At 42.7% G+C, this 288358-nt stretch overlaps 1 protein-coding gene across 1 annotated transcript; it reads left to right on the forward strand.

Moving 5' to 3' along the window:
• Window positions 1-29027: 29027 nt before the first annotated feature.
• On the forward strand, window positions 29028-183780 carry LOC126176631 (putative inorganic phosphate cotransporter). Its single transcript, XM_049923790.1, has 11 exons — window positions 29028-29102; window positions 66938-67158; window positions 87259-87492; window positions 89045-89129; window positions 101825-102048; window positions 112736-112897; window positions 127845-127977; window positions 145678-145919; window positions 174593-174716; window positions 182165-182192; window positions 183646-183780. The coding sequence occupies exons 2-11, from the start codon at window positions 66970-66972 to the stop codon at window positions 183677-183679; spliced, it is 1455 nt and encodes a 484-aa protein (XP_049779747.1). The 5' UTR covers window positions 29028-29102; window positions 66938-66969; the 3' UTR covers window positions 183680-183780.
• The last annotated feature ends 104578 nt before the right edge of the window (window positions 183781-288358 follow it).

Here is a 288358-nt window from a genome sequence, read left to right on the forward strand (position 1 = left end):
CAACAGTACATTTTCAGGCGGACAAACTTTCGAAATTACAGTAGTTACAATTTTCAACAACAGATGGCGCTGCAAGTGATGTGAAAGATATAGAAGACAACGCAGTCTGTGGGTGCGCCATTCTGTACGTCGTCTTTCTGCTGTAAGCGTGTGCTGTTCACAACGTGCAAGTGTGCTGTAGACAACATGGTTTATTCCTTAGAACAGAGGATTTTTCTGGTGTTGGAATTCCACCGCCTAGAACACAGTGTTGTTGCAACAAGATGAAGTTTTCAACGGAGGTTTAATGTAACCAAAGGACCGAAAAGCGATACAATAAAGGATCTGTTTGAAAAATTTCAACGGACTGGGAACGTGACGGATGAACGTGCTGGAAAGGAAGGGCGACCGCGTATGGCAACCACAGAGGGCAACGCGCAGCTAGTGCAGCAGGTGATCCAACAGCGGCCTCGAGTTTCCGTTCGCCGTGTTGCAGCTGCGGTCCAAATGACGCCAACGTCCACGTATCGTCTCATGCGCCAGAGTTTACACCTCTATCGATACAAAATTCAAACGCGGCAACCCCTCAGCGCCGCTACCATTGCTGCACGAGAGACATTCGCTAACGATATAGTGCACAGGATTGATGACAGCGATATGCATGTGGGCAGCATTTGGTTTACTGACGAAGCTTATTTTTACCTGGACGGCTTTGTCAATAAACAGAACTGGCGCATATGGGGAACCTAAAAGCCCCATGTTGCAGTCCCATCGTCCCTGCATCCTCAAAAAGTACTGGTCTGGGCCGCCATTTCTTCCAAAGGAATCATTGGCCCATTTTTCAGATCCGAAACGATTACTGCATCACGCTATCTGGACATTCTTCGTGAATTTGTGGCGGTACAAACTGCCTTAGACGACACTGCGAACACCTCGTGGTTTATGCAAGATGGTGCCCGGCCACATCGCACGGCCGACGTCTTTAATTTCCTGAATGAATATTTCGATGATCGTGTGATTGCTTTGGGCTATCCGAAACATACTGGAGGCGGCGTGGATTGGCCTCCCTATTCGCCAGACATGAACCCCTGTGACTTCTTTCTGTGGGGACACTTGAAAGACCAGGTGTACCGCCAGAATCCAGAAACAATTGAACAGCTGAAGCAGTACATGTCGTCTGCTTGTGAAGCCATTCCGCCAGACACGTTGTCAAAGGTTTCGGGTAATTTCATTCAGAGACTACGCCATATTATTGCTACGCATGGTGGATATGTGGAAAATATCGTACTATAGAGTTTCCCAGACCGCAGCGCCATCTGTTATTGAAAATTGTAACTACTGTAATTTCGAAAGTTTGTCTGCCTGAAAATGTACTGTTGTCCCAAGCATATTGCAACAAACGGTGTATTTCTATCGCTGCTCGTTTAGTTTTTATTGCCGTTTCAAATATACCGGTCATTTTTGGAACACCCTGTATGTAGGAATGGCAGCTAACTATATACTATATAGTATATACTAACTATATAGTATATACTAACTATATAGTATATACTATATACTATATAGATAAATGTAAATTAATGCAGATAAATAGGAAAAAGAATCCCGTAATATTTGAATACTCAGTTAGTAGTGTAGAGCTTGACACTGTCACGTCGATTAAATATTTGGGCGTAACATTGCAGAGCGATATGAAGTGGGACGAGCATGTAATGGCAGTTGTGGGGAAGGCGGATAGTCGTCTTCGGTTCATTGGTAGAATTTTGGGAAGATGTGGTTCATCTGTAAAGGAGACCGCTTATAAAACACTAATACGATCTATTCTTGAGTACTGCTCGAGCGTTTAGGATCCCTATCATGTCGGATTGAGGGAGGACATAGAAGCAATTCAGAGGCGGGCTGCTAGATTTGTTACTGGTAGGTTTGATCATCACGCGAGTGTTATGGAAATGCTTCAGGAACTCGGGTGGGAGTCTCTGGAGGAAAGGAGGCGTTCTTCTCGTGAATCGCTACTGAGGAAATTTAGAGAACCAGCATTTGAGGCTGACTGCAGTACAATTTTACAGCCGCCAACTTATATTTCGCGGAAAGACCACAAAGATAAGATAAGAGAGATTAGGACTCGTACAGAAGCATATAGGCAGTCGTTTTTTCCTCGTTCTGTTTGGGAGTGGAACAGGGAGAGAAGATACTACTTATGGTACGAGGTACCCTCCGCCACACACCGTATGGTTGATTGCGGAGTATGTATGTAAGTATGTAGATATGTAGATCATTCCTCTTGTCACTAGCTACAAGTTTACACAAGAGTCTGACTAAAAATAATAAATAAACAATAAAAAAAGTGACTCGGACGTTAGTCCTAACTTTCCTCAAAACACATTGTCACTCTTAATACATCACACTTTAATTTAAACAGACACTGGGAAACGAAATAGGAGCGGATAATGCAGTTCACTTTGTCAAAAGGGGCGTTCTGTCGTTGTCCTCCGCTGTCGGCTGCTTGCGTCACGTGCGGAGATTGCTATGTCAAGTTCATGTTTCGGAAACGCCTTCTTCAGGGCGACTCGTTACTGCATTTTCGTCATATGATGGGGTGGCTGGCACCATGTTTTAGGGAAATTAGAGGGCTACTACACTCAACTTCCTCCTTTTCATTAGTCAGGATCTCGTAGCTTCCCGAGCAGAGGAAAAGGGATGACGGTGAGACACGGCTCCTCCAGATGCGTTAGACCATCCAAAGTTTGTGTAACGGGTAAGGAGTTGCTTCTCCAACGGATTGGTCATCAGTGAGATGCAGGCGTGTCTTATTAAGAGAAAAGGAAGCTCGTTCGTTGTGCAGCAGTACCAGAAATAGTAGACCGTCCAACACTGTCATTAATTCTATTAGGTATGTAGTTGTAGTGGCTTTCTAGACTGTGACTGTACTCCACTTTAAGCTTGCATAAATGTGTCTAACTGTGAACTGTCTGCAGCGGCAATGTGTCAAGAGAAAGCGAAATTTGCTCTACTGTCGTGTCCCATCAAAGTGTGTGGTTGTGTAAAGCCTACGAGGTGGGCTTGTCTCCACAGGTTATAATAGCGCTTGTCTCATTAGTGGACTTCCTCGTCCAACTCTGCTGACTTACCATTATGTGCCCTCGGCCATCACTGTGGCTGTCGAGAGGGCTGCCACGGAAAGGCTGCTCATACTTTTCTACGAGACAGCGCGGCATTGCCTCGCTTTATCCTTCTCCCTGAAAGGGAAAGGCCGCTACACGCCGTCTTTATATCTTGCAATATTGTTAAAAGTGAAAATAAAATGTCTAGCCTTGTCTCAATCATACCAAACAAAATTTGTACACTTTACTGTTCCTAAAACATTTGAAAAACTGTTAAAAACCTCATTAGTAGTTTCTAATAAGATGACTATTCTTACGAGAGAGGATCTAAGCGCAAGAATATCCAAAATTCTGCGTCTACAGTTACATTCATATTCCACACGCTAATAAATGGTGCGTGGCGGAGGGCACTTAATATCAGTACAAGTCATTTCCTTTCTTGTTCCAGTCGCAAATAGAACTGGGGAAAACAGACCAGCGTACATTTCACCATATAAGCGGTAATTTCTTTTATCTTAGTGGTAATGACACAACATCTTTGGTTTGTTGGTAAGTTATTTACAGTATGATCCTATGCCTTCCCTCACCACATGCTATCTTATCATACTCCCTGCGTTAGTCTAAACGGTACTGTAAAGCCAGTGTTAGTAAACATCTAAACATATTCCCTTTCTGACATTAAGGCTCGTCCCTGGAGCATGGATTATTTCGTATTCAAAATTCCTGCGCTCCCCTTCCTTCTTCCAGATTATGGCTCATAGTGACTGCCTTCTTCACATCTTTAAAAGAAAATCTAACTACAGACATCACACTCAATGCCCTCCACCCAATATGCACAGTACAACAGACAAAGTAAAAAAAGAGTTTCCATACTTGATCGTTTATACATACCTTTGCGTCACGTTCCCTTACAATTATTTCCTGATTCCTCCTTTTGATAATCTTCCATTTTGTACACCTCCCTCCTCAACGATTCCTCCTCAGTACATCTTTGTGACCTCGTAATTTGTCCTCTGGTGGTCGCACCCTCGTCGGCGTGGTGGCTCTGCCTGCCAAGTACTTAACAAAAGTAAAAACAGAAAATACCATAATTCAGTTAGTTTGTATCACTGCCTCATTACATCTAAATTTTCAACATAGATTTCAACATGGACCGTCAGTCGCCTTAATCTTAGGTTCGTCCATACAGCTCCTTGTGGTCGCCCCTTCTAATTCATAAGACAACAAAACTTGCGTTAGTTATGATAATGGATCCTGCTCATTCTAGGCAAGAAAAAAATTAAAAAATAAAAAAATAAAAATAAAAAAATAAAAAAAATTACCATCTGTCTTCACTGAGGCCCAAAACTATATCTGACGTAGGACATTAGTACACCAATAACATCATAAATTTCCCTTGACCATATTATCCAGACGCTTATCTGCATTACAACCGCAGCTTCTTTCCTCATACAAAAATGATGTAATTCAACTCTATACCTGCCACAAACTAAATAATCTGGCCTAGTACTCTATTACAAGAAAGGAAACCTGTTCACAACCATAACTATCAGATTTTGAAAAATCTCTGTCTCTATTTTTACCCTCCACTCAAGTCAAAAAAGTACGTCCCTTGTCCGAGAACAAGAAGATACTAGTTGACAACAAGGCTCCACCAGAGTCTTCCACGACTGCACGACCTCTGCTTCACTTACCATCAATCACGAAAATGAAACGAGAAAGTACTTCTTTCCATGGCATTATAAACATCCAAATTACTGGACACAAGATGCATAAGAAATTAACTAGGTAAAAGTTTCACAAAATTAATAGGACTAAATACAACTGAAACGATTGTCAATACACTCATAGCTATGGTTGCCCTGCTTACAGGGTGCCTGCACTTCACAAAAGAATAGGACATAGAACAAGCCAAAAACAAAATCTAACTCACATCAGTATGCACTAGAGAAGCGCAGAAGAAGAATTTACCATCTGAATACACCTAGTCATATAATATTTTAAACCTATCTGCACATAACTCTTTTCTGAACTATAAAACACAATTCTCAAAGCAATAAACTTTGTGTTACAATCGTATTGAAATGTTTGCTCTAGTTATCTTACGCTCTCAGAGCATTCTGTTCTATAGAAGTGTGGATACTACATCCAAAGAAATACGTATCACAACTCTGCAGTCAACGCAACCCAGAACTCCCTTTATGCTCAACTCACTTCACTATACAGACGCAAACAGTGTGTCCCAGTTCGTTTAGGACCGTGGCTATGAAAAATAAATCTGATGGATGAAGTTCACAAAATCATTGCATTTATTCGAAATAGTCTCCCCCTGAATCAGTGTACCGCTAAGGTCGTTTTAAAAGTGTTTTAAAACAGACACTACAGTCCTTTTTGGAATTGCATGTAGTATGACAGTATAATTTTCTTGAACGTCCTCAGTTGCATCGTAATTGTGTTCTTCATTGACAGTCACAGCTCGGGGAGCAAACAGAAGTCAGCTGTGGCTAATTCCGGCGGATAAGGCACAGAATTTTCTCTTTGTGGGCTGAGTCATTGACGTGGAGGAGTGACCAGGAACATGTCTCTCGGTGTTCTAGTCGAATCTGATGAATTCTAGTCCACCAATGATTGAGGATTCAAAAAATTTAATCTTGCCTCACTGCTCCAACGCTAAGTGTTAGACGCGTACTGTTATATTCACGGCCAGGACGCTTGCTGCAGTGAAGTTAGCACTTTGACCTTCTACACAGCTGTTGTTGACACTTGACGGATCATAACGCCCAACTCGCCACGAGATAGCATTGTAGTCTGGAATTTCACACAAGCAGTCACAACGGAACTGGGACACAATGTGTACACTATAATTAAACAAAATAGCAGAAGAAATAGTTTCCAGAGAACAGAGAAGAAACAAGAAAAAAACACATAAAAATCACACAACTTCCACCAAGAAGCGCTTCACCTGTGGAAAACAAAAGAAAATTTCACCCTCAAAAATTAATCAGTTGATATACATAGATGGATTCATACACTATATATACAACTCATGTTATCAATTCTAACTTGTAGACAAACTCATCACTTCAGTATATGACCAGACATTTTAACCACATGGACTGTTGTACTGGTCACAACCTCATTAAAAATATCCGTCACGATACTGAGAAACATGACATACATACTGATTAACACATTTTTTCTTGAAAACACTGTAAAATGCTCAGTAAACTCATTCCTTTCCCCCATAACTTTACCTCCATGATACAGTGGAGCTTCACAGTTCTATTTATATTATTGCAGGCAACTAATCCCGTCTCCAAATAATAAAAGAGGCAAAACTGTCTCGTAGTCATTTACTGTCGAAGGCTGCAAGTACACGGATTCATCTGTATGTTTGAGGAGATACTGGGTGTTATAAACGACAAAGGAAACCTTCAAATAATGTTTGTTCGTTGTTGTCCTGTACATTAACAATAACATGAGATCGTTGGGCTGAGGTTTCCTGCTATCTCAGTGAGTCAGTATTGACACATTCATCCTAAACAAAGAACAGTACCATCTCGGAAACATACGCACATATTATCTTAACAGGATTGCATTGGATGCCTGTGTGCACACCTACCAGTGAATATTCAGATTTAAACAAAAACAACAGTTGGTCGCAAAAATCTGTAATTTATTGCAAACAGTGGATATCTAGAACTGCAGTAAAATACGAAATTTTGCGACCGGATGCTGTCCTCTTTTAAATCTGGATACGCACATATGACGCCTGCTATATCATCTGCGAAGACTTTCGCCTCGCAAATATCCAAGTGCCACTGCCAAAAAGTGCCCAAGTGCTGCCTTCAGGTGAGGCTGTTACTTTCTGGTGGAGAGTGACGACATTCCCTCGGAGTCAGACAAGCCCTACGTCAGACTGCGACGTATGTAATGATTCAAATTAAGTTTAATTTTAAGTACGTTCATGGCACGTTAGACAGATCAGTGCAGGCCGGCCGGTGTGGCCGTGCGGTTCTAAGCGCGTCAGTTTGGAACCGCGTGACCGCTACGGTCGCAGGTTCGAATCCTGCCTCGGGCATGGATGTGTGTGACGTCCTTAGGTTAGTTAGGTTTAAGTAGTTTTAAGTTCTAGGGGACTGATGGCCTCAGTAGTTAAGTCCCATAGTGCTCAGAGCCATTTGAACCATTTTTGAAGATCAGTGCATCTTAATGACAATGGGCAATGGACAATTGGAAGGACAAAAAACGCATAGTATCAAAAACCTCTAAGAAATCCAAAAATACACATCAAACACAATGTTTCTTTGGTGTGTATCAAACGACTCCATTTGACCAGAGGATCACGAAACTGTAACTGAATGTTTTCTGCGCAGGTTATTAAAAGAGTTATTGATATGACTTTATCGATTGTTTTTTAGTAATACTGATTAAATCATTGTCTTTAAAATGAAGTATTATAACTTCCTGCTTTGACTGAAATAATTCAGTTGCTTCCAACTGCTTTTCTAAATAAGTATAAAAAATAGAATGATTATATCAAGCTTTGGATGATAATGTTATGGAAACGGTTAACTACAAAACCTTTTATGCTCTGCGAGTAAGAGGTGGTTCTAATTTCCGATAAATTAATAAGATAAACCAAATACGAGATATCTGAAACACACGAAACATGCTGATGAAGTAGGTGTAAATGTAATATTAATCAGAAAAGAAGGGATAGTTTTAAAAAAAATTGTGTAGTGGCCAAAAGTATCTGTTATATTGCATCAGAATCAACTGTTATTGCGTAGAACGTAGGTTCTGACGAACAAAGTAATTTTCATGTGAAACATGTCGATTGTTCCCACTTGATCTCGGCTTTATGAGAAGGGCAGAGAGCTGATAAGAATTGCATCGCAATGTGAAACTAACGGAACACTAACGATTCAGTGTGGAAGCCAGTGTCGGGGTCAATAGGCTGCTCGATGGCAGTCAGGATGACATTCAACTCACAGGGGTGGGATGTCGGTAGAAAGGGGTGATGTGGAAAGAATAATTTTGTAATCCCTAGAGCAATTTCAACCAAAAGATGGTTTACTGATTGGAAAAAAGATATCGTGGAGTACGAATAGACCATGTAATAATTTAACATTGTGATACTGGTAAATCTCGCATACAATTCATTTGCTACTTGTTGAAACAAACCTGGGCATCCACCTACGTACCAGGCCTGACGAGAAACTTTGAAACATCTGTTACTAAAATCCTGTCTCTATCGTGAGGACTTATATATAAGCAGCCTTTTATTCGCTGGCGATGCAGCATTCGTAGCACATACTCAACAGACGTTCTAAGTTTTTTGGACAAGCTGGCTGCTGCATGCATTCTCTTCTCCAAGTCTGCAAATGTAAAGAAGGATGTGATTATGGTGGATGGATACAGAACTATGCCTGCCGTAAGATTAGACAGCTCCTTGTAGAATGTAGTAGAAAAATTGTGCTAACTCAGTTCGCTAATATACGAAGATCTTTCCTTAGACGACGAAATAAACGCAAGAATTGGCAGAGCAGCAAACACTTTCGGGCAGCTCGGGACAAGAGTGTGGGACAACAGACGCATTACGGTGACCTCAAAAGTGCTCGTCCATCAAGCACGTGTGCTAATCACTCCCTTGTATGGTACTGAGACCTGGACATCGTACGCCAAACAAGATGTTCAACACCTTTCACCTGCGGTTCTTACGAAACATTCTAGCAAAACATGGACGGACCATGTGACAAATGAAATGACAAATGAGATGGTTCTGAATGCTGCGGAGTACCGAATATCACCGCCACTCTCAAGGAATGTCGCCTGCTGGATATGGCACTTACACCATATGGACCACTAGTGTCTTCCCTGATGCTTACTACTAGTTCCATGACGGCATCTGGTTCAACTTCTCGTACTAAGCTGCGAAACGAGCGTTTAGGCAACCGTCTCTGAAGAACCCCTCTTTTGGTGTCGTATACACTTGTCACACCTGTGAGTGACAAGTCATCTCTCTCATTCTTTAGCAACAAAGAAACTGCCTGCATTACACTACTTAAGTCTGCCGAAGGAAGTATAGGCCGCTGACGATTTGTGGACTAAGAAACAGAGGTCCTAAAACAGACACTCTCACTGCAAATGTGGTACAAGTTTCACTCTAAATTATGCTGTAACATAATACAAAGTATCATTTTTTAAGAGGGTGTCTATCACGGCGGGAAACACTAGAATGAATCTGATGATCAACATCTGTACAACAGCAGAGTAAATTGAAATAGAATTTAACGCAATGCCCTCAAACTCTGGAGAGAGCTTGAGTCCCACTATAGTCAATCAGATTTTCCTAAATCAGTCCTGGTAGAAGCCGATATAGTACCTTCAACCTAGAGATGAGCAAGTCTCTCCTACAGAGACGCGTAGCTCAGCAAATAAAGTATACACTCAGCGCTAGCGACAATCCTCAATCCTCAGTGCCAGTCTGCCAATCTTCTTTTTATACTTGATCTGTAGCAATTGATATATATATATATGTTGTTGTTGTTGTTGTTGTTGTTGTTGTTGTCGTCTTCAGTCAAGAGACTGGTTTGATGCAACTCTCAATGCCACTATACCCTCTGCAACCATTTTCATTCCGAATAACTACTGCAACTTACATCCCTCTATTCACCTCTTGGTCTCCCTCTACGTTTTTTACCCTCCACGATTCCATCAATTACTGAACTGGTGATCTCGTTAGGCCTCAGAACGAGTCCTACCATCCGATCCCTGCTTCAAGTCAACTTGTGTCACAAATTCCTCTTCTCAGTACCTCCTCATTAGTTACGTCCTCTACCCATCTAATCTTCAGCATTCTCCTGTAGCACCACATTTCGAAAGCTTCTATTCTCTTATTGTGTACACTGTTTATCATCCATGTTTCACTTTCATACATGGCTGGACTCCATACAAATACTTTCATACATGGCTACACTGCATACAAATACTTTCAAATTGACTTCGTGACACTTAAATCTATACTCGTTGTTAACAAATTTCTCTTTTTCAGAAACGCTTTCCTTGCTATAGCCACTCTACGTATTATATCCTCTCTACTTTGACCATCACCAGTTACTTTGCCCCGCAAATAGAAAACTTATTTACATCTTTGTCTCATTTCCTAACCTAATTCCCACCCGATTTAATTCGACTACATTCCATTATCCTCGTTTTGGTTTTGTTGATATTCGTTTTCTATCCTCCTTTCAAGACACTGTTCATTCCGAAACTTCCGGGCGGATGAAAACTGTGTGCCTTTCGTGGGCAAGTGCTCTACCGTCTGAGTTACCCAAGCACGACTGATGACCCGTCCTCACAGCTTCAATTCTGCTAGTAACTCGGCTCCTACCTTCTAGACTTCACAGAAGCTCTGCTGCAAAACTTGCGGAAGTAGTACTCTTAGATGAAACAATATTGCGGAGACATGGCTTAGCCACAGCCTGTGGGATGTTTCCAGAATGAGATTTTCACTCTGCCGCGGAGTGTGCGCTGATACGAAACTTCCCGGCAGATTAAAACTCTGTGCCGCACCGAGACTCGAAATCGGGACCTTTGCTTTTCACGGGCAAGTGCTCTATCATCTGAGCTACCCATCACGACTCACTACCCGTCGTCACGGCTTCAATTCTGCCACTTTTGATCTGCAAGGAAGTTTCATATCAGCGCACACTTCGCTGCAGAGTAAAACTCTCATTCTGGACTGTCCATTCCGCTCAGCTGCTCTTCCAAGTCCTTTGCTGTCGCTGTCTGTGACAGAATTACATTGTCGTCTGCAAACCTCAGAGATTTTACTTCTTCTCCATGGATTTTAATTCACACCTCAAATTTTTCTCTACTTTCCTTTATTGATTGCTCAATATACAGGTTGAATTAATGCTTGATTGCTTGATCGATCATTCATTCTTTCATTAATTCACATGTGTACCATAAACTGTGTCGGGAAGGAAAAGATTCAAAGATGTGGGATGAGTCAAGTAATACTTTAACAGCTAGAAGTAGATCTTACAAGCAACTTCTGCAAAATACGAACTTATAATTATCACCACGGACTGTTTCTGAAATTAGCTGCATACCTAATGCAGGTCTCATCTCATGACCGACCTTTGCGGAGACACTGCTGGTAGCCCCTTGGTTTCTCTGCTCAACAGTTGAACGTCTATTGCCAGTGTACATTTCTGCAGCCCCTGTCGTCTATGGCCCATGGTACACAACAGTTGCATCGGCACCGGTTTTGGATAGGATCATTTTGCCATGTATGGCATACATTAACCACGGCGGCATGCGAACAGTTTACAGACTTTGTCATTTCGGAAATGCTGTCCCGTTAGTCCTAAAGCCAATGATCATGTCCCTTTGGTCATCACATAAATCGATCCGTATCCGCTTTACGACAACGACTGCATTGTTTCCCGTGTCCCCGTTCCCCCCCTACCCCCAACACACTGTATTCCCTCCACTGCTAGCGCTGCCAGCTGCCGGCTGTGAGTGGTTACTGTACGATGACGTCTAACACAGTGGTCACCTTTTTGTGAATGGACCACTGCTTCCTTTGCTCCTTTGCTTCGGGCTCGTAGTGATACACCCATGAAAAGACAACTAAAGAAGACATTTGGAATTCCTGTCAGAGAAGCAACATTTACATTGCAGCCACTATTCGGCGGGATTTTTAAAGGGTGTGAGCAGTCCATAACCGGTGGGCGGTGAGCTTTGCCACATTGAAGAAGTAGTGCAAGATGTTGGGAACTGATCTGTAACTAGTTTATATTTTTTCTACCGTTGTCGTGATTGTGATAAGTCTGTCTTCGAGTAGCAGGGCCTCCATTTCTCCAGCGACTCCCAGTTCTTCAGGGAGAGATGCTCTGCCACCGCGATCCTTGTCATTCAGAGTTGTTTGCCTCCACTCAAGTCATCTGCCTCACCCAACTACTGGGCCATATGAGCGCGTGTTGAAAAGTTAATGCATCGGAATTTTTTGTGAAAATTCTTAAGACGTTTCCAATATAATGAACATAATTAACATTCTGCATCAAAGGTGTCTTCATCCTAAATATCTATTTCTCAAGATACTCACGTTGTCGTCAAAGACACATCTCCCAGCGAGAGACCAGTTCGTTGTTACAGTCACGACTGTTTGACTTTGTTGACAGAGGCACATCATCTCTGCTTGCACCGCTTAATCAGTATCAAAGTGAAGTCCTCAAAGGTGTTCTTTAAGTTTCGAAAACAGATGAAAATCGGATGGTGTCAAGTCAGGACTTCACGCAGGACGATCGATGACAATGAACCCGAGGAGTATGTTTGTTGCAGGTGTCAAGCGCTCGAGTGTGACCTGGCTTCGCCATGCTGAAGTAGAGGGTGGTCCATATGTGGAATACCTCTCTGAGTTCGAAACCCGATTACATCCCGCTGTTTTTCACGCACACACACAGCTAAAAGAATGTTTGCAGCGCACGGGGCTGCCGGATGCAGGCACTAATTACAATTTTAGGATACACAGAAATAATATTAATAAATAGTAATGATTTATTAAAACAACATGAAAAGTCCACCACTGGTAACAACATAGACACACTCTGATTTCCAGCTTCAGCTATACAATGGAATACCTTTAAAATGTTCCAACCTCACTGCCATTAAAAATCAAAGTTAAGATACACACGAAGAGTGGCAAACCAAATAATCTCACAACAAAAGCAACAAGTATAATGTGAATTTGGTTACCAAAACCCGTCAGCAAAAAAATGACAGGAATCAAAGTTAAGTAGCATGAAAATTTAACTTCAAATGTTTGGTTATAATTTATTTAACAAGTTAGCTAAAAACAGTTAAACCTCCTTTAAATTTACTGTAGTCACCTAGACATACTAGGAACATCTTCGTTAAAGCATCCACAAACATCGTACTCCATTTACTTAAATCGGTCACAAGACCAGATGAAACGTCGTAGGCAGTACAGCTAGACTAATTACAGCTATTCAAAAACACAGCACAAGGCTCACTTTCAGAAATTACCACGAGAGCCATGCTTCACCGAATAAGACAAGTGACTGACGTCTGGACACAAGCCTTACAAATTGTCATGAACTTAGTGGTCATGGAACGAGTCAATTCATGAAATTATAACACGATTGTAGAAACAGATAAAATGAAATATAAGAAACATATTCAGGCGACACGTCATTAGTTTAAATAAAGAAAATCAAGAATGTAACACTGGAATTTGCTTAATTTTTTAGCTCTTCCAGGAGCACCTCGACAGAATAGAAGGAGTGAGCCATGAGGATACTCTTCAGTTTAGACTTAAAAGCGTTTGGGCTACTGCTAAGATTTTTGAGTTCTTGTGGTAGCTTATTGAAAATAGATGCAGCAGAATACTGCACTCCTTTCTGCACAAGAGTCAAGGAAGTGCATTCCACATGCAGATTTGATTTCTGCCTAGTATTAACTGAGTGAAAGCTGCTAACTCTTGGGAATAAGTTAATATTGCTAACAGCAAACGACATTAAAGAAAATATATGCTGTGAGGGCAATGTCAGAATTCACAGACTATTGAATAAGGGTCGACAAGAGGTTCTAGAACTTACGCCACACATAGCTCGAACAGCCCGTTTTTGAGCCAAAAATACCCTTTGTGAATCAGAAGAATTACTCCAAAAAATAATACCATATGACATAAGCGTATGAAAATATGCGAAGTAGACTACTTTTCGTGTTGAAATGTCACTTATTTCAGATACTGTTCTAATGGTAAATAAAGCGGCATTTAGTTTCTGAACTAGATCCTGAACATGAGCTTTCCACAACAGCTTACTATCTATCCGTACGCCTAGGAACTTAAACTGTTCCGTGTCGCTTATAACATGCCCATTCTGTCTGATTAAAATATCAGTTCTCGTTGAATTGTGAGTTAGAAACTGTAAAAACTGAGTCTTACTGTGATTTAGCATCGAATTATTTTCCACAAGCCACGAACTTATTTCATGAACTACATTATTTGATAATGTTTCAATATTACACACAAGATCCTTCACTACCAAGCTGGTGTCATCAGCAAACAGAAATATTTTTGAATCACCTGTAATACTAGAAGGCATATCATTTATATAAATAAGAAACAGCAGTGGCCCCAGCACCGATCCTTGGGGAACGCCCCATTTAACAGTGCCCCATTGGGACTGAACATCATTACCACTCTCAATATTGCGGAGAATTACCTTCTGCTTTCTGTTCTTAAAGTAAGAGGCGAACCAATTGTAAGCTACTCCCCTTACTCCATAATGTTCCAACTTCTGCAGTAATATTTTGTGGTCAACACAGTCGAAAGCCTTCGTTAAATCAAAGAAAATACCTAACGTTCGCAACCTTTTATTTAATCCGTCCAAAACCTCACAGAGAAAAGAGACTATAGCATTTTCAGTTGTTAAGCCATTTCTAAAACCAAACTGTACATTTGACAGCAAATTATGTGAATTTAAATGCTGCAGTAACCTTGTATATACAACCCTCTCGATAACTTTAGCAAACACCGATGGCATAGAAATAGGTCTATAATTATCAACATTATCCCTGTCTCCCTTTTTATAAAGTGGCTTCACTACCGAGTACTTTAATCGGTCAGGAAACCGACCACTCCTAAAGGAAAAGTTACAGATATGGCTAAGTACTGGGCTAACATACATGGAACAATACTTCAGTATTCTGCTAGATACCCCGTCATATCCATGAGAGTACTTGGTCTTTAGTGATTTAAGTATTAACTCAATCTCCCTCTTGTCAGTATCATGGAGGAGCATTTCAGGTAACAGTCTCGGAACACTTTTTTCTACGAGCGCTATATGATTCCCTGTTGGGATTAGGTTTCTATTTAGTTCACCTGCAATATTCAGAAAGTGATTATTAAATACTGTACATATATGCGACTTATCAGTAACACGGACATGCCCACTACGCACTGATTCTATATCCTCGACCTGTCTCTGCAGACCAGCCACTTCCTTTACGACTGACCATATGGTTTTAATTTTATCCTAAGACTTAAGCTATTCTATCTGCATACCACATACTTTTTGCCTTCCTAATAACTTTTTTAAGCACCTTACAATACTGTTTGTAATGGGCTACTGCATTTAGATTGTGACTGTTTCTAACGTTTTGATATAATTGCCACTTTGTTCTACAAGATATTCTTATACCTTTAGTCAGCCACCCAGGCTGCCTGTTTGTGCTAGTACCCTGTTTTGAACGTTCTAACGGAAAGCAACTTTCAAAGAGCACGAGAAAAGTCTTGAGGAAAGCATTATATTTATCGTCTGCTGTATCAGCACTATAAACATCTTGCCACTCTTGTTCCTTGATAAGGTTTACAAAAGTCTCTACAGCAACTGGATCAGCTTTCCTAAAACGCTGGTAACTATATTTAACCTGCGTTGCAGCACAAAATTCTTTTAGACTTAAAATTTGTGCATCATGATCTGAAAGGCCATTCACCATTCTGCTAACAGAATGCCCTTCTAGTAATGACGAATGAACAAAAATATTGTCTATGGTTGTTCTACTGTTCCCTTGCACTCTCGTTGGAAAGAATACGGTTTGCATAAGATTATATGAATTAAGGAGGTCTACCAGCATCCTTTTCCTTGCACAATCACTTATACAATTTATATTGAAGTCACCACATATAACTAACTTTTTGTATTTCCTATAAAGTGAACCAAGAACCTCCTCTAGCTTTAGCAAAAACGTTGTGAAATCTGAGTCTGGGGATCTATAAATAACAACAGTAAGAAGTTTAGCTCCACTAAATTTAACCACTCCTGCACAACATTCAAACACCTTTTCAGTGCAGTACTTTGAAACATCAATTGACTCAAATGGGATACCGTTTTTCACATACATGGCTACTCCCCCACACCGCAAAGAGCTCCTAGAAAAGCTGCCAGCCAACCTGTATCCTGGTAAAGGAAGCCTCTGAATTATCTCCTTATTTAAGAAGTGTTCAGATATACCAATAATTTCAGAGTCAACACCTATAAGTAATTCACTAACTTTATCTCTAATGCCTTGTATGTTTTGATGAAATATACTAATTCCCTCATTAATCGGATACCTAAGCTTTGTCGAAAGTGGTTTCTTTGTTAGAGAGACTTCCCTTAAGCAGGAATACCTATCAGCTGACTTCACTCTAAAAAAGGTACAGCTCTAACACCCACAACTACCGGAATTTTCCCATGAGTGATCCCACCACCCCCACCTATGCTGTCACCTATAAGCTTTGCCAACCTCCCCTTTCCATATCTGTTGAGGTGCAGGCTATGTCGAGTGAAACCCGTCCTGCTGATAGACTCCACCGACACCACTGAAATGTGACCTATGCCTTCTGTCATTAGCGCACCCCCAAGTCTCATGTTATTACGCCTGACGGCTGTATTAAGATGAGGCCGATCGTGACGCTGAAACAGTTCCACGAAATGCACATTCGTGTTGCCAGTCTGAGTGGCTATCTTTTCCAGGTCACCATCTATGTCATACTCCCCATCCCTATCGATACTATTACCAGCCCCACCCACAATCACTACCTGATCCTCTTTTGTAAAATCCCTACATAACCCCTCTATGTTAAAAGTCACCTGAGCCAATCCTGCATTAGGCTTCACAATGCTGGTGACCTGGTACTCACTCCCCAAAACTTCCTGCAACTGCTGGCCTACACCTCTACCATGAGAACTACCTAACAGCAGAACCTTCTTCTTTCTCTTAGACTTTGCAACTGTCCTAGCCACCGTAACTGCTGAGGTCTGCTCCATACTTCCTACATCTACAGCTACTAGAGATTCCTCTCCACTAGACTCTGACAGTTGGTCAAATCTATTACAAACACCAATAGTAAAACTATCTGAAAATCTCCTTCTCCTAGCAGATCTCTTGCCAACAGCCAGCTCCCATTCCCCAACCCCCTTCTCCCTCCTCAACCTATCTAGCTCCTCCTGTGCGTTTTTCAACTGCACCTGAAGGGCACAGATCTTACGCTCCTGCTCCTCTATCAACTTACTCTTGCTACATAACCTGCAGTTCCAGGAGAGAATCTCACCAGAATGCCCACTGGCTTCCCCACTGCATTCCACCCAGTGAAAATACTTCGAACAAGTCTCACACCGCAATCCACTACTCACGAACCTACGGCAAAGCCCACACTTCTCACTCATGGTAAAATTTTACAGTTATTGAAACAAGAAAACAACTTTATCTAAGTTCCGCTACTACAATAAGAAGATGTTAAAAACTGATTACAATAATCACAAACTTGCTCCACAAGGAAAGTAACTACTATTATTGACAGTATTAATCAACAACAAATGAGAATATAACAAATACTAACACACAAAGAAAATCAAACGTCTAATGACAGTAACGAAACTGAAAGCAGTTCGCAAAAATTTCTTCTGAAGTTATTTCACCGGAAAACACCAAGAACACCGGCTGAAGACTACTAAAGTTCCTAAATAAACTACTATACACAAACAATTAATTAGTACTTAGTTTTCGATGCGCCGCTACAGCTGCAACTGGTCAGCGCGGAATGTAAACTCGGGTAAGACGTTAAGTTGCTCGATACGAAACACTCACAAATATCAGGTCACAACACAAGAAAGGCAAAGGTGAATGAAGAAACCACTAATAAGTCACTTATATAGTAAATATTAACACAAAAACCGTTAAAATATATATCTGCAACCTAAAAATAGATGAAAACTTAGAGAGCGATCTCACACGCTCTACTTAACTTATCCGCATAAATATAATTAGCATTGTACCTTCCAGACACCCAACCCCCCTTAAGTGAACAGGGAACCCCTAACGTTAGACATGATTTCAAAATTCTGATTACTAAACATACACATAAAATTACTACGAGTAACTTTCACGACAGTGCCTTTCACCTCACTTTAAACCATCACTAGTGATATTATTATTCAAGAACAACCCTGAACCTTGATTTAATATCAAATCCTATTTCCTTCAAAGTATTAAACTCAGATACTTATGTTATAAATGCTTGTAAGGAATCAACTTAATTAACTTCATGGAGACTTCACAACCAAAGGAATACACGCCTTTAGCAAATCTTTAAAGGCCTTTAACAAGACTGACATCTTTCTACCGAATCTTCGATGTTGCCACCAGTCTTTTCCTTTTTTTTTTGTCATCATTCTCCTGACTGCTTTCTGGTGTGGCCCGCCAAGAATTTCTGTCCTGTGCCTGTATGTATGCCAATCTCTGTGTTCCTCTACAGTTTTTTCCCTCTACAGCTGCCTCTAGTGCCATGGAAGTCATTCCCCGACGTCTTAACAGACGTTCTATCATCCTGTCCCTTCCCATTGTCAGTGTTTCCGCATATTCCTTACCTCTCCTGATTCCTTTCTTTATCAGGCCACCTAATTTTCAATATTTGTCTGTAGCACCACGTCTCAAATGTTTCGATTCCCTTCTGTTCCGATTTTTTCAGAGTCCATGTTTCACACCCATACAATGCTGTGCTCAAACGTACATTCTCAGAAATTTCTATCTCAAATCAAGGCCTATGTTTGATACTAGTAAACTTCTCTTCGACAGGAGCTACCTTTTGATGTTCTGCTTGTTCCGCCGTCATTAGTTATTTTGCTGCCTGGGTTTTAAAATACTTTGACTCTATTTACTTCATGACCATCAACACTGCTGTTAAGTTTCTTGCTGTTCTCATGTCTGCTGTTTCTCATTACTTACATCTTTCTTCGATTCATTCTCAGTCCATATTCTGTAGACATTAGATTGTTCATTCCATTCAGCATATCCTGTAATTCTTTTACTCAGCAATGTCATCAGCGAATCGTATCATTGATATCCCTTCACCTTGAACCTTTATTTTATTTTCATCGTTGCTTCTAATATGTAATGACGAAAGACTACGTCCCTGTCTTATACCCTTTTTAATCCGAGCACCTCGTTCTTGGTCATCCACTCTTATTATTCCCTCATGGCTCTTGTACATATTGTATATTACACGTTTGTGCCTATAGCTTATCCCCATTTTTCTCTGATTTTAACATCTTTCGCCAATGCTTTTTCCAAGTTGACAGATCCTATAAACGTGTCTTGATTTTCTTTAGTCTTGCTTCCATTATCAATCGCAATGTCAGAAATGCCTTAACTTTACTAGAGCCAAACTGTTCGTTACCTACACCATTTCCTTTTCCATTCTTCTGTATATTATTCTCGTCAGCAACTTGGATGCATGAGCTGTTAAGCTGTTTGTCAGCTTTTGCAGTCTTCGGAATTATATGGATGATATTTTTCGAAAATCAGATGGTACGAGTCCATACTTATCCATTATATGCACCAACGTGAACAGTCGTTTTGTTGCCAATTCCCCCAATGATTTTAGAATTTCTGATGGAATGTTATCTATCCATTCCGATTTGTTCTGAAGTCCTCCAAAGCTCTCTTAAATTCTGATTCTAGTACTGGATCCCCTATCTCTTCTAAATCGACACCAGTTTCTTCTTTCACCTGAAAGAGACCTTCAGTGTACTGTTTCCACCTATCCGCTCTTTCCTATGCTTTTAACAGTGGAATTACTCATCGAGGGTCGTTTTCACTTTTCTGCTTGATGAGTAAGTCATTCAGAAAGTAATTCCTTTTTCGATTCCCTCGCATTTTTCATGCAGCCATTCCATCTTAGCTTTCCTGCATTTCCTTTTCCTGAGCGTCTTTTGTGTTTGTATTCTTGAATTTTCCTCAACATTTTTGTACCATCTTCTTTCAACGATGAACTGTAGTATTTCTTCTATTATCGTGGTTTCTTCGCAGTTACCTTCTTTGTACCTATGTATTCCTTTCCCACTTCCGTGATTGCCCTTTTTAAAGCTGTCCGTTCCCTTTCAACTGTACTGCCTACTGGGCTATCCCTCATTGCCGTGTCTGTAGTTTTGAGAACTTCAAGCGTATCTACTCATTTCTTCTTTGCACATTGAATCTTCCTGACTAGCTCTTAAACTTCAGCCTACTCTTCAACACTGTGATCAGAGTCTATATCTGCTCCTGTGTACGCATTGCAATCCAGTATCTGATTTCGGAATCTTTGCATGACCATGATATAATCTAACTGAAATCTTACTCTATCACCTGGTCTTTTCCATGTATAGCTCCACCTCTTGTGATTGTTGGACAGAGTGTTCGCTGTTATTAGCTGAAATTTATTACTGAATACAATCAGTCTTTCTTCTCTCTCATTCCTTGTCCAAAGCCCATATGCTCCTCTGACCCTTTCTTCTGCTCTTTCCCCTACAACTCTATTCCAATTGTCCATGGCTATTAGATTTTCCCCTCCCTTTACGTAGTGTATTGTCCTTTCAATATCCTCATATACTTTATCTCTTCATCTTCAGCTTGCGACGTCGGCATGTATATCTCAACAATTCTAATAAGACCAACGCTACGACTGAACATACTCTCTGCCCTACCTTCCTATTCATAACGAATCCCACTTCTGTATTCCATTGAAGATTTCAATTAGACATAACGCAGTACGATTATTAGGTAACAACTCGAACGGAAACGTAACGAAACAAGGTTGCTAAAACAGTCAAATCAGACCTTCTTCATCCGCCTAAATTTACAGTTGTTATTTTATTTAAGCAACCAGTTTCGGCGCTACATTACGCCATCCATCTTCAGGTCCTCTGACAGACGTGAAGGAAGAATCCCACCTCTGGTCCAGTCAAAGAGGGGCCAGCATTCAGTGACTGGTATCCGTATATTTTTGACAGAGCGATTCCTTCGATCATCACTTGCCGACTCAATTGCTGATGATCGAAGCTACCTTGAGAATTGTGTAGATGACATTCTTCCGAAAATAATAGGTTCTACACGCGAGCTCGAATACTCGTTTGGTTGCCACTTCCCCAATGACATTATAAATTCCGAAGGAATGTGATCCATTCATCCTGCCTTATTTGATCGGAATGCTTCCTAAGCTCTGTTAAACTCTGTTACATAATCCCCTAGGTCTTCAATAACTTTCTCTCCTCGCAGAAATCATCAGTATAATCTTTCCACGTGTTCCGTCTCTCATATTCGTCTAACAGAGATACACACAGCCTCAATGTTGAAACCTTTGCTTTTAATTTCACCGAAGGCTATGTTGGCTTTTCTATATGCTGAACTAGTTGTTACATTTTACCTTTTACCCACATAATCATAGTTTATCTAAACTTCCTATTTATAAGGATGTATACAGGGTGGTCCATTGGTCGTGACCGGGCCAAATATCTCACGAAATAAGCGTCAAACGAAAAAACTACAAAGAACGAAACTTGACTGGCTTGAAGGGGAAAACCAGATGGCGCTATGGCTGACCCGCTAGATGGCGCTGCCATAGGTCAAACGGATATCAAGTGAGTTTTTTAAAATAGGAACCCCCAATTTTATTACATATTCGTGTAGTACGTAAAGAAATATGAATGTTTTAGTTGGAACACTTTTTTAGCTTTGTGATAGATGGCGCTGTAATAGTCAGAAACATATGGTTCACAATTTTAGACGAACAATTGGTAACAGGTAGGTGTTTTTAAATTAAAGTACAGAACGTAGGTACGTTTGAACATTTTATTTCGGTTGTTCCAATGTGATACATGTACCTTTGCGGACTTATCATTTCTGAGAACGCATGCTGTTACAGCGTGATTACCTATAAATACCACATTAATGCAATTAATGCTCAAAATCATGCCCATCAACCTCAATGCATTTGGCAATACGTGTAACGACATTCCTCTCAACAGCGAGTAGTTCGCCTTCCGTAATGTTCGCATATGCATTGACAATGCGCTGGCGCATGTTGTCAGGCGTCGTCTGTGGATCACGATGGCAAATACCCTTCAACTTTCCCCACAGAAATAAATCCAGGGACGTCAGATCCGGTGAACGGACGGGCCATGGTATGGTGCTTCGACGACCAGTCCACCTGTCATGAAATACGCTATTCAATACCGCTTCAAGCGCACGCGATTTATGTGTCGGACATCCATCATATTGGAGGTACATCGCCGTTCTGTCATGCACTGAAACATCTTGTAGTAACATCGGTAGAACATTACGTAGGAAGTCAGCATACATTGCACCATTTATATTGCCATCGATAAAATGGGGGACAATTATCCTTCCTCCCATAATGCCGCACCTTACATGAACCCGCCAAGGTCGCTGATGTCCAACTTGTCGCTGCCATCGTATATTTTCCGTTGCCTAATAGTGCATATTATGGCTGTTTACGTTATCGATGTTGGTGAGTGACACTTCGTCGCTAAACAGAAGGCGTGCAAAAAATCTGTCATCGTCCCGTAATTTCTCTTGTGCCCAGTGGCAGAACTGTACACGACGTTCAAAGTCTTCGCCATGCAATTCCTGGTGCATAGAAATATGGTACGGGTGCAATCGATGTTGATGTAGCATTTTCAACACCGAGGTTTTTGAGATTCCCGATTCTCGCGCAATTTGTCTACTATTGATGTGCGGATTAGCCGCGACAGCTTCTAAAACACCTACTTAGGCGTCATCATTTGTTGCAGGTCGTGGTTGACGTTTCACATGTCGCTGGACAGTTCCTGTTCCGTTAGATAGCGTAACTATCCGGCGAACGGTCCGGACACTTGGATGATGTCGGCCAGGATACCGAACAGCATACATAGCACACGCCCGTTGGGCATTTTGATCACAATATCCATACATCAACACGATATCGACCCTTTCCGCAATTGGTAAATGGTCCATTTTAACACAGGTAATGTATCACGAAGCAAATACCGTCCGCACTGGCGAAATGTTACGTGATACCACGTACTTATTGGTTTTTTACTATTACAACGCCATCTGTGACAAAGCGAAACAAGGGGTCAACTAAAACATTCATATTTCTTTACGTACTACACGAATATGTAATAAAATGGGGGTTCCTATTTTAAACAACGCAGTTGATATCCGTTTGACCTATGGCAGCGCCATCTAGCGGGCCAACCATAGTGCCATCTGGTTTCCCCCTTCAAGCTAGACGAATTTCGTTCTTTGTAGTTTTTTCGTTTGATGCTTATTTCATGATATATTTGGCCCGGTCACTAGTAATGGACCACCCTGTATAGTGTGCAGAAAATAAAGCTTCATGTCTTACATAAAATTGCCTTTCGAAGTATCCCATGACCAAACATTTACAAAAAACATAAATATAATCCTATTTGAAGACCCATAATATTACTTAATGAGTGGAAAACCAATGAGCCAAACAAGTTGAGGACCCAGTTGATTGAAGAGAAAATGGACACTGATTCCCATGTGTCCCAGTGAAATTGAGTGATCCAACGAAGAACTAGCATTTATCAGATGAATTATAGCTGCAAAATGCCCTGTCCATTCACATTAATATCAGCACCTGACACAAGCCTGAAAAATACGTTTTGCAGCGCGGACCGCTTCGAGTCGTGCACAAGAAGAGTCAGTGATGCCCTGGAAGGTCGCGTGAGGAAAGTGGTATCACGCCGCCTCCTTTGCCGTGGCCAGCTTTGCTAGGTATCTCAGTTGTGGATCCACGTCGCGAACAGCTCGTTCGAGGTGGTCCCAATGATTCTCGATTAGGTTTAAACCTGGGTAGTTTGGTTGTTCGGGGAGTATAATAAACACTTCCTGGTGCTCTTCGAACCACGCACGCACACTGCGAGCTGTGTGACACGTTACACTGTCCTGCTGATAGACGCCAGCGTGCCGCCGAAAAACAGTGCTCTAGGGGTGGACATGGTCGGCAAAGATAGATGCTTGCTTGCGTTGATCCATTGTGCCCAGTGGATGACACAAAACATTCAACAGATATAACGCTCCTTCCTGGTTGGAGGATGTTTGCTTTCAGACGTCTCACGCCGCACACACCAACGGCGAACTGCCCGATAGAGAATAAAAAGCGATTCATCTGAAGAAGCCACCCTGTCGTTACTCACTGCAGGTCCAGTTGCGGTACTGGCGTGCAAATTCCAGCATTCGTCGCCGATGAGCGTGGGTGCATGAAACGGGCGCCCGCTGGAAGCCAATACGCAGCAACGTTCGCCTAACAGTCGTTCAGGGGACACTGTTGGTAGACCCTTGGTTTATCTGGGCGTTCGGATGTCTACCAGTTGCACGTCTATCCACTCGTACATATCTCCACAGCCGTTATCTATGGCCCGTGGTACACCACGGTAGCCTAGGTGCCACTTGTGGACAGTACCGTTATGTCATGCGCTATATAACGTACTTTAATCATGGCGGCACGCGAGCTATTTACAAACATAGCCGTCTCGGAAACGCTTCTGCCCTTAGCCCGAAAGCCAATGATCATGCCATTTTGGACATCAGGTAAATTCGCTCCGTTTCCACATTATGACAACGACAGCACTGTTTCCTGCGACTTAGATACTGTCAACTGCCAGTGCTGCCACTTGCTATCACTGCGTGCATATTGACGTTGACGTCGAAAGTAAACGGCGTTCATATTAACGTGACTGGACGGTGTATTCCCGTGAATAAATCGAAGAACCACGTAACTTACAATCACAATAAAATTATGCAGCCGACAATTATCTCACCATAATGCTGGACGATGTCAGTTCGATGTGCCCATTTCAAATTACAAGGCCAAATGTCTGTACTAAACCGCTCAGTTATTCGCATGATATACGCCAATATCTGTCTTTCTCTACAGTGTTTACCCTCTAGTACCATGGAACTACTTCTTGTCAGTGTTTTCCATCTCCCTCGCCTTCTGCGGAGAACCAACTCATTCCTTACCTTATCAGTCCATCTACATTTCAACATTCATCTGTAGCACCACATCTCAAATACTTCGATTCTCTTGTGTTTTACCCAGAGTATTTTTTTCCGTGCCGTACATTGCTGTACCCCAAACGTATATTCTCAGATACTTTTTGCTCAAATTAAGGCCTATGTTTGACCCTAGTAGACTTCTCTTACTCAGACGCCGATGCTAGTCTGCTTTTGATATCCTTGCTCCGTCTGTAGTGGGTTATTTTGCTGCCTTGGTAACAGTTTTCTTAACCTCTTCTACTTCGTAATATCTAATTCTTTTATAAACTCACTCGCAGTTCTCATTACTGTTACTTCTCTTTACTTTCGTGTTTATTCGATTCACTTTTAATCCATACTCTGTACTAATTACACTATTCTATTCAACAGGTCCTGTACCTCTTTTTTACTTTCACAATGGATAGCAATATGATCATCATATCTTATCACTGACATCCTTTCACCCTGAGTCTTAACCTCATTCTTGAACGTTTCTTTTATGTACGTCTTTCCTTGCTTCCATACATAGTTTGAACAGTAGGGGCGAAAGACTTCATTCCTGCCTTATACCCGTTCTTGATCATCCACTCTTATTTTCCCTCTTGACTCTTGTACATATTGTATATCACCCGCTTTCCATTTAGCGTACCCTTATTTTTCTCAGAATTTCGAATATTTTGGCCCGCTATACATTGTTACAAGCTTTCTCCAGGTCGACACTCACATGAACGTCTCTTGATATTTCTTCAGCTTTGCTTCCCTTATCAACCACAACGTCAGAACTGCTTCTCTGGGGCCTGTACCTTCCCTGATCGTCATGTAAAACATCCTCAGTTTCCTTTCCCATTTTTCTGTATATTATTCTGTTCAGTAACTCGAATGCATGAGCTGTTCAGCGGATTGTGAGATAATTCTCGCACGTGTCGGATCTTGCTCTCTTCGGAATTGTGTGGATGATGGTTTTCTTTCCTCAAATGGCAGATGGTATCTCTCTAGACTCATTCATTCTACACACTAATGGAACAGACATTGTGTAGCACTCCCACCGATGATTTTATAATTTCCAAATGAATGTTCTCTATCCCTTCGCTTTATATGATCTTAAGTTACCTAAAAGTTTCAAATTCTGATTAGAGTAATGGATCCACTGTTTCTTCCTGTCGACTCTTATATCTTCTTCTATCACGTCATCACACAATTCATCCCCTCATAGAGGCCTTCAGCGTACTCTTCCCACCCATACACTCTCTCCTTTGCCTTTAACAGTGGAATTGCCATTACATGCTTAATGTACCGCCCTTGTTTTTAATTTCAGTGAAGGATTTTTTGAGTTTTCTGCATGCTGGCAGTCCTACCAACAATCATTTATTTTTTAAATTTATTTAGTCTGCAATTAGCTGAACTGGTCGCAGATGAAGCAAATGGAATGCGAAGAAAATCAGAAACCAGTAGTCCCTCATTTATTAAACCATTGTTTACGTGTTCCGGCGATAGCCGTCGTCAGAATCCTGGTTAAGATAAAAACGAGACGATTACAAAGTTACGTGGTTGACTTGCAACGAATATAGGTAGTTGGGCCTGACCGAATCTGGCTGCGGTATGGAAGGGCATTTGGTCAGCACACCGCTTTCCCAGTCGTTATCGGGACTCTTGACCTTCGAATCACTACTAATCAGTTCAGCAGCTTCTCTGATGGCCTCATAAGGTCGAGCGCATCCCATATCAATCTTCCCACCAAGGAAATCCCTCGCAACACCGAGGATCGAACTCGGGTCCTCCACATGATAGTCAGCCGCCCTAACCACTCAGCTACTGAGGAGAACCATGAGCAACACTCAGCGACACGAAATGCAAAAGCACCTTCAGATCCAAGAAGAAAAGGTAAATACAGGCATCCAGAGTAGGCACCAGATATTTTTCAGTCCTAGGCGAAACTATCCAGTACAACTCATTCGAAAAGATGGCGATAAGCAATTTTCATGAAAGGTACAGAGAATAATTAAATTCTTTCAACAGCTGTAATTGATCACAAAAGCTATAGAGAATGTCTGAAACCAAGATAAATGATTTATTGGGATTTGCACGGAGAGGACGTCTGGAAAACATTTGGCCGGGCTAGTAAGGAACCAACTGAAGCATAATGCTGCAACAGATGACGATCACTATTCTTAATTTATGATATACTTCATGGTATCAGAACTCAAATATTACAATTTCATTGTATTCCAATCTGCCCTTAGAGACAGACACAGATTGAGGGTCCAGTCTTGGGGGCGGGAGGGGAGGGAGGGAGGAGGGAGGGAGGGAGGGGAAGCGATGGGGGGGGGGAAGCGATGGGGGGACAGCGGGAGTGTCACAGTCTGTTACAGTTTCCGTCCACTGCCCCTTTCCTTCTAAATCTAACTTGCTGTTAGACCTACTTTTAACGTGCCAAGATACCTACGATTATAATAATAATACTGCAGTCCAATATAAAAGGGTTTAATACAATAGTAATAATAATAGTAAGCATCACAGCTTAGCACATCACTTTAGTACAACTTTCCAGGAATTCCAGTTCAGAGAAATGCAGCGTTTGCGAACTGTCAACAACAAACTGAAAACTTCCACAAAATCAAAATTTAACCATTATGTATGACAAGCGTGGATTCGTCTAGGTCAGTATTTCGGTTAGATCTGTAAGGTACGCTTCTGTGCAAATGAAGAGAGTGATGTTTATTTGCGTCATTTTGACCTACGTTTTGGAAATCAGTGTTTTCTTGTATTTTCTTAGTGGAGGGTGTTTACTTCTGTATCTTTACGTACTCAGTTGACTCCAATTTGTTGGTCCTACCTGTGGACTTCAGAACCTTGGTTTCTGCAGTTATGGTTCAAATGGCTCTGAGCACTGTGGGACTGAACATCTGAGGTCATCAGTCCCCTAGAACTTAGAACTACTTAAACCTAACTAACCTAAGGACATCACACACACCCATGCCCGAGGCAGGATTCGAACCTGCGACCGTAGCGGTTCCAGACTGTAGAGTCTAGAGCCGCTCGGCCACTCTGGCCGGCCTCGGGAACCAGTCACCGCCGGTCTTGTGGCCGAGCGGTTCTAGGCGCTTCAGTCCGGAACCGCGCTGCTGCTACGGTCGCAGGTTCGAATCGTGCCTCGGGCATGGATGTGTGTGATGTCCTTAGGTTAGTTAGGTTTAAGTAGTTCTAAGTCTAGGGCACTGATGACTCAGATGTTAAGTCCCATAGTGCTTAGAGCCATTTGAACCATTTTGAACCAGTCACCAGTCTGGTACACACCTAGTGGAATGTGGGAAACCGCTTAAAAACCACATCGAGGCCGGCCGGCACTGCGACCCTTCGTCGTTAATTCGATTTCCCTTCCCGGAAGCGCTTTCTACCCCGGGTGGGGGGTCATTGTAACATGTTTTGAATGTGTGTCAAGCGTATAGTCACGTACAGTGTTCCCCCGTTTCTCCGGCCTTACCTAAAAAGTAAAGACCTCTCGTAATTATCGCGGACGGATTTAAATTTTGATTCTAAATGAAGGAACACTTTCTGCTTCAGCGGAATCATCTCATCCGAAATTTGCAAGGTCCGCGAGATTACGCGGACGATTGCAGAGACGCACGGGAGCAAATGCGGTCCAGTTGTCTCCGAGGCGGAACCGCAGCCGCCCAGGAGCGGGAGTGGGGCGGACACCCCCCTCTCGCGGCCGCGACCTGCGCCCATCTGACCATCGACCGGCGCGGGCCGCCTGCCGGGCCGGGGATCAACAATGCGCGGAGTGGCCAGGGTAGGGCGTGACGTCACCGCTCACGTGCCCGCGCCGAGCGCTCACTTCGCACGTGGGGGCTAACGATCGGCGCGGGGAGGGCCGGGCTCCGGGCGCGGAGGCTGTGGCAGCGGCAGTGCCGCCCGCCGCCGCCATGAGGACGCTGGTGTCGCTGGAGCCGCTGCCGCTGCCCGCCGCCGTGCAGCTGCGCGTCGGCGAGGCGCTCAAGGCCGCCGCCGCCAACGGGGGCTGCGCCGCCGCCGCCGGCACCGGGACCGCCACCGGGACCGGCTCCGCCGCCGACGCCGACGCCGACGACCAGCAGCCGCCGCTGCCCCCCGACACCAAGAGTAAGACTCTTCTGCCTGCCCGCAGCACGCTCCGGGCGTTTTGCTCCTCAGGGTCATGTACTTGACCTTTCCTGAAGTGATACAAAATACCACTAAGTACAATTGGCGCGTGAGGCACTGCAATGAGAAAAATAGCAAATTAAATTTTTCATTCATTTCCTTTTAATGTTCCCCAAATTTTTTCATTCATTTCCTTTTACTGTTCCCCAAAAAATAAACCACTACCTAAATTATGCCCGTTTCACAAGCAAGGTTTTATTTTTTACAATTTGTACTATTCAGTAATCCATAACACTACCAGTAGTAGTCGGTATGTAGATTGCAACGCGAAACATCGGCAACTACATTGTTATTAAAATTTTTCGTTGGTTTTCGATTACTGTTTGCCAAAAACTAGGTCGTTATATAAATTATATCCCTCTTCCAAGTGAACAACATTTCGTTCAGTGTCACGAGTTATTATTACTAACACTCGACATAAGACATTACGGTGCGAATAACCAGAAATTTTGATATTTTGAAAATAATTCGCTAGTGTCCTCTTACTGTCACTGAAAAACTACACCACTACGTATATAGCGCTTAGGTTTCAGGTGCATGACATTTTTTGCAGATATCCAAAACGCTGCTAATTAGAATCGGCGCCGGACATTGCAATGAGAAAAATCAGTAACTACAAATTTTTCGTTTATTTCATCTTCTGTTCCACAAACAGTAAACAATCCAGGTGCATGTTCGTTTTTTAATTTTTATTTATCTTCTTATGTCTTACAGTGATCCATAACGCTATCGAGTACGTCACATTGCAATGTGAAAAATCAGAAACTACGTTCTTGCTAATATTTTTCATTCGTTTTGATTACTCTTTCCCAAAGAACAAATCGTTACATAAATTCTATTCCTGTATCAGGTGCTTAACATTTCATTCAGTGATCCACATCACTATTAATTATAGTCAGCATAAGAAATTACTGTCCAAATAATCATAAATTTTATTATTTTGAAAATAATTCACTATTTACCCCTTCAGTCACTGAAGGGCTACAGAATTAAGTATAATGTGTTCAGTTTTCGGTTACATGACATTTTCTACAGTTATCCAAAACACTGCTTATTATAAGCTGCGAGAGTCACTACAACGCGAAAAATCAAAAACTGTACTTTTTTTATAAAAGAAGTCTGAAACATTAAGTATAATATATTCAGGTTTCAGGTGCATGGTATTTCTTGCATAGATACAAAACACTACTTATTATAGTCAGTGCGAGCCATTACAATAAAAAATCGGAAATTACACATTTTTTTAAAAATTATTTAACTGATTCACTTTTACTCTTATCGAAGAAATAAATTATTTCGCGTATTACTTCTTTGTTCCAAGTACATGTCATTTTTTATAGTGATCCAAAATATTATAAATTGTAGTCGGTGTGTGACGTAATAATGTAATAACCAGAAACTACATTGTTATTAAAATTGTTCATTGACCTTTTTCCTCAGTGTTTCTCAAAGATTAAATCATTACGTGAATTATGCTTCATCACATTTTATTCAGTGAACCGAATTACTACTAACTGTAGTCCACGTGAGACGTTACGTTGAGAAATATCAGAAATTATAGTATTTTAATACTTCCTCCCCAATTTAATTTACTGTTAATGAAACACTAAATCATAATGCAAATGTCCTGCACCGCCTCTGCTTGTGAATGACTCAGCCTTTTCATCTGTAGCATTTAAAACAGTCATCAGGACCGGCTATAAGCTAGAGACGAAGGAAGCAGCCGCCCCTGGCGGGACGCTATAGTTTTGGCGGCAGTCCATAAAAATTCCACTAACAGGATTTCTTAGTTTACTTTGTTAGCGGCTTAGCCTCTTTATCAGTATAATACGAAAGCAAAAATCTACATTACATTTTATAATGTATGAATGTTTGTATCGACGTAGATGTCTTGGCTGCAAAGCACAATTATTGCCCCTAATTGTCCTCTAAGTACCCTTAGCCCAATCCCGGTAAAATTCGAAGCTCCGATCCCGCACTCAGTATGTTATTGGTGGCACAGACCAAGAATGAAAATTTGCCGGGAAGTGACATTTCCTTTCACGTAGTATTTGATAGCCAATCAACATTTTTTTTATTACTGTTTGTTGACTTACCATATTTCTGACACTTCTTCAGTTCTTTATGGTTCCGCTAACTGTTTATTTACGTATTTTTACTATGAATTTCACGCATATTACGAAGGAAACCTCTGATGACTGAGAGACTTGTAGTATTCTACTAATTTAAATTTTTTTTGTGGAATGTATGAAAGGAGAGGACGCTAAATCCCTACTTCACCTATGGCGCCAGAATAGAACACTATTCATTCACGTGCAATGCTTTACCAATTAAGTCATCTCGTTATGGATTAATCCCCAAGTCAAACTCGGTACTGCTTCCTCTCCACTTCGGTTGAAGTTGCACAGAGAGTCTTTTTTCTATAATGTGGAAGAACGGACATGGTAGACAGTTCTTCAGAACGCCCCCGTTGCTGAGAGAAGCTATTTCCTGATGTAGGAGAATGATACACTTTGTTGATTAAATGTACCAAATATAGCCCTGCCCACGCTTCCAGTTCCAATTATTATAAAGCAAGTAAGAGAGCCATGATGGAATTTCGAAGACGAAGTGGAAAACAGTTTTGACTCGGTGTGACGCGTGCTGCGATGGTTCCACTTGATGTATTCGGTTCGTTAAAGGCACGTGTCGGTCACACTGTAGCAAGTTACCAGATACAACGAACAAAGGGTGCCCTGTGCAAAGGTTAAAATCTCAGCCGTAGCCGTTTATGATGCAAAGTCGGAAAGTTGATTTGATTCCTCTACCAGTTCATGCATCCGGTTAGGGGACTCTGCAGTTAAGTGGTTCAAACTTGCGTCCGGCCATCCTGATTTAGGTTTTCTGTGATTTTCCTAAATCGCTACAGAAAAATAATGGGATGGTTCCTTTGAAAGAGCACAGCCGACTTCCTTCCCCATCCTTCCCTAACCCGATGAGACGGCTGCCCTCGCTGTTTGGGCCCCTCCCCCACATCAACCAACCAAGCAACCTGTATTACACCTCTCTTCTCCTTCAACCACGGAAACAAGCATTAATATATCGAAGCTTACGAAGCGCAGACGTTTTTGCAGGAGGTACACGTTTGTTTGCATAAATTTGTTCGTTCCAGAGGACGCTAAATTGTTGTTGTGAATTTTTTAATTTTTTTCTCTATCTTTTAAGCTTTTACTGAGTTTCTTTTACCGTCGACATTTACTTTTCAAATACGGTTTTCGTTGCAATTTACATTTACCTTCCTCTTTCCAGGAGATAGGAGGATTCGAAAATGTGCGGTGCGAAATAAGTGAACTGCAGACAGTATATCCTCTAACTTCACTAATGTTACATATAGTAATGACGGACATTATACTTGTCCGGAAAAGTAAACAACAAGGAAAATTTCGGTGCGACAGTCTCAGCTTAGACGAAGGAACTTACCATGAGCTGCTCTTGCACACTGCACGAAGGTGCCATGTGAAATGTCTGTGGTTAACCGCTGGGAGGATTTAGTACCCTAGAAAATAAGTGCTACACGGCCAGGTGTGCGTTTGCACAATGACAAGTAAGGGTAATACCAGGAACAGTTATTTGTGTCATCCTTTCCATTACTTTAATGCAGCAGTTCAAAACCTCAGTCGAGGACATTTATTGTACCATTAGCTTACAAATTAAGACTTGTAAGGCTACAATTTCTCATGATCTTCAATGATACTTTCCAAGAACATGTACTTCGATAATGTAAGAGGTTTTAAGTGTTGATGATTACCGGTTTGATAGTATAAGAAGTTTTAAGTGGTGCAAAGACAGCCACTAGAGCCAATAGTGACATATGAGTATTTCAAGGTAAATATGAACAGCACATTTAATGGAGAGTGTTGGATAGTAAGACGATACCACACGATTCTACGCAGTTTGACGTGCCTGCCCACGCTACAAATCATTAAGCGATATTCAGAAACTTTCTCCAAAAGATGCACAGGAGCGTAGGAAATTGGAGAGATACTTCAGAATAAAGTAACTATGTCAGGGAGGGTGGTTACTGATAATTGGTTTAATTGATTGTGAAGTATACACTGAAGGAAGAAAATCACAGCATCAAGAAGGAGTTGTGCGACATAGACGAAAGTTGGTAGCCGTGTTTCTACATCTCAAAGATGACGTGTTTTAAAATTTCGTGCAAGTTACATAAGACTCGCGCTTATAGTGCCACTACGAGGATGCAAATCAGGTTTGCTTGAAATAGACGTTGTAACGCTCGTGAGCGTTAGTTACGTTTGAGATTGCACTTGGTAAATTGATGTTAATCAAGAATTCCTTTAAGGGGACAAAGAAGCCGTTATTAACAACCCACTGAATCTGAACGAGGTCGTGCAATAGGATCCGAGAAGTTGGACGTTCCTTCTGCGATGCTGCAGAAAGACTGGGCAGAAATGTAGCCAGTGCACATGAGATCGTTGCCGGTGGTGGCCACGAAAATGTACGTCGCAAGAAGACCAGGCTACGGACGGCTACGTTGCGCTACCGAGTGGGACGACCATCAAGTTTGGCGTGTGGCTCTGGCGCATCGTACTGCATCTGTAGTAGCAGTGTGAGCAGCAGCTGGCACCACAGTGCCGCAGCGAAATGTTACAAATCGGTTACTTAAGGACAGCATGGAGCCCGAAGCTCTCTAGGGTGCATTCCACTGACCCCGAACCACCGCCTGTTGCGACTTCAGTCATGTCAAACGATACCTCATTGGAGGGCAGCGTGTAGGCCTGTTGCGATTTCTGTTGAAAGCTGGTCCTTCCTCGGTGCCACTTACGGCGGTTTGTCGTTTAGAATGACGCCAGTTAAGGTGCTGCTACCAGCCTGTCTGTGTGCTGGACGGATTGGACCTACTCCTGGAGTTACGGTCTGGTGTGAGATCTCGCATTGCAGCAGGAGGCCTTTCATGGTTACCCCACGCACCCTGATTTGGCCTGTAGTGCTGACACTCATGAACAGCGTTTCAGAGACTGCTCTCCAGTAGGATAAACATCGTCCATTTATCACTATTGTATCCCAACGTGCCCTACAGAGTGTCGACATATTGCCTTGGCCTACACAATCACCAGATCTGTCTCCAGTCGATAACATATGGGATATCATCGGATGGCAACTCCAATGCCGTCCACAAAAAGACATAAATCGTCCCTCTATAGCGCAATAGACATGGAACTCCACAGCACAAACTGACATTCGGCACCTGCAAAACAAACTGCATGCACGTTTTCATGCTTGTATTCAACATTCTGGCGGTTTGACGAGTTATTAATGTTCCAGCACCTCACATCTGTAATGATTTATCTCGCAAGGATTTATCTTGCAATGTTAATCACTTAGATGTGTCCCTAAACAAACGCATTCCAAAAATTTCATTACTCGATGTTAATTTTTTTTGTATCGATTTTTTTCCATGGCTCTCTACATTCCACGGAACTATCCTTCGGACATACTTCCCAAATCGATAAGGGTAGTGCAAGAATTGCAGACTGCCTCCAACCATGCGTAGCTAATGCTTAATTACTGCCATTATAACTTCTCCATAAATACCATTCTCTCCTGTATACAGTCTTCTAGTTTCTGACTATGACAATCTTTTAACGTTATGTTCGCTGTGGTCTTCAGTGAGAAGACTTTATGGAGGCAGCTCTCAGGGACTGGCTACCACGAGCAGGCCTCATCATCTCTGCATAACTATTGAAACCTTCAGCCATTTGACCTTGTTTAGTATGCCCGTTTGGCTTTAGGAAACGTAAAGGAACCAGAGATGCACTTCTAAAGTTGCGGTTCATAAGGGAAGAAAGACTGAAGAAACATCAGTACACGCTCGTAGGATTTATCGAACTGGAAAAAGCGTTAGACAAAATCAAATGGTACAAGATGTTCGAAATTCAGAGCAAAACATGGGGAGATCCCACAGGGGAGGACGGGTAATATACAATATGTTCAAGAACAAAGAGGGCATAATAAGAGTGGAAGATTAACAACGAAGTGCTCGAAACAACCAAGTGCTCGAATTAAAATGGGTGTAAGACACGAATTAAGTCTTTCACCCCTATTGTTTAACCCATACATCGAAGAAGCAATAACGAAAATAAAATAAAGGTTCAAGAATGAGATTAAAACTAAAAGTGCAATGATATCAATGATAAGATTTGCTGATGATATTGCTATCGTCAATGAAAGTGAAGAAGAATTACAGAACTGTTGAATGGAATGAAGTCTAATGAGTACAGAATATGGACTATAAATCGAACAAAGACGAAAGTAATGGGATGTAGCATAAATGGGAACAACAAGAAACTTATCAGAATTTCGAAACACAAAGTAGATGAAGTTAAGGAATTCTGCTAAGTAGGCAATAAAATGACCCATGATGAACAGAGCAAGGAAGACATAAACAGCAGAATGTCGTACACAAAGAATGCATTCCTGACCAAGATAGGTCCATTAATATCAAACAAAGGTTTTAAGTGGAGGAAGAAATTTCTGAGAATGCACGTTTGCAGCACAATATTGTATGGTAGTGAAACACAGACTGTGGGAAAACCGGAAGAGAAGAGAATCGAAGTATTTAAGACGTGGTGCCACAGAATAAAGGTGAAAATTAGGTGGACTGATAAGGTAAAGAATGAGGAAGTTCTCCAGAGAATCGGCGAGGAAAGGAATATACGGGAAAGACTTACTAGAAGAAGGGGCGGAATGATAGTATATGTGTTAAGACCTCAGGGAATAACTTCCATGGTACTAGAGGAAGCTATAGAGGGTAAAAACTGAGATTAGGAAAAAAAGGAACTGTTCTCAAGTCTTACTCACCCTCTACTATTTTGCCACCCGCAATCACTCCAGTTCTACACTGCCATTTATTTGGTGCCTCGGAATGTGTCCGATCGACCAGTAAATTCATTTAGTCAGGTGGTGCCATAACTGTTTTTCTCCCCAATTTGGCTCAGTTTCTCCCCGTATAATCCTCAACATTCTTCTAGAGCACAATATTTCAAAAATTTCTGTTGTCTTCTTGTATGAACTTTTCATCGCCCATATTTCACTTCCGTGCAAGGCTAAAGTCCTGACAAATACCTCTACAAACAACTTCCTAAAACGTAAATTTAAATTTCAGTTTATCAGATAACTTTTTCTTCGAAATGCTTTTCTTGTTATTGCCAATTTGCATTTGGTATCCTATCCGTATCGACTCCATATCGACTGTTGTCGGCTATCTTCTGATTCAAACAGCAGAACTCATTTACTACTTGTAATGTCTCAACATTTCCTGATTTAATTCTTCTGCATTATATTAATCTTTCCGTTCAGTTTACCTTCGAAGTCATTTGCCGTCTCTAGCAGAATTACAGTGTCATCGGGAAGTTCAGTATTGTAATTCGCCTTTACTTGTTGTTGTAGTTTATCACATTGGTATGCAGGTTGACATTTCCTTAGGATCTGAAAAGCTGTAATTTACTTCGAAAAAGATCTGTGTTAAAGGAAAAATTCTGAAATGTTTCCCATAAAAATCGTAGAAGTGAATCTTTACGCTTTTTAAAATTTTTATCAAGAAGGATGTGACGTTATCGTAAAAAAGCGTAATGTCATTCAACAACTTGAGTTCCCACTTTACTGTTTGGCTTTATTTACACTGTATGTGTCTTCACTGAACAAGTAGTGACTGTAGATCATCTACGAAGGTACTCAACAAGTAGTGCGCAATTTTTTATTTAAGTGGTGCAGGATTTTGAAGTTATACTTAATACTTGTGCAGTCTGATAACCGACCCCAGATGTTGACAGCTGTTTTTCTAGAATAATGGTGAATGAGTGTCTCTGACTTTTAATCAGAACTTCCTGCATCCTTAACTCGATCCCAGCCACTGCTTAAGCTCCTAATAAAGCTTGTTAGCAATGTCAGCCGAACACTTACGGTATAGAGAATGAACGTCGTTCTTCCAACGTCCTTGTTAAAGACGACGGAGGAACCGATACATGTACAGACTACACTCTGGCCCTTGAGATGTGGGACTGCCTCTAAAGGCGAAAGAATCATCTACGATCAACAGCATGGGAATGCTGATGGCCATGGAAACCACTGCATTTAAAACATGTAATGCGCACACTCAGCGAATAAGGTCTGTAGCTGAAAACATATCATGATGATATATCCATTGGTATTAGATTTTGGGTTAGTCCGGCATTCGGATCAGCGGAATGTGACTATCAAGAGAGAGGTAACCATAAGAAAAAGATTGAATTACCAACTAAAACTTAACATTGTCTATGTCGGAGCGTGGCATATCAGCAGTTTAATAGTGGCAGGGAATTTAGAAAATCCAAATAAATAAATACAAAGTACAATGCTCGGCAATGCAATTAAATGTAACGTAGATAAGGCTATTTCGTCGGACGGTTATATGAACATCAGCAGAAAATAGTATAACAAAAGTAAGATTTGTTATGAATAAGAAGGTAAGGCAGAGAATGAGTTTCTGCGAACTTTGGAATCAACAACAAACCTTTCCAACAACTTTAATTCAGGTATGCCTGCTGACGACACAAAAAAAAGTCAAATACACAGAGAAAGTATATAATGCACTGAGAATGATAATCTAATAGTGTTTGGTGACTGGAAAACTGTTGGACTCGATACTAATAATTGTAATGGAGAAAGAATAATTGAGTTATCCAATAAATCCCAGCTGATAACAGCGAATACATTGTTAAAAAATCATTAGAGGGTGAAGAATGCTCGGAAAAGGCCTGGAGGCACGGGGAGATTCCAAATGGATCACATCATACTCCGATTCTTAAATCAGCTATTGGATTGCAAAGCGCACCCAGAAGCAGATTAAAATGTAGTTCTCGTTTCTGATACTTCTCATTACTTTCGTCTGACTTTAACCAGCAAATAACTGGGGATGCTGGGTATAGCCGCAGTTCTCATGTGAAGAGCTTGGCACATGAGAGGAGGCCGTGGCGGGCCACATCAAACCAGTCAGGCGTGTAATTGGAAAAATAGCAGCGAGAGAGAGAGAGAGAGAGAGAGAGAGACATGTATAAACTCAATACATAAGCCACGTCATGATACGTGGTATTTCATTAACCAGTGTAGCCTTCATTTAGGTCATCTGGAAACTGACATGTAAGTCTGTGCGATTCATCCATCTTTCACAACCGTCTTGTTGTGGCAAACTTCCGTCTTCTACATTTATATACTACTCGAGAATACGTGAAAATCATATTAGTGTTAGCCAAACACAGTATACATTTGTTGATGAGTTTCTAAATACTCATCAGTCTCGCCAATCAATCGCCACACTTAACCCCTGTATTCTTGGCACTCATTTCGATGAACAGAAAATACAGAGAAGAGAAAACTCTCTGAAAATAAACGTAATCGTTATTAGTCCATTAAATTTTGGGCATGCAGCCGCGCAAATAAAATTTCCTCCACTGATACATCGGCCGGCTATCCTCAGAGTGAGTCACAAGACCGACGACAAGAAGTTTTTTTTTTCTTTATTGTGATTTTTATCACCTTACACAAGGCGGGCTGTCAGCAGCTGAGTACGCCGCTCTTCAGCCTTGAGGTTTACAATAAGTAATACATAGAGGGGGCACAGAGAGTACAATCAAAACGGCTGGCAAAACAATGTAGACACTAAAAAACAAAAAACATGGAGCTTAAAAACACGGAGCACGACAAGACGCCAAGCGCGGCCTTATATGCTCCACCGCGGCGGTACTGCGCATGGGGGTCACAGATGCTGGTCGGCGGCAAAGACATACGCTTACACAAGTGCCGCCTGTGGCGAAGGCGTACAGACATTCGATTCGCTTATCGATGTATGATCGGCGGCGGTGACACCATAATGACTCCTCTGCAGTTTAATTACCCCAAGAGCCGGATTCCATACTTTTTCCAAATTAAAACCATTATCTATATTTATTAAGTTATTAGCTAATCTAATCTCTATCGCTTCCTTGAAGACACATTCCCGAAAGGAAGAGGTGGATGTTAAAATCTTCGCATCACTGTAATTAATGGAATGCCCTGTATCAATACAATGTTCGGCCACAGTTGACTTGTCTGGCTGTAAGAAGCGTGTGTATCTTCGATGCTCCACACATTTTTCATGAATGATGCATGTTGTTTGACCTATGTACGGCTTCTCAGAATTTCCTGAAGGAATCTGATACACACCCGCTTTACGAAGCTGTAAATCTTCCTTCACAGAGCCAAGTAAAGCTGCAATCTTCATGGGGGGCCGGAAGATCACCTTCACACAGTGTTTCTCAAGAACACGGCTATCTTCGAGGAAAGAGCACCCACATAGGACAAAAACGCTCTAGATCTGAAGGAATTATTATCTTCTTTCCCAGCAAATACCTACATTCTAGGTTTTGCGTTGAATGCTCTACGAATTTGTTGCGGAGAAAATCCATTCGATTTAAAAATGCTCTTGAGGTATGTGAGCTGTTCTTCAAATTGTCTTTATCGGATGTACAGTGCGCCCTATGCACTAAGGTCTTAAGGACACCTATGGTCTGTGAAGCGTGATGGCAGCTACTGGCATGAAGATATATATTTGTGTATGTCGGTATTGTGAGAAGTCGTACATAGGTCAAACAACACGCACTGTTCATGAGAGATGTGTGTAACATCGAAGATACACACGCTTATTACAGCCAGACAAGTCAGCTGTGGCCGAACATTTTATCGATACAGGGCATTCCATGAATTACACTGATGCGAAGATTTTAACATCCACCTCTTCCTTTTGGGAATGTGTCTTCAATCGAATCCAATGTCTGTACGCCTTCGCCACAGGCGGCGCATGTGTAAGCGTATTTCTTTGCCGCCGACCAGCATCTGTGACCGCGGGACTGCTACGGTCGCAGGTTCGAATCCTACCTCGGGCATGGGTGTGTGTGATGTCCTTAGGTTAGTTAGGTTTAAGTAGTTCTAAGTTCTAGGGGACTTATGACCTAAGATGTTGAGTCCCATAGTGCTCAGAGCCATTTGAACCAGCATCTGTGACCCGCATGCGCTGTACCGCCGCGGTGGAGCATATAAGGCCGCGCTTGGCGTCTTGTCGTCGGTCTTGTGACTCACTCTGAGGATGGCCGGACGATACGCGGCCGAAGTATCAGTGGAGGAAATTTTATTTGCGCGGCTGCATTCCCGAAATTTAATGGACTATTCATTACGCCGCCTGAACTTGAAAATGCACATCGTAGTCACTGTCATGTATGAATTGCATTAATCTCCATTTTGAAGTATGAGAAACTCCTAATATCTGTCTTTTTTTTCATATTGAGGTAAATTGTTCTCTCCATTTATTTGATGCAGTAAAGTCCATTTGAACTATCAGAAGAGGAGAACTGAGAGACAATGGAGACATCTCAGTGATTCAAATATCAGTATTCAACAACTTCTTGTGTTGAACTCATCATTTGCTGAAGCATTAAAGTGACACTGATTGTCTGCTGCAAGACAGAATGGCTTCGGGAAACTGCGTCGCTCAGTGTGTGTATAAAATCGAGTTGTCCCCTTTGAGCAGATGTTTAAATTGATGTTCACGTTCGCTAAACTTGAAAGTAATAATTAAATTCTAGGATTTACTGGGAATATATATGTTCAATATATGTGGCAGAGTAACACGGTCGGTTGGCGAACTTCCACAGATCTTGGACGACGAGTTCAATCATTTAAGAACTATCTGCAGAAGAAACATGTAGTGTGACAAAGAAATAAATAAGGCGTTACATTGTACATGCCTTAGAACTTCTAATGAAAATAACCAACCAAAAGAAAATTTTTCCTTCCACTTGTAAACACTGTCACAGATCGCACCACCAGAACGCTCAGGAAGCTCGGTGTTGATCAGTGTTTAAACCAACAAAAAATGTTGGTGAAAATTTGAACACTGTAAAGGATCTACGTGCGCCTTTTGCCAGAGTAGTTGTGTATAAAATACCTTGCACTGGCGATCAAGTGTACACAGGAACTATAAAAAGAAGCATTAAAAGCCGCCTTAAGGAACGTAGGAGCAATTTTTCGCTGCCCAACAGGGGTAAAATCACAAGTAGTAGGTCTACACTAGGACCAGGGAACCATCAAATTCATTTCTCTGACACTATGTTTTTATCATTTAATCATTACTACGCTAGGATGTAGCTTTCAAAGGCCATAGAAATTCAAAAGGACAAAAGCAACTTTTACAGGAATGGAGAAGAAATTAGACAAGTTGTAGGCCTTAATGTGGAATAAGACAAACAGCACCAACTCTTCCTCACTGCGAGCTTCACAGCATACGTCGGAGCGACTTCCCAGTCACAGTCACAGTCACGTCTGATGACGTTACGAACGGACCGTTGCGTGGTACGAATAAACAGCTAGGCTTGCTGGAATGTTTGAGACTCTAAATGCTTTCTGAACTATTAAAGACTCTCATAGTGTCTCTAGAACTATAGACGAAACGTTAATCAGAGAATTATCCGTGGGCCGTGGACTAATGCCCACGAAATAAATATCACCAATAAAAGAGATACTGCCGGCCGGGGTGGCCGAGCGGTTCTAGGCACTACAGTGTGGAACCGCGCGACCGCTACATTCGCAGGTTAGAATCCTGTCTCAGGCATGGATGTGTATGATGTCCTTAGGTTAGTTAGGTTTAAGTAGTTCTAAGTTCTAGGGGACTGATGACCTCAGAAATTAAGTCCCACAGTGCTCAGAGCCATTTGAACCATTTTTTTAAAAAGAGATACAAATCAAACATTGCTTTCGAAAATTAGGTTCTACATTACTATGTTCCCAATCAAAATTAAGTTCATTTATAAGTCTTGAGCGGCCCTACATTTCTGTTGACGCTTTAGTTGTAAAAGGTTTGAATGAATTATTGTTGAAATTACTGCACAGCTTGCCTGGAGTACTGTGTGCTTTCGTGCGTGATTTATTGGCGGGGTGACAGGCTTTGTTGCTCTGTACTAGAGATTAGAGGGATTTCAAATCATGGGAGATGTGTCTCTAACTAGATATTAGACACTTACTGTGGAATGTAGTTCATATCTCCCGCAGGACATGGTATCTTGCCTAAACTTCAGTCTTCATCGTTATGTTTGTTAAAACAAGACCGGTAGTGATGACACTAAAGGGGAGCATATATCACAGAAGTCCACATGGGTCCATAGCCAACAGTTCTAGGTGATCATCGTCATAATCATAATCATCATCGTCATGATCATCGTTGTTACCATCACAACCGTTTTACATCCACTGCTGGATAAGGGACTCTCTTAGACGCTCTCATGTAGTACATGAAGCTGTACGCGTTCATGTTGCTATCGAAATTTTTTCTAAGTCAACTGGCCGTCTTCTATTACGTCGTTTTCTCGGTCTTCGCCAATATCTCGGAATTTAGAAAGGAATTCCATAGGCCATTAGCGTGGCTATAGGTCTCGTCAATCTCCAATGCATTTTCATTACAATTACTATCACTTCTTCCAGACCAGTACGTTCGCTGGTGCGTTTGCTTATTTTCATTTCGATAACCATTCCATGCATTTCATCATTGTTCGTTGACTAGTTCTTAATTTTGAATAGTACTTACAGATTTCATGGCGAAGTGTAAATATGAGATCCCTTAATACTGCAGGTAGATTAGGGAACTTGAAGAAATGGATGGATTGACGTTATATAGAGGGATTTAGTGATGTGGGGAGACAAGTTGAAAATTATTTCTGGGCAGATGAGTACAGTGTAATCCGCCGGGCGGATTCGTGTCGAGGTCCGGTGTGCTGGCCAGCATGTGGATGGTTTTTAAGGCGGTTTCCCATCTACCTCGGCGAATGCGGGCTGGTTCCCCTCATTCCGCCTTAGTTACACTGTGTCGGCGATTGCTGCACGAACACCGTTTCCACGTACGCATACACCATAATTATTCTACCAAACAAACTTCTGGGATTACATTCGTCTGGTATGAGACGTTCCCCGTGGGTCCATTGGGGGCCGAACCGCATAATAATCGTGGGTTCAGTGTGGGGCGGCGGTGGGGAGGGTGGACTGCTGTGGCCTGTTGTGGGGTTGTGTACCAGTGAGGGGAGCGGCGGGTCGAATCCTCTCCGTTGTTTCTAGGTCCCCTGTTCAATACATACATACATACATACATACATAGTGTTATCAACACAAAGTAACTGGGTGCAATGCTGGAGAAGGATTAATAATCAAGACAAGAATGCCCGTAGATCATTATTAACAGCACAGTGAACTGATCATCATATTACAGACAGAAAGTCACAACGAATCACAATAGTACAAGTTTATATACCTACTTGTCCGCATATGATTCGGAGATTGAGAAACTGTGCGAAATAAACAACTCAGTATGGCACATTAAGGGAGACGAAAATTTTTGTTACGAGATGAGAGTTAGAGGGTAGGAAAATGAAGAGAGGGAAAGATAGTAAGAGAACAGGAAGTGGAATGAAATGAATAAAGGGAAATGTTGTCTGGTAGTATTTGCATTACGTGATCTTAATCGACGCTAACATTTGATTTAAAAAAGTTTGAATAAATTACCCGTATAGGTCGTTTGAAATGCACAGGGCGTTGTCTGAGTTTACGCTCCGTATCTAATGAGCTTGTCGTGGAAGGGAAGTTAATCTATAATGTTTCTTCCTTTCCCCCTGTTAGTAAACAGGACCCATTTGAGAACAGGGTACGTTACAAGCAACCATAGACACAAAGAAATGAATTGAAAGTTTAGAGGAGTATTCTTCTCGTACTTTAATTTTAGTCAGTTTACTTTGTAGTGAAAATAGAAAGTTTTGCTGTTTAACAGGATAGAATGTGCCGTTTTTCATGGAGTTAATGAAATTCTGACCGTTTTGTTTGGGGTTTTCTAGAAGAGAGTGATATTTCGAGTGCGTTGCTGTTGTAAATAGGTAACGAAAAATAAAATATATACTCTCAACACTGTCTTATGCGTCGAACCAAATATGGCATTCGTACTACAACTACTGAAAAATGATAGTGAGTTCTCAGTAGACGGAGGATACGGGGCCGGCTCTAATGCCTGAGCGGTGTCACTGCTTAGCAGTTAGCCGATTTAGGCTGAGTGATCAATTCCGCTCATGCGATGTTATGCAACAAAACCTGAGCATAAATTTACGATTGAAGAATGAAAAAATTAAATGTAGTCTTAATAACTTCACAATGCATACTGAAAAAGCTGAAATGTTGTCATACAACTAAGGACAGTGGCATATTATACGGAAATCGTCTTCTTTCTGATGACATAAGAAGTAAGCTTGCCGGAGCACGAATATCGTCGACCGAAACTTGTGTTTTTGTTATTGTTTGGAAGAGGATTTGTGGCCTGTCGATAGCGATGTCATGATAGAGGGATTAGTCTATTATCTCCGGTGTTGCAGGTAACATACGGCCGCTGCTTTTAGGGAACATATGGCGTTTCTTGAAAAATAAATCACGTTGGTCACCGGTGCTGTGTAAATGCATTCGAACTCCATCTGGGGAGAGTGCGAAGCAGATGCAGCGACATCATTTCCTGTCTGGAATGTACTGTAAGTAGTATCACGCACAAGGAATGAAGGAAGGTTAAAAACGGCTTTCCACAGACACAGCGATCGGTAGAGCCAAATCACAAACGCACTTGGCCAAGAAAGAAAGAAACATGCGGTAAAATTACTGTTGCCTGAATTGTGTGTAAAGGGCGGGAACCCAAATCGGCAGAGCCGAGCCGCAACTGAAGGTCGGTCCATCAGAATAGTAGTCCAGTGTAGCAGAGGGGCAAGTGCAGGAGGAACGAGAGGCATCGAAAGTGGATAAGCAGGAGTGCTGACGAGTTACAGAAACATATTCCTACAGCAGTGACTGTAGAGCTGCGACAACAGTGTCACATCCGTACGCCCGGATTCGAGAAAATTAGTCCATTGTAGTTATGGATCTGGCAGGATATTTATAAACCTAAAGCGAACACGAACACATTATATTCAGACTTCAGTTTTTCATCCGTTCAAGAGCATCATTTTCAATATCTTGTAACGTTCACGACTGTGCCAATTATCCTTAAGGATAGGATTTTTTTCATTCGAATATAAAATATTTCGATGTTTTAATACTTCCCTTACATCTGACTAAACTGGACTGTAGCAATGCCTGCTTCATCAGTTTTAACATCGCTGCAGTTCGTACCACCCCCTGCATCAAGCAATTTTGAACATGGCTGACGGCAGCAGTAGTAAATAAACTTCCGATACATAATTTATGTAGCCAAAAGTTTTCATAAAGTAATAAACCTTGACCAGGTTTAAACACCATTAGGGGTATCTTCTTCAGAAGGAATAAAGTCACTTAGTTTTTAAAATATTACAAAATAAGCATATAAAACAACCAACAAATCACAACAGTGAATTGAAGTTCATGGAATAAAAAAGGTACTTATATTTCTTCAGCCAACGGCCTTTCCGCAGTGGTAACATCGGCTCCCATCAGATTAACGAAGTGCTGTCGGGCTTGGTTAGCACTTGGATGGGTCTGCTGCACCACGCTGCGAGCTGTTGGTAAGCGGGGTGTCCTCAGCCCTTATGAGGCCAACTGAGGAGCTACTTGATTAAGAATTAGCGCCACTGGCCTGGAAAACTGACAACGGCCGGCAGAGGAGAATGCTCACCAAGTGCCCCTCCGTATCCTCAGCCGGCGACGCCTTAGGGCTGCCGGTCGGTACCGCTGGGCCTCCACGGCCTGTTCGGACGGTATTTGTGTTGTTACATTACGTTAAAATTATAACCGCACATTATGAGCTAAGACGCTAAAGTGAAATTGCAGAAATGATAGATTGGGTTCTAAATGAAAAACACTAAGAATTACTCCACAGGCGTAGCTTTTATAAGAACAAACATTTAAGTAAAAGTGTGGCAACTAGCTACTTTTACTTCGCTTCTTAACTAGTCGCCACCACATGTTTTGCTCAATGTCTGTTCTTTTAATAATCTGAACCTCTGAAGTAATTGTTGCGGTTTTCCAAGGAGGACCTAATTCATGATCTTTGTTATTTGACTTGGGCGTTTTAGCTCATAATGTGTGTTTATAATTTTAACGGATTATAAGCATATTTTTATTCCATGTACTTCAATTCATTGTCATACTGTGTTGGATATTTTAGATGTTTATATTGTAATATGTTTGAAACATCGTAGGTGACTTTATACCGTCTGAAAAAGACAATCCCAGTGGTACTGAAACCTGGTCAAGGCAAATTATTACGCAACCGATTGCCTGTATACATCATTTATTGAAACTATGCACTAGGGTTTTTTCATTAAGACTTGATACCTTTAGTTGAAATTAACTCTTTCAGACCCGAATTTTTTCTGGAGTAAGGAAAATTTTTATTTATGTGGTAATACTCTTATGTGATTTTTTAGTGATTTTAGACGCAAGATTTATTCAAATATATGGACTCTTTTTCAAAACATACTTTATACAGTTGTCTTTATTTTGTGGACTAAAATAACTAATTACCAAATATTCACTATTGTAATAAATAGTAAAATGATCATTCAATAATTACTAGGCAAAATAACAATAGCAATATGCAATTATACAGTTGAATACAGTGAAGCAACCACATCCATGTGCAGTCACAAGCTACTGCGCAATGTCACAAGCTGGTGTGCACTGCTACATTGACTTGATGATATTTTCTAAGTGGTGCCCAACATTTGACAGCACACATTCACAATTGTGTAACTGAAGTTTCCACTGGTAAAAATACTTATGTTGCACCTAAGACACAGTAAAAGTTAATGTACACAACTGTAGCCAGATGAACTGAAAGGGTTAATCAGAGCTCCAGAAGTTCCACAAGCGTATTAATAGCCAATAAAATTCTAACGCCATGAAGACGAGAAGTAACGAACATGAATTAGCACGAAGTGTGCTTGGATAGGCAAATGGTTAGCAGATCAGCGCAGTCGCACAAAGTAAGTAGAAGTAGCATCACATTCACGGAAAGATTCACAAATCGCCTTAGAATGTTCTTTGCTTACATGAGGAACACGTGAAGAGCGATATCTGGTAGCAAGTGTCGGAATTCGGCAGCGCCAGCATAGGGGTCTGCAGAAACTGACCGTTCGCGGTATTGCTGCTCGCGTTCCGGTACCACGATGCCATGTAAACATGGAATGGAAATGGTGAGCAGGGTCGTAGTCAACGCCATGGGGCATCTAAAGGGCTGTACGCCACTAGCGGACGAGACACCACGCTTATTGCTTGCTCAGCCGTACAGGATCGCACGTGCTGTATCTTGATTCAGGAAATAGGCGTGTTTGCAACAACAGAAATATCTGCAACAACAGAAATATCTGCAACAACAGTGCGGCGACCTGTAGGAGCTTCTCTTGGGAAAAAAAAAGATCGTGCATTAACTGTGAATTCTCAGTGTTAATGAAGGCAAATACTTTTTTCGTAGAATACACGTTGATGCATCTTAGCAGAGTGCACAAGTTGCATCTGATATGCTATTTTCAACATCGCCAAGCATACTTGTTAGTGGATGGTACTGAACTATGGGCAGTATAGATTGTATTTTCTCGAAGGAAGGTTTAAGATCATGATGTGATCATTTTAAGAGTTGACCTATCTATGTGTAATTTGCCTCAATATAGAATGTCGATCTACCTCTTTAACAGAAAAACAGCTACATTCTTTGCAGATATATATTTACACCTTTCCTGCTAACTGTACCATAGTATCTGTGACTGTGTATATCTAACGCAGAGCACCCAAAACGTCTAGTTATATTCTATGACTGAAGTATAATATAGACCAGTATACATGTACTGCCATACATCACAGTAGTAGTGCCACTTTCTATTGCCATAGAAGAGTGTTGAAAATTGGGTGGACTGATAACGTAAGGAATGGGGAGGTTCTGTGCAGGATTGGAGAAGAAAGGAATAGATGGAAATCATTGACTAGAAGAAGGGACAGGGATCGGTTACGACATCAGGGAAAAGCTTCCATAGTACAACAGGTATCTGCAGAGGGTAAAAACTGAAAGGGAGATAGAGATTGGAATACATCTACCAAATAACTGAAGACGTAGGTTGCAAGTGATACTATCTGACGAAGAGGTTGGCACAGGAGGAATTCGTGGCGGACTGTGTCAAACCACAGAAAATGCTGATGACTAAAAAAAAAAAAAAAATCTGCAGAATCGGTTGTCGCTTGTGTATTTGGATATAGCGTCAGATTCTTTTTTCTTTTTTGACAAAACGAATATGTGTACCTATCTAACATCGAACCGTGACTTATGTGTGTACAAGAAGGAGATTGCCATGGTATTGTAATCTTACCGTAAGTAACGATAAGGCAGTTAGCGTGGGAAACCTTCAATTGTGAAGATGAATAACAAATGATTTATATGTCAAAACACAAGCCTCTGTGTGAACGAAGTTACTAGCAGCCATTTTATAATGCACCATGATACACGTCTACTAGAAGCGTTTACATCTTCCGTCGCCATAGAACATGGTTTTTTCAAGCTGATATTTATAACTATTTTGAGTATTTATAACTATTTTGAGCATGATCCTGTGAAGGGCTGTCTAAATGTATTAAATGCATGGGATACAGAAGTGTCATATTAAAGCAGGAGAAGCATGCTACTCTAAAAAATTCTCGTTTATTCTTCAGTCTCATTTGTACATTTTTAATTACATGACATGTTTCTATCCCTCTGGGTCATCTTCAGATTTATGTAGTTGCATGTGCAACCCGTCTTGTCTGTGTCAGAAACTCATATCAGACGTTCAGGTTTGAGGTAATCCGTTGCACACTCGCAGTCATCAAGTAGATACTGAAATCATACGACGTGCAGAGTAAAGACACTTCGACTGTGAAAATTTTATCAGTAACTTGCCGAAGTATTCGTAGCAAAGTTCTCGAATATACTGCCTTCCAGGAAACTGATCGCGCTAAAAATTGTTCTTGTGACCGAGAGCTGACTAAAACCTAAAGTGCAGTAGAAAGCTCTGAGATATTTAGCGAGTTGTGAAACCTTTTTTGTAAAGCCAGAATAGAAGAGTAGTTGGAGGGGGAGTGTTTGTTGCAATTGAGGGAAACATTGACTCTATTGAGGTCGAATTTGAGCTTGATTGTGAAAATATCTGATCGCGTGTAACAGGTATAGGTGAAATTAAGTTAACTGTTAGATGTTTTTACCCGTTTCCGCCGTTAGTTAGTTTCATGTTCCATAGATAATTTGCATAATGAATCTTAGTGATTTGGATGAGGTGTTTTACATTCACATTGCAAATTAATTTGTAAATATGGCTACATTCTGGACAATTATAAGCTTGTACTTTAAAAAAATGTTCAAACGTGAGTCAGTAATTCATACTCTCTATCTTTTACACATTACAATAACAGCAATTCGTCTACGGAATAGAAGGAGTGGTCGAGCAGAAACTTCTTGTTGTAGTCAAATTTTACTTTGCTGTTTGTCAGATATTTTATATCACTGAGTAGGATATCAAAAATTTTACTTACAGCGTTATGCAGTAGTTTTTGTGCTGAAGGCAGTCTTAATGTGGAGTAATGAATGTCATTTTACCTTTTTTTGTAAATATGTACATCAGTGTTCCGTTTGAACTGTAGTGCATTATTTACAACAAACTTAATGAGAGATGTCTACAATGTCATCGTGGGTGAGCAGCATATTTTATACTACAGCACATTTTTGAGCAATGATTCTTTCTTAAATTTGAGTTATCCCAGAACATTATTCAACATGACATTACTGACGTAAAATAGGCAAAATATGCGAAATACTAATTTATCTCTCCGCAAGGCTACAATGATTCTAAATACAAATTTGGCTGAACTAACTTGTTTTAAAAGTTCAACATCATGCTTTTTACAGTTTAAATTCTCTTCAAATGGTCACCTAAGAATTTTGAGGTTTCCGCCATATTTATTATTTCTACATCATGTGTTACACTTATCAACGGTGTAGTATCCCTAGAAGTGCAGAGCTGAATATGCACTGTCTTTTCAAAATTGAGTGTAAGACCATTTGCCGAAAACCAGTCAATGATGGTCGATTATGTAGATGAGGAACATCAGTGGACCTAAAGTTGAGCCTTGGGCAACCCCATAAGTGATATCTCCCCGCTCAGAAGAATATCCCGCGATAGGTTGTTTGAATTACTAAGAAAATTTTCTGCATTCTTTTGGTTACATACGACATTGTCCATTGGTTGGCTATTCTAACAATCCCATTAAACTTCAGTTTATCTATGACGATAGTGCAATAGCGTGATACACACAGTTGCCTTACATAGGTCGCAGAAAATACGAGCGGGAGCCATTTCTATATTTAATGCTTGTAAGATTTGGTGAGTGAACATCTAAATGGCACTCTCAGTAGAGCAACTCTTTTGACATGTAAACTGTGATTTGTTGAGGATATTATTGTAGCTCAGGCGAGATAATGTTTAGAATACATCGCCTTATCAAACATTTTGGAAAAAGGTATCAGGAGTGATGTCTCTCCTATCACCTTTCTTGAAGAGTAATTTGACAGTCTTAGAGTCATTTAGCGAAGGTCTACGCTCAGTAGCGCGGAAATACTGAGTTCGTGTAGTATTACTTGGAGGCGACTTTAACCTACCGAGTGTATACTGGAACATCTATGGTTCATTGCAGATAGTATAGACAGGCAGTCTTGAGGAGTTCCTTTGGACACCTGTTCCGAAAGCTTTCTTGAGCAGCTACTTCGAGAATACACACTCAGGGGAAAATATTTTAGACCTTGTGGCCTGATCTTGTCGACGGTATTAGTACAGAGATATGATGCCATCTTAGCGACGATGATTAGTAAAGTTAATAAACAAATCAGGAAGGCAAGGAGCGTATTTATGCTAGAAAGAGCAGATAAGCAGTTGTCAGCATCCCACTTAGACAATAAACAGACATTATTTAGTACCAGTATGATGGGCGTAGAGAAATTATGGATAAAGTTAAACGAATTGTAAATAGCGCTCTGGGGGAGTAAGTGTTGAGTAAGTGGGTTAAGGATGGGAAAACACACCGTGGTTTAATAATAAAATTCGGAAAATGCTGAGGGAGCAAAGATCCTTGCATTCTCGGTTGAAAAGAGAACACGCGAATAACAACAGGCAGAAGTTAGCAGAATTCGTTCGTCTGTGAAATGATCGATGGTCGAAGCGTACAACTACCACCGTTATTTCTTAGCAAAAGATCTTGTCTAAAACCCGAGAAAATTCTGGTCGTATGTAAAATCGATTAGCGTGTCTAAGTCTTCTATCCTCTCACTCATTGACCAGTATGGCGTGAAAGTAGAAGATAGTAACAGGAAAGCTGCAGTTTTGAATCTGGCGTTTAAGGATTGTACAAACATACCATTGCTAGGCAAATGTACGGACTCACGTATGGAGGACATAGTACTAACCATCCCTGGCCTTCAGTTTCTTCCTCATGTCTTTTAGACAAGTCCTCCCCCTCACAGAGATCTTCAATATACTCTTCCCAGCTATCTGCCATCTCTTCTGCATTTAACAGTAGGATTCTCACTGTACTCTTAAAGTTACCACCCTTGCTTTAAATTTCATCGAAGACTCTTTTCACTTTTCTATATACTAAGTCAGTTCTCTCGATGATCATTTCTTTTTCGATTTCTTCCTATCTTGTTTTCGGTCATTTCGCCTCGACTGCCGTGCACTTGCTATTTATTTCATTCCTAATAATTTATGTTGTTGTTTTCCTTTCTTTTCCTGAACATTTTTGTACTCTCTTCTTCCATGGATCAATTGAATTCTTCGCAGTTACCTTACTTGAAACTATGTCTGCCTGTCTAACATCTGTGAGTGCCTTTATTAAAGATTCCTCTTCAACTGAACTGCCTGTTCTGGTGTTTCTTATCGCAGTATCCGCACCCATAGCGAACCCCACACTCGTCTTGTCATTCATCAGTAGTCCAGTAGCAGAGTTCCTTCCACACTGATTCTTTCGGATGATTCTCTTAAATTTCAGTCTACTCTTTATCAGTACCAAATTGTGAACTACATATATATCTGCTCCTGGGTACGCCTTACCATCCAGTATCTTCCTTCGAAATCGCTGTCGGACCACGATGTAATCCAGGTGGAACCTTCTCGTGTCTCCGGGCCTTTCCCAAGTGTACTTTCTCCTTTTATGCTTCTTGAACAGAGTATTTGCTTTTAAGCTGCATCTGCTACAAGAAGAGAGCTTAAGCAATCTGTATCTGTGCTGCATAACTAAGCTAATCCAACAAATACCATCAAGCGAAGATCTAACTGAAGAATAGGCAAACATTAAAAATATCGTAATACAGGTCACTAAATAAGTACTAGGCACAAAACTTAAAATGAATCAAAAAGTGGACTTGGAGCAAAGGGATAGAAGAAACCAAAGGACAGAAAAACAAAGCATGTAAGCAGGTCTTACAGAAACTGACTGAGGAATCTAAAGAAAAATATAATTGACTCAAAAAAGGAAACAAAAAAATTAGTAATACAGGCACATAGATTCTCATGCGATACATTTATAAGCAGACTGATCATGGCATACACTAAAATAGCATATAAACTGATCATGCTGCTAAGAAGAATGCAGGAAGTTACTGCAAATACAGTATAAATACTGTTTCTTTAGAAGACAGGATAAATCATGACACGTAATTATGGTATAGTCCGGATGCAACAGAGCTAACGGATGAGAAGATACGGAATAGAAGAGAGACAGGAACAGAGCAAATATAGTCGACAGAATTAAAACAGGCATTGAAGAAAACAAAAAATACAAAAAGCACCTGGATTAATCAGAATTAACTCAGAACTGATCATTTATGGTCGATAATTTCTAGAATTCGGAATGATCCATGTATCAAATGTTGGCATACAGGTGACGTACCATAACATGGAGGTGCGCTTAAGTTATTTCACTGTTTAAAACAGGAGACAGAAGTAACACTACTAATTACAGAGGAATCAGTCTTCTGAATGCATCGTATAAAATCACCAGCAAAATAATTAGTGAAAGGCTTCGAAACATCTCTGATTCAGATTTATTAGAACGGAAAGCAGACTTTCGTAAAGGAAGATCTCGTGCTGACGATGTTTTCACTCTGAAACAAATTACACAAGAAAGACAAGAGTTTAGTTATGAGACGCACCTTACATTTACCGACTTTGAGAATTTCTGGTCAGTAATGGAGAGAGAAGAATCTTCAGACACCTGATAAACGTATGCCACGGTCTACGCAAAAACACCAACATAAGAACAGATATAAGCAAGGAGTTGACACCGGAAATAGAGTAAAACCATGGAGTAAGACAAGTCTGTGGTATGAAACCTACACCATTCAACATTTACTTTAACGACTTGGTCAGGGAATGAGTGATGGACGGAGTACCTCAAGGTATAATAAATGGTCCAGGGAAATTTCTGAATACAATTATTTCTGCCGACGAACAGACAAACATACGGACAATGTATACTGCTTCCATGAAATAATCATCAGTAACATAATAATAGGAAAGGTGTCATATTTTCAGTATCTAGGTTGTGACAACTTCTTAAGAGAAAGACATGAATAATAAAAGTAGCGCCTCCCAACACGTATTTGTCATGACAAGAAGAACATTCAAGGGTAAAACTAGAAGAGAAACACAAATGAAATTTTATAAAGTCATGACACTACCCACAGTACTATATGGACCATAAAGCTGGACATTAAGAGCAAAAGAAGTAAGAAAACGTGAAACATCACAAATAAAGTTCCTCAGATCAGTGAAAAGGTGCACAAGGAATGAAGAAATAAGGAAATAGCCATTAACTGAAAAAGTGGTCCAGCGAAAGCAAGACTGGAAAGAGCATGTATCGCGTATGTCGCCTCAGAGAATCACTGGACAAGAGATGGAATACAGTCCTATTGGAAGAAGGAGTATGGAAAGCCCGAGGAAGAGATGGTGAGGACGGAAGCGGCCATAAGGCCTGATCCTTGATTGGTAGCAGAAGAAGAGGGGTATTTGCTATTACCATGTGAAATTTATTGTAGAACTCAGTCTTTATTCTCTCTCATTTCCACTCGCTAGCCCTTGTTTTCCGATAGGATTTTCATCTCCCTTTGCATTCTGAATTGCCCATCCAGTATCCTCATATTCTTTCTCTATCTCTTTATCTTCAGCTTGAGACGTTGGCATGTATACCTGAGCTGTCATGGTCGGCGGTGGTTTGCTGTCGAATGCGACGAGAGCAACTCTGTCACTGAACTCTTCACTGTAGCTCACTCTAAGCCGTACTTCCCTACTCATAAACAATCCAGCTCCAGTTTTACCAGTTTCTACCGCAGTTGATATTACCCTATATTCCTCTGACCTGAAATCCTTATCTTCTATCCATTTCAATTCACTCGCCCCTACCACATCTAAACTGAGCCTTTTCATTTTCCTTTTCAGATTTTGTAGTTTTCCTGCTACGTCCCAACTTCTAACATCCCGAGGTCCTCCTTGTAGAATGTTATCCCACCGTTGGTCATTCCATCTATTTCTCATGGTCAACTCCCCCCAGGCAAAAAGTGGTTCAGCGAAAGCAAGACTGGAAAGAGCATGTATTGCGTATGTCGCCTCAGAGAATCACTGGACAAGAGATGGAATACAATCCTATTGGAAGAAGGAGTATGGAAAGCCCGAGGAAGAGATGGTGAGGACGGAAGCGGTCATAAGGCCTGGTCCTTGATAGGTAGCAGAAGAAGAAATCTAGCATCTTTTGTTGCTGGAGAGGTCATCATGACACGTTTCAAATTAGAGTATACATGTCCTATGGATACACAATATGTGCCTTTAACATAGCGGTTTCCCTTACCTTCTGCATCATCATAGCGTTGATCGTTTCTGATTCTCCCTCCTTTTAAAAGCAGATTCCCACCACAAGAGCAAGAGAGTACCATAAAAATCTGTCCGTCCCTCCATCCTCTTTGATAAGTATGTCGGTACAATGAGGATTACTTATTATTCTGGATGTCTTCAGCAGCCATATCTATGATGTTTGTTCAGAATTTTAGTAGTGAATGTCTTCGAACCCGAGACCCAGTACGTTTCGATTGGTAGTCGTAGACACTAACCCAAGACCACTGAAATTCATATAACTAAGTATTGACTGATTTTCTGTGTGTGCAAGAAGAAGAAGACTACTTAAGTGTACTGCAAGGTTACTGTAAACAATCATTGGGGCGTTTAAGGTGGACGAGTTCCAATTATAATGATATGTTATAAATTTTATATGTCAAATCATGGGCTTAGGAGAGAAGGAAGTTATCCGGAACCGTCTCATAATGAGCGCTGATACGCGTCCAGTAGAGGCGTTTACATCTTCCTCCGCCAACATGGGTTCAGGCTTTATTGATGAGTATGGAATGGATTATTCGAGTATGACTCTATGGAAGGCTGACTAAAAGTATCAAATATTACCGACACGGAAGTGTTACATTACAGCGTCAAGAGAAATCCATTTCCCACCACAATACCATGAAATATAGATACGACCGAATTACGATTGACTCCTACAAGGGATGTTATTCTGTAGGCGTTACGAAAATGAAAAAGTGTGTAGAATATATTTAAACCGATCCCTGTTAAAGATTTTGAATATAAAACTTACATGTAGCAGTACAGCTGTGTCTTGATTATTTTATAGTAATAGAAAAATACCTGTGACACCACTGAGATTTAGAATGAGAGTATGCATCCAATGTGAAGCATAGTATATGCGGACTGTCTTTCCCTCGTTTTCTACGTAATGTGGTAATAAAACACGGCAGTACTACTACTGTACCATACGGCAAAACACAGGCACTAGTCTACGTTATACTTCATACATGGGACATAAGTTGACGTTCTGGATATGATGTATTAGATATACGCTGTCATAAATATTATGGCAGAGTTAGCAGGAAATGCTGTATGACCATGTAACTCCACAGAATGTAACTGCTTTTCTGTTGAAGTGGTACATCATTTTATAGGTCGAAGATTAATAAAACCGACAAACAGCAGGAACAGATTCCTGACTGGAGATATAGGAAAAAATGTCCTTTGAACATGCGTCCCGAAATGTATCGATGCCATGGTAGACAGCGCTGACGAATGAAAGATCCTCTGATCACGTCCGCCTGCTTAGCTGAGGTGTAACATGCTTGCCTCCTATGCAGCGAGTCCGGGTTCGATTCCCGGCTCGGTTGGGGATTTTCTCAGGCCGTGGACTGAGTATTGTGTTGTCCTCATCACTATCTCAGCATCACCGACGCGCACGCTGCCAAATGTGGCGTCACCTGAAATAAGACTTGCAATGCAGCAACCGAACTTCCCGGTCATCAATGCCACAAGATAATTTCATTTAAATTTCTCTGACCACCCCCGTGTGTTGCAGGCTGTGTGATTGAAGCAGCTTACTGTGAGCAATAGAATGATCCGGTATTCATGTCGGGAACAAACCGAGATGGTGCTTGTGTAAGGCCAAGCAAATGGAAACGGTCGAGAGGCAGCACGGCTATACCAAAACAAGTACTCTCACAGACACCAACAGCATCACATATCCTTTCAAGCCCATTTAGGGCGTTTGTGTGGTTGTGGGTCCTTTGAGACGAGCGTGCAGGGAGGTGGCGGACTGGCCATACGTCGGATTCGGAGGACCGGGTTGCGAAGGATATCGAGACGAACCCCAGTACATGCTCCAGGCAAGTGGCCAGCCAACGTAGTGTACGTACGATTATGTGTGTACTGGATGACAACCGCTACTATCCCTATCACCTGCAACTTGTGCAAGGATTATCAGAAGCGAATTCCTCTATGGAAAGGATTTTGTCTATGGTTTTTGCACCACATCATCACAATTTTGGGATTCCTGTCATCAGTCCTCTTTACCGATGACAGCACGCCAGTACTAGCATCATCAATTTGCATATTGTCATTTGTGAACTACAGACAATCCTCGGGGAATGGTTAAGACATCTCATTAGCATCGATTCAGTATCAATGTGTGTCAAGGAACTCTTCGCGACCACATAAAAGGACCGGGTGTTTTTGCACAACGCCTCGGTGGAGGAACTTGCCTGGACTTCCTGCGAAAACTCTGCCTGAGATGCTTGAGAATTTGCCTTTGGCAATAAGTCAGGTTATGTGGTTTTTGCATGACGGAGCACCACTCCAATTCCGCATTACAGTTTGCTAAAATTCGCCGACACCTCAACAACATCGTTTCCGGACACTGGATGGGACGCGGAGCCCTGTAGCATGGGCTGCTAGATCACCGGACGTAAAATGCCTGAATTTTTATCTCTGTAGGCATCTGAAAAGTGTTTTGTATGCTGAACCAGTTCCTAATGTGCAGAATCTTCAACAGCGTGTTCACGACGCATGTGGCGTCATTCGCAGAGAGGCCGGAAAGTGCGATAGAGTGCGGCAGTCCATGATACCGAGTGTGAATGCGTGCATTGCATCCCATGGAGGCCACTTTGAACATGTTTTGTGACGTGGATGCGATGCATCTCTGTACTGTGTTCTGCAACGATTTGTTGTCGTTGCACGCACACCGTCCATTCCTGGACACATATTCATAGGACCTATTTTTCTCCATTCGCGGTCAGGAATCCGTCCCTGCAGTTTGCCAGTTTTATTAATGTTCACCCTGTATATTGAGAAAAATTATACCTAGATAGGTCGATTCTTAAAATGATCGTATCATGATGTTAAACGACCATCCAAAAAACTGTTCCTTGCTACAGCTACGTTTGTATCTGTACAAAACACTGTAAAGTACACTGCAGATATATGTCCCATAGTACGAATTATTAGGGCCTTTTGCCGTGCCATTCACATATGGAGCATGGGAGGAGTGATTGCTTAAATAATTGTATGTGCCATTACTGTTATTAGTCTGGTCTTGTCCACAAGATCCCTAAGGGAGGGATATGTGGGGTGTTGTAGTACATTCCGAGAGTCATCATTCAAAGTTGTTTCCAGAAAACTTCTCTAGATACTTCATGCCTATCTTCAAGAGTCTACCAGTACAATGCTGTCAACATGTGTGTAACATTTTCCCACAGGTCAAACAAACCTGTAACAATTCTTGATGCTTTTCGCTGTATATGTTCAATACCACTCTTAGTACTATCTGGCTTGGATGCTACACACTTAAGCAGTATTCTAGGACGATCACAGGAGTAATTTGTAAGCGAACTCCTTTGCAGACTGACTGCATTTCCGTAGTATTCTATCAATGAACCGAAGTCTGCTATCTGCTGTACTCATGACTGAGACTATGTATCCATTCCATTTAATGTCCCTACAATGTGTTACATGAAGGTATTTGTATGAGTTTACTAATTGCATCTGTGACTGATATACTGTAGTCATAGAATATTAGGTTTAGCAATATCAACCTATGTACCACTTCGAACTGTTATTAACAAGCAGCCTTCACAAACAAACAGAATTTCTTTGCATTTTGTGAAAAAGTGAAAGTATTCTGCTACAGTAGTCACATGAATGCTTCATGTATTGCTCTCGTGATAGTTAAATGCGTTTCATTCAGTATCTCTGTATCTATAAGCCTCTGCTTTATTCGACATATTTTATGCAAATGTCTCTTTGTCCTTACAAGCTTCTATACCGTTACTCTAAACCATGCAGGGAACCTCCCATTACGAACTGTCCTACTCGGTAAATATCTTCCAATTTATAGTCAGCCATTCCTTTAAATTTCAGCCATAGTTTCTCTACAAGCTGTTGTCCTGAGCTAAGAGTTTCAACGACCTTAATGAGATACGACACTACCACCTCTTCGCCTAGTTTACTGAACATCTACACACATCATAAGAAGTATTGCATCACCCGAGTTCCCCGAACTCCTGAAGATAGACGTTGACTGAGGATATTGTATCACAGATACAGTCCCTCTGACTGTTCAGAGAAGTCACTAAACCCGCCCAAAGATGTAAACAACCATGCATGAGCAGCGCCTATTAGACGGAGGATGTCCGACAGCCGGTCAGTTACAGTCATTCCACCAGGAAGGAGGTACTTGGCTCGTGTTGTCTGTAGATTAACCACGCCTAGACGGTAAATACCGCGGTTCGATCGCGACCGTATTGTTACTTTGCGCCAGGAAGGGCTCTCAACGAGGAAAGTGTCCAGGCATCTCGGAGTGAACCACAGCGATGTTGTTCGGACATGGAGGAGATACAGAGAGACAGGAACTGTCGATGACATGACTCGCTCAGGCCGCCCAAGGGCTACTACTGCTGTTGATAACCGCTACCTACGGATTATGACTCGGAGGAACCCTGACAGAAAGGACACCATGTTGAATAATGCTTTTCGTGCAACCACAGGACGACGTGTTATGACTCAAACTGTGCACAATAGGCTGCATGATGCGCAACTTCACTCCCGACATCCATGGCGAGGTCCATCTTTGCAACCACGACACCATGCCGCGCGGTACAGCTGGGCCCAATGGACCTCTGTGGATTGGCCTTACGTTCTCTTCAGTGATGAGTGTCGCATTGGCCTTCAACCAGACAATCGTCGGAGACGTGTTTGGGAGCAACCCGGTCAGGCGGAACGCCTTAGACACACTGTCCAGCGAGTGCAGCAAGGTGGAGGTTCCCTGCTATTGTGGGGTGTCATTATGTGGGACCGACGTACGCCGCTGGTGGTCATGGAAGGCGCCGTAACGGCTATACGATACGCGAATGCCATCCTCCGATCGATAGTGCAACCATATCGGCAGCATATTGGCGAGGCATTCGTATTCACGGACGTCAATTCGCGCCCCCATCGTGCACATGTGAATGACTTCCTTCTGGATAACGACATCGCTCGACTAGAGTGTCCAGCATGTTCTCCAGACATGAACCCTATCGAACATGCCTGGGATAGACTGAAAAGTGTTGTTTATGGACGACGTGACCCACCAACCACTCTGAGGGATCTACGCCGTATCGCTGCTGAGAAGTGGGACAATCTTGGGCCAACAGTAACTTGATGAACTTGTGGATAGCACGCCACGACGAATACAAGCATGCATCATTGCAAGATTATGTGCTGCTAGGCATTAGAGGTACCGGTGTGTACATCAATCTGGACTACCACATATGAAGTTATCGCTGTATGGTGGTACAACACGTAATACGTGGTTTTCATGAGCATTTAAAAGGGCGGAAATGATGTTTATGTTGATCTCTATTCCTATTTTCTGAACAGGTACCGGAATGCTAGGAACAGAGGTGACGCAAAACTTTTTTGATATGTGTTTTCTGTTACTGTTCTTGACTATAATCTGTTTGGTAGTAAATCGGCGTTAGTGGTTTACAGTTACCGTAAATAACAAACATATCTTGTCAGATTAGTTATCTCCATTAACAGGAGTAAGTATAATCTGTATTTATCATAACTTAGCTCTATTATCAAATTTGCCAGTGACCATAAGCAGAAAACGTTTCAGAGTAACAGTAAATTTTGCAGGTACCCCTTTGTGATAGGTATCTCGTTTCCGCTTCAGTTTTAAATGGTTGCTGGTAATACTTGCAGCGTAATAAGCCTGTATACCAAATTAAAAGAGAATCAGCAAACTTCGTTTAAAGTTAATTATTGTTTCTTTAAGGTCCTGCAAAACATTGCACCAGGCATTAGGCAGCCCCACTGTGTATGCTGTGCTCGGGCACGAGATGAGGTAATTGCTCTTTGTAAGGTAGTAGAAATCACCGTAACTACTGTCAAGCTATTGGAAATTGTTGCGAATTTATGTCTTGGGAGAGTTTCCAAAAGTACCTTATGCACCATTCTCTTCTGTGGATATTGTCTGTTCTGTGAGAAATATAGTATCTGTCACTACCCGTCTACTTGATTGTGAGTGGCGTGTCAGTGACGGAGCTAGACGTCATTTATGGGGGAAACAGCGACCAAGGAGTACCCAGGACGTTATACCTATCCCACTATCTTCCATTAAAATCGAAACTGAACCAGTAAGTCCCACTTCACCTTTGGGGAAACACGCTGTGTCCCGTGTCAAAGGGAGGAAGACACAAATGGGTCTATTAATTTTCGGCAGTTCAAACATACGACGGATAAATTGAAAATGGTAGCAATTGATGATAAGGAACACCAGACGCACTCAATGCTTATGACAGGCGTCTTCGTTCAACATGCTGAAGAGGCAGTTATGGCAGCCATTTAAGGTGAAGGGTGATGATGATGATGTTTGGTTTGTGGGGCGCTCAACTGCGTGGTTATCAGCGCCCGTACAATTGCCCAACCTTTGCTCAGTCCAATTTCGCCACTTTCCTGGATGATGATGAAATGATGAGGACAACACAAATACCCAGTCATCTCGAGGCAGGCGAAAATCCCTGACCCCGCCGGGAATCGAACCCGGGACCCCGGGCTCGGGAAGCGAGAACGCTACCGCGAGAAAGGTGAAGGGTGCAACCAGTTGTAAAGAGAGGCACACGTTGGAACAAACGATGGCAGTAGTCTGGGCTCCAACGGAGTACTTGGATCATTCCATCACTAGCAGATAAGATTGATAATACCTGCCCTGCTCGTGGGATTTCAACGAACATCACAGTATCCAGCATTGTTCCCAGAAAATATCGTACCCCGGAGTTCTGAATCAAGTAGGAGGTCTTTTGACTCGCCTTTCTTCCACTTTATTCACTCAATCAAACTGATAGTTACATGCTCTACGGTCAATGAGACTATTAGAAGAGGTTGACAATGGCTGTTCCACTGAATCCAATAGTGGCTAACGCATGAAACGCGCTTGTTTTGTTTAGATAGCAACCGGAAGTTGACAACAGCGAGGGTTTTCGGGAAAATATAAGCTGATACCGAAAGGATAGTCTAACTGGACATGAAGGTGTTATATTTGTCACAGTAGACAAGAAACTGAAATCCACGGATATAGAAATTGAAACTGAATGCTAGACTGATTGGGCAAGACTCAGGATCGAGGCTGGGCATAAAGTAATGACCGAATCCTTTTATCGACCACCAGCCGTACCTTCTAATGTAATCGAATACTTTAGAGAAAACCTCATTTCGCTTTTACATAACTTTCCTAATGTACGATAACCATCGGAGGAAACATCAACCGTCCAAAAATCAATTGCGATAATTACACTTTTGTTAGAGATGTGCGTGACAATACATCTCGTGAAACATGACGTAATATCTTCTCCGCAAACTGCTTACAACAGGTAATACCGCAAACCCACGCACACGGACCGTTATTTGCACCGGGATTCGAACCACCACCCACAACAGAAGCGGGGTGTTATCAAGACGTTAGCGGACAGAGCTAGAAATATTTGTGAACCTGAGTTGCTCGACGCTGAGATGGAACATCTCCACAATGCACTAATGAAGAACGGATATTCGTCCGCCGAAATAAAACGTGCGTTGAGGCAGCCACGCAGAAATCATACTGACGTACAGGCTACTGCAAAATCTAAGGTTTTCCTGCCGTTTGTTAAAAATGTAACGGAAAGAATACGGAGGATCTTGACGAAGCGGAATATTACCGTAATTTACAAGCCCACCAGGAAGATACAGGAATACCTTAAGCCTGCCAAGGACGCTCGCAAACCTTTGGAAAAAGCTGGAGTGTATAGGATCCCATGCACCTGTGGTGATGTTTATGTGGGTACAACTAAAAGAACTATTTCTAAACGTTTGGAAGAGCACAAGGGAAATTGTAGAAGAGGAGAAACGGAACGATCAGCTGTTGCGGAGCATGCTTTCCAGCCAGGGAACCACAATATTCGTTTCGAGGAGATGCAAGTACTAGCGGCCACAAGCGGATACTACGAAAGGCTCTACAGGGAGGCAATCGAAATCGCTAAACACCCAAATAATTTCAACCGAAAGGAGGAGGGCGTGAAATTAAACGGTATATGGATGCCGGTGTTAAAGACGGCGACGGACAGCGGCCAATTGCACTGACGTTTCCAAAACACGTGACGTCACACCGCGGCGCGGGAGCGGGCGGACACGGAATTTAGCAGCAGTCAGTACCGAGCCAGTGGGTGTGTTGGACCTTCCATCGACCTACGGACCCCCTTGAAGATGTCTCCCGCAGTCGGAGACGAAACGTTGGGAATTGAGACAAAATTCATCAACCGACCACGGCATAACAGCCCGGATAATAATAATGGACACAATTCAGAACTCCGCTCATGATGGAAATACTTTAGATCTAGCGTCAACAAATCGACTAAACCTCTTTGAGAATGTTCTCATCGATATTGGTATCCGTGTCTATGAGGTAGTTATAGTAACAATGAATACTAAAATACATAGGGCAACTAAAACAAGTAGAAAGATGTACACATATCAAAAAAAGTTTTGCATCTCCCCGGTTCCCAGAACTCCTGAAAATAGACATTGACTGTGGATATTGTATCACAGACACAGTTCCTTTGAATGTTCAGAGATGTCACTAAACGTGCCCAATAATGTAAGCAACCATGCATGAGCAGCTCCTATTAGACGGAAGGGGTCCGAAAGCCGATCAGTTCCAGTCATTTCACCAGGAAGGAGGTGCACGGCTTGTGTTGTCTGTAGTTTGACCATGTCTAGACGGTCAATACCACGCTTCGATCGCATCCATATTGCTACACTACAGATAATTACTGCAAACGCCCCAAAATTTCCGGTAACAGATATTCCAGCACGGATTCTTAGGTAATTCGGATTGGAAACGGTATTAAACTGATCAACGTTACATTGCCTACACAAGTTAGAGCCAGTGGGAGCATTATGCAAAGACTGACTAGAACAGGGAGTGCATAACAGAAGACGAATGGGTAGTTTTGAGAGATGAAATAAGGAAGGCAGCAAGGGGTGAAAGAGGTAAAAAGACAAGGCCTAGTAGAAATTCTTGGGTAACACAGGAGATGTTGAATCCAGCGGATGAAAGTAGAAAATGTAAGGAAGGTGGCAAATGCAGCAGGCGAAATGGAACACAAACGTCTAAAATATGAGGTTGACAAAGCGCAAAATGGCTAAGCAGGAATAGCTAAGTAGGAGTGGCTAGACTACAAATGTAAGAATGTAGAAGCATATTCCACTAAGGGAAAGACAGATACTGCCTACAGAAAAGTGGAAAGAGCCTCTGGAGAAAGAAAAGGGCCTCTATGAATGTCAAGAGCTCAGATGGAAAACCAGTCCCAAGCGAAGAAGATGAAAGGTGGAAGGAGTATATAGAGTGTCTATACAAGACGAACTTGAAAGCAGTATTATAGAAATGTAAGAGAACGTAGATGAAGATGAGATGGGAGGTATGGCACTGCGAGAAGAATCTGGCAGCTCACTGAAAGCTCTGAGTCGAAATGAGTAAACGACATTCATTCAGAACAACTGATAGCCTTTGGAGAGCCAGCCACTAATAAACTCTTACATCTGGTGTGCAAGGAATGTGAGACGGGCGAAATACCCGCCGACTTGAAGAAAAATTCTAATAACAAAGAAAGCAGGTGCTGACAAGTATGAAAATTAATGAACTAGCAGATTCATGGTTGCAAAATACTAACACGAATTCTTTACAGAAGCGTGGAAAAACTTGCAGAAGCCGATCTTGGGGAATATTAGTTTGGATTCCGGAAAAATATAGGAATACGCGACGCAATACTGACCATAGAATTTATCTTAGATGATATATTAATAAAAGGAAAACATTCGTTTATAGTGTATCTAGACTTAGATATACGATGTTGACTGAAGTACTCTCTTTAAAATTCTGGAGGCAGCAATGCTAAAATACAGGGAGCGAGAAGCTATTTACAACTTGTACAGAAGCCAGACGGCTGTTATGGGAGACGAGGAGTATGAAAAGGAATCAGTGGTTGAGAAGGCAGTAGGCCAGGGTTGTAGCGTATCCCCGATTCCAGTCTGTACACTGAGCTAGCAGTAAAGGACGCCAAAGGAATATTTGGAGTAGGAATCAAAGTTTAGGGAGAAGAAATAAGAACTTTAAATTTTTCCGATGACACAGTAGTTCTATCAGAGACAATAAAGGACTTGGAAGAGCAGTTGAACAGAATGGACAATGTCTTGAAGGGAGGATATAGGATGAACAGCAACGAAAGTAAAACATGGATGTTGGAATGTAGTCACATTAAATCCGGTGATGCTGAGACAATCAGATTAGGAAACGAGGCACTTGAAGTAGTAGTTTAGTTTTACTACTTGGGCAGGAAAAAATTGATGACGTCCGAAAATGTAAACTGCCAATGGCAAGAAATGCGTTTCTGAAGAAGAGAAATTTGTTTACATCGAATACAGAGTTAAGTGGTAAGAAGTCTTTTGTGAAACTATTTGCATGCAGTGTAGCCTATGGAAATATGACATGGACGATAAACAGTTTAGACAAGAAGAGGATAGAAGCTTTTGAAATGTGGTGCTGCAGAAGATTGCTGAAGATTAGATTGGTGTATCACGTAACTAATTAGGAGGTGGCCTGACTAGATGAAGGAATCGGTCTGTTGATAGGACACTTTCAGATACATCAAGTTTTGTACTGGAGGAAGTGGGGGGGGGGGGTGGGGGACGTAAAAATCGTAGAAGGAGACCAAGAGATGAATACAGTAATCAGGTTCAGAAGGATGTACGTTGCAACAGTTATTCAGAAATGAAGAGGCTTGCTCAAGATAGGGTAACATGAGGAGCTTCAAACAAGTCTTCGGACTGAAGACTACAACAGGACAGACATATCAGTTAAATAACTGAGAAGCTATTTACCGATTTCTTTGAGAAAACATGGACAGGTCATTATCAGAAAACATTCTGCAGTCGTTCCTACAACCGCAAGGAGATGGCTATCTCCAACAGCGCATTCTCCCTATTCGCTCTTGTTCCTTACCCAAATATGATATGTATGATCTTCGTCAACTCCTGTGTTCATCATCAATGACACATCTGACCCCGCCGGCTGCTGTGGCCGAGCGGTTCTTGGCACTTCATTCGGGAACCGCGCTGCTGCTACGGTCGCAGGTTCGAATCCTGCCTCGGGCATGGATGTGTGTGCTGTCCTCAGGTTAGTTAGGTTTAAGTGGTTCTACGTCTATGGGACTGATGACCTCAGATGTTAAGTCCCATAGTGCTTAGAGCCATTTGAACATCTGATCCCATTAAGGAAATATTAAATCTTTGTTGTATCGCACACTTCTTGAGGTATGATTGAAGGTTCTCTCAGCCCCAGACGTCGACATTGTTTTTTTCTTTTTTACTGCTCCACCTGCAAGAAATAATGATTCATAGGAAATATTCATCCACATTCCGTATTGATGAAATCGAGATACGCCCTCTCTGACAGCAATTCCAAGAGCGCTGTCGAGTACTTTCTGATAGATTGCACATTTCATCCAAAATTTTGCAGCATTTTCTCATGATCATTCTACATTAACAGCTAGTATCTGACTGCTTGCCAAATAGTGACTAAGAAAGCCTCTTCTAGCATACGGACAGGTTATCTCCTAGTCGAGCGCCATAACAGTAGCTAGTGTTAGTAACCTTAGCCATGTCCGAGTGTAGCTCTGCGCAGTGTTCATAATGACTTGTCGAGAGAGAGGGAAATGTAGTCTGCTTGAGTCAAAATGCCACCTGTGTGTGCAGGATGGTGGAAAGCACGCTACACCCTCCAGCTGATGGGCATGCTGGGCGTGGCGAACCTGTACGCCCTACGCGTCAACCTCTCGGTGGCCATAGTGACCATGGTCAACTTGACGGCGCTGGAGATCCGAGAGGCCAGGGACGGTCATCACCTGAACGGCTACGCCAACACCAGCACCGAAGACGTCTGTCCTGGAGAAATCTACGAACCGAGCACTGCGGACGTGAGTAACTCTCATTGTTCCAGCAGTTGTTAGTCTTTTCAAGTAGCGAAAAATTCACATGTGGAGCACTGGACTGAAGTATTGTGTGTGTTAAAGTTACCACAATTATAGATTCGCGATATAATCACTGCGGTAACTATGACCTGAAACAAAGCATTCTATACGAGTTCACTATATCGAATCAAAGTAGTCCTTCAAATACGGCATTTCTTTGCTCTTTTCAACCTGGAAGATTTAGTCCACGTCTATAGATCATTTCAAGAAAGTTTCAGGAAAATGACGAAACACCTATTTCCTTTATATCCAATTGGTAAAATGTCTTTCCAGCAGGTGCTCAACCATTTCCAGCGGAAAATTTCGCTGTTCTGGGTATAAACGATGGTGTGGTTTGGCGATGGTTATGTCCGATATGCATTGCATTTGGGATAGTCAACACTTGCCCGCAATGGCGTCATACCCACCTCTTGCTCATTACAACGCTATGAAACGGGTGTTGAACGTAAATTTCCATGCCTCAGTATGCTGCTGATATATTATTAATAAAGGACCCAAATGCATCCAAATCACACACACAAATGAGAAGAACTTTAGAAAGGATGAGTCGTGGTTCACAGCAAACAGCTTAATTCTTCAGAATGAGATTTTCACTCTGCAGCGGAGTGTGCGCTGATATGAAACTTCCTGGCAGATTAAAACTGTGTGCCCAACCGAGACTCGAACTCGGGACCTTTGCCTTTCGCGGGCAAGTGCTCTGCCATCTGAGCTACCGAAGCACGACTCACGCCCGATACTGGCAGAAGTAAAACTGTGGGTTCCGGGCGTGAGTCGTGCTTCGGTAGCTCAGATGGTAGAGCACTTGCCCGCGAAAGGCAAAGGTCCCGAGTTCGAGTCTCGGTTGGGCACACAGTTTTAATCTGCCAGGAAGTTTCAGCTTAATTCTTAATCGTACTGTATCTGATCCAGATAAAAATACAGTGCTTTCAGGTATTAGTATAGATGAATGAACATACAGTGAATCAAAGTTAGTGTTTGAAGTTCCTAGGAATCCACTTGGATAAAAAACTGAAGTGGCAACATTACATGGATCCTTCAACAAAAAACATGAGTAAGGGTCAACCCTTTTCAGCGCAGCGCTCGTCATGTGATTGTGTTGTATGTTTTACGTTTTTTTGTAACGCCTGCACGTTGTTGCAGTTTTCATCCACTATATACGGAATATTTCAAAACGGTTCATTCGATATCACCAGATTATATGTGCTACATCGGTAAAGATGACAGTCTGATGCGTAAGTTAAACTTTAGCCCAAGTTACTGCTATTATTTTGAAAAGAACCAATCAATTTTATGAGGGTGTAACTTTAACATGATGCACATAGAATCTTGAACTGCTTTCTGCAATTACGTTCAGGATCTATATTTTCATTACATTTCAAAAATGTTCAATTTATTCTTTCTTCACTTTTTTTTTGAGTCTGTAGACTTATGACTGATTTGATGCGGCCCGCCACGAATTTATCTCCAGTAGCAACCTCCCATCTCAGAGTATCTCAATGAGGGTTATTGCCTGATGTCTTAACAAATGTCCTTTCATATTGTCCGTTCTTCTTGCCAGAGTTTTCCATATGTTACTTTCTTTGTATATCTTGAGGAGAACCTTCTCAATACTTAACTTTTCATTTCACCCGATTTTCAATATTCTTCTGTAAGGTCACATATAGAACGCTTTGATTCTCTTCTGTTCTTTTTTACCTACAGTCTATGGTTCACTCCCACTCCCACACATTCTCAGAAATGTCTCCTCAAATTAAGGCCTATATCTGACATCAGCAGATTTTTCTTGGCCAAGAATGCCCTCTTTGCCAGTAATAGTCTGCTTTTTATATCCTGATTGCTTCATCTATCACGGATGTTTTTGCTTCCAAGGTAGCAGATTCCTTAGCTTTGTCTATTTTGTGATCATCAATCTTGATGTTAAGTTGCTTGCTGTTCCCTTTTCAGCTACTTGTCATTACTTTCGTTCTTCTTCGATTTACTGCCAGTCGCTAACCCAGACACACAAGAAACATCTAGACCATAGTCGAACTCATCCCACACTTCTGCAGACGCGTCTGGTATTACCGTATTCTGTGATATTGCTGCACGACGTTGCGGTTAACGGAAAGCTTTTGGAAAGGAAGGCGCGCCGCACAAACACACACACACACACACACACACACACACACACAAGCACACATACACACACACATGCGTGCACACACACATACACACATACACACACACACAGAGTCATTTATTGAAACGTCCCCTTAGAACATTTATACACGACTGTGCTTAAACTGACACACAATATTTTTTTGGCGCAACGCAATCTGACTTTCAGAAATCCCTACAAAGGAATGGCCCTGACTAACATTAACCTATACGTTTCACAAATCACTTACCTCACCAAAAATCTTCGTTACTCGAACTACTGCAATACAGCGAGCCTACTGCAATACAGCGAGCGCCACTACTGCCAGCTAAATAAAAGATTCAAATTACGGAAGTCACTAACTACTGATAGGGATAGTTAGCAAATGAAAGATTTTAATATAGAACAAACACTGTATTTACCTTAATAGTCATAATATATATAGCATCCAGTGTTACAAATTTCAAATCTCCTCCATTTCTCTCCCCACATCCACCACTGCTGGCGGCTCACCTCCCACTGCGCAACGCTACGCGCTGTTCACATCCAGCTGCCGCTGCCCAACACTACAATGGCAGACAACAATGTAAACTAGCCACAGACTGCACACAGCACAGCCAGTGATTTTCATATAGAGCGCTGCGTAACGTTGCCAATAAGAAAACATAAACAGCCTACTTACATAAAGAAAACATAAACAGCCTACTTACATAGCCCCCATGCTCCCCACAAAAAATTTTACAAATTGTTTTGGCCAGTGGCCAATAATGATTTGATAAAATTTTTCATAATTACAATAACAAAGATATCAAATGCAGACACTTATTGATACAATGTTGGTCAAAAGCTAAAATTTTCTCACAGTCCATAAATTACAGGTTTTTTTCACAAAGTCTCATTAGTAAAAGAAATTGCACACAGAAGTAGTGGATTTCCATGGAGGATTGAAGAAGTAGTCTTGTCCTTCCAACGGAAAGACAGTGCTGACTCTTGACATGCAGACAGGTAATGGGCCACAACAGAGCAAACCCACAGCAGAGTCAGTCGAAGTTGATGAATATTGGTAGGTAGGTCATCACAGAGTAGACCCACTGTAGTCCTGGTAGAGATTGTGGTATTGGTGGGCCACCAGAGGTGCAGACCCACTGCAGTCCTTGTAGAAATAATGGTACTGGTGAGTCAGCAAAGGTGTAGACCCACTGTAGTCCTTGTAGAAATAATGGTACTGGTGAGTCAGCAAAGATGCAGACCCACTGTAGTCCATGTAGAGATGGCCAGCAGCCACCTGTTGTGACTGTGCAGGTGCACAATCACCATTGAAGAGTCTTGCGGATAATATAGCAAGTCCATAACCACCACTTGTGCACTCACAAAATTTTTGGAATTGTCCTTAGAACCAGCAATGCTGTTATCCAGTTCCTTGCTGAATTAGTAACACACGTGTAAACACTAACAGTCCCAACTTCTCACATATTGTGCATTACTATGACCAACAGAAATGTGTGCAGTGAAATGAATGCTTGCAAGTTACTTAATTTGATGAACTGGTGTCAATTACAATATTATAACATGAGAATACAATTACAGAGGTACAAAATACATCATTAAAGAACATAACAATACAGATAACATTTGTGGTACAGGCTTTACAAAAGAATCGAACTAACATATACATCAGTGTCACAGGAATTATGACATGAGTACATACATAAAAGATCAGAATAACTTTTCAAACATCAACTTTACACATGAGCATTAAAACAAAACAGAATAAATAATGTCTAAGCATATTTACAAGGTAAATAACATATTATTAACGCAAATTATATTTGAGGCTAACAGTATTCCTCATCATAGTGAATGTAGTTGAGTATTAGAAAATTCTGCAACATAAATCATATTAGCTAAACATATAAAGACAGGAAGAACATACATACACAAGGGTACACAAACACATAGTGGGATAACACAAAAGGAAAGGACAGGGTTCGTTTTCAGTGTAACATTTGGTACTGCAGTCCATCCCAAAACTTCATTCCATAGATCTTTTGTCTTATTTCGACCTTTGCTTCCACCAAAAAAATCCTATCCAAGCATGCTTTCTGTATTTATATGTTCACATATTTCTTACCTCATTATTCATTTCCAAGAAAATCCTGCCTAGACCTGTTGTCCCTAAACCCTACTTTTTTTTGCTCATATCCTCTTTCAAAATACCTTTTTTTTGTTGGCCAAACCAGTTTCTTATAGCTTCTCAATGCATTTCTTTCAATTCATCATAGTTAGTTTCTTATATAGTCTACCCCTTCTTAAGCTAACTTAAATCTACTGAGCTCAGATGCTAAACTAAGGGACGAGGCAATGCAGCAACACAAAACAATTAACACAAACAGCAATGCAAGCAGCAGTAAATCTAAATTAACAGATAAAATGTAAAATTACAACTAATATGAGCCAATGTGCAGCAACAAGAAAAATAAATCAGTAGTAAAACTGGCTTAACAGCGTAATACAAAGTCAAATTCAGTAACACTATGCCTGGCAAACAGCAGCAGCAACTTATACCTAAACATGACATAGCTCAAGCAGAAAAAATATTACAGTAAAAACAACAATGCAGAAAAGGGAAATGTCTATTCACATCTTAATGTCTATGTAATTAAAGTGGTGCACCACAAAAACTAATTCTACAAAAATTACCAAGTACTTGAAAAGAAAATTATATATGCAGTTATTGTTATCAGTCCCTTCTTATTGTTCTTTCCATTCCAAAAGCTCCTTTTTCGAAGAATGTGGATCATAAAATAATTATTTGATAGATCTGTTGACAGAAAGTGTTCACATTAGCAAATGCATCTAAGTTTATTTTATAAAACTAAAGCTGCAACACAGCTGGAAACCAGATATTAAACAAAATGAGCAATCTCTCAACTACAAAGACAATAGATGTAAAATGTTTCTAATCATTTCAGTAGGCATTTTAGTAAATATCATAAATTACGAGCTCCACAGTATGCTTTCAACAAGGAAATGTCAATAGCGAGGACAATGGCCTCCCCTTTCTTTTTTTCTACCTGTGCCTCTGACGAGGCACTCACTAATGACTTGTTCTCCCGGCGTCTGACACAGCTGGGTGCCCACGACGCATTACGGGCAGGTGGTCACTTAACTTTCTTACGGAAATATTTATGACAGCAGTTTCCGCTACAGTGACAGTCTCACATACAAAATTTCACGGGTCGAGAATTTGCGTTGCAAATGTGTAGAAACAAAATCTTATGAATATAACAGTGTCCAAAACATTTTTGCCGGCATTGTGATACATTTACGCATTTACACACATTTCATAACTCTTACAAGTACGATTCTTGGTTTCCAACAACCTTTTTCACAAATCAGAGTGCCTAACCACTACTCCTTATTCCTTACCTTGTTACACACATACATATTCGTCGACATTCTTCAATATTTCATCATTATAAATATGTAGCGTAATCAAATTCCTCATATAACATAACATTAACCTATACATTTCACAAATCACTTACCTCACCAAAAATCTTCGTTACTCGAACTACTGCAATACAGCGAGCCTACTGCAATACAGCGAGCGCCACTACTGCCAGCTAAATAAAAGATTCAAACTACGGAAGTCACTAACTACTGATAGGGATAGTTAGCAAATGAAAGATTTTAATAGAGAACAAACACTGTATTTACCTTAATAGTCATAATATATATAGCATCCAGTGTTACAAATTTCAAATCTCCTCCATTTCTCTCCCTACATCCACCACTGCTGGCGGCCCACCTCCCACTGCCCAACGCTACGCGCTGTTCACATCCAGCTGCCGCTGCCCAACACTACAATGGCAGACAACAATGCAAACTAGCCACAGACTGCACACAGCACAGCCAGTGATTTTCATATAGAGCGCTACGTAACGTTGCCAATAAGAAAACATAAACAGCCTACTTACATAAAGAAAACATAAACAGCCTACTTACATTATATACCCCACAGGAAAGGTCACATATCCAGAATCAGGCGACATTTAAGGACAGTGGTTCTACGTGAGTTGCGTATACACCTTATAGTCGATCCCCCGTTGAGACAACGCATTGTCAAGAAATGCTCTTATATGCCTGTGCCAGTGTGGTGGTGCTCTGTCGAGCTGAAAAATTAAAAGGATTCATTCAGACCAGTCATTTAAAAATGCAGTAAATATATCAAGTAGCATGCGATAACCCATGTGGGTGAGGCAGAAAAGGATTCTTTGTGTGAACCAGTACCACACAGAGAAACAGAGTCTAATTAAAGAAACTAAGGATGAATCAACAAATAAATACTGCTTTCCAGGCTAATTTAACATACGAACCAAATGTGAATGGCCAGACATGCAGCGTAAGCTTGACAAAGTAAAACAAAGGCATAAATGCCAAAGAATGCCAATTTGTGAACTTCACAAATTGGGTTATGATATAAGTTCCCGACCGTGTTCTTCAGTGTTGGTTCTGACAGGAGCCACCCTATGATGTACAAGTGAGTGTTGGGGCAACAGGGGTATCAAGGCGTTTTGTTAGTGCTGTTTGCATACATTCAGGGGCAAACTTAACTGAATTATAATGTCTAGCTCCGTTAATTGGCTTGATTTATGATCCCCTGGGGATAACCTGTTCTTCTAAGGAACCTCCCACCTCTTCCCCTCATCCTCCTTCCCCCCAACCCTCTGGAAACCTCCAACGCTTTCTGTTGAAAGATGCAATCGCCATCCCTGAATTGCTCTTGAACAGTGGGAAGCAAGAAGGTGCTTAAAACATCAATATAGACCTGTGCTGTGATAGTGCCGCGCAAAACAAAACAACTTGCAAGCCCCCTCCATGAAAACCACGACCACACCATAACACCACCGCCTCCGAATTTTGTTGTTGGCACTACACACTCTGGCAGATGACGTTCACTGGGCATTCACCATACCCACATCCTGCCGATCGGATCGCCACATTGTATACTGTGATTCGTCACTCCACACAACGTTTTTTCCACTATTCATTCGTCCAATGTTTATGCTCCTTATAACAAGCGAGACGTCGTTTACCAACATGATGTGAGGTGTATGAGCATGAAATCGACCATGAAATCGACCATGAAATCCAAGTTTTCTCACCTCCTACCCTACTGTCATAGTACTTGCAGTGGATCCTGATGCAATTTGGAATTCCTGTGTGATGGTCTGGATAGATGTCTGCCTATTACACATTAAGACCCTCTTGATCTGTCAGTGGTCTCTGTCAGTTAATGGATGAGGTCAGCCTGTACGCTTTTGTGCTGCACGTGTCCCTCCACGTTTCCACTTCACTACCACAGCACAAACAGTGGACCTAGGGACGTTTAGGAGTGTGGAAATCTCGCGTACAGACGTGTGATACAAGTGACACTCAATCACCTGACCACGTTCGATGTCCGTGAGTTCCTCAGAGCACCCCATTCTGCTCTCTCATCATGTCTAATGACTACTGAGGTCACTGATATGGAGTGCCTGGCAGTAGGTGGCAGCACAATGCACCTAATATGAGAAAGGTATTTTTTTGATGGTGTCCGGATACCTTTGATCACGTAGTGTACAAACCCAAAGTGAGAAACAAGCAGCACGGAACTTCACAACAGAACATCAAGGAGATAACAGATGCAAACTCTGAGTTTATTGAATCAGTGGGTCTGAATTCCACATTGATTTTGGTCGATACAACTAATAATGTGGAATATGACATGTGTATTATATGCCAGGAATACTTCTCCCATAAATCTAATGCATCAACCACATTTAACAGGAATGATGAAGTTTGTTGACATTGTCACCCAACACCAAGACACTTTATCCCTACCATGTAAGAGTTCCAAAAATCTTGATGGATCATTTACGAAGAGGGATGGTACTGCTACAGTGGCATCAAACCTTACACGTAATGCTTTAGTATCCCTGTTTAACGAGATACGATATGGACTTAATGAGACCGAGACGGACTACACATGCATTGTAGGTATAAAACCAACTCTTGAGACGTATGTCTCTGCTTCTCACTCGGATCTGAACAATTTAGAAAATGAAACTTCCTGGCAGATTAAAACTGTGTGCCCGACCGAGACTCGAACTCGGGACCTTTGCCTTTCGCGGGCAAGTGCTCTACCAACTCAGTTGTGAAAACACACTTGACCTCTTAGCAACAAATAATCCTGAGTTAATAACGAGCATCGAAACCGATACAAGGACTAGTGAACACTAGGTTGTCGTAGCCAGACTGAATATTGTAATCTCCAAATCCTCCAAAAATAAACTAAAAATATACCTATTCAAAAACTCAGATAAAATTCACTTGACGCCTTCCTGGGAGACAATCTCCACTCATTCCAAAGCAATAATATAAGTGTAGACCAGATGTAGCTTGAATCCAAGGAAATAGTATCAGCAGCAATTGAGAGATTTATACCAAATAAATTAACAAACGACGGAGCTAATCCTCCTTGGTACACAAAACGGGTTAGAACACTGTTGCAGAAACAAGGAGACAAACATGCCAAATTGAAACAGACGCAAAATCCCCAAGATTGGCCATCTTTTACAGAAGCTCGAAATTTAGCGCGGACTTCAATGCGAGATGCTTATAACAGTTTCCACAACGAAATTTTGTCTCGAAACCTGATAGAAAATCCAAAGAGATTCTGGTCGTATGTGAAGTATGATAGTGGCAAGAAACAATCAATGCCTTCTCTGCGTGATAGCAATGAAGATACTATCGAAGATAGTGCTGTCAAAGCAGAGTTACGAAACACAGCCTTTCAAAATGCCTTCAAAAAAGAAGACGAAGGAGATATTCCAGAATTCGAATCGAGAACAGCTGCCAAATGAGTAACGTAGAAGTAAATATTCTCGGAGTAGTGAAGCAACTTAAATCACTTAATAAAGCAGGTCTTCTGGTACAGACTGTATACCAATTAGGATCCTTTCGGACTATGCTGATGCATTAGCCCCATACTTAAAATAAGATAAAACCGTTCGCTCAACGTAAGAACTGTACCCAAGGACTGGAAAGACGCACAGGACACACCAATATTCAAGAAAGATAGTAAGAGTAATCCACTTAATTACAGGCCCATATCGTTAACGTCTATATGCAGCAGAATTATGGAACATATATTATGTTCGAACATTATGTATTACCTCGAAGAAAACTGTCCATTTACACGCAGTCAACATGGACCTAGAAAACATCGTTCTTGCGAAACACAACTAGCTCTTTATTCCCGTTAAGTGTTGAGTGCTATTGACAAGGGATTTCAGATCGATTCTGTATTTCTGGATTTCCGGAAGGCTTTTGACACTGAACCGCACAAGCAGCTTGTAGTGAAATTGCGTGCTTATGGAATATCGTCTCAGTTATGTGACTGGATTTGTGATTTCCTGTCAGAGAGGTCACAGTTCGTACTAACTGACGGGAAGTCATCGAGTAAAACAGAAACGATTTCTGGAGTTCCCCAAGGTAGTGTTATAGGCCGTTTGCTGTTCCTTATCTGTATAAACGATTTGGGAGACAATCAGAGCAGCTATCTTAGGTTGTTTGCTGATAACGCTGTCCTTTATCGACTAATAAAGTCATCATAAGATGAAAACAAATTGCAAAACGATTTAGAAAAGGTATATGAATGATGTGAAAATTGGCAGTTGAACCTAAATAATGAAAAGTGTGAGGTCATCCATATGAGTGCTAAAAAGAATCTGTTGAACTTCAGCTACACGATAAATCAGCCTAATCTAAAGGCCATAAATTGAGTTAAATACCTAGGTATTACAGTTACGAACAACTTAAATTGGAAGGAAGACATAGAAAGTGTTGTGGGGAAGGCTAACCAAAGACTGCGTTTTATTGGCAGGACACTTATAAAATGTAACAGATCTACTAACGAGACTGCCTGCATTACGCTTGTCCATCCTCTTTTACAATAGTACTGATACCAGATAGGACTGACGGAGCACATCGAAAAAGTTCAAAGAAGGGCAGCACGTCTTATATAGTAGCGAAATATGGGAGAGAGTGTCACGGACATGGTACAGGATTTGGTATGGACATGACTAGAAGCAGGCGTTTTTCGTTGCGACGGAATCTTCTCACGAAATTCCAATCACCTACTTTCTCCTCCGAATGCGAAAATATTTTGTAGACACCGACCTACATATGGAGAAATGATCACCCCGATAAAATAAGGGAAATAAGAGGTGATACAGAAAGATATTGGTGTTCGTTCTTTCCACGCGCTATACGAGATTGGAATAATAGAGAATTGTGAAGGTGGTCCGATGAACCCTCTGCCAGGCTCTTAAAGGTGATTTGCAGAGTATCCATGTAGATGCAGATGTATATACAGATCTGATAATTGCAGGTTAGGTAATGCCAGAGTCTACATGAACTCCATATTTTACATATATCATAATTTACACCTGCAGTGGGATGAAAATGTATACAGTCTAGCATATGACATGTATGTGAGTTTCTGTGCTTCATACTGTGAAGGAGAAGGTTGTCTACTCAGTCCAGGGAAATTCAAGGAGCTGACGCCAATCGTTGTAGTAGTAGTGGAGCAATAGGGGTATCATGGCAATTTGTTAGTGTGGGGTCCATACATTTAGAGGCAAACTTGATTGATATATGACATCCTCAAAAATGATTCAAATGTCTCTGAGCACTATGGGACTCAACATCTGTGGTCATCAGTCACCTAGAACTTAGAACTACTTAAACCTAACTAACCTAAGGACATCACACACATCCATGCCCGAGGCAGGATTCGAACCTGCGACCATAGTGGTCACGCGGTTCCAGACTGACGTGCCTAGAACCGCACGGCCACACCGGCCGGCTATGACATCCTCCTTCTCCCCTTATCCTTCCATTCTAATAATTGATTTATGACCTGCTGGGGTAAACCCATCCTTCTGAGGAAGCTCCACAATCCTCTGCCTCCCCCTCCAACTACCTCCTTCCTCTGACACCCTTCAACTCTACTGCCTCCCACTCGCTGATACAAGTACACTTTCATGCCTGTTTTATTGGAATAGTCCCCTCCCACTCTATCAGTTTCATGATTAATTAATGAAACTGATCAATTAATCAACCCCTCCCCCTCTTTTAAATCCCAGCCTTCCTCTCTCCCACCTGGAAATCGGCGGGTTTGTGCTGGAGAGGCAGGATCTCATGATACAAAATTAAACTGCATAGCAGCAGGTACATTGTTTCTTTACACAATTAAGTTTTCAGGGTTAGGGTCTCCCTGTTTTGTCAGACGCAGGAACTGTACAATACATCACAAAAAAAGTAATTAAATCGATGTATTTTTTTCGGATTTTGCAAGTGATACATCAACATAGCTCACGACATATAATTACACCTATAAAAATCATTTGCACTGACCATAGGTCATTGCACGCCCACACCCTGACCGCTTCGCTGGGCTCCACAACACTCCAGCTGCCCCACATATTCCTTCATGCACAGGCCAGAAGATAGGACCCCACATAGCGCAGGCTCGAGCAGTGTGCAGACCAGAAGTCACACTAATCCCTGAACGAAACGTCAGCTAGCGGTAACCCTTTGATGTCGATACCTGGAAAACCACCTCTGATTCCTTCTTGATCGAATTCTGATTTGCTGTAACACATATGGCGGTTACGATGCAGCACTGCGAATACCACTGTACACGACATGTAAATAGTCGCTGACAGAGAGGATATTGAGAGTGTAATACAGTACATAAAACGGGATGAGAATCTAATATTAATGAGGAACTGGAACGAGGTATAGGGGAGGAGTAGAAGAAAAGGTTACAAGAGAATATGGGATTTGAATAAGGAATGAGAGAGGAGAAATACTAATTGAATTCCGTAATAAAATTGATCTAGTAATCACAAATGTTCAAGAATCGCAAGAGGAGGAGGTATACTTTGAAAATCCTGGGTGACACGGGAAGATTTCAGTTAGATTACATCATGATCAGACAGAAATTACGAAATCAGATACTAGATGGTAAGGCAAACCTAGGATTAGGTATAGACTCAGATCACAATGTAGTAGTGATGAAGAGTAGGCTGAAGTTTAGAGACTAGTCAGGAGAATTCAGTACACAAAGAAGTGGGATATGGAAGTACTAAGGAATGATGGGATACAATACCTTGAAGTTCTCTAAGGCAATAGAAAAGGCAATGAGGAATAGCTCAGTAGGCATTGCAGTTGAGGAGGAATGGACATCTGTAAAAAGCGCAGTCACAAAATTTGGAAAGAGAAACGTAGGTACAAATAAGGTAACTGTGAAGAAACCATCCGTAAGAGAACATATACTTCAGTTGATAGATGAAAGAAGGAAGTACCAAAATGTTCAACGAAATTCAGGAATACAGAAATACAAGTCGCTGAGGAATGACATAAATAGGAAGTGGAGGGAAGCTAAGACGAAATGGCTGCATGAAAAATGAGAAGAAATAATTGTTGGATGGACTGAATCAGCACATAAGAAAGCCAAAATAACCTTCGGTGAAAATCAAATCAAGGGTGGTAACATTAAGAGTGGAACGGGAATTCCACCGTTAAATGAAGAAGAGAGAGCACATAGGTGGAAAGAAGAAGTTGAAGGCCTCTGTGAGGGGGAAGACTTGTCTGGTGTGATAGAAGAAGAAACAGGAGTCTGTTTTGAAGAGATATGGGATCCAGTATTAGAATGAGAGTTTAAGAGAGCTTTGGAGGAGTTAAAATCAAAATTGGCAGAAGGGATAGATAACATTCGATCAGAATTTCTGATTTCATTGGCGGAAGTGGAAACAAAACGACTATTCATGTTGATATGTAGAATGTACAAGTCTGGCTTTCGGAAAAATATCATCCACACAATTTCGAAGACTGCTAGAGCTGACAAGTGCGAGAATTGTCGCACAATCAGATTAACAGCTTATGCAGCCAAGCTGCTGACAACAGACGAACGCAAAAGAAAATTGTTGAGAATGTTTTAGATGACTGTCAGGTTGGCCTTGTGGAAGGTAAAGGTACCATAGTAGCGGCTGATAACGGAAGCAAGACTATATAAAAATCAAGGCACATTCACAAGATTTGTCGACGTGGAAAATGCGTTCGACAATGTAAAATGGTGCAAGATGTTCGAAAGTATGTGAAAAATAGGATTAAGCTATAGGGAGAGAGGGGGACAGGTAACATAAAATATGTACAAGAGACAAGAGAGAATACTAAGAGTGGACGATCAAGAAAGATGTGCTCGGTTTAAAAGGGGTGTAAGATTTGAATGTAGTCTTTCGCCAGTACTATTCAATCTATACATTGAAAAATCAATGATGGAAATAAAAGAAAGATCCAGGAATGGGATTAAAATTCAAGGTGAAATAATGTCAATGATACGAAGCACTGATTACATTACAGAATAAGGATTGAGAGTAAATCAAAGAAAGACGAACGTAATGAGGAATAACATAAATGAAAGCAGCAAGAAACTTAACATCAGGATTGATTGTCACGGGGTAGATGAATTTAACAGTTCTAATACCAAGAAGGCAACAAAACCAATGACAGACGGAGCAATGAGGACATCATCAGGAATACAGAAATACAAGTCGCTGAGGAATGACATAAATAGGAAGTGCAGGTAAGCTGAGACGAAATGGCTGCATGAAAATCGTGAAGAAATCGAGAAAGAAATGATTGTTGGAACACTGAACAAAAGCTAAATCCTGGCCAAGAGAAGTCTACTAGTATCAAACATAGGCTTTAATTTGAGGAAGATATTTCTGAGAGTGTACGTTTAGACCACAGCATTCTATGGTAGTGAAACATGGCCTACAGGAAAAGTGGAGCAGATGGAACTCGAAGCATTTTAGATGTGGTGCTCCAAACGAATGTTGAAAATTAGGTGGACTGATAAGGGAAGGAATGAGCAGCTTCTGTGCAGAATCTGAGAGGAAAGGCATAAGTGTAAAACACTGGCAAGGAGAAGGGGCAGGATGCTAGGACATGTGTTAAGACATCAGGGAGTAATTTCCAAGGTACTAGAGAGCAAAAACTGTAGAGGAGTACAGAGATTGGAATATAGACTGTAAACAATTAAGGATGTAAGTTGCAAGTTCTACCCTGAGATGAAGAGGTTGGCACAGGAGAGGAATAGGAATTTGTAGCAGCTGCATCAAACCAGTCGGAAGACAGACAACTCAAAAAAAGGAGAGAGAGAGGAAAAAAAAGAGGGAGAGAGACAGGGCTCTCGTGCCATTATGGTGCATACCCTTAGCTAATAACCTCTTTGTTCTGTGGGACAATACCAGAAGTATTATCGGCCATATGTGAGGACATGTCGAATACACTACTGTCGTACTTCATTAACTCATAAGGATCACAGATCTTCACCTAGTAGATGAAGCTATGTGTACCCATATACAGTAATTTAGGATCTGCAGAATGCGCTTTCGCAAACTCATAGTAGAATCGATTCATGTGAAGTTTGGATAGGTCTTGTAAGCACATTCCGACACAGAACGGCTTCGTGAACTGTACTGCATTTTTCGCCATCACTACTGAAACGTAGTTCTTATTGAATATGGTGACCCACTTACGTCATAACGTCCATCCCACTCTATTCTAATCAAAATTTCACGTTGTTCCCTCAAATTCACCATTGTTTTGCCGAAAATTTAATTATTCATTAATTTGTAAAAAAATTTTCTCAAAGCCACTCACCTTGAAAGCTCTCTGTCTCGTATTCTAATCAATATAGCCCTTCAACCAGAGGGACCGTTTTAAGGAGATGGACCAGGGTTTCTAACCAGCTTTATCACTAAGCTGAGACACTGTTGGAGATCACAATAATGAGTAATGTGTCTCAGCGTATTGCCCAGCTGTGTCGTCAGTTTTGGGGTGGAACATCCTCGTGGACGTAATTAGTCCGGACACAGTGGCAAATTGGCATGTGCACCTTGCAAACTAATGGTGTATGTGGGTTCTGCCTCCACTACATACCCTACATCAGAATCAGTCGCCATACCCTGACCCACTTGCCTCAGAGAGGGTGCCCACGGACCCCAGAGACCTGGCATGGGCATAGTGACGGGGGAACAGCAGCGGCGGCGGCGGCAGGGGCTTCTCATGGGGCAACTAGTGGCTCCCTTGCCGGCGAGGCATGCCACACCGAACCTCCTGTTGACAGTTGTTCCTTGCCGCCGCTGCCGCGCGACAGTGTACTGCATGGGCGCTGCCGCTGTAGAGAAAGAATTATGAAGACAATCAAGTACAACGTTCCAGACATCGCCAACTGCTGTTGCTGCAAGGAAAGGAAGAACACAGATTATTACTACATGGAAGCAGAGTGAGTATGTATTACTTATTTCGCTCTGGCTCATTCGAATCCCCCTCAGGTCATCCAGCATCTCCTCAGGCCAGTGGAGGTCTTCCTCCCATTTGCTCCACGCACTATGGCATTTCGTTCTCGCCTGGATTGGGGAAGAGCCATCTGTCCATCTCACTGATATAGCCTAAAACTACATACTGTTTTTTAATAATAAAAACATATATACACCCTAGAAAACTACGAGGAAAAAAATTTCTCATACAGGAGATCTACGATTGCTCGTGCTTATCCTCGGCACATATCCCTCTTCTTCTACTGTGAAACAGTCTACAACAACAACAAAGAATGTCAACCATAGTACATAAGCGATGAAATTCTCATCAAACAGCAAAATATTACGTACACACAGTACTATGAAGAACAAAAATATTTGTAGTACTTACAATGCCGATGCTGCTGCTACTGCTGGCTTTCAGCAGCCAGCTCACCAATCATTTTCTGGCCACATACTGAAACAATAAGACAAGATATACTAAATGCTACGAAATTCTTAGCGTAAAAAGTAACATTTATTGATTTTTATTTTCGAAATAATATCCAATAGTAAAGACTCAGTAACTGACCGCCAAATACCACCTGCATATTACATACACTCCCGGAAATGGAAAAAAGAACACATTGGCACCGGTGTGTCAGACACACCATACTTTCTCCGGACACTGCGAGAGGGCTGTACAAGCAATGATCACACGCACGGCACAGCGGACACACCAGGAACCGCGGTGTTGGCCGTCGAATGGCGCTAGCTGCGCAGCATTTGTGCACCGCCGCCGTCAGTGTCAGCCAGTTTGCCGTGGCATACGGAGCTCCATCGCAGTCTTTAACACTGGTAGCATGCCGCGACAGCGTGGACGTGAACCGTATGTGCAGTTGACGGACTTTGAGCGAGGGCGTATAGTGGGCATGCGGGAGGCCGGGTGGACGTACCGCCGAATTGCTCAACACGTGGGGCGTGAGGTCTCCACAGTACATCGATGTTGTCGCCAGTGGTCGGCGGAAGGTGCACGTGCCCGTCGACCTGGGACCGGACCGCAGCGACGCACGGATGCACGCCAAGACCGTCGGATCCTACGCAGTGCCGTAGGGGACCGCACCGCCACTTCCCAGCAAATTAGGGACACTGTTGCTCCTGGGGTATCGGCGAGGACCATTCGCAACCGTCTCCATGAAGCTGGGCTACGGCCCCGCACACCGTTAGGCCGTCTTCCGCTCACGCCCCAACATCGTGCAGCCCGCCTCCAGTGGTGTCGCGACAGGCGTGAATGGAGGGACGAATGGAGACGTGTCGTCTTCAGCGATGAGAGTCGCTTCTGCCTTGGTGCCAATGATGGTCGTATGCGTGTTTGGCGCCGTGCAGGTGAGCGCCACAATCAGGACTGCATACGACCGAGGCACACAGGGCCAACACCCGGCATCATGGTGTGGGGAGCGATCTCCTACACTGGCCGTACACCACTGGTGATCGTCGAGGGGACACTGAATAGTGCACGGTACATCCAAACCGTCATCGAACCCATCGTTCTACCATTCCTAGACCGGCAAGGGAACTTGCTGTTCCAACAGGACAATGCACGTCCGCATGTATCCCGTGCCACCCAACGTGCTCTAGAAGGTGTAAGTCAACTACCCTGGCCAGCAAGATCTCCGGATCTGTCCCCCATTGAGCATGTTTGGGACTGGATGAAGCGTCGTCTCACGCGGTCTGCACGTCCAGCACGAACGCTGGTCCAACTGAGGCGCCAGGTGGAAATGGCATGGCAAGCCGTTCCACAGGACTACATCCAGCATCTCTACGTTCGTCTCCATGGGAGAATAGCAGCCTGCATTGCTGCGATAGGTGGATATACACTGTACTAGTGCCGACATTGTGCATGCTCTGTTGCATGTGTCTATGTGCCTGTGGTTCTGTCAGTGTGATCATGTGATGTATCTGACCTCAGGAATGTGTCAATAAAGTTTCCCCTTCCTGGGACAATGAATTCACGGTGTTCTTATTTCAATTTCCAGGAGTGTATATGAAGAAAAAGTATATATACTACTTACGAAGCTGTTGCTACTGCTGCTGCCACTGATGTATCTCACCATTCATTTAACCCACAGTTTGGTGTATATATGCTGAAACAAGAAGATGAAATGTATTTAATACCGCAACTACGAACTTATTATTCAAAGAAAGAGTTAAATTTGCCTATTTGAATGTTAACTTGCCAAGTATGTCCCACTGCCTCCGGCTTTTGTCACCACTGGCACTGCCACTGCTACTTGATGCCACTGATCGCTTCATTTTTCCAAATAAGAAACTGGTAGCGCACACCAGCAAAAGGACGACCTGAGCAGCGGTGAAAAGCAGCAGAATGAGGCCAGGGGTGGAGGGGTAGACTCAAGTTATGCCCACTAATTAGGCGGGAACCAATCAGACTGCAGTATTCTGAGGAGGGATGAAAACCTAAGTTTGCTTGTTTCGACCAGTTGGTTCACGCATAAATGGGAACTTGAAATTGAGTGGAGGTGGTTTCCAAGGTGTCAAATACCAAAGGGTTGTCGCCACGTGCAGCTGTTCTTCAGGGATTAGAGTGACTTCCAGTATTCACACCACGTGAGCTGGCGCAGTGTGTCGGCCTGTGTGTGCAGGAATATGTGAGGCGGCTGGCGTGTGGTGCAGCCCAGATAAGTGGTTGGGGCATGGGTATGCAGTGCCCTGTGGTCTGTGCGAAAGATTTTTTAACAGTTTAATTAACTGTGATGAGTTAAGTTGAGAGTATTTCTCATGTGATTGAAAAAAAGTAATCGATTTAATTACTTGATTTCAATGTATTTTACAAGACCTGCAGCAGAGAAGATGAGAAACAGAGATTTAACCCCTGATAGTTGAATTTTATAAATAAATAATGCTATGTAATTGAATTTCGTATTGTGATACCCTTCTTCTCCAGCATATACCCGCCAGTAACCAGGCGAGGGAGGGGAGTAGAGCGCTGACCTATTTAAAAGAGGGGGAGGGGTTAAGTAATTGACCAATTTAATTAATTAGTCATCAGATTCATAGAGTTGGATGGGGCTATTCGAATAACCGAGGCCTGAAACTGTGCTTGTACCGGCGAGGGTGAGTGGGGAGGGTTTGAGGTTTCCAGAGGGTGTGGGGATGAAAGAGCGGCAGGGGGAGGTGTCGCGGGTTTCTCATAAGTACACATTATTCTCAAAGGCCTATAAATCAACCCCCAGGGAGTCAGAAGCCACTTAACACAATAAGATAAGGGTAGCGGGTCATTGTCCTGATTTTGTGTAACTCACATTAACAAAATTCCCTGATACTCCTGTTGCCCTATAATGAGGTGTGTCACTGCGTTTCTCGCAGCAGGCTGTTGGCCGGTCTTACTGGGTGTCAACGATGTGTGGCGGGATGGGCGGTTAGATAGCAAGTTAATTTTGAAGATCACAAGTTGGCATTCTTCGGAATTTATGCCTTCATTTTACTTTCTTAAGCCTATCCCACATGTATGACTGTTCACAGTTGGTTCATAGGTTATGTTAGTGTAGCTATGAATGTTTACTTGTTGACTCGTTCTTTTTTTCGGCTAGGGCCCTTTTACCCAGTGGGGTGCTGGTGGATTCTAAGAAAGTTATTGTGCCTCACCCGCACAAGATCTCCCAAGCTGCTTGATAAAATTGGTGGATTTTGTTACACGTTCACATATAAATAGACCTTATTAATACATATTAATTTTACGTGGTGTCCCTCTTAGTTTCCCTTGTTTTTTAGTAGTGCCTGAAGATGGGATTTACGTCGTGAAACCCGGTCGTGTGTACGCTGGATAACCAGCGGTTGTGAATGTCCCACAAAGAGTACACTTAAGAACTGCCTGAATCTCGTCCGCCATGACAAGTAGATTTTTATAGACTACGTGCAAAACTGTGTTGACTGCGGCCTACGTCTTATGCGAGCATCCAGCGACAACGTGCAGATCTCTTGTCACACAAAAAAAAACAGTCTTCAACTGCAGGTGCCATAGTCGAATACTGTAGGAGCTGTAGAGCTATACTCTCGACAAATAAAACGACTCAGAGTTACTGAATTGTGCCTGATGAAACGGAGGACGCAAAACGCCCTTTGTTACTGTATTACCGCCAACTTGAGTCAACGCAGTTTCGGTAATGAACGACCAAGCAAGTCAGATAGCTGCATCTGGTGAATGATTATCGGCGACCACCTGAACTAGCAGCTTGTAATTGGTGGGTCTGAGTAAACTTTTACTTTCTATGCGTGTTTTAAATTCCACCCAAGTTTCTACCTTTATTCATGCAGAAGCTGCTCTTTTGTGACACCGAATAAACCTTTTTGGAATACCATATACATTTCACGTATCGTCATTGTAATAAATTTTGCGTTAATTTGTGAATAAAGTGATAAGATGCGCAGTAGTGTGATGTTAGGTAACACTGCACCGTGCTGCGCTGCTTGCAGTCTGGTGAATTCCTGTGGAACGAGGAGCGCCAGGGCTACATGCTGGCCGGCTTCTTCTACGGCTACGCCCTGGGGCAGCTGCCGGGCGGCATCCTGGCAGAGAAGTTCGGCGGGAAGCTGGTGTTCGGGCTGGGCACATTCCTCACCGGGGTCCTCACCATCGTCAGCCCGTTCGCCGTCTGGCTGCACGAGGACCTCTTCTTCGCTGTGCGCTTGCTCGAAGGCCTAGCCGAGGTAAGCCCTGCCGAATATGATGTATGTGCAGTCTTTCTACAGTTGTGGAGGGATGTAGTTTGTACTTCTTTGCCATCTAAAAACATTATATTTACAGTTGAGGCTATATTATGAGCATCAGAAATTTACTGGAGTGTTACCTTTAAAATTTTTGCTATAACTTTCACTTCTAGTCGAACGATAAGTGGGTCAGAAGTTGGAATTAAGAAGTATATATAAACATGGATAAAGAGATACAGTGTAACTTCTGTTTCTCTACGTAAACCTCTTGGGAATATTGACTGGAATACGGCTTTCAAAATTCCGATGATAGCAGGGATAAAGTATAGGGAGCCAAAAGTTATGTACAACATATACAGAAGCCTGGCTACAGGTATAAAATCAAATAACTTGGAAGGAGAGCAGTAGCTCAGAAAGGAGTGAGACTGTGTTGTAGCCAATCAGTCTGCCCATTGAATAACCAGTAAAAGTAAATAAGGAGAAATTGAAGGGAATTAAGGTTCAGGGAGAAGAGATCAGAACTTTAAGATTCGCCAATGACGGTATAATTTTGTCAGAAATAGATAAGAACTTAGTACAACACTCAACAGAACGGATGCCGTACTGAAAACAGATGACAGGATGAATATCAACAAGAGCAAAAGAAACGAAAGAAATTTAGTAGATTGCAATCAAGCTATGCTGAAGGAGTTAGATTAGAAAAAGAGATACTAAATGTAGAAGGTGTTTTGCTTTTAAGGCAGGAGAGTAAATGACACTGGAAGAAGTAAAGACGATATAAAGTGCATACTACAGCAAGGAAAATATTTGTGTAAGAAAAGAAATTTGTTAACATCGAATGTAAATAAAAGATAAATTTGTGCACATTGAATATGAATTTAAGTGCTAAGAAATCTTTTCTGAAGGTACTTTTCGGTAGCCTTGTACAGAAGCTTTTGGAGTGTGGATGGCACAACCTGACGTAGGGGATGTTGAATAATCTTCGTTTTGACAGCTGTGCAAAGCATTAGGGAGCAAGGAATGCGAAAAATTGTAGTCAACTGACTGGATGTCAAATGTTTTAAAGCATGTACATCCTATTACTCTTTGACTAGTAAGGTACTGAAGTGTTCAAACCAACCACCAACTTGAGAACAGCTTTATGTTATTTTTATAAAAATTACACTCCTCCAGGTGCACTTAAAATTTCATATTTGTTTGACTACTAGTTTCGACGTTGCGTCAACGCCATCTTCAGACCCGTACACTTTGATGATCAATTGTGTGTGGCAGAGTACTAGAAGTTCGCGGTGAGTAACTAATGACACCAGTTAATCTCATTGCGGACTTCTAGCACTCAGCCACACACAATTGATATCATCGAAGTGTACGGGTCTGAAGATGGCGTTGACTTAACGTCGAAACTAGTAGCCAAATAAATATGAAGTCGTAAGTACAGCTGGAGGAATTTCATTTTTAATAAAAATTATACCAGCTGATGCCCACCATCATCCAATTTAAATATGGATGTAGGAAGAGCTTTATGTTAGGTGACAACTGCTTTCTGTTTCAGGGTGTGACTTTCCCATCCATCCAGTATATGATCTCCAAGTGGTCGCCACCCGGGGAGAGGAGTCGCTTCTCCATAATATTTTCAGGTATACTTTCTTACACTGCTCTCAAGTTTTAGAAATAGAAGACCTCTTCGCCGTCTTCTGAGGCTGATTCTACTAGGACGTGTACCACTACAAGTTAATATTTATATTACTGAGCGGCTAAGATGGTCATCCGGTCACCCAGTCGCCGATGTATATCTAATGGTTTCCACGAACAACAAAAATTTGATATTCAGTATTTCGTAAATGATCAGTTTCTGCGTATTTGCCCTATTGTCAGTCTGCTATCCAGTAGGTAGAGGTAGAGGTGAGGTTAGTTTAGATGTTCTCGCCATACATGGTACAGGGAACTTGGCTTCGTGTGGTATCCGTGTTTAGGATAGGGCCGTTATGAAGTTAATCTGAAACTTACTGCATTGTAGATTGTTGTATTTGTGTTGCTGAATAGAAATAAAGTTATTCCAAGTAGAGGAATATGTGCAAATTACTCTGAGGTTTTTTTCTACATATGCGGAAAATACACATTTAACAAGTTCACGCCGACCACCTGTAGCTCGGCTAGACCCTTCTATTGGGTGGCATGTACTAATGTGGTACATGCTAGACTACCAATTATGCTACCAGCAGTACGCTAACGTATGGCCTATCAGCTAAGTGCAACGAACAGCTGTGAATACAATTTTGTGTGACCATTTCACGAGAGAGCGTTCTTAGCAAATGAGATACCACATAATTTATGACTACTTTATGAACCGTGAATATACTTTCAGAATCTTTTCTTAAAGAATTTACTTTATTTACTAGCGATTCATCAAGTACATTAACATATTTAATGACACTACGTGAGCGTGGAAGTAGTTGCCAGGTAGTAACTGATGAAAATGGAATTACCTTTAACAAATGGAAATTTTATTCATGAAAGCCTTTCCAAAAACAGATTTAAAATTTATAAGCAGAAAGGCACCCTCGAAATATCAAGTTACAATTTTATTCAGAAGCAGAAAGAACAATATTGACAGTTGAGACTTCGGGCTGAGAAGCTTGCCGCTCCCTTTCAACACGGCCGTAGTCACGACTGCTCACAACAACCTCTGAAAGACTACACTGGTGCAATCTGCAACACACCACATAACTTTAAACTAAAAATTTTAACAACTCACACAAACACATTAACTATGCACCCCGTAAGAGGGATGGAAATGGTACAAACACTCACACTAAGAAATTATTTGCCACAGAAAGTGCAATTTGTTTTTAAAAGGACTCTTACGGTGGAAGGGTGGCAACTTTATAAAAATGACTATTTAAATAAAACCCATGAAATTCAGATTTACATAAAATGTACAACATGCTCTACATTACACATATACCGTCTCGCAAGATGATAGGCAAGATAAAAACATATTTCACATATTTCAGGAATTCGGCCTTTACACCTTAATTCTATAAATTCGTTAACACCGAATCCGACAAATATGACAGAGAGAGCTATTAACGTACGGCAGACAGGCAGACCGACAAACAGACAGACAGACACAAGTAGAATTTAACAAGTAAATGGCACAACATATCTCCAGTCACTTAACTTCTAATAAACGGCGATTTCTGGCGAAGACCTGGCGCAGCACCCCCAAAACGCTCTCCGGAACTGTCCACTGCCAGCCGCTTCAACGGACGCAGGAAAGCGCGCCGATCCCCCGTCTCACAGCGTTGCAGCTCGCGCCGGCCAGACCGATGTCGTGGGTTGACTCCCGTTGCTCTCGTGTCGACCGCGAAGCCACTACTCCTCGCCATACGGCGAGGCCCACTGGCTTCCACGTGGCGACCTCGCATGCGCCGACGCTCAAGACGGACAAGGCATCATGTGTCTCAGCGCACGACCGACCAACCGATAGATCCAACCGGCCTTCAGGTCGATCCGAACGACAGACATCCTGGCACTCCAGACGGCAGACCGACGTTGACTAAGCGGTCACTCGGTCGGACCCACCCCTGCAGAGGAAGCATGCCCTCACGCTACCCGACATCCCTGCCCCGGGAAGAGACCGACCTACCGATCAATCCAACCGTCAAAGTCCATTGCCAGAACAAACTCGAACAGACTGGTGGCCTAACACATACTAGCACTCCGGACGCCAGACAGACACTGACTGCCCCACACTGACCCGGCTGACCAACTGACCGACTCGCCGAGACGACAGACTGCCCCCAGACTTTTCCCCTTTTCCACCAGAGGGAGACACCAAAGCTGCGATTGCCACAGCGGCGCCACCGCCAGAAACGGAAGGTGGCTGCTTTACAGTACGCGCTGCGGCGCGCTCTTCAAAACAGCAAATTTTACCACGGCTCACTTTAAAACAATTTTATGGGATCGGTTTTTGTTTTTAAAGAATGGCCTTACGGTACTTTAAAAACAAAAGTTCAATATACCTGTATTAAAATAGCAGCCTAGGGCGTTTGATGAAGACCGCCGTCCACAGCGAGGAATTAGAAAAGAAGCATTGGTAGATTAAGGAAAGCGTGAATACGTGGCCGTATGGCGAGCATCGAAATTATCAACGCCGACGTGAACGTGTTAATGGTCTATAGAGAGCTTATCTTGGATGCTTTGGTATTAGATTTGGTGATCAGGATAAAACCTGGGTACTGGATTAGTTCTGTAAAACTTGTACAAAACGTACGACAGTGGATTACCGCGAAAAGAAAAAGTCAAAATTCGGCATGTCGAAAACCAATTCGATTACTGTCTCTTCTTCCTAGTAAGTATTAATGGATTTGGTTTGGGGTATGAAGCGATCAAACTACAGGGTCATAAGTCCCTTTTTCCTTATGCAAACAGAGCTCAAGCTAAAAAAAGAATCCCAAAAGGAGTGGGGGGAAGGAAAAGGGCGGAAAACTAACGGGGAACCACACGGAAGGAAGAAACGAAAGAAGCTAACCAAAATGCGGAAAACGTACACCAAAGGGAAGAATAGTGGAAGGTATTAAAATAATAAAGCAGGTGGCCGAGGCTGACTGATCACAAGATTAAAAACGGATGAGCCCGCCATTCTGCAACACACTAAAATCTCCAGCCTAAAAGAGAAGGCGAGATGAACACACATAGGGACAAGAATAACACCAAGGCAAACAAACAGCAAAGTAAAAGTGAGGAAGAGTTGAAATGGAGGGAGGGTGGAGGCTTGCGAGAGAAAGCCAGACTCCCAACCTTATATTGTGTGGTAAAAAGCCCCCTTACGAATAAAACGTAAAACAACACCAGACATTGAGGGACTGTCGCCCAACACCGTAGGCAGGGTGCTGGGAACGTTTAAAGTCCGCCGCAGAGCGGCTAAAACAGGGCAGTCCAACAAGAGATGTGGGAGTCACAGCGACACCGAGATGGGTCCTCGCGACGGAGAAGGTGACCATGTGTTAGGCAAGTATGGCCGATTCTGAGCCAGCGGAGGACAACGAAGTCCCTGCTAGTGGTTTGTATGAATGAAGGCCACACATTCGTTGTCTCCTTTATAACACGAAGTTTATTTTGTGTACTGAAGGTGCGCCATTCAGTATCCCAGATTGCGAATTCGTGCTGCGGAAGATTACATGGCTACACACTCGCAAACAACCTCAGCGCAGCAGGGTAGGCATACTTGTCGTCAAGGTTCCAGACTACCACGTCTGACTATCGCAAGCGACGATCGCCGCATTGTGCACCAGATTCATCGTAGTCGCTTCACATTTGCGCCTGCCAACCGAGAACTAGTAAAGGACTCCCTGCAACATTCTGTCAACCTGTATCATTTGTCGGAGACTAGCAGCAGCCCGACTAGGGAATTAGCGTCGTACTTGAAAGCTGCCTTTAACACCAGAACACAAACAGCTGCATTTGGAAAGGAACCGTGACTCGGAAGTCAACAATTTCCGAGTTACAGTATCCGGGACAACAAGAATGAATTATTGTACAAGTCCTTAGGAGTGTGCCGTGTACATCGGGTGCCTGATATTCCGGCACACCGCTACACAGCAATGCTCTGCGGGTTGCCGCCACGTTAGGTGCCTGTAGCTAACGTTATTCGTCTTCACTGCGCCATCCGCTGCGGTATGGAGGGATCGACGATCACTGGACAGCAGGTACTATTTCCCATCCGCGAAGCCACGTGACGCCGGCTATTTCCGGGTATCCCTACGCCGGGCGGCATATATAGGACTGCCGCTCGCGGGTCTCCCGCAGTGTGTGCCGACGTGTGTACCACAGAGTGTGCCGCCAAGTCTACCGCCAAGTAAACAACGCGCCACCGATAGAGCCCTACCGGACGAAGGCAAAGCACGTGTGCCACCGATCGGGATCACAGCCCACTCTGACCTTTGAGAGTAATCGATGGTGACAGACTGTGCCTTCTCTTCAACCTTCATAAAATTGTTTTCGAAGAGTAACAGTTATTCCTATCAGATCAGAACGATCTCTTTTGTTCTTTGTAGAGATACAGTTTCTGTTGCTCATTTTTCTACTTGCCTCCTTAGAGAAATAAATTATGTAGGTCAAGGTTACCATCCCACGACGGGGCACATCAGAGAGAATCAATTGCCTTATGACACCCTTCCCAGGCAGGCAAGTCAGTGCACGCATCCGGACCAGAGGGAGGGTTGAGGGTGTAATGTCCGACTGATAAATGGCATCATAAAGTCGGATCCCTTGTAAACGTAGTACTGTAGTCACCGATATAACATTATATATCCTCTGAACCAATGAAGTCTCATTTAGTTTCCTGCTATCCTTCAGCGTAGTTTACTTCTTTTGTCAGGCTGTGCAATTTGGAAAGGTGCTTTTGAAAACTGCAGCAGTAAGGTACCGTTATATGCATATTCCGTCTTCCTTGGTGGTGGTCCTTCTTAGTTTTAATATCCACATAAGGGAAGTGAAATTGATAGGTACCTCGTTTACCAGTTCAACATAGTTTTCAGCTTTGCGATTGCCCAGAACATTTTCGACAACTGCGTTGCACGGCAAATAAACTGTTTGGCATGGCAGGATACAATTAATAGATTTCCCTCCATTAATGCTAGAGAAACAGGTCAAGGCAGTTTGTTGAGCATATGACTGTTGAGGCGTCAGGGTGGTTACATCATCTCGTCGTTAAGTGGAAAGGCCAAGAGCGTAAGTAATACCGACACTGCAGGAAGGCAAAGATATTACAGTCTAAATGGCCCGGTTACTTCACACCAAAGCCACGGACTTAATGGGAAGCAGTAGCAAAATAAGTTTTCACCAGGCCAGTATAAATAACCTTAATTTTTAATCAAAGGTAGTCTGGCAGTCACCATCTATACAGAGAGGCCTACGAGCGTCTACGAGTCAACATGATTCTACAAACAGCCACCAAGAGATTTAAACTCTACTAACTGCTGGCCTGCTACTGACTCCCAGTCTTTGGGAACAAACCAGACATAGAAAGAAAAGGGTGACGAACAGAGCAGTGCAAAGGGGATATCCTAGAATATGTGGAGAGGAGGCTGAAGGAACTTGAAGAAAGAGCGCAAATATATACCTACCGCGTTAAGGAATCTAGGGATTTTGAAGAAGTTGAAAGATGGAAAAGAGTGGTGCTTGCACGGATGCATATACACTCCTGGAAATTGAAATAAGAACACCGTGAATTCATTGTCCCAGGAAGGGAAACTTTATTGACACATTCCTGGGGTCAGATACATCACATGATCACACTGACAGAACCACAGGCACATAGACACAGGCAACAGAGCATGCACAATGTCGGCACTAGTACAGTGTATATCCACCTTTCGCAGCAATGCAGGCTGCTATTCTCCCATGGAGACGATCGTAGAGATGCTGGATGTAGTCCTGTGGAACGGCTTGCCATGCCATTTCCAACTGGCGCCTCAGTTGGACCAGCGTTCGTGCTGGACGTGCAGACCGCGTGAGACGACGCTTCATCCAGTCCCAAACATGCTCAATGGGGGACAGATCCGGAGATCTTGCTGGCCAGGGTAGTTGACTTACACCTTCTAGAGCGCGTTGGGTGGCACGGGATACATGCGGACGTGCATTGTCCTGTTGGAACAGCAAGTTCCCTTGCCGGTCTAGGAATGGTAGAACGATGGGTTCGATGACGGTTTGGATGTACCGTGCACTATTCAGTGTCCCCTCGACGATCACCAGTGGTGTACGGCCAGTGTAGGAGATCGCTCCCCACACCATGATGCCGGGTGTTGGCCCTGTGTGCCTCGGTCGTATGCAGTCCTGATTGTGGCGCTCACCTGCACGGCGCCAAACACGCATACGACCATCATTGGCACCAAGGCAGAAGCGACTCTCATCGCTGAAGACGACACGTCTCCATTCGTCCCTCCATTCACGCCTGTCGCGACACCACTGGAGGCGGGCTGCACGATGTTGGGGCGTGAGCGGAAGACGGCCTAACGGTGTGCGGGACCGTAGCCCAGCTTCATGGAGACGGTTGCGAATGGTCCTCGCCGATACCCCAGGAGCAACAGTGTCCCTAATTTGCTGGGAAGTGGCGGTGCGGTCCCCTACGGCACTGCGTAGGATCCTACGGTCTTGGCGTGCATCCGTGCGTCGCTGCGGTCCGGTCCCAGGTCGACGGGCACGTGCACCTTCCGCCGACCACTGGCGACAACATCGATGTACTGTGGAGACCTCACGCCCCACGTGTTGAGCAATTCGGCGGTACGTCCACCCGGCCTCCCGCATGCCCACTATACGCCCTCGCTCAAAGTCCGTCAACTGCACATACGGTTCACGTCCACGCTGTCGCGGCATGCTACCAGTGTTAAAGACTGCGATGGAGCTCCGTATGCCACGGCAAACTGGCTGACACTGACGGCGGCGGTGCACAAATGCTGCGCAGCTAGCGCCATTCGACGGCCAACACCGCGGTTCCTGGTGTGTCCGCTGTGCCGTGCGTGTGATCATTGCTTGTACAGCCCTCTCGCAGTGTCCGGAGCCAGTATGGTGGGTCTGACACACCGGTGTCAATGTGTTCTTTTTTCCATTTCCAGGAGTGTAGTAGTAATGTTGTAGAGATTAAGGGGAGTAAAGCAGAATTATTAGCTTCAATACCTTTTGAAAATGCGGAGTCTAACTAGGAATGCCTTCAGTCCGAGTTCGCAAAAGGCCAATGTTGTTTACGGCAATCGACGCCCCACATATTGTCTGCTATGCAACCACGGTATTGGCTGGTAATGGCAGCATGGAGCCGGTGTGGAGGTATCCAGTGGTGCGCATAGCACGAGGCTACGGCGCGTAGCTGAACTGCTTAGTACACGAGTAACTCATAGCTGTGGTACAGTATTTACTAGCAGTAATGAGACAAAGCATACCAATAGGAAACTATAAACAAAGCAAACGTTGCATTATATCCACAATATCTGTTGCCGAAGTTGACATTTCGTTAGCAAGGAACCCGAGAAATTTCACAGAGTGAGAAAGATGTGGCAAATCAGATATCAGCGTTTCTCCAAGATGAGTCAGTGGAATGGGTGGTGTCGTATACGATCGACTGTGCCAATAATTTACATGAGGAGTATAATGATGACGGTACGTGCTTAACAAATGAAAGTGATATTGAAGCAGGTGTCGAGACAATGTAGTTCATCATCCTTGTCGGACGGGGAGCCACAAATCCCGTCTCCAGTGAAACGTAATGAAGGGCAACCATTCTCCGAGGAGTGGGTGCTAAGCACAATTACGTACATGGGAGATCATCCACAGCATAAAAAAAAAAAAAAAAAAAAAAACAATTACGAACAGATTTCCATTAAGACAGCAGCAATATGCCAGTGTAGTTTTTTAAAAAAACTACGGGTATTCAAGAGAGGAGAAGGTGCACATGTTACAAGAACTGACGTTTGCGCTTTTCACGGCTGCTCGATACAATTTATAGGATGTGCGTCATAGTGACCTATTACGTCATGCACATCAAATTACAGCCGGCCGCTGGTGGCCGAGCGGTTCTAGGCGCTACAGTCTGGAACCGCGCCTCGGGCATAGATGTGTGTGATGTCCTTAGGTTAGTTAGGTTTAAGTAGTTCTAAGTTATAGGGGACTGATGACCTGGGATGTTAAGTCCCAAAGTGCTCAGAGCCATTTGAACCTTCAAATTGCACACGATATAATTATGGTCATTTCAAGGTGTAAGTAGGCTGTTTATATTTTCTTATTGGCAACGTTACGTAGCGCTCTGTATGAAAATCACTGGCTGTGCTGTGTGCAGCCTGTGGCTAGTTTGCATTGTTGTCTGCCATTGTAGTGTTGGGCAGCGGCAGCTGGATGTGAACAGCGCGTAGCGTTGCGCAGTTGGAGGTGAGCCGCCAGCAGTGGTGGATGTGGGGAGAGAGATGGCGGAGTTTTGTAATTTATCATGAACTGCTATATATATTATGACTATTAAGGTAAATACATTGTTTGTTCTCTATTAATATCTTTCATTTGCTAACTATCCCTATCAGTAGTTAGTGCCTTCTGTAGTTTGAATCTTTTATTTAGCTGGCAATAGTGGCGCTCGCTGTATTGCAGTAGTTCGAGTAATGAAGATTTTTGTGAGGTAAGTGATTTCTGAAAGGTATAGTTTAATGTTACTCAGGGCCATTCTTTTGCAGGGATCTTTGATAGTCAGATTGCGTTGCGCTAAAAGTATTGTGTGTCAGTTTAAGCACAGTTGTATAAAATGTTCAAAAGGGGACGTTTCAAAGGGAAGTGGTAGATCACTGTATAATTTCAAACAGTGCTACGGAACTGGAAGACATAATATAACGAAATTTCAAACAAGTCAAGAGCTTGACAATGCACAACAAACTGAAGAATGGGCTAGAAAATTTGTAAATGAGATAAACAAACTTATCCTATCGTTCAAGATTTGAAGTTGAAATGCATACAAAAGGAACCCTGGAAATTCGAGGTACCAAGAGAGTTGTATCAAGATCAAGTTTACGAGTGCCTTAAAGCACTCGTATACTATTATGCCGGCTGTTAATATGGGTGTTAAATTGGCTGGAGAGTTATTTATTGTACTGCGAGAAGTTGGAGGTGCTCCACCCCCTACGATTCTTTCTCGTGTGTGTGATCTTGTAATCGAGATATGGAATATTTACGTCACGGCAAGAAAATGGGCGTAAAGAATACAGCTATGGTATGAGCCCTGATTTCGGCCAATAGCTAGTCAAAATAAGTTGCTTTTGCTTGATTTCTGATCCGCATTTAAAAATCATACTCCTTTAGAGCAAACAATCCCTTCTAAAAATTGTGTAACATGGCAGTTGATACCACCTGGGACCACTGGACAAATCCAGCCTCTGGATGTTTGTTTTTTCCGTGCCTATAAAACAGATCTCCAGCTATGCCATAAAGGACAGCCAGTTTCACAATAAGTTCCACGAGAGGATGTTTCAGATTCTTTTGCATTCCACCGCATTCCATCGGTTCTCATCAGCCCGTTACTCCCATATCGTTATATATGCCTTCTTTAAGAGTGGATACATAGCTGAACATCCTACACGGTTTGTAGCTCCCAAGGGGCGCGCCTTCGATCTTGATACTGCGAACGTTTGTGATCACGGTGGCGCGCCATTTTTCATTCTGTGCTCATTGTGCAAGTTAATTGTTTGTTTAGAACAGTTCCTGAATATGGACGACGTCCATTTTGTGAAATGCAATACATACGTCCTATAGGACGTATGATGGGCTACTGATTATATTCTACTAGTCAAACCGCAATTCTTTAAGGAAATTCACTCCCATATATATATATACGAAACACATTTAGAAGTCTGATTTCATGAACAATGAGTTAATGTGTCAATTACTTGAAGTTCAAAGTTTTAAAAGTCTTTGAAATTATGTTTGAAGTTGGAAGTTGCTAAGTGCCCTCACTAACAGTCACTGAGCAAGTATAGTCTGGGTATCTTGCTATCCATTGTAAGGAAAAACTCGTTTCACACATTTCTGAATGTTTATGACGTCATATCTCATGAACTATTCGTCGTACAATCGTATAACTTTGCAGGTACATTCAGTGCTATATGGGGAATCTGTCTGTAAGAAGTGTCGTAAATGTAGTTAGCAGTAACGAAGTGATGAATTTGAAAGTCATGCCTGATGGCCGGCCGATGTGGCCGAGCGGTTCTAGGCGCTTCAGTCTGGAACCGCGCAACCGCTACGGTCGCAGGTTCGAATCCTGCCTCGGGCAAGGATGCGTGTGATGTCCTTGCGTTAGTTAAGTTTAAGTAGTTCTAAGTTCTAGAGGACTGATGACCTTAGATGTTAAGTCCAATTGTGCTCAGAGCCATTTGAACCAAGGCTGATGCTGAAATTTTACAGCACGAATAATGAAAATGTAGTGCCTTCAGACATATACACTCTTTCTAACTATCGTTCTTGATTTATTGTGTTAAGCCTTTAACATAAGGTTACAGCTCTTAATGAGTCGATTATGAAGCATTTTAAATTTTTAAATTCCACCCTGGGTTAGTCATTTAGCCAGTGCTACCATTTCTGTACTCCAAGGCACGTTACCGCCGTTTGGCGTTGTGGTCGCTGCTACCAAAGTCGTATTTTCCGATGAGTAATGACCAACTTATCGCAAAAAGAACGATAGACTTTTAATATCCAATTCAGAGTTTACACTGTTATGATTAACACTTCTGCATAAATTGAAATAAGTCTTCATGACATTTGTCACGTGAAGAAATTTAGTATGTGAACAATCTAGCACGTTACCTCTTACATTGGCTTATGAACGTAATGAATGCTGTGTTAATCTACTGATAATAAGAAGCAGAGACTTGTGAACCTGCAGAGTTAGACTACACTCATGTTTACATTAAATATCTTGGGCTCCTTTATACATATTGTTAACATTTTGCCTGTGTGAACAATGAGTGGTTGTTAACTTACCGTCGTAACCTCCAAAATTACTATGCTTTTGATTTATATTTTGTTCTTATGTATAACATCCGAAGACAAGAAAGTTAGTCAAGTACGTGTACAATATGTCAACTATCATTTAATGTGGAGTAGAAGTGAACCAAAGAATATGAAAAGTATTATGTACGACACAATACTTGAGAGTATGAGCCGGGACTTGGGCGCTAAACAAAAGAAAACTTTCGAGATTACTCGCACTGAAAATGCACTTCGAGGGAAGGCAGTGGCATCTCTATGGTGGATCGTGTTCGGAACGACACCTTGCGAGAATATGCGGGATAGGAAGATACGATATCAGGGAGAACTGACACAAAACCTCTTCGTTGCAGGCACCTGTAATGCACGAAATGAAATGGCGGAAAAGAGCATTTAAATCTGATCCAATACAGAAATATCATGGGGGATAGTAAAAAAATAGGATTTTGATTATGTCATGACTTAATTGTGACCAGAAAGCTTAGCTTCTGTAAGTCTGATGAATTCCGTGAGCCAAACGCTGCATATGGGGTACTTATCGTGGTTTTGGAGAACCTTGCTACTAGTCGGATTTTGTAGCAATTTTGTTGATGCTAGAGTTGCGCTCTACCAAAATTACGGTCAGGTAATTGTGGTACAATGCATAAATGACGCAGTAAATTTTACGATTATCGGTGGTATTGGTACGATTGTTAGGGAAAGAAACATAAATGACCACGTAAGAGAGAAACTGGGAGACGACGACTTCTATTTGTTTTTTTTTTTTTTTTTTTTTGTTTTGCACGTAATTAGAACCTCACATCTTTCAGTGTTCGTCCATTCCGCATTTTATGTCCTTATAAATTGCATTTTCTAAGCAACAAAAAGAGCCGATCGTGTAACTTCTGTGCCTTTATGTAACCAAAGCTGTTAACTTTGATGCAAGTACAGTTTACATGCACAACCATGAAAAAAGTATGTATGATTATTGCTGTTACTTGGCACTCAATACAACATTCTTCATTATGATGAAAGCTGAGAATTTCCTGTTCTTATTGATGAGTGTGAAAGCCTTTTTTGAGTAGCAGAAACATGCTCTATATCAGCTCAACGAAGTATTGAAGTAATGTTTAATATGCAGACAACCTTGTAGGAGGGGCAACCACAGCTATTAGTATTCATCTTGCGTATTAATAACCGCTTCAGCTGTATTTTGGTCCTGTATTACTGTACCATTACCGTTTTCGTGGCGTTAAAACCATGTTCGATATATGTTTTTGTTTTGCCCTTCTTTTTTTAATTTTACATTTTTCAGGGATATTGTTTTCCAGCGCTACGTGATACAACTCTCTTCTTTTTTTTTTTTTACATTTGTACTACTCGTACAAGACTCCTCTGTTTAACGCTGCTAATCAATATTTCTCGTGTAAAACCTCAATGCTACATTGAAAATTACAAGTTTGTTACAAATACTGTTTATTTTAAATAACAGGCAAGTGAATAACTATGTAGAACAGATAAGTTGCATGGGTTATGTAGCCTTTTATATATCTTCCCTCAGTTTCTCGATGGTTCGGCACTTTCAGTTTTTAGGGGAATATAGTGAGACACTGATCGCATACATAAAGAAAGGGTCGGAACGAGATAACGCCTGACACTTCCTTACGTAAAGGTAATGCGTTTACGATTTTAACTGACCAAGGCTAATAGGAAAACTAGCAGAATCTATGTTTACTTAAGATAGTCCGCTGTAGCCAACTGTAGTTTTACAACTCTTGTCGTTGCTTGTGACTGGTTTATGAGCGGCCGTGTACGTGTTTCTTTGTGTCTGCGGCAGGCAGCTACCTGGGCCTGAGCATTTGCCTGCCCGTGTCGGGCCTGCTGTGCGACTCGAACCTGGCCGGCGGGTGGCCACTGGCCTTCTACGTGTTCGGCGCCATCTCCCTGCTGTGGTACGTGCCGTGGCTCGCGCTTGTCTACGACTCTCCCGCAGACCATCCCTGGATCTCCGAAGAGGAGCGCCGCTACATCGAGGCCTCAGTCGGCACGGACAAGATGCAGGTCGGTGCTCCACTCCGCCCACATCTGCACTGTTTTTCATTCTCCTGACTGGTTTGATATGGCACGTCACGGACTCCGATGGCAAGCTTTTTATCTCATAATAGCACTTGCAACCTACGTCCCTAGATATTTTCTGGATATATTCCAATCTCCTTCCAATCTTCGAGTTTCCTGTCTTCCTGTACAGTTATTACACTTAACAGCTCCCTCTAGTACCACGGAAGTTATTCCCTGATGTCTTAACAGATGCCCTATGATCCTGGCCCCTCTTCTTGTCGGTGTTTTCCATACATTCCTTTATCTCGTCATTGCTTACTTATCAGTCAACCTAATTTTCACTACGTACACTGAAAGATGCCTGTTTTGCGAAGGATGCTGGGAGAAAAATCTTGTGAGGGGCACATGGGCTGCTGGAATAAATCCTGCCACCTCCTCCCACAGCAACCAGCTTGCAGTTCATGAAAAAGTCAGTACATTTGATGAATAATAATAATAATAATAATTACGAAACTTGGCAAAGCAACACGCACAACTGAACACAGCTTTCGGAATGTATATCTTACTGATACGATGTACAATATTGCTGCACAACTAAGATCTGCAACGAGCGTAAACATTCCATAGTGGCCCGAAGTCAGCCGAATTTCACCATCAGAAAAGGCCACAGTAAGGTGTACGACACAAACTACTTCCTCTTCCATCCTATATTGATGCATTCGTCACTATTCAATTCGGTTAATGTCGGCCGCTGTGGCCGAGCGGTTCTAGGCGCTTCAGTCCGGAACCGCGCTGCTGCTACGGTCGCAGGTTCGAATCCTGCCACGGGCATGGATGTGTGTGACGTCCTTAGGTTAGTTAGGTTTAAGTAGTTCTAATTTGAATGAACCCGTGGTCTAGGGGTAGCGTCTTTGATTCATAAATAAAACGTCTTCGGTCCCGGGTTCGATCTCCGCCACTGCCTAAATTTTGATAAATAATCAGCATTGGCGGCCGAAGTCTTCCGGCATAAGAAGTCAGCCTCATTCTGCCAACGGCCTTGTCAAAGAGGGCGGAGGAGCGGATAGAGGTTCAGGGCACTCTCTTGTCCTAGGGGAGGGAAATTGTCCCTAAAGGCGGAAGAATCAGCAATGATCAACGACATGAGGATGCAGAAAGCAATGGAAACCACTGCATTAAAGACACGTAACGTGTATCCACAGGACATGTGGTCTGTATTTGAAGAAGTGTCATGATGATCTCTCGATTGGCAAAAGATTCCGGAATAGTCCCCCATTCGGTTCTCTGGGAGGGGACTGCCAAGGGAGAGGTTACCATGAGAAAAAGATTGAATAATCAACGAAAGGATAACGTTATACGAGTCGGGCGTGGAATGTCAGAAGCTTGAACGTGGTAGGGAAACTAGAAAATCTGAAAAGGGAAACGCAAAGGCTCAATCTAGATATAGTAGGGGTCAGTGAAGTGAAGTGGAAGGAAGACAAGGATTTCTGGTCAGGTGAGTATCGGGTAATATCAACAGCAGCAGAAAATGGTATAACAGGTGTAGGATTCGTTATGAATAGGAAGGTAGGGCAGAGGGTGTGTTACTGTGAACAGTTCAGTGACCGGGTTGTTCTAATCAGAATCGACAGCAGACCAACACCAACAACGATAGTTCAGGTATACATGCCGACGTCGCAACCTGAAGGTGAACAGATAGAGAATGTGTTTGAGGATATTGAAAGGGTAATGCAGTATGTAAAGGGGGACGAAAATCTAATAGTCATGGGCGACTGGAATGCAGTTGTAGGGGAAGGAGAAGAAGAAAAGGTTACAGGAGAATATGGGCTTGGGACAAGGAATGAAAGAGGAGAAAGACTAATTGAGTTCTGTAACAAGTTTCAGCTAGTAATAGCGAATACCCTGTTCAAGAATCACAAGAGGAGGAGGTATATTTGGAAAAGGCCGGGAGATACGGGAAGATTTCAATTAGATTACATCATGGTCAGACAGAGATTCCGAAATCAGATACTGGATTGTAAGGCGTACCCAGGATCAGATTAGACTCAGATCACAATATAATAGTGATGAAGAGTAGGCTGAAGTTCAAGACATTAGTCAGGAAGAATCAATACGCAAAGAAGTGGGATACGGAAGTACTAAGGAATGACGAGATACGTTTGAAGTTATCTAACGCTATAGATACAGCAATAAGGAATAGCGCAGTAGGCAGTACAGTTGAAGAGGAATGGACATCTCTAAAAAGGGCCATCACAGAAGTTGGGAAGGAAAACATAGGTACAAAGAAGGGAGCTGCGAAGAAACCATGGGTAACAGAAGAAATACTTCAGTTGATTGATGAAAGGAGGAAGTACAAACATGTTCCGGGAAAATCAGGAATACAGAAATAGAAGTCGCCGAGGAATGAAATAAATAGGAAGTGCAGGGAAGCTAAGACGGAATGGCTGCAGGAAAAATGTGAAGACATCGAAAAAGATATGATTGTCGGAAGGACAGACTCAGCATACAGGAGAGTCAAAACAATCTTTGGTGACATTAAAAGCAACGGTGGTAACATTAAGAGTGCAACGGGAATTCCACTGCTAAATGCAGGGGAGCGAGCAGATAGGTGGAAAGAATACATTGAAAGCCTCTATGAGGGTGAAGATTTGTCTGATGTGATAGAAGAAGAAACAGGAGTCGATTTAGAAGAGATAGGGGATCCAGTATGAGAATCGGAATTTAAAAGAGCTTTGGAGGACTTACGGTCAAATAAGGCAGAAGGGATGGATAACATTCCATCAGAATTTCTGAAATCATTGGAGGAAGTGGCAACAAAACGACTATTCACGTTGGTGTGTAGAACATATGAGTCTGGTGATATACCATCTGACTTTCGGAAAAGCATCATCCACACAATTCCGAAGACGGCAAGAGCTGACAAGTGCGAGAATTATCGCAAAATCAACTTAACAGCTCATGCATCGAAGCTGCTTACAAGAATAATATACAGAAAAATGGAAAAGAAAATTGAGAATGCTCTAGGTGACGATCAGTTTGGCTTTAGGAAAAGTAAAGGGACGAGAGAGGCAATTCTGACGTTACGGCTAATAATGGAAGCAAGGCTAAAGAAAAATCAAGACACTTTCATAGGATTTGTCGACCTGGAAAAAGCGTTCGACAATATAAAATGGTGCAAGCTGTTCGAGATTCTGAAAAAGTAGGGGTAAGCTATAGGGAGAGACGGGTCATATACAATATGTACAACAACCAAGAGGGAATAATAAGAGTGGATGATCAGGAACGAAGTGCTCGTATTAAGAAGGGTGTAAGACAAGGCTGTAGCCTTTCGCCCCTACTCTTCAATCTGCACATCGAGGAAGCAATGATGGAAATAAGAGAAAGGTTCAGGGGTGCAATTAAAATACAAGGTGAAAGGATATCAATGATACGATTCGCTGATGACATTGCTATCCTGAGTGAAAGTGAAGAAGAACTAAATGATCTGCTGAACGGAATGCACAGTCTAATGAGTACACAGTATGGTTTGAGAGTAAATCGGAGAAAGACGAAGGTAATGAGAAGTAGTAGAAATGAGAACAGCGAGAAACTTAACATCAGGATTGATGGTCACGAAGTCAATGAAGTTAAGGAATTCTGCTACCTAGGCAGTAAAATAACCAATGACAGTCGGAGCGAGGAGGACATCAAAAGCAGACTCGCTATAGCAAAAAAGGCATTTCTGGCCAAGAGAAGTCTACTCATATCAAATACCGGCCTTAATTTGAGGAAGAAATTTCTGAGGATGTACGTCTGAAGTACAGCAATGTATGGTAGTGAAACATGGACTGTGGGGAAACCGGAACAGAAGAGAATCGAAGCATTTGAGATGTGGTGCTATAGACGAATGTTGAAAATTAGGTGGACTGATAAGGTAAGGAATGAGGAGGTTCTACGCAGAATCTGAGAGGAAAGGAATATTTGGAAAACACTGATAAGGAGAAGGGACAGGATGATAGGACATCTGCTAAGACATGAGGGAATGACTTCCATGGTACTAGAGGGAGCTGTAGAGGGCAAAAACTGTAGAGGAAGACAGAGATTGGAATGCTTCAAGCAAATAATTGAGGACGTAGGTTGCAAGTGCTACTCTGAGATGAAGAGGTCAGCACAGGAAAGGAATTCGTGGCGGGCCGCGTCAAAACAGTCACTAGACTGATGACCAAAAAAATAATTTTAGGGGACTTATGACCTCAGATGTTAAGTCCCATAGTGGTTAGCGCCATTTGAACCATTTGAAATTCGATTAATAAACATCGTCGTGTCTCACATTCCCGTTCCATTGACACTACTTTCGCTTGGCCCTGGACTACTTAAACTCTTCGCTAGAGGCAGAAGAGGGCAACTGCCCCACCCCTTCCTCACCCTTTCTGCCAAGGGCAAAAATTCATCTCGCGCCGTAGTCGTATCTACATGCACATACGTACTCGGAAAACAATTTCGAACTGTATAATAGAGAAAGCATTGGACCACATGTTAGGGTTTGTTCATCTACTATTCGCTTACTGAGTACTAGAAGAACCGGTGTGCATGCGATAACATGCACTAGTACATGGTGTGTTGCAAAATCCCGCACATAAAAGAGATCAACAGTGTTGGATAGCCCTTGGACTAGGGGCCATTTGTACACTCAACAGAAGGATCGTCTTACGGTAACTATCCTATAGTGCAGGATCGAAGTTTCATCCAGATTAGGCAAATGAAGTTAATCAGTTGGTTCTATTTGCATTACGGTGCGCTTTAAGGGGCTTATGGAGGCATCTTTTAGTTTACTGGTGGTTTCTTAAAAAACCCAAAAAACTTGGTTTTTGGGTGCCAAAACTAAGCACCGGATCCAAGACGGCTATGCACAGCATATGGCTGTAATTTTTACGATATATTTCGAAGATCCCGATCTCGAAAGAACTTGAAAATTTTCTTGATATCTTTATCCGTTTCCGAGATACAGGGAGGATCGAAATTACCCTACTTGCACAAGTAAAATGTGCACCTAAAATCCTGCGGAGATGCGAAAATGTTGTTTATAAAGTAGCATAGCTTGGAAAAATATCCTCTGCTATCATCAGAAGAGTTCCGAAGTACATGATACAAATCCTATCCGAGATGTAAAATTAGTTCTGTGTTATTTAAATTTCACGTAAGTAAACAATCAACGTTTTTTCTGAAATTCTTTTCGTTTGAGTGTAGCAAGGAAAATAAGTCAACCAACGAAGAAATAATGTTATCAGAGCAATGTGCTGTTGCTTAAAAGGCTTTGACTGTAAAGTGGGTACCAGCTGCTCCATTTACCTTCATCAGCACCTTTAAAAATTTTCACAAATATTTTGACATGCATATATATTGGCGCTTTTTATGCTGAAACAGAAGGAGACGATGACAGTGGGAAAAAGACGTGAACGTAGATCGTTCTGGAAGATAGTAGACTGTGGTTGTGGTATAGTGACAAAACAGTGCTAGGAAAAGAGCGAAGGAGCTAACGTCAGTGAGAGAGGATAAAGAGAAGGAGAAAGTGGAAGTGAGTGAGAGCCAGTGATAATGAGAGACAGAATCTATGACAGTGACAACAAAGAAGAGAAAATGACAGAAGAGACAGCAGCAGTGCGAAGGAATGAATGAGACAGTAGCTGTAAAAGAGAGCATTAGGGAGACAATGACAATGATAGGAGACAGTAGTATTGGGGCAGAACGAAGGAGACTGTGGCTGTGACACATGACACAGTGACGGTTAGAGAGACACATAGAGATAATTACAATGAGATGGGATGAATGAGAGAGTGACAATGGGCAACTGGGATTGGTACGGACCGGTGCGTGTGAGCGAGTTACAGTTAGAGTTTGTGGGTGTGAGAAGTGGATTGCACCTTAAAAAGAGCATGAGTACGTTGACATGCCAAAACTTTGGGAAAATTTTTAAAGATGCTGAGGAAAAGTAGAACGAGGTAGCTGGTACCTCACTTATCAGTGAGAGTGTTTTAAACAGGGGATATGTGCCTTTTTGGGGTCCGATAGGAGCATTTTTCCGATGGCGACAAAATGCCTGTCTCTGTGCTGCAGTTAGTTTAATCTTATCTCGTAGGAGGCTCCGTTCTATTTGGGGATTCTTCCCCTAATATTGGGTCTTGAAACTTCTTTGGTAGGCTTTGGTGAAATAACTGGCGTCTATCGTCCAACCCGTGCCAATTCACGATTTTCAACATTTCCGCGACGCTGTTCCGTAAGTCAAACAAACCTGTGACTAAATATTTTCTGGAACGGAAAACAGCGATCTCAGGCATATCAATGAAATTTTGCAAAACCAGTCTTTATCCCATAAATATTTTAACTAGTGACGGGTTTCAATTTATTGTACTTACATCATTCTCAGGCCCTGTAATCCCGATGAAGATAGGAGCTGGGCTGACTGAGCAAGCTGTTCTAGAAAGAAGTAACTGACTGCTCAGGCGATTACATCTCTCTAGAGCAGTCTGCTCAGCCAGTCAAGCTCCTGCTACCTTGTTTGTAGACTGCCTTCATTTCCCAGTATAGTTTAACCAATCAGAGTGTGCCACATGATTTACTTATGACTGTGCCAATATAATCGTTCAATTTCTTATTCACCAAGTGTAATACCCACGTATTAGTGTTGAAGGGCTCGCTGCATAGGCAGTTAGTTAAGCCAAAGGCAAACACTGTCACTGTCTCGTAAAATTCCACTGCTTTTCTTTCACCGCACGAGCTTTGCTGTCGTTGGGCTCCTTCTGGCGACACATTCGTATACTTTGAATTAAATAAGAGGCTTGGGTTGTTTGGCTGGCAAATAAATACCAAACTCGTCCAGTATAAACAGACTGTTTTGTTGACGCCCTGAGTTCCAATTACGTTTCTGTCATATTTCCAATCAAAACAAATGTGCCTATTACCAGAATTCACGGAGCCTTCGTAAGAGCCGCAAGAACAAGAGCGGTCATAAGATGTAGACACTCTTTGATAGTTAACATCTTTGGAACAACATCAGCAACATCAGCCGGCAGTTGTGGCCGAGCAGTTCTAGGTGCTTCAGTCCGGAACCGAGTTGCTGCTACGGTCGCAGTTTCGAATCCTGCCTCGGGCATGGATATGTGTGCTGTCCTTAGGTTAGTTGGGTTTAAATAGTTCCAAGTCTAGGGGACTGATGACCTCAGATGTAGAGTCCCATAGTGCTCAGAGCCATTTGAACAAGATGACACACCGTTCCAGTTTTGCACGTTAGCGTTGTCCATTGTTCTCTCAACAGATCTTGAGGCGCGTTTTCCAGAAGATGACAGTGCAGCAATGAATGAAGTAAGATGTCGTTCGTGCAACGCAAGGCCGTACTGATGTAGTACTGGAAATACGAAATAATGATGGAGGTACAACGCCAAGTTATTGTATTCGGAATAAATTTGAAACCAACGATACTGTTCAGCATGTGCGTAAGGAAAGGTCTGGCCGCCCAGTCAACAAGTCCAGCTTCCAGCGTTGCCCTGTTGCAACATTGTACTAGGTCATCTCAGAAATCTGTGAAGCAGGGTGCACTTGAAAGCGGTACTAGCCGATTAAGTGTACGAAGAATTCTAAAGGCTACAACGTGGAAATTGTACATTCCAAGATTGGTGCACTCTATGAACGAGGACCAAGGACGTACTGAGAGTAGTTTGAAGGTATGCTCCAGGGATGGTTATCCGGTCTGATGAGGCGCAGTTCAAACTGAACGGTACTGCAATACGTCACAACTGCGTGTTCTGGGCTCCTGAAAATCCTCACACTCATGTGGATAACGTTAATTTACAGGGTGTTAATGTGTGGTGTTGTCTGTCATCGCCCTGTTTGATCGGCCCATTCTTTTTTGAAAGTACCGTAACTAGCGAGGTGTTTCGTCATACGCTGCATACATCGATTTTCCCTGCCATCCGAAATGTGTCTGGAAATGAAAGATTTTTACCTACAACAAGATGGGGTTCTGCTTCACTACCACTGAGGTTTAAGAGCCTACTGGGATGGAAATCCACCTGGACGATGGATAAGTTGAAGAGGAGCTGTTGAGTACCCACCATGGTCTCCAGACTTAACACCTTTTGACGTCTATTTATGGCGAATCTTGAAAAATGACGTTTGTCAACGGAAGTCAGCTACACTGAACTAGTTAGAAGAAACAATCGAGGCGCCCTGTGCCGCTATTACACTGGCAACACTGACAGCCGTAGTTCGGTCAACAGTTCAGCGGCATCGACGTTGTCTGGCTGTTAAGGGGGGTCACTTTAATCACATAAAATATCCTCCCCCCCCCCTCCCCCGTGCAAGAACTGTAACGGTGTGTCATTTTGTTCCACTAATATTGACTACATTTTTCTGGAGACCACTGCAAACAGTAATTGTTTTCCCAAAATACTGTCTACGAAGTCGCGACATCTGTGGGAGATACACACACACACGGGGAAACATTATTCGCACACATTTGACGAAGCCTGTTAAAACTGCCACGCAGGACTTTATCCACTAAACGCAAGTATATTGAAATTCTCCACTACGAACACAAGTATAACCTTAAGATTGATTTCTATGCGGATTTCATCAACGAACAGAAAATATTGTACGGTGTATTTTTTACCCCTAATAATCAGTACATTATTTTATACGTTAACTTACATATGATGTAATATCACAGTCAATAATGAGCATGGACAGTGGAATGAAATATGACTGCCACGTCTCAAATCGCACAATTTTACATCCATGTACATTTTAAGGGGGAAACCAATTTAGGAGGCTGTTTGACATTGATTTTTTGGGATATTTTTTGGGTGGGAACAATTAGTGAGAATTTAATAAAATTGTGACATCATTTTATCCATATTTCTAACAGTTTTTGTGAATTTTTTGAATAATTTCAGCCCAAAATAACAAAGTTACGCTGTGATATCAGCTGAAGGTTGTGAATAGACCAATAGTTCTCCAATTGCGTGCAGTGTAGCCATTCCGATTTCCATATGAAATCAAAAAGCTTTTGACTTTACATTAAAAACTTATTTTCTAAGAATGTGAACCTCAATGCAGGTGAAAATAATGAAAATTAACAATTGTGCATGCGTTGGAACAATTTACTTCGATTTTCATGAAATTTTTCTGTAATTATGCAATGAAAAATACCCTTAAAATTACGATATCATCTCACAGGTTGGTTCATATAATTTGTAATTTTATAAAGAGTCATAGTATCAATTTTCATAAGGATCGGTTATATACTTTTTACGTTAGACTGCATGCAAATGTGAAAAAAGTCATTTCGAGACAAACGCCTTTGAAAAACAAATTCTCGAAAACTAGAAATTCAAGGAAGTTAACAATAATTTAAAATGCTTACCGATTAATCTGCGATTCCATCACCATGTAGTAATCTTTATTCTTCCTCATAGGCTTCGTTTCGTAAACAAAGTGTATAGTGGAGAGCACATACAACAAACAGGAGTATGCAGCCTTTCTTCGACTATACTTCCCCTGTAAATACAAAAAAGTGGTTCAAATGGCTCTGAGCACTATGGGACTTAAATTCTGAGGTCATCAGTCCCCTAGAACTTAGAACTACTTAAACCTAACTAACCTAAGGAAATCACACACATCCATGCCCGAGGCAGGTTTCGATCCTGCGACCGTAGCGGTCGCGCGGTTGCTGACTGTAGCACCTAGAACCGCTCGGCCACTGTAAATACACTTTCCCCTCATAAATTCAAGATTGTTTTTTTAGTTTAACAGTGCCTTTTCTAAAAGCACAATTTTACCACCAGCAAAAGACGCAACGTAACCTGTCTTGAAATTGGTCTGGTGCTATGGAAACGCGTCTATGCTATTACCTAACACCAGCTACGTAACTAAACAATTTCCACCCGAAGATGGTGGTGTGCGCCATCGAAACACCTGATGGCAAAATAAATATGTGGCTGGCTCAGAAAACTGTTTCATTCATATTTATCAACATTCGCAGTCCTTATGACGCCGTCCTTTATGGACGAAATATTGCTTTATTCCGTACTGCTCCAATTTAGGCAATATTACGGAGTTACCCACAGAATCAAATGATCCTTATTGGTCTTAGATCGGTAGGAAGGCTTTGGATGACACATTTACTGGTCGTTGGACTGGTAGAGGAGAGCCAATTTCCTGGCCCCAAAATCTCCTGCCATTGTACCATTAGATTATTTTCTTTGAACTTTGTGAAGGATGGTGTTCACCTGTGGGACCTGTAGGATATGTGAGTTTGCTTCAGGCCAGCAATACACACGTTAATAAGAACATTCTAGGTCGGACATACGAAGAACGGTAACATTGCTTAGATATTCTGCATGCTACAGATAGCAGACACATTGAAATCTGTTAACTGGTTACTGAAATCTTATCTGTGTGTGTGTGTGTGTGTGTGTGTGTGTGTGTGTGTGTGTGTGTGTGAACATTATGCCATAAACTGCATCTTTCTAACTATTCTCATTCCTGAAATATACGAATCAAAGTTGTGAAGATCACTTTGGAAGTCCCTGTACAATAGTTGTTTCGGTCTTCCTGTTGCTTATTTCTTTCAACCTGTGAGTCTTTGGATACGATTTCCGTCTGCTAGCCATTTGAATGCAGGCCGATCCGAGTGAGTCTATTTCCCGTGTTGCAGGGCCAGCGGAAGAGGCCGCCGGTGCCGTGGTGCTCCGTCATAAAGTGCCCTGGCGTGTGGGCGTGCGCCATGATGCACGTGGGCATCGGATGGAACTTCTTCGGCCAGATCACCTACCTACCCACCTACATGGCTACCATCCTCAGGTTTCCTATTCGAAAGGTAAGCATATCCACAAAAATCTCATGTTGTCCCTAAGTTCCATACCTACGACATGTTGCCTACGTATGTTCCCTTTCTGTTACGTAATAGAGTGGTATCTCCTGCTTCGCTGAAGAACGCTTTCCCCACTCATTGTTATGTACAACTCATTCAGGAAATCAGCCATTTAACTCAGACGATGAGCTCACGGTATCGTCAGGTGATACCACTAGCTCTGCTGCAGTCGGAAATAGTATATCAGCGAATGGACGGACGACACGAGGCTAGAGGTAACAAAATAAGATACATATTTCACAACCTTCTTTTGAATCGGTAACTGAACCGGTACTACTAAGTTACAAATACATATTTCGGAAACCGTAATTTTTTAACTTATAAATTTTTGTCGCATGTGTGGTTCTTTGAATGTCAGAAGTATGAACATGGTAGTTTGACGAAGAAACGAGTCCCAGGCCACAGGACAAATGCAGCTCTGAGGAGCGCTACGCAAGCGAGCTGCGACTCCCAGAGATGCACAGGGGTGCCTCACACAGAGAGCATCGCAGGATGCCCCTGAGAGCTGTGACACCAATCGCTTCTCTGCTTTTGGTAAATCAGGATTCCTCAGTTATGATAATATACAGTAAAGTCACCAACAAGTTGCACATTTTTACGTACAGCAGATTGTTTACACCACACATAAATAGCTTCATCTTGAACCACCTTAGGACGTCCATGGGTCCTCAATACAAAAGGCATTGTGGAATAATAATAAGAAGAAGAAGCAGTACCGATGTCCTTACTGAATACGTCAACAGCACTAAAAGTACCGGAAGTAACGTCACGGTTATTAAAACTTTTAAGGCCACGTATACTATCAATACCTTGACAGCAGGTAATAACCACTGAAAGCCATGCAGAACCATGACTAATTTATCGTTATTAAAAAGAGAAAAATTCAAAAAACCACCTATAAAAACACAAGGAACATCAAGGACAGCACGGGAAGCAATGACTTCCACCTTCGCTTTATTTTTCTCAGTGGCCCCAGTAGTGATTTAATGTTACCAACGGCCTTGTAAGCAGTAGCGCGTGAGCGCCGAGGACGCATGAAACGATGCATCTCACTCATGTGGTCTGGTAGTGATGATTAGTATTTTCTAGTGCAGAACGCCCGTATATATTTTGATGGTCGTCGAGGGCAATTCGAGGCTGAAGCCTGCGTCGTTTTAGGCGTGTTCGGCGCTCATGCACCACCTTAAGCAAAGGTGCATCGGTTTTAACGTTATATTTCTGTCTTCTACACGACAACCAGTATGTTCAAGTTTATCTGTTCAAACAAACGTGGACCTTCATGTACATACCAATGCTGACGAGAAACCTTGCTCCGTATCTTTACTCAGATCACAGCGCTATCGTGAGCAACGTTTTGTTCGCTGACGATGCTGCCTTCTTAGCACGTACTCAAGACGACCTTCAGAGGCTTATGGACAAATCTGCACTTCTATATTCCTGTGAATGAAGACTTTGTTTGTGGCTAAGGATACAGATACGCCTGCCATAAGATAAGATGGGTCCTTGTTAAATGTAGTCGCCAAATTTTTGCTCCCTCGGTTCGCAAGTGTTAGAGGATCTTTCTCTAAACGGCAAAATAAATGTGAGGATTGGAAAAGCGGCGAACACTTTCTGGAAGCTCCGCACAAGAGTATAGGACTACAAAAGCTTACAGTGACCACAAAAATACTAGTCTAACAAGCATGTATTCAGAGCACCTACTGTTCGGTGCTGAGACCTGGACAAGCATGTATTCAGAGCACCTACTGTTCGGTGCTGAGACCTGGACATCATACGTCAAAAAAGTAAACGATTCGCCTTTCATCTGCGGTACTTACGAAACATTCTAGGCATAACATGTAGCGATGATGTTACAGATGAGATCGTTCTGAGTACTGCGAAGCTAACGAGTATCACTGCCAGTCTCAAGGAACGTCGCCTTCTATCGTTAGGTCACTTGTGTCGCATGGACCACTCTCGTCTTACTGATGCACACTACTTAGTGAGATAAAACATGCCAAGTATGCCCCTGCAATACCTGCATTGTGCTTTAAGGGTTGTATCAAGCGCGACATAAACGCATTTAATATTTTCTGTGATAAATGGAAGGAGCTCGCCAAAGACCGCGGCAGGTGGAGGAAAGTCATCAAGGCGCGTGGTCCAACAACTTAGCTGTGAAACGAGCGTGTAGACAAGCGCAACAAGCGAACCCCCATTTCGGGATGATATACACTCCTGGAAATTGAAATAAGAACACCGTGAATTCATTGTCCCAGGAAGGGGAAACTTTATTGACACATTCCTGAGGTCAGATACATCACATGATCACACTGACAGAACCACAGGCACATAGACACAGGCAACAGAGCACGCACAATGTCGGCACTAGTACAGTGTATATCCACCTTTCGCAGCAATGCAGGCTGCTATTCTCCCATGGAGACGATCGTAGAGATGCTGGATGTAGTCCTGTGGAACGGCTTGCCATGCCATTTCCACCTGGCGCCTCAGTTGGACCAGCGTTCGTGCTGGACGTGCAGACCGCGTGAGACGACGCTTCATCCAGTCCCAAACATGCTCAATGGGGGACAGATCCGGAGATCTTGCTGGCCAGGGTAGTTGACTTACACCTTCTAGAGCGCGTTGGGTGGCACGGGATACATGCGGACGTGCATTGTCCTGTTGGAACAGCAAGTTCCCTTGCCGGTCTAGGAATGGTAGAACGATGGGTTCGATGACAGTTTGGATGTACCGTGCACTATTCAGTGTCTCCTCGACGATCACCAGTGGTGTACGGCCAGTGTAGGAGATCGCTCCCCACCCCATGATGCCGGGTGTTGGCCCTGTGTGCCTCGATCGTATGCAGTCCTGATTGTGGCGCTCACCTGCACGGCGCCAAACACGCATACGACCATCATTGGCACCAAGGCAGAAGCGACTCTCATCGCTGAAGACGACACGTCTCCATTCGTCCCTCCATTCACGCCTGTCGCGACACCACTGGAGGCGGGCTGCACGATGTTGGGGCGTGAGCGGAAGACGGCCTAACGGTGTGCGGGACCGTAGCCCAGCTTCATGGAGACGGTTGCGAATGGTCCTCGCCGATACCCCAGGAGCAACAGTGTCCCTAATTTGCTGGGAAGTGGCGGTGCGGTCCCCTACGGCACTGCGTAGGATCCTACGGTCTTGGCGTGCATCCGTGCGTCGCTGCGGTCCGGTCCCAGGTCGACGGGCACGTGCACCTTCCGCCGACCACTGGCGACAACATCGATGTACTGTGGAGACCTCACGCCCCACGTGTTGAGCAATTCGGCGGTACGTCCACCCGGCCTCCCGCATGCCCACTATACGCCCTCGCTCAAAGTCCGTCAACTGCACATACGGTTCACGTCCACGCTGTCGCAGCATGCTACCAGTGTTAAAGACTGCGATGGAGCTCCGTATGCCACGGCAAACTGGCTGACACTGACGGCGGCGGTGCACAAATGCTGCGCAGCTAGCGCCATTCGACGGCCAACACCGCGGTTCCTGGTGTGTCCGCTGTGCCGTGCGTGTGATCATTGCTTGTACAGCCCTCTCGCAGTGTCCGGAGCAAGTATGGTGGGTCTGACACACCGGTGTCAATGTGTTCTTTTTTCCATTTCCGGGAGTGTACACTTCCCCAACCTGTGGGCGCCCAGTGCTCTCTCGTATTGTATTCATGAATCACCAAAGACATTGCCTGCATTATAATACCTACTATTCCATTAGGAAGTATAGGGTGCATTGCATAAACACTTTTTACAGCAGTTTTGTGTAGTAGGACGTTTCATATATTTCATACGTTCTAGTAAAAATTTTAACTTCAGGGAAGACATTGCCACAAGAAGTAAATTCACCTGCACAGCAAATAATGTCTCAGTTAGCATATTTGAATGTCTCTCAGAAAGAATTTTCACAAGAGACTTTTCACTATTGGTCCTGGTTATTTCCTGTATAGAATCACATCACGTGTCACACTTTTGCGCTACCAAAACTGCAGCAGAAATTCAGATTTGAAGCAATCCAGAGAGTGTTGTTTCTCATTCCGAAGCCATCACTTACATACAGAACGTAAATCATGCTGACAGTAGCCTTACACTCCAGGATTCGAAGGGAGGCATAATACTTTACCGGTAAAAAAAGTTTTTAAGATACATTAATGCTTCATGGCTACAGATTATCTTCATAAATTAGAAACTACCTGCTATCTACAATTACTCAAATCTATCATCATTGTTAACTCTCGCCTCGTAATTTCAAGATATCTTACCATGATACTAACGGCTGTATATCGGACTATGGCATGAGAGACTCACTTATGCCACGACCGCACAGAAAAGTAGACCGCACAGAAAAGTAAACTGTAGCCTAAATGTGCCTGTGTAAATGTAATTATTTACTACAAAATTAACCACTAGAGCTAGCCAGGTTCTTTTGAAATAAAGGAGACCTGCTATAACTCTATTTATTCATCCTCAAACAATGGAAAACACCTCTGTGCGTCTCATGCGCATTCCTTTGATAATTCTGAAACATTTTAAAGTTTACTCACCCTCTAAAAAGCCACAGACGATTCAAAATTGCTATTCCAGCAGATATATCTCCCTCAATACGCAACAGAACACTTTATAATTCTACTTTGCGTATTCCTGACTCACAATTCTTTCACTACATGTTCACTCGACCAAGTCCACCCTAATACTGTCCTGCGAGCTCACTGCTTACTCACACAATGCTCTGTCCACCGGAAAAGGTGGAAGAATGTAAAAAGTTCTAGAAGCTAAGGCACGCCAGCTAGCGTCTGCTGCTAGGTATCTCTCTGACAAGGATAACCTCACATTCACACACTTAATTGTTTTGCAAAATGCAGAAAAAATAACAGCTCAAAATCCCATAATATTTACAAACACTCCATCTGCGTCAAAAGACAACACTAAACACCGAAACCGGTAGCGGCCAGGCTCAGTGCGGCGACTGTGTCGTACGGCGGGTCACTCAGTGAGCGACACCCTTTTGTCGCTTGCTGGCATTTTCGAGTGCGACCACGGCCCCACTTGTAGACTGAAGGGGGGGGGGGGCCTGCCTCTCTTGTTGCAATCAGTAAGCTGCCGTATTGTCGAAATGAATAAGAGGGCGTTGCCTGCCACAGGAAAGTACTTGTTTTGGTATCCCAAGCGATATTACACTACTGGCCATTAAAATTGCTACACCACGAAGATGACGTGCTACACACGCGAAATTTAACCAACAGGATGAAGATACTGTGATATATAAATAATTAGCTTTTCAGAGCATTCACACAAGGTTGGCGCCGGTGGTGACACCTACAACGTGCTGACATGAGGAAAGTTTCCAACCGATTTCTCATACACAAACAACAGTTGACCTGCGTTACCTGGTGAAATGTTGTTGTGATGCCTCGTGTAAGGAGGAGAAATGTGTACCATCACGTTTCCGACTTTGATAAAGGTCGGATTGTAGAATATCGCGATTGCGGTTTATCGTATCGCGACATTACTGCTCGCGTTGGTCGAGATCCAATGAGTGTTAGCAGAATATGCAATCGATGGGTTCAGGAGGATAATACGGAACGCCGTGCTGGATCCCAACGGTCTCCTATCACTAGCAGTCGAGATGACAGGCATCTTATCCGCATGGCTGTAACGGATCGTGCAGCCACGTCTCGATCCCTGAGTCAACAGATGGGGTCGTTTGCAAGACATTAACCATCTGCACGAACAGTTCGACGACGTTTTAAGTAGCATGGACTCTCAGCTCGGAGACCATGGCTGCGGTTACCCTTGACGCTGTATCACAGACAGGAGCGTCTGCGATGGTGTACTCAACGACGAACCTGGGTGCACGAATGGCAAAACGTGATTTTTTCGGATGAATCCAGGTTCTGTTTACAGCATCATGATGGTCGCATCCGTGTTTGGCGACATCTCGGTGAACACATATTGGAAGCGTGTATTCGTCATCGCCATACTGGCGTATCACCTGGCGCGATGGTATGGGGTGCCATTGGTTACACGTCTCGGTCACCTCTTGCTCGCATTGACGGCACTGTGAACAGTGCACGTTACATTTCAGATGTGTTACGACCCGTGACTCTACCCTTCATTCGATCCCTGCGAAACCCTGTATTTCAGCACGATAATGCACGACCCGCATTTTGCAGGTCCTGTACGGAACTTTCTGGATACAGAAAATTTTCGACTGCTACCCTGGCCAGCGCATTCACAAGATCTCTCACCAACTGAAAACGTCTGGTCAATGGTGGCCGAGCAACTGGCTCGTCACAATACGCCAGTCACTACTGTTGATGAACTGTGGTATCGTGTTGAAGCTGAATGGGCAGCTGTAGCTGTACACGCCATCCAAGCTCTGTTTGACTCAATGCCCATACGTATCAAGGCCGTTATTACGGCCACAGGTGGTTGTTCTGGGTACTGATTTCTCAGGATCTATGCACCCAAATTGCGTGTAAATGTAATCACATGTCAGTTCTAGTATAATATATTTGTCTAATCAATACCCGTTTATCATCTGCATTTCTTCTTGGTGTAGGAATTTTAATGGCCAGTAATGTACTTTTTGACCTGCAGCCGTCTGCTTGTACACTCCCTGTGCATGTCTTGCGTGCATCTGATTGATCTCGATCCTCCACTTAGGCTCTGTGAAACCACTATGGAGCCAGTTACTGTGGCACACTGTGCGCCAACTTCGACTGAGCCTTCTGCTCATGCATGGCAGGGACGTCATTCACGCATCTCATGTAACGTCTATATGAAACATTCGACATATTACCAAACGCCAGCTATCGGTTAATCTTGGTACTTGCGGGCACAACACTTTCGTAGCCTAGTTTTGGTCCTATTAGCACAAGTTAAACCAAGTTCTCAACTTCACGGGCATTTCTGCACATTCCAGTTACTGTGCAGTATGTTTCCAGCTTAGTCCAATACGGTTCTGCCAAAAAACGTCTACATCTATATACAGACCTTAGAATCCACCATACGGTGCTTCGCGGGGCGCACTTCCTACCAATAACAATCGTTTCTTTTTCTGTACCACCCGCAAGTAGATCCAGGGAAAATCTACTGTGTATGTGCCTCGTACTAGCCTTAACTTTTCTTATCTCTTCTCAATACTGTTCCTCGAAAGAAAGAACATTACCTTCCCTTCAAGAATTTTCATTCGAGTTCCCAAAGTATCTCCGTAATACCTGTGTGTTGATGAAACCTACCTATAACAAACCTAACTGCCCTCCTCTGGATTGTTTCGATGTCTTCCTCTAATTGTACTTGGTGGAGATACGTAACAATCAAGCAGTATTCAAGAACTGTCCACACCGGTATTCTATATGCGTTCTCCTTTACCGATGAACCAGTTTTTCCTAAAATTCTCTCAATAAACCAAAGTCGACCATTTGCCTTCACTACTACAACCCTTACATGCCTGTCCCATTTCATGTCTACATCTACGTAAATACTCCGCAAGCCATCGAACGATGCATTCGCAGGGTACTTTGTACCACTACTAGTCATTTCTTTTCCTGTTACAGTCGTAAATATGTCTCCATACGAGTCTTAAATTCTCGAATATTATCTTCGTGGTCCTTACGCGCGATATATGTTGGCGGCAGTAGAACCGTTCGCCAGTCAGCTTTAAATGTAGGCTCCCTAAATTTTCTCCACAGTTTTTCTCGGAAAGAACGTCGTCTCCTCTCCAGGGATTCCCATTTGAGTTCCCGAAGCATCTTCGTAACGCTTACGTGTTGTTCGAACCTAACGGTAACAAATCTAGCAGCCCGCATCTGAACTGCTTCGATGTTTTCCTTAAACCCGATCTGGTACTGACCCCAAAGACTCCAGCAGTACTGTAGAATAGGTCGAACCAACTCCATATATGCGGTGTACTTTACAGGTGCACCAATCTTCCCTAAGATTCTACCAACAATCGGAAGTCTTCCCTCCCATAGTTTTCATACTCCTTCCATTTCACATCGCTTTTCAACGTTAAGCCCAGATATTTAAAAGACTTGGCTCAAGTAATACTGTAAGCGAACATTCCAGGTTTGTTCTTCCTACTCACCCGCATTAACTTACATTTTTCCACATTTAGAGCTACCTGCCATTCAGTCACTCAACTTCGACACCATACCGTACAATACACAATCTACAGAAAACGACCGCAGATTGCTGCCCACTCTGTCCGAACACTCAACATTGACTACAACGTACTGGGTTCTATTACTTAGGAAGTCTTCGATCCATTCACCTATCGGGGAACGTATTCCATAGGCTCGTACATTCGTTAACAGTTACAGTTGGGCACCGTGTGAAACGCTGTTTGGAAATCAATGAATATTCTGTGAGAAAAGGCAAGCTCAGTTTTGCACGAGCTATGCTTCCTACCACAGTTTAAGTTACAAAAACATAATCAATATATTGTTTATTATAAAAGTAAGTGTGCAACGTGCGTGCCGCTAAAACTCAGAAACGAGCCCCGGTACGATGATGGGAGTTATACGGTGTGGTAGTCTTTCGTCTCTCATCCATTAAGAAGGTCCAGTTTTTACTTGAAGGGCGTGCTTTTGAAGAAACAAGGGTTGGGAAGTTTCACGCTCTACAAATTTCTAGAACATTCCAAAACAATTGAAAGTATTCAAGAACATTCCAGAACGTTCGAGAGTATTCTAGAGCATTCCACAACATTCCAGAATGTTGAGGGATGTTCTGGAATGTATGGTTATAGTCTGGAACATTCGGGAACAATCCAGCATGTTCGGGAACACCCTGGGACATCCTAGATCCTTGTCAAACATTCAAGAATACACTAGAATGTTGTGAAACATTGTTGAGCATTCGAAGCCTTTCTTGTATGTTCTGGAATTTGGCAGTGGTGAAGCTACCCAGTGGTAGGGGTATATAAAGCAAGATCCGTCGCCAGTTTTTTGTCAGTGTCGATGGGAGGAACCGAGGAAGTAATGCAGTGCGTGAATAAAAGAAAACAGTGAAGAAGGAGTAGTCAGAGCGATACAGCGACTGAATGTAATTCGAAAATAAAGTGTGAAAAGTGAGTGAAGTGTACTTAGTGTATTTGTTGACAAAAATTCAACTGATTTATATTTTGCCGGCCGCGGTGGTCTAGCGGTTCTAGGCGCTCAGTCCGGAACCGCGCGACCGCTACGGTGGCAGGTTCGAATCCTGCCTCGGGCATGGATGTGTGTGATGTCCTTAGGTTAGTTAGGTTTAAGTGGTTCTAAGTTCTAGGGGACTTATGACCACAGATGTTGAGTCCCATAGTGCTCAGAGCCATTTGAACCATTTGAACCATTTATATTTTAGACAATGTCCAAACGTAAAAGAGGACGTGATCATGCCAGTTCTGAAGCAAAACTAAAAGAAAAGCGAAAAATCGAAACAGATGAAGATCGCGAAACACCTTTAAGTTCCCAACCAACGACAATGGGACCCGTGAGAAGCAGAGAAACCGAAGAACGACGGGGTGATCGGATTGAAGAATCCAAATTTGCGGCACAATCTTATAATAAAAGACTGAGGACTCAAGCCAGCTATGAAAATATCACTCTACGAGAAGCGCGGACGAGGACAAGCTAACAGTACAACCTAACAAATAAAGCATTCCGCTACGACATGACCAAAAATATAACAAACACAAACACGTAGTAAACTTTAAAATGGATAACACTGCCAATTTTGCAACGTGAAAAGAATCAGTAGAGAAACACTAACATTGCATGAATGGAAAAATTCGATTACCACTACTGGAAGAACCTCCGCAAAAATTTTTACATGACATGACCGGGGAAACTCCAGAACAAAAACACTTTCTTCAGAATATGAAAGTGTGCAATGCTGCTTCCAAATGATTTCTTTCTGTGTCACTTCGACCAACACTAACAGAGATGTAATCGATTGCTTTTTCTTTCAAGGACAAATCTATCTGAAATCTACCCAACGAAGACCATAAATTTCTGCAAGTATATTTAATCGGAAATGAAGAATCAGAAAATGATCAACGATGCACAAATATCAGTAGACTGAGACGAGAAGTAGTAAAACATGTACAGAGGATCTTACACAAATATGATCAACTGTATCGTATATTCAAAATAGCACTAGACCGAATGATTTCTGACGGCTATGAAGTTATAATTCGAACCGTCTAGAGACCACATACAGAAAACAAACGTCGATTTAATGCATCTCAGATAGACGAAATCGTCATCATAATTGTGGACAACCAAAACACAAGCCATTACATAACTGTAGAAGGAAGAAAACTAGGACTAAAATGCATTGCTGAGACACACTGTTCATATGACGTCCTCCAATATCATTAATATTTCTGCACGCAGAGAACGGTTATTATTTTAATGTGAAACAAATCCAATCTGAAATAGGCGTAGAAACACAAAAAAGGTCACTTCAAAGGGGTTTTACGCTTACAAAAAAATACCCAAACCCAAAATTGGACGATACGCAAACCGGAGTTGATGGCTATCCCAATACAGTAGACGATCACCTAAAAGTTTCACAGGGAAAATACGAATACGAGAAAGAGGCGAAATGGAAATATATAATCAGTGGGTAGTACTATATAACACACTACTTTCCAAAATGTTCCAAGCACTCACAAACGTAGAATACTGAAATTCAGTGAAATCCATCAAATATGTCTGTAAGTACATGAACAAAAGCAGTGACATGCCAATATTTCAAACATCCAAATTTAGTGAACAACAAAACCGAAACGGGTCCTCATGTACCAAATGTAAAGATACATAAATAGTAACGAAGCAGAGTATCGGATTTTCCGTTTTCCCGTACACAAACGTGAACCAACTGTGCAACATCTAGTAGTTTATTTGGAGAATGAACAGAGAGTTTACTTCACAAAAGACACGACCAGAAAAATTATAAGTGAACTAATGCGCAGTGGGAAGTAAAACTCACTCGAAGCCATGGACAGAACGTTACAAGATTTGCAAGGAAACTCTGAGGTGATGGGAGGGCCTCTACTCGTGTTCTCAGCAGATTTTCGACAAATGCTTCCAGTTATCCCCAAGTCAACACCAGCATCGAGATCAGTGGATGCTTAAATATCACATCTCTTGGCCACACGTACAAGTACTGCGATTAACAAAATATATAAGATTTACAATATCTAAAGAAGAAACAACAGTATATTTTGCTCAACAACTTTTACAAATAGGAGGAGGCACATACCCCACTGACCAGACGATCGGCCTCATTAAACTCAACAGTGATTTCTGCAACATAGCCACTGCTGAAAGCGAGCACATCGATCAAATTTATCCAAACATTGATCACAATCGCAACTTGGACTGGCTATTTGAAAAGGCAGTTCTGGCAAATGAAAATAATATTGTGGACGATATCAACTTTGATATTCAAAAGAAAATTCACTGTGAAGGGAGAATATACAAATCTATTAACACGATGGTAAACATCGAAGAAAGTGTGTACTTCCCTACAGAATTTCTAAACTCTTTGCAAGTACGTGGAGTGCCATTACACTACATTCGAGTGAAAACTGGATCTCCGATCATACTACTCAGAAAACTCGACTCACCAAACCTATGTTATGGAACAAGGATGATCGTCAAACAGCTATCAAATAACATAATCGTAGCCCAAATTATGACTGGAAAGTACAAAGGACACACACTATTTATTGCCAGAATACCACTGATTTCTGTTGAGCTGCCATACCAATTTAAAAGACTGCAATTTCTAACCACATCTATCTACAGTTTTACAACTAACAAAGAGCGAGGATAAACTTCAAATTATTGTGGCATCAACGTCAAACTCCTGCTTCTCTCACGGTAAGCTATACGTAGCTTCCTATGGAGTAGGAAATTCGAAAAATTTTTAGTTGAATACCATGGATAACAAAACGAAAAATGTTATTTATGAAGAAATATTTCAAAAATTTAGAATATATTTTCAATACTGTTTTGCCTCTTATTCCTTAACAAGTATTGTAAACAGTTAGAAAATGTTTTCAGGAATTTTTTTTACTTGTTATACTTTAAAGTATATCCTTTTATTCTAACTACCATATAGTCTAATATTAACTCCATGAGCGAAGCCGGCTACAACAGCTAGTGTCTTTTTCAAACTGGTTTTGAGCGGGGTTTGCTTTACCACTTAACCTGGAATTTAGTATTTCACATCTCATATAAGACGACTGTGTCTTATGCATGGAAAACAACAACAAATTCAATCAAATCACAATGTTTTATTTGTTGCATCGGCTATTTACAGCTAATTGTACGGTTCATCTTTTTTATTAACTCGACTCCTGCTTAGCATATCGCGGTGTGGTTTTCTCTTATTTCTCTTCATCCTTGCGAGTTTCACACGTACTCATTCCACTCTTTTATATCTGCATTTCCATTTATACTTATCCTTCTTTCAGTTCTGTGCCTTCCCCGCGGTGTCGTTCGAAGTTTTGTTTGTGTCATCATTCTTCAAATTCGTTCTGCTATATTGTAATCTCTCGTCCCTTAAATTTAAGAGATTTGATTATGACCCTGAGGATGGGCTCTTGCACTACAGGGTGAGAGACTTACTTCAGCCCCGATCGTACAGAAAAGCAAACTGTATCTCAACTGTGCTTGGCTTATCTGCAATTATTTGCTACAAAATTAACAGTAAGAGCTGGTCAGGTTCTTCTGAAACATAAGATGACGTCCTTTAACTTGATTTATTCATCTTTAAACAACGTAAAACATCTTAGTTGTATCATAATTATTCGTTTCATAATACTGACCAATGTTAAAGTTCTTTCATTCCTAAAGAAGCGACAGATGACTCAATATGCCAACGAAATTTTGCTCTCACTGCGCTACCAAACACTTAACAATTAAACTTCTCGTATTTCTGGCTCATAACTGTTCACTCGACCAAGCCTGCCCCACTACTGGCTCACGTGCTCGTCACTAACTCGCATTCTTGTCACGACACGACAATGATCTGTCCACCAGTAGGTCTAGCGGTTCTAGGCGCTCAGTCCGGAACCGCGGGACTGCTACGGTCGCAGGTTCGAATCCTGCCTCGGGCATGGATGTGTGTGATGTCCTTAGGTTGGTTAGGTTTAAGTAGTTCTAAGTTCTAGGGGACTGATGACCACAGATGTTAAGTCCCATAGTGCTCGGAGCCATTTGAACCATTTTTTTGTCCACCAGTAAAGGCGGGAGACTGCAGAAAGTTCTAGAAGCTAAGGCGCCTGCTAGTAGATGGTTTGTTGGTAAGAATGTCGGTCATGGTATCCTTATACCACGTCCTCATTCAGCAAGATGTTAACAAGGCACGTTACTTTCATCTTTACTGAAATGGAATGTACACTTCTAGTACATTAAGTTTGAGATGAATATCATACAATGCGTAGGACATATGAATATTTCTGTTTTTAATACGTTAAGGTAATCAGTTTTTGAAACGACAATTTAGTGTTCTATAGTTGAAGTGATGGAATATAAAAGTGACTACACAACTGAGAATCTATAAAACCAATCAGGTCTCTGTTTCCTCTTGAGTAAATGTCTGTTTGGTTCATAAAATGTCAAGACTCATAAATACGACAGAAACCCATACTACAACTCGAATGAAGTACTTACAGCACGTAAAAATAAGTAATTTAATATATCTCAGATCTTCTGGGCATGATTAATGGTGTCCTTTCGGGTGTATAGCTGAATCCTCGATTACATTTCTATGCACTAAAATAGATTTAACAAGAAGTAATCTACGACAGGAAGCACATCATTAGTAATGAAATACTTAGTAACAAACAAAAGCGATCTTTTCAAAAATTCTCTCTTTTTGTTTTAGAGAGTTTTTACAGTAAAATCGAAGTTTGCAGTATTGATTACCATCAGACCAATCATGCATCAATTAACTATTTCATACAAATCATGGATAAAACCAGGAGAAAAAGTAGTAATTATCATGAAGTGTGCAATCATTCTGTTTCCAATTCTTGTAAGAAAGCCTCATTTTTGTTTGAGTTAACGACGATTACTAACTTCATGTTGGAACTTTCTGGCAGATGAAAACTGTGTGTCAAACTGTGACTCGAACCGGGCAAAGTATGAGAGAGAACTGTGAAGGTAGGAAAAGAGGTGCTGGAGGAAGTACAGCTGTGAGTGTAGGTCACGAATCTCGCCGGGCTTGCTCAGTTGGCAGATCACTTGTCCACGAAAGGCAAAGATGCCAGTTTCAAGTCGCACTCCGCCACACGCCTTTAATTTCCAGGAAGTTTCAAATCAACGTACATTCCACTGCAGAGTGAAAATTCACTCATATTTCTTAAATTAATACTAAATGTGTGATATAGGAATATCGCTCACTTTTTGCTATTATTGATGGGGATGAAATCATTGTTTCCCTCCATGAGAACCTTCGCTTCACCATTAATCTCTTAATCAACCGTCTTTGTCGATTTTGGAAGGGCGCGAATAGAAAAATAGTTGACAATCTTCTATAATTTTACTTCCATCACAGGAAACCTAAACGAAGAAATATACCATATGAATCCTACTTGTTTCCGAACTGTCATTCATATTAGTCAGTAGCAACAGTTTTTAAAACATGATATGTTTGTGAGATAGTGGTCATGGGTCACGAATGTTTCGTGACTTCCATTAAGATCAGGAGTTTTCTCCGTTTCGGCTATAAATCGCAGACATACTGTGTAACAAATGATATGATTGTGAGATAGTGGTCATGGGTTATGAATGTTTCGTGACTTCCATTAAGATCAGGAGTGTTCTCCGTTTCGTCTATAAATCGCAGACATACTGTGTAACAAATGTGCTGCACCACTGTTGCAGAACGCAGCACTGTCGGCACTGCCTTACGTGGTCGGTGGAACGGCGAGTGTGTTATCCAGCATCATCCTGGACGTGATCATCAAGAAAGGCCTGGTTACGCCTCTCTCCGGCTACAAGATCTTCAACGGCATTAGTGAGTACCAGCTCCTCGCCACACCCAATTAATAGACACTACGTGAATTAAAAAATATGTAGATGAGGCTTCCCCACAATTCAAATGCTAAATGATAGTTTCACGTTTCTTCAGCAGTAATAGTATGCAACACATTGCTTCACAACTTCTTCGAGGCGTTTCCTTTTTTTCCAAATCTTTCTCTATTTCATTAAGCAATATCCGTAAAAACTGCAGAGCGTCCCACAATTTATTGAAGCATCATTTGTGGAGACACGACACAACTGCTTTTGTAGAAAGTAATGTTAGTTTTAAATTAAGCAGTTAAACATCTAATAAACTGTGTCGTCCTGCAAGTATGTTTTAAGCGTACTCAATGGGGAAAAGAAGTTGAGCAGATAGACAAAGAAGTGGAATGAGACTGCACCCACTGACGGGTACTGTTAAAGCTCTGCAATGATCTAAACATACTGAATATTGGATAACAAACTGGTACAGTGTAGTTGGAGAAGTAGGCATTATGGCACACTTCGACATTTTCTCATTGGATTTCCTACAAGCGGGTCAGAGCCTTACCTACATGCAGAAATATGAATACGTCGTTATCACTTTCAATTCAAAAGAATATTTCATTAATTAATAAGCCTATAATTGGCATTTTTAGTAATAATTTCAGGTAAAAATCTACGTGCGTAAATGATACAGTACAAAAAGGCGAAAAGAAATTGTTTCTACATCAGGGTTGAATATAAACATACTCACATTTGATGCCTACGGAAACCATGTTTTAACAGCTTGCAGAGTGGCTGTATTCACTACTCAGTAATCTGTGAGAGTTGAAGATTCAGATTATTAGTCATCGTAGTCTGCACTTCCAACTCGTCACTTTTCACACATGTAACTAATAATCATAACCTTCTGTCAAACAAAACTCTTACGTGAATCACATTTTATGGTAGTGTTAATATTCTTGATCCCTCCGCAAATATCGTGCCGTCATTTTTTCTTAGACGAAGGCTCTTCACGTTGTTCAGGTGTTGCATGTATCCTCTGAAGGAAACAGCGAAATATCCCTATAAAGGCTCGGAATTATGACTCTTAGTTTTGGTGTCATGATATCAAAAGCCAGGTTCTAAAGAAAAATCGTTCTTGCGGCCCTATGAGTTTATACATTGTAGTAGGAAAAAAAAAAGGATCTGTGAAATGATGCCCGCAATGTCCAATGGAGCGAAGAAGATTGCGAAAGGCCGTCTTCTTGTTATACGAGCCACAGAATATGTGCCGCACCATTGGTCGACAGTATCAACGACCCCTTCATAGCACTGTAAGATAACATAATATCTGAATTCCGCGATTCTTCATCGATGTTACCGGAATAATTATAGTTGGCAGCATCAGAATCGTCTTGTTCTTCTTCGGCACGTGGAAACCAATATCATAGCATTCTTATGCCTAAAGAGGGACGAATCTGGTGCTCGCTCCTTCTTAGGCAGGACTTCCAAGGATAATTTCCGTTTTTTCGTTCTGAGTGTCCCAATAAACGTAAGACTTTTCTCTAACTGTAACATAGTCAAAGGGTAGCTTGAGTACCAGTTGTCCATTGTTATATTCCTATTGCATTCTTTTATACGACCCACTAGTCTATGAACTGTGATGCTGAATTTTAGACTGCACAAGGTCCATCTAGCTGCTTTCTACAGTAGACTTCAAGGCTGAATATAAAAAAAAAATGTTTTCACATCACAAAGCGGAAATATCCTAATGCCATATTTAGCAGGTCTGTTGAATAGGAAAGGTTGAATGTATAAAATATTTTCACATCAAAGAGTGTAAATATCCTAATTCCACATTTGGCAGGTTTGGGGGGAATGTACAAATCCACGATCCAGAAGAGCTAGATGTTTCTCGTCAGTGGTTACCAACTCACTGAGATTGTACAAAATTTTCCGACTGATCAAAAATTCATCGAAAATTGAACGTACTGCGACCAACTTACCAGATGTCTTTCTTTTATCCCCGAAACGAATACAATGTAGTGAGAAAAGGAATCGCTTGCAGCTCATCGCAGCTCTTGTAGTATCGATTCCTAATCCATCGGTATTCCACAGCTCCATTACAGTCACGTGATTAGAATTCTTCATTCCAAAAAGATAAGCAAACGAGTGCCAGGATCTTATTTCTATTCATGTCGTTTTAATCTGCTTCTCTCTGATAATCAGAAAACTCGGGTTTGACCTGAATATACGAGGGAGTAAAGCCCGATTGGTCGCGAAACAGAAACCACAATGAAACACAAAAGTGTTTTATTTGCAACAGTTTGCTATATCCTCCAGTTACTTCCCTAAATAGTCGGCGTTCCAGCTTAGACATTTGTCGTAGCGTTGTACCAACTTTCCAATACTCTCGTCATATAAGGCAGCCGCCTGTGATTTTCGCCACTTCCATACACTGGTCTGTAGATCGATATCTGTATTGCCTTCGCAGTCAGTGGTTCATGTGAGCAGAGACGAAAGTCACAGTGAGCCAAGTCCGGGCCATATGACGAGTGATCAAACGCCATCAAAAACGCTGCAGGGGCTTCTTCGTTGCCCCTGCAGCGTGTGCCAGAGAATGTCATGAAGAATTAAATGCATGAGGGGTACATTATGAGGGTTTGCATGAAATCAGGAGGAACCTCGCAGCAGGCAACCGTACTTGGCAGGGGACAATACTGTTCTTGGTGTCTTCACGTGCTCACTCTGTGCACAGAAGTGAAAAGAGCGACGCGACGCGACCGATAGGTATACTAGAGGCACTTCTCGAAAAACCTGTGCTAAGCATCGTCGGATTTTCACTGTTGCTTTCATTTCGCGACCAGTCGGGCATTATTTTCCGAATAGCCCTGGTATTTTTAGTGTATTTTACAATGTTATCAATCACTTGCATCCTAATGGTCTTTCTGAATCCAGAAATTTCAGTTGTTACGTTCCTGTCAGTAGCCTTGGGTCCTGGAAGAGTTTCTACAGTAATTTTACTTCTCGCTTTGCTTGTGGCTGACCTAGTAGTTTTCCTTCATTTAGAAGCTTTGTTACTTCTCACAGACCAATCACCAGAAGAACCTAATTGACAACTGTTATATTCATTTCTATCTGACTATCACTCTTTTTCACTTTCAGCGCCATGGTCACTACGAGTAATTACCTCCTCTTTCTCATCAGTATTGTCATCCAGTATACTGCCTACATCTTTCATAAAATCTGGATCTTCATTAATGAGCCACTCGAGTTCTTCGTTAGTTTTAGGCCTTTTGCTCTGCACATTTTGTGGGCAGACTAGGTCTTAATAGTATTTCTGCTTTCAGGGCCAAAAAATTCTGCAATAGGCTCACGATTCAGTACAGGGTTCAGGTCGTCTTTCGCCACGCGTCGTAAGGTGGCTTGCGGAGTATGTACATATATGTAGATGTAGATGTAGGTGTCTTTCACTAACCCAACCACTTTTTATTCACTACCAGCGCCGTCAAGGGGGGTGGGAAGATTGCAGAAGCCGGTTGAGGGTTAGTCTGCTGGCATTGGCATGAATGGGGACTCATCCACTGACAAATGTGGAGAATGGGAAGCCGAGCCAGAGTCGATAGGTTCCCCATCAGCAGCTGTCGGAAGAATCCAAAAATCATGCAGCGGGCGGCCATACAAACTCTCCACCGGACTGCACCCAGTAACCGGCGACGCCCGGTATAGATCAAGAACAAAGCAATCAGTTTGTAAGCATCAGTCACCAACAAGCAAATGCAAGAAGGAAACTGATGCAGCGGCGCAGCGTGGCTGTGAGCACAGCCTGCACAAGAAGTTCATTATCGTGATCAATCGCAGGGCACTAGACGTGACGCCACACGAAAGCCTTGATGCAAGATATACCCCAGTGCGATGCATGCAATAACTGGAGTAGGCGCGGACACAACGCTGGAGGGACGACCGATCGATCACTTTTCACCTCTGTGGCAAGCACAGAACCAGCTGAACAATATTGATCTGATTCCGTTTCACAAAAGCCGTATTCCACTCCGAATCTGCTCCCAAAGGTGCACACGCAGGCCAACCCATCAGGACAACTGAACCGATTTTCCGAGACAGTGGTTCAGCGGCCATGGGAGCTACGACCTCCTACACCATCAAAGGAAAATCCCGTAATCTCTGCTGCAAAGTATCGTCCACAGCAAAAATCTAGAGTCTTTTGTCAGTTGAACAGCGGATAGGGATTATTCGACAACTGCGCTAGTTCATCTGTATTAGAAAGCCTTGTAGGAGACGGTTAATGAATATCATAACTGCTGAGAAAAAGAGCCCATCTTTGCAACCGACAGGCTGTCGCATCTGGTAGCTAAGAGTGAGGTCAGATAAAGAAACGAAGGGCTTCTGATCAGTGATGAGTAAGAACTGCGTTCCATACAAAAAACGTGGAACTTTTGATGACGTAAATGATGGCCAGTGTCTCCATTCCCACCTGCGAGTAATTACGTTGCGCTACATTAAACATCTTCGGTGCATAATTGGTGGCCTGTTCGATGAAATTTGCATTCCAGTGGTACAGAACTGCACTGAGAGGCATCAGTGACCAGGGTTAGCAGTTGAATTCGGGTAAAGGATGATAAACAGGAGGTAGAGCATTGCCTCATACACTGATAAGCGTTTGACAATCTGCAGGACACAGGAATCTGACGTCGTTGCAGCGAAGTGGATGGCAAATGCGTATGCCCCGTCGAATGAACTTACCATCTTACGGAAAATGACTGGAACCCCTTCGAGCTCTTGCGTACTGGCAGTGTGATAGTGACTTTGATGTGCTCATCCGCAGGAACGAGGTCATCATTGCTAATCACGTGTTCCAGAAACTACCCGTTTGCGTTTTTCCATAAGGCGTTGGAACAACGCCAGCAGATTTCATAAATGCTCCTCTCACATAGAGTCCGTTGCCAGATGTCATCGCAGTAGTTAACGCAACAGGGAATGTCCTGAATCAGCTGCTCCAAATATCGTTAAATTCCTGGTTCAGACGAAAATCTTAAAGGCAAGAGATTTAACTGGTGAAACCCACACCGCAAAATTCCGAGAATCTGTGGCCAACGACGGCTACAGGTAGACGTCATGCACGTCGATACGTGATAGATATCGCTTCCCTGACAACTTTGTCAACAACAAATGAATCTAGAATACATTGCATGTTGCCTGTTTGTTTAAAATGCACGGTGACCTCTGGTTTCTGAATCACCACCGAAGGGGTGGCCCATTGACTCGATGAAATAGGAGAAAAGACGATGAGTTCCTGCCGGCGACACTGCAGCCCGGCCCTAACGTTGCAGCGCGTGGAGAAAAGGAATGAGACAGGGTCGTCAAAATTCGGATGCTGCTGACAGATTAAGGGAGACGTGTGGTTCGGAGTTTCGTACCAAACTGAAGACATTCTCAAACAGATGGTCTTATGACACTAAATATGCTTTGTTAACTATCAGAAAGCCAAACACAGCAAAGACGACCAGCCCAAAATATTTTATGACAGCGGTGAATTTACCACTAACAATGTAAGTTGCAGTTGGACACTCTAATGGCGTGCAGAGATGGAAAATTGGCTCTTCAGAGGAATACACTGTTTACTGTAAGACACATCCTGACACAGTGCTCATTTCAACGGAGGCCAGCCCAATAGCCTGTACATATCTAAGTTAATTAGGCTAAACTATCGCTCCTGTACCTACCAGAAACCCAATCGTTCACTCATCCACTGCCAACTACGTCAGAATACCCTGGGACGGTGCTTGCATGCCATCAGAAATTGCTGCCCCCGACGACCGTCCCAAGGCTCATGACTGTCACAAACCGTTGCTAGATAGCCTATTTCGTGTCACACGCTCACATGACCTCTGCATATAAAACAAAAAACAACAGAGGTAGGACTGCGGCTTGATCATTGAGCGGAAATAAATGGGGAAGGAGAGTGACACAATGCAACAGAAGTACGTCGTGAGCGGGGATTATGACATTTCGATTAATGCGTAGCCTCGAAGCCTCACGAGGACGAAGACGGTACTGCACTTGAACCGGAAACACACGGCGACTCAGTGGAAATCAAGGTTTGCCTGACTAGCCCGACGGAGCACTGAGGGCTGCTTACCATGGACGACTAAATTTTCCTTTTGCCAGTTGTCGCGAAACACGCTACTTGCTACAACAAGTTCAAGTGATTCAATAAAATTAGCAATTTTGGCTAAAAAAGGCCAGACACGGTCAACACTCTTGTTTGGATCACCAGGGCGAATGGTAACAGGACAATCACTTCTCCATGTGAGGTAGCACGTTCTGACGCTCAAACGGACTATCAGAAGAGAGTCCCAGCTGGTCAAAGATATGCCGCATATGACTGCTCAAGGCACTGGAAATGTGCCACCACCACATGGATTTGAGGACCACACTACTGCGTGAGTAACTGACAAAGCTTATCAAATTTTAGTTTCACAATGTCAGTATAGGTTTTCAAATTCTATACGATTTTGTCTAATCCCGCGTTGCTGGCCAGTAACAAGTAAGCGTTATCATTGGACTGAGCACACGCCTTACCTGGTAGTGCAGCAGAAACCAGCACATTGAGGTCTCCCACTTCCCGATAGACTTGTCAGAACCGACAAACAGCTGTAGGAGCTGGGAGAGGGGGGAAAGGGGGGGGGAGAGGGAAGCTTCTCTGCTCTGCTATCACCACGTTTTCAATATGGAGAAATTCCGCATTCTGTTTCAGCAGTTCATGCATCTGCTCCTTCGGCAGGTAATTTTTGCTGGTCCTCGAGGCACAGCAACAACAAAAAGGAAGAAAAGAAAATTGTTAAAATTCGTGGTGAAACCTTCAACTGTCATTTAATTTGCACAATTCGCTACTAATTTTGGTCAATAATCAATATCAAGCTTGGATTAGTAGCAAATTGTGCAAAATAAATTACAGTTGTAGATTTCACCACGAATTTTAACAATTATTTGGCCGCTAAGTATCCCCACCTGCAAACATACATAAAAGAAAAGGAAAGCCTGACACACGTAAGAACGTTAGAAGTCGCCAGTTTGGTATCCTTACAATACCCAACAAAGTCGCTGACTGTGACAATCTGTAAAAATGTAAACTATACGAACCGACAGTGGCTCGACAACAAGTCAGGAGCGCAACCCTAGAACGGAGAATGATAATCGACATGCGAGTCAGTCTGCAGGAGAGGAGAGAGTCTGAATACCGCGTATGGATGAAGCACAAACACAAACGCAAACTCGAGCGTCGCAATCGTCAAAACCACGTGGAAAACCGAGTATAGCGAAAGGTGAGGGGCTGATTGTAGATAACTGAAATCAGCGTACGTTCTCCGACAGTTTATACACCAGCGACAGAGGCTCTGACAATGCCACACTTCTCCATGTGTACTGGCGGAGATACTAACCACATAGTGCCTGAGATCCTCGTAGAAATTCGAAGTTGTAATGTGATATCTGCACTGACGAGCCAAAAGTTTGTGACCATCTGCTTAGTAACTTGCTGGTCCATCTTTGAAGCGCAGTGCGTTATTGATTGTGCTGTCGTGGATTCGCCAGTTTGTTTGAAGATTTGTGGAGATACGTCACACGAGATGTCCAAGCACAAGTCATACAGTTTCCTTAAACAGCAGAACGCTGATTTGTGTACGCGGTGATGGCGCCTGACTAAGGGAATCAAGAAGGGTTCCATTGGATTCACACCAAGAGAATTTAGAGGCCAAGACATCAACTTCAGTACACTATCATTCTCCTAAAACACTGTACCACGCTTCTGGCTTTGAGACACGGACAATTATACTGCGGGAAGGCGACATCGCTGGAGGGGAAGGTATCAACATGAAGGGCTGTAGGTGGTCCACAGTTTTCAGCGTGTCATCGATTACTACATCAGGTCCCATGCGAGTTCGGCAGAATGTCTAAAGCATAATACCGCTCCCACCGGCCTGCGTCTTTGGCGCGGTACACATTTGGAACCGCGGTTCGCTTGGATGACGAAATTTGTGGAGACGGCCGTTGACCTGATGTAGTGAAACCGTTATTCATCCAGCGAGGCGATACGTTTGCATTGATCCATGGTCCAATCACGATGACCCCGTGGCCATTGCAATCGTAATTGACGATGTCATAGGGCCAACATGTGCACATGCTCGCGCTATTCGTCCACGAGACTCAGAGGGCCATAGACACGGGTTCACAGGTAGATGCCGTGTTTCTTGACTTCCGCAAGGCGTTCGATACAGTTCCCCACAGTCGTTTAATGAACAAAGTAAGAGCATATGGACTATCAGACCAATTGTGTGATTGGATTGAGGAGTTCCTAGATAACAGGACGCAGCATGTTATTCTCAATGGAGAGAAGTCTTCCGAAGTAAGAGTGATTTCAGGTGTGCCGCAGGGGAGTGTCATAGGACCGTTGCTATTCACAATATACATAAATGACCTGGTGGATGACATCGGAAGTTCACTGAGGCTTTTTGCAGATGATGCTGTGGTGTACCGAGAGGTTGTAACAATGGAAAATTGTACTGAAATGCAGGAGGATCTGCAGCGAATTGACGCATGGTGCAGGGAATGGCAATTGAATCTCAATGTAGACAAGTGTAATGTGCTGCGAATATACAGAAAGATAGATCCTTTATCATTTAGCTACAAAATAGCAGGTCAGCAACTGGAAGCAGTTAATACCATAAATTATCTGGGAGTACGCATTAGGAGTGATTTAAAATGGAATGATCATATAATGTTGATCGTCGGTAAAGCAGATGCCAGACTGAGATTCATTGGAAGAATCCTAAGGAAATGCAATCCGAAAACAAAGGAAGTAGGTTACAGTACGCTTGTTCGCCCACTGCTTGAATACTGCTCAGCAGTGTGGGATACGTACCAGATAGGGTTGATACAAGACATAGAGAAGATCCAACTGAGAGCAGCGCGCTTCGTTACAGGATCATTTAGTAATCGCGAAAGCGTTACGGAGATGATAGATAAACTCCAGTGGAAGACTCTGCAGGAGAGACGCTCAGTAGCTCGGTACGGGCTTTTATTGAAGTTTCGAGAACATACCTTCACCGAAGAGTCAAGCAGTATATTGCTCCCTCCTACCTATATCTCACGAAGAGACCATGAGGATAAAATCAGAGAGATTAGAGCCCACACAGAGGCATACCGACAATCCTTCTTTTTACGAACAATACGAGACTGGAATAGAAGGGAGAACCGATAGAGGTACTGAAGGTACCCTCCGCCACACACCGTCAGGTGGCTTGCGGAGTATGGATGTAGATGTAGATGTAGATGTAGGGATCGTCTGCTACGGAACCCCATTTTGAATAGTGTACGATGAATGCTTTTGGACGTCCAACCACTTATCGCCCTGAGGCAGTTTCACTGCCGTTCTATCACTTTCCTTAGGTGCTCACTACAGCAGTACGTGAGCAATCGACCAGCTACGGTGTTTTTGAGATACTCGTTCACAGGCTCTGGGTAATAATAATATCATCTTCGTCAAAGTCGCTTATATGTAAAGCTTATTTAAATTACCGCTACCAGTCACAAACTTTGTTACTATTGTATTATTTATTTATTTATTTTGCTACATGTTTCAAGGGAATACCTCATCTTCTGGCTAAATGGCATTAGAAAAACTATTTCACGATAAGCTTATTCTGATGTTACATAGTCTTTTCATAAATGCTGTGGTTATCCTGTGGAAGAAGAGGAAACTTTGTAAGAGGTGTTGTCACTTTGGAAGCTGGACTGATTTTGACCACCATCTTGTCCACTGCATTAGAGATTTGTTCTTGTGATCGTGTTTCCAAGTTATTGTTACGTTAGTGAAAATTTGTGAACAGTGATCAAGAATGCCACGAGAGCCACGGAAATGGAAACACCTGAGCTCGTCACAACGAGACTGCCACGCTAGAAGAACCAGTTGCGTGTCTGTTACAAAACATTTTCATGCAAACATCAATCTAGCTTCCAAAGTGACATTGCCTCTTACTAAGTTTCCTCTTCTTCCACAGGATAACCACAGCATTCATGAAAAGAAAATGTACAATCAGCATAATGTTATCGTGAAACAGTCAAAATGTCTTGAAAGTCGCTATGTCAGTAGATTTCCCCATTTGCGGCCCGTGTTGTGGTTAGAATTATTCCCCGTCACTCTTTTATACATTTATATACTGGGTGACCAAAAAGTCAGTATAAATTGGAAAACTGAATAAATCACGGAATAATGTAGATAGAGAGGTACTAATTGACACACATGCTTGGAATGACATGGGGTTTTATTAGAAACAAAAAAAAAATACAAAAGTTCATAAATTGTCCGACAGATGGCGCTGCATCTGATCAGAATAGCAATAATTAGCATAACAAAGTAAGACAAAGCAAATATGATATTCTTTACAGGAAATGCTCAATATGTTCACCATCATTCCTCAACAATAGCTGTAGTCGAGGAATAATGTTGTGAACAGCACTGTAAAGCAGTCCGGAGTTATTGTGAGGCATTGGCGTCGGATGTTGTCTTTCAGCATCCCTAGAGATGTCGGTCGATCACGATACACTTGCGACTTAAGGTAACCCCAAAGCCAATAACAGCACGGACTGAGGTCTGGGGACCTGGGAGGCCAAGCATGACGAAAGTAGCGGCTGAGCACACGATCATCACCAAACGACGCGCTCAAGAGATCTTTCATGCGTCTTGCAATATGGTGTGGAGCGCCATCCTGCATAAACATCGTACGTTCCAGCAGGTGTTTATCAACCAGGCTGGGGATGATGCGATTCTGTAACATATCGACGTACCTTTCACCCGTCACGGTAGCAGTTACAAAACCAGAATCACGTATTTCCTCGAAGAAAAGAGGCCCGATAACGGTAGATGTAAATCCAACCCATACAGTGACTTTCTCGTCGTGCAATGGAGTTTCCAGGACAGTTCTAGGATTTTCGGTAGCCCAAATTCTGCAGTGGTTGGCGTTGACAGACCCTCGGAGCGTGAAATGAGCTTCGTCGGTCCACAACAAGTTACTCAACCAATCGTCATCTTCCGCCATCTTTTGAAACGCCTACGCCGCAAATGCCCTCCGCTTCAGTAAATCGCCAGGTAACAGTTCATGATGCCGATGGATTTTGTACGGATAGCATCGGATGGTACGCCTAAGTGCCAACCAAACAGTAGTGTATGGAATGCCGGTGCGACGTGCGACTGCACGAGCGCTGACTTCCCCGTGTATAGACGAACCTGCTAGTCTCCATTTCTTCCTGAACTGTCTCAGCAACATTAAGCCTTGTGCTCGGTCGGCACTACGGGGTCTATCGTCTAAACAACCCGTGGCTTCCAACTTCGAACGGACCTTTACCCGTTCGAATCCCCTTCCTATGTCAATAGGATCGTAACGCTGTACTAGCACATTCCTCATTCTGATTATACAGCTTCACTAAAAGCGCCGTTTTAGGTAACGTCAACATGCTGCGACTGCTGGCGCATCTGATTCTCTCTCTCATTCCAGCTCCTTTTATACATGATTAGCATGCGCAGTCACTGACGTTTTGCTGTCCAGCGCCATCTGTCGGACATTTCGAGAACTTTGTTTTTTTTTGTTCTAATAAAACTCCATCTCATTCCAAGCATGTGTGTCAATTTTTACCTCTCTATCTACATTATTCCGTGGTTTATTATGTTTTCAAATTTATACTGACTTTTTTATCACCCGGTACATTCCTTACCGTGTCACGTTTTCGCAACACCATCAGGTGACATCCAATGACGCATCGGGCAGTGCCCATAACGTTTTGGTTTATCAGTGTATGTCTATCCGTATATGGTAGCACAGTTCTATATAATTTGGCTGGAATTTTTGAAATATATATCCTAAGTAGAAATCGAAAGGAACTGTCCTGAAAATATGAAAATATAAAAAATGGCATTCCAGCTGCAATGGGTATATTATTCCTTCCTTTCTGAGGTTATTAATTATTATTATTATTATTATTATTATTATTATTATTATCATTAAGTGAAATACAAGAAAGTGGTGATACATATGTAGGTGGCCAAAGATAAATATTAAATTATGTTTCAAATGAGCACCAGGCTCCCTACAAATTATTTCAAATGCTTTCGGCGAACTGTTAAGTTCACTGACATAGAAAAAATCGTATGTTTGAAAGCATGCATTTTTTTGACGAAATATAATTAGTCAAGCTTTTCACTTTAGTTAATTGAATAACTTGAAATGATTCTTTCTGCTCCGGCTGTGGTGATATGTTACACAAAAAAAAAATAAAAAATAAAAAAAATAATTAAATACTCCGCGTAATGGCGGCCAATTGTAGCCAGTCAAAGATCACCGCTGCTCGCTTCGCAGAGACTGAAAAAATGCTAAATAACTTCTTACAATTATTAATCCAGGAAGAATTGTTTGCATGGTTTCTTTAAATAACACACTGCGAACACTTTTTGTAAATATATTTTCACTAAGCACAGAATACACACTTGAGTTATTTGCTACGTACGAGAACAAACTGAACAAAAGCTACCACTTTACAATAGCAGACGTACCTTACATACAGCAAAAGAAAAGATCCGACTCGAAATGATTTTAAATATCTTTTTTCTCTTATATATAATGACAAAGAGAATAATGTTAGTTTCGGGAACATTATGGACTACGATCACATCTAATATTAATAATGTGTTTTTATTACACTGCAATCGATATAGTCTTTCTTTGAAGCTAATTTAATACATTTTCATAATTAATTTGTCGTTTATGTCCATATAATATTATTCAGAGTCCTTTTATTATTTACTTCAAATATATCGGCTTAAATATTTCAAAAGGGACACTATATAGGTTCATCGAAGACCACATTTAGCCTGCTCAATGACAACTAAATCATAGTTAAAAGTATCGCCCTTCGAAAATTTGGTTTGGCAGCTGTTCCAAATGTGACATTGTACGATGTTACTAGTTTTTATGACGCATCTGTGGCACATTTTACATAGTTTATCCAAGCTTACTATCATTGAAAAAGTTCTTCTCAAACTTTCTGTTTGAATTCATACAGTTTTGTGCGATAAACTTAATATACTGCTCTACCCAGGGAGATCCGCAAAAGAAAATATTAGGCGAATCTTTGTTTAAAACCAATTTATTTTGAAAATATTATTTCAGATTTATGTAATGAATGATGTAGTTTTACGAATCATGCAAGGTTGAGGGCAATTTCTTTGGTTTCTTAGTCCCTGATAGTGGTGAAATGGACAAATCCGAATGTAAATCGTCAATACCTTCAAGCTATTCAGGATCTATTTCTAATACGTAACCTGTGTTCAGATCATTTGATACATATTGCGCGACAACATTTTTACACTCTCTGGAGGAAGTCAATGAAACTGGACAGTGAGAAATATTGTATCATCACTCAGCTACAGGCTATTCACATCAAGATATATGATGTAAGATCCTTCATTTTTGTCATCATAAACGACCGTGAATCCATTGTTAGCAACTGCATGACTGCAAGAACAATGGACAGTACCGTCTCCAACACCTCTTTCAACAAACTGGACTTGTTTAATATCTTCTCTCCAGTAATTTTTAGCAGAGGCAAGCCAGACGAGGTAATGCAATGGGCAGGATCCATTTCATATGATTTAAGACATAGACTATGAAAGTTTTTAAAAACGTTGGCAAACAATAGAACGTCAGTTTCTACTCGAACAAATGTAAATCTGAATACTCTTCTCGTGTCTTATAATTGAATGCTTATCACACACGGCAAGTTCTATGCTACTCAGTTTCGCTATTGTTGTGCCTGTTAACAAAATTTCAAAATTTAAATTTCGAGGTAAATGATCATGCAGTAGAAACGATTCATTGGTCACACATAGGTGTGGAAAAATATCTGTTTGGTTAACTAAATTAAACTCATGATTGTCAGTCTTGAGGTCATTGTATTTCGGTTGAGACTCACACTTTTCATGGGAACACATCAGAAAATTTAGTGAATCCAGAAATCTGAAATTTATACTACATCTCCTCTCTTGGTGCATTATTGAAGTACTGTGTGTAAATGATTTATATTTTTCCATGCTATACGGAACCAGCGAAATACGACCATCGTTTTCCTTAACTTCTTCTTTACTCTGACGTACAGTCGTTTTGTTCACGTAGGTTCGTGATCAAGAAACGTCTGTCGTAATTGCGAAGACTGTAGAACACGACAGGGACTGTACAGAAGACATGTAGTTCGTATTGCAGACAGTATGAGCAACACCCCTGTAAGTGCCAGGGATATGACAGTAATCTCTGGTTTTACGTCAGCTCCTATAAACGCTCCACCGCAAATCTAACAAATCTCAGCCCAGCGAAACGCTAATTTTTCCTTAGTGCACACTTCCAGTTTTGTAATAAAAACCTATTTACAGTCTCAGCGATCGCATACAGTAGTTCAGTCAACCATTTCCTGCAATCGCTACATTGTATGTAGAAGACAATGCTGAAATGTGTATGCACACGTACCTGATCGAAATGCTAACCGGAGTCACTACAAAGACTGCAAGTAGCAGCTGGTTCTGGAACGCAATCTGTATCACCGTAAATCACACAAGGTAGTTTCAGTCTGTTGTCGAACTTTCTAAATTTTGGGACGAGGAATTCCGCCTTATGCAAGACACTTTTTAGTTTCGTATTTCCCAGACATGTTTCAGCACTTTTTGTGCTATCTTCAGTGGGTCATTTTATTTTTTTATTGTAAAATTGTTGTTACGTATTAACATTTAGAGAACTTTTGGTACAAAATATTTGTAACAGTGAATGAATAATTGCTGTAAAATATTAAACATCATTTGTTCACAGCTCACAGCTGATATACGTCTAAAGTTATAGTTGTGGCTTAATTGACAAAAGAGTGATGTATGCATCAGTTTACATACTTTACTTTAAGCTATTGGGTATTTATGTTGGTAGCTAGTCTGCTACACAATGAACATGTCGTATGTAAACAGCGAAACGTAATTTTTATTTTTCTGTTTAGTATGCATTTACGAAGGGAAATGAGTCTACATCACGTTTTTTTGTGTGTAAATTGCGGCTTTTATATAGTATTTTCTTGTACTTGTTGGCGAGGTGAATACGCTGATTTCTGTGACATATTGTCGGTTGACAACGCACTTTCTACGAATTTTCGAACATGGGCACAGAGTTCGCCGCCGTAACTTGGTGTAACTGGGTAGTATTCATTTGTTTCGCGGAGTATAGATGAGTGTAACACATGCTTTATAGTGTAATTTTAGGGTTGTATGATGATGATGATTATGGTGAGACATGGGATAGGGTGAAATTGGTTGATGGCCATTAGTCTATTTTTTCAAAGAACTCCGAGGGCGTCAAAAGAATTTAAAGTGCCCATTTCACAGATGGATCACCGTCAGCAGTGTCATATGTCCAGATTTCATGAGGTACTGCGGAGAGTTTTGTAATTTATTCCAGGGCCTTGGTGCAGCGACTGCTGATCAGAAAAATTTACACCACCACCATTCCTCCCCCTGCCGACCGAATACTGGCAGTGAGAATTTCATCCAGAGCGAGGATTCTAACTGGCTCGCTTCCAAGTCGAGCGCCACCGCACAGGTGTGCGTTAGCGGCTCCGGCGGCGGGGCCGGCTGGCTTATGTAAATGAAAGGGCGAGGCAGCCACGTCGCGGAACAGACTCACGCAACTGTTTCATGAGGCCAGCGTCGCGTAGTGGGACAGGGTTATAGTAGGGCTAGGTTCACTTATGAGCAAATATAAACTTTAATATTTAATTCACAAACATGTATGAATTTTCATTTTACAATAAATGCAAAACTTTGATAAAAATGTTGAGTTACTCACGAGAAAGGCAATAAAAACAAATATTTGGTAACAGATCGAGGCTTGCTCAGTGAAGACAGAATGCAAAAATGGTTAACAGAATAATTAGTAAGGTGATGCAACAAGCCCCAGAAGTTAAAAGGGATATTAACTATAGTATTGAAAATGGGGCAATTAATTTGCATTGGACAAATCCATGGAACAAAAACAATCCAGATTACACAGATTCACAATAAGCTCAAGACAAAGGGAACCAGAGGTCTACATAAAATTACACTGTACAAGAGACAGAAAATACATATGAAAATTCTGACCGCATGCACAGTTGCGCGGTACACGAGTATAAAGGGACGAAGTGAGCACTGGAGCTGCAGTCTTGCGGCTCACTCTGAAGATGGCTGAACGTTATACAGCCGAAATGTTAGAAGAAGAAGGAGAATTCTTGCAGCTGCGCACCCGAAACTTAATGGAACATCTGAAAATTGACCGCATTAATAGTGCATACGCTTCCTACCTATTTACAGAATAACAAAAAGTCAGCGTTATGAATGAGAGTAATTTATCTACAAACAATTTTATAACTCATATTCACGATCATCACTTCTCAAACAATTCGGTCCCTGAATACTGCCTGTGTGAAGAGACTGAAATAAGCTTAGCTTGTTTACCCAGTGGCAGATTTGATCCATCACTGACGAATCAGTTAACAGCAGTGCAATTATCATATAGTAGAACATCACACATTGTAATGGCCCATTTGTGCCATACAGTACTAGCATCTGCCCTTTCCTATAAGTACAATATGGGTCATACAGCGGGGAGACTTAACAACACCTTACTCTACACCACTTAAGCGCTACATGTAAAACACACACATCCAACTGAAGAAGCAAGCCCAATTCATGCTCCCTTGGGACAGCAAGGAGCAGACTGCTGGACGCCAAAGTAGCAGGGGACGTCCTGTAGCAGTTGACCATAATACAATTTCAGATGACGCTGAGGGCACTTCGGTCGCCTTATCGTGAGTTGTTAGCATGATATTTCGTGAGGACATGCTGAACCATTTGATAGTACGCGCACAGGTGTCCTGAAAGCATTCATAATCTAATGCGATATCCTTAATCACCACTGTGTTTGTGTACTGTAACATCACCGCCTGTTCCCTATAACAGTCACGCCAGGCCAAGTACAATAAAGTTATGGTGAGGTAGTACTGCCACACTTGGGGCTGTACACTCGCTTTTCCCGCCATCAACGTGCCACCGAGGCAACTCTTCAAGTGCGTACTATTAGCTGCTGCACAATGTTCTGTGTTCCATACTCAGGGGGCCTTCCCCGTTGCCCCCTGGACGGTGCTGACACACAGGACGAGATAACTGCAGCGACCGTAGCGGCACTTGTGACGATTCGTGACAGCATCTCAAACACACGTCAGTTGTTGTATTAGTCATTTATGCACACAATGTTACGATGTAGAGCTGTTTTTTGTGGTGAAGGCGTTAGACCGAAAGACGAAGCAGGCCGAAATATTTGGATTCGGTCTTTCACGTACGCCCTAAAATACTTGTTGAAGCCTGAGCGCCGGCCACTGTGGCCGAGCGGTTGTAGGCGCTTCAGTCTGGAACCGCGCGACCGTTACGGTCGCAGGTTCGAATCCTGCCTCGGGCATGCCTGTGTGTGATGTCGTTAGGTTAGTTAGGTTTAAGTAGTTCTACGTTCTAGGGGACTGATGACGCTCAGAGCCATTTGAACCATTTCTGAAGCCTCAGCCCTGGCCCTGGCATGACGCTGCCCACGCGTGTCCGCAGCGGGCGCCGGAGCGGCGTTGACGCTGCTGCTGCTGCCTCGCGCCGGCTGCGACCGCACGGTGGCCGTGGCGCTGCTGTCGCTCAACGGGCTGTGCCTGGGCGCGCAGTACGCCGGAAACGGCTCCAACTTGCTGGCGCTGGCGCCTAGCTTCTCCGGATCGCTGTACGGCTTCTCGAACACGTTCGCCAACATCGCTGGCATCCTTGCCCCATACGCCGTCGGCTACCTCACCAATGGAAACGTAAGTCATGTACATGTCGTATAGAGTAGCTGTGCTGAAGAACTAAACATGTGTGGAATTAATGATTACTAATTCTTTATTGCACTTAAAAAACGTAAAAAAGGGGGGAAACAGAATGTTGTAATGGAAAATCAGGTAATGGTAATGGGAGAAACTTTATAACGGATACTGAACCATTAAGAGACTAGCGCGGAGTTTGCCCTTGGGTTTACAGCTATTTTATAAGATTTACTGCAGGAGTGACCAAGAATTCCACTCTTGAGCCATGCCCTGGCGCGAGTGCCATAGGGCTCGGCCTAGCTGCGCACTTCCCCCATCGGCACGGCACTTTGACCGTGGGAAGAGCGAAACGCGAAACTGTGAACGAGCTACATTTAAATGGAAGTGCAGTCGCACTACGTACGACTTGGTTTAATATTTCACATTTCACAGCAATATAAATCACAAACAAAACAAATTTTCAGCTTGTTTAATAATTTTTTGCAAGCTGGAAACATAATATAATTTGAAACTTCCTGGCAGATTAAACCTGTGTGCCGGACCGAGACTCGAACTCGGGACGTTTGCCTTTCGCGGGCAAGTGCTCTACCAACTGAGCTACCCAAGCACGACTCACGCCCCGTCCACACAGCTGTACTTCTGCCAGTACCTCGTCTCCCACCTTCCAAACTTTACAGAAGCTCTCCTGCGAACCTCGCAGAACTAGCACTCCTGAAAGAAAGGATATTGCAGAGACATGGCTTAGCCACAGCCTGGGGGATGTTGCCGCTGCAGAGTGAAAATCTCATTCTGGAAACATCCCACAGGCTGTGGCTAAGCCATGTCTCCCCAATATCCTTTCTTTCAGGAGTGCTAGTTTTGCAAGGTTCACAGGAGAGCTTCTGTAAAGTTTGAAAGGTAGGAGACGAGGTACTGGCAGAAGTAAAGCTGAGAGGACGGGGCTTGAGTCGTGCTTTGGTGGCTCAGTTGGCGCCGGCACGGTAGCTCAGCGGGTTCGGTCAGAGGGTTAGCTACCCTCTGTAATAAAAAAAAACTGATTTAATGGATCAACAACGAACTTAAACGGATGTCTTACAACGTCCGCCCCGAGCAGATGCAACGAACAAAATGAGATTCAGTCCGCTGTTAGCAGCGGTGGGCAAGGTCGTCGTGCCTGTGTCCCCCTGTTAGCGTTCCGCGCGCGCGAGTGTTTACTGTTTACCTTCCGCTGCGGCTAGTGTCACGCGTCCGTGTCTCGGTAGTGCCATGGCGCACTCGTACCGCAAGTCCACAATTAAGATCACATTTTAAGCGGATTACGTAAGACCTCGAGCACTTGACATTGAACGTTTCATCCGCGAAGAACTTCATATTGCATCTCAAGACATCATTGGGATCCACTTTTCTATAACACAAAGTGTCGTCTACATAAAACTGATCAATGAAAAGGTGTGCACTGATGTTGTGTGCCGACACACTCATGGACGTAAATTTAATGGACTTAAATTTAAGCATCCTGATGGTCACATAGGAACTGTCACGATCGACCACGCTGGATTAGGCCTTCGCACTCTGAGGGTCTTCGAGCTGCCATTCGAAGTCCCGCCAGATGTTGTGATGACAAATTTCAAACCGCACGGCAACGTGCTAAGCCACTTGGCTGAAAAATGGCAAACCTTTGAGACGTACCCCGTCTCAAACGGAGTGCGACAAATTAAGATTGAACTGACGAAGCATGTGCCATCCTATTTAGTAATTGGCGGACAACCACGTACTTGCGCCGGCTGTGGCCAGGAAGAACATGTCCGATCGGCCTGCATTCGACGCCGACTGACTCAGACACCGGTTGGTGAAGTTCCGTCCCCGGCGTCGCCTACTTCACTCCCCATCACGTATGCAGCGGCTGCAACCGCAACAGCTGTTCCTGCCCAGGGTCGTAACACCATATTGCAGTTAATGGTCGATGACAGTGTGGCGGACAGCATATCACCCTCTACGACATCGGCAGACTTGCCTCAAGACAAAGATCAATCGTGCCACTAAGACGAACTTTAAAGAGAAGATGGAAGTAGAAACGGAAATTGTCCCGAGCTCTGCCTTCCTACCAATGGAGACCGCATCAGATGATTGTCGCCCGCACTCTGACACAGAACAACATGTCCGCAAACAACGGTCTCCTCGAAAACGCAAGAAACGGCGCCATACGCCACCCGATGATTGCCTGCTTCGGATGTGTGACCCGGACGAACATCCGGCGTCGGACGACACTCAGGACTCTACCACCACAACTCACCCTTCCCATCACGATGCTACGGCGGATACAATTTCTGAGCCTCGGTCTGACAACATCACTTCTGCTACTGAACATGCGCGCAAGCGCTCTACTGACAGCACTAATCAACAGTTACCAATCGCTGCATCTGATTCTTGGGCGGATGATGTCGTGGATGAGCCACAGGAGGGTGCCGAAGGCAGAGATGCTCCTTCGGCTGTACCCAGCACCGACTAACTACTGTGACTACGGCTGTATCGTCAGCCTCTTTGGGGCCGCCCCTGCCGCCCACACCTGGCCTCCTAAACAACGCAGTTGTCGACCTGGCTGACCAAACATACCGTCTAGCAACGATTAACATCAACAACATACGTGCCCGACATAAACTAGCGATGCTACAGGATCTACTCAACGCAGCAGACATCGACATTGCGCTCCTTCAAGATGTGTATGTCGCAGACTTCAAGGAACCCTATGGCTACAAGACCTGGGTCTCACGTGCGTCTGCCAATGGCAGTGGTGTGGCGATCCTCCTCCGCGAAGGTATATCCGCAGAAGACGTCGTGTATCTCCCTGACGCCAGAGGCATGGCTCTTACTATCCAAGGAGTCAAACTTATTAACATCTATGCACCGTCAGGATATGGTCGGCGTCACGAACAATCCACCTTTTTCGCTCATACAATCACGCCCCTCTTTATGGGCCGTCAGGACGCCTTGATAATCGGAGGGGACTTCAACTGTAGCCAAGCACCTAAGGATCAGTTACCACATCATTCTTCTTGCGCAGAACTTGCGACAATTATAAATAATCTTCAATTGGTGGACTACACCAGCCATTTCTCCAGCCGCATCGACCGGATTTACATCTCGCGCTCCATAACTGTGGGGACAAGATCTGCCGAAGTTTGGTCCACAGCTTTTTCTAACCACGAGGCCTACATCTGCGATATTACCCTCGGCCGCCAGAAGGTATGGCACAGCCGTGGTCCTTGGAAGTTGAATGTCGCCCACCTAGCTTCTCAGGAATGCCGCCGCCGTATAGATAACACGTGGGACTCTTGTAGCCGCCGGCGTGGCACCTACTGGTCTACACTGTCATGGTGGTTACTCTGTGCCAAACCAGCCCTCCGGAAGACCTTGATAGGCTACGGCCGAGATGTTGCAGCATGGAAGAGATATACTAATGAGTTTTACTACAGCATCTTAAGGGAATGTACCACACTGCCGTACTCACCTGCATGGCAGGTGACGGTCAACCGTGCCAAGGCACAGATCATCAGATTAACACGTTACCACCTTGAGGGTGCGATCGTCAGAGCGCGCACTCAAGACAGAGTGACCCAGGAGGAACCGTCCATGTACCACGTCATTGCAGAACGACGGCGCCGATGCAGGACACTGATCCAAGCTATCACGACGGAAGACGGACGACGCCTCGATACCCAGCGCGACATAGGAAACGCCCTCCATGCTCACTACACTAGGCTGTACTCGGAACATCGACATAACCTAGAGGTTATCGCCGAAGTCTCTCAACTCACTTATGTCACGATCTCTCCGACAGCGGCAGCGGATTTGACTGCGGATGTAACGGAAGAGGAAATCATTGAAGCAATACAGTCTGGGGCTGCTCATAAGTCCCCGGGACCTGATGGCCTTCCTCTGGAATTTTACCGGACATATCAACAATTGCTGGCACCAGCATGGACTGATATTTGCCGCGATCTCATGTCTCCCACGACGCAGATCCCTGGGGCTTTCCTAGAAGGACTGATTGTTCCCGTACAGAAACCACGAGGCGGATCGAGGATCAGTGACTATCGGCCCTTGACCTTACTCAACAGTGACTTGAAGATTTTCACCCGGCTTCTGGCGGCACGCCTAAAGCGATCAGTACGATGTGTTGTGTCGCAAGACCAGGCATCGCTAGGTGGTGACCACAATATTCGCACTGCACTGTGCCGATATCGAGGTATGATCGCGCTAGCCAAAGCTCACCAACTGCCAGGAGTTTTGGCCTCACTCGACTTTAGCCAGGCCTTTGACAGAGTCGACCACACATTTTTGATGGAGGTACTGCGACACATGGGGTATCCGGACGTCATAGTTAAGGTACTGATGCGTCTCCTACGCGGCGCGACGTCCAAGGTGTTATATAATGGCCGTCTCACGTCGCTGATACACGTCCAGCGATCGGTGCGACAAGGCTGCCCTCTTTCGGCGATATTGTACGCCCTCGTCTTGGAACGACTCCTCTGCGGCCTCCGACAACGCCTGACTGGGATGTCCCTTGGTGGACACACTTTTTGCTGCACTGCCTAAGCGGATGATCTGGTACTCCTTCTTCGCAGTAATGACGACGTTCCTGCTGCACCGGCGTGGGTGGCGACCTACGGCGCGGCATCGGGGAGCCATCTAAATCTCCACAAATCACACGCCCTGTCTATAGGCAGAGGTCTACCCGACGAGAGCGTCGCACCGCTACGAACCAGTGACACAATCCGCTGTCTTGGCATTGAATTTACATCTGACATGAAACGTTCAACAGCCCTTAACTACAGGCGTTTATTGAATCAGATGAGAGCAGGAATAAGTGACCACCGTCTTAGACATCTAGACCTCCTGCAACGGACACAGTATGCTAACGTCTATTTGGCGTCACGTACCCCCATTTTGCACAGATACTCCCGATACCACCTACCCTGGCTCACCGCATGTTGGCGGTTTTGGGATCCTTTGTTAATACGGGCATGTTATTTAAGATTCGTTACGAGTCCCTAACCCTCCCGAGGAGCAGAGGGGGTTTAGATCTTTGTCATGTTCAGAAGAGAGCAAAGACCCTGTTCGTCAGCTGTCAACTGCGACTGTGGCGACGAAGTCCGACGTGCCTCACAAGTCTCTTACTGGAAGCCTTACGACCAATCTCACTCGCACCCCCTGTGATGATATCGGACATCCCAGCACCTTTCTTCTACATTAGCCAAGTCTTCCTTGAATTAAGCTACATTGGCACCGCACTACTACCCACACGCTTGATGATGACGAGGTCGATATATGCTGCCATGCAAACGAGCAGGAAACCGAATGTGACTGAAAGCAAACACCCCACTACAAAGTGGCGCGCTGTGTGGCAGGCAGTGAATGCCACCATCCTTGATACTTACGTGCAATCTGCATGGTACGTAACTGTTAATGGGAAACAGTTCTGCCACTCCCGCCTACATCACATCCACCTCGCTGATTCACCCTAGTGTGCCACATGCCAAGTGATTGACACGGATGAACATCGTTTCGAATGCGGGTCGGCAAAGGACGTTTGGTGTTTGGTGCGTCATATATTGGCTTTTCTCACACACGCACGACTCCCGACAGGATAACTACCCGATCACTTCTTTTCCCCGATGAGATGTATTTCCCAAGAGCAAAAACGAACTCTGTGACGTGGATCAGCGGCCACGCCGTTCACTACCTATTCGGTAATAGCGAAAAGACAGTACCCGATTTTTGGTATTACCTCAACGAACGACATTGTGTGATCGTCAAGAACCCTAAATAGAGGCAATATTTTTCTAATTTTCTTTGGAGCGCATTCCATAATTCGCCTCGCAGCTGGATTATCGATGACATGAGAAGATAACCATAGCACCTCTTCCCAGTTCCTTTTTTTATGAGATTGAACAAACAACGGAAACAACACAGCAATGAGACGACAGTCATCCAAAAATTCGCAGCGGGCTATAATACGGAGCATCCTTTGTCGTAACGGGACGACTTCCTATTATTCTGTTTATATAGCCGAAGAGGAACGGCCTTCCTTTTATCCATTTGTATAAAAATAAAATAAAAATAAAAAAGCAGAAAAACAAACCTTCCAAAATCCTTTTTCCTTTTTTTCATTTTTGTTAAAAAAAGTGACTAGGATAGCTGGCTATTAAAAAAAATAAAAAAAGTTGTTAGAGCACGTGCCCGCGAAAGGCAAAGGTCCCTAGTTCGGGTCTCGGTCCGGCACACAGTTTTAATCTACCAGGAAGTTTCATATCAGGGCACACTCGGCTGCAGAGTGAAAATCTCATTCTGATAATATAATTTTTCTCTGGTGCAAACTGTCGGCATACAGACAGATGCTGACGTTTCACAGATTCTTGCAGTCAGGTTGCTACTTAATCATGACATAATTAATTTCATAATCGAGAAAGCGTCTTTTACACATATGTTGATCGAAGTAGTGTAGCACTTCTGTAACTTCATTACACAGATGTGTTGAAACTCTACCCGAGGAGAACAATGTATAGGCCCTGGACAACTCTGACGAAAGGATTCGTCTTTAAACAGGGAATTACATTGCAGATTAATCAATTACAGCTGCACATGCACAGGGGCACTTGAAACTGAAATGGCAAACGGTCACGAAAACAGCTCGAAATCAGATGTAAGATAGGCTCTGTCCGCAGAACGCTTAGAGAAATATCCTTGCAATTCTTTCAAACCATCATCATCATCTTGGACAGTTTCCAGCCACTGGCTGGGTCTGTCGGGAACACAAGCCTCTCCATCGTGTTCTGTCTTTCCACCATTCCCCCTCTTCCACTTTCGTCCAGTTCTCTCCTCTTCTCGTCACACATTCCTTCACTCCCTTCACCCATCTATCTCTTGGTCTTCCTCTGGGCCTCTTCCCCTCCAGTTGCAGATCAAACATCCTCTTAGGAATTCTTCCCTCATCCATTCTCTTCATGTGTCCATACCACTGCAGTCTTGATTTTTCTATCCTGTCCTGTACTGGTTCCTCCTTTAGTCTTTCCCTCACATACTCATTTCGCAATCTGTCTCGTCTTGTTACACCCAACCTGCTCCTCTGGAACTTCATTTCGCTAGCCTGTATTCTACTTTTGTCGCTTTTGTGCATTACCCATGTCTCACTTCCGTATGCCAATATGGGGACAAAGTAGGTTCGGTATATAATTCCCTTGGATTTCTGTGGCACCTCCTTGCTCCAAATAAGCCCCCTAATGCATTTGTAGAACTGCCCTGCTTTTCTGCACCTTTCATTTATTTCCATTGCGTTTCCCCCCTTACTTTCAATCACGCTTCCCAGGTACTTGAAGTTCTCTACCACTTGTAGTTTTTCCCCTCCACAAGTTATATCCACATTTGGCCTATTCGTCTTCCTTGTTGTGACAATTATTTTACTTTTCTTTGCAGAGAAATGCATTCCATATTGTGCTGCCGTTGCCTCCCATGCATCTAACTGCTCTTGCACCTCCTTCTCGCAATTTCCCCATAACATCAGGTCATCGGCAAAAAGCACTGCTTTCATTTTATGATCTCCAATTGCATCTGACACTTGCTGTAGGATTTCATCCATAACAATAATAAACAATAAAGGCGAAAGTGCACTTCCCTGTCGCAGCCCATTTTCCAGCTTGAACCATGCAGTACATTCCCTCCCCACTTTCACACAACTCTCACTTCCCTCATACATTTTTCTGACTTTTCGTGTTATCTCTTCATCTATCCCTTTTGCGTTCAGCACATCCCAGAGCTTGTCCCTACAGATACTGTCATACGCCTTCTCAATATCTAAAAAGGCCATGATTAAGTCCTTCCCGTACTCATAGTGCCTTTCCTGCAGTTGCCTTACCGCAAATATGAGGTCCGTTGTTGATCTTCCCGGTCTGAAACCATACTGCTCCTGTTGCAGTCTACTTTCAATACTGCTTCTTATTCTCTTCTCCAGGATCTTTTCATAGATTTTTCCACAGTGGCGTAGCAGGGTGATTCCTCTGTAGTTCTCACATCTCCTTTTATCCCCTTTCTTGAAGATCGGGACTATAATTCCTTTCTTCCAATCCTCAGGAATTCTGTTCTCCTTCCACACCACCCTCAGCACTCTGTATAGCCACTGGGTTCCTACTTCTCCTGCTGCTCGTATCATATCCACTGTTACTTCGTCCCAACCTGGTGCCTTGCCCCCTTTCATCCTCTTTATGGCTTCTTCCACTTCATTCCAAGTTAGATCATCAATTTCCCCACTATTATCATCGTCTGCTGCCTTAGGCTCTCCATCGCTGTTAGTTGCCCGCTTGGCGGCATTCAACAGATCTTCAAAGTACTCCTTCCAAATCTTTTTGAGCTCATGCATTTCCTCCACAACTCTTCCATTATTATCCATGATCCTCAGGCACTCGCTTCTGTCCTTCCTCTTATTTCTTACCATGGTGTAAAGTACTTTTTTGTTCCCTTCACTGTCCTCTTCTAACATTCTTGTCCATTTTTTCATCCACTTCTTCTTCTCCGCCCTTACTATGGTCTGTGCCGCTTTCTTGCTTTCCTTATATTTTACCCTAGCTTCCTCTGTTCGGGTCTGGAACCATTCTCTGAAGGCTTTGTTCTTTCGAAGTACTGCCTCTTTACATATGTTGTTCCACCATGGGGTTTCCTTACTTCTCCTCTTTGTGCTAGTTCTTCCGCACACAATCTCCGCTGCCTCAACTAGGGCCCTCTTAAAATCTCCCCATTCTTCTTCCACTGTTCTCTGATCTTCCTTTGGCAGCTTCTTCCTGATCAGTGTCTGGTACTGGGTCCTCCGTTCATCCTCTTTCAGCATCCATGTCTTCAACCTTTTCTCCTGTATATCTGTTGCCCTCCTATCTTTTTTCTCTCCCAGGGTGGCTACCAACAGCCGATGGTCACTGTCTAAGGCCTCAGATGGAACGACCTTAACATCTGTGAGGCTGCTCATCATCTGCCTATCCACTAGTACATAGTCTACTACTGAAGTTTGGACCAGTCCCCACTGTACCAAGTTATTTTGTGACTACTTCTCTTCTTGTACCAGGAATTTGCGATCGTCAGCCCATTCCTCTTGCAGAATTCCAGCAACAATTTTCCTTCTCTATTTCGGTTCCCCCAGCCCTCTGGTCCCATTATCTCCTCGAATCCTTTCCTGTCTGTGCCAACATGTGCATTGAGGTCCCCTATTATAATCTGATTACCTCCATTTAGCTGCTTTTGCATGTCATCTTCAAATTCCTCCTTCTCCTTTTTTGTACACCCCACCTGTGGGGCATATGCTTGGATGATTTCAATGCTTTTTCCTTTCACTCGTACTCTGGCTTTTATCATTCGATCATTGATACCTTCCACCTCCTCCTGCAGACCCTCTCTGACCACTATTGCCACTCCATTTCTTCCCCTCTCATTCCCTATCCAGTACAGTTTACATCCTTTACTTAGTGGTTTTTCACCAACTCCTCTCCACCTAGTCTCAGCAAGTCCCAAGATGTCCAATTTCCTCCTTTCCATCATTTCTACAATTTCTTCTAACTTCCCAGTTAGAGTCCTTACGTTTAAGGTGCCCAGCTCCCATAAGTCCAACCCCTCGTCCAAGTCGTGGGAGATGGGCAACGGCACAAAGTAGGGGACTGCCTATAGGGGCGATGTACAGCGGGGACTTCGTGTGCCCCAGGACCGCTACGGTAGCTGAGAAGGCTCTATGGGAACCCTGAAACGTGACGGCTAACGGGGCTCTGGTGAAGCTGCGATAGGCCTAGCAAGCCAGTAGTGGATAAATCAACTGCTTTTAAAAAGGGAACATGCCTCGGATCACGGAACGGATCTAAAGGAAACCGACCAAGCAATGGAAAAGGATTACGAGATGGTTTACGACTGGGCACCTTAAACGTAAGGACTCTTTCAAACCAACAAGGAATAATTTAAAACTCGCATTTTCTTTAACACCCGTGTTCCTAGGGTAATCAACTGTCCTGTTGAAACTTCCTGGCAGATTACAACTGTGTGCCCGACCGAGACTCGAACTCGGGACTTTTGCCTTTCGCAGGCAAGTGCTCTACCAACTGAGCTACCGAAGCACGACTCACGCCCGATACTCACAGCTTTAATTCTGCCCACGAAAGGCAAAGGTCCCGAGTTCGAGTCTCGGTCGGGCACACAGTTTTAATCTGCCAGGAAGTTTCATATCAGCGCACACTCCGCTGCAGAGTGAAAATCTCATTCTGGAAACATCCCCCAGGCTGTGGCTAAGCCATGTCTCCGCAATATCCTTTCTTTCAGGAGTGCTAGTTCTGCAAGGTTCGCAGGAGAGCTTCTGTAAAGTTTGGAAGGTAGGAGACGAGGTACTGGCAGAAGTAAAGCTGTGAGTACCGGGCGTGAGTCGTGCTTCGGTAGCTCAGTTGGTAGAGCACTTGCCCGCGAAAGGCAAAGGTCGTCTCGGTCGGGCACACAGTTTTAATCTGCCAGGAAGTTTCATATCAGCGCACACTCCGCTGCAGAGTGAAAATCTCATTCTGGAAACATCCCCCAGGCTGTGGCTAAGCCATGTCTCCGCAATATCCTTTCTTTCAGGAGTGCTAGTTCTGCAAGGTTCGCAGGAGAGCTTCTGTAAAGTTTGGAAGGTAGGAGACGAGGTACTGGCAGAAGTAAAGCTGTGAGTACCGGGCGTGAGTCGTGCTTCGGTAGCTCAGTTGGTAGAGCACTTGCCCGCGAAAGGCAAAGGTCGTCTCGGTCGGGCACACAGTTTTAATCTGCCAGGAAGTTTCATATCAGCGCACACTCCGCTGCAGAGTGAAAATCTCATTCTGGAAACATCCCCCAGGCTGTGGCTAAGCCATGTCTCCGCAATATCCTTTCTTTCAGGAGTGCTAGTTCTGCAAGGTTCGCAGGAGAGCTTCTGTAAAGTTTGGAAGGTAGGAGACGAGGTACTGGCAGAAGTAAAGCTGTGAGTACCGGGCGTGAGTCGTGCTTCGGTAGCTCAGTTGGTAGAGCACTTGCCCGCGAAAGGCAAAGGTCCCGAGTTCGAGTCTCGGTCGGGCACACAGTTTTAATCTGCCAGGAAATTTCATATCAGCGCACACTCCGCTGCAGAGTGAAAATCTCATTCTGGAAAGTGTCCTGTTGTTAGAATTTGCCTCTCCCACGATGCTATTTTCTTTTAAAATCATTCCCAACAAATCAGAAGTTTGTTGTTTCTCATTTTGCTGTGCCTTAGTGTGGGTTACGCTTAGACAAGTCATCTTAAAATGCGAGGTCTACTATGCATGTTCTAATTTTCGTCCCTGCATGCCTTTTCCCTTCATAATTCAAACAATAGTCGGCTTTAAATCGAAAAATCGTTCCAGGCAAGCCCCTTGACTTAAACAGTGTAATTTACAATATTACATATTAGGAGTCTCCGTACCCTTTGTTCAGTTCCATCGTAAACTGTTCCAGCTGACAGTGGAATAATGTGTGCGACATCAGAAATTTTACTGTTCCTATCATCAATTTCTTCAGGTACCCCTTGCCTGAAAATTTAGATAAAGGGGTTTATTTCTGCTAAACAAAGAACCTCATCTAACGATGGTTGTTACTTTTTTGCTCGTATATCACGATTATATCGAACTGAAGAGAGTTGTGCCAACCGAAAAATACCACACCGCAGTACTAAACACGTTGCGCTACAGCGAGTACCATTGAGAAGGACCGAGCACTGCCGACTCAGACCAAACCTCGGCCTGCATACAGCCCGCATTCGGCGGGCGGGCAGTTTGGCGTGGTGTGGCCGGCACTGGTCAAGTGAACAGTCGCTGTTCATCCATAGGGGCAAATGAGATATTCAAAGGTTGCATTTAGTTGAACCACAAAAATGTAATTGCAAGAACGAAAGAGAAAAGGATTAATTTTAAATTTACAATATTATATTTTACTTTTGTTCTATATTACAACAGGTAATAATAATAAGAAATTCATCATTAAGCATAAAATCAATAAGTAATACAGGATGCGTTACATTAATTGCGAAAACTGATAAGACTGAAAGTGTACGGCAATAGAAGAAAAAATGTTCCAGTAATCATGAATTCACAAATGAGTTGTTTGTGAGGTAATTGCGAGTGTGTATGAGCCGCCACAGATTTCACTCTGAAATATTGCCCTGCACAGAAAGATAGTACTTACAGTGTAAAGTTTTCGCATAAATCCCTATCCAATTGGGTTGAAATTTCATTCACGGCTATGGCTGGGGAACGTGATACATCACTGACAAGTTTTGCTGCCGATGTAAGAAGATATCCAGGAAGCCAATATGGTCCAACATACATGGAGCGGAGCCTGTTCGTTGACCTCCTGTATCAATAGACGTCATTGGTCAGAATTTTTCTGCTGGCGGTCATCTCAAAAGTCAGGTGTACAACGCTCCCTGTGATAGAATTGAGGATCTGCAGCCGCAGTTGTGCAGTATTATCAAGATTTACGAGAAGTGAAGGCTATTTCAAAGATTTCATAGATTGCACGAAGGGCGCAGTATTGCATCCATGTCTAGTAATACACATGGACCACATCCTCTAAAATGTACTACTCTAGACTTTGGCATGTAACATGTTGAAGTAATGTTTTATCTTTTGTTAATGTATGTGAAATTTCAGCTTAATTAGATGGGGACTAAATCTAAAAGTAAATTTGTACTCCCTACGGCAATAGTTCACACATAAGTCAACGTTGGACCGGATCCACATACAATTGAGGCACTTTCTGGAGAAGGGTCCATAGGTCTATGTGCCCTTTTTAGGGAAATTGTTAGCGGATCACGGACAATATTCTACCAGAGTTTTGTTTCATTGTCTGAATGCTAGAGGAGAAGGCAGCGTTTTCGTGAAGCGTGTGCACGCTGCATCTATCGTTAAGGGAACTGTATTTAAAATTCAGAAGTGTTTTGTTCTGAAATACAAAGCAGATGTTTCAGCACTAGTCTCACTGACATACAAAGACTCATGTGCATTATTCAGATTTTGGAAACAGAAATACAGTAACGAGGCACTGAAAAACCTGAGACTATCAACTGTGGCGTTTAATCCAGTGAAGCCAGAAAATGAAAAAAAATGTCAATTTATTTAAGTAAACAGATAACAAAAGTAGTTCATGGTTACAGAGCGGTCGGCCTTTGTGGCCGAGCGGTTCTAGGCGCTTCAGTATGCAACCGCGCTGCTGTGACGGTCGCAGGTTCGAATCCTGCCTCGGGCATGGATGTGTGTGATGTCCTTAGGTTAGTTAGGTTTAAGTAGTTCTAAATCTAGGGGACTAATAACCTCAGATGTTAAGTCCCATAGTGCTTAGGACCATTTGAACCATTTTTTTTTGCTACAATACACCCTTCAAGATAGTTACTAGCAACCAGAAGTTATTTAGAAAATAGACATCCATGCAGGAGAGGACCAAGTATGAGAAGCAGAAGAAGATAAACGAAAAGGTCATACAGTAACTAGAAACTATTCCAGAAAAATTATCCATCATAATGTATGGATCACAGGACCAAAACGTTGTTACTTCATTTGTGTAGTTGTACTTTGTTATCAATTTACTTCCCGTTATTTTATTTACGTACCCTACTTAGGGTTCCCTGATCGTAGGTATTATTAAGAACAGTAGTACTGTTATGTTGTAACGTGTTCTGAGACTTATAATAACATGTAATGAAAGAAATGATTCTTTATTATAACCTACTGATACTGTTTTATGGGAAATGCCATATAAATGTTTATCAGAAATATTATTTTCTACGTTAAAAGCATAGGTTAAAATATTTAATATTATGAAAAAACTTACTTAATAGTAGTACGTCGTTTTGAAGTTTGCTTGTACACTACTGGCCATTAAAATTGCTACACCAAGAAGAAATGCAGATGATAAACGGGTATTCATTGGACAAATATATTATACTAGAAATGACATGTGATTACATTTTCACGCAATTTTGGTGCATAGATCCTGAGAAATCAGTACCCAGAACAACCACCTCTGACCGTAATAACGGCCTTGATCCGCCTGCGCAATGAGTCAAACAGAGCTTGGATGGCGTGTACAGGTACAGCTACCCATGCAGCTTCAACACGATACCACAGTTCATCAAGAGTAGTGACTGGCGTATTGTGACGAGCCAGCTGCTTGGCCACTTTTAACTAGACGTTTTCAATTGGTGAGAGACCTGGAGAATATGCTGGCCAGGGCAGCAGTCGAAAATTTTCTGTATCCAGAAAGGCACGTACAGGACCTGGAACATGCGGTCATGCATTATCCTGCTGCAATGTAGGGTTTCACAGGGATCGAATGACGGGCAGAGCCACGGGTCGTAACACATCTGAAATGTAGCGTCAACTGTTCAAAGTACCGTCAATGCGAACAAGAGGTGACCGAGACGTGTAACCAATGGCACCCCATACAATCACGCCGGGTGATACGCCAGTATGGCGATGACGAATACACGCTTCCGATGTGTGTTCACCGAGATGTCGCCAAACACGGATGCGACCATCATGATGCTGTAAACAGAACCTGGATTCATCTGAAAAAATGACGTTTTGCCATTCGTGCACCCAGGTTCGTCGTTGAGTACACCATCGCAGGCGGTCCTGTCTGTGATGCAGCGACGAGGGTAACCGCAGCCATGGTCTCCGATCTGACAGTCAATGCTGCTGCAAACGTCGTCGAACTGTTCGTGCAGATGGTTGTTCTCTAGCAAACGTCCCCATATGTTGACTCAGGGATCGAGTCGTGGCTGCACGATCCGTTACAGCCATGCGGATAAGATGCCTGTCATCTCGACTGCTAGTGATACGAGGCCGTTGGGATCCAGCACGGCGTTCCGTATTACCCTCCTGATCCCACCGATTCCATATTCTGTTAATAGTCATTGGATCTCGACCAACGCGAGCAGGAATGTCGCGATGCGATAAACCGCAATCGCGATAGGCTACAATCCGACCCTTATCAAAGTCGGAAACGTGATGGTACGCATTTCTCCTCCTTACACGAGGCATCACAATGTTTCACTAGGCAACGCCGGTAAACTGCTGTTTGTGTATGAGAAATCGGTTGGAAACTTTCCTCATGTCAGCACGTTGTAGGTGTCGCCACCGGCGCCAACCTTGTGTGAATGCTCTGAAAAGCTAATCGTTTGCATATCACAGTATCTTCCTCCTGTCGCTTAAATTTCACGTCTGTAGCACGTCATCTTCGTGGTGTAGCAATTTTAATGGCCAGTAGTGTATATTGGAATCAGTCTGTTATTAAAATTTATTGGAAATAAGCATTTAAACTGTCCTTTCTCAAACAACCATTTTCTCCTAAGAGCCTTCCTTCCACAAAATGCCTCAATTATCTCACAAACGAATCGTGTGCGGACACATGTTAAACGGAAGGTTTCTGGATCGATTACCGAAAGAAGCGCGGCGCACGGCTGTTCCTTAGATTGCGTCCGAGACTCCCAACATGACTGTGTTAATGAAGGATCCCACGCTGCTGGTAAATCTCTCTCACAAGAACGTTGACTGTGGCCCACTAGCCCTGTAGAAGTTCTGTGCACTCAAAGGTGTGAAACAGGGCATTGGCCCGATGTCTGTTAAATGTCTGGAGAAAATTATAAAAAAATTCGAACAGGCCGAGGGAGGAGAGGCAATGTGGCAGACGGAGGAAACCAGTTGATCCGACGTCCGTTGAAGATGTGGTCACAGCGTTGGAGGAGGGGTCGAGCGGCGGTGGGCTAATGTGCATTGTACGGCAAATTGCCCGCACGTTGGACATGTCTGCGAACACGGTGCATGAAATCCTACGAATCATCCTGCATTGCTGTCCAGACACAATCACTCACGTTCAGGAGTTTCTTAGAGTGGACCTTCCAGCAAGACAAGCGCTCGCTCTGGGTTTTCTTTCTGGCATTGGAGTGGATAGTGAATGGCCATTACACATTCTGTACGGACGAGTTCCATTTCAGTCTCCAAGGGACTGTCAATTGCAGAATATGGCCAACTTAAAATCCGCACGTACATCAACCGCTACCACTTCATTTCGCAAAGGTGACTGTGTGGTGCTGGTTGGCGGCATGATTTATTGGAGGGTCTTAGTATTTCGAAGAGATGAGTCTTGCGGTTCGTATTACCTGTACCGACACTGGTGAACGCTAGGAGAGTCCTCAGTGTACCCTTCAATAGCGTGGATGTATGGGTAGGATCATTTTTATGTAAGAAGGAGCCCCATTGCACACTGCACCGCCAGTGAAGCGGCTGCTGCAGGGGCATCTCGGAAATGCGAGAATTATCAGCCGCAATCTCCTTACAGCCTCGCCGTCCAGATCACCTTTGATTTGTGGCTGTGGGGTTATCTGAGATATGTTACGTTCAGTGTTCCACTTACGAAAGTAGCCATCGAGCGAGGTGGCGCAGTGGTTAGCAAAGTGAACTTTCATTCGGGAGGACGAATGTTCAAACGCGCCTCCGGCCATTCTGATTTAGGTTTTCCGTGATTTCCCTAAATCGCTTCAGGGAAATGCCGAGATGGTGCCTGTGAAGGGGTACGGCAGACTTCCTTCCCCATCCTTCCCTATTCTAGACGATGAACTCGCTGTGTAGTCCCCTCCAGCGAATCAACCAACCAACCGAACGTAGCTGAAGGCATGCATTGAGCAACACATTCTGAACGTGACGCCTGTGATACTTCGAGCTGTTGTGGAACATTCTGTTTCTTGATTCCAACTTGTGGCAGAAAACGATACAGCGTGCTGTACATACCTTGAGCCAGTATTACGAAATTTAAAAACCGATGTAATTTTCCTTCTTATGCTGTTTTTGCCCCAGGACAATTAAAAACCAGTGTCATTTTGCTTTTTATACGGTTTTTGGCCTCAGGATTATTAAAAACTGATTTTTCTCATCCAAAGTGATTCGGTCTTGCCGTGGTGGATGCCCTTACGTAACAAGTGGTGGCACAATCGTTGCCTGCCGTACTTGTACAGTGATGCACGTTGAACAGTACAGATGGTGTAATGTGCATCTCGATCCATAGCCGTCGTACTGCGACTCATCTGTCTTTTGTACGCGACCCAATTCACGTTAAGATGCTAACAGCACCACACATTGGTAAAAGTTTCGTTTCTTTTTCCTTTTTTGGCCCATGACATTTCTCCCGGTTTAAATAATGTTCTGTTCAAATTTGACGTCATTCTTAGCAGTGGTTCTCTTTCTACAGCGTTTTGAAACTTGAAGTTTACTTTTGGACGCCCTACATTCTCCTTAGAAACATCTAGGACTTATAGAGGGAAATGAGTAGATTATATTTTGAAGTAGAACCCACGTCCATAAACGTACAGTTTCCGTGCTACAACTATTCGAAAACACTTTTCTAACGTGACCCTTTTTACAAGTAATTTATTAGGCGCGTCTCAGTAAATCACTTGCTTACAATTCCACTGATTAATAGCCACAGAACGAAAAGGAAATTTAAGCAGTTTTCACAAATACTGTTGTTTACAGTTAATCCATTATTGTCCTTTTCAAAAGAGGGTTAGCACTCTGATCCATTACCAGTAAGTTTCGATGTTGCATCCATTGCATACGCAGTTGCTCGTATATTCGTCGATGGGTCCCCTTCAGCGTGGTGCACTGCGGCCTCTTCCAATTAGGGTGTAGGGTGTAACGCCAGCTGACTCTGAAGGTATCCGCTCCTCGAAGTCGTTGCGTAATTGGAACTTAAAGGATGTGCAGTGAAGTCGGACGTTGTGGATAACGATCTTGATAATGATGACGAGTAGCTCTTCCATTACAGTGAGCTTACCCATACAGAAGGATCATGACGGTGTATTGTGCAAGCATGTACTCAACCATGTTACTCTAACAGGTACGGGAATGAGGTTCGAGCTAGAGTATGTCAGAGAGGTAGAATGGACGTCAAATAACATCATCCGATCCGACGTAAGCATCCCGTACCATGACTACCTAGCAGACATGGTTTGAAACGGCTGTAGCACGAAAACGATACGATTTCGGACATGCGTTCGCGTTCAGAATAGTGTCCGCTCTTTTTCCCAATGCACTCAAGATTAATTGTTAAAACAGTGTATATGGAGTACATGAAATGGTTAGATATACAGATCAATAGCACAAGTGATTGAGGTACCAGGTATCGAACCATGCTAAAACACTCTTATTAGTACGTTGTGTAGCCTCCACGAGAGGTACTGATGGCAGCGAATCTGACACCCAGTCGACCGTACAGGTAGCGTTATGTCCCCCTGCTCCCGTAGTTCTGTTAAAATTGTTGTTCGACGAGTCGTACGAGTCACTTCTCGTCTCATCTTATCCTTCATCCACCGGACTATAAGCAAGTCTGAAAATGGTATTGACGAGGGAAGTTGCTCGTCTTGCACAGCACCTCAGTTTCACTGGCAGCATGTTGGCCAGCATTGTCCTGTTGGAACAACACATCACCTTCCTGCTGTAAGAACGGCAAAAGAACAGCAACTTCCTTCAAGTACCAAGCATAGGTTAACGTCCCCTTCAGAAACACCAAGGATGAACGAGAGTTGTAGCTTATCTCAGCCGACCGGTGTGTCTTGGACGAACGCACTCTACGAGGCAGCGCTCACCAGATCTGCGCCATAAGCGCAAACGACCATCACCTAACTGCATGCAGAATCTGCTTTCATCGCTGAAGACCACGGCGCGCCATTCCATCTTCATGTAGTCTCTTAGGGCACCAGTCGAGCCGTGCACTTCAATGATGTGGCGTGAGAAGAAGACAGGCTAGACGCGTGCGTGCCCTTAGTCCTACTGCTCTTAACCGGTTAGCAACAGTTCGTGATACACGTCTGGGCTCACAAGCCACCTTACCTGTGCTGTGGTTCTGCCACTGCTGCCCTTACAATACGACGATCTTGACGGGCGTCTGTGTTGCGTGGACGTTCAGAACCTCGTCAAACGGGTATGAGAATGATCACGTGACAACTGACACCCGCGTCGTGGCTCAACTGACGCAGTTTATCTAACTTATGCGGAAATTCTCCGAAAGGACCATCCCACAACTCGGAAGGTCACAATCTGACCTCTTTCAAACTCGATTGTAGGAAGCATGAGTGCCTCTTCGTGGCAGGGTTGCCTGCTTGCTTCATACCTTTGAACCACACTAAGTCTTCTGGCTGTGAGAATGCATTGGTAGTCAGGGGCCCGTATTGTGAGCCAATAAATAGATTGTAACGATACTTGGAAAGTGTATTTTTTGCGCCAACATACCCTTTTTAAGGGGCGGCTAAGGTACATGTCCTCTGCATCCAATCCAAGGATTTGCACGAAACACTGGGCTATTACAAATGATTGAAGCGATTTCATAAATTCACTGTAGCTCCATTCATTGACATATGGTCACGACACACTACAGATACGTAGAAAAACTCATGAAGTTTTGTTCGGCTGAAGCCGCACTTCAGGTTTCTGCCGTCAGAGCGCTCGAGAGCGCAGTGAGACAAAATAGCGACAGGAGCCGAGAAAGCGTATGTCGTGCTTGAAATGCACTCAGATCAGTCAGTCATAACAGTGCAACGACACTTCAGGACGAAGTTCAACAAAGATCCACCAACTGCTAACTCCATTCGGCGATGCTATGCGCAGTTTAAAGCTTCTGGATGCCTCTGTAAGGGGAAATCAACGGTTCGGCCTGCAGTGAGCGAAGAAACGGTTGAACGCGTGCGGGCAAGTTTCACGCGTAGCCCGCGGAAAATTGGCTCATGCCACAACTGGAGACCGACAGCGCCGACTTCATCTTTTAACAGGATGGTGCTCCACCGCACTTCCATCATGATGTTCGGCATTTCTTAAACAGGAGATTGGAAAACCGATGGATCGGTCGTGGTGGAGATCATGATCAGCAATTCATGTCATGGCCTCCACGCTCTCCCGACTTAACCCCATGTGATTTCTTTCTGTGGGGTTATGTGAAAGATTCAGTGTTTAAACCTCCTCTACCAAGAAACGTGCCAGAACTGCGAGCTGGCATCAATGATGCTTTCGAACTCATTGATGGGGACATGCTGCGCCGAGTGTGGGAGGAACTTGATTATCGGCTTGATGTCTGCCGAATCACTAAAGGGGCACATATCGAACATTTGTGGATGCCTAAAAAAACTTTTTGAGTTTTTGTATGTGTGTGCAAAGCATTGTGAAAATATCTCAAATAATAAAGTTACTGCAGGGTTGTGAAATCGCTCCAATCATTTGTAATAACCCTGTAATTTACAGGAAAGTGAGATAGGCCTGTATGAGACCTTAGCTCACTGCAATGCTTAGCATGTTATTTATGACCAAGCAAAATCGATACTGCAATTGAGATGAGGCTGCCCTCTTAAGACGTCTTCTATCATTCACCATGACATCATCAGGAAGCGCTTTAGTACTGGTATGAAAGCAAACATGTAAAAATTAGTGACTAGCTGCTGTCTCTGAAAACAGCACCATTTATGACGAGTGCTCTTCGTGGTGTATATGATACCGTTGGAAATTCACAACAGGCGTTCACAAAATGTACCTCTAACGTCTCTACATATCTGGAAAGTAAGGCTATAAAATCCATGTTATATGGCATAACCCTGAACAGTGACACATTTGCAGTGAAACTGTATTTCTACGGTAAATATCACTGTGTATTTATGTCGTTCAGCATGAAATACGTTAGATGGTGAAACTTACGTGTGCCTGAAATTTTGCTATCTGCAGGACGACTCTTACTAACTTTTAAAATCCCCAAAAGCGCCGTAGATAACGCTGAGAGAAATAATTTAATATGACAAGTGGGACCGCAAATGTCGGGAAATACTCCAAAACTGGATCAGAAATATTGGACATACGACGCCATCAGATTACGTACCTCGCCGCACTGGCAGCTGTTGGGCTAGGGTGTGAAGAGATGATTGAGCGATGCAATGCTTGTATTTTAGCTAACTTCCCAGCACTTTTTGTAGTTGTCATATCTTGAACACGTAGAAATTACAAAATTATTGTCCTTGCAAGAACCAAGAGAAAGCTGTTCTTATATTGTTTCCTTTCCTTTTGTCGCCTAGTTTTATTTTATGCGGACATTATTGAGTAAAGTAAACGTAGGTCATTACTGCTAAGACGTAGGTTTTTGCTGTACTGTACTTTGCAATAAACCAGCAGAGACCGCGAGACCAATAAACATAATAATAAATCTTACCTCAGTGTAAACATATAATTGTCTAAAGCAATGAAGAAAATACTGTTCGTCAGACTCAACACTCGAACCCTGAGCCCCATGCACTGGAGTCGCGTTCGTGAGCCCGCAGCCACACCGAAGAAAATACGTGACTATTGACGTGATGATCAGGTTGACAGAGAGATACGTTCAAACGCTGCACGTGCAGCGAGGTACTTCATATCGCTACGTCTCATGTGCAACACTTCTCATCCCCTTTTGTGGTGTTTCTCGATATCTCAGGTTCCATGTGTCTGACATTAAATTACTTGTCTCAACGTCATCTACAACACTTCGGAGGCTCTTAAAAATTAATAAGAATCGCCCTGTGTACCGCCTAGTAAAGCACGTAATCTGGAGTTTAATCTAAGCACCACTGTTCTCTACTACACATCGTTGCGTTCAAGGTACTGCCTTTCTCGGACGTTAGCACTAAGGTACCCTGCTGTTGAGTGGGTACCTACAGTTCAAAGTGGACTCGAAAGCACGGTGCAACTAGGCGAAACACAAGGGTCTAGCAAGAAGCATTGAACAGCTTACACTCCGATGAATAATTGGAGAGTCATTCTGTTGGCGTAGTTCTGGTGTGTGACTATAGTGCTTATTTTTCGTCCCTCTAAATGATTTTTCAACATTCGAAACTGTACGATACAGATTTATAGAAGGCTAGCTGAGTACCCAGCACTGCCCGGGTGTGCATTTATTCCAGCCTTCTATTAGTCCATCTCCTCCATTTCTCTCTGTCTGCACATCCCCTCCTTCACCGATTCTTTGTCCATATTCTCCATACACTGCCTCGGCCCACACCCTGCACGCTCCCATGCTCTGTCCATATCCTCTCTCAGTCCACGTCCTCCTCCACCTCGCGCCTGTTCATTTCATTCTCTCTCCTTTCTGTCCATCTGCTCCTCTCCTCCCTCTCTATCCGTCTCTTCCTGACTCGCGGGATAACTGCGTGATCTTAGGCGTCTTGACACGGTTCGTGCGGCTTCCCCCGTCAGGGGTTCGAGTCCTTCCTCCCTGTGTTGTCTTCAGCGTAAGTTAGCTTAAGTAAGATTAAGGAGCATGTAAGCCTAGGTACCGATGAGCTCGGCAGTTTGTCCCATAACAACTTGCCACAAATTTCAAAAATTTCATCTCTTCCTTCTACATTTTTCCGTCCATTTCTTCGTCCACCCTCTCTCTACTGTCTCCTCCTCACCCTCTCTCTGGCCATTTTCTCCTTTTTTCTTAACACCACAGGTCGTACCTGATATTTGTACCAACTTTTGGATTTAGGATGAGCTTTCTACCCGTGGCTATGCCTACATACGCAGATATAAATTATATTTCAAGTATGTTTAACATATTTCACTCATATTTTACACATATTTCACGAGTATATGTACAGTAATAAGATTCTGCACATGAATCCAGTGGTTTATGTGGCTACTGTCAGCGAAATGTGCTGTGAGTAGAGTCAACAGTATGGAAGCAGAGTTTAAACGTCTTGCATGATGCGGCAGTTCATGCATCTCAATGTTTATGATTCCATATCATCTGTATTATGTGTCTTACTGTGATATACTTTTTTAATATATTCAGTGGCATGTGTGGATACATCTCCGTATTTGACGTCATAACTCCTGAACTAAGTGTCTTCTGACTGGTTTGATGCGGCACGCTATGAATTCCTCTCCTGCGCCAACTGCTCAGAGTAGCACTCGTAACATACGTCCTCAGTTATTTGCAGCATGTATACCAGTCTCTGTCTTCCACTACAGTTTTTGTCCTCCACTGCTCCCTCCAGTACCATGGAAGTCATCCCCCAAGTCTTAACAGATGTCCTATCGTCCTGTCCCTTCTCCTTGTCAATGTTTTCCACATATTCATTTCCTGCCAATTCTGCGTAGAACCTCCTCATTCTTTACGTTATCAGTCTACAAAATTTTCGAGATTCGTCTAGAGCACCACATCTCAGATGCTTTCATTCTCTTCTGCTTTGCTTTTCCTACAGTCCATGTTTCACTACTATACAATGATGTGCTGCAAACGTACATTCTCAGAAATTTCTTCCCCAGATTAAGACCTACATTTAATTCTAGTTCACTTCTCTTAGCTTGGAATACCCGTCTGCCAGTGCTAGTCTGCTTTTGATTTCCTCTTTGCTCCGTCCGTCATTGGTTATTTTCTGTCTAGGTAGTAGAATTCCTTGACTTCATCTACTTCGTGACCATGAATCCTGATGTTAAGTTTTTCGCTGTCCTCATTTCTGCTACTCGTCATTACCTTCGTCTTTCTTCGATTTACTCCCAATCCCTATTCTACACTCATTAGACCACTACATTGGGCAGATCATGTAATTCTTCTTCACTTCCACTCAGGATAGCTATCTCATCAGCTGGTCGTGTCATCCTTTCACCTTGAAGTTCAGTTCCACTCCTGAACCTTTCCATTATTTCCATCATTATTTCTTCGATGTACAGATTGAACGGTAGGGGCGAAAGACCACATCCCTGTCTCACACTCTTCCTAATCCGAGCACTTCGTTCTTAGTCGTCCACTCTCATTATTGCCTCATGGCTCTTGTACATATTGTACATTACCCGTCTCTCCCTATAGGTTAACCATATTTTGCTCAGAATTTCGGACATCTTGCACCGTTTTGCATTGTCGAACGCTTTTTCCAGGTCGACAAACTCTATGAAAATGTCTTGATTTTCCTTTAGCCTTGTTTCCATTATAAACACCAACGCCAGAACTGCCTCTTTGGTGCCTCTACCTCTCCTAAAGCCAAGCTGATCTTCATCTAACACATCCTCAATTTTCTTTCCCATCCATCTGTGTATTATTCTTGTCAACACCTTGGGTGTATGAGCTGACTGCGCAATAATTCTTGGATTTGTCAGCTGTTTCAGTCTTCGGAATTATGTGGATGATATTTTTTCTAAAGTGATGTCGCCAGACTCATATATTCTGCACACCAACGTAAATAATTGTTTGGTTGCCACTTCCCTCAATGGGTTTAGAAATTCTGATGAAATGTTATCTATCACCTCTGTCTTACTTTATTTTAAGTCCTCCAAAGCTCTCTTAAATTCTAATTCTGGTACTGGATCCCCTGTCTCGTGTAAATCGACTCCTGTTTTTTCTTCTATCACATCACAGAGTTCTTCCCCCTCATAGAGAATTTCAGTGTATTCTTTCCACCTATCTGATCTCTCCTCTCCATTCAATAATGGAATGCCCGTTGCGCTCCTAATGTTACCACCCTTGCTTTTAATTTAACTGAAGATTTTTGGACTTTCCTATGTGCTGTATCAGTCCTTCTGATATCATTTCTTTTCCGATTTCTTCACATTGTTCATACAGCCATTTCGTCTTACTTTCCCTGCACTTTCTACTTATTTCGTTCGTCAGTAACTTGTATTTCTGTATTCCGGAATTTCCTTGAACATTTTTGTACTTCCTTCTTTCATCGATCAACTGAAGTAATTCTTCTATTACCATGGTTTCTTCGCAGTTACCTTCTTTGTAACTATGTTTTTCTGTGATTGCACTTTTTAGAGATGTCTATTCCCCTTCAATTATACTGCCTACTGTATCTATAGCCTTAGAGAACTCCAAGGGGATCTTGTCATTACTTAGTACTTCCGTATCCCTCTTCTTTGCGTACTGATTCTTCCTAATTAATCCCTTAAACTTCAAGCTACTCTTCATCACTACTACATTGTGATTTCAGTCTATATCTGCTCCTGGGTGCATTTTACTATCCAGTGTCCGATTTCGGAATCTCTGTTGACCATGATGTAATCTAACTGAAATCTTCCCGTATCACCCGGCCTTTTCCAAGTATACCTCCTCCTATCGTGAATCTTGAACAGAGTATTCGCAATTACTAGATGAAATTTGTTACAGAAATCAATCAGTCTTTCTCCTCTCTCATTCCTTGTCCCTTCCCCTAGAAGTTCGTTCGAGTCCCCCATAAGTATGAGATTTTCATCTGCCTTTACGTACTATATCACCATTTCAGTATCGTCCTTTATCTCTTCATCTACAGCTTGCGGTGTAGGCGTGTTTACCAGAACTATCGTTGCCGATGTAGGTTAGCCGTCGATTTTGATAATACGAGGGCAGTTCAATAAGTAATGCAACACATTTTTTTTCTCGGCCAATTTTGGTTGAAAAAACCGGAAATTTCTTGTGGAATATTTTCAAACATTCCCGCTTCGTCTCGTATAGTTTCATTGACTTCCGACAGGTGGCAGCGCTGTACGGAGCTGTTAAAATGGCGTCTGTAACGGATGTGCGTTGCAAACAACGGGCAGTGATCGAGTTTCTTTTGGCGGAAAACCAGGGCATCTCAGATATTCATAGGCGCTTGCAGAATGTCTACGGTGATCTGGCAGTGGACAAAAGCACGGTGAGTCGTTGGGCAAAGCGTGTGTCATCAACGCCGCAAGGTCAAGCAAGACTGTCTGATCTCCCGCGTGCGGGCCGGCCGTGCACAGCTGTGACTCCTGCAATGGCGGAGTGTGCGAACACACTCGTTCGAGATGATCGACGGATCACCATCAAACAACTCAGTGCTCAACTTGACATCTCTGTTGGCAGTGCTGTCACAATTGTTCACCAGTTGGGATATTCAAAGGTTTGTTCCCGCTGGGTCCCTCGTTGTCTAACCGAACACCATAAAGAGCAAAGGAGAACCATCTGTGCGGAATTGCTTGCTCGTCATGTGGCTGAGGGTGACAATTTCTTGTCAAAGATTGTTACAGGCGATGAAACATGGGTTCATCACTTCGAACCTGAAACAAAACGGCAATCAATGGAGTGGCGCCACACCCACTCCCCTACCAAGAAAAAGTTTAAAGCCATACCCTCAGCCGGTAAAGTCATGGTTACAGTCTTCTGGGACGCTGAAGGGGTTATTCTGTTCGATGTCCTTCCCCATAGTCAAACGATCAACTCTGAAGTATATTGTACTACTCTTCAGAAATTGAAGAAACGACTTCAGCGTGTTCGTAAGCACAAAAATCTGGACGAACTTTTCCTTCTTCATGACAACGCAAGACCTCACACAAGTCTTCGCACCCGAGAGGAGCTCACAAAACTTCAGTGGACTGTTCTTCCTCATGCACCCTACAGCCCCGATCTCGCACCGTCGGATTTCCATATGTTTGGCCCAATGAAGGACGCAATCCGTGGGAGGCACTACGCGGATGATGAAGAAGTTATTGATGCAGTTCGACGTTGGCTCCGACATCGACCAGTAGAATGGTACCGTGCAGGCGTACAGGCCCTCATTTCAAGGTGGCGTAAGGCCGTAGCATTGAATGGAGATCATGTTGAAAAATAGTGTTGTGTAGCTAAAAGATTGGGGAATAACCTGGTGTATTTCAATGCTGAATAAAACAACCCCTGTTTCAGAAAAAAATGTGTTGCATTACTTATTGAACTGCCCTCGTAATAACCCTATCACTGAACTGCTCACAGTAACAGTCTATGCCCTAGCCTCCTATTCGTAACGAACCCTATTCTCTTTAGGCCATTTTCTGCTGCTGTTGATATTACCCTATACTCATCTGACCGGAAAGCCTTCTCTTCTTTCCATTTCACTTCACTAGCCTCTATTATATCTAGATTGAGTCTTTGCATTCCCCTTTTCAAATTTTCTGCGTTCTCTGACACGTTCAGGCTTCTGACATTCCACGCTCCGACTGGAAGAATGTTATCCTTTCGTTGGTTATTCAGCCTTTTTCTCACGGTCACCTCCCACTTGGCAGTCCCCTTCAGGAGATCCGAGGAAATGGGGCTCTATTCCGGAATCTTTTGCCAATGGACAGATCATCAAGACATTTTTTTCAATTACAGGCCACATGTCCTGTGGACACACTTTATGTGTCTTTATTGCAGTGGTTTCCATTGCCTTCCTCATGCCGTTGATCATTCTTCCGACTTTTTGGGCAGTTTCCTGTCCCATGGACAAGAAAGTACCCCCACCTCTGTTCGCTTCCCAGTTTTCTTTGACAAGGCCGTTGGTAGAATGAGGATGGCTTCTCTTACCGGAACTCTTCGGCCGTCAATGCTGGTTATTGATCAAAATTTAATCGGCGGTAGGTTTCGAACCCGGGACCGAAAACGTTTTGAATACTAATCTGAGACACTACCCCTACATTATGCTTGTCGTACAATGATATAATTTTGCTGGTACATTGAGTGGTATACGTGAATTCTGTCTGCAAACTGTGTAGCGGAAACGGTTAGTTGTAAAGAAATGATAAATTAAAAACAGTATTCTTATGAGGCATTATTATTGTTAGTATTGCACGTACAGTGAAAATGTAGTAAGGGATAAACGTTTATTTTCATCAATTTGTGGGATTATCAGCGAGAAAAGTTTCGCAAGGGTTTGAATTTATCTGCAAAGTTCGTTGCACGTGAGCTATACTGATTTTCCACCCACACCCCTCTGATACATAGGTAGTCTTACCCCACAGCAATTTTTTCCAGTCAGTAAGTGATATGTCTACCTAATTTGGTTGACATCGGGCCAGTGGTGTAGGAGTGTAGGAAGTATGTAACATACATACATACATACATACATAAGTATGTACACTGATTTTAAAATACATATGGATACTGATTTACACAGTTTGACAATCGAAATTTAACGCCGGCGCAACTGTTCTCGTGAATATTTCTGATATGGATTTATAAGCCTGTGCCATCAGAAAGTATTTCATGGTTTGAAGAGCCTTTTTGTGGGCAGTTTTACCGTTAGTGAAACATGAAAATCAATTATGCTTGAATGAAGAGTAACCCATTTCTTTCTACTGTCATTTTACATCACCATTTAGATGATCATTGGTCATAATAACCCAGTTAGCTCCCTGGTTCAAATGGTTCAAATGGCTCTGAGCACTATGGGACTTAACTTCTGTGGTCATCAGTCCCCTAGAACTTAGAACTACTTAAACCTGACTAACCTAAGGACATCACACACATCCATTCCCAAGGCAGGATTCGAACCTGCGACCTTAGCGGTCGCGCGGTTCCAGACTGTAGCTCCTAGAATCGCTCGGCCACATCGGCCGGCCGTTAGCTCCCTATCGTGGGATGGAATCGTTTGCTAAAATTACTTTCGTCGGCAATATTCTCATTTAAACGAGGATGCGACGAGTGATAATTGACAGCCCAGTGTATGACAATATTTGGTTTCAACAATAAAGTAAATATTGTCGTATTTGACATTTCAGTATAGGTGATATGTATAGAAAGTTTGAGGTAAAATGATAAACACAATGTAACTTGTACCAAAGGCCTACTGATTTTTCTTGGACACGGTTAGTAAGGGCTAATGCTTGTAAAGTAGTGAGGATAGCGAGTGCTTCATTCCTCGTCCGGCCTGACTGTTTCAGCAAACGAGGGGTCAGTGGGACATCATGTTCCTCATCTCTGCCGGCGTGGGCTTGGTCACGTTCCTGCTGTACTTGGTGCTGGCCACCGACAAGGAGCAACCCTGGAACAGGCCTGAAGAAGAAGGTCTGTACCGACGTGCACGGATTTGTACTTCTCATTTCCAAAAATACGCACCATTCTACTTTCTCTGCAGTACTCTTGCAAAGGTGGTGATAAAAGCTTAAATCATCAGTGTTCACAAGAACTTTCAGAATCCAAACTGCAGCTGATCCAACGCAGAGAACGTAGTTCTTATGTCACTACCGACACCCCATAGAAAAGAAACTTTTCATGGCACAACTTACGCTAAGAATTTACTAGAAGGGTTCTCTTTTATCAATGATATGTTGTAAGCACCAGTAGTATCTCCTACAGAATTATAGAGCTTTATCCTTTCGGGAACTGCGTTGATAGAGACAATGTGGTTTGTTTTCGTATGATTTTGATGAACGGTTTTAATTCGAGTCTGCGTTGTCTGGTTCACGTCTCTTATTTGTATGGCTGTTGTCATCCACATGTATCTCTACTTATTTATGCGCAGTTTATATAAGATATACGTTCCTCCTTCGAATACTATTCTTTTCACTAGTCTCTGGCCCTTACAAAATATTGCGCAGTAGCGAAACGTAGGTCAGGCGTTCAGTACGAGCTGCGCTCAATAATGAATCAGCTTTGTCAGATTCAATTGCAGTGCAGCTACTTGTAATGGGATTTCCGCTCTGGAAACAAAAATAGTGGCAAAAATTCAGTTTCCTGGACTCGTAATTCTGTTGTCTCTTTTGATAAGCTTGTTTTCAAATGAGCTTCCTCCCGTCGCTTGTTCTATCTGCATGACCGTGTAGTTCGCTCTCTAATCTCTTTAGCATTAACTCCCCTCCATTAAGTCTGTATATCCCATTTTGATAACAGTGCTGCTGACATTTGTTTAATTCGTTGCTCGTGTATTAATTAGTGCTATTCTCCGTATCCATGCTCCTGTTTCACACACAATACTGCTCATATAGCATTATTTCAAGAGTATGTTATTTAAAGTATCTCGCGGAAGATGCCGTTGGACTTGTTTTCTGTTATTATACCACTGATTCAATAATAAATCAAGACACGACTTCCCATAAAACAAGATTCTATTGTAACTCACATCCAAACACCACACCTGCGGCTTACTCATCATCACATAAACTGTGCTTTCTGTCTGATGAACAGCTTTCCCAATTATTATCTTCAAGTGATTTGCTCTGTTTCATTTCACTTTAGGAGAACGAAGGCAATTCAGAAGAATGCATTTTTACTTCCTCTTGCTTGTCTACTTCAGCATTCAGGTGTTCTTAGGAAATATTTAATTATTTCTTGGATTAAAATTAAGCAGTACGGTCGTGCTGTCACAATAATGCTTGATTAAGTGCATGATTGTGTTGATTCATTGTATATGGGCCTTATTGTGTACCATTCTTGAGTGTTCTGAAATATGTTTTAGCGTTTATAATTCGAGGCACTTGTTCGCTGCAAGTAAACAAGAACATTCGTGAAAGGAAAGACCGCCCTATATTTCGCCAAGGTGAAGTTAGTAAATATATTTCTTCGGGCTTACGGACCAAATCTGTTATGTAGCACAGATATTTATTATTTCTCCTCCTCTTGCTCCTAATTTGAGCAATTTCGATGGTGACACATTTTCATCTCATCTATCAAAATTCCCTTTGGTCTTCATCTAAATTGTACATACGATCATTTATCAGCAAGCTTCACCTCTAGCTAACCATCTCTGTGTTACATTTCCTTTCAGTTTGTAAGACTGTGTTGACACTATCTTCATTTATGTGTAGTATTTCTAAGACAACAAAACATGCGAAGCACCAGAATGGGACGGAATCAGTAGACGCGATGTATATGTAAAGACAAACAGTTTCAGAAAAATTAGATGATTTATTCAAGAGCAAGTCAATAACGCGGTGATCCACCTCTGCCCCTTATACAAGCAGTTATTTAGCTTGACATTGATTGACAGAGTAGCTGGGTGTCCACCTGAGGGACATCGTCCCAATCTCAGTCCAACTGGTGCATTAGACTGTCAAAATTCCGAGCTGGTTGGAGGGTCCTGCCCACAATTTTCTAATCGTTTTCAACTGGGGAGAGATCTGGCGACCTTACTGGAGAAGGCAGGGTTTTGCAAGGACGAAGACAAGCTGTAGAAACTCTCGCCGTTTGTGGGCGGCCATTATCTTGCTTCGCTGGTTTTCGGAGTCAATTCGAAGCGGGACTCATCTCTGAAGACAATTCTGCTCCAGTCAATGAGATTCCAGACCGACGACGCCCCGGCGGTGGGATATCAACCTGAGTGTCGCCCCCCATAATGCTCGACAATCAGGAGCAATGGTCTGCTGTACCATTTCTTTTCATTATAGGACCCTTCTGGTTGTCATCCGCGGCACAGTGGTACGTCGACGATGTTCTGCGCCATCCTGAACTTACATTTAAGCAAGATAATGCTCGCGCGCACACCGCGAGTGTTTCTATTGCTCATCTTCGCTTTTGCCAAACGCTACTACGACCAGAAAATCCACCGGATCTCTCCTCAGTTGTGAACGTTTGGAGCATTATGGACAAGTTCCAACGATGTAACGCACCAACTGGACAGAATTTGGCACGCTATCCCTCAGGAGCACATACAAAACTCTATCGATCAATGCAAAGCCGAATAACCGTTTGCGTAAGGGCCAGAGGTAAAGCAAAAAGTTATTGCCATTTCCTGTTTGTGAAGCTCGCTTATATAAATCATCTATTTCTTTCGAAATTGTAATAATTTGATTGTCTGTAGATGTATATCAGATCTACCAATTTCGGTCCCATTAGGATAATGCCTTCGTAGTGCGTCGGTTTCCTTCTTAGAGCGTATTTTCATTTCTTCTTCAGTTTTTATGCTTTTTTTCCCTTGATGCTTTTCATTCCATCTGTAGCCATTTAGGATATCCTTTCTACATTACTATACTAGCGAAAACTGCAGCACTGTGACGTTAATTCCGCATATGACTTACAATGATACGTTCAGAGGAATAAAAAAATACCGTACGTACTAAATCAGTATCGGTTGAAACACCGTATACCCGAGTAACTGCAAGCCTTCTAATATGACTATAAAGTTTCCCCTGAAGGAAAGCCATGAACGTGTGACCGAAAGGCGAAATCGCAGACATGTTAGTCAGCTAACGTGTCAAGAGATGGATGCATAAAGGGGGAGGTATATGCACTGCAGCTAAGTGGTCTTGCACGTTAGTTGCAACATTTGGACGGGAATTCTCCTCATAGAACGCATATAGAATAATGTACTTGAAGAAAGGAACTATCTCGAGCTCTAAAACTTTCAGATGCAGCAGTCTGTCTACATTTCAACGCTACAACACTACAACTCAGAACAGTTTGGATCACTGTCACATTATTATTATTATTATTATTATTATTATTAGCGTATCCATCAATTACAGTAATATACATTCAGCAAAACAAAGAAATATATATAAAAATGTACATGTGAAATTATATACAGTACACAAGTTTTAAAACGGCGCAGACTACACTCGAATGTTGATGGACTCGATCCAGCGGAGTGCCTCGTGGGATGCTAGATGGAGCTTCTCAATGCCACCAGGGAAGCGTCTGATTGGACATTCATTCACAATGTGGCCCATTGTTTGGGTGTCAACACAGTCATACACACTGTCACTTGAAAAGCCCCACTTGTGCATTTTGTATTTGCACCTACCCTCTTCAGTCCGATATCTGTTTAACTGCACCCACACCTCCTTTGGTTGGTGGAAGCCTGGAACTGGAACTGTTGGATTGTCGGGTTCTTGTAGCTTGCCACTCACGTTTCCGCTCTGCGTCCTGGTCGAATCCTGTGGATAGCATTTGGATTCCCATTTCACATGATGGTCTTCTAGATTTGGGGCGTTTCCTGGGCAGTGATAGCAAGTGGTCATGAACAGGGATCGAGTTGTTTTCAGAAACTTACTGACAGAGGTTGTAAAGAGCAGATTTTCACATGATATCACACTAACGATAACGTCACTATGCGTTTGTCCAGTACTAGCCGTAGTACATGCACTATACTTCCACTGCGTTTCACATCCCTTAATTGCTTCTGTAGCTCATCTCATCAGAAAAGAGGCTATGTTCCCAGTCAGTAGAGCACTAATGATCGTTTTAACTCAATGGTGTGTTTGCTTTGACATCATGTGTATCCTGTAGATGAGTCCAGAATGTGATGGAAGACATTTGTGGCAGTGCCCGATCACTGTACCTGCGATGAAAGTCTGCCACGTGCGGGTTTGTCATCCTGTGCTGTCATATTTGGTGCTGCAATGTCTGGTTATGATTATTCACCTGCTAGATTGCTTACAAAACACGCAACTCAATCTAGAATACCGTTCGCATAGGACCCATTACAGATTGGAGAAATAGGGGATATTTAAGAACGCCAAAGAAGTGACATTAGCAGCCGTCCACTGCAGTGGACAGCTGCACCAGACGGTTCAGCGAGGAACCTAGGAATATACCACAGTCACATATCGGTGCTGTAAAGTGTACAAAGAGAAGATTACACCTATTACAGCACCCACAGAATCATTTTAGTGTCCATTCTTCTCCCGCTCCATTCATGAATGGAACGAAAAGAAACCCAAAATACGTGGTGCAGTCCGAAGTACCCTCAACTATGTACTTCACACTGGTTTGAAGATTATAAATGTATATGTAGTTGTGACTGTAGATGTAAACGTAGAATTAGATGTAGATGACCTCTTTAGAGCAACCGCTCCTGTTATCCAATTTGGCCCCGTAAGAGCTGCAGCTGCACGAAAGAATAAAATAGATTCGGTCCCGTTCAAAATCTGAGACATGATCGTACCTTGGTCTTCGCCAAAAAGACGCATAGTGATATTTATCCCTGCAGCTATGAATAAGGAGCTTACAGTTCTTACAGAACACTATATGAGAAGGATATTTACAAAGAGCTCATGCTTGTCATATTGTAGGATAGTTCGTGTCACTTGAATGTCAGACACTGCTCCGACTTAATTTTTTTCTCCTTCCATTTCTCGTCATGATGTGCCATTTATCACGAACAATAACTTCGTTTTGAGGTTATGTGAACTTCTTTTTACTCCGCATGTCTTCATACTGGATCTTGTACACTGAAGACACGCATGGGTCATACTGCTAGGGAAGCTGCTCACATGTTACGGTATGTGTACTGTCATATGACTCATGAATGCGTGGTTGATTGGTAACCGACAAGCATGGTCACAGTTTTGTTAGAAGATTGTGAAACCAAGTCACAACTTTTCTACATCTTACAACGAATGTACGATCGTCATGAGAGCATCATAGCTGCAGGGCGTTTCCAGCGATAATAAAGGTTGAATGACTTAATTTACTTCATTAGTAAGAGCCAACACGTAAAAAGGGCATGGCCTGCGCCTTACATAAATCCAGCGACGGAGTCGAAAGCGAGGGCACCGAACCACATCGAACCGATTCATACGTTTCCATTTTTAATTGTCCGTTCAGCAATATCATGTCTTCAACTGACGAATCGGCGCTACTGCTGAGGAAGTTACTGAATCTTACCGCTATTCGGCTCCGAATCGCCACAAAGTTTACTCTACGTCTTCTCTATCGGTAAAGCTTCTCTTTTAACTACTTTCGGTAAATGAGTCCGAAGCAACAAAAAATAATAAATGTAAGAATTTAGCTACTTGTGTAATAACACCGGAAATCACGGACTATGACCATTACTATGAAGCAAAGGATTTCTTTCGGGCAATCAAAAGACTCATAAAGTGAGTGTTAAATGAAAAGAACTATTGTGGAAAGAAGGAGTAGCATATTAACTGAAAAGACGAAATATTAGATATTAGAAAATTATTTTAGTGTTCCCCTAAGTAACGAAGATCCAGTCGAATCATGAGAGATAGTGAAAGTGAGGAGATTAATGACCTACCACACTATGGAAGAACTGAAGAGTAATTACAATATGAAGATCAACGAGGGACCTGCATATGGAGGAACACTGAAATGAAGGAAAATTGGCTGCACCTCGTGATACTGTGCCTAACGCAAAACATCATCAGTTGCACGAAGAAAATGACTAAATGAACTCGGATATGGCCAGTTCACAAAAATGGCCAATCGAAAGACTGTAGCAACTCTCGAGCTACACTCCTTAAAATACAAAATGTTTTTTATTTGTTGTAAAGATTTGTAAAAGCCATGGAACACACCTTGCCTGACCACCAAAAGACTTCCGTCAAGAGCGCTGAACTGTGCATAACACATTTATTGTGGGTACTTTCGTAAAATTGTGAAACGTATCCTTTTATCTCTGTTTATTGACTTTAAAAAAGACGCAAGACCACAACCATCGCGACTGTCTACATGATATCATCGTTGTTAACTATAACTGGACAGATGAACAACCTAACAAGAATAAGCACGCAAGAATCGCTATCAGCACTACTTTGTGATGAAGAGGTGTCTGTGGAGTTCTAAATGGAATGTTGGGTCATGTAGTGTGATAAATTATTCTCACTTCTACTTGATCAACTTGTGGAATGCTATCTGAGCTCAGTTATAGCAGATCAATGGCATAAAATAGAACGGACATCGTATGTGCCGTACGCAGATCTTCTGGTGATATGCAAAGAGAAATAGAAAATTAGAATCATGACAGAAGGTATTATGTAGCACGCCGACCTTCCAATAATCACCTGAAGTCTGATGGAAGTGTAAAAGATGTGACTGTACTTCGTGGAGGCACATGCCTTCCATTTGTGACAAATACTGAATTGTGAGAAAAAACATTAGTGTGATGCTACATTCGGAGTACCTCTGTGTAGCGAAAATGTTCGATGACGATAGAAAATCGTAGATTACAAGAGGGCTCTGGAATACGTTGTTATGCATGGATAACAAAAACAAAATTTTGAAATAGTGAGATCCCAATGGTGCCGGATGCCTTACCATTTAAATATGGTATTTAAATATGTACCATAGACCGAAGAGGACGTCTTTCAAAGTACGACGGGGTCTTATTTAACAGGAACAACTGAAGGACTAAATGAAACAATTCCAGATTTATAGGCCTTGTAGAAACAAAACTGGACTTTTTCAATTGACTGCAGTTCTCTTCATTTCCTTTTAAAAATTCAACCAGTTATGACAAAATTCAGCTTCATTGTATTTCGAATGAAACAAAACGTTTACTGCTGATTGTCTTTCATTCACGCGCAATATTGGTGCTGCAACAGGTGCGTCTTTTTGGATGTTCTGTGATGCTGTAGATGTACGTCTAAATAGATACGCTAGCAAAGCTTTTCTAAGCTCTCACATTTGCAGTAGCCAGCGTAGCTGAAATAATCAGTGAGATATTTCTGGAATTTTTAGACAAACTAGGAACTAGGAATGTAGTCTCTTTGATATTATGAATGAAATGTCTTAACTGTGCCATACTGTTCATTGTTTCTTTGCTTACAATCAAGATTGGTGCGGATCGATGGAGATGATCAGGTAATGAGCTTAGTTTTGACCCAGTTGACTTATAGATTCCGATTAGCACCTGTAGCAGATCACTTACCGCTTTGTGAAGCTAGACCCTGGATACCTTTCACCGTTGACTCCTATCTCAGAAAATGTGGATGTAAGAAGTAATATACAACGTTTCCTACGACAGCGAATGTAGAACGCATCCTACCACATACATGCACATCCTATGTTCCTTATTTACTAGAAAATTCAATTCTCCATTATCATTTTATCCCACCAGTTAAATGTTGGGCTTATCACTCGTAGAGGAGGGAAATGTCGTTGGAACTGAGGAACTGCTAAAGTAATTTCAACCAAATTTTGTACATATATGATTCACTAAATGATAAAATAAATTTTGTGGGAGCACTGTACCCTAGCATCCTTATGACTGGATGCGGAGAGGGTGAAATTTGATGAACGTATTACTAAGTGGGAAAGTTTTCTATGGAAATATGACATCCAGAAGTCAAGAGGGGTGGAAGTGAGATGATACGTAAAACATAGAGTAACTCTCAAACGCCGAGAGCAATTAATCTGACTTACTACTTGAAAAAAGAAGATACCGTATGAGTAAGACAATAGTAGATCACGTAGAAGTTTCAAGGGGGTATACAGAAATAAAGCTAGGGTCTAATTCATGGGTTTCGGAGTCAAAAAGATGATTGCTTACAGTCCCAGTGACATTTAAGTGCAAGTTCAGTCGAACAGAATGAAAGGCTAGGGGTGGGTTCCAAATCGCCTTGCTTTTACGACAGAAAAATTCATGTTGGGCATGAATTGATAATTCAGTCAAGATATTATACAATCTTCATTCTGGAAGGGAAAGAAAAACTGCTGTTTAAACCAAGTTTTTTCGTTGAATTAATATTTTTTTATACTGACCTTATTGTCTTGTTACACATATAAATAAAGTTGCTTTGATTTTTCTCTATAAATAGATTTAGTTCCTTTTGCTGTCTAAAAGCACTCAGAGGCAAACAAATAATCATGTAATGTCATGTAATCAGCTAATATTTTTTAATATGAATAACCACTTCACCTAAAAAATTATAAAAATTTGGAGAATGCATCATATAAATTTTTCAGTATAATTTCTATAATTGAAGCAGTCATTTATTCTAGTTATTGACATGTGTGCCCGACAATGTAAAAAATGATTTTGTTTATTCTTACTCCTTTCGTGTATTATTTTCACTAATCATGAATACGCTGTATTTTCTATTGTAGTATTGTAGAAAAAAAATGCCAAAAGTTGTTAAATTACTAATATATAATTTTCAATCACAGCCTGAGAGGGAACTATAAAATTAAAATTTATAAATGTATAACATCATCCAATGTGTAATTTATATGGAGCTAAAATTTTTTGCTTTTATATATCAAGTACTCCATAGTATAGGACAAAATAATAATTTCGTATTTATTTTATTTGTAGTGTGTCAGATTCCAGAGACTCCGGAATCCTATAAGAAATTCGTCGAGGGTCATATCAACAATGCGTTTGAGAAGGAACAGTCAGTGCACATTTGAAATGCAGCTGTAAGCTGTGTTGGACGTTACGCTTAAATTAAGTCTCATATTTATTTAACTTTTGTAACGATTATTTGTTACCTGTTGTCTTGTAAATATTATGTAAATAGTTGTTGTGTAAAGATTGCAATGTTTTACAGATTAAATATATTGTGTTACATGAAAAAATACGTTTCTGTGACATATCCGATGACAGTTTAGTTATGCAGGTGCCCCCAAAAAACGAGAAACTCTTCAACTGAACGCACAGGAAGAAATACTAGTCCCACCTGCTGCTGTTCACGAGATGCAATTGGAATACGTACTCTCCAGAACTTTTATACGGAGTCACCTGTAGCTTTATACCGGTTAGGTTCTAGCACAAGTGACAGTCTTTGCACAACTGTAGTGCCTGCGTGTGCAAGTCAGCCCTAAACAATAAATCGAATGTTTCTGCTTCCTAATAGACACACACACACACACACACACACACACACACACACACACACACACACACACACATCGAGAGTCTATTTAATCGAATCTGAGTTTCATCTGGGGCAACTTCAACCTAACTTTGTACACATGTGACTTGGTACAAACAGACAGCTGTGTTCAGGGTAGGACACCTCTAGCTCCAGTACTTGTAGGGGATTGTATTGTGAACAAGATGACGTAAACGTGTAGCACTTGAACACCTGTACGAGTTAAAGTGAATACATACTCGGCTCAATCAGCGAAAAAATATAGTTTGGGTAAGAGACGACTAGCATGTGTGTTAGTGGAAAACCTCTAATTTTCAGGGTTTGTGATCTTAGGCTTTCCCAGTGAATCAGTTGTTTGTATCGTTGTCGGATGTCCAGCGGTCTGCAGTCGTTTTGGTATAAAAATATTTCGATAGCGTACCTTGCCATTATCTTCAGATGATTACCTGTTGAATGAGTGTCTTTGCTATTTCCAGCCTCCTTTACACTCTTTATCGTCCTCCATCCCTTCCTCCTCTGCCGCCCGCACGCCACGGATGGTGAAGTGATGGTGGGGTGTCTACGGTAGTGGTGTTTGTGGGGGTGTGGTTGTTGTGGCGGGGGAAGAGGGGGAGGGGGGCGCCGCTGGAAGCTGGGCGCGACCTTTGGTCCCTCAATTCTCCTGCGGTCTGCGTTGGGCGTGAAAGTCGCTCTCGGCCGATGCTATGATTTTAGTTGGCTGAGTGCTGGGTCCCAAGCTTTTCTGAGAATGAACCCAGTGTCTTTGTTGATCAGCCCGTCCGCCACTCTTATTTCAATAGACTCCTTCGGAACAGAGCCAAAACGACGGGCTCTGCCTCGACACTTCCGTTTCTTCATACTTCATGGAGTCCTCTGTAGCCATGCTATGTTTTGCAACCGCAGATTTTTTGGTTGCTTAAATTAAAAGTCTCTTCTGTGTTTTTGCGATTTTCTTCGACTGTCCGTCCAGTCTCCCCAAGGCTTGATAGGGCACGCGGTTTCGGAGTTGCACGGAAAACGCGTTTAATGTTACGTCGAGCCAGGATGCTGCCAGTTTTGTTCGATAATTGGCCGGCGCACGGCAGATACCCATTGTCATTTCCTCGTCGTCGTTTTCTGTCTGCTGGGGAAGTACTTTCTGTCTGGAAAGAAGTCGGGGCTGCCTCTGGTCGAAACGGTTCTCCTTGTAAACGTGCTTAATGTGGATTAGCTCCTTTGGTAAGCTTTCTTCGTCCGATATTGCGAGCATGCTGTGTACCTGTGTACGCAGCACACACTCACATTGTGAAGGAGGATGGAAGCTTGCAGCATGGAGACACTAATCATCGTTGGTGGCTTTCCTGTACACACTGAGTCGTATAGAGCGGTTCGTTCTGCACTTGACTAAGACGTCCGAGAAGGGCAGTTCGTCGTTCTCTTTAACCTCCATGGTGAATTATATAGTGAGGTGGAGAGGGTTTAGATGTTGGAGGAACTCCTAAAGTCTTTCACTCCCACGTGTGCACACCAAAAACGTGACGTCAACATATCTGAAAAAGCTGTTTCCCGAGCTTTCTGTTCGAAATTATTCATAAACAAGTTAGCCACAACTAGTGACAGAGAGCAAACTTGGCGACGCCATCCGTTTGTTCACACTAGTCGCCAGTGAAGTGAAAGGGTGTTAATACAAAGATCAGCTTGATGGTATCAGCAAGCGCACTCTGGTGAAAAGGGATACCACTTCAAAGCTTGTTGTAAGGTCCTGGTCACGGAGGCGTACATCTTGCAACTGTTGAGTGAAATGTACAGAGCTCCTGATGTGCTGCTGACGTTTACAACTTAGAGACTTAATGTTGCCGTTAGATGTTCCATTAAGTTTCGGGTGTGCAGCCGCAAGAATTCTCCTCCTTCTTCTAATATTTCGGCCGTATGATGTTCAGCCATCTTCAGAGTAAGCCGCAAGACTGCAGCTCCAGTGCTCGCCTCGACCCTTTATACTCGTGTACCGCGCAACTGCGCATGCGGCCACAGATGCAAAAGCGCCAAATGCGGCGGCAGAGACGTGCACAGTGCGCGAGTTACTTCTGTGACTCCGCAGTCGATCTGTGTTGGCATGTCGATATATAATTGTGAGCTGTACTGTGACGGCGTCTTTGTGAGTTTATTACAGCAAGTGCCGGATTCCATGGTTTATCAAGGTTGAAACCACTATCTCTATTAACTAAATTCGACGTCAAGCGAATTTCAATTGCCTCCTTGACTATCGATTCCCAAAAAGATGAGGTAGTTGCCAAAATTTCGACGTTGTCATACAACATACTGTGACCAGTGACCAGTGCCACTGCCGACGGGTTAGGTTTTACAAGCCCTGTGTACCTCCGGTGTTCTGTACATCTTTCTTGGACAGTACGAGTTGATTGTTCAATGTAAGAAAGGCCACATTCATATGGAATTATGTAAACTCCAGATTTTCGGAACAGAAAATCATCTTTGACGGAGCCCTCGAGTGCAGCGGTCTTGGATGGAGGACAAAAAATTACTTTTACTTTGTGTCTGCTGAGAATCCGTCCTATTTTTGATGAGAGGCCACCCACATATGGCAGGAAGGCCATCGATTTAAAGTTTTCTTCGTCTTCTTCTGCTTTCTTTGTGGCCTGTTTCGGTTTCATTTTCAGTGCCTTCTGTATTTTCTGTGGGGAGTACCCATTGTCTTCAAATACTCTTTGCAAGAGGAAAAGTTCATCTTGCAGACTGCTTTCGTCAGAAATAATATGCGCTCTATGGGTCAAAGTTCGGAGAACATTCATCGTCTGGGCAGGATGGTGGCAGCTATTTGCACGTAAATACAAATCCGTGTCCGTCGGCTTCTTATACACTTCATGTCCCAAAGTGCCATCTCTCTGCGCCGAACGAGAACATCCAGGAATGGAAGGCATCCCTCCTTTTCAATTTCCATTATGAACTTTATTTGATCGTGGAGGGAGTTCAGATGTCTTAATAAGTCTTGCAAGTTATCTTCACCATGGGGCGAAACTACAAAGGTATCATCAACATACCTCCAGAATACCGTGGGTTTCAAGTCAGACGATTCAAGTGTCTTCTCTGACACATTTGTATCTGTGGCCGCATGCGCAGTTGCGCGTTACGCGAGTATAAAGGGACGAAGCGAGCACTGGAGCGGCAGTTTTGCGGCTCACTCTGAGGATGGCTGAACGTTATACGGCAGAAATATTACAAGAAGAAGGAGAATTCTTGCGGCTGCACACCTCAAACTTAATGGAACAGTCTTTGCGCCGCCAAAACCTGAAGATTCACATTGCCGTTAGATGTTCAGCCAGCTGGTATGTTGGTTTGCCTACGTTGTTTACAATAAGACGTAGAGGAACATCCCGTTTATGATTCTGTGTTATGCTTCAGAGCCTAATGGTACAGCAGCTCGTCGTCGAAGCTTCTTGACGATTTACTTCGGCAGAGATTGGCGCAGAAGCTCGGCAGTGTTCTTCTTCAATCTGTTAGTAGGGTCTCCCTTCTATTTCCTGTTCGCTGGATCCTCGAATATGTCACACATGTTGCAATTGTGCTGTGACAGCGGTAGCTGTACAGCGGCATTTCCATTATCCGCATGCAGAATGACTATTTCAGGATCGTTCCTCAGTTCTCGAGTGGCAACTCTTTCCGCTTTCGTGATGTTCGTCCTCGACGGGAAGGCTCAAGTGAGCCAGCGACGTGTGAACTTCAGTCCCTCGTTCCAGAACTGATTTTGCCGCATTATCAGTCTCTTTCCCCTTGAGGGTGATTATGGTTCGTCGTTGTTGCTCTTCTTACGGCTGTAATCATTCTACCGAACTTAAGCAACCAACAAATTCTGTGGTTGCAGAACACTGCATGGCTACAGGGGCCTCCATTAAGTATGAAGAAACGGAAGTGCCAAACATAAATCGTCGTTTTGGGACTGTGTTCTGACGGTGGCTATTGAAATACGAGTGGCTGATTGGCTAATCAACAGAGACACTTGGTTCACTCTCAGCAAAGTTTGGGATGCAGCATTCGCCAACTCCACTCCACCCGCCGTGGTGCGGCCGGCAGTGGAGGAAGGACGGGCTAGAGGGCCGATAAGAGTATTCAGGAGGCTGGATGCAGCAAAGACGCTCATTCTACAGGTACCACCTAAAAGACGGAAAGATACGCTGTCGAAATAGCATTTACGAAAATAACTGCACCCGTCTCGACATCAGGCAACAGTACAAACAATGTTGAGGTTATTGGACTGATTCATGACTTTTCCGACGACAACTTTGCCGATGACATTAATGACTTAGGAGTGGGAGTGACTCGCATAGAGCAACTTAAGCTTATCTTGGTACAAACGTGACTTGCTTTCTGGAAGAAAATACTATTGGATTTAGACATGCCTAGCACACGTAGCACTGCAGTGAAGCTCCGAAGGGGGACGTGTTGAGATCTTACTCTCATTTTAAATGTTATTCATCCGAGCCCCCACTTATAACACAGACTGCCACATCCGCAATATCTGTGGGAATACATATCTTGTAGTCGTTTGTTGTCCAGGAATGCAGATTACAGCTTCATATGTATTGTTGAGGCTATTTTTTGGCTTTATAAATGGCAACAATGAACAATAAGACTAGATCTATGCACTGAAGTAGCTTGTTGATCCAGTGGATCAGTGTTGTCAACTTCGCCCTAGGTAACACATCCGCATTTTGGAAATATCTGTCCTCTGCTAATTTGTCTGCCTAGAGCAAAGAGATAGAGCACCTTAGAGAGGCGGCACCGTCATCAGAGTGAAGCAAATTGAACAAAGAAAGGGATGTAACATAGGATAGAGACAGATAATGTGTCTGCTATGTCCGCGGACCTGACCGAATCACGCGCGCCCTGCCGTCGCTCAGCCCGGCCGCACGTGCGCGGTGGTCGGCCTCAGCTTCACGTCGCGGCTGCCGGAGGTTCACGGCGTTATCTCCGGCTGAAGACGTCGCGCCATTCAATAGTTCTTGCCTGCAGCTCCCTCTATGGCCACAAGATATAACGGGAGCACAGACCTGACTCCACGGCCATTCGCTCTTGCTCTGTAGCTGTGTTAATGTCGAAATGTTATTGTATAGATCTTATATGACAAACTTGGGCTTAGAACTTAGTTAGGATTTGGATTGCACTGTGGATTTGTGAATTGTATTGTGAACTTAATTACGTAGCTACTTGCTATGAGAGCAATAGACGGTGCCTGCTTTAGTGTGGAGAATAAAGATAAGTAATCCTCCTGATCGCTGGCGCCTTACTTTGAGACTAATCTTTTCTCGGTCATCAGATCTTGCGTCACACAATGTCCAAAGGTTAATGTTTAGCAGTTACAACGAGAAGCGAAATTACTCTTTATTCTGACGGACGTACACTTGATATACGTCTTCTTTCAGCAAGTACTGTAACATATACATACAAATACTTCAGTCCCAGACCATCTATTGCATGGATTTCAGGAGAAGAAGACTTAGTCTGGAAAATTAAGTTTACGATCAGACTTATTGTGGTTTAATACACACTTTACTACATGTAAGACACATACAAATAAAAAAAATTAAAAAAAATAGTTGGAGATATGTGTAAGCCATACATTCCAGAGAACAGCGTTGAGAGAAAAACGTTCTGGAAATGGTTTATGGGGATTAAGTACATAAGCTCCGACTCACGGATTAGGTATGTTACGATCAGCCAGAACGAAGTTGTTGGGCAATTGTAAGTTTATGAAATCAAGTCTTAAGCCACTTTCTTACTAGACTTCGTAGCTACCTCCTGAACTGCTTTATCATCTGCTCATTATATAGATCCAAACTTTGCAAAATGATTACCAATATGCAAACACATCCCAAGATTGTTTCATAGAGTAATTAGAACATTTTAACTTTGCATACAAATGGCTCCTACACAATTTTAAGTTATAATTTAAAACAAGTAACTATCTGTTCACAGTTGATTACAAGACTTACTGTCTGTAATCTATATTTTCTAATGTGAAAGCACACTTCATTGAAAATTTCCAGAAAACAGAAAAACAGTTATTGGAGAAATGCCTATTACAAATGCAAAAAGTGAATAGCTTGTTTTGTAAAAGTCATAAAAAAAGTCGTAAATCACTATCTTCCATCCGGTAACTAAAATTAGAGACGCAACAAAAACTTACGATCGTATTCTAAAGACGTTTCGGAGATGTTACAAAGCATGTTGCAAGCCTTTGTAAGACTTTTCCATCATAAAAATATTCTCACAATATTATACTGCTTAAGGTATATGCCGTGGCTAATTTGGATCAAACAAGCTTTATTAAGTATAGAAACAAATACATCAATGTACACAAAACAGCACAGTTACAGAACATATTTAAAAATACGTACACCAATCTTCAGTCGTTTTTAGACTACGTGCTTGCATTTATACTTTGAGCACACGGCAGGAAATTCAACAATTGTGTAACTTACAAAACCATACACGAAATCTCTCGCTTTCAAAACCAGCACGGAGTGACTTCCCGAAACGTGGCGGCTAATACGGCGTGGTACGACAGGGAGCGCTTGATAACGTGGTACAGCCTCTCTGTATATTCTCTACCTCTTTGGTCGAGACTCACACCATAACCTCCCACACAGGTGCCGCTGCCACAGTTTTTCCCCCTTCAGCTGACGCCGTCGATTTTATTCTAGGGGCTAGTGGTGGGAAGATCATTCTATGACGTCACACAATCTCCACGTCAGAATTACGACGTGTTTATTGATTCAAATTGAGTTTAACATAATTTTTAAGCAATGACGGTTACTAATTATACAGACAGTTCAATGCGTTCAAATGATGGAGAGTCTCTAAAAAATTGCGGGTTCGGGTCACATGCAAATTGTTTTTATGGTATACTGACTCAGCCGGGTTGAAAAGGAGTTGTAAGGTCTAACAATATTTTCCACAAAAAAGTCACTAGCAAAATCCCAAAATAAAGGTCAAACAGACTTATTTGTGGTTTGTACGAGGGTTGGAACTTAAATAGTGGCCACTATTTATTCACAATGGATACAAAAGAGTTACATGTTTGCACCTGTTACTGTCCTTCAAAGTAGTCACCAACTTTGTGTAGAACCCGTTGCACAGCCATGTGGAAGGCGTAGTATACCGTTAGCAGAGGCTGTTCTGTTGATGGTGCGAATGGAGCGGTCTACTGCCTGTCGAATCGCTGGAACAGTTCTGAAGCGAATGCCACGAGGTGGTTCCTTCATCTTCGGAAGCAAATCAAAGTCACGAGGGAGTCCGGGGAGTATGGTGGATGGTACAGAACTTCCCAGTCCCACTGACCGAACAGAGCAGCCAAAGCTTACGCTGTACGCGCCCGCGCATTGTCGTGCAAAATGAAGGGTAGGTTGCGCAGAAAGTGTCGTTGCTTCTATCGCAAAGCTGGTAGCAGGTGATGCTCCAAAAACGAACAGTAATATTGTGCATTGACGATCTGCAGTGGAGTAACGTAATGCGTTAGCATAACACAATCACAGTCGTACACGAGAATCACAATAACTTTAGACCGATTCATTCGCACCATCAAGAGAACAGGCTCTGCTAACGGTATACTACGCCTTCCACATCGCTGGCAACGGGTTCTACACAACGCTGGTGACTACTGTGAAGGACAGTAATAGGTGCAAACATGTAACTCTTTTGTATCGGTTGTGAATAAGTAGTTACCACTATTTAAGTTCCAACCCTCGTACAAATCACAATTAATTCTGTTTGACCTTTATTTCGGGATTTTTCTAGTGACTTTTTTGTGGAATATATTGTTAGACCATCCAACTCCTTTTCAACCCGGTATACTTCAGGGATGCAAATTAAATATACAAGCCGCATTAACTGACGTAATAAAGGAGTCTTTCAAATTATTATCTTTGCGGAGTATCTGAAACAGGTATGAATTGTGCCTTTACAAAAGAAAGGTGATGCGGAAGATGCAGAAAACTACAGGCCTGTTTATCTGTAACCATCCACCTCGAAAATGAAATATAGGCTACTTAATAATTCGAATAAATATAATATCCTCAGTGAAGCGCAGTATGGTTTCCAAGGTAGTAGTAGAGTTTACAAAAGTGGTGTTTGATGCATTAGATAAAGTTGACTGTGTCACAGGTGTATTTTGAAATCTATCAAAAGCATATGACACTGTTGAACATAAAATTCTGCTAAAAACTAAAATCGTTAGAAATGGAAGGATTTGCCAATGACCGGTTTTGTCGTATCTGAAAAACAGGGTACAACAAGTAGAGGTAGTACAGATTTCAAGTAAAGCAACACTCGTTGATGATGATGATGATGTTTGGTTTTGTGGGGCGCTCAACTGCGTGGTTATCAGCGCCCGTACAATTACCCAATCCTTGCTTAGTCCAATTTTGCCACTTTCCTGGATGATGATGAAATGATGAGGACAACACAAACACCCAGTCATCTCGAGGCAGGTGAAAATCCCTGACCCCGCCGGGAATCGAACCCGGGACCCCGTGCTCGAGCAACACTCGTAATGGAACATTTACCATATACCAAGCATATTAACATAGGAGATCCTCAGGGCAACATCTTAAGATCTATATTGTTCTTAATATACATCAGTGACTTTCAAGATAATGTTAGATACAAGTAAAATATTCTGCTTCCTGCAAATGACAACAAGACTGCTATCAGAGATAAAACACGAGAACTCCTAGTAGAGGAACAACATAAAATTTCGAAGTATGTCTACAACTGATCATCATACAATAAACCTCCTTGAACATAAAGAAAAGAAACTGTATTAATTTCTACTGAAAGAGGAAAAATAATTCAATAACATTAATTGTGCTCGAAAATTTTTGGAGTAAATATTGACTGTCATGTGAAGTGGAAGATATACACATCAAAAAAGTTTTGCATCACCCCGGTTCCCAGACCTCCTGAAGATTGACATTGACTGTGGACATTGTATCACAGACACAGTCCATTTGACTGTTCAGAAATGTCACTTCAGCCCGTCCAGTGATGTAAACAACCATACATGAGCAGCGCCTATTAGACGGAGGGGGTCCGACAGCCGACCGGTTCCAGTTATTCCACAAGGATAGTGGTACACGGCTCGGGAGTTCAGCCATGCCTAGACGGTGAATACCGCGGTCCGATTGCCTCTGCACTGTTACTTTGTGCCAGGAAGGGTTCTCAATAAGGGATGTGCCCAGGCCTCTCGGAGTGAACGAAAGAGATGTTGTTCGGACATGGTGGAGATGCAGAGAGACAGGAACAGTCGATGACATGCCTCGCTCAGGCCGTCCAAGGGCTACTACTGCAGTGGATGACCGCTACCTACGGATTATGGCTCGGAGGAGCCGTGACAGCAACGCCATCATCTTGAATAATGCTTTTCGTGGAGCCACAGGACGTCGTGTTACGACTCAAACTGTGCGCTATAGGCTGCATCATGCGCATCTTCACTCCCGTTTCCATGGCAAGGTCCATCTTTGCAACCACGACACCATGCAATGCGGTAAAGATGGGCCCAACAACATGCCGAATGTACCGCCCAGGATTGGCATCACGTTTTCTTCACCGATGTCGCATATGCCTTAAACCAGACAATCGTCGGAGACGTGTTTGGAGGCAACCCGGTCGGGCTGAACTCCTTAAACGCCTTAGACACACTTTCCAGCGAGTGCAGAAAGGTGGAGGTTCCCTGCTGTTTTGGGATGGCATTATGTGGGGCCGACGTACGCTGCTGGTGGTCATGGAAGGCGCAGTAACTGCTGTACGATACGTGAATGCCATTCTTCGACCGATAGTGCCACCATAGAGGCAGCATAATGGCGACGCATTCGTCTTCATCGACGATTATTTGCGCCCCCATCGTGCACATCCTGTGAATGACTTCCTTCAGAATTACGACAACACTCGTCTAGAGTGGCCAGCTTGTTCTTCAGACATGAACTCTATCGAACATGGCTGGGATGGATTGAAAAGGACTGTTTATGGACGACGTGACCCACCAACCACTCTGAGGGGTCAACGCCGTATTGCCGTTGAGGATTGGGACAATCTGGACCAACAGTGCCCTGATGAACTTGTGAATAGTATGCCACGACGAATACAGGCATGCATCAATGCAGGAGGATGTGCTACTGGGTATTAGAGTACCGGTGTTTACAGCAATCTGGACCACCACCTCTGAAGGTCTCGCTGTATGGTGGTACAACATGCAATGTGTGGTTTTGATGAGCAATAAAAAGGGCGGAAATGATGTTTATGTTGATCTCTATTCCAATTTTCTGTACAGGATCCGTAACTATCGGAACCGAGGTGATGCAAAACTTTTTTTGATGTGTGTACTAGCAAAGGAAATGTCATTGGCATCATATGCCCTTAGAGGCTTGTCATCAGTGCGTAACAGACAATCCGTAGGTACCACTCCTATACGCAGTCTAACTTACCGTATGGAATCATTTTTTGGGATCCCATACACAATTCATGGAGACAGTCCTCAAGCTGCAGAAAAGAGCTGTTACAATAATTACTAAAAATATTAACTGACATGCCTATCAATGTTCAGAAATTTCGGGTTTCTAACGGGACTATGTGAGTACAACAAGCAATTTGGTAAGCGAATCAAGAGGAACGTCATCAGTATTTTCCTGGAGTGTAGCCTTATACGGAAGTGGAACGTGAACAGTAAACGATTCAGACAAGATGAGAGTACATGCTTTCGAAACATGCTGACAACATGGAAAATTATACTTGTAGGTAAAATAACTAATGAATAAGTACTGAATCGATAGAGGTAAAAAGAAATTTGTGGCGCAACTTCACTAAAAGAAGGGATGATTGTTGATATAACACACGTTCAGGCACCAAAGAATAGTTAATTTGGTAACAGAAGATAGAAATCGTGGAAGGAGACGAAGATCTGACTACGGCAATCAGGCTCAAATGGACGTAAGCCGAAGTTGCTATGAAGGGTGAAGAAGATGAGGAGGCTTGTACGGGCTAGACCTGCGTAAAGCTCTGCAATCTTTGGACTGAAATCCACAACAACAACAGCCGAATTTTACGGTGTAGACAGTTGAAGATCTAGGCCGCGTCACCAAAAAATGTCAGCAGTGTCATTTTTATTGTTATGACTACCAAAGCTTTCTCTGTATATAAGTCTTAACGAAAATCGCGCTGAGTAAGTTTTAAGTGTTACTATCGGAAAAGTGGTTCAATATGTTTATAACCAACTTCTTCATTTTTAAAATAAACACAAGAAGAGAGATGGACCTGTAATTAGAGGTCATTTGGCTACCTCCATCGTTTATAAATATCTTTTAGTACTGCTCTACTCATTGCCTCAGCAGCTACAGCTTCCCTCAACGGCGGATTAGGTCGCCACGGGCGGTATAACGTCAGCCCCAACATTTTAGTACGTTTGTTGAATAATCAACATCTGGCGGCAGAAAAAGCATCCGGCCACCTTCTATCATTAACAATTTCAAGTCGGAAACTTATTATGACCCTATGTAGGCACGGAATAAAGGTAAAAGAAAAAGAAGCGATTGAAATACTCAAGTAACCAGCAACATTGATGCTTTACATTGTCCTAATGTTTTTACTGTCCTCTTTAACAGCTGATCTGGCAAAACTAGTGTTTGCTGGAGGAACAAGCAATGCTTTTCTAAGTTAATCTACTGAATCTGCTTTCAGAGGGTGACTGTAACCTTCTCCCGGTATTTTCACAATTCACATTGTAAAACTCACAGTCATGCATTAAGGGTACTTATTATTGGTAAAAGTATACACCTAAACGTTTTAAATGACTAGCGCTTACACGCTGGAGCCTTTGACGTGTTGAAATACGCAAACTGGACTGCATTTTACAAGTTAATCGTGCATAACGTCTCTAGTCGACTACATGCGGGCTTATCAATTAATCATTCATATTATACACGAAATAAAACTAAAACTTCACCAGTATTTAAGCTGTGATATTGGTTTATTCTGGGGTAACCAGTTTGTGAGTTATCTGTACCTCATAATGATGAATTAGCTAAAATTAGCATTAGTCACAATTAATTGTTTAAAATCAATCTACAGATGGCTAATCTGAATTATTATTCCATCCTGCCTTCTTAATAACTATCTTCCAAATAAGTTTGTATTTAGATTGATTTTTTTTTTATTCTAGGGTTAAATTTCCGGCTCATTATTCAAATGGTTCATTAGGAATCACGTTATCAATGGACACATCGTTTGTTTTGATGGAATTAGCTGTTTTGAAGTCACTCACTATTAAAGATAAAAGGGCGACCTACGAGAACTTGCTGAAAAGCAATGCTTCAAGATTTTTTATTCTGCTGTCAATATCGGTTCAGGTATTACATGTCATGCATATTACTCCGTCGACTTTCCACTTCGCTGACGCAAGCTACAACCCACTGCTGTTAGAGGGCTCCGAATAGTAACGTGTAATATACTGGTGTCAAATTTAACTATGTTGATACGTGAGAAACAGCGTCCTGTAATCGACTTTCAAGCCGAAGAGTTTTTTCGCGCTTGGAGCAGATCGCTTTCAGTATGACAATGCCAGACCACACGAGCACTTCGACACCTGCGATAGTCCGACGCTTTGGGTCCACTGTCATCGATCATTCACTTTCCAAAACGTAAAAAAATATCTGCGAGGACATCACTTTGACTGTGATGAAGCGATACAAGCAGAGGTGAGATTGTGGATCCGCCCACAAAGTCAAACACTCTACTGTGACGGTATCAACCAACAGATTTCTGGTTGGGAGAAATGTGTTCATCTACATCTACATTTACATGGTTACTCTGCAAATTAAGTGCCTGGCAGAGGGTTCAGCTAACCACGTTCACAATACTCTTTTATTTCAATCTCGTGTAGCGCGCAGAATGAGCGAACATCTGTATCTTTCCGTACGAGCTCTGATTTCCCTTACTTTATCATGGTGATTGTTTCTCCCTATGTAGGTCAGTGTCAACAAAATAATTCGCGTTTGGAAGAGAAATTTGGTGATTGGAATTTCGTGAGAAGATTCCGTAGCAACGAAAAACGATTTTTTAAAATGATGTCCATCCCAAACCCTGTATCATTTCAGTGACACTCTCTCCCCTACCGTGATAATACAAAGCGTGCTGTCCTTCTTTAAACTTTTTCGATATATTCCGTCAATCCTATCTGGTAAGGATCCAACGTCGCGCAGCAGTATTCTAAAAGAGGACGGACAAGCGCAGTGTAGGCAGTCTCCTTAGTAGGTCTGTTACATTTTCTAAGTGCCCTGCCAATAAAACTCAGTCTTTGGTTAGCCTTCCCCACAACAATTCTATGTGTTCCTTCCAATTTAAGTTGTTCTTAATTGTAATTCCTAGGTATTTAGTTGAATTTAAGGCATTTAGATTCGACTGATTCATCGTGTAACCGAAGATTAACGAATTACTTTTAGCACTCATGTGGATAACCTCACACATTTTGCTATTTATTGTCAATTGCCAATTTTCGCACCATACAGATATCTATTCCAGATCATTTTGTAATTTGTTTTGATCTTCTGATGACTTTATTAGTTGATAAACGACTGCGTCATCTGCAAACACCCTAAGACGGCTGCTCAGATTGCCTTCCAAATCGTTTATATAGATAAGGAACAAATGGTTCAAATGGCTCTGAGCACTATGGAACCTAACGTCTGAGGTCATCAGTCCCCTAGAACTAAGAACTAGTTAAACCTAACTACCCTAAGGACATCACACACATCCATGCCCGAGGCAGGATTCGAACCTTCGGTAGCGGTCGCGCGATTCCAGACTGAAGCGCCTAGAACCGCTCGGCCACCCCGGCTGGCAGATAAGGAACAGCAAAGGGCCTCTAACACTACCTTGGGGAACGCCAGGAATAACTTCTGTTTCATTCCATGACTTTCCGTCAATTACTACGAACTGTGAAGTCGCTGATAGGAAATCACGAATACAGTCATATAACTGAGACGATATTCCATAAACACGCAATTTCACTAAAAGCCTCTCGTGTGGTACAGTGTCAAAAGCCTTCCGGAAGTCCAGAAATACGGAATCAATCTGAAATCCCTTGCCAATAGCACTCAACACTTCATGGGAGTAAAGAATTGGTTGTATTTCACAAGAAAGATGTTTTCTAAATCTGTGTTGACTGTGTGTCAATAGACCGTTTTCCTCGAGGTAATTCATAATGTTGGAACACGATATATGTTCCAAAACCCTGCTACATATCGACGTTAATGATATGGGCCTGTAATTTTGTGGATTACTCCTACTACCTTTCTTGAATATTGGTGTGACCTGTGCAATTTTCCACTCTTTGGACACGGATCTTTCGTCGAGGGAACGGTTTTATACGTTTGTTAAGAATGGAGCTAATGTATCAACATACTCTGTAAGGAACCTAATTGGTAAACAGCCTGGACCAAAATACTTGCTTTTATTAGGTGATTTAAGTTTGTGTTTGACGCCAAGGTGATTCAGTTGACAATTATATACGTAAATATGAAGAATAAAGGTACGGAATGTGTATAAAATTTATTTTATTTAAAAAGCTATAAATGTTTTCACGTAAAGAATTCGGTAGCATTACTTTTCAGCACGTCCTCCTAGAATTTTTTGTCTGCCCTAATCCTGGGCTCCCCAAAAAGTGTATCTTGTACAGCCCCAGGGGCTTTTAACAATATAGCCAGTAGCAGATATGATTTTTCTCCGTTTTTGTATAAAGTTGCCATGCAATTGCATCTTTTAACCCGTACGGCAATGCATCAACGTTCAATCGCTCATTTTGCATGTGACTCGCTTAGTCCATTGTTTCAGTCATCAGTCAAAACTCTTTAAATTTTAGCAATACAGTTGAGTGCAACTTTCCGTTTGTGGTGAAACTGCAAGGCTAAAGCTAAGCACCTCATCTGCTTTCTTGTTACGGTCTTGTTGGAAATTGTTAATTGAAAAAAAAAAGGGTGATCAGATACTATACAGGTTGTATTAGCTGTCTACACTTCCTACTGTTCTCACTTGTTCATATGTTCAGACAGCTCTTTAATTTGATTTTTCCTCATTTTCTATTGTCGACAAAATGTTTTCAGCCTTAGTTTATTGTGCTGTTTAGCTCCTCAGATATATGAAAAGCAATCCGTTGACGTGTAAATTTTTGTTCACATCCGTATGTAGGAGAAAAGTTCCAATGTTCTTACGAATTTAGATCATTCGACCTTAAACATGTAATTGGAGCTGTAATTAGGGGAAAGCTCTCGAAATGATGTTGACATAGAAGAAAAGATGTTTGAGAATATGAATTCACACCGCTCATTTAAAACAATAACTAACAAAGTGAGCCTAGATAGATATTTTTTCTTCATCCATTCAATAATCGGAAACTAACATGACTATGGTGTTTTTGTATAGACCTTGTGGCGTCTTGTAGAAAACACAGCAGTTATTCACATTTTCTGATATGGGATCGTTTAAAACAGCTTACTGTATACACTTGGTCAGGATCTTTCTCAAGTGTTAACATGTAGAATGCGTCTTTCAGTACACACATTTGCTGTGTTTCAAAGTTCATACTCTGTGTGAGAGGTTCTTTAGCGTATTTTATTGACTGTCTTGTTTCACGACGACAGAGATTCTCTTTCTAGAAATGAACGTGAGCGCATTTTTCGACGCTGACACTCATGTACTCGTAGAGTCCGACGACTTGACAGAGAATTAAGTTGCCTACGACGTCTATGTTCGCACATGGCCTTCAACCGCGTGTAAGCTCAGGAGCATAAATTCAAGTCTGCTCTGTGGAAGTATATTGCTTTCACCCGACACGCACAGAACTTGATAATGAGCTACATAAGGGAAGGAAGGAAGGAGTGGTGCGTTTTGACGTCCCCTTGACGACGAAGTTACTAGATGGGGTATGACGTGGAAAGAAATCTGTGCGTGTCCTTCGTCTGCGACCCATCTTAGAATATGTGACAAACAATGTAGGAAAATCAAGGGAATACCTAAATCTTTAACGTCATTCAGCGATTTGCATCCTGCTCCAACCGAGTGCGATGCCAGTGTCATAACCACTGCTCTATTTCCCTCACTAATTAACACGAAAATCCTTAGATTAGCAAGCTTTCCTTCATGTGCACCCCGTGTACAACGACTGATCGTCCTGGACACAAATTGTCTTCGAAGTCACTGCACAGATACTAAGTGGAAACTTCAAATATTAATACAAAACTGTGCAGTTACAGAACGAATGGATCACCTTGACTCATTACGAACAAAGATTAGGAATTAAAAATTATACATATATTTTTTACGTTAGCACAGCTTACGTAAATATTAATGAAAATAATTATTTTTAAGAGTCTTTTTCTCGACAGGAAGGACTTTCCTTGAGTTTTATGTTATGCCTGTTTTCAGTGACGTTAGTATAAACGTTTGCTAACTATACACTGATACCACAGCGAAAATAATTGCGAAACGGAGATGAAAGTACAGTGCTATGCACACTGTGAATTACGCTGCAGTGAACGTTTCTTATGTATTTTATTTCGAAAACTTGTGGTTTGAAAAAGTAATAGTAAGATGAGAGCGTTACACAGAATACGCTGTGACACGCTATCTACTGCATCACACTGTTAATAAGCCGATATTAAGAATACATAATTAATATAGATTTTCTGATTCATTAATTTAACTGCACTGCATCTTGCAATGGTCGTCCCATCATCAGGTGCTTTATTTGTCTTTGTTTTGGATCAAAGATTGCGCTTGTGATACTTGTATATTACGTTAATGACAGCAAGCCAAGACGAGAAGATTCAGCATTAAAAAGGCGTAATGGACTCAAACACAGAGCGACTGCAACAGAAAGTCTTCGCTACTCATGTGCAACCTCATCTGCCACAGCTCTCGAAAATCAGAAATTTAAGAATTACTTTCTATATTTGCATTTACATACATCACATGGTGCACGGTGGAGGGTACCTTGTACCATTTCTAATCATTTCCTTTCCTGTTACATTCTCAAATGGAGCGAGGGGGAAACGACTGCCTAGATGCCTCCATACGAGCCCCAATTTCTCTTATCTCGAATTCGTAGTTCAAACTCGAAATGCAAATCGGTGGCAGTCGAATCGTTTTGCAGTGAGCTTCAAATGCCGGTTCTCTAAATTTTCTTAGTAGTGTTCTGCAAAAAGAATTTCGTCTTCCCTCCAGGAATTCCCATTTGAATTAACGCAGCAGCTCCGTAATACTTGCATGCTAATCGAACCTAACGGTAACAACTATAACAGCACGTGTCTGAATTGCTTTGATATCTCCATTTAAACCGACCTGATCGGGGTGACATACACACGAACAGTACTCAATGCAGTAATGGACCGCACTAATGTCCTATATACAGTTTCCTTTATTAGATGAGCAGCACTTCCATAAAACTCTCCCAATAAACTGAAGTCGACCAGCTTCCTTACGTGCTCATCCCATCTCATATCGCTTTGCAACATTACGCCTACATATTTAATCGAAGTGACTACTAATACTGTATTCCAACGTTAGAGGATTGTTGTTTGCTATTAATCTGCGTTAACTCAAGTTTTTGCACATTTAAAGCAAGCTGCCATTCATAACACCAACTAAAAGTTCTGTCCAAGTTACCTTGCAGCCTGCTGCAGTCACTCAACCACAACTTCCCGTACACCATAATATCAGCAGCAAACAGCCAAAAATTACTACTCACCCTATTCGTCAGATCATATACGTGTATAGAAAGTAAATTTGTGTTTTAGAGCATAAGAAACACTTATATTGGCGCTCATTACAACCTACCCAAAGGAATAAATAAAAATCACTGTACTATAAGAAATGAGGAGAAGGTGTTGGAGATAATTCGGCAGACAGTAAGAATGATTTGGGTTTAACCTCCCGATCACACTAAGGTCATCAGCATCTCCGTAAATAACACTGAAAGATACGACGAGTACAACTGAAATCAATGCAATAATTGTAGTATGAACAGAGCCGCAACTGTAGAATAATGGAAAATGCAGTTGGTCGTGTCATTGTTCTCGGAACTGTCCGAGTAAGCAGCGCAAATTGCTCGAGAAACGAGTAACCTAAAATGAGATAACGAGATGCGAATTGTTACTCAGTCGAGAAGAAAATTAGAGAGATAAGGCTAAAGCTTCAGAAGTGACTGACAGTATTGTCAGAGGAGTCAAGCAGTATACTGGTCCCTCCTACGTATATCTCGCGAAGAGACCATGAGGATAAAATCAGAGAGATTAGAGCCCACACAGAGGCATACCGACAATCTTTCTTTCCAAGAACAATACGAGACTGGAATAGAAGGGAGAACCGATAGAGGTACTCAAGGTACTCTCCGCCACACACCGTCAAGTGGCTTGCGGAGTATGGATGTAGATGTAGATGTTTTGACCATACGACTGGGTGACAGGTGCCACAGTTATGGTGACAAGCTACAGAATATAGCAAACCATATGCAAAAATCATTCATTGTCAGCAGATACCTGCCATGCGGCTTTTAATAATGAAAGTGTCAGAACCGAAGAAATGGGCAGCACAAATAGAGGTTTGATTTAATACGTGTCCCTGTAGACAGATAGTTGTAGCAAGTCTGAAAAAGATAACACCTCTGCATCAGATGTTCAAAGACCTGGAGCACCAGGTAGTGAACCCGGACGACATCAAGGCAGTCCAAGTCGTTATAAAAGAAAATAGGCATCCACCTCGGTATCTGTGTCGACGTATTGCATCAAGTTGTTCTAGATAGCTGTAATTCGGCAAAATGTGTGTACGAGAGTATCAGTATGAAACTTATGCGTAGATTTTACGACGAATAAAATGGATTCTTACAGGTAATTGTTACATGAGATGAACGCTGGGTGACTGACTATAGAACGTTGTTATACCTCATCAAGATAACCCGCAACTTACTGCATTCAAACATGTTTACTGTCTTTTGCAAAGGAGGTGAGTGATTAAGGAACACCATAGATACTTGACTGGCGTTTGGAAGTCAAAAGAAGCGCAACCTTAGCCTTGCGGCGATGAGTAATCGTTGTGGAATTCAGAGGTTACGAGTTTGTTTGTATAAAATAGCCGATCCAGCAATCGCTGCCATTATAAATTTCAAATCTAAATGCCTTGCAGATCCATTTTATTGGCCAAGCCATGCGCCCAAAAACTTTCCCTTGGAATTGATTTTGTTTAAGGTAAAGAGATGAAAACTCGATCTACAATTGTCTACCAAGAGTGGCAGTTGTTTGCGAACACGCCACACTTGAGCAGGGTTGCGGGCGACGAGTTTGCTTGTAGTGGTAGTATAGAAATGCGGTTATATTTCATATTTTTGCCAATAGAAGAGTCTGATGACGATACCATGTGTCACCGAAAACGGTCGCATTAGATACCTAAACAAAGGGGTGAAGGTGTTACCATTAATTCTCTTGTACACAGCACTCGTTGCCCCATTCTCCATCCAAAATAGAAAACGAATACAAGAAACGGCTGTCTACACTCACTAACTATCTTAAAGACGTATTCCGTAGACTTGAAAACCAGACCGTTACGTTTTGTGTGTATTGAGAAATTACATTATTACATCACTTCTGTGTGATGTAATACTCAAAAATAAATTTAGGTTTTCATTACATAGGAAAATGATCACAATCGGAAATATTATGACCTTTGTCTGAAATGCGAAATATGCAGACTTACTGACGAGAATAACTTTTGAACATTTCTGAACCTTGATGCAACAGTATAAATACAAAACGATAGTTTAAAATGTGTAATAAATAGCACAAAATTTTACAAACATGTCATTCAGTAATACAGGCAGTTATCAGAAATGTAACCGTCAGTAAGGAACTATCATTTTAAGGTTGACTGGCAACGAAAATTAATGGAGTTAGCCGAATGGTCTATGACGTGAACTTGGTAATGTTGTTGTGGTCTTCGGTCCTGAGACTGGTTTCATGCAGCTCTCCATGCTACTCTATCCAGTGCAAGCTTCTTCATCTCCCAGTACCTAGTGCAACCTACATCCTTCTGAATCTGCTTGGTGTATTCATCTCTTGGTCTCCCTCTACGATTTTTACCCTCACCGCTGCCCTCCAATACTAAATTGGTGATCCCTTGATGCCTCAGAACATGTGCTACCAACCGACCCCTTCTTATAGTCCACTAGTGCCACAAACGTCTCTTCTCCCCAATCCTATTCAACACTTCCTCATTAGTTATGTGATCTACCCATCTAATCTTCAGCATTCTTCTGTAGCACCACATTTCAAAAGCTTCTATTCTCTTCTTGTCCAAACTATTGATCGTCCATGTTTCACTTCCATACATGGCTACACTCCATACAAATACTTTCAGAAACGACTTCCTGACACTTAAATCTATACTCGATGTTAACAAATTTCTCTTCTTCAGAAACGCTTTCCTTGCCATTGCCAGTCTACATTTTATATCCTCTCTACTTCGACCATCATCAGTTATTTTGCTCCCCAAATAGCAAAACTCCTTTACTACGTTAAGTGTCTCATTTCCTAATCTAATTCCCTCAGCATCAACCGACTTAATTCGACTACATTCCATTATCTTCGTTTTTCTTTTGTTGATGTTCATCTTATATCCTCCCTTCAAGACACTATCCATTCCGTTCAACTGCTCTTCCAAGTCCTTTGCTGTCTCTGACAGAATTACAATGTCATCGGCGAACCTCAAAGTTTTTATTTCTTCCCCATGGATTTTAATGCCTACGCCGAATTTTTCTTTTGTTTCCTTCACTACTTGCTCAATATACAGATTGAATAACATCGGGGAGACACTACAACCCTGTCTCACTCCATTCCCAACCACTGCTTCTCTTTCATGTCCCTCGACTCTTATAACTGCCATCTGGTTTCTGTACAAATTGTAAATAGCCTTTCGCTCCCTGTATTTTACCCCTGCCACCTTCAGAGTTTGAAAGCGCGTATTCCAGGCAACACTGTCAAAAGCTTTCTCTAAGTCTACAAATGCTAGAAACGTAAGTTTGCCCTTCCTTAATCTAGCTTCTAACATAAGTCGTAGGGTCAGTATTGCCTCACGTGTTCCAACATTTCTGCGGAATCCGAACTGATCTTCCCCGAGGTCGGCTTCTACTAGTTTTTCCATTCGTCTGTAAGGAATTCGTGTTCGTATTTTGCAGCCGTGGCTTATTAAACTGATAGTTCGCTAATTTTCACATCTGTCAACACCTGTTTTCTTTGGGATTGGAATTATTATATTCTTCTTGAAGTCTGAGGGTATTTCGTCAGTTTCATACATCTTGCTCACCAGATGGTAGAGTTTTGTCAGGGCTGGCTCTCCCAAGGCCGTCAGTGGTTCTAATGGAATATTGTCTACTCCGGGAGCCTTGTTTCGACTCACGTCTTTCAGTGCTCTGTCAAACTCTTCACGCAGTATCGTGTCTCCCATTTCATCTTCATCTACATCCTCTTCCATTTCCATAATATTGTCCTCAAGTACATCGTCCTTGTATAGACCCTCTATATACTCCTTCCACCTTTCTGCTTTCCCTTCTTTGCTTAGAACTGGGTTTCCATCTGAGCTCTTGATATTCATGCAAGTGGTTCTCTTATCTCCAAAGGTCTCTTTAATTTTCCTGTAGGCAGTATCTATCTTACTCCTAGTGAGATAAGCGTCTACATCCTTACATTTGTCCTCTAGCCATCCCTGCTTAGCCATTTTGCACTTCCTGTCGATTACATTTTTGAGACGTTTGTATTCCTTTTTGCCTGCTTCATTTACTGCTTTTTTATATTTTCTCCTTTCATCAATTAAATTCAATATATCTTCTGTTACCCAAAGATTTCGACTCGCCCTCATCTTTTTACCTACTTGATCCTCTGCTGCCTTCACTACTTCATCCCACAGAGCTACCCATTCTTCTTCTACTGTATTTCTTTCCCCCATTCCTGTCAATTGTTACCTTATGCTCTCCCTGAAACTCTGTACAATCTCTGGTTAAGTCAGTTTATCCAGGTCCCATCTCCTTAAATTCCCACCTTTTTGCAGTTTTTTCAGCTTTAATCTACACATCATAAGCAATAGATTGTGGTCAGAGTCCACATCTGCTCCTGGAAATGTCTTACAATTTAAAACCTGGTTTCTAAATCCCTGTCTTACCATTAGGTAAACTATCTGATACCTTTTAGTATCTCCAGGATTCTTCCATGTATACAACCTTCTTTTATGACTCTTGAACCAAGTGTTAGCTATGATTAACTTATGCTCTGTGCAAAAGTCTACCAGGCGGCTTCCTCTTTCATTTCTGAGCCTCAATCCATTTTCATCTAATACATTTCCTTCTCTCCCTTTTCCTACTACCGAATTCCAGTCACCCATGACTATTAAATTTTCGTCACCCTTCACTATCTGAATAATTTCTTTTATTTCATCATACATTTCTTCAATTTCTTCGTCATCTGCAGAGCTAGTTGGCATATAAACTTGTACTAATGTAGTAGGCGTGGGCTTCGTATCTATCTTTACCACAATAATGCATTCACTATGCTGTTTGTAGTAGCTTACCCGCATTCCTATTTTCCTATTCATTATTAAACCTTCTCCTGCATGACACCTATTTGATTTTGTGTTTATAACCCTGTAGTCACCTGACCAGAAGTCTTGTTCCTCCTGCCACCGAACTTCACTAATTCCCACTATATCTAACTTCAACCTATCCATTTTCGTTTTTAAATTTTCTAACCTACCTGCCCGATTAAGGGATCTGACATTCCACGCTCCGATCCGTAGAACGCCAGTTTTCTTTCTCTTGATAACGGCGTCCTCTTGAGTAGTCCCCGCCCGGAGATCCGAATGGGGGACTATTTTACCTCAGGAATATTTTACCCAAGAGGACGCCATCATCATTTAACCATAGAGTAAAGTTGCATGCCCTCGGGAAAAATTACGGCCGTACTTTCCCCTTGCTTTAAGCCGTTCGCAGTACCAGCATAGCAAGGCCGTTTTGGTTAGTGTTACAAGGCCAGATCAGTCAATCATCCAGACTGTTGCCCTTGCAACTACTGAAAAGGCTGCTGCCCCTCTTCAGGAACCACACGTTTGTCTGGCCTCTCAACAGATACCCCCCCCCCCACCCCGTTGTAGTTGCACCTACGTTACGGCTATCTGTATCGCTGAGGCACGTAAGCCTCCCCACCAACGGCAAGGTCCATGGTTCATGAGAGGGAACTTGGCAATATCCAGACTTATTAACAGACTCAGTTACTGAACGTTTAAATGCTCCTGAAAGCACAAACAGAAAACAAGACCTCCCAAGATCATCGACGCCAGAAGGGAGAGTAATTCAGTGAAGGCATAATTATTTCGACCGAAGAAAATTACGTGAGCATGTATCGACCACGAATTAGCGAAGGCTCTGAAATTTTACTGAATTAAAGAAATGTGAGACGGAAATGTTATTGTAAATGTATGACGCTGGCAAAAAATTCTTACCATGAGATTAAAACGATATCTGATCGGGTGAGAAAAAAACTTTAGAAAATCGGTAACATAAGCAATGGTGAATTGGTCGATCAATGGAACGACTAGTAGTGGGTAAAATTCATAGAAAAAGCTAAATGTTAGAATATCCGGAAACAAATTGTATCCGCATAGATTTATAATCGAATAAAACAGAGTGAAAAGTAATATGATCGTGTACTCTAATACTGAGAACACTATTAAGAAAAATAACGAGTTAAAAGGGAAAAATTCGTATACGTTTGCCCTGGTGCCACCATGACAGTTGAAGGTACGAGTAAGAGCTGTCTGGCATACGCCACAATTACATGCTGCCCTGTAAGCAGCGTTGCCGCTCTGGTAGTCCGCCTAAAGGCGTTGCGTTTAGCTTCAAAGAAGCGCGTCATCCGAGGGTACGTTCACATCTGGTTCTCCCGACAGATTGTGAGACGTTGAACACATGCCCAAGGATACTTCAACTCAGTAACGGCAATAATTACCAATCAAACAGAAACTTTGGCTTGTAATTTCCAACAAATTTTATTTAACAGATGCATGACAACCGCAAACTGTTGTTACCTCAGAATAATGTACACAATTTACTTAGAATCTGAAACATTAAGAAACAAACAAAATGTATACGGGCGTCAAAGTCCACGCCATACAATAAGTAATTTTAAAACTCTCTTCACATAAATCTTAGGAATCATACAAACAATAAATGGTTGACTGAGAGAAACTCCCACAGAAGCGGGGCACCTTTTACGACATAACAGCAGAAACAACTCCCAGTTTCTATTTCTTAATGAGATATTAAAAATCCAGTACAATGAAAGGCATCTTTCAAGTATTACAAAATTTCAGAGACAAGTAAGGGCACATCAGAGGTGCGTGGAAACTACAACTCAGATCTAGCCTGAATGAAATCTGAAAGGAACGGTGAAGACGGAAAGACGAACGCCTCTTTGTCACCAGGGACAAATAATAAAACACTCAAATTAAATTCGCCGAAGAACTGGAGTCTACTGATAAACACAGTGACCGCACTGTCGCTCGCAACTCAAATTGGCCGCCACCAAGGCGTCGTCCCCAAGTTAAACGACCAGCTACAAAGACGACGCGCACCACTGATTACACCACTGAAACTACAACATAAAACCACACAGCAGCTGGGCAGTATCCAGAGTAACACAGTCCTTAAAACATTGGAAAAATTTCAAAACAGGAATGCGGCCACAAAGGACCCACAAGCTAGTCACATTTAGCACTTCCTACTAACATGAAGTAGTGATGTATACAAATTACTTCCCCAAAAGTTTTCGATAACACGTAGCTATTCGCTTTTGTAAATTTATAATTAAAACGTTCAAAATATAATCCCACTGCAAAGAGTGAAGTTTATAATTAAGCCACTGGTTCAAATGGTTCAAATGGCTCTGAGCACTATGGGACTCAACATCTGAGGTGATCAGTCCCCTAGAACTTAGAACTACTTGAACCTAACTAACCTAAGGACATCACACACATCCATGCCCGAGGCAGGATTCGAACCTGCGACCGTAGCGGTCGTGCGGTTCCAGACTGTAGCGCCTAGAACCACTCGGCCACACCGGCCGGCGCCACTGGTTCTGTCCTCCCTCTATTTACTACTTCATCACTGACGGACCAGAACTTAATCAAGAAAAAGAGTCGCTAATTGAAACACAACACAAATCTACAATTATCTTCTTCTGGTAAGAGTAACATATTAATAATAAACTTCTCACATTCTTTCACGTCGTTTACCAGCACAGACGAGACCATCGCCTTCTCACTAGACACAATACACACACGCCGACCGCATGCACGTCGCCGTCCGCAGCCCAACTGTCCACGTGACAGAAAGAGGCAGAGCATGGGCAAAGAGCGACCTCCGACAAACAGACAGCGCAATGTAGCGCCAACCAACCAACCAAAACCAGCCCTCTCCTCACAGCGACGTGTGCTTAAATAGCCGAAAAGCGATCAAAGGGGAAAACCGCGGCCACGTGATACAGAGTCGATCGCAGAGATCTTAAATGAATACAGAGAAGCGAATGACGCCAACGGGCCACGTATCAAATTGTAGTATCAATGATCTCACTCATAGGCGATCACAGCACATGGCAATTTGTTTGGCGTAGGAACCAATACAATCACATCCTCATCACGAGCTCAATATGACAGAATCAGGTTACGTTCGTGGTGTAGAGAGTACTGTCTGCAACAGACTGACAGAGCATCACCACTTAATTGTAAACGTGTTTACAGTTTGTTAGTGAGAGATGACAGTAATTTATCGAAAGTCACATATCGATTCTCGTAAACATTCCCATTAACAACACCAGTGTCCAGAATGGAACTTACGCAGTTACAGTAAACGATGATGAATTTCTTGTCTCTGTATTGTTTCGGAAGTTCGGTGTAACAGTTTGACTTATTAGTGACGGGTTCGATTGCAATAAATGATCTGCTGGTGTGGCCACGAACAAATTGTACTGAACAAAACACAACTATATAGCTGCGAAAAAATAACCCTTTCCATGAAACAATTTATTCATTATGTTATGTCGTATTAACTCCCTTTTTAGAAAAATGTATTAAATACAACTATTTTGTTCTATTGTGGAATTTTATAACATTAATACATGAAAGTATTCGTAGCGAAGAGTTATATCACCTCCTAGCTTCTGAGCGATTCTTTTGAAGATGCAGGATAAATCCAAACACGTGGTCTCTATAGGAATTTTCGAGTGTGTGTGCAAATGAAATATTCGTTTCTTTTTAGTAACTGTAGGGACCCCCTCTCTCCGTCCCTCTGCTGTTGGTTACACAGATGGCGCTTGCCTTGTATTTCCCAGCAAAAGGAGACAGACTTCTTCGTGTCTCAAGCAAGTGGTGTCTGAAGGCCAGTGGTGGCCTCCGTCAGAAATTCCCATAGTTCTGAAATTAAAGTTCTCTGCAAAAGGAATAAGGTAAAAGTTTCCCCAAGCTATAAAGTTTTTCTGCAGTTCACAAGTGTTTTATTACACAGATTCCTAACTGAATCAGAGCCTGTAATGTATCTCAGTCAATCTCATAAACGGGTGTCGTATTATACACACAACAAAAAAACTATTGCATCACCCCGGTTCCCAGAACTCCTGAAGATAGACGATGACTGTGGATATTGAATCACAGACACAGTCCATTTGACTGTTCAGAGATGTCACTAAACCCGCCCAAAGATGTAAACAACCACGCATGAGCAGCGCCTATTAGATGGAGGGGGTCCGACAGCCGATCAGTTCCAGCCATTCCACTAGGAAGGAGGTACACAGCTCGTGTTGTCTGTAGTTCAACCGTGCCTAGACATTCAATACCCCGATTCCATCGCGTCCGCATTGGTACTTTGCGCCATGAAGAGCTCTCAACAGGGAAACTGTCTAGGCGTCTCGGAGTGAACCTAAGGGATGTCGTTCGGACATAGAGGAGTTACAGAGAGACAGGAACAGTCGATGACATGCCTCGCTCAGGCCGCTCAAGGGCTACTACTGCAGTGGATGACCGCTACCTACCGGTTATGGCTCGGATGAAACCTGACAGCAACGCCACCATCTTGAATAATGCTTTTCGTCCAGCCACAGGACGTCGTGTTACGACTCAAACTGTGCGCAATAGGCTGCATGATGCGCAACTACACTCCTGACTTCCGTGGCGAGGTTCATCTTTGCAACCATGACACCATGCAGCGCGGTACACATGGACCCAACAAAACGCAGAATGGACCGCTCAGGATTGGCATCACGTTCCCTTCAGCGATGAGTGTGGCATATACCTTCAACCAGACAATCGTTGGAGATGTGTTTGGAGGCAACCCGGTCAGACTGTGAGCCTTAGACACACTGTCCAGCGAGTGCAGCAAGGTGGAGGTTCAATGCTGTTTTCGGGTGTCATTATGTGGGCCGACGTACGCCGCTGGTGGTCACGGAAGGCGCCGTAACGGCTGTACGATACGTGAGTGCCATCCTCCGACCGATAGTACAACCTTATCGGCAGCATATTGGCGAGGCATTCGTATTCATGGACGACAGTTCGCGCCCCCATCGTGCACATCTTACGAATAACTTCATTCAGGATAACGACATCGCTCGACTAGAATGTCCAGCATGTCCTATCCAACATGGCTGGGATAGATTGAAAACGACTGTTTATGGACGACGTGACCCAGCAACCACTCTGAGGGATCAAGGCCGAATCGCCGTTGAGGAGTGGGACAATCTGGACGAACAGTGCCCAGATGAACTTATGGATTTTATGCCACGACGAATAAAGCCATGCATCAATGCGGGAGGACGTGCTACTGGGTATTACGGGTACGGATGTGTACAGCAATCTGGACCACCACCTATGAAGGTCTCGCTGTATGGTGGTAAAAATGCAATGTGTGGTATTCATGAGCAATAAAAAGGGCAAAAATGATGTTTATATTGATCTCTATTCCAATTTTCTGTACATCACCGACGTGATGCAAAACTTTTTTTGACGTGTGTATTACTCTCAAAACTGGCGGAGAGATATACTGTATTCCTTTCAGAGGCTACCGTCTTGGCTGTCTTCACCTCTCAGGTACCTTTGTTTGTAACATTTAATCATAGGGGCAATTGTCTTTGATAACGCGCGCGATCCTCTATTGAGTCCCCTTCTACATTTACAGCTACTGGTGAGACAGAACATAGTGACTACAGTCTCCCACAAAATAGAATCTATCTATTCATGTTTCGTGTAGCTGACGCAGTAAGGAAAGTATATAAGCGGAGCACATACGAATTCTTCGAACATACTCGTCGCAAATGGGGAAATCAAGTAACATACACTGCTAAGCCAAAAAATTAAGACCATTCTCGATCGCGGTGTTGGATTCTACTTGGTGGCGTAGGGGGCACGTGACGCTATGAGGTAAGTGTGTGAGCGGTGCAGAAACGGACGGGGGATCACACTAGAGAAGATATGGGCTACAAATGGCGAAATCCATTGGAATATGTTACTTTAACAAAAGGCAGATTATTATTACGCATTGCCTGTGAACGAGCATCTCGGAAACAGCGAAGCTGGTCTAATTTTCGCGCGCTATTGTTATGAGCATCAACGGAAGAAGGTGGAAGGACAGTGAAACTACAACTTGGCGCTAAATGGTTAGACGTCCACGATTCTTCACAGAACGTGGGGTTCGGAGGGTTGTCTGCTCTGCGAAATAGAGTAGATGACGATATGTGGCATCTCTGCTGAAAGAGCATAATGCTGGTGTACGCATAAGTGTTTCAGACCACGCTGTTCATCGTACATTGTTGAGCATGAAGCTCCGCAGCAGACAACCCCTGCGTGTTCACATCTTGACTAAAAAATGGTTCAAATGGCTCCAAGCACTATGGGACTTAACATCTGAGGTCATCAGTCCCCTAGATTTAGAAGTACTTAAACCTAACTAACGTAAGGACATCACACACATCAATGCCCCAGGCAGGATTCGAACCTGCGACCGTAGCAGCAGTGCGGTTCTGGACTGAAGCGTCTAGAACCGCCTTGACACAACGGCTGGCACACATGATGACCAAACGACATCGTAATTACTATTGCAGTAGGCACGGGACCATCGGTATTCTACCGTCGATCAATGAAACATGTCGGCTCTTCGGATGAATTACGTTTTTGGTGCCTAAGTCGATGGTCGTCTTTACAAATGCCGTCATGAGGTGAACGGCAGCTTGGAACGTGCAGCATCCCACGGACGCAGGCTGGGTGGGAGCAGTATTACGCTATGGGAAACATTGTCTTGCGCTTGCGTGGGACCTGTGGTAGTAATCGAAGACACGCTGACAGCTGCTAACCACCTGCATCCCTTCGTGCTTGCCGTCTGCATCGACGGCGATGTCATCGTTCAGCGATATAATTGTCTAGATCTCGGAGCCAGAACCATGCTACATTAGTTTGAGGAGCAATTTGGTGAACTGACGTTGATGTCTCGGCGACCAAATGCGCCTGATGTAAATCCTATGGAACCCAATTGGGTCGCTGTCGGGCACCATCATCGTGTGCGCTAGTTAGCGGCCCATTATTTACGCGAATTACATGACCTGTGCGGACCACCATCATCCCATAAAGCATGGTGTCTTCCCCGACAACGATGGCATCTTGCAGCATGACAATAGTCCGTATAACAAGGCTAGAATCGTGCTACAGTAGTTTCACCAGCATGATTGTGAAAAAAGGCTGATTCTTTTGGGCACCAAATTCACCTGACCTGAAAGCGATGGAACGAATGTAGGATGCTACTTGGCGTCCGCTACACGACCACGATGTGGTGCTACATACCTCTTCTCAAATCCATCACGAGTAACACTGTATTATGCAAGGGGCCATTATTTGTGTATTTGTCAGTAGATGTTACAACTTTTGATAAAAGGTTTTCGCCACCTGCCATACTTTACTCTTGGCAGTATTCATAAACTATGTAGTCTATAAACGAAAATAAGTCTATAAACTAACAAAAGTCCAATAAAGATTAACATAATTATGAAATTATTTTGCATCAACGTGCTCACGTTAAGAGTGAATGCTTGCTGTCAAACACATAAGAACTCAAATAAAGAAAAACAAAGAATTTTGCTGTCAGATAAATGTAAATACAATTCGATGTAGATTGCTTGTCAATAAAAGTATGTATTAAGAACTACATATAAGACAACTTTATACTTTTTTGAAAGAAGTATATTCGCGCCATCATCTGTACACTTTTATATTTATTCTCTGCCGATTTCAATTATAATAACTATCTGCGCAGGAGAAAAACAGTACACATCAGTGGATGAGATACATTTTCGTCCATTACAAAATACCCAAAAGTATAACATACATAACTGTCATAAGAGTCTGTCTTAAAATAATCCACGTAAAAATGCTATGTGTTAGCACAGTTACAGTAATGTACATCTGGGGAGATTTTCACAGTATATATTACTGTAATTGTGCTGCTGCACAGCACATTTACGTGGATGGTGTTCAGGCAGACTCTTACGACAGTTCTGTGTGTTCTACTTTTGGTTGTGTTGTAATTGACTACTTTTGGTTGTGTTGTAATTGACGAAAATGAATTTTTATCCATTGCTGTTACTGTTTCTTTGTTGTGAAGATGGGTGTTATAATTGAAACCGGTGAAAAATAAATACACAAGTGTACAACTGATGGCAGAAAATACTTTTTCAAAATGCTTAACAGCCATAGACAGTCCCCTAAAGAAGGTTTTAGTAACTTTATACTTACTGTATTTTTACACATCCTCAAAAAACAAAGCATCAGTTCACTAAAAAGCTACGGTCAAGTCTTGCCGTGAAAACACGAAGCACGTCCTCTGGTCTTTTACCTCTATAGAGCCGAGCCGAGGACGGACGGTCAATATTCAGGGATGTGACAGGAACCATCATTGGAAGAAAAATGTCTAGTAAACTTGGGGTCTAAAATGAATACTTAAAGAGCTATGAGCGCTTCTTCATCTATAATATTATGAAACAAATTTCTTCTACCGCACGTCCTTTGCTTTCCGTACTTTGAGAGGATGAAGTACTGACCAAAATAAGAAAAAAACTGTCTAGCGCAAGTAGGCTCTAAAATGCACACCTTAATAGCTATGAGCACTTATTCAATAGAATAGATATGTTTCACAGCAGCGAAAGTGAAGAACTGCTCCCTACTCTTAAGCTGTGCTCTTTTGGAGCCCATGTGTACTAGATACTATTATTTTGGTCCATACTAGCGCTTCCCAAAATATGGACAGGATAAAGCTTGCAGAAGATTTTTGTTTCACAACAAAGAAATTGAAGTCCTCATAGCTCTTAAACATGCATTTTAGATCACAAGTTTACTAGACTCTTTTGGCCGGCCGGTGTGGCCGTGCGGTTAAAGGCGCTTCAGTCTGGAACCGCGTGACCGCTACGGTCGCAGGTTCGAATCCTGCCTCGGGCATGGATGTGTGTGATGTCCTTAGGTTAGTTAGGTTTAATTAGTTCTAAGTTCTAGGCGACTGGTGACCTCAGAAGTTACGTCGCATAGTGCTCAGAGCCATTTGAACCATTTTTTAGACTCTTTTGGTTCCAATGATGGTTCCTGTCATGTCCCTGAAAATTGGCCATTGCTCCTGGGACATTTTGTAGTGTCAATTGAAACGACAGTTATGAAGTGCCTTATGAAAATTCCACAATATCAAGTCTAACCGAAGCGCTAAGTAGTTATATTGTTAACACTGTGGTTTGTTCATGTGCTTCTATTCAAAGTAGGTTTTTGAGACATATGTGTACCACTCTTTACCTAGGATTCATAGGTATTTGGTGTGGCGTTCTCTACACTGACGAGCCAAAACATTATGACCCTCTGTTTAATAGCGTGTTGGTCCACTATGCAAACTCAATACATCAGTGACGCTGCTTGGTATGGATTCTACAATTCCTTGAAAGGATTCCAGAAGTATGTAGCACCAGATATCTAACCACAGGTCAAGCAATACCCGCAAATTATGGAATGGTGGTTTACGGGCACGCAGCTGGCGTGCGATATGTGTTCTACTGAGTACAGATCATGCGCGTTTGTAGACCCTGAGATCAATGTGAGTTCACCATAATGCCCCTCAAAACACCGCAACACGATTCTGACCTTGCAACACGGACAGTTATGATACTGGAAGATGTCAACGCCATAGTGGGAGACTTCAAACATGACATGATGCGGCTGGTCCGCAACAAAGTTCACGTAGTTTTGTGCTGCCATGATGCCTTCGATTAACACCACAGATCCCACGGAAGCCCAACTCAATGTACCCCATAGCATAACTCTGCCGTCACCGGCCTGCATTGGGCGCGGTGCATGTTCCGTGCACCCATTCGCCTCGAAGATGGCGTGTAAGGACTTAACCATCGACCTGGTGTAGCAAGAAATGCGATTCATTCGACAAGCGACAAGTTTGTATTGATCCACGGTGAAAATTAAATGATGCTGGGCCTACTGCAGTCATAACTGACGATGTCGTCGAGTCAACTCAGGAACAGGTGGCGATCGCGTTATGTGGAGCTCCACGTTCAACAGTGGCCTTTTGAACTGTGTACCCCGGAACACTTGTGCCTGCACCAGCAATGTACTCTGTCGTCAGATCTGCCACAGATCGCTGTGTATCCTGGATTGCACAGTGGGGGAGCCTCCGACCTTTATGTTTTGTGGTGAGACGTGGTCGTCCAGTACCATACGGCCTACTCGTTATTTCAACTACTTTCCATAGGTGCCCACGATAGTAGAATGCCAACGGGTGACCAGCTTCACCGTTTTAGAGATTCTCGTTTTCAGCCGTAGCATCAGAACAATTTTCCCTTTGTCAGAACCCCTTACACCAGTGGATTTCCGCATTTGCGGCTCGTATTTTCGCTATAGTGATTGCCCATTCGTCTCTCGTCCTCTTACTTCCGGCAACGCTACCAGGAAGCGTTCAACCTCGCAGTGAGCAGTGACCATAATGTTTTGGCTTATCAGTGTGTATCACCTGTTCTATAGTTCAGAATTTATTGCGAATTCAAGAGTTCCGACATTTGTTCTTGAATTCTGCACTCATGCTCATAAATTAAAGATAATTGCAGAATGTGGGGCCACACAACGTGGCAAAAAAAATGGTTCAAATGGTTCTGAGCACTATGCGACTTAACTTCTGAGGTCATCAGTCGCCTAGAACTTAGAACTAATTAAACCTAACTAACCTAAGGACATCACACACATCCATGCCCGAGGCAGGATTCGAACCTGCGACCGTAGCGGTCACGCGGTTCCAGACTGGAGCGTCTAAACCACACGGCCACACCGGCCGGCCACAACGTGGCGCTACACACAACTGGCGCTAATAAAAATGGTTCAAATGGCTCTAAGCACTATGGGACTTAACATCTGAGGTCATCAGTCCCGTAGACTTAGAACGACTTAAACCTAACCAACCTAAGGACATCACACATATCCATGCCCGAGGCAGGATTCGAACCTGCGGCCGTAGCAGCAGCGCGGTTCTGCACAAAAGCGCCTACAACCGCTAGGCCACAGCGGCCGGCTGGTTCTAATAGCCTAGGCACATAAGGAACACACACGACACACATTTGTACGTCCACAGTATTGGTGATTAGTTGAGAAAACCGTCGCGAAACACTTGTGATACAAAACGCCACTGTTTTCTGGGCATGTGCCCCGACATCAATATGACATATGCACACGTACACAGGCCGCACCACGTGTTGGCACACTCTGGATCAGGTGGTCGAGCAGCTGCTGGGGTATAGCCTCACATTCTTGCACCAGTGCCTATCGGAGCTCCTGAAGTGTCCTAGGGGTTTGAAGATGTGCAGCGATATGTCGACTGAGAGCATCCCAAACGCGCCTGATATCTTCTGTTTCAAGGTACTCCTTCACGACAGCAGCTCGGTGGGGCCGTACGTTTTCATCGATCAGGAGGAAGGTGGGACGCACTGCACCCCTGAAAAGGCGGGCATACTGGTGCAAAATGACGTCCCGATACACCTGACCTGTTACAGTTCTTCTGTCAAAGATATGGAGGGGTGTACGTGCGCCGATCATAATCCCACCCCACACCAACAAACCACGCCCTCCATACGGGTCCCTTTCAAAAACATTAAGGGCTTGGTATCTGGTTTCTGGTTCACACCAGATGAAAACCAGACGAGAATCACTGTTCAGACTATTTCTTGACTCGTCCGCGAACACAATCTGGGACCACTGTTCCAATGACCATGTACTGTGTTCTTGACTCCAGTCTTCACGGGCTCTCCTGTGACCAGGGGTCAATGGAATACATCTTGCAGGTCTCCGGGCAAATAAACCATGTCTGTTCAGTCGTCTGTAGACTGTGTGTCTGGAGACAACTGTTCCAGTGGATGCTTAAGGTCCCGAGCAAGGCTACCTGCGGTACTCCGTGTCCGCCTGCGGGCACTAATGGTTAGATATCGGTCTTGAAATGGCTCTGAGCACTATGGGACTCAACTTCTGAGGTCATTAGTCCCCTAGAACTTAGAACTAGTTAAACCTAACTAACCTAAGGACATCACAAACATCCATGCCCGAGGCAGGATTCGAACCTGCGACCGTAGCGGTCTTGCGGTTCCAGACTGCAGCGCCTTTAACCACACGGCCACTTCGGCCGGCAGATATCGGTCTTATTGTGGTGTTTTACACTGTGGACGTCCCGTACTGTAGTGCCTGGACACGTTTCCTGTCTGCAGGTATCGTTGCCATAATCTTGAGATCACACTTTGTGGCACACGGAGGGCCCGTGCTACGACCTGCTGTGTTTGACCAGCCTCCAGTCGTCCTAGTATTCAACCCTTCATAACGTCATCAATATGTGTTCTTTGAGCCATTTTCAACACACAGTCACCATTAGCACATCTGAAAACGTCTGCACACTTACTAGCTGCACCGTTCTCTGACATGCACCAACACACCTATGCGTATGTGGACTGCTGCCAGCGCCACCGTGCGACGACCTCAGGTCAAATGCACCGCATGGTCATACCGCGAAGTGATTTAAACCCACAAACCGCCCACCAGAGCCTTGTTTCACCATGTATCAGAATTGTCCTTAATTTATCAGCGTGAGAGTAGTTTACATATCATAACTAAGTGATCTCAGAGCTATCGTCACATCGAAACTGACTTACACACGGAGTAAGAGTGGGAGGTGACGAGGTTCTAAGTGTCAAATCTCACATTTGTCACGAGAATGAAAAAAAAGTTGAGAAGGTATTTTGATACCACAGAATTATGCTGCTGATCGCATCACAGGAAAAATATGAGACAATCGTAAAAGAATACTTTATTAAGAAAGTTCGTGAACCATATCAGGAAACTTACTGGTTCTAGGTGCCAATAGGAAACTTTTTACAAGTCGACTCTTGCAAAGAAGAAAGCAACTAGCCATTGTGAACCATGCTGTTTGTGTATACAAATAGCGCCGATAGCGGTTTCGAAGCGACAGGTTCATCTTCAGATGGCTGCTCACTTTTATATTACAGTTGTTGTTTTTTACATTAGTTGTTGGCTGTTTTCTTTCCAACAGCCAATGTAAATAACAACAAATTTAATATAAACATGAACAGCCGTCTGAATACGAACCTATAGATTCGAAACCGCTAATGGCACTATTCGTATAAATACATAGCATTATTACCAGTGGCTGGTTGCCGTTTTCTTCTTGGTCAGAATCAACTTTTTGTACACAGGTACTGTCTCGAAAATGTCAGTTAACAACAAAATAGCAAAAGAAAGTTTTTGTTTCAAGTGCGACTAGTACTGAGACACTACGTTTTGTGTTATTACAAGTAGAGAAATATTGAAGGAGGTTTCTGTCTACTAGAATGAGTAAAAAAGAAAAACTCTTTTCGTATGTTGTACATTTTGGAACTCCCGAGCGAAGCACAGCTTGGCACAAAGACCGACTGCTGACGCATGTTCCACTTCTCTACGCGTTGGCATATGAATTAAGTCTCCGGACATGCAACAGAGTACTGAGAACAAAACAGCACTGAAAATGCGTCTCTTGGAAAACGGACTCTTAGAAAGTTTTCCATTGCTACGCTTCAAATGGCGTGCACTGCTTATACCTTCGGCATATATCACTCATTCGACGCTCTGTCTTTTAATGTAACTATCAGAGTGAGCTTCTGTTTTTAGTAAGGTTGTGAAAACATGAGTCAGAAAAGTACTCGTAACTTGCAGAATTTTGTTGCATGAATAGCTGATAGTGAATAACAATAACAACACTCAACAATCAACAACCATTCAAATTATATAAATTATAACAATTAAAAACTGTAGAATGATGTGTTTCCAAAAGCTTCATACCTGTATGAAGGTGCTTTATTCGCAGCTACCGGTTCCACGTCAGTACAGATGCGTTTTCATGTCTATAGTGGTTGTATGTCCATAATAAAGACGGACAATTACGGAGTCTTAAGCTTCGGGAATTATTCCAATAGTCAAAGCACACTGTGGGTTGTCGTGATAAAACTGTGTACACACGAAAGATTTTTCTCAAAATCTATAAAGCGTGGCTGCTGCATGAGCCAGGCCGGATAATACCCCGTAGGATATATTACAAGATCCAGTAGACTCCAGCTGTATAAAACCAATGAAGTAAAACTTAAAATCGCGCGTAACTTGCGCACTGCCGCCGTACTGCTAACAGACCTGTATGGGTGTAAGTAACCCGTGATTTTATGCAGCTGGTGTCTGCCGAATCTCATAATACATCCTACGGGGTGTTATCTGATCTGGCTCATTCAGCAGTCATGCTTTGTACATTTTGAGAACAATCATGCTTTGTACATTTTGAAAAATATCTTTCCGGTTGTCCTCGATTTTATTTAAGAACCCACCAGTGTGGTTTCTTTCTTAACATGAATAACTTCCAAAAGTTTGGGACTTCGTAATAGGCTATTTTACTACGTTAAAATGTGCTTCGGAGTGTTGTTATTCTGGTAGATTATAACATATAAATAGTATTTACAGTCAATATTCTCACAAAATATCTATTTTTTTCATGCAAGTAAAACTTAAAAACCATTAAATATCATGATCAGGTCACGCGATCGAAGACGCTCTGTTCTTGGCTGACGCTCTGGTGACGCCACGGGCCAGGAGTAAGACGGTGCTATGTTAAGGAGCGTTAGCCGGAGTTACGAGGTTATTACGTACGTTTTCTGCAAACAATTCAGCTATTTAGTGACGGAAAACGCAATTACAACCTTTAAATAACAAGACAAAGTAATTTTGTGAACCCTTATAGTGGACGCCTTGCGAAAGTTGATGCTTTTATGCTCCACCCGTTTAGAGCGGCGATGTGTGGGACGACAGACATTCTTTTCCATCATTAAACTCGTTCAAAATTAAGGAACTGTAAATTTCGCAAATGAGTCCGTATATTGTAACTAGATTGTCGACTGTCACTCATGAGCTATGACCCAAAGCACAACAAAATTATTCTTGGCAAAAATTACTGCTGAGTTCCTCTCTAGAAGACACTCAGCAGGGGACTCTGGTAACAGGATTCGGGGGCGCAATGAATAGGGCATCTGACTGCAGAAGTCACATGTTCGAATCAAGGAAAGGTTACATATTTTTAAAAGTTTTACACGAAATAAGAAAATAGCGTTACAAGAACTGATGTAGCAGTAGTTTCGATTGTGGGATTTATTATAAACAGTTCACCTTAGTATTAGTCTGAAAAATTGATAACAGAGCATAAATGCATTTACTTTGGGAACAAGCAACTCACTTTTTGGAAATCATTGCTAGTAGTGAAGATAACACCATAAGCCCAGAGCACAACGAGGTGTAGGACGATGAGCTTATACGGAGGGATATGAAGTGCAAACAAGATGCAGGCGACACAAAGGTAAGGGCTTTGATGTGAGTGTAAACTAACGTTAGCGTATGAAGCAGACTTACTTCATCCTTATGTAAGACGATTAAACAATAAGGATCCTAGCTGGACAGTACGAAGATAAAAACAGTGGTTCTAATAAAGTAAAAAGTGTGTGGTCACATTAAGAAGAAAATATCTTTTTGAACGTGACGTATGTGAACAGCGAATGCGAATGTAAGAGCATGTAAATAGCAAGGAAAACGCAATAATACTCTGTTTCTGATCGGAGTGGTGAAGTTTTGTAATTGTGATTCGGTTTTCATATGAGATGACTGTCGAGTCGTTTTATAAAAGAAAAGTCAAAAATATTCTTTCGGTTGGATTCGAATAATCGATCTATAAAAGTAGTCTCATAAAACTCGACGGTCTACCTCTCTAACAACTAAACTACCGAATAATTGAGGCGTAGTTGAATAAAACGACAATTTTCATTAGTTGTTTAATTTCGTTGAACGAAGCAATCCTTCGTTGTAACAGTTGGAGAGTATATCTTGGAGGGAAGTTAATGTTAACTCACAGTGCAACACACTTTAAGTGAACTTAGTGAACTTCTGCGTGGATGTGGTGGCAGTTTGCCGGTACAGTGCAACGCATCTTATTCTCTGGAAAACTGAAAAACAACTTTTCAGGAGATCTTATATACGGTACTACACACCGTTTGTAACCCATTTTCCGAAACGTAAATTACTAAAGAAGACGTCACTGTGAATTAGCACTATAACAGTAGGAGTAGCGAGATAGCCAGTGACGTCACAGACATCACACGGCTCGAATGGAACGTTTAAGCGGGCTTTCAAATTGTTTGAATTTCATTTCCGTTTTTTATTAAAGAACATGGGTTAGGGGCATAAAATCACATAATTAATTAAGATAATTTTCATAAAACAGTCAAATACGCTATTTTAATCTACATTATGGAGATACAACCATTAAAAACCTGAAGATACGTCTGTAGTGACGTGATACCGGTAGTTGCCCACAAAGCACCTTCATGGAAGTATGAGGCTTTTGGAAACACCTCATCTTTCTTGAAATTTTAATTGTTATAATTTTTAAGATAATTTGAGGGTTATTGAGTGTTGGGCGTTATTACTGTTATTCACAGTGTCTCTGAACTGTGGTTGCCATCCACGGATAGTTGTCTGTAACAGTTATTAGACAGTTATTAGTGTCTAAGAGACTGCGCATTTGATGCAGACAGGATCGTGCATACACATTTTCTGTGCCTGTGTTAGAACAAGTGGACCTTTGTATTCCAATAAGTCAACTTCTTTACAGCCTTTTTTTCTATGCAGTCTCATGTCTATGTACTTGAAACCGATTTGAAGGCAGTATCGTCTCATCTAAAGTACTGTAACTCTCGATGCATCAAGGGAGGCATCTATAGTGTGTCTATCTTTCCGTTTGATAATTCGTGTCAAACACCCTCTACTCTCCGCTTCTAAACGAAAATGATGTAGTCGCTCTTTTCTAGGAAAGAGTCTACCTTGCGCAGAACGTTAGATCCTCTAGGACTACTGATCCTCGGACTCCACTAGCAAAATTTTTACACCCGTCTACTGCAACCATGTTCCTGTTCTGACTTGGATTACGCCTTCCATCCTCTGAGTCACCTCGTAAACTGACTGCCGTGTACACACCTTAATTCACAACTTACGGAACAGTTCCAGCAATCAGTATAAAATCCCTGTCTAAGCGGGGACATGCTCAGGATTTTTACCAGAGTCAGAATTTTTGTAACTTCTTGTGTGTTCGAGAGCTTACTAGGTACAAGCTTTTGTTTTAATAACAGCATAGCGTAAAGTACCGCCGTTGTTATCGACCCTCGTATCGTATTGGCTTTGTTTTGGTCAGTGTAGCTCAGTGTCGTTTAGACCATTAGCGAGAGAGCACTTCCAAATGCTGCTGCTAGTAAGCCTAGTACGCTGTTCGTTTGTTACATATATTTACGAGCTTCGAACAGGAGCGACTGCAGTAAAGGATAGGAACTGTGATTGCTGTGTTTACAGATGCAAGCTGAGATGGTGACCCTTCGCTCACAGCTCCAAGCTGTGTTGGCTTCTGTCACACAGCTTGAGGTTGCTGTCAAGAGGCATCACTGTGGGGGTGGAGCGCAGGGATGCGAGGGACGTCAAAAACGTCCCACGTGTCCCCCGATTGGTCCACTGTTGTGGCTGCCCCAGCTACTGCCTGCACTGAGGTTGTTGACCCCTCACCCATGGTCGAGACGGAGTTCATTCAAAACTTTGGCAGGCAGCGAAAATCTTTCCGAGAAGCCGATCGTAGGGCCTCCCCGGTTCGTTTGACGAACAGGTTTCTAGCGTTATCTGTGGCTGACGACGTCTCTGAGCCAGATGCAGTCGTCTACACTGTTCCAGAGGAAGCTTCTCGGCCCGCAAGGTCTGGGCATTCACAGAGGGGGGGTTTGCTGGTAGTTGGGAGCTCCAACGTCAGGGGCGTAATGGAGTCCCTTAGGAACATGGCTGCCAAGGAGAGGAAGGAAGCCAGTGTGCACTCCGTGTACATACCGGGGGGAGTCATTCTGGATGTGGAAAGGCTGCATCCGGAAGCCATGAAGTGCACAGAGTGCAGCCGACTGCAGGTGGTGGCTCATGTTGGTACCAATGACGTGTGTCGCTTTGGGTAGGAGGACATTCTCTCTGGTTTCGGGCTGCTAGGGGAAATGGTAAAGACTGCCAGTCTTGCTTGCGAGATTAAGGCGGAGCTCACCATCTGCAGCATCGTCGATAGAACTGAGTACGGTCCTTTGGTGCAGAGCCGAGTGGAGGGTCTGAATCAGAGGCTCAGGCGTTTCTGTGACCGTGTGGGCTGCAGATTCCTTGACTTGCGTCATCGGGTGATGGGATTCCGGGTTCCACATAATAGGTCAGGAGTCCACTACACACAGGAAGCGGCTCCACGGGTAGCAGGGGCTGTGTGGAAGGGACTGGGAGGTTTTTTAGGTTAGAGGGTCTCTGGGAACCACAGGAGGACAGGAGGACAGATAAAACACAGTACGTTGGTTGTGAATTGTCGTAGCTGTGTTGGGAAAGAACCAGAGCTCCAAGACCTAACAGAAAGCACTGAAGCTCAAATAGTTATAGGTGCAGAAACCTGGCTAAAACCGGAAATAAGTTCAGCCGAAATTTTTTGAAACGATCTAACAGTTTTCAGAAAGGATAGATTAAATACAGTTGGTGGTGGAGTATTTATTGCTGTCAGAAGTAGTTTGCTTTGCAGTGAAATTGAAGTAGATAGTTCCTGCGAAATAGTATGGGTAGAGGTCATACTAGAAAATCTGAGTAAACTATTAATTGGATCGTTTTACCGACTCCCCGACTCAGAAGATATAGTTGCTGAACAGTTCAAAGAAAACTTGAGTCTCATTTCAAATAGGTGGTGGCGGGCATAAAACATCTGAAATTGTACTGAATGCTTTCTCAAAAATGGCTCTGAGCATTATGTGACTTAACTTCTGAGGTCATCAGTCCCCTAGAACTTAGAACTACTTAAACCTAACTAAGCTAAGGACATCACACGCATACATACCCGAGGCAGGATTCGAACCTGCGACTGTATCAGTAGCGTGGTTCCGGACTGAAGCGTCTACAACCACTCGGCTACGGCACAGAAAATTATTTTGAATAATTACTTCATGAGCCCACTCGAAGCGTAAATGATCACGAAAGCATATTTGACCACTTAGAAACAAATTATTATGGACAAATAGTGAGTGTTGTGACGGATACAGGGATTAGCGACCACAAGGCAGTTGTTGCTACGCTCAATGCCGTAACACCTACCACCACGAAAAAGAAGCTCATAGTATATCTATTTAAAAAAGGTGGCTAAAACGCTCATATCGCCGTTTTAATAGACAGTCTTCACTCCTTCCGATCTGGTCATGTAAGCGTAGAAAAGTTGTTGAATGATTTCAAAGAGATAGTTTCGACAGCAATTGAGAGATATACACCACATAAATTATTAAGTGATGATACTGATCCCCCATGGTACACAAAATAGGTCAGATCGCTGTTGCAGCGAAGAAAATATGCAAAGCTTAAAAGAACGCAAAATCCCCAAGACTGGCACAGTTTTACAGAAGTTCAAAGCACAGCTCGTACTTCAATGCGAGATGCTTTTAATAATTTCCATAACGAAACTCTGTCTCGAAATGTGGCAGAAAATCCAAAGATATTCTGGTCATACATAAAGCACACCAGTTGCAAGACGCAACAATACCTTCACTGTGCGATAACAACGGTGAAGTCACTGATGACAGTGCCACTACAGCAGAGTTATTAAACACGGTTTTCCGAAACTCTTTCACCAAAGAAAACGAAGTAAATATTCCTTAATTCCAATCAAGAACAACTGCCAAGATGAGAAACATGCAAGTAAATATCCTCGGTGTCGCAAAACAGCCTAAATCACTTAATAAAAACAAGGCTTCCGGTCCAGATTGTATACCAGTCATATTCCTCTCATTGTATGCTGATATAATAGCTCCATATTTAGCAATTATGTACAACGGCTCGCTCAGAGAAATATGCGTACCTAAAGACTGGAAAATTGCTCGCCACCCATAAAGGGAAGTAGGAGTAATCTGTTGAATTACAGGACCATATCACTAACGTCGATTTGCAGTAGGGTTTTGGAACATATACTCTATTCGAATATTATGAAGTACCTCGAAGAAAACGATTTATTGACATATAGTCAGCACGAATTCAGAAAATATCGTTCTTGCGAAACACAACTAGCTCTTTACACTCATGAAGTAATGAGTGCTATAGACAGGGGATGTCAAATTGATTCCATTCTTTTAGTTTTCCGGAATGCATTCGACACCGTTCCTCGCAAGCGTCTTCTAACCAAACTGCGTGCCTACGGAATATCGCCTCAGTTGTGCGACTGGATTCGTGATTTCCTGTCAGGAAGGTCGTAGTTCGTAGTAATAGACAGAAAGTCATCGAGTAAAACAGAAGTAATATCCGGCGTTCCCTAAGGAAGTGTTATGGGCCCTCTATTGTTCCTGATCTATACTAACAATATAGGAGACAATCTTAGTAGCCGTCTTAGATTGTTTGCTGATGATGCTGTCATTTACCGTCTTGTAAAGTAATCAGATGACCAAAACGAATTGCAAAATGATTTAGATAAGATATCTGCATGGTGCTAAACGTGGCAGTTGACCCTGAATAAAGAAAAGTGTGAAGTTATTCACATAAGTAGTAAAAGAAATCCACTAAATTTCGACTACGCGATAAGTCACACAAATCTGAAGGATGTAAATTCAACTAAATACGGGATTACAATTACAGATAACGTAAATTGGAACGATCACATCGATAATGTTGTGGGTAGAGCAAACCAAAGACTGCGATTCATTAGCAGAACACCTAGAAGCTGCAACAGGTCTACTAAACAGACTGCTTACACCACGCTTGTTCGCCCTATTCTGGAGTAATGCTGTGTGGTGTGGGATCTGTATCAGGTGGGACTGAAGGATGACATCGAAAAAGTACAAAGAAGGGCGGCTCGTTTTGTTATAGAGAAATAGAGGAGATAGTGCCATAGACACGATACGTGAATTGGAGCGGCAGTCATTAAAACAAATGTGTTTTTCGTTTCGACGGGATCCTCTCATGAAATTTCAATCGCCAATTTTCTCCTCCGATTGCGAAAACATTCTGTTGGCACCCACCTACATCGGGAGAAATGATCATCACAATAAAATAAGAGAAATCATTGCTTGCACAGAAAAGTTCAAGTGTTCGTTTTTCCCGTGCGCCTTTCGAGAGTGGAACGGTAGAGAGACAGCTTGAAGGTGTTTCATTGAACCCTCTGCTAGGCATTTTATTGTTAATAGCAGATTCATCATGTATATGTAGATGTAGAATTAGAATAGACCAGTGGTCATATTTTGTAATAGTTATGCTGGGTCTCCAACGTTTGCCATTTTCTCTAAGGTTCCTACAGTGACGGCCGATGCAAACATCCGATACTGATCTGCGTCTTATCCGCAACAGAGCTAACAACTTTGTCCAAGGTTACGATGTTAGTACGTGATATAATGAGTTTTATATTATTTTGTTAGTCAAATAATATCACTATATTCACACTTATGGTCTTTCGGGCGTAGGAAGTTCTCTATTGATGAGTCAAATTTACCTAAAATGTCGACGATCCTGATCGTTGACGAGTTTTTCCTGCATTATTCAAAGAACAGTTCCTTGCTTTCTACTGACAATTTTGTTTCAGAGAAATAAATAACCTAGATCATCTACTACTTGTGGCTTCATCACCGTGTAGACAGTGTGACTACTCAGGAACAAGAGCACTGCCTACCGCATCTTCCCAGTAACAACTTAAATAGGGAAGTGATTGAAATATGGAAGTAAAAGCAACAGCCAAGGTAGCTAACTATAATTTTATTTTTGACGACCGGTTTCGACAAATCTAAGCTGTTGTCATCAGGTCTGTAAAGCATATAGATCTATATTTACAATTATAATCAGGTCATTTACAATAACGTGGGGCACATATTTTTTCGAAATTGATATATACAATATATCTTATGCAAGTACATCTCAGTACATCTCCATCATATGTACAATATACCATGAGAAGTAGTGACACGACATTCCAGGAACAGGCAGAAAGTGGTAAATCTGCCTGTCAATCGTAAAACAAGGTTTACATAAAACATTATGCATACTGCGCCGACTGCAAGAGCTCATGTTGATACAACAGATGAAAGGAGACTGAGGGTCACAAGACAAAGCAAAGGTGTTTCAACTACCTGCAGGTGGCGCTGCAGTAGTAAACATACAGATAAACACTCCTGGAAATTGAAATAAGAACACCGTGAATTCATTGTCCCAGGAAAGGGAAACTTTATTGACACATTCCTGGGGTCAGATACATCACATGATCACACTGACAGAACCACAGGCACATAGACACAGGCAACAGAGCATGCACAATGTCGGCACTAGTACAGTGTATATCCACCTTTCGCAGCAATGCAGGCTGCTATTCTCCCATGGAGACGATCGTAGAGATGCTGGATGTAGTCCTGTGGAACGGCTTGCCATGCCATTTCCACCTGGCGCCTCAGTTGGACCAGCGTTCGTGCTGGACGTGCAGACCGCGTGAGACGACGCTTCATCCAGTCCCAAACATGCTCAATGGGGGACAGATCCGGAGATCTTGCTGGCCAGGGTAGTTGACTTACACCTTCTAGAGCACGTTGGGTGGCACGGGATACATGCGGACGTGCATTGTCCTGTTGGAACAGCAAGTTCCCTTGCCGGTCTAGGAATGGTAGAACGATGGGTTCGATGACGGTTTGGATGTACCGTGCACTATTCAGTGTCCCCTCGACGATCACCAGTGGTGTACGGCCAGTGTAGGAGATCGCTCCCCACACCATGATGCCGGGTGTTGGCCCTGTGTGCCTCGGTCGTATGCAGTCCTGATTGTGGCGCTCACCTGCACGGCGCCAAACACGCATACGACCATCATTGGCACCAAGGCAGAAGCGACTGTCATCGCTGAAGACGACACGTCTCCATTCGTCCCTTCATTCACGCCTGTCGCGACACCACTGGAGGCGGGCTGCACGATGTTGGGGCGTGAGCGGAAGACGGCCTAACGGTGTGCGGGACCGTAGCCCAGCTTCATGGAGACGGTTGCGAATGGTCCTCGCCGATACCCCAGGAGCAACAGTGTCCCTAATTTGCTGGGAAGTGGCGGTGCGGTCCCCTACGGCACTGCGTAGGATCCTACGGTCTTGGCGTGCATCCGTGCGTCACTGCGGTCCGGTCCCAGGTCGACGGGCACGTGCACCTTCCGCCGACCACTGGCGACAACATCGATGTACTGTGGAGACCTCACGCCCCACGTGTTGAGCAATTCGGCGGTACGTCCACCAGGCCTCCCGCGTGCCCACTATACGCCCTCGCTCAAAGTCCGTCAACTGCACATACGGTTCACGTCCACGCTGTCGAGGCATGCTACCAGTATTAAAGACTGCGATGGAGCTCCGTATGCCACGGCAAACTGGCTGACACTGACGGCGGCGGTGCACAAATGCTGCGCAGCTAGCGCCATTCGACGGCCAACACCGCGGTTCCTGGTGTGTCCGCTGTGCCGTGCGTGTGATCATTGCTTGTACAGCCCTCTCGCAGTGTCCGGAGCAAGTATGGTGGGTCTGACACACCTGTGTCAATGTGTTCTTTTTTCCATTTCCAGGAGTGTATGGAGTATAAGGAAAAGGTTACATCTAAGAAGTCGACAATGGAAGCCAATGTATACATTTCAGTATGCAATTACATAACGCAAGTAATGCAGACCAGAGTATATTGAAATTACAAAATCATTTAAAATTTTAAAAAAATTCGAAAAACTTTTTAAAATCAAAATTCTTGTAAAATTTTAGAAGAACGTATTGTATTTAAATTTTATTACCCTGCTGCCTACGTAGTAAACTAGTTGTAAGGCAAGTACAATGTGTAAAAATAGAGGGCAACTGAATAAGCTTATAGAAGAACACTCGAGGTCTAGGTGATAAGAGTAGAGACACCCGGTGATTCGTCTCAAGTGTGATTGGGGGGAGCGCAGGAAGGACGGGATGGGGAACCTTTTAGAACACTTCAAGCCTGAAGCATTAAAACCACCACTAAACTTTTTTACAATTAATCTAGTCTCGACACATTGTGGACATACGGGTATGCGATTTGAGGATATGCAGGGTGAAAAATTTAGTACACAGAACTTTTCTCTGCAATATGTAATTTATTTGTATACGCTCTCATAACTTCATTTCATCTTTAAATCATTCTTTAGCTTTTTTGCTTATCAAATTTCTAATCAGTGATATACACTGAAGTGTCAAAGAAACTGGTATAGGCATTCGTATTCAGATACAAAGATATGTAAACAGGCAGAATTCAGTGAAGCGGTCGGAAACTCCTATATAAGACAATATGTGTCTCGCGTAGTTATTAGATCGGTTACTGCTGCTACAATGGCAGGTTATCAAGATTTAAGTGAGTTTGAACTAGGTGTTATAGTCGGCGAACGAGCAATGGGACACAGCGTCTACAAAGTAGCGATGAAGCGGGGAACTTCCCATACGACTATTTCACGAGTGTGTCTTGAATATCAGGAATCCGGTAAAAAAAATCAAATCTCTGACATCGCTGCGGTCGGAAGAAGATCCTGCAAGAATGGGACTAACGACGACTGAATTGATCAGTGTGACAGAACTGCAGCCCTACCTCAAATTGCTGCAGATTTCAATGCTGGGCCATCAACAAGTGTCAGCGTACGAACCATTCAACGAAACATCATCGATATAGGCTTTCGGAGCCGAAGTCCCTCTCGTGTACCCTTGATGACTGGATTGTTGATGACTGGATACATGTTGCGTGGTCGGCAGAGTCTCGTTTCAAATTGTATCGAGCGGATGGACGTGTACGGGTATCGGATATGGAGACAACCTCATGAATGCCTTGACCTTGCATGTTAGCAGAGGACTGTTCAAGCTGATGGAGGTTCTGTAATGGTGTGGGGCGTATGCAGTTGGAGTGATATGGGAACCCTGATACATCTAGAGACGACTCTGATAGGTGACATATACGTAAGCATCCTGCCTGAACCTGCATCTATTCATGTACATTGTACATTCCGACGGACTTGGGCAATTACACCAGGACAATGCGACACCCCACACGTCCAGAATCGCAACAGAGTGGCTCCAGGAATACTCCTCTAACTTTAAACACTTCCACTGGAGCCGGCGGGAGTGGCCGAGCGGTTCTTGGCGCTTCAGTCTGGAACCCCGCGACAACTACGGTCGCAGGTTCGAATCCTGCCTCGGGCATTGATATATGTGTCGTTCTTAGGTTAGTTAGGTTTAAGTAGTTCTAAGTTCTAGGGAACTGATGATCTCAGATGTTAAGTCCCATAGTGCTCAGAGACATTTTTTAACCACTTCCGCTGGCCACCAAATTCCAAGACATGAACACATTTGAGCATATCTGAAATGGCTGCAACGTGCTGTTCTGAAGACATCTCCACCCCTTGTATTCTTATGGATTTATGTACAGTCTTGCAGGATTCATGGTGTCAATTTTGCCCAGCACTACTTCACACATGCCACTTCGTGTAGCAGCACTTCTGCGTTCTCGCGTGGGTCCTACCCGATATTTTAGGCCGGTTGAAAGGGTCCTGTAGTCCCCTTTCAATATCATTTTATTTGCTTCCCAATGACACAGAACAATCTGGCATGCGTGAGTGAATCACTGAATGAATGTGCTATGCAGTGGTTCAGCCTGCTGCAGAGAAAGTAAAAGTTACCGGTGTTAGGTTGGTGGCGGAAGGATCATCTCTGGGTTTTGCTGGCCTCGGTGTCGCATGGGAGACGTTGGAGTGTGTGAGAGGGTCGGTCTGCTTCCAGCTCGCCGAGGTTTGCAGCCGAAGCCTCGTCGAAGAGGTGAGTTGAGTTAACCACATGATGCGTTGTCTCATTGCAGGAGGGGAGCTTTTAGCTTTTGTTCTCGCGTTTCATCTTACGAAGATTGATTTTCTGGGTTTGCAAGGTGTCAGGCAAATCCAACACCTGCCATGAAAACCCTGACGTGATAAGCAAATCCAGTAGCATGTCACATAGCTCCGAATAAATCGTGACATTAAATTAACCAAAATAATACGAGTAACGAGTGAGCAAATTGAATACCACAGACTAATACAAGAATGCCTAAATGCATGTCATACCTTCCCACCGTGAGACAGACGCTGTTCCGACGGGAGAAACGAGAGCAGAAGCCGAGAGCAGAACTGTGTTAAACTAGAAGGCCCTACGATAAGGGACGGACACCCACGTCGCCAACTAACCGATAGGACCACCCCAGCCGCAAGTTTTAGCGTGAGACTTTTTCGCGTCTCTGTTACGTCAGGACGACCCCCCAGCCCATGTCAAAAGCTAGAGCCCTCCAGAAGAATAGTACAGATCTTACGATAACGCTAAAAGGGCCACACCACCTGCAAGGTTTTAGCGTGAGACTTTTTCGCGTCTCTGTTATGTCAGGACCACCCCCCAGCCCATGTTAAAAGATAGAGCCTGCCAGAAGAACAGTATAGATCTTACGATAACGCTAAAAGGACCACACCAGCTGCAAGTTTTAGCGTGAGACTTTTTCGCGTCTCTGTTACGTTGCAAACTTTAAAAACATTGCCCCACCACGAAAAGTATAACATTTCTCATTGGATAGACAGAATTATTGTAGGCGGAGCTTAAGGTTAACATTGAGACCCTGATTGGTCAAATGAAAACACAGTCAGATAGTTTTTTTTTAAACCAACTTCGGTAAATTGTAGTAAGGAGAAGTTAGGAGAGAGTTGCTTCCGAGACGGCGAGGTGAGCGGAGCTGTGCTGTCCGCCGCCCCCTGACAAACACCGACAAGGTAATGAACGCACGCGATGCCGCATAACAGCGCATAAAGCTTCACTCAGAACTGCAGAAGTCTCATCTGTTACACCCCCTTTTTGCGAAATACTAGTGTCGATCGTCAATTAAAGCTCATGGTGTTCACATTTGCCACTTGAAGTAAAAATCTGAAACGTGATGATTTTTCTGTCATATAGGTATTGAGAAGCCACATCAGCCACTGTAATTTACGACAAGTTAGATAAGTAATTAAAGATAATTGAGGGTCACTGTAGACCATTTTGATAGTTTTCTCTTTTGTGAAACTTAATTTAAACTTAGATTATAGATGTGATATGGCATAGGTCATCCTTCGATCCATTGTAGAACTTGGAAACCCATTCAGGGAATATTCGTTCACATTTTAGTTGAGTGCAGTTGGTTTTTATCATCCTGTATTAAAACATTTCCTTTTATCAATAGTGCAATTCATAAACAAGGTTTTGTGAGTAGAATAAAATTTACAATGGTAAACTAACTGCTTTTTCGACGTTATTTTACCAGCTAACTAATAATAGGAAAGCCTTGAACCCCTTCCACTAAATTTAGTTAGTATTAAGATTCTTTTACAGGGAGTGCAGTAGAGCTGACGCTGAAATCATTAAGTATTTGGTTATATCATCGCTAGTCTCACAGAACTCTTATGAACTCTACATGCCATGTGTGGTCTGGCGTCTCCTTACCAGCATTAGGTCCCAGATTGAAACTAGTCAATTCCCTAAAAAACACGCTCAGAGCGTCGTTGTGCGAAAGTGGTAGGGAGACACGATATAGAACAGAGAAACACCACGCAGGATGTTAGAGGTTGCAGCAAGGAATTCAAGGCTTTTGGAGACTTCCAGTTTGATTCCTAATGCAGACTTGACTTTGATCCGTAAGAAGAACGTGGCACAAAGGTGTTGCATGTGTTGAAGCGTCCTTGGTTCAGTGTGAATGTTTTTGTGTCTGCAACTGCGCGTGTATGCATTCTAATCTTTTCCAAATCTTGGTAAATCTTGGAAATTTTTGCTTCTTTGTGAATCTGCTTTGTCTCATTACTTTGTGGAAACCATCCACATGGGTTAATTTTAGAGACTGTTGGCCCTCTGTCATTATCCTTTGTCTATTCAAATGTGTCCTCTGTAAGATGTTAATTGTTCGCGATTGTGTGGTGTGATGTTACTAAAATTTGGCCACAGTGTGTAGAAATTGTGTCTCCGCAAACCACGTGGGCACACGAGTCTATTGTGAGACGTATAGCATTTCACGAGCAATTGTACTTAGTTACCAGGCAACATCAGTCTATAGATGCATTACATCAATGTTTTAAGGACTAAATAATTTTGCCTCCAATCTTATCCATTGTACTGATGTTACGTTTCCGTCACCTACGCCATTTACTTTGTAGTTTTCCTTGTTAGCCTATCCATAGCATTTCCATGTTCACAGGTCCATAATTAGTGTCCTTTGTTATTTAAAACAAATGCTCTGCAATAAATCTTGTTTTCAGGAATGTTGCTGCAAGCTGCACTTATGCACAATGTTCGCACACTCTTTACTTTATTCAATATTTGATTCACAGGAACAATGCCTGGATCATTTTAATAATCACATTCCATTCCTTATCAGTGACCATACAATGAACATTCTTTTGTAAGTTTTTCTTATGAATAAGTTAAGTAATTTTCCTACTCAGTGCAACCCCTCTTATTTGTCGTGTGGCTAGAGATGGTTGCTACCCAATCTTTTCTGTTGATTTCAGTGTCAGCTAGCATTTTCTTACTCAAAGTACACATGGCTCTTTTAGCCATCAGGATACATACAAAGCGCGCTTCACACTACTTACACATGGCGACCCTGACAGGATTTCGGTAAACCACAGAGCTTCTTATGCAAAGTTAGGTTTAATTTAATTTCTTTTGGGTGTACTAACTTGTATATGGCCCTTCTACAATGCAGAATAACTTTTACATTGATTTAAACTATAGGTGTAGATGACATTGTTTCTGTGTTTTACCTTTTTATGTATTGCTTTATGGGCATGGTAATTTATTATTTAATTGCATTGCAAGTGTGGTAATTAGTGATTGTTGATCAGTGATGTGAGTCGGTATACTGTACTAATTTTTTTGAGTGCTTTGTGGAGAATGTGAGTCGATTAGGAGCCTTTTGGTATTATTCTTTTTGTTTTGAGCATGGAGTAACTAACTATACAATGGAGACGTATAGCCCTTCGGGAAGCCACAATCGACAGAACCGGTCAGACAATAATGCTGACCAAGGACGAATTCAAAACGTAGAGTCCGCCCAGGACGAAAACATGGGAAACGCAAGTCCAAGCATTGTCCGTCCTCAGCCCGTTGTAGTAAATTCGAACAAGTTGGTTGTTTAATGGTGTGGAGCGTGTGCAGTTGGAGTGATATGGGAACCCTGATACGCGTAGATACGACGCTGATAGGTGACATGTACGTAAGCATCCTACCTGATAACCTGCCTCTATTTGTGTCAATTGTAGATTCCGACGGTCTTGGGCCTTTCCACCAGGACAATGCGACACCCCACACGTCCAGAATTGCTACAGAGTGGTCCAGGTATACTCTTCTGAGTTTAAACACTTCCGCTGGCCACCAAATTCCCAGCCTGTAAATTCGTTACAGGCTATCCTACAACAGTTAGCTTAGGGTAATAGGCGGCAAGCAGAAGAGAATAAGAATCATCTCGAGGAAGTTACTAAGAGGCAAGCAGAAGAGAATAAAAGTCAACCAGAAGAGAATAAGAGGCATCTCTAGGAAGTTACTAAGAGGCAAAAAGAACAGAATAAGAGGTATTTCGAGGAAGCTACTGCAAAATTAATTAACGAAATAGTACAATGTATATGAAGTAAACTGGACGTCATCGACCAACTCATTTGCGCTTTAGAGGAGGGGCAGCTAGTCATTAGGAAGCGTGTTGTGGAGCACAAAGAAAGGATCGCTCGGAAACTCTGCGCGTTAGAGGAACAATATGTGAGTGACCACGCGGCTCTTGTGTCCAGAGTAGAAGACGCTGCTGCTAAGTGCCCTGTCAACTTCAGAGCCCAGGTAGAACACATGGCCAGGCACTGATCGTCCTCGAGCGAGATCTAGAGCGAATGAAGTTACAGGACACGGCTAACCGAAAGGTGCGGGAAGAGATAGTCAAAATTTCAGACACAATAGCAGGCAACTCAGACGGTAATAAGGAGACAAACACATCGTCATTAGTACCCACAGACGCAATACGGTCGCTAATGAAATTTCAGCACAGACAGTGTGAGATAAATAGGCAACAAGAAGGGGCTACCAAGGGGTGAGTGTTCATCGGAGGTGAGGGTATTATCTGGAGTGCCCCAGGGAAGTGTGGTGGGTCCGCGTTTTCTATCTACATAAATTATCTTTTGGATAGGGTGGATAGTAAAGTGCGGCTGTTTGCTGATGATGCTGTGGTGTACGGGAAGGTGTCGTCGTTGAGTGACTGTAGGAGGATACAAGATGACGTGGACAGGATTTGTGATTGGTGTAAAGAATGGCAGCTAACTCTAAATATAGATAAATGTAAATTAATGCAGATGAATAGGAAAAAGAATCCCGTAATGTTTGAATACTCCTAATTAGTAGTGTAGCGCTTGACGCAGTCACGTCGATTAAATATTTGGGCATAACATTGCAACATTGCAGAACGATATGAAGTGGGACAAGCATGTAATGGCAGTTAGGGGAAGGCGGATAGTTGTCTTCGGTTCATTGGTAGAATTTTGGGAAGATGTGGTTCATCTGTAAAGGAGACCGCTTATAAAACACTAATACGACCTATTCTTGAGTACTGCTCGAGCGTTTGGGATCCCTATCAGGTCGTATTGAGGGAGGACATAGAAGCAATTCAGAAGGGGGCTGCTAGATTTGTTACTGGTAGGTTTGATCATCACGTGAGTGTTACGGAAATGCTTCAGGAACTCGTGTGGGAGTCTCTAGAGAAAAGGAGGCGTTCTTTTCGTGAATCACTACTCAGGAAATTTAGAGAACCAGCATTTGAGGTTGACTGCAGTACAATTTTACTGCTGCCAACTTATATTTCGTGGAAAGACCACAAAGATAAGATAAGAGAGATTAGGGCTCGTATAGAGGCATATAGGCAGTCATTTTTCCCTCGTTCTGTTTGGGAGTGGAACAGGGAGAGAAGATGCTAGTTGTGGTACGAGGTACCCTCCGCCACGCACCATATGGTGGATTGCGGAGTATGTATGTAGATGTAGATGTAGATGTAGGGCTATGTGAATGCATGGCCCGTTTAGAATTACACATGAAAAGTGTAACTGCCCATGCAGCTAAGGTAAACGAGCGCAAGGGAAATTAGACCGACAGTGATTCCGGGAATGATGGCGAGTTTGATTATCGTGACGGATAAGGTTCTCGTACCACGTGCGAACTGCGCGGATACCCTTAGGAACGTTCCCCAAGGAGTAGAAATCATGATTTCATTTCAGACACTTTCTGACGGTGAGGAAGTTTGAAGTTTCCCGTAATTCGGCCAGGGGAATTCATCTGCAGGCCTGGTTGCAACAATTTGAATTCTCCCTTCCTCCGACGTAGCTAAGTGCGCACAAAATTGAATACATGTGCGGTTACCTCGAAGGTGAGCCAGCGGTGCATACGAGGTCAGTTGCACACAATTGCTACTCAGGGAATTTCGACAATATTTTCTTTCAATTTATTGGTCAGTAGCAACACAAAGTCGAGTAAAGCACGGACGTATCACGCTACCAGAACTCAACCGTTCGAAATTCTCCAGTCCTGTGCAGATGTTCGAACACATGCTGCAGGCGAATGAGTATTTAGGCGATCACTATGGGCCTGCGGAAATTATTCGCTTTTGTCTGGGAAAATTTCCCATTGCAGGACGGTGTAAGGATGACATTGAGGGCTTCCGTAATCTGCTCCTAGAACTTTAGTGCGATGCGGACAGCAGCGCCCATGATTACAGCCCGAGCGTCTACGAGCAGCGGCCGCGCGAGCGGGGCAGCAGCGCTCGGGGCAGACGGCACTCACGGCGCAACGGGTCACCCGGGCGTCACAGAGCGAACGATCGTTGGCAGGGTCGCGGCTCTTCGCGGAACTCGGGTAGAGCGAATGATGCCAATGGTCACCGATCGCCAAGAGGGAATCGGAGACACCCCGGAGAGGCAGAGAGATATGGAAATGAGCTGCGATTTAGGCGTAACTACGGCAGACTGGGGAACGGTATTCGTGACCGGCCCCGGAATGATAACCGACCAAGCAATGGCAGGGGTGCTATAAACAGTGCTTGTGATCCGCCAGCGGGTGTAGAAATTCGTCCGGCAAACCCCCCGAAACAAACCGCCAAATGTCCGTAATCAAATGGAACAATGACAGTTGACTGACGCAGAAGGCGTCAACTTACTGAGGACCAACGCTACTGTCGATATTGGAGTACATTTCATTGGGTAAGAAGCAGATGATCATGCACCTCTGAGATCAGAACGACGTGTTTCCCCTACGTTTTTGATTCGTTTCTTATGTGGGTAAAATTAAAGTGTATTATCCCCTATGAATTGTGGACGGTTTCTCAATATGTTCAATGTTGTATCTTCTTCTCAGCAGGAAAGGGTCGTGCTGCGTAATGTTATAATAACAGAGTATAAATGGTAATGTCCCGCTCCCGGGTTCCCGGGTTCGATTCCCGGCGGGGTCAGGGATTTTCTTTGCCTCGTGATGACTGGGTATTATGTGATGTCCTTAGGTTAGTTAGGTTTAAGTAGTTCTAAGTTCTAGGGGACTGATGACCATAGATGTTAAGTCCCATAGTGCTCAGAGCCATTTTTATGAATGGTAATGAGGGTCAGATGAGGCGCTTTCTCTCACAGCCAGATAATTTATTTTTCATGACTGAAAAGGTATAGTGTATGGTGGTGTGGCGAGTAAAAGATCGTAAAGTGATTTTTTATGATTAATTATAGTTGTAGCGTATTTATTCCCTCAAGGTGAGGATGATTTTGTGAGATTTGCAACAGTACTGCGATGTTTATGCGCCGATTTGACGCCTTGCAGGTTGATGGATAAATGTGTAAAGTAAACTTCACTTGTGGTGTATTTATTCCCTCTAGGAGAGGATGATATTGTGAGACTTGCAAATATACTGCGATGTTTATGAAATGATTTGACGACTTGTAGGTTGATGGATTTGTGTATGAAGTGAGACTAATAGTGTTTGATTTTCAGTGATGCCACATTATAAGATGGATAGAAGTGTAATTTGCCACCACCTACTGCTAGGTACGTTTAAGGATACCAGAATATGTAAGCCCTGGAAGATGAATATTGAAGCACGTTTTAAAAGCACGCAATTTTATAGTTGGTAAATAACCAAGGTAACAACGTATAAGTGTGAAATAACGTGAAGGTATGTGAGGATCCCTGGCGACACGTGGTGAGTAATGGTGCAATGGTTGTGGATATCTTATGAGAATTAGTAAGATGAGATTTTATGGCCATGAGCAAATGATTTGATTTTTCTTTTGACAGTATTTTATGTGTTTAAGTACAGAGTAGAGTGGTTCTTACTTCTGCTTTATGCCCACTAATTCCGTTTAAATCAATTTGATGCCTAAATATTAACACGTTATAATTCCAGGTATGACTTGCATGAACCTTCTGTGTCTCATTAACCATAACTTCTATTGTAAAATGTTCATAGAAAAGATGCCACAGAAATTTTCCACAGATCAGCAAACGTGTACTGCAAACCACACAGAAGCAGTCATAAAATAGCAATATGTGTATCGAAAAAATACATTTTTATGTATGGGAATCGTAGTCGTCCTTTATGTTTGTGGTGACTGGTACCAAAACTGTAGATTGTGTGTGGGAATGTAGTTAGTAGTAGATAAAGTTTTTTGTTTGTAGTTACTAGCGCCCCCCATGAACCATGGACTTTTCCGTTGATGGGGAGGCTTGCCTGCTTCAACGATACACATACGGTACGGTACGTAGGCGCAACCACAACGGAGGGGTATCTGTTGAGAGGCCAGACAGACGTGTGGTTCCTGAAGAGGGGCAACAGCCTTTTCAATAGTTGCAGGGGCAGCAGCCTGGATGATTGACTGATCTGGCCTTGTGACACTAACCAAAACGGCCTTGCTTGGATGGTACTGCGAACGGCTGAAAGCAAGGGGAAACTACAGCCGTACTTTTTCCCGAGGACATGCAGCTTTACTGTATGGTTAAATGATGATGGCGTTCTCATGGGTAAAATATTCCGGAGGTAAAATAGTCCCCCATTCTGATTTCCGGGCGGGGACTACTCAGGAGGATGTTGTTATCAGGAGAAAGACAACTGGCGTTCTACAGGTCGGAGCGTGGAATGTCAGATCCCTTAATCGGGCAGGTAGATTAGAAAATTTAAAAAGGAAATGGGTAGGTTAAAGTTAGATATAGTGGGAATTAGTGAAGTTCGGTGGCAGGAGGAACAAGACTTCTCGTCAGGTGAATACAGGATTATAAATACAAAATCAAATAGTGGTAATGCAGGAGTAGGTTTAATAATGAATAAAAAATAGGAATGCGGGTAAGCTACTATAAACAGCATAGTGAACGCATTATTGTGGCCAAGATAGGTACGAAACCCACAGTAGTACAAGTTTATATACCAACTAGCTCCGCAGATGATGAAAACATTGATGAAATGTGTGATGAGATAAAAGAATTTATTCAGATAGTGAAGGGAGACGAAAATTTAGTAGTCATGGGTGACTGGAATTCGATAGTAGGAAAAGTAAGAGAAGGAAACGTAGTAGGTAAATATTGAATTGGGCTGAGGAATGAAATAGGAAGCCGCCTGGCAGAATTTTGCACAGAGTATAACTTAATCATAGCTAACACTTGGTTCAAGAATCATAAAAGAAGGTTTTATAGATGGAAGAAGCCTGGAGATACTGACAGGTTTCAAATAGATTATATAATGATCAGATAGAGATTTAGGAACCAGGTTTTAAATTGTAAGACATTTCCAGGGGCAGATGTGTGAACAGAATTTATTGGTTGTGAGCTGTAGATTAAAACTAAAGAAACTGCAAAAAGGTGGGAATTTGAGAAGATGGGAACTGGATAAACTTACAGAACCAGAGGTTGTACAGAGTTTCAGGGAGAGCATTAGGGAACGATTGACAAGAATGGGGGAAAGTAATACAGTAGAAGAAGAATGGGTAGCTTTGAGAGATAAAATAGTAAAGGTAGCACGGGATCAAGTAGGTAAAAAGACGAGGGATAATAGAAATCGTTGGGTAACAGAAGAGATATTGAATTTAATTGATGAAAGGAGAAAATATAAAAATGCAGTAAATTAATCAGACAAAAGCGAAAAGAAAATTCTCAAAAATGAGATCGACATGAAGTGCAAAATGGCTAAGCATGGATGGCTAGATGACAAATGTAGATGCGTAGGAGAAGAAATAAAAACTTTGAGGTTCGCCGATGACATTGTAATTCTGTTAGAGACAGCAAAGGACCTGGAAGAGCAGCTGAACGGTATTGACAGTGTCTTGAAAGGAGGATATAAGATGAACATCAACAAAAGCAAAACGAGGATAATGGAATGTAGTCGAATTAAGTCTGGTGATGCTGAGGGATTTAGATTAGGAAATGAGACATCTAAATTAGTAAAGGAGTTTTGCTATTTGGGGAGCAAAATAACTGACGATGGTCGAAGTAGAGAGGATATAAAATGTAGACTGACAATGGCAAGGAAAGCGTTTCTGAAGAAGAGAAATTTGTTAACATCGAGTATAGATTTAAGTGTCAGGAAGTCGTTTCTGAAAGTATTTGTATGGAGTGTAGCCATGTATGGAAGTGAACATGGACGATAAATAGTTTGAACAAGAAGAGAATAGAAGTTTTCGAAATGTGGAGCTACAGAAGAATGCTGAAGATTAGATGGGTAGATCACATAACTAATGCGGAGGTATGGAATAGAATTGGAGAGAAGAGAAATTTGTGGCACAACTTGACTAGGAGAAGGGATCGGTTTGTGGGGCATATTCTGAGGCATCACCAATTTAGTTTTGGAGGGCAGCGTGGAGAGCAAAAATCGTAGAGGGAGACCAAGTGATGAATACACTAAGCAGATTCAGAAGGATGTAGGCTGCAGTAAGTGTTGGGAGATGAAAAAGCTTGCACAGGATAGAGTAGCATGGAGAGCTGCATCAAACCCGCCTCAGGAGTGAAGACCACAACAACAACAACAACAACAACAACAACAACAGTTAGTAGCGTCACCAAATATATTCCACTTCCTTACCAAATCTTGTACAAGACCTGTCCTGAACCATTGTCTCAATGTATGTAATGCTGTAATTATGTTATAAAAGAAGTATCTTCGTTGTTTAAATTTTGTGCATCATATCGCTTTTGTGCAGGGAGATCAGATGATTTCCTAAGAGTTAAATTCATTTCCCTTTATCGCTAAAACTAATCATAATGCTTAATAATTCGTTATCTAAGTTTTCTTTTTTAGATTATTAAGATGGCCCTCTTTGTAGAACCAATTTCGGGTAATTTTTCTTGTATTAGTCAGTTGTAGGAATTTTCGCTGATTTTTTTTAATTGTAAAATATGCAAATATTATGTGAATGTCTCTGCGAGTGCAGCCATTAATTGGGTGTAACATCGCCGGGCCGCCTAGTGAGCCCGCGCATCAGAAAGTGCGGACCTGCTGCAACGGCAGGTGTTGCGGATCCTTGCTATCAACAGCGAGCCAGTGGTGTGGCGAGCGGTCACAGCTGTTTCCACTCCAGAGGGGGGCGGATGCTGCTTTCCCCCAGCCCCAGACTCTGTCCGCCGCTCGTGGTCTCGCGGTAGCGTTCTCGCTTCCCGAGCACGGGGTCCCGGGATCGATTCCCGGCGGGGTCAGGGATTTTCACCTGCCTCGAGATGACTGAGTGTTTGTGTTGTCCTCATCATTTCATCATCATCCAGGAAAGTGGCAAAATTGGACTGAGCAAAGTTTGGGAAATTGTACGGGCGCTGATAACCACGCAGTTGAGCGCCCCACAAACTAAACATCATCATCATCAACACCAGACTATCGGTCGGTGCAGACAGCATGGCACGACAGGGCATCGCCCTGGTTGCTGATCCGCGCCAGGCACCGGCACGCAGCGCTATCGCACGCGCAAGCGAGATTTGGGCAGTGCCCGAGGCACGACCAAGAAACATTATTACGGTCTGATGACGGCATGGCTCCTGGTCTATTGAGACGTTACCATCTCAGGAAGCTGGTTTCGCTGAGTTTCACGGCACGGGGGCGTGCCCATGTGACAAGGACAGAGCTGTGCAGCTGACCGCTTCCAAACAGCACCTGAAGTGGACGTTACCTGCTTGCTGGTGGAAGGCACGAAGAAGAGCTTATTAGTGCCTTCCTCACACGGGAATGTCCTGACGAACATTGCATGGCTCTACCAACTGGGCTGTGCGCAAACGATGATGATGGTATGAAGACTGAAGTGAGGTACCCTGACGTTCAGAAGAAATGCAGTCGTGGTCGACGTTCGTTGCTTGCCGAGGGCGGTGCTAACAGAAGAGTCAGTTTTTGCCTCCCCCGGGCAGGAACGTGGAAGAACCACGGTGCGCTAAGATGTCCTAGCGGAAGAATTGACACCGGCCACGATGTACTTCCGCGGAGTTCGGAACTGCCGAGTAGGCGTGGCTTAATGGACAGCCATGCCTGCTGACAGCTGTGCCGGCGGGAGGCGTTCTACCAAAGAGGTCTTTCATTCTGTGGGACTACGGCGTGTGGATTCGGGGGTTATATCAGAGCACGATCAGCGAAGTGCAAGTGTTTTTTTTTGTGTTGTTCGCCGCATTATATGGATGTGTGATTGTCTTGAGATAATCTATCGAGGTGCATATGTCTTTAGTGTGCTATGACGTGAAACTAGCTATGATGACAAACAAAGTTAACGGAACTTGCGAAATAGTGCTTACAAACCACCGACCCAATATTTTCTTGTCTAAACGTGCATTCACCACAGTTGAAGATCGTTATAACCGTGCACTCACGACTTTAATCTGTAATCTTGCGTGTTTTTTTTTTTTAACCTGTATATTTTGTGTACCTTTTATGTATGTTTCTGTGTTAATTATGATTTTGTATTGAATATCGTTAAACAATTTAATTTCCAGTGTTTCTTTGATGGCCGACAGAGGTCTGTTTTGTCACATACATTTCATGCTTTTTTCTTCAAAATTTTATTTGAGATGCGTGTAATTTGGCTCTTGCATTGAGCACGATGATCAGGACACAAATACTGATCAACTTATAATAATCACTTTTAATAACTGTTTAAAGCAATTTTTAAGATGATATCTTATGTTTGTTATTCAATAAAGTGGGTGATATGATGTCAACTTCCAATGTCATACGTTTCATTTATAGCCGGCCGCGGTGGTCTAGCGGTTCTGCCGCTGCAGTCCGGAACCGCGGGACTGCTACGGTCGCAGGTTCGAATCCTGCCTCGGGCATGGATGTGTGTGATGTCCTTAGGTTAGTTAGGTTTAATTAGTTCTAAGTTCTATGTGACTGATGACCTCAGAAGTTAAGTCGCATAGTGCTCAGAGCCATTTGAACCATTTTCGTCTCATTTATCTTAATCTGTTTGCTTTGCGGACCACATGAGGTCACAACTACTGAAAAGTCATCCAAAATTCATTTGAATATTGTAGATTAGTCGTTTCTTTTGAACTGCTGTTCGCCTGTTGTGATAATTGTTTCTTATGATCGTTTAGAAGACTGGTAGTGAATCTCCTATCATGGCTCGAAAATTCACGGCACAGTCTTCTCCGGGACAGTTGGGGCGATGAAATGGTCCTGTAATCCCTCCCCTTTGTTTATCATTTAATTTGCTTTCTAATGACACAGTACTCTCTGGCACGCGTGAGTGAATGAATGAATGTGGGTGTGTTTAATTTTGCTATACAGTGGTTTAGTCTGCTGAAGAGAATCTGTGGTAGTCATACAGAAAGGCCAACCCTTGTAGTTTCTCAGGTAGGCAAAGAGGTTTGCTCCCATTAAGTAGAAGTTACCGGTGTTAAGTTGGTGGTGGAAGCCTCGTCTCTGGGTTTACTTGGCCACGGGGTCGCGTGAGAGACGTTGGAGTGTGTGACGGTCAGTTTGCTTCCAGCTCGCCGAGGGTCTGCAACCGAAGCCTCTTCGAAGAAGGGTGAGTTGACTTAACCGCGTGGCGCGTTGTCTCATTGCAAGAGGGGAGCTTTTAGCTTTTGGTCTCGCGTTCCATCTTATGAAGATTGATTTGCTAGGTCGCAGCAAGGAATGCAAGGCTTTTGGAGACTTTCAGTTTGATTCCTAATGCAGACTTGACATTGATCCGTAAGAAGAACGTAGCACAAACGTGTTGCATATGTTGAAGCGCCCTTGGTTCAGTGTGAATGTTTGTGTGTCTGCAACTGCGTGTGTATGCATTCTAATCTTTTCCGAATCTTGTTAAATCTTGGTAATTGTTGCTTCTTTGTGAATTTTCTTTGTCTCATTACTTTGTGCAAACCATCCTCATGGGTTAATTTTAGAGACTGTTGGCCCTCTGCCATTATCCTTTGTCTATTCAAATGTGTCCTCTGTAAGATGTTAATTGTTCGCGATTGTGTGGTGTGATGTTACTAAAATTTCGCCCCGGTATGTAGAAATTGTGTCTCCGCGAACCACATGGGCACACGAGTCTATTGTGAGACGTATAGCATTTCACGAGCAATTGTACTTAGTTACCAGGCAACAGCAGTCTATAGAGGCATTACATCAATGTTTTAAGGACTAAATAATTTTGCCTCCAATCTTATCCAGTGTACTGATGTTACGTTTCCGTTACCTACGCCATAATTTTCCTTGTTACCCATCCATAGCATATCCATGCGCACAGGTCCATAATTAGTGTCCTTTTTTATTTAAAATAAATGCTCTGGAATAAATCTTGTTTTCAGGAATGTTGTTGCAAGCTGCACTTATGGACAATGTTCGGGAAACATTTACTTTATTCAATATTTGATTCACGGGAAAAATGCCTGGATCATATTAATAATCACATCCCATTCCTTATCAGTGACTGTAAAATGAATATTCTTTTGTTGAGTTTTTCGTATGAATAAATTAAGTAATTTTCCAACTCAGCACAACCTCTTATTTGTCGTGCGGCTAGAGTTGGTGGCGACCCAATCTTTTCCGTTGATTTCATTGTCAGACAGCATTTTTTTACTCAAAATGAGCGTGGCTTTTTTAGCCATCAGGATACATACCAAGTGCGCTTCACGCTACTTGAAAGGTGGACCAATTTCTTAGGCTCCTGACTATATAAACTAAAGTGGTGTGAAAATCTTATGGATGAAAGTATCCTTCATATGATGTGTCACTTGCCAAGTGATACCCGTCGATGAAACCTGGACTGTAGCAGGAAGAACAGCTACAGTACAGTACAGTACAGTACAGGAGGTATTTGGAAGAAATACGCCATGTGACGACCAAAAATGACACTTTTATTCAAAGACAGTAATTGTCACTATCGTGCCGAACTTCTGGATGTTACTACAGGCGGGACATCGTTCTCACTAGGATGTGTAATCAGTACGCACGGCTATACATTCTCTGAAACGTGCTACCTTGCTGGTCACAAAGTTGATAAGAAGATGGTGTGGTAGCGCATTGTCATCCATAAAAATTAAATCAGGCCGAATATACCAATGAAAGACGCACCTGAGGAAGCAGTACTGCGCCACATTAACACCAACCAGGCAGTGTATCATTTTAAGATTTGGAATTCAGCACGACGGTGCCACATTACGCCTCCCCACACCGTAACACTTGGACCACCAAATCAATCGTGTTCGAGAATTTTCCTGGGTTCATTTCGTGTTCCCATGTCTCGCTATATTAGTGTACGTCATGAATTGTCGAAAGTGATCGTTTAGATGGTCCAGGTATAATGATGTGGGAAGGCATAATGTTGCTCGAGCGTACTGTCTACCTGTACTGCTTCCCCATGTGAGCCTTTTTAGGGATTCATTCGGCCCTGACCTTGTGGTCAGCTTGCAAGCCCGTTGAAAAGCATGCATTGCCATCCGTGGTAGTGACACACCCTGTTAAGAACCACGTCACACCTTTTGTAATGTCCAGGGGACCTTCATAAATCACGGTGACTTCGGTGTAATTATTATCTTTGAAGAAGTCATTTCTGTTCGTCTTGTTGGGTATCTCTTTCATTTGCGTTCTGTAATATACGAGGGTTGTCTAGAAAGTACGTTTCGATCGGTCTCGAAATCGAAACCACAGTGAAAACCAGAAACGTTTTATTTGCAGCAGTTACGTACACCTTCTACCTACCTCTCTACATACTCCTCGCGCTCCAACTTCCAGTTTTCTCGTAGTGTTGTATCAACTTTCCAATATCCTCGTCATAGAAAGCAGCGGCCTGTGCTTTCGGTCAGTTATCTGCACTGGTCTGCAGCTCGTTGTCTGTGGAAAAATTTTTGTCTTCATAGCCAGCGGTTCTTGTGACCAGACTCAGGGTGAGCCAATTACGGACTGTGTTGTGGGTGACCAAACACGTCTCATCGGAAACGCTGCAGGAGCGTCTTCATTGCCCCTGCAGTGTGCAGCCGAGAATTGGCATGAAGAAGTAACTGCTCGACAGTTGCATTATGTGGGATGCATGACACAGGCGAAATCTCTAACCAGGCCCTCATACTTGGCGGGGGAAACTATTCCCTACGCATCTTTATGTGCTCACTGTTCACTCAAAACTGAAAAGACCGACGCGACACGATTAACGGGCATGCCAGAGACACTGCCTAACACATATGTGCAAAGCTTTACCGGATTTTCCCAGTGATTTCCATTTCGCAACCGATCGGAACTTACTTTCTGGGAAATCCTCGTAATATAGCAGTTCTTTCATAGTATGGTCGATGTTCAATCGACCTGTGTTACTTGGCAATGTCACATTATGTGAAAGTTACTTTCGTCCTTATGCTTCGCATACCGGTATATGTATTGACTCATTCCTGTAACACAGCTGGGTATCGGGTCAAACTGAGCTTAGATGACACGTAGGGGTACGTCATTCCATGCTGCTTCAGGCCTACACTAGAGTTCATCAATCGTAGTGGTTGACGAGTTGTGGTATGCCAGTCTCTCTGTAACCCATAACCAGATGTTTTCACGAGTGAGATGTCCAAAGGAAGAGCTGAACTGGACAATAGTAAAGGTAAGAGTAGTTCAGGAAATCACAGTGAATGGTCCTGCTTCATTTTGTTGAAAGACGACGCCAAAAATACCTCGACGGTAGGGCACAATCACCAGCCTTAACATTTCGAAATTGTAACACCTGGCATCGCAATTAACGGCTATGCAAACCAATGATGATCGTTCCTGTACGCACTCCTTATTATCACGCCAAGTACTGTGCTTGTATTGTATCGAATGCAGTCTGCCTAGGTTTGTTCTCCTCGGAGCTCGCACGCATGGATACGTCCATCGTTATGCTACATGCAGAACCGAAACCCTCTAAATAGTTGATGTACCATTCCTGCTTCCACTGGTGTCACTGGATGCATCACTGTCGTCGTGCCTCTCTTTCTTTGTTATCTTATCAAAGGAAGCCGCAACAATGGTCGCCGTTCTGACAGTCCGTGGTAATCCAGACTGCTCGTGTCGATACTTGTCTTTGCTGCAAATAAGACAGCTTTGCAACTCAAGGCAGATGACGTGGCTGTATGATTCTGCACCGCCGAGTGAACAACATATCTTCTCTCGGGTGTCAATCGCAAGAGGCCGTTGAGATCCATTACATTTTAGTGGAACTGTCGGATCCCGAACAAAATGCTTATTACCTTGGTGACGTTATAGATTGCAGATACAGACACTTTGGAGTAATACCTCTACAATTTACAATAGACATTTAATAGATTTTGAGCTTTTACCTTAAATGTAATTTATAGTTTTTCTCACCGGAGCATTCTCAGCCATGTACTGAGCAGAGATTCATCCTCAGACCACATCAGCTCACGTTGAAGCGATTGACGACGTCCGTAAGCCAAAAGTAACCCCTGTCGTTCATGGGCAAGATAAGTTGTTATTGCAAATTTTGGTGCTGCGTCGAAACCATTTCACTTCAAACAACTTCGGTAAACGTTTGCCCTCAGCTTGTCAGCAATGCTTTCGAATCTGAAAGTGTTTGAAGCCTGCAACCTATCTGTTCACATTAGGAAAGCGTTTAGCCTGATGACAGAAGCTGTTATGTCACATAAATCCTCGAACGGCTCCTAAGAAACGATTAGAAACACGGCTAAAATGCTAACAGCTGGGAAATTAAATGCAAATAGAGAAAGAGACTGAACATGTCATGGCTACGAAAAAATTGCATGTTTTCTCATACCACACGAAATTCCATCTGATCACCGTCCTCTAGCAGCTATTTCTGCTCTTTAGTTTCCGAGAATTCTTATGAGATAAGATGCTGTAGCGATTACATTAGTGGATGCTGATATGAGCAACTACTTTAGTGAGATACCCTACCGGGTCCCCTTTCAACTCGCCATCGTTGACGTTGTGTTGCGCCTGCCGATGAGTCTGGGCGATGCGTTCGAGAAACAAGAGGGACTTTCCTTTCGATTCGATGATGGCGTATACGCTGCATAAATTTTCTTTAACTACCTGTTTGGTGACTAGTCTCACAGATAAGGACCTGATGCTCCACTAAGTGGCACATAATGTCCCTGCGCATGCCCAATGTTATGGAACCGGCAACACGGTTCTGTTTCTAGATGCGGCACAACGTGAATCTGGGGTTACTTCTCCGACAGAATGGTGGATTCTGATGCCTAAACTCCAGCCTCCGATCCTCAAATACTATATTAGGCACACGTGCTTGCCTCCCGCGCAGCGGGCCCGGGTTCGATTCCCGGCCGGGTTGGAGACTTTCTCCACTCGTGGACTTGGTGTTGTGTTTCCCTCATCATCATTTCATCCTCATCACCGATGCGCAAGTCGCCCAATGTGGCGTCGACTGAAATAAGGCTTGCACTTGGCGGCCGAACTTCCCCGGTTGGGGCTTGCCGGCCAACTACGCCACACGCTCACTTCCATTTTTACCAAACGATAGGTGTAACGTATATGGGCACCACCCCATTCATCCTGCATCAAACGAAGAGGCAGGGAGGGTGGTCATGACAGTCAAGTATTGAGTAAATGAAACGATGACAGCCGAGAGATCTGAAACGTTTCCTCCCTTAATATAGATCGAACTCCGTACACGATTGCAGCCCTGCAGAGATGCTGCATGTCCTGCAGGTGTGACACTCTTTCAGACCTACTGCAGCCGACGTTGTGAGCCTGGTACTTGCAACCAAATTCTGTTCTACGTCTAGGCCAGGCCAGTATACTGTCTCTTTTATTTCATGTGTAAACGTATTTGAACGTCGCTGACATAGAAGAACGCAAACCTTCTTTCCTTCCCGTCTGGGCAAGCTGTGCAGTGACTAGAGTACATGTAAAATTTACTGGGACAGGATAAATACTAGCTACAATGAAGTCAATAATTCGATTATAATACTGGAATTTTAATTTGACATCCCCACAACTGACAAAATTTACAAAAAAAAAGTGAATTTCTTTGTCCACCCACACACTCCTGGGAATGGCACATTAACAATTTGCAATTACGCACCCATATTACCAGCAGCTACGTTGATAAATACTCGGCACCTCGCAAGGATAACTACCAGATCAAGAATCAAGAATATTAGGTAAGTTGTTGGAAGTGGTTAAGCGTTGGTGAAAATCTCGCTTCTGAGCACACAAAGAGCTCTAATCGCAGAACTCTGCACGGAACACGCGTTGGTGCAGTGCTGCGATACAGACCGTGTATCTCCCTTCGAAGATGATGGCCAAGACGCCGTCTCCAAGTCCGTACCGCTCGATGGCTGAAGGCTTACTCCACTCTCTCCACAATTCTCCCGTCTCCCACGCGTACGAATAAGTGGCGGAAGAATACTCAGTTTCGGCCAATGTCGAACGGTCTATCATCGCCGAAATCCCTCCAACGGCATTTCTGAGATCTACCCAACGATCGAGTAGGTCATAACGTCCCTACAGAAACGAAATCTTCTTCACGTGTTGCCCAGCACAGGTGGCTCCGTATGCCGGGCTATCCCCAAAAGCGCCGTATTGTTCCGCGTTTCCGGTGACCGCTACCTGCCGCCCACGGCGGCCCGGCGAGCTATGGCCAGCTGCAGACATTATATTCCACAATTCTCAACTTCCGACACTTTTCACCAGCGCTTTAAGTTAGTGACTTAATCACGCAGACATGCAGGGAATACTGCTTGAGAGTGTCTCATTTTTATCATAATACAATAGAGTCATGATCTGTTGTTTGCCAATGTCCGGGCACCTTACACAGCCCCCACCTTCGTAATAAAATTTTTGTTAGTATCAGTATCAGAAAATTTTTTTCAGGTGACCCGACACTAGATATTACCCATCTGCCATCCTTCTTATTCACACACTCATACAATATTTGTGAGACATGAATTACTTGGAAATCTCTGAGAAGCAGGACTGAATGTCATTAGTTTTACCGACACTGCTTGGAGGGAGCTTGTTCCCGTGCCGTCTTACAAATTCACTAATGCTTAGGCTGTATGGAACTACAGCAATACAGACTCAGCGTGACAATACTTCGATCTGTACGCTAGCAACATGTCTCACATACCCTTGCGATACGCTGATGTATCCCCTGAGAGAATCCCTAATTACCACAATCAACAGATACATTCCGCAAAACATTACAAAATCATAATAATTCTAAAATTGGTGTTAGCAAGTTGCCATACTTTTTATTAACGACTTTACTTATAAAAAACAGCTCTAGGCCCATTATTGAAGTTGCAAATACAAAATAAAATAAAATAAATAATGTGAAACTGTTATCAAATTAATATTTTAAGCAAACTGGCAGTACCACTCAATCTGGAAGTAAATTCTCTGTCTTGACAAACTATTTTGTTGTTTGATATTAATATAAAAAAGAAACGAAACATATGTGACCTTATTCTTCATTAGCGCAATTATTTAGTTATGAAAAACTTTATCAATGGTCACTGTCCCTACACAGTTGGCTTAAACAAGACAACTTACCGTTATTATGGTCACTGCATTTACTCTACTTCTTGTTAATATGCAAGCAATAGTATGGCAACAATGTATAAGGGTGTGCCTTAACCCAGTTGTACAAAAATCACGAACATATATCATCAACACAAAACATTAAATGTGAACTCATGAATATATAATACACAAAACCAAATCAAATATATTAATTTGCGCCAGAACTGTATAATAGAACATGGATTCATGAAAAAAAAATCTAAATGAACAGACATGACGTCAACCCCCAAGATTCAATAGTGAATGATTAAGAAAATTTAAGATCAATTAAAATTCAACGCAAACCCCGTTACGATTGTTCTGAACTTTGGCTCATAACTTTTTTCAACACAAAAAAACCGATTGTCTCTGTTGAGAGAGTTCTTCAGTGGTGTGACACTGACTGTTCTTTGGGGTTTGCACACGAGAAGCAATGGCACTAGTTCATTTATGGAAAGTGAGTGGCAATGATTTGTTTATGGACGCTGCAGTTTGCTGATGTGGGAGTCGCTGTATCTAGCAGAGAGCCACTGCCTTTACAGGCGTTGGCGAGGTTCTGGGGCGTCATCCGTGTCGTCTACGCCCGCTGTAATGCACGTAAGTGCATGCACCTCCGCCGTCGACGGTCGGCGGCGTGTCGCGGTCGTCGGCGCAGCGTAGTGTATTTGTCAGTCGTGGCGTCAGTGGCGTTTATTGGCTAACTTGTGCGCTCTGGCTTAGCTGGGACACACGGCAGGGCTCATAGGCGGAAAGGCACGGTTATCGTTTCTCTGTTGGCGCCCTCGTACATCTTGCATCCTCATCTTACTCGTCGTCTTCTTGACTGACTCTATAGCGGCACCTCACCTTCTCTATTCCCTATCTCTAACTCTTCTGGAAGCTTCCGCTCCTACAGAGACCTCCTCTTCTGAAGTCCCGTCTACCCGGTACCGCTATAATTACGGAGACAGCCTGATCCGATTTTAGTTGGGGACGGGAGGGTGATCTATGTAACTGTTCCCACCAGGTGTCACCTTGTAACTTGCCCTGCAGTTGGCCCCACCTCGGGTGATCCGCGCGCCTCCTTCTAACCAGATTACAAGTTGTTGACTGCTTGTTAGCCGATATCGGGCGCCGCTGCCACAGCTGAACAATAGGAACCTGTCGGCCCCATCTCCATGGAGTGCCCAGCGCTGTGTGGGCAGTGTCATTGGGCAGAACCGGTCTCGGTGCCACACAGCTGCTGAGTGCGGTCTGGCACTGCCCTTGCTCTATTTGCCGTTCAGCTTTCCATTAGGTCAAAGGCCGTATGTGCTCACAGCTGTCTCACCACTAGTGCTTCTCTGCATACCGTGCCTCCTTTGGTAGTCACACCTCATCTGCAATCGTTACATACAACATAGATTTATTTTACCTTGTCTTAACCTAAATGGCACCCTTTTGACTTCACAATATGGGTGAACTAAATCTACAGGAACGGCCTAAAGCTATATTTAAGTGATTCTTCTAACTTAACAGAGATCATAATTAATCAATTTACAGATGTAATTGAATGAACATGCATTTTTTTACAAAGTTGTAAATAAAAAAGCCATTTTTTGTCAGGTGTCTCATGTCTGTAGTATGTTCTCAGTATGTTGTATATATTTCATATGTACATATATTTTTTAAAATACATGCAGGAAGAGGAATGAGGATATATAGGATCTTCGTGCACATGAAGATATGTCACCAAGGTCCTCCTGTGAACAAAAGAATCAAGCATAGATACCAGCTCTCGCTTGTGCCTGATTCCTGGATTAATATTTTAGCTATTCTGATTTCTTTCCGGTCGTGATTGTTACCCATTTTTCCTTGCTCTTACTTCAAAAACCTTTTTTTTTGTGATTTCATTCTCCTTCCAAATTTCCTCTTCAACTGGAAGCAAATGTGGTTTCACATAAATTTGTTTGTCTAATTTTGCCTGGTTGGACCTGACGAACATAAAGAGCGATTAACCGTACAATATTTAATTTATTTAGACTACTTTTCGCTGCTGACATACATTGTTTATTTTCTAAAGCCCAGGTGTTCGGAACTTTCTTCGTATCCAACACCACGTCATGTCATGCGTCCCTTGTGATTTTTCATAAGACTATTCTACCTTGCTTAGCATCCTGTACCCTTCTTTAGGGTTGATCTCCACTCTCGCACCCGCTCAGAGCCTTATCCCATCAACCACTAATAAAACAACACTCTCGCAACTGCGCAAAGCCCTCTCAACACATACTTCCCCCGTTCACATCACCCTGACGACGAACTTCTTCGCATAACTTTGCAGGTCACCCTGACACTGCTGGTAGGTACCAAGTACATAAAAAACCTCGCTATAGCTTCATGAAAAATCTGTTCAGTAACCTCTTGAACCAACGCTCGTTGCGTTTTTCTCGTCTGTTTCAACGAGCTCGCTCGTCAAGATGTCCGCCACAGACTCAGATATCTAGTCATTTTTCTACTTTACTGTAACCGCTAATTTCACAATTGTTTGCCCAACATTCTGCACATTTACTAACGACTATAACGTCGCTTGAACCACAAGTTACTGACTTCTAAAGGATAGAACTGTAGGCCGTGTTTGCCCAAATGTACCCCTTATTTACTAAACAACAACATACACACAAGAACATACCGTAACAATTATATTTCTAGCATCTAACTAACATTAACATTGTTTACAAAAACAGAACAACATGGCCTCATCCTATCCCACATAGGGCTTCACATGTGTGATATGGTGCACTCCCAAGGACTTTCCGGTTTTTAGGCTCTCTAGCTCCACGACATTGGGATGGGGAATTCGCCGCACCCGCACAGGGCCATGATACAGAGCGAAGAACTTTTTGCACACTTCCTTCTTTCTATTAGACAAGCGGCGAGATTTCACCAACACTTTGTCATTGACTGAAAATGTCCTCACTACTGCCGACTTGTCCGATCTCACCTTACGCGAGTGTGCAGTCACCTGAATGTTTTGCAACGCCTGGCGTTCAATCTCCCTGTGTCTTGATCTTGGGCGTGGGGGAAAATCTACAAGCTCCCGAATTCTGTCCGGCGGATAGGTGTTCTTAAGCGCTGTCACCGGGGGAAGAAGTGTGGTGCTATGGGGCATTTCATTGATGGCCTCCTCAAAGTCTTTAAGATAGTCGACCCATGTTTCATGTCGTCTCGAACAGTACGTGCAGCACATCGCTCCCAAATCCTTCATCGTTCGTTCGCCGGGATTACAACTTGGTTTGAACCTAGAGATGTAAATAGGCTTGATATTGTATTCCCGAAGGGTTGCCTGCCACTGTTCTGACCTGCACTGAGGACCGTTGTCAGATATAATTCGGTCGACGCGCACAACTTGCTTAATAAATCTCGCCGCAAAGCTTGACTTACACTGAGACTCTAACATTCTGCGTGGTGTCTGTTGTTTTAAGTCGTGTCTCCCTACCACTTTCGAGCAACGAAGCTCTGAGCGTGTTTTTTAGGGAATTGACTAGTTTGAAATTGGGACCTGTTGCTGGTAAGGAGACGCCAGACCACACATGACATGTACAGTTCAGAAGAGTTCAGTGAGACTAGCGATGATATAACCAAATACTTAATGATTTCAGCGTCAGCTCCACTGCACTCCCTGTAAAAGAATCTTAATACTAACTAAATTTAGTGGAAGGGGTTCAAGGCTTTCCTATTTTTAGTTAGCTGGTAAAATAACGTCGAAAAAGCAGTTAAGTTTACCATTGGAAATTTTATTCTACTCACAAAACATTATTTATAAATTTCACTATTGATAAAAGGAAACGTTTTAATATAGGATGATAAAAACCAACTGCGTTCAACAAAAATGTGAACGAATATTCCCTGAATGGGTTTCCAAGTTCTACAATGGATCGAAGATGACCTATGCCATATCACATCTATAATCTAGGTTTAAATTAAGTTTGACAAAAGAGAAGACTATCAAAATGGTCTACAGTGACCCTCAATTATCTTTAATTACTTATCTAACTTGTCGTAAATTAGAGTGGCTGATGTGGCTCCTCAATAATTATATAACAGAAAAATCATCGCGTTTCAGATTTTAACATACGTAGCAAATGTGAATACCATGAGCCTTAACTGACGATCGACACTAGTATTACGTAAAAAGGGGATGTAACAGATGAGACTTCTGAGTGAAGCTTTATGCGCTGTTATGCGGCATAGCTTGCGTTCATTACCTTGTCGTTGGTTAGGCACTGTCAGGGGGCGTCGGGCGACGCAGCTCCATCCAGCTCGCCGTCTCAGAAGCAACTCCCTTCTAACTTCTCCTTACTACAATTTACCGAAGTTGGTTAAAAAAAACTATCTGGCTGTGTTTTCATCTGACCAGTCAGGGTCTCAATGTTAACCTTAAGCTCCGCCTACAAAAATTCTGTCTATCCAATGAGAAACGTTATACTTTTCGTGGTGCGGCAACGTTCTTAAAGTTTGCAACGTAGCAGAGACGCGAAAAAGTCTCACGCAAAAATTTGCAGCTGGTGTGGCCCTTTTAGTGTTATCGTAAGATCTATACTGTTCTTCTGGAGGGCTTTATCTTTTAACATTGGCTGGGGGGTGGTCCTGTCGGTTACTTTTCGTGGTGGGGCAATGTTTTTAACGTTTGCAACGTAACAGAGACGCGAAAAACTCTCACGCTAAAACTTGCGGCTGGTGTGGCCCTTTTAGTGTTATCGTAAGATCTATACTGTTCGTCTGTAGGGCTCTAGCTTTTAACATGGGCTGGGGGTGGTCCTGTCGGTTAGCTGGCAACGTGGGTGTCCGTCCCTTATCGTAGGGCCTTCTAGCTTAACACGGTTCTGCTCTCGGCTTCTGTTCTCGTTTCTCCCCTCGGAACGGCGTCTGTCTCACGGTGGGAAGGTATGACATTCATTTAGGCATTCTTGTGTTAGTCTGTGGTATTCCATTTGCTCACTCGTTACTCGTATTACTTTGGTTAATTTAATGTCACGATTTATTCGGAGCTATGTCACATACTACTGGATTTGCTTATCATGTCAGGGTTTTCATGGAAGGTGTTGGATTTGCCTGACACCCTTTTCAAAGGTGTCAGTGTTACGTACTTCGACGTCAGCTCAATTAATACCAGTATGTAGCAGTAGCCTCTCCTTGTCCTGTTTAGGGGGCCCATTAAGTCCGACGCCGCAGTCTCTCGTAGCTTTGTAGGGACAATTGGATACATTGGTGCCTGCATGGTGATTGTGCTAGTTTTCCCTTTCTGGCAAACCTTACAGTAACGCAACACCTCCCGTATTCTCCTCTCCATGTTACGGAAGTGGTAAACGCTCCGAAACTTCAAGAAACACTTACGAGCGCCGAAGTGTACCAGATGATCTTGTTGATCAGATCTTCCGGCACACGTACTACCCATAGGGAGCTGTCGACTTTCCTCCGATAGAAAAGCACACTCTTGCGCATCAAGTAAGATTTGTCAGAAAGGGAAAACTAGCACAGTCACTATGCAGGAACCAATGTATCCAATTGTCCCTACAAAGCTACGAGAGACTGCGGCGTCGGACTTAATTGGCCCCCTAAACGGGACAAGGAGAGGCTACTGCGGATCCTTATCCTGTTCTTTCTGAATATCTTTCATCGAAACAGCCACGTAGTTCTCAAACGCCACCTTCTTCATGTAGCAGAGAGAAAACGGTTCGTCATCTCTCTCCTGTAGCTGGGTGTCATTTCCACCAATTGGCGATCGTGACCACATGTCAGCGATGACGTTTGATGACCCCGGTACATAAACCATTGTAAAGTTAAATTTTTGTTACAACAAAATCCTCTGGGCCAGTCGACCATGCAAGAGCTTTGCTGCGAAACGTCCCCTTTGAACAATTATACATGACTGTGCTTAAACTGACACACAATATTTTTTTAGCGCAACGCAATCTGACTTTCAAAAATCCCTACAAAATAATGGCCCTGACTAACATTAACCTACACATTTCACAAATCACTTACCTCACAAAAATCTTCGTTACTCGAACTACAGCAATACAGCGAGCGCTTCTACTGCCAGCTAAATAAAAGATTCAAACTACTGAAGGTACTAACTACTGATAGGCGTAGTTAGCAAATGGAAGATTTTGATAGTGAACAAACAATGTATTTACCTTAATAGTGTTCAAAAGTCATAATATATATAACAGTTCATGATATCCAGTCTTACAAATTTACTGTCTCTGTCCAGATCATCCGCTATCAAAACTCCGCCATCTCACTCCCCACATCCACCATTGCTGGCGGCTCATCTCCAACTGCGCAACGCTACGCGCTGTTAACAGCCAACTGCCCAATACTACAATAGCCAACAATATTGCAAACCAGCCACAGACTGCACACAGCACAACCAGTGATTTTCATACAGAGAGCTACGTGACGTTACCAATAAGAAAACCTAAACAGCCTACTTACATAGCCCCCATGCTCCCCACAAAAAATTTTACAAATTGCTTCGGGCAGTGGCCAATACAGATTTGAATAAATTTTTCATAGTCATAATTACAATAACAAAGAAATCAAATGCACACACTTATTGATACAATGTTGGTGAAAAGCTAAAATTTTCTCACAGTCCATAAAGACAGTCCTGATCATTCATCACAGTAAAATTGCAGTTTTTTTTCTCAAAGTCTGAGCAGTAAAAGACAATGCACACGGAAGTAGTGGATTTCAATGCTGTCTTGAAGAAGTAGTGTTGTCCTTCCAACAGAAAGACAGTGCTGACTCTTGACATGCAGACAGGTAATGGGCCACAACAGAGCAAACCCACCGCAGAGTCAATCGAAGTTTTGAAGAATATTGGTAGGTAGGTCATCACAGAGCAGACCAACTGTAGTCCTGGTAGAGATTACGGTATTGGTGGGCCTGCAGAGGTGCAGATCCAGTGCAGTCCTTGTAGAAATAATGGTATTGGTGAGTCATCAAAGGTGTAGACCCACTTTAGTCCTTGTAGAGATGGCTAGCAGCCATCTGCTGTGACTGTGCAGGTGCACAATCACCATTGAAGAGTCTTGCGGACAATTAGCAAGTCCATGAACCACCACTTGTGCACTCACAAAATTTTTTTTGAAATGTCCTTAGAACCAACAGTGCTGTTATCCAGTCCCTTGCTGAATTATTAACACACGTGCAAACACCAACAGTCCTCTTTTTTTTCACATATTGTGCATAGACTATGACCAACAGAAATGTGTGCAGTGAAATGAATGCTTACAAGTTACTTAATTTGATAAACTGGTGTCAATTACAATTTTATAACATGAGAATACAATTACAGAGGTACAGAAAACATCATTAAAACATAATAATACAGATAACATTTGTAGTAATACAGGCTTTGCAAAAGAATAGAAATAAACATATACATCATTGTTACAGGAATTATGACATAAGTAAATATATAAAATAATGAAAATAGTTTTTGAAATATTAATTTTCACACAAGAGCATTAAACCAGAACAGAATAAATAATGTCCAAACATCTTTACATAGAAAATCACATATTATTAGAAAATTTTACAACATAGCTCTTAACAGCTAAACACATAAAGACAGAAAGAACACAAATACACAAGGGTACACAAACACATAGCAGAATAACACAAGAGGAAAGGGCAGGGTTTGTTTTCAGTGTAACATTTGGTACTGCAGTCCAACCCAAAACTTCATTCCATAGATCTTTCGTCTTATTTCAACATTTGTTTCCACCAAAAAAATCCAATCCAAGATTGATTTCTGTATTTATATATTCACATACTTCTTACCTCATTATTTATTTTCCATTATCTTACCTCATCATTTATTTCCAAGAAAATCCTACCTAAACCTGTTGTCCCTAAACCCTACTTTTCTGTTCATATCCTCTTTCAAAATACTTTTTTGGCCAAACCATTTTCTTATAGCTTCTGAATGCATTTCTTCTAATTCATCACAACTCGTTCACTCATATAGCCTACCCCTTCTTAAGCTAACTTAAATCTACTGAGCTCAGAGATATATACTAAGGGACGAGGCAATGCAGCAGTACAAAACAATTAACACAAACAGCAATGACAATAAATGCAAATTGGCAAAAAGCAAGCAGCAATAAATAAGAAATAGCAACGCAATTGCAATATTACAACTAATATAAGGCAATGTGCAGCAAACAAGAAAAATAAATCAGTAGTAAAACTGGCTTAACAAAGTAATACAATGTGAAATTGAGTAGCACTATGCCTGGCGAACAGCAGCAGCAAATGCTATAACTTATATCTAAACATGACAAAGCTCATGCAGAAACAATATTACAGTAAAGATAGGAAATGTCTAATAACTATGTCACATCTTAACACTAGAGTGATGCATCACAAAAACTTATTCTACACCAAAAATTACCAAGTACTTGAAAAGATAATTATGTATGCAGTTACTGTTACTAGTCCCTTCTTTCTGTTCTTTCCTTTCCAAGTGCTCTTTTTTTTAAGAATGTGGATGATAAAATTATTATCTAACAGATCTGTTGACAGAAGATGTTCACATTAGCAAATGCATTTAATTTTATTTCATAAAACCAATGATGCAACACACCTGGAAAACAGATATCAAATAAAATAAGCAACTATGTACAAAGTAAAGCATAAAAATATCATTCAATAGTCATGTGGCATTTCATAAGTTAGTAGAAATTCTCTCAACTCTCATAGAAAGACACTTGTCATAACCAGGTGTGCAGGTGTAAGAATATTTCCTATCAGTTTATAAGCATTTCAGTAAGTAGCACAAAGTACAATATGTTTCCAAGTAATGAGCGTATCGTATTTGCGATGCTTTCTACAAAGGAATGTCAATAGCGAGGATAATGGCCTCTTTTCTTTTTCTCCACCTGTGCCTCTGAAAGGCACACACTAATGACTTTTTTCCAGGCGACTGTCGCGCAGCTGGGTGCCCACGATGCATTACCTGAAGGTGGTCACTTAACTTTCTTACCGAAATATTTACGACACCAGTTTGCACTACAGTGACAGTCTCATATAAAAATTTCACAGGTTCGGGAATTTGCGTTGCAAATCTGTAGAAACAAAATCATATAAATATAACAGTGTCCAAAAAATTTTCGCCAGCATTGTGATACATTCATGCACTTACACACATTTTATAACTCTTAAACTACGAATCTTGGTTTCCAACATCCTTTTTCACAAACCAGAGTCCCTAACTTCTATTCATTATTCGTATACATATAAACACGTAATCACATTCCTCAAATATGGTAGCATCATCTTATTGATCATAAACATACCTCAACAGTATAATACACATTGTCATTGTGATAATAACATCATAACAGATCAATAACATCTCAGAATCGTCGCAGCTTCTTTCAACAATTTCAAGACCTTCAATAAAGTCATCTACCTCAAACGTACTTCAAAAATCATGATCCCTTACCAAATACACTCCTGGAAATGGAAAAAAGAACACATTGACACCGGTGTGTCAGACCCACCATACTTGCTCCGGACACTGCGAGAGGGCTGTACAAGCAATGATCACACGCACGGCACAGCGGACACACCAGGAACCGCGGTGTTGGCCGTCGAATGGCGCTAGCTGCGCAGCATTTGTGCACCACCGCCGCCAGTGTCAGCCAGTTTGCCATGGCATACGGAGCTCCATCGCAGTCTTTAACACTGGTAGCATGCCGCGACAGCGTGGACGTGAACCGTATGTGCAGTTGACGGACTTTGAGCGAGGGCGTATAGTGGGCATGCGGGAGGCCGGGTGGACGTACCGCCGAATTGATCAACACGTGGGGCGTGACGTCTCCACAGTACATCGATGTTGTTGCCAGTGGTCGGCGGAAGGTGCACGTGCCCGTCGACCTGGGACCGGACCGCAGCGACGCACGGATGCACGCCAAGACCGTAGGATCCTACGCAGTGCCGTAGGGGACCGCACCGCCACTTCCCAGCAAATTAGGGACACTGTTGCTCCTGGGGTATCGGCGAGGACCATTCGCAACCGTCTCCATGAAGCTGGGCTACGGTCCCGCACACCGTTAGGCCGTCTTCCGCTCACGCCCCAACATCGTGCAGCCCGCCTCCAGTGGTGTCGCGACAGGCGCGAATGGAGGGACGAATGGAGACGTGTCGTCTTCAGCGATGAGAGTCGCTTCTGCCTTGGTGCCAATGATGGTCGTATGCGTGTTTGGCGCCGTGCAGGTGAGCGCCACAATCAGGACTGCATACGACCGAGGCACACAGGGCCAACACCCGGCATCATGGTGTGGGGAGCGATCTCCTACACTGGCCGTACACCACTGGTGATCGTCGAGGGGACACTGAATAGTGCACGGTACATCCAAACCGTCATCGAACCCATCGTTCTACCATTCCTAGACCGGCAAGGGAACGTGCTGTTCCAACAGGACAATGCACATCTGCATGTATCCCGTGCCACCCAACGTGCTCTAGAAGGTGTAAGTCAACTACCCTGGCTAGCAAGATCTCCGGATCTGTCCCCCATTGAGCATGTTTGGGACTGGATGAAGCGTCGTCTCACGCGGTCTGCACGTCCAGCACGAACGCTGGTCCAACTGAGGCGCCAGGTGGAAATGGCATGGCAAGCCGTTCCACAGGACTACATCCAGCATCTCTACGATCGTCTCCATGGGAGAATAGCAGCCTGCATTGCTGCGAAAGGTGGATATACACTGTACTAGTGCCGACATTGTGCATGCTCTGTTGCCTGTGTCTATGTGCCTGTGGTTCTGTCAGTGTGATCATGTGATGTATCTGACCCCAGGAATGTGTCAATAAAGTTTCCCCTTCCTGGGACAATGAATTCACAGTGTTCTTATTTCAATTTCCAGGAGTGTATATCATTCAAAGCTCTCATAGTATCACAATGGTTCCGAAAAAATATGAACAGTTCACAAAGTACAGACAAAATACCATTTCATAAGTGTGAATTTATCCAACTGTGTAATTAGGTAAAAATCTGTCACTGATGTTATAAAAAAAATGTTTGTCTCTCTCAGTTAAATGATCAGATAGCTGTGTAATTTATGTGTTAGAGAAATATGGTACTGATGTGTAAAGTTGTATAAGCAAATACCATATTTGCTAGGGCTCCTTGTGCTTGCCAAACACATGGTACATAAAGTAAGCGTGTACCCCCCTGAGGATTAATGTAATTATACCCTCAGGTGTTACAGATTACAGCAATGGAATGAAATGTATCACGGAAAACCTTTGTATCATTGTAATTCAAAAATATTTAAAAATAAATATTTTAAGTACAAAATTAATCACTCAGATACGTGTCCTTTAGCGCTAAATGTGCATCTTGCTATAAGATAAAGTGAAATGCTTTGCTTATAGATATTGTAGTTATTACGTATCTTAATGTGATCAAGAAAGTCCTATAATGTAATGTATTGTTGTGCTACGAAAAAGGCTGTCTCATTGTAGCTATACCAGAAAAGTTACTACTAAAACATATTTTACTTTCCAGAATAGTACAGAAAAACTGTGCAGATATAAAACAGATACAGTGCAAAAGCAATAATGTAAATTGTGTCACACATTAATAGCGTCGTGATGTAATCGTGTAGCTGTCAAGTAAACTAACCACTGTCTCATCTGATGTCTCTCAGAATGTACTTTAAATGCAGAATGTATTTTCAAGTAAACCAAAACATTGCATTAAAATCTCATTAGCAGTATATGTTCTAAGTATGTGAGCCTTATAGTCGATATGTAATCGTGCAACTAACAAGCAAGAATGTACACACGCAATAACACTGTGTTGTCTGTGCACTATAACAATGCATTCGTAATTTCTGTTTAAATATTGGTTCTAGACTGGACAGTTAACTTCAAAACATTGTTGCATGTTAACAGTTTCACAGTGTGACACATTGTACTAGCAGCGTTAAGTGAAAAATTTTATGGCAAAGACTAAGTTAAAAAGCATATTATCTCTCAATAAACGGTTTTACATGTGAAATGTGGTGCAATCCTTTACTCTTCCTAGTACGCAGAGTTTCATCTTCAAAGCAATTATCATGTTATATACGTCGGTAAGGAATGCTAAAATTTTTCTCAAGGTTAGCGTCTATGTTATTTTTTGCTGAGCCAGCCAGCGCACGTAGCTGCCTGCGTTGCGAGTCATTGTCTGTCTCTTTGTTGGCGCGCATCGTTATTGGGATTAGGAGACCTAACTTCTACAAATTCACCTTGTTGAGAGGGCCCTGCCCTGTTTGAATCCCGCCAGTTCTGATGCAATTCAGGTCTGTCGTTACAATAATATCGTTTGTCGTCCTGTCGGTAGACTACATAGTTTCTTTCTTGCCGGTCACGTGGTGGAGAATGTCTCCCTGAATCGTAACTGCGCACTGGACCGTTGTGTCTAAAGTTATTCTGCCTCCCTTGATAATAATTATTTTGGTTCCCATATTGTGTGTTTCTGTGTTTGTCTCTGTGATAGTCACTACCGCGGAGAGGTGATCTTTCCCTGTAATTATTACTACTCTGCCAATGGTTGTCATACGGGTGGTATCTGTTTTGGTCATGATTTGTGTTGTGAGAATAGCCTTGTCGTGTCCAGTTATTATTTCTTTCATCACGGAATTGCGACGGATGTGACCTGTAATTGTTGTGTTCCTGTTTTCGCATTTGCGATTGTCACTAGAATTTCTAATTCTTGTAAGAGTCCCTGAAAAGCTTCAATGTCGTCTTTGCAACGTCCTGCCAAAATAATACGTCGTAAATGTTCAGGTAATTTGATTACGCAAATGCGGATGAGTTCTGAGGGGCTGTATGGGTTTGAAAGATACTGATTCTTATGTAACATGTCTTCGAAATATTTGACAAGACTAGAAAATTCCGATTGTTCGGAATGTTTCATCATTGTGATGCTATGTTTTACTCGGTCTTGAGTAGCTTGAGACCAATATGCTGAGAGGAAGGCATGATAAAATTCTCCTTCACTGTGACAATCGTGAATGACCGATCGCATTCTTACAGCTGGTTCATTCTCTAAATAGCAACACATAAATTCTAATCTGTGCTCTAATGATCAGTTGGGAGGAAAACAATGAGAGAATTGATGAAACCACGCTTGTGGATGAATGTCGTTGCCGGAATTCTTAAATGTTTTGAATTTACGTGTGGTAATAAACAGCTAATAGTCTAAATCATCATGTCGGCGAGTCGCATATCGGTCATTGTTACTTCGTTTCGGTGGTTCCATCTCAAAATTCGGTGTACATTGCCAATTACTTGCATAATTTCCGAAGTACCCCGTGTTATTATTTTGTGGCTGTTCCGTATTTCTATGTCCCTCTTCCCGTATTGGAGCGCGAGTGTCCTCTGAAATACGTAGTTCTTGTATTACCTGTGTCAGCTGATCTTGTACTTCCCGGATTTCTCTTTGGTGTTGCGTATTAATTTGATTCTGACTTTGTTTGAATTTCCTACTTTGTTCGCAGTCTTCTGTGCCATTAAAGACTAGCGGTTTTGTGTCATACATATTATCATCTACCTTCATAGATAAATAATTTAGCTGATCCGAAAGTTAAACTACTTTATCTGATAATGAACTAATTTCCTCCATGTGTCTTTCTGAACCAATTTTCAGAATATCTACTGTGTCCTTTAAGTTTTCCTGAGTTTTTGCAAGTTGCGTAACCGAATCGGTAGATGCAACTGAGTCAATTTTAGCTTGCAAGGTCTCATGATTTTCATGAACAATAGTTTGCTGTTCTTTTATGGCTGCTTCGTGATTCTGTAATGCATTTTCATGCCGCGAAAAAATAGGTTGAAAATGCTCACAAATTTGTGTTTTTACGTCATTACAGACTTTTTGACATTTCGATTCGACTTTATGTAACTCAGTAGTTAAATCTTCACGTATTTGTTCAAGCGTATGTTCCACTGAGTCTAACTTTTGAAGCTTTTGTTCCATTGCGTCTAACTGTTGCTGTGTTTGTCTCTGGTGTTGTTCCACTGTGTCTAACTTTTGAAGATTTTGTTCCCATGTGTCTAACTTTTGTAGCCTTTGTCCCATTTGTTGCATTAACTGTAATAACAATGCACTGGTGTCTGAAACATGTTCCTCAGTGCTTTTCGGCAGTGAAGTTGCACCGGCAACATTCACATTTTTCAAGCAGAAAATGTGTCTTGACTTATTTGAGAAAACGGTGAGGACCCAAAACCTGAATCTGCAGTATTTGCATTCCCGATTCCTGAGGCGGGCTGTTGCCGACCGATCGATCGATAATGCTTCCCTGTTCACTAATTGTTTCACTGTCTACACCATTGTTTGCGGCCCGCTCCATTTCCCTATGCACAATTACCAAATTACTATGCTGAACATTAGTTAATTCATTACATGGTGGCGCTAACACACTGATTTCGTCTTCACAGTCATTTCTCAGTTTACTTTGGAGCCTAGTATTACGTTTTTCACACGCCATAATTGTCACAATATTTCACACGATATCACAGAAAAGCACAATTTGAAGAGCAAAAATAAGAGAAAACATTAACATAGCACTGAAAATAATATCTAGTTAATTGCAAGCGCAGCTGCGAAATACTTGGTGGAAATCTACCTGCATGCCACAACTGTTTTACTGTACAACAATGAAAGACTGCAACTACAAAGGGGATTCTCTCGCGCTAGCAATAAACAATAGCTACACTAATTGGGGGCTATGTAAGTAGGCTGTTTAGGTTTTTTTATTGGTAACGCCACGTAGCGCTCTGTATGAAAATCACAGGCTGTGCTGTGTGCAGTCTGTGGCTGGTTTGCATTGTTGTTGGCTATTGTAGCGTTGGGCAGTTGGCTGTTAACAGCGCGTAGCGTTGAGCGGTAGGAGGTGAGCCGCCAGCAGTGGTGGATGTGGGGAAGTGAGATGACGGATAATCTGGAGGTGTGTCCATCAGAAACAGTACATTTGTAAGAATAGATGCCATGAACTGCTATATATATTATGACTATTAAGGTAAATACATTGTTTGTTCTCTATTAAAATCTTTCATTTGCTAACTACGCCTATCAGTAGTTAGTGCCTTCCGTAGTTTGAATCTTTTATTTAGCTGGCAGTAGTGTTGCTCGCTGCATTGCAGTAGTTCGTGTTACGAAGATTTTTGTGAGGTAAGTGATTTGTGAAACGTATAGGTTAATGTTAGTCAGGGCCATTCTTTTTTAGGGATTGTTGAAAGTCATATTGCGTTGCGCTAAAAAAATATTGTGTGTCAGTTTAAGCACAGTCATGTATAATTTTTCTAAGGGGACGTTTCAGCTGTTTGGAGGAATTCGAGCACTCGATGGTCCGTATACACGCGGGTTCTACGGCCAAACAAGAAGTACCGAAATTTCTGGAATCCTCAAACTATCGGCAAAGCTTCCAGTTCCGTTACGGAATAGTTCTGCTCGCTCTTGCTGAGCACATGACTTCCGAAAGCTATGGTTTTGTGTATCCTCTGACCATCCTGCTCATTGTCTTGAAAGCTCATGACTCCAAGACCCGTCTTCGCGGAATCAGTGGCCTTGCAGATGTCCTGTTCAAGATTTTGATGGGCGAGAATAGGAGCCTCAAGGAGTGCCTGCTTCAGACTCCTAAATTCTCCATCGGCTACCTCGTCCCACACAAAAGGCGTGTTCTTCCCTGTCAGTGCACAGAGCCGGAGTGTGGCTAACTTCTCTATGTGTATGAACCGTTTAAAAAACTAATTACTTCGAGGAACCTACGTAAACTCTTCCGAGAGTTTGGAGCAGCCAATTGGGCTATTGGTTTTTAAATTTCTCAGGATTGGGGGTGATCCCTTGTGCCGAAATAACGTGCCCTAGGAAGTCCACTTCCTTGGTTCCGACACACGATGTCTCGATGTTTGCCGTGACGCCAAGCTTGCGCAGTTTGTCCAGCAACATCCCTAACACCTCGCTGTGCCGTCCCCACGAACTTCCCTCTATCAAAATGTCATCTACATAGCACGTGACGCGCTCCTTCAACGTGTCATTCAGTATCGATCCCAGAACGCGAATGAATGCAGCTGAACTGGTAACATCGGCCGACTGCTAGAAAGGCTGTATATTTGCAACACTCTGGCGCCAACTCTATTTGCCAAAAACTACTTCGCAATTCGATCGAAGAAAAGATCGATACGCCGTCAAACTTCTGCAGCAGCTCTTCTAGCGTTTCTGGTCTATCCGTTTCTGGAATGATTATGGTGTTAATTTGACGGGAGTCTAGGACCAGGTGGATTTTTCCATTCTTTTTCTCTACTACACGCAAGGGGCTGTTGTACGTGGACGTAGCCTCTTCTATTACTCCGTCTCTTAGCATTTCCTGAAGATGGAGCGCTACCTGTTTCCGATATACCAGCGGAATGGGATAGGTAGGTACACGGAAGGGAACATGCGTCCTTACTCTAAACCTATATTGAAACCCTTTTATGGCTCCCGGTTTCGGAAGAAATACCTCCGTAGTTCTTCTTAGCACTGTCCCTAATTCTATTCTCTCTGCAGCGGCTATGTCTTCCAGTACCGCCACTTTTCCGTGTATTGCCTCATGGATTTATGTCAGTGTTTCGTCTCTATTCTGACAGCTCGTTTGTAATCGGTCCTGTGTAGAGTGCGGTCGCACACCGTGACTCTGGTCTCCAGTAATCCTTAGATTCAGACAATTCACTGGGAGTTCATCTTTCGTCATTTGTTCTCCTAACCTAATGCGCGTTTCGCCCTTTTCTCCTAACATCAGTGTGCCTAGGCCCATATTGATTATCGCCTTGTGTTGGGTCATAAAATCAATTCCAATGATCATTTGAGCCGCGAGGTGAGGAACGATGAAAAAATTTCCCTGGAGAACATACCCCTGACAACTAAACTCCGGTCTTGTCTGATGCTTAATTTCAGTGAGTTTCCCTCTGACGGAACCTCGGATTTTAATCTTATGGACCTTTAGTGTCAGAGGTTTCTACTTGTTGCATCTAGCAAATAGGGTTTTAGAGACCGCTGAAATTTCGCTCCCGCAATCTAGTATAGACCTAGCTGTTATGTCACCTATGTCACCTAGCTTAATCTTAACGACCGGATGCAGATTTCGCGTAACACCTTCCTGCCTCTCTTCTTAGAGCGATTCCCCAATATCCTCATACATGAGCATGTAGCTGTGGTGGTTTCTGATACGTGGTGCGGGATTTCTGCCACCGTCCCCGCAACCTTGGCTACTCATGGCTGTTTGTGCACCTCTTCTATCCGTGCACGCTCAGGATTTGGCCCCCTAGTATCTATTGTCTGCGGTTCGATTGTGGGTGTCCTTGCGACCACGGCTGGTTGTTGCCCCACTTTTCTTTCCTCCATTTATTACCGATATTCGTTTTTGCTTCCTGTTGGCCGTTATGCGTTTGCCAGCTGTTACTACTATGCCATTGGTTCATCCGTTTTTTTAATTTTTTGTGCGAAAGACCTAAGCCGAAACAAGGCCCCAGGAGTAGACAACATTCCATTAGAACTACTGACGACCTTGGGAGAGCCAGTCCTGACAAAACTCTATCATCTGGTGACCAAGATGTATGAGACAGGCGAAATACCCTCACACTTCAAGCAGAATATAATAATTCCAATCCCAAAGAAAGCAGGTGTTGACAGATGTGAAAATATGCCACAGCAGCAAAATACTAAAGCGAATTCTTTACAGACGAATGGAAAAACTGGTAGAAGCCAACCTCGGGGAAGATCAGTTTGGATTCCGTAGAAATATTGGAACACGTGAGGCAATACTGACCTTACGACTTATCTCAAAAGATAGATTAAGGAAAGGCAAACCTACGTTTCTGCCATTTGTAGACTTAGAGAAAGCTTTTGACAATATTGACTGGAATACTCTCTTTCAAATTGTAAAGGTGACAGGGGTAAAATACAGGGAGCGAGAAGCTATTTACAATTTGTACAGAAACCAGATGGCAGTTATAAGAGTCGAGGGCATGAAAGGGAAGCAGTGGTTGGGAAGGGAGTGAGACAGAGTTGTAGCCTATCCCTGATGTTATTCAATCTGCATATTGAGCAAGCAGTCAAGGTACAAAAGAAAAATTCAGAGTAGGTATTGAAATCCATGGAAAAGAAATAAAAACTTTGAGGTTCGCCGATGACATTGTAATTCTGTCAGAGACAGCAAAGGACTTGGAAGAGCAGTTGAACGGAATGAACAGTGTCTAGAAAGGAGGATGTAAGCCTGAACATCAACAAAAGCAAAACGAGGATAATGGAATGTAGCGAATTAAGTCGTGTGATGCTGAGGGAATTAGATTAGGAAATGAGACACTTAATGTAGTAAAGGAGTTTTGCTATTTGGGGAGCAAAATAACCGATGATGGTCGAAGTAGAAAGGGTATAAAATGTAGACTGGCAATGGCAAGGAAAGCGTTACTGAAGAAGAGAAATTTGTTAACATCGAGTATAGATTTAAGTGTCAGGAAGTTGTTTCTGAAAGTATTTGTATGGAGTGTAGCCATGTATGGAAGTGAAACATGGACGATAAATAGTTTGGACAAGAAGAGAATAGAAGCTTTCGAAATGTGGTGCTACAGAAAAATGCTGAAGGTTAGATGGGTAGATCACATAACTAATGAGGAAGTATTGAATAGAACTGGGGAGAAGAGGAGTTTGTGGCACAACTTGACAAGAAGAAGGGCCTGTTGGTAGGACATGTTCTGAGGTATCAAGGGATCACAAATTTAGCATTGGAGGGCAGCGTGGGGGGTAAAACTCGTAGAGGGAGACCAAGAGATGAATACACTAAGCTAATTCAGAAAGATGTAAGTTGCAGTAGGTACTGGGAGATGAAGAAGCTTGCACAGTATAGAGTAGCATGGAGAGCTGTATCAAACCAGTGTCAGGAAGTTGTTTCTGAAAGTATTTGTATGGAGTGTAGCCATGTATGGAAGTGAAACATGGACGATAAATAGGTTGGACAAGAAAAGAATAGAAGCTTTCGAAATGTGGTGCTACAGAAAAATGCTGAAGGTTAGATGGGTAGATCACATAACTAATGAGGAAGGAACATGTAAGCATCTTTTGTGCCACCAACCCTACTAAATGTGCATATACAAAATCGATCTGTTCCGCGCTGGCCAATGCGGTGGCAGTGCTTCTGTGAATTGGGAGATAAAAGTCCGTGGGTGCATTGCGTTATTGCCCTCTCGATAGTGTTGGAATCTTCGTAGACTTCGTAAGTAGGCTGTTTATGTTTTCTTATTGGCAACGTTACGTAGCGCTCTGTATGAAAATCACTGGCTATGCTGTGTGCAGTCTGTGGCTAGTTTGCATTGTTGTCTGCCATTGTAGTGTTGGGCAGATTGATGTTAACAGCGCATAGCGTTGCGCAGTTGGAGGTGAGCCGCCAGCAGTGGTGGATGTGGGGAGAGAAATGGCGGAGTTTTGAAATTTGTAAGACTGGATGTCATGAACTGCTATGTATATTATGATTTTTCAACACTATTAAGGTAAATACATTGTTTTTGCTCTATCAAAATCTTTCATTTGGTAACTATCCATATCAGCAGTTAGTGCCTTCCGTAGTTTGAATCTTTTATTTAGCTGGCAGTAGTGGCGCTCGCTGTATTGCAGTAGTTCGAGTAACGAAGATTTTTGTGAGGTAAGTGATTTGTGAAAGGTATAGGTTAATGTTAGTCAGTGCCATTCTTTTGTAGGGATTTTTGAAAATCAGATTGCGTTGCGATAAAAATATTGTGTGTCAGTTTAAGCACAGTCCTATATAATTTTTCAAAGGGGACGTTTCAACTTAAGTATTTTTCATGGTCGAACTGCTCCTCGTATCTTGGAGCACGTTCATTTCCATGACACTGCTGTATACCGTAGTGTGTCGGCGGTGTACTGTCTCCTCCGTTCGTACTGATTTGCGTCTCCGTACTACCGGACTCTCCGCTCTGCGAGTTGCACCGTTGCAGAGGTAAACAGTTCTCATGGCTGCTTCGTACCGACCTCGGGTCTGCAACCATGAGAGCCATCGTATCTTTCCCCATCACGACCTGTCTAGCTGCTTGAATGGGACTTGGTTCGTAAGTGGGAGGTGGAGGACCTGACTGCTTCCGTTCCGTGCTACTTGCATTGCCACCGTTCAGAAACTCTGTGTCCCCAGCTAGCGGTGTTACATTTCCTGCGCTCTCTTGTGATTGCACCGCGTCCCCAGTTATCTGCTTGCGAAGATTTTCACGTTCTTGCTGCAACGATCTGCGCGACCCTTTCGTCGATGAACTTTTCCATCTACCCCACTCTCTCTTCAACTACTTCCTCGACATTAATGTGTAATGACTTTCCCGCAACTTTCACCAGTTTGTCCAGGCGATGCTTCAGTTTAGTCAGTTTCTTTTTTCCGACGGAGGTCGCAGTCTTTGTTTCCTCGCGAGCCTCTTTGGCAATCCGTTTCGCACCGTGTGCGTCTCGTCTCGCCAGAACTGCGTCCTTTTTAACTTCGCCTAACTCTTTCTTAATTTTTTGCTCGAAGGAAAGCATTTTTGTTTCCAAACCTGTACGCATCGCTTCTAATTTCTCGTCGGTCTTTCTGCTTTATGCGTCTAAATTTTCCTTGATATCATTCTTGTTTTCATCCATCTTCCTTATCAATTGCGCGGGCGACCACTCATTTATCGTCGCGGTTCCTCCAGGACTTCGCGGTCTCCGCGAGTGCCTAGCTTTCTCTACCCGGTATCGTTATGGTTAGATTCGTGTCCGGTTGGTCTTCTTACGGTGCTAGCCCGACTTGCCCCAAACGCCGGAGGCCCAGTGTAGCAACGTCTGGTTGGTATCGGACTGTAATTCTCCTGCGGTTCAAGTTAATTTTACTACCACGGTACTCGAATTCAGTTTCAGATTCGGAGTTGTCTCCTTCACCACTAGTATAACCATAACCTCTGCTACCCAAGCTACCTGTGTTGGCTCGTTCTGCCTGCATTTGCTCATTCTGAAACGGAACCTCGTGAACTTCTGCGCCTACCAACATTCTATTTTCCTCATTATGGCCTTCCCTATTTCTCTCACGAGCCTGTGTTCGCTTTTCCGCCTTGACATGGCTACGCGTCCCCATGTACTAACGATTATTACCCCCGAAATTACAATAAACTTCACAAAAATGCAGCACACAAAACACAAATCAAATCACAAAAGAATTCAAATAAAACTTTCAGCAAAAGACAAGAAGAAGAGAAAAAAAAATTCGACGATTTAGCGAAAATTACACTTATGCACGATATAGGAAGTGCAAGACATGCGCGATTTCTGTGTCACTGTCCCACCAATATTTCAACATAGTCGTAGGTTATTCTCTCGCGTCAATACATATTCAAGACCATACAAACTACATGATATATCAAATATCCTGAAAAACGAAAAACAAAAAAAATAAAAAAATCACAACGATACAGCAACAAAACAAGAAATCATTTATCTTATATCGCACAATTGCTGCGTCAAACCTTCTGCCTTATTCAGTAGCGAGAGTTTCCTTCCAACACCACAACCAATAGCTGAAATTAGGGTCGTCTTTAACAAAAATTTAGAAAATCCGACTACGTCACAAAAAATGCCTATTTATGAACAATCCTGGCAGCGGTCGCTATATGTAAATTTATTTCTCCGTCGCAGACATAGTAGACCGCAAACCTTCTTTCCTTTCCGTCTGGGCAAGGTGTGCAGTGACTAGAGTACATGTAAGGCTTACTGGGACAGGGTAAATGCTAGCTACAATGAAGTCGATAATTCGATTATAATATTGGCATTTTAATTTGATATCCCCCACAACTGACAAAATTTACAAAAAATGTGAATTTCTTTGTCTACCCACACACTCCTGAGAATGGCACATTAACAATTTGCAATTGCACGTCCCTATTACCGGCAGCTACGTTGATAAATACTCGGCACCTCTCAAGGATAACTACCAGATCAAGAATATTAGGTAAGTTGTTGGAAGTGGTTAAGCGTTGGTGAAAATCTCGCTTCTGAGCACACAAAGAGCTCTAACCGCAGAACTCTGCACGGAACACGCCTTGGTGCAGTTCTGCGATACAGACCGTCTATCTCCCTTCGAAGACGATGGCCAAGACGCCGTCTCCAAGTCCATACCACTCGATGGCTGAAGGCGAATACTGCTCGAGAATGCAGGGAATACTGCTCAAGAGTGCCTCATATTAATTATAATTCAATAGAGTCATGATCTGATGCCCTTGCCAGTCCCTTTATTATTAATACTAATGTTGGTAAGCTAATGTGTAAGGGCCCATGTCCTGGCACCTTACACATGTAAGGAAATACATGTCTTACTTACGGTGCAACATACTGTATGAATAAACACGTATCTCTAATTAACAAGCTACGATGTTCTTCAACACGAGGCTGTATAGTGTTATGTAATACTCATTAGAACATTTGTAAACAAAAGAATGGGGGAATTAGTTAAATCCGAAATAAATTGTGAGAGATATACGAATAAAAGACACATTACAAAGTTGTGAATTACTCCAATGACCTCCCGAACAGAATGAAGGAAGAGAGCTCGAAGGAAGATTTTGATTCTGAATTAGCCTTCTTGGGGATTATCATAATATTTGCTTCAGTTATGCTGGTAGCATATTAAAAATGAAACCCTCAAAAAAATGACTCACATGGCTCTGAGCACTATGGGACTTAACTTCTGAGGTCATCAGTCCCCTAGAACTTAGAACTACTTAAATCTAACTAACCTAAGGACTTCACACACATTCATGCCCGTGGCAGGATTCGAACCTGCGGCCGTAGCGGTCGCGCGGTTCCAGACTGTAGCGCCTAGAACCTCTCGGCCATCCCGGCCGGCGAAACCCTCTACATAGAGACACCTTTCTGTGCAATGCTTAGTAAGGTGTTATCCATTGCATACTGTTTTTCGCTTCAGTGAATTTTACATTTTGATGTTGTCAAGAAAATATCCCGTTAGTTAGAATGCCGAGACACTTAAACAACAGCCTGCAAGAAAATCGAGAACTGACATCGTAGATCAGTATGAACGACATTTTTCGTACAGAGAATATTTTTATGGTTACACAGAGACATCTCAGAATATAATAACGTACGATATAAGAGTGTAAAGTAAGCAATGAATACAAGCCTTCGTTTTTCTGTCTCGTGGACAGAGGAGGTTACTCTAATATTGAAGATGACAGCATTCTGGTTCTGTACAATGCCTTTAACGTGATACTTTGAAGAAAGCTTTCCATCTGCCCCAATTCTAATAACTTAAAATGTCGACTTCAATGACTGTTTGACAAACCTGAGAAAAATTTCAAGTCTTCAAGATTTCAGCGTCAGGAACTGTAGGGATTTTGTGTTGCTGCTTTTAGGCATTAATCTGTTCTCTGAAAGTCATGTCCTCATATTATCGAATACATCATTAACTACATCATTTACATAACATTCCACATCTTTTGCAATAGCACTTGCGTAGACTGCAAAGAGAAAAACAAAGTATTCAGACGAGAGGTATACGGATACGGTCTACAGCGCCTGCGAATGATGATTCATCAACGTTTTTGTGGTATTTTGATGATTTTTATTTAATAATAGCTTCACTTCTTCCATTAACTTGTATAAAAGTCGTGAAGTTTAAAGTGTGCTACTTTAACTTAAAATGTCTGTGTTCAGTTTATAGTACGCAATAACAATCTGTGAACAATTACTTTTCCTGGCTAAAAGGCTATAGCGAAAGTCCAGTTCAATAAATAAAAAATGAACTGTTACGTTGCAAGCACAGATAATTAGAAAATTTGTAAGACGCTGTAGTGCATGCAACCAGGATTTACAGGATTACTGCTCTTCCTTATGATACTGCTTGAAGCTTTTTCTAGCAGTCATTACAGGTATTCAGGCCTCGAATGTGAGGGCGAAAATCTACACAAGCTGCTAAGTTATACGAATGGTCGTAATTTACAAACGAGTTCATAAATGTGACTACTAAGAGACAACAACAAACCAAACAGACATCAATATCGTTAGCCTTTTAAAACAACGCCGAAACCTAGTTGCTGAGAATGCTTGTGGTGTTTATGTTGATAGTGGAACATAGAACCACTGTACAAAGTACTTCTGCAGGTCTTACCACTATTTCTACAGTGACGCAGTCTCTGAATTTTCTGTCTTATTCTTCTACTCCCCCCATGAACCATGGACCTTGCCGTTGGTGGGGAGGCTTGCGTGCCTCAGCGATACAAATAGCCATACCGTCGGTGCAACTACAACGGAGGGATATCTGTAGAGAGGCCAGACAAACGTGTGGTTCCTGAAGAGGGCAGCAGCCTTTTCAGTAGTTGCAGGGGCAACAGTCTGGATGATTGACTGATCTGGCCTTGTAACACTAACCAAAACGGCCTTGCTGTGCTGGTACTGCGAACGGCTGAAAGCAAGGGGAAACTACAGCCGTAATTTTTCCCGAGGGCATGCAGCTTTACTGTATGGTTAAATGATGATGGCGTCCTCTTGGGTAAAATATTCCGGAGGTAAAATAGTCCCCCATTCGGATCTCCGGGCGGGGACTACTCAGGAGGACGTTGTTATCAGGAGAGAGACAACTGGCGTTCTACGGGTGGGACCGTGGAATGTCAGATCCCTTAATCGGGTTGGTAGGTTAGAAAATTTAAAAAGGGAAATGGATAGGTTAAAGTTAGATATAGTGGGAATTAGTGAAGTTCGGTGGCAGGAGGAAAAAGACTTCTGGTCAGGTGACTACAGGGCCATAAACACAAAATCAAATAGGGGTAATGCAGGAGAAGGTTTAATAATGAATAGGAAAATAGGAATGCGGGTAAGTTACTACAAACAGCATAGTGAACGCATTATTGTGGCAAGATAGACGCGAAGGCCCCACGTCTACCACAGTACTACAAGTTTATATGCCAACTAGCTCTGCAGATGACAAAGAGATTGATCAAATGTATGATGAGATAAAAGAAATTATTCAGATAGTGAAGGGAGACGAAAATTTAATTGTCGTGGGTGACTGGAACTCGATAGTAGGAAAAGGAAGAGAAGTAAATGTAGTAGGTGGATGTGGAATGTGATTAAGAAATGAAAGAGGAAGCCGCCTGGCAGAATTTTGCACACAGCATAACTTAATCATAGCTAACACTTGGTTCAAGAATCATAAAAGAACGTTGTATATATGGAAGAAGCCTGGAGGAGATACTGGAAGGTCTCGGATAGATTATATAAAGGTAAGACAGAGATTTAGGAACCAGGTTTTAAATTGTAGGACATTTACAGGGGCAGAAGTGGTCTCAGACCACAATCTATTGATTATGAGCTGTAGATTAAAACTGAAGAAACTGCAAAAGTGTGGAAATTTGAGGAGATGGGACCTGGATAAACTGAAAGAACCAGAGGTTGTAGAGAGCTTCAGGGAGAGCATTAGGGAACGATTGACAAGAATGGGGGAAAGTAATACAGTAGAAGAAGAATGGGTAGCTTTGAGAGATGAAATAGTGAAGGTAGCAGAGGATCAAGTAGATAAAAAAAAGAGGGCTAATAGAAATCCTTGGGCAACAGAAGAGATACTGAATTTAATTGATGAAAGGAGAAAATATAAAAATGCAGTTAATGAAGCAGGCAAAAAGGTAGACAAACGTCTCAAAAATGAGATCGACAGAAAGTGCAAAATGGCTAAGCAGGGATGGCTAGAGGACAAATGTGAGGATGTAGAGGCGCATATAACTAGGGGTAAGGTAGATACTGCCTACAGGAAAATTAAAGAGACCTCTGGAGAAAAGAGAACTACTTGCATGAATATCAAGAGCTCAGATGGAAACCCAGTTCTAAGCAAAGAAGGGAAAGGAGAAAGGTGGAAGTAGTTTACAGAGGGTCTATACAACGGCGATGTTCTTGAGGACAATATTATATTAATGGAAGAGAATGTAGATGAAGATGAAATACAAGTGCATGAAGAGTTTGACAGAGCACCGAAAGACCTAAGTCGAAACGAGGGTCCGGGAGCAGATAACATTCCATTAGAACTACTCACAGCCTTGGGAGAGCCAGGCCTAACGAAACTCTACCATCTAGTGAGCACGATGTATGAGACAGGCGAAATACCCTCATACTTCAAGCAGAATATAATAATTCCAATCCCAAAGAAAGCAGGTGTTGACAGAAGCGAAAATTACCGAACTATCAGTTTAATAAGCCACGGCTGCAAAATACGAACACGAATTCTTAACAGACGAATGGAAAAACTGGTAGAAGCCGACCTCGGGGAAGATTAGTTTGGATTCCGTAGAAATGTTGGAACACGTGAGGCAATACTGACCTTACGACTTACCTTAGATGAAAGATTAACGAAAGGCAAAACTACGTTTCTAGCATTTGTAGACTTAGAGAAAGATTTTGACAATGTTGACTGGAATACGCGCTTTCAAATTCGGAAGGTGGCAGGGGTAAAATACAGGGAGCGAAAGGCTATTTACAATTTGCACAGAAACGATAGTCGAGGGGCATTAAAGGGAAGCAGTGGTTGGGAAGGGAGTGAGACATGGTTGTAGCCTCTCCCCGATGTTATTCAATCTGTATATTGAGCAAGCAGTAAAGGAAACAAAAGACAAATTCGGAGTAGGTATTAAAATCCATGGAGAAGGAATAAAAACTTTGAGGTTCGCCGATAGCATTGTAATTCTGTCAGAGACAGAAAAGGACTTGGAAGAGCAGTTGAACGGAATGGATAGTGTCTCTAACGGAGGATATAAGATGAACATCAACAAAAGCAAAACGAGGATAATGGAATGTAGTCGAATTGAGTCGGGTGACGCTGAGGGAATTAGATGAGGAAATGAGACACTTACAGTAAAAGAGTTTTGCTATTTGGGGAGAAAAATAACTGATGATGGTCGAAGTAGAGAGGATATAAAATGTAGACTGGCAATGGCAAGGAAAGCGTTTCTGAAGAAGAGAAATTCGTTAACATCGGGTGTAGATTTAAGTGTCAGGAAGTCGTTTCTGAAAGTATTTGTATGGAGTGTAGCCATGTAGGGAAGTGAAACATGGACGATAAACAGTTTGGACAAGTAGAGAATATAAGCTTTCGAAATGTGGTGCTACAAAAAATGCTGAAGATTAGACGGGTAGATCACATAAGTAATGAGGAGGTATTGAATAGATTTGGGGAGAAGAGGAGTTTGTGGCACAACTTGACAAGAAGAAGGGACCGGTAGGAAGGATATGTTCTGAGGCATCAAGGGATTACAAATTTAGCATTGGAGGCAGAGTGGAGGGTAAAAATCGTAGAGGGAGACCAAGAGATGAATAAAAAAAGCAGGTTCAGAAGGATGTAAGTTGCAGTAAGTACTGGGAGAAGAAGCAGCTTGCACAGGATAGTGTAGCACGGAGAGCTGCATCAAACCAGTGTCTTGAGTGAAGACCACAACAACAACATGCTTCTACCGCTGTTGACTCTTCAACTATTGTCACCATTAAGTTAACTTTGTGTCTGTGGTCCACTAATAGCACGCAAGGGTTTGAGTTCCTCATCGCCACTTAAGTATCACAGCTTCACAGTAACTAGGCAGGTCACTAACACGAATTGTGTATCGCGCGGAAACAAAGAGCGAGGCTATGTCGCTAGCCAAAAGCGCAGTGCAAACTGTACGTTACGACTACAAGTAACGTGAGGCCTAATATCACTACCGATGGACTAAAGCCAATATCGTCATTCACGATAACATTCTTTCCATCAGAGTTCCGAGTAAAAATTCAGGTCCAGAAAACGAAGTATTTGTGACCTGCACGATAAGTCTCGAACTTTTTCGTCGGTATGAGACGATACAACAAAGGCGTTACGCATCGCTGAGGGCCGTACTTACTACATTCAGAGAGCTGACGTTCCAGAACGAATCAAAACACACTCCTCCTTCAAAGAAGCCTACATCTCGTCTGATGACCAAATGGACAAAATTAAAGAAATTTGACCCTATAAAGAGCAGACCGGTAGTTTTTCATCCCACGTACCACTGACGAGTGGCGTTGGAAGGATGAAGTGTGAAAAACATCAGAATATTAAATTAACTCCGCCACTCACCCAGTGGGTGACTAACGAAGTACAAATGTAGATGAAGATAACTGCTCAACACTCAGAAACTTCCAATCGCTTTATGTGTTCAGTATTCAATAAAGTACGATGTCTCCAGATACCACCTGGTGGTCACCCATGTCTACGTGGTTTTGTTTTCAACGACGTAGAATGCCAGTAATATTTCGTCGCCATAGAAATTATTGGAAAATGTCACCCAAATGTTGCCACACGGTCAGTGAAAAACTCTAAGTAACCAGTGTTTCCGAAGCAAATTTGCGGTTCGCCCACACATATGAGAGGTTTAAATGCCATCATCGGCTCTTCTGTGATATTTATAGAACATCCATGGTAGTCAACGACAACTGTACTGCTGGAGCCTTCTGATCACTTACTTGTGTTGTGTAAAACAGGCCAACATTGTGGTTCGTCTGGGATGTGAAAGTTTGCTTTTGCTGGCGCGAGGTGACGAAGCAGCAGTGCCAGAGTGCGGTCCAGTTGACCCACACTTACCATTTATGGCCTGTCGAACCTACTTTGAACGTACGGACCGAGTGAAGTGGCGCAATGGTTAGCACACTTGACTCGCATTCCGAAGGACGACGGTTCAAACCCGCGTCTGGTGATCCTGATTTAGGTTTTCCGTGATGTCCGTAATTCGCTTCAGGCAAAAGCCGGGATGGTTCCTGATACGTCTGCCACAGACGGCCCCTGCCAGGCAGACTACACTCAAGACACCCCTGTGTACCATATAACATATGCAAGCAGTTGCAGGCGCAACCAAGAGGAAAACAATTTTTCAAACCAAACAAGACTTGCTAGAGACTAATGCGAACCTTTTTCTGCAGAGGTCGCCTCACAGATACGGGGAAAGTTGGAGTACGCGGCTTTATAAGGCCAGCGTAGCAGCAGTACAGCCAGTTCCTCGCCGAGCTAGGACCAGCTCCGACGGACGTCACCGACGCTCTTGATGAATGGTCGTCTACATGTTATTTGTTTTTGTGTGTATATAGTGATTGTTTGAGAAGTGTAGTTCAGTTTCAATAAACGACATTATACTGAGTGTTCTACAATACTGAGTATTCTCCAGTTCCTTTGAAAGGGAACGGCTGACATCCTTCCCTAATCCGATGGGACCGATGACCACGCCGTTTTGTCCCCTCCCCCCAAATAAATCAACCAACCAACATACAGTGACGGTTAGATATAGATGATATAGCTTGGCTTAATATAATTTCGCAGGCCGTACAACAATTGCATGCACCCATGTGGTAGGACTTGCGACTTCGACTAATAATCAAAATATCGTGGGTTCCGCAATCTAACCTCATTCCTTTTAGAATAAAAATCATCAAAAATGCCGGTAGAAGACTCGCGGCACAAGAAGCCACCCTCGTTCTGCCAGCGGCTTCGTCAAAGATGGCAGAGCAGCGGACACCCTTTCAGGGCACTCTCTTTCCGTCGGGGTAGGAAACTGTCTCTAAAAGGAGGAAGAACTAGCAATGATCAACGGCAAGAGGACGCAGAACGCGTTGGACACCACTGCTTAAATACATACAATGTGTATCCAGAGGGCACGTGGCCCATAATTCAGGAAAGTGTCATGATGATCTCCCCATTGGCAAAAAGTTCTGGGCTAGTCCAGCATTCGGATTTCCAGTCAAGGGAGGTGAAACCATCAGTAATAGAGTATGTAACCAACGCAAGGATAACGTTCTACGAGCCAGGGCGTGGATTTTCAGAAGTTTGAACGCGGTAGGGAAGCTAGAAAATATGAAAAGGTAAATGCTAAGGATTAGTCTAGATGTAGCGGGAAACAGTGAACTGGAAAGATGTCCAGGATTCTTGGTCAGGCGAGTATAGGATAATATCAAAGGCAGCAGAAAATAGTATAACAGGAGTATGAATCGTTGTGAATCGGAAGGTATGTCAAAGATGCCGTGAGCACTTCAGTGATGGGGTTGTTCTTATCAGAATCGTCAGCAAACCAAAAAGGTCAACGGTAGTTCAAGTATATATGCCGATGTTGCAAGCAGAAGATGATGAGCTGGAGAAAATAAATGAGGATTTTGAATGGATAATTCAGCTTGCGAAGTGAGATGAAAGTCTAATAGTCATTTGGGATTGAAATGTGGTTTTAGGTGGAAGAATAGAAGAAAGTGTTACGGGAGACTATGGGCTTTGTAGTAGGAATGAGAAAGGAGAAAAACAATCTGAATTCGGCAATCAATTTCAGTTAATATTAGCGAATACTCTGTTCAAGAATCACAAGACGTCGAGGTATACTTTGAAAATACCGAAAGATACTGGCGTATTCCAGTTACATTACGGCATGGTTAGGTAGAGATCCAAAATTACATACTGGATTGTAAAGCGAACCCGCGAGCAAATATAGACTCGTATCACAATTTAATAATGAGGAGTGTGAAGTTTAAGGGACTAATCAATTCACAAACTAATGAGATATGGAAGTTCTAAGGAATGAAGAGATACGCTTGACGTTCTCTCAGCTTATACATGCCTATATAATAAATAGCCCAGTAGACAGTTCAGTTGAAGAGCAATGAACATCACTAAAATGGCCAGTCATAGAAGTCTGAAAGAGAAACATAGTTTCAAGAAACGTAACTGCGAAGAAACCGTGACTACAGAAGAAATACTTCTATAGGTCGACGAACGAAGAAAATATAACAATTTTCAGGAAAATTCTGAAATAAAGAAATAGAAGTCTCTTAGGAGCGAAATAAATAGGAAGTGCGGAGAAGCTAAGGCGAAATGGCAACATAAAAAATGTGAAGAAATTGAAGAACTGACCCAGCATACCGAAAAGTCAAAACAAACTTTGGTGAAAATAAAATCAATAGCGGTAATATTACGAGTTGAATGGGACTTCCACTGTTAAATTAAGAGGAAAGGGTGGATAGGTGTAAGAAGTACAGTGAAGGCACCTTTAAGGTGGAGCAGATATCTGATTAGTGATGGAAGAAGAAACAAGAGTGGATGGGGGAGAGATAGGAGATTCAGTGTTAGAATCAGAATTTAAAATCCCTTTTGACGGCTTAAGATCGAATAAGGTAGAAGGGATATATAACATTCCTTCCAAATTTCTAAAACCGTTGGGGTAAGTGGCATCAATACTACTATTCACGTTGGTGTGTAAAATGTGCACTGATCAGCCAGAACATTTTGACCACCGAGCTACTATGGATATAAATCCGTCCAGGTGATTGCAGCGCCACATAGCAAGGAATGACTGCTATTCAGACACACGCACGGGCGCGCGGAGTGGCCGCACGGTTTGACGCGCCATGTCCCGGATTGCGCGGCCCCTCCCGCAGGAGGTTCAAGTCCTCCCTGGGACATGGGTGTGTGTGTTGTTCTTAGCATAAGTTAATTTAAGTAGTGTGTAAGTCTACAAGGCAGCGGTGGCTCCATTATGCTCTGGGGAACATTCACGTGGGTACCCATGTGTCCAGTGGAGCTGATGGCAAGCACCATAACACTGATTGCAGACCATGTACACTCCTTCATGTTTCCCGACAGCAGCAGCTTTTTTCAACTAGATAATGCGCCATGTCACACGGCCAAGAGTGTGAGAGAGTGGTTTAAGGAACACACTGGCGAGTTTCGATTCATGTGCTGGCCACTCAACTAGCCGGACCTGTATACGCAAAGAAATGCGATACCAAAGTACTAAGGAATGACGAGATACGCTTGAAGTTCTCTAAGGCTATAGATAAATCAATAAAGAATAGCTCAGTAGGCAGTACAGTTGAAGAGGAATGGACATCTTTAAAAAGGGCCTTCAGAGAATTTGGGAAGGAAAACATAGATACAAAGAAGGTAACTGCGAAGACGCCATCAGTAACAGAAGAAATACTTCAGTTGATTGATGAAAGGAGGAAGTACAAAAATGTTCCGGGAAACTCAGAAATACAAAAATACAAGTCGCTGAAGAATGAAACAAATAGGAAGTGCAGCGAAGCCATGACGAAGTGGCTACAGGAAAAATGTGAAGACATCGAAAAAGAAATGATCGTCGGAAGGACAGACTCAGCAGACAGGAAAGTCAAAACAACCTTCGGTGACGTTAAAAGCAAGGGTGGTAACACGAAGAGTGCAAAGGGAATTCCACTGTTAAACGCAGAGGAGAGAGCGGATAGGTGGAAAGAATACATTGAAAGCCTCTATGACGGGGAAGATTTGTCTGATGTGATAGAAGAAGAAAAAGGAGTCGATTTAGAAGAGATAGGGGATCCAGTATTAGAATCAGAAATTAAAAGAGCTTTGGAGGACATAAGGTCAAATATGGCAGAAAAGATAGATAACATTCCATCAGAAGTTCTAAAATGATTGAGCGAAGTGGCAACAATACGACTATACACGTTGGTGTGTGGAATGTATGAGTCTGGCGACATACCATCTGACTTTCGGAAAAGCATCATCCACACAATTCGGAAGACGGCAAGAGCTGACAAGTGCAAGAATTATCGCACAATCAGCTTTAGAGCTCATGCATCCAAATTGCTTACAAGAATAAATACAGAAGAATGGAAAAGAAAGTTGAGGATGCGCTAGATGACGATCGGTTTGGCTTTAGAAAAAGTAGAGGCACGAGAGAGGTAATTCTGACATTGCGATTAATAACGGAAGCAAGACTAAAGAAAAATCAAGACACGTTCATCGGATTTGCCGACCTGGAAGAAGCGTTAGACAATGTAAAATGGTGCAAGATGTTCGAAATTCTGAAAGAAGTAGCGGTAAGCTATAGGGACAGACGGGTCATATACAATATGTACAACAGCCAAGAGGGAGTAATAAGAGTGGACGACCAAGGACGAAGTTCTCGTATTAAAAAGGATTTAAGACAAGGATGTAGCCTTTCGCCCCTATTGTTCAATCTGTACATCGAGGAAGCAATATTGGAAATAAAAGAAAGGTTCAGGAGTGGAATTAAAATACAAGGTGAAAGGATATCAATGACAGGATTCGCTGATGATATTGCTATCCTGAGTGAAAGTGAAGAAGAATTACATGATCTGCTGAATTGAATGAACAGTCTAATGAGTACACAGTGTGGACTGAGAGTAAATGGAAGCAAGACGAAGGTAATGAGAAGTAGTAGAAATGAGAATAGCGAGAAACTTAACATCAGGATTGATGGACATGAAGTAGATGAAGTTGAGGAATTCTGCTACCTTGACACTAAAATAACTAATGACGGAGGGAGCAAGGAGGACATTAAAAGCAGACTAGCTATGGCAAAAAATGCATTCCTGGGCAAGAGATATCGGCCTTAATTTGAGGAAGAAATTTCTCAGTATGTGCGTCTGGAGTACAGCATTGTGAGGTAGTGAAAATCGTACTGTGGGAAAACCGAAACAGAAGAGAATCGAAGCATCTGAGATGTGGAGCTACAGACGAATATTCAAAACTAGGTGGGCTGATAAGGGAAGCAATGAGGAGGTTCTACACAGAAGCGGAGAGGAAATGAATGCAAGGAAAACACTGACAAAAAGCGCCTAGAACCGCGCGGCCACAGCGGCCGGCTTCGCTGGTGAAATACTGTGACGGTAAACACTATGCGGAGTCAAAACTGCTTGTAAAAATTTCGTTTCGCGCCCGCAACGTTGTGACGCCCGGCGGGCGCGCAACTAGAGAAACAGCCGAGCCGCATGGGCACCCGGGTGAACTCCGGTTCCGGCAAGGCGCAGGAAGACCCGGCGGACGCCGGTGTGGCTCGACCGGCAGACCGGAAAGTGCGAGTCGAGGCTCCCCCGCCAGTCAAGGCTATGTTCTGCGCAGGCTCGGTGCACCCGCCTGATTGGCGACATATCATCAGATTTTCCGAAACGTCATCCACACAATTCCGAAAACAGCACTTTCCGACAAGTGCGAAAGTTATCGTCCAGTTGGCTTAAGGGGACGTGGACGCCATGAGCTCCGGAAAATGGTAATCTCTTATTTAGTAAAATTCTGTGATTCTTCTTGATTCCAAATATATAAATTATGTATACAACCTCATCATTTTCGTTTTCAAATGCCTTTCCAAAGTTGGTGCGATGCGTGAATGACTACTTGTCATATTACTGTCAAACACAAAACTTCGCCTACAATGTCTCGTTTTTAATTTTGGCGATGCTGTTTCCATAGGAACTCGTTTACCTAATACCTTTCAAGAAATGTTGACTGTACCGTGATCAGGTATTTATTGGAATCGATCTTTCTGTCTATACGTAGAATACTTGAGTTTAATTACGTTTTTCGTATGAGTTCGTGTTTTAAACTTCTTACGACTCCATGTTTCAAACATTCTGCATCGTAAAATGACAAAAATTAATGAATTTCGTAAATTTTACGATATTCAACACAATAGTGTTGTTGGAAATAGTAAAAATGAAGAAACTGTTACGCCACATCGAAGTGAGGTTAGGCCTAAAAGTTCGCCAGACAATGCTTCAAAATACACGTTGAAACATCTTACCGAAAATGAACAAGAGGCTGTTCTTGTAAATAATGAAAATAACGGTTACATTTTAATTAGTAAGTACGGAGTGTTCAAAAAGTCTCACCGCAGTGCCGTATGATTGTTAGCCGCGCGTGCCGTATGACCCTTCGCTTGCCTGTGTTACATCCCTTCAAGTGGACACTCCCAACATTCTATTCTTTCGTTTATCTCAGCCAGCGTCAGTAGTATCGTTGGTGTGTGTCGTTACGTGTTGATGTGACTGTTTAAGTTTAGTTCCTTTGTTCGTTTGTTTCCTTTTTATCACTGTTGAAATGCTAACCATTGAAGAACGTGTGTTTTTAGTCGAACAAGTGTTCAAAGGTTGCGATAAATACACAGTTTCAGTTCGTAAAACATATAATTCAGTTTTCCCGGAGACAACACTCCCACATCGCTATACTGTGCGAGATTTGATTAACAAATTTCGAAGTACGGGTTCACTGACAGATGAATCGAAAAGTGATTGTCCTAGAGTTTTATCTGAGAATAAACTACTCGATATTCCCGATAAAATGCAGTGATCTTCTGTACCCATGCGTAGGAGAAATTGTGTTAAGTGAAATACTGAACGGTTATTTTCAACAAGATGGTGCAACCGCGCATTCAGCTCACATTTCAATGTCGCTGTTTGCTGATGTTTTTGGTGATCTCATAATTTGACAGGAACTTTGGCCTCCACGATCGCCTGACCTAACACCACATGACTTT

Source organism: Schistocerca cancellata, chromosome 3 (assembly GCF_023864275.1).
Source record: "Schistocerca cancellata isolate TAMUIC-IGC-003103 chromosome 3, iqSchCanc2.1, whole genome shotgun sequence".
Lineage (NCBI taxonomy): Eukaryota > Metazoa > Arthropoda > Insecta > Orthoptera > Acrididae > Schistocerca > Schistocerca cancellata.

Coding starts and splice junctions, on each gene's coding strand:
- LOC126176631 (XM_049923790.1), top strand. CDS start 66,970: ATGGGCATGCTGGGCGTGGCGAACCTGTACGCCCTACGCGTCAACCTC. Junction 67,159..87,258: donor ACGAACCGAGCACTGCGGAC/GTGAGTAACTCT, acceptor CGCTGCTTGCAG/TCTGGTGAATTCCTGTGGAA. Junction 145,920..174,592: donor GCTACCTCACCAATGGAAAC/GTAAGTCATGTA, acceptor TGACTGTTTCAG/CAAACGAGGGGTCAGTGGGA.